We start from the raw sequence: 210,160 nt of genomic DNA on the forward strand, positions 1-210,160 counted from the left end.
CTTTAGTCTTTGTAATGTGATTTTGTCGTAGCTCCTTCCTGGTGCCCGTCCTGTTTTGGGAAAAGGCTAAACGATGCAGGGCTCATCAAAGAGACAGTCTTACACATAGAGGAATGTACAGAACATAGAATAGAAGCAGATCTGTAGGGGTCAACAGGGAGAACTACTACCAGTCATAATGTGGTATTGTCCACATCATTTTGTGAAGACCCATTCCAAGTAGCTGTTTGGTTTACAGTCAGCCAAAGGCTTTGTCTGAGGAGACGCTAAGAGCACCTACCCTTCTACCTGTAAGTCCTTGTGTTTTTGGAAGAGCACATGACCTCCCTGTTTAGAGCATGCCCACATGATACACCTCTCATCAAAGAGACAGGGTTATAGTGGAATGTAAAGACTATATAGACCAGACACATACAGGTATAGATAGGCCTGTCTGGGTTCATCTGGAGCTGACACATCACATACAGGTATAGATAGGCCTGTCTGGGTTCAGCTGGAGCTGACACATCACATACAGGTATAGATAGGCCTGTCTGGGTTCAGCTGGAGCTGACACATCACATACAGGTATAGATAGGCCTGTCTGGGTTCAGCTGGAGCACACACATCACATACCGGTATAGATAGGCCTGTCTGGGTTCAGCTGGAGCTGACACATCACATACAGGTATAGATAGGCCTGTCTGGGTTCAGCTGGAGCACACACATCACATACAGGTATAGATAGGCCTGTCTGGGTTCAGCTGGAGCTGACACATCACATACAGGTATAGATAGGCCTGTCTGGGTTCATCTGGAGCTGACACATCACATACAGGTATAGATAGGCCTGTCTGGGTTAATCTGGAGCTGACACATCACATACAGGTATAGATAGGCCTGTCTGGGTTCATCTGGAGCTGACACATCACATACAGGTATAGATAGGCCTGTCTGGGTTCAGCTGGAGCTGACACATCACATACAGGTATAGATAGGCCTGTCTGGGTTCAGCTGGAGCTGACACATCACATACAAGTATAGATAGGCCTGTCTGGGTTCAGCTGGGGCTGACACATCACATACAGGTATAGATAGGCCTGTCTTGGTTCAGCTGGAGCTGACACATCACATACAGGTATAGATAGGCCTGTCTGGGTTCAGCTGGAGCTGACACATCACATACAGGTATAGATAGGCCTGTCTGGGTTCAGCTGGAGCTGACACATCACATACAGCCTCTACCACAGTCCTGGCTCTGTGATCCTCTACCACAGTCCTGGCTCTGTGAGCCGCTCTACCACAGTCCTGGCTCTGTGAGCCGCTCTACCACAGTCCTGGCTCTGTGAGCCGCTCAACCACAGTCCTGGCTCTGTGAGCCGCTCTACCACAGTCCTGGCTCTGTGATCCTCTACCACAGTCCTGGCTCTGTGATCCTCTACCGCAGTCCTGGCTCTGTGACCCTCTACCACAGTCCTGGCTCTGTGAGCCTCTACCACAGTCCTGGCTCTGTGATCCTCTACCACAGTCCTGGCTCATACCACAGTCCTGGCTCTGTGATCCTCTACCACAGTCCTGGCTCTGTGAGCCTCTACCACAGTCCTGGCTCTGTGAGCCTCTACCACAGTCCTGGCTCTGTGAGCCTCTACCACAGTCCATGCTCTGTGAGCCTCTACCACAGTCCTGGCTCTGTGAGTCGCTCTACCACAGTCCTGGCTCTGTGAGCCTCTACCACAGTCCTGGCTCTGTTAGCCTCTACCACAGTCCTGGCTCTGTGATCCTCTACCACAGTCCTGGCTCTGTGAGCCTCTACCACAGTCCTGGCTCTGTGAGCCTCTACCACAGTCCTGGCTCTGTGATCCTCTACCGCAGTCCTGGCTCTGTGATCCTCTACCACAGTCCTGGCTCTGTGAGCCGCTCTACCACAGTCCTGGCTCTGTGATCCTCTACCGCAGTCCTGGCTCTGTGACCCTCTACCACAGTCCTGGCGCTGTGATCCTCTACCACAGTCCTGGCTCTGTGATCCTCTACCACAGTCCTGGCTCATACCACAGTCCTGGCTCTGTGATCCTCTACCACAGTCCTGGCTCTGTGAGCCTCTACCACAGTCCTGGCTCTGTGAGCCTCTACCACAGTCCTGGCTCTGTGAGCCTCTACCACAGTCCTGGCTCTGTTAGCCTCTACCACAGTCCTGGCTCTGTGATCCTCTACCACAGTCCTGGCTCTGTGAGCCTCTACCACAGTCCTGGCTCTGTGATCCTCTACCACAGTCCTGGCTCATACCACAGTCCTGGCTCTGTGATCCTCTACCACAGTCCTGGCTCTGTGAGCCGCTCTACCACAGTCCTGGATCTGTGAGCCTCTACCACAGTCCTGGCTCTGTGATCCTCTACCGCAGTCCTGGCTCTGTGATCCTCTACCACAGTCCTGGCTCTGTGAGCCGCTCTACCACAGTCCTGGCTCTGTGATCCTCTACCACAGTCCTGGCTCTGTGATCCTCTACCGCAGTCCTGGCTCTGTGACCCTCTACCACAGTCCTGGCTCTGTGATCCTCTACCACAGTCCTGGCTCTGTGATCCTCTACCACAGTCCTGGCTCATACCACAGTCCTGGCTCTGTGATCCTCTACCACAGTCCTGGCTCTGTGAGCCTCTACCACAGTCCTGGCTCTGTGAGCCTCTACCACAGTCCTGGCTCTGTGAGCCTCTACCACAGTCCATGCTCTGTGAGCCTCTACCACAGTCCTGGCTCTGTGAGTCGCTCTACCACAGTCCTGGCTCTGTGATCCTCTACCACAGTCCTGGCTCTGTTAGCCTCTACCACAGTCCTGGCTCTGTGATCCTCTACCACACTCCTGGCTCTGTGAGCCTCTACCACAGTCCTGGCTCTGTGAGCCTCTACCACAGTCCTGGCTCTGTGAGCCTCTACCACAGTCCTGGCTCTGTGACCCTCTACCACAGTCCTGGCTCTGTGAGCCTCTACCACTTCTCGTTCTGTATGTCCTTGTGTTTTTGGAAGAGAAATGTGAATGTTTTTGGACTGTTTAAGGTTTCTCCTCTCCTCTTTGTTGGAGGTCTGTTTCTATACTTCTGATCTGGTCCCTCTGGTGCCTGCCTCCAGATGCTCTCCTCTGTTACCACGGTGACTTTCTCCAGATGGCGAGCGACAAGGCAAGACTCGGCCCAAAATCTAGTCTGATCGCAGGGGACATGAAGAACACACATACATGCAGAACTATGAAGAAACACACTGACCACTAGCTCAGTTACACATGGAGACTGTAGCTCTGATACATACACTGTTCTAGAACACATGCAGACTGTGGTGCTGATACATACACTGTTCTAGAACACACGCAGACTGTAGCTCTGATACATACACTGTTCTAGAACACATGCAGACTGTAGCTCTGATACATACACTGTTCTAGAACACACGCAGACTGTGGCTCTGATACATACACTGTTCTAGAACACATGCAGACTGTAGCTCTGATACATACACTGTTCTAGAACACACGCAGACTGTAGCTCTGATACATACACTGTTCTAGAACACATGCAGACTGTGGCTCTGATACATACACTGTTCTAGAACACACGCAGACTGTAGCTCTGATACATACACTGTTCTAGAACACATGCAGACTGTAGCTCTGATACATACACTGTTCTAGAACACATGCAGACTGTGGCTCTGATACATACACTGTTCTAGAACACACGCAGACTGTGGCTCTGATACATACACTGTTCTAGAACACATGCAGACTGTGGCTCTGATACATACACTGTTCTAGAACACATGCAGACTGTGGTGCTGATTCATACACACACTATTTTCTTTCTCTCTCTCTCTCTCTCGCTCTCTCACACACGCATGCGCACGTGCGCGCACACACACACACTGCAGTACAGTATAATAAAATGTGTGTGTCACAGAGTGCACAGGAAACAATCTCTCCTTTATGTTATGTGACCGGGATGTCATTAATCTTTATGGAGGTTAACAAATTTGCTAGCATGGAAGGTATATTTCATACCCCGACGGCCCACAATGAGGCCACTGTAGCGCTGCCCGCTCTAGCTCCAAACTCCTTTCATTCTGTGTGTGTGTGTGTGTGTGTGTGTGTGTGTGTGTGTGTGGTTGGATTCAATACTGCGCACCTCAAGTCAAGGTTTGAGTTTCTTCTCTCAGAGTAATGTGTTTGTGTGGAAATGTATGTGAAACACGGATGAAAACATTGTCCGACGCTATTTATTTTGTTACAAGAACAAGAATACGTATGCATATGTGCTATTACTCATTACAGGCACAGAGAAATTGTCTGGTTGCATTTCTCTCTGTAGCAGAGTCCCAAACCCTGCTACAATGTGATTCCATGCTTTCAAGGATCTCTGTCTCTCTCTCTCCCTCTCTATCGCTCTTTCTCTCTCTGTCTGTCTCTCTCCCTCTCTCTCCCTCTCTCTCTCTCCCTCTATCGCTCTTTCTCTCTGTCTGTCTCTCTCTCTCCCTCTCTATCGCTCTTTCTCTCTGTCTGTCTCTCTCTCTCTCTCTCTCTCTCCCTCTCTATCGCTCTTTCTCTCTGTCTGTCTCTCTCTCTCCCTCTCTCTCTCCCTCTATCGCTCTTTCTCTCTGTCTGTCTCTCTCTCTCCCTCTCTCTCTCCCTCTATCGCTCTTTCTCTCTGTCTGTCTCTCTCCCACTCTCCCACTCTCTCTCTCTCCCTCTCTATCGCTCTTTCTCTCTGTCTGTCTCTCTCTCTCTCTCCCTCTCTATCGCTCTTTCTCTCTGTCTGTCTCTCCCTCTCTCTCTCTCTCTCCCTCTCTCTCTCTCTCCCTCTCTGTCGCTCTTCTCTCTCTCTCTCTCTCTCTCTCTCTCTCTCTCTCTCTCTCTCTCTCTCTCTCTCTCTCTCTCAGGGCAGTATTTCTAACAGGGAAGTGGTGAGTCTTCCATTAGATTTCCATTCTCTCTGTCTGTCTCTCTCCCTCTCTCTCCCTCTCTCTCTCTCCCTCTATCGCTCTTTCTCTCTGTCTGTCTCACTCCCCCTCTCTCTCTCTCTCTCTCCCTCTCTATCGCTCTTTCTCTCTGTCTGTCTCTCTCCCTCTCTCTCTCTCTCTCTCCCTCTCTATCGCTCTTTCTCTCTGTCTGTCTCCCTCTCTCTCTCCCTCTCTATCGCTCTTTCTCTCTGTCTGTCTCTCTCCCTCTCTCTCTCGCTCTCTCCCTCTCTATCGCTCTTTCTCTCTGTCTGTCTCTCTCTCTCCCTCTCTCTCTCCCTCTATCGCTCTTTCTCTCTGTCTGTCTCTCTCTCTCTCTCCCTCTCTATTGCTCTTTCTCTCTGTCTGTCTCTCTCCCTCTCTCTCTCTCTCTCTCTCTCCCTCTCTATCGCTCTTTCTCTCTGTCTGTCTCTCTCCCTCTCTCTCTCTCTCTCTCCCTCTCTATCGCTCTTTCTCTCTGTCTGTCTCTCTCTCTCTCTCCCTCTCTATCGCTCTTTCTCTCTGTCTGTCTCTCTCCCTCTCTCTCTCGCTCTCTCCCTCTCTATCGCTCTTTCTCTCTGTCTGTCTCTCTCTCTCCCTCTCTCTCTCCCTCTATCGCTCTTTCTCTCTGTCTGTCTCTCTCTCTCTCTCCCTCTCTATCGCTCTTTCTCTCTGTCTGTCTCTCTCCCTCTCTCTCTCTCTCCTCTCTATCGCTCTTTCTCTCTGTCTGTCTCTCTCTCTCTCTCTCTCCCTCTCTATCGCTCTTTCTCTCTGTCTGTCTCTCCCTCTCTCTCTCTCTCTCCCTCTCTCTCGCTCTCCCTCTCTGTCGCCCCCCTCTCTCTCTCTCTCTCTCTCTCTCTCTCTCTCTCTCTCTCAGGGCAGTATTTCTAACAGGGAAGTGGTGAGTCTTCCATTAGATTTCCATTAGCTCAGATTTGTATGATTAGTTCTAATTAATCAGTTAAGGCTGCAGCCGTCACTCCTACCTGCCCGCTTCTCACATTACATTTTTACCCTCATTTTTCAGCTCGCCACCGAGCGAGAAAGCAAGGGAAAGAGCGACAGAGCGAGAAAATGAGTGACCGAAAAAACTAACGAGTGCCAGGTTCTAAGGAGCTGTTTCATTTGTGTCAAACCTCGACGGCGCTCGATAGTCATTGGTCGGTGGCTGGGGCGGCCATCCCTCACTGTAATGAAGCCTATTGATGTTTGTAGGTCTTTGATTTCCCCCTGGTGAAATACGATACACAACGCTGCTAACTGAGTCAAAACAGCACCCACAGCTACCACCTCTCTCTCTGTTCGCTAAGCTAGCACCCTGCTCTAACAAGAACGGTGAAAACCAGATGACTAAAGTCTTGGTTGTGTGGCACTTTCTGAAGTATAGTCTACCTGTGTTTTGGAAAGCCATTTCCAAGATCAATGTGTAATACATAGCTGTGATCCTGCTGCACTACAGACTTTTAGTAGAATAGTTTGGTCTGTGCAGCGAGGAATTCATATGAACCCACTGAGATCCTATGTGTGATGATGTATGGTCATTTCCTCACTTTTCAGCTGCCATTACTGCTAGATGGACGATCGATTCATCAACCAGCCTCTGCTCCATTCTCTCCCCTCTCTTCCTCTCTTCTCAGCCATCACCTCTCCCATCTCTTACCTCCCCTCTGTTACCCTCATTTCTTCATCTGTTTGTACCCCCGTGTCCCTCCATGCCTCACTCATTGTCAAACGAGGCCGGGGTCCTTTGTCTGTGTATGGGTAGGCTGAGACAGTGCCTGTCACTATTAGCTCCACTCTGCCTGAGGAGGGCCATCTCATGACAGTCACACTGCTTCAGTCTAGGAGGGTCAGATCCACTCTGCCTGAGGAGGGCCATCTCATGTCAGTCACACTGCTTCAGTCTGGGAGGGTCAGATCCACTCTGCCTGAGGAGGGCCATCTCATGTCAGTCACACTGCTTCAGTCTGGGAGGGTTAGCTCCACTCTGCCTGAGGAGGCCCATCTCATGTCAGTCACACTGCTTCAGTCTGGGAGGGTTAGATCCACTCTGCCTGAGGAGGGCCATCTCATGTCAGTCACACTGCTTCAGTCTAGGAGGGTTAGATCCACTCTGCCTGAGGAGGGCCATCTCATGTCAGTCACACTGCTTCAGTCTGGGAGGGTCAGATCCACTCTGCCTGAGGAGGGCCATCTCATGTCAGTCACACTGCTTCAGTCTGGGAGGGTCAGATCCACTCTGCCTGAGGAGGGCCATCTCATGTCAGTCACACTGCTTCAGTCTGGGAGGGTTAGCTCCACTCTGCCTGAGGAGGCCCATCTCATGTCAGTCACACTGCTTCAGTCTGGGAGGGTCAGATCCACTCTGCCTGAGGAGGGCCATCTCATGTCAGTCGCACTGCTTCAGTCTAGGAGGGTTAGATCCACTCTGCCTGAGGAGGGCCATCTCATGTCAGTCACACTGCTTCAGTCTGGGAGGGTCAGATCCACTCTGCCTGAGGAGGGCCATCTCATGTCAGTCACACTGCTTCAGTCTGGGAGGGTTAGCTCCACTCTGCCTGAGGAGGCCCATCTCATGTCAGTCACACTGCTTCAGTCTAGGAGGGTTAGATCCACTCTGCCTGAGGAGGGCCATCTCATGTCAGTCGCACTGCTTCAGTCTAGGAGGGTTAGATCCACTCTGCCTGAGGAGGGCCGTCTCATGTCAGTCACACTGCTTCAGTCTGGGAGGGTCAGATCCACTCTGCCTGAGGAGGGCCATCTCATGTCAGTCACACTGCTTCAGTCTGGGAGGGTTAGCTCCACTCTGCCTGAGGAGGGCCATCTCATGTCAGTCACACTGCTTCAGTCTGGGAGGGTCAGATCCACTCTGCCTGAGGAGGGCCATCTCATGTCAGTCACACTGCTTCAGTCTGGGAGGGTCAGATCCACTCTGCCTGAGGAGGGCCATCTCATGTCAGTCGCACTGCTTCAGTCTAGGAGGGTTAGATCCACTCTGCCTGAGGAGGCCCATCTCATGTCAGTCACACTGCTTCAGTCTAGGAGGGTTAGATCCACTCTGCCTGAGGAGGGCCATCTCATGTCAGTCACACTGCTTCAGTCTGGGAGGGGGTTGGGGAGATCATACAGTCAGTTGGTGCCTAGTGTTTGGAAATTGTGTAATTCATTGTGTGTGTGTGTGTGTGTGTGTGTGTGTGTGTGTGTGTGTGTGTGTGTGTGTGTGTGTGTGTGTGTGTGTGTGTGTGTGTGTGTGTGTGTGTGTGTGTGTGTGTGTGTGTGTGTGTGTGTGTGTTTGAAATGTCTTACACATTGTCTTCTTGTTTTGGTGTAGAGGGTCAAATAGATGTGGCTATTGTAGCAAGATAACTCTAGTCAGACACCTGGCCGGAATACGGCTTATTTCACTGTCTCTCTGTGTTAACTGACACGGCTTATTTCACTGTCTCTCTGTGTTAACTGACACAGCTTATTTCACTGTCTCTCTGTGTTAACTAACTGACAGCCGTTGTTGTGTCTGTGTCCCTGTAGGAGCCCGTGGTTTAACGGCTGGGGGTTCAACCTGCCTAGGGGCCAGTCTCTGCTGGATAAATGGAACCAAGTCCCAGAGGGCATTGACATCCTCATGACCCACTGCCCTCCCCTCGGTGAGTCCAATTAACCAATCACATTCACAACCCGTCATCACTATGCCTAATGGGGCCGCCCTCATTATTTAAATCAATCCGAATATATTACGGAGCAGGTTAGGTTGCGGTGTGTGTGTGTGTGTGTGTGTGTGTGTGTGTGTGTGTGTGTGTGTACACTGCATCAGCTTTGCATAATCATCTCAGCCCTCCTCCCCTGCAGAATTCTAATGTTCCCAACCAGTCTGGTTCTATATTTGACAGTGGAACTTTGTTTACTCCCGCAGTAGAACATGAAATTGTTTTCCTTAGTTGTTGAGCTTCAGTTGTTTTCCTTAGTTGTTGAGCTTCAGTTGTTTTCCTTAGTTGTTGAGCTTCAGTTGTTTTCCTTAGTTGTTGAGCTTCAGTTGTTGAGCTTCAGTTGTTTTCCTTAGTTGTTGAGCTTCAGTTGTTTTCCTTAGTTGTTGAGCTTCAGTTGTTTTCCTTAGTTGTTGAGCTTCAGTTGTTTTCCTTAGTTGTTGAGCTTCAGTTGTTTTCCTTAGTTGTTGAGCTTCAGTTGTTTTCCTTAGTTGTTGAGCTTCAGTTGTTTTCCTTAGTTGTTGAGCTTCAGTTGTTTTCCTTAGTTGTTGAGCTTCAGTTGTTTTCCTTAGTTGTTGAGCTTCAGTTGTTTTCCTTAGTTGTTGAGCTTCAGTTGTTTTCCTTAGTTGTTGAGCTTCAGTTGTTGAGCTTCAGTTGTTCTTGTTCCTCTGTGTCTTTCTATTCTGTGTCTGGCATTATTGACGGATTTCCTTCCTCTCCTGCTACTACTACTGCTACGGGTGCTGTTTGATTGCATGGAAACTCGATTTCACACCAGTGTGACAGACGCTGGAAACGTCTGAGTGGCTGGGGCCGGAGCTAAGGCTGGGGCCGGAGCTAAGGCTGGGGCCGGAGCTAAGGCTGGGGCCGGAGCTAAGGCTGGGACCGGAGCTAAGGCTGGGGCCGGAGCTAAGGCTGGGACCGGAGCTAAGGCTGGGGCCGGAGTATGGAGAAAGGGAGAGAGGTGTAGAGGCTGGGGATAAGACTTTACCTACGGAAAATAGAAAAGGTGCATAGCTTTACCAAGTAACTATTGTGCTAGGTTATTGTTGCTGTCTTATCTAGGTTTGTTGTCTTTCTTGCATGTTCCTCAGGGTTCAGAGACTGGGTTCCTAAGGAGCTTCAGAGGGTGGGCTGTGTGGAGCTGCTCAACACGGTCCAGAGGAGGGTCCGGCCCAAACTACACGCCTTCGGAGGAATACATGAAGGTCAGTCAGGATGCCTGCCATAGACACACACCCCCCACCACGACCCAGGGTAGAAGAAGCCCTTGGAGTAGGAATGGATTACAGAGAAAGAGAGATGGGTTGTTATGGGTTTCTGTTCAGTACATTCTCCTGCTTAGACAGGGATGGGGGAGGTGGTGTTGGAGACATTATGGGATAGGCAGGGGACTGGGTAGGGGTAGACAGGGATGGAGGTGTTGGGGACTGGGTAGGGGTAGACAGGGATGGAGGTGGTGGTGTTGGGGACTGGGTAGGGGTAGACAGGGATGGAGGTGTTGGGGACTGGCTAGGGGTAGACAGGGATGGAGGTGTTGGGGACTGGGTAGGGGTAGACAGGGATGGAGGTGTTGGGGACTGGGTAGGGGTAGACAGGGATGGAGGTGTTGGGGACTGGGTAGGGGTAGACAGGGATGGAGGTGGTGGTGTTGGGGACTGGGTAGGGGTAGACAGGGATGGTGGTGGTGGTGTTGGGGACTGGGTAGGGGTAGACAGGGATGGAGGTGGTGGTGTTGGGGACTGGGTAGGGGTAGACAGGGATGGAGGTGGTGGTGTTGGGGACTGGGTAGGGGTAGACAGGGATGGAGGTGGTGGTGTTGGGGACTGGGTAGGGGTAGACAGGGATGGAGGTGTTGGGGACTGGGTAGGGGTAGACAGGGATGGTGGTGGTGATGTTGGGGACTGGGTAGGGGTAGACAGGGATGGTGGTGGTGGTGGTGGTGGGGACTGGGTAGGGGTAGACAGGGATGGTGGTGGTGGTGGTGTTGGGGACTGGATAGGGGTAGACATGAATGGGGAACGTGATACCCCATACCCCTAATCTGCCTCTGGGCTAAAGACATGCTTCACTGATCTCTCCCTCCCTACCTCCATCCCTCAGTCCCTCCCTCCCTACCTCCATCCCTCAGTCCCTCCCTCCCTACCTCCATCCCTCAGTCCCTCCCTCCCTCAGTCCCTCCCTCCGTACCTCCCTCCCTCAGTCCCCTCCCTCCATCCCTCAGTCCCTCCCTCCCTACCTACCTCCATCCCTCAGTCCCTCCCTCCCTCAGTCCCTACCTCCCTCAGTCCCTCCCTCCATCCCTCAGTCCCTCCCTCCATCCCTCAGTCCCTCCCTCCCTCCATCCCTCAGTCCCTCAGCCCCTCCCTCAGTCCCTCCCTCTGTCCCTCCCTACCTCCCTCCTTCAGTCCCTCCATCCCTCCCTCCCTCAGTCCCTCCCTCCGTCCATCCCTCCCTACCTCCCTCCTTCAGTCCCTCCCTCCCTCCCTCAGTCCCTCCCTCCGTCCATCCCTCCCTACCTCCATCCCTCAGTCCCTACCTCCCTCCCTCAGTCCCTCCCTACCTCCATCCCTCAGTCCCTCCCTCCCTACCTCCATCCCTCAGTCCCTCCCTCCCTCAGTCCCTCCCTCCGTACCTCCCTCCCTCAGTCCCTCCCTCCATCCCTCAGTCCCTCCCTCCATCCCTCAGTCCCTACCTACCTCCATCCCTCAGTCCCTCCCTCCCTCAGTCCCTACCTCCCTCAGTCCCTCCCTCCATCCCTCAGTCCCTCCCTCCATCCCTCAGTCCCTCCCTCCCTCCATCCCTCAGTCCCTCAGCCCCTCCCTCAGTCCCTCCCTCTGTCCCTCCCTACCTCCCTCCTTCAGTCCCTCCATCCCTCCCTCCCTCAGTCCCTCCCTCCGTCCATCCCTCCCTACCTCCCTCCTTCAGTCCCTCCATCCCTCCCTCCCTCAGTCCCTCCCTCCGTCCATCCCTCCCTACCTCCCTCCTTCAGTCCCTCCATCCCTCCCTCCCTCAGTCCCTCCCTCCGTCCATCCCTCCCTACCTCCCTCCTTCAGTCCCTCCCTCCCTCCCTCAGTCCCTCCCTCCGTCCATCCCTCCCTACCTCCATCCCTCAGTCCCTACCTCCCTCCCTCAGTCCCTCCCTCAGTCCCTCCCTACCTCCATCCCTCAGTCCCTCCCTCCCTACCTCCATCCCTCAGTCCCTCCCTCCCTCAGTCCCTCCCTCCGTACCTCCCTCCCTCAGTCCCTCCCTCCATCCCTCAGTCCCTCCCTCCCTACCTACCTCCATCCCTCAGTCCCTCCCTCCCTCAGTCCCTACCTCCCTCAGTCCCTCCCTCCATCCCTCAGTCCCTCCCTCCATCCCTCAGTCCCTCCCTCCCTCCATCCCTCAGTCCCTCAGCCCCTCCCTCAGTCCCTCCCTCTGTCCCTCCCTACCTCCCTCCTTCAGTCCCTCCATCCCTCCCTCCCTCAGTCCCTCCCTCCGTCCATCCCTCCCTACCTCCCTCCTTCAGTCCCTCCCTCCCTCCCTCAGTCCCTCCCTCCGTCCATCCCTCCCTACCTCCATCCCTCAGTCCCTACCTCCCTCCCTCAGTCCCCTCCCTCAGTCCCTCCCTACCTCCATCCCTCAGTCCCGTCCCTCCCTACCTCCCTCCCTCCATCCCTCAGTCCCTCCCTACCTCCATCCCTCGGTCCCTCCGTCCCTCCCTACCTCCCTCCCTCAGTCCCCCCATCCCTCAGTCCCTCCCTCCCTATCTCCATCCCAGAGTCTCTCCCTCCCTATCTCCCTCAGTCCCTCCCTCCCTATCTCCATCCCTCAGTCTCTCCCTCCCTACCTCCCTCAGTCTCTCCCTCCCTACCTCCCTCAGTCCCTCCCAACCTCCCTCAGATCCTCAGTCCCTCCATCCCTCCCTCCCTACCTCCCTCCCTCAGTCCCTCCCTCCCTACCTCCATCCCTCAGTCCCTCCCTCCCTACCTCCATCCCTCAGTCCCTACCTCCCTCCTTCAGTCCCTCCATCCCTCCCTACATCCATCCCTCAGTCCCTCCCTCCCTCCCTACCTCTGTCCCTCCCTTCCTCCCTCCATCCCTCAGTCCCTCCCTACCTCCCTCCCTCAGTCCCTCCCTCCCTCCCACCCTCCATCCCTCATTCCATCCTTTATGTTTTTAATTAAAGGTGTAGAAATGAATAGACAGTTCAGAGGCGAGACAATTAAAGAAGTCTCTCAGAAAGGAGCGCACGCTGTGGGGTTTTGATTAGTCCATTAGACAATACGGTTTCTCACTTCATGGCCAATGTTGATGATGCATTGGACTTCCCCGTAGCGTGTGCTGATGATGCGTTCTCCCTCCACAGGGTATGGCATCATGACTGACGGCTGCACCACGTTCATCAACTCCTCCACGTGCACGGTCAGCTTTCAGCCCACCAACCCCCCAATCGTGTTCGACCTGCCCAACCCCTCCAGCTCCTGAGAATGACCTGTGAAAGGGGGGGGTTGGCCAGAATAACCTTTTTTTTCTAACAAATCATGTCAAAATAATTATATTAAGTGTTTCTCTCAAATATTGTTATTTTGTAAGCTGTAAAGTGAAAGAGTGTGGGGGGGGTGTAGGGTTAGAGGGGGGGTGGGAGGGGGGGCAGGTTATAGAGTGCTGAGTGGTTATACAATCTTACTATGGAAGAAAAAGCAGTCGGATCTGTAAGATAAATGATGCTTTGTGAATTTGTACAATTTCCTTCGTTTTTGGGGTTTGTGTTTGCTGGAAACGTCGGTATTGGATGCCATTGTTGATTTTGTACGTTATTGTATTTTGTGTTTGGTTTCATTTTGTTTCCTGGACAATTCTGCTTTCTGATTGGCTGACAGGGACGATGCCTTAAACTAGCTTTAATGTTCTCAGCTAGAGCCCCACTCTCTGCAAGCTCAGAGAAAGACCTTATTTATTATTAACTTGTGTCTATCAACCCAGTTAAACTACACCACACAGAGCAGGGAAAGAAATCTATCAAATTATACGCTTGAGATACTCTAACATCTACCGTCTGCAATTCTGATACATCTGGAGAAGAGCAAGTATGTATATATATATATATATATATATATATATATATATATATATATATATTCTGTATTCATGTTGTAAAAGATCTGTACTAAAAGTTGTTGGTTGAAAACATCCTGGTGGGATTTTCTTTCTTGTGTCTTCGCCTGTATTTGATTTAGCTTGTTTCAAATGTTCTTGAAAGGTTTTTTTATTAATGTTCACGTCTTACTCCCACTGTTAGGGACGAGCAGGGGGCTCCAACTCCTCCAGTCTTTGAGTGTTTCTGGGGGTGGAGGCTTTTGTTCCAGTCCAGCAGGAACACACATTAAACTATGTAATGTAGTTGTTTATTTGATGGAGGTTTGTTAGTGCTGGGCTGGAACAAAAGCCTGCCCAGGACCGCAGTTGGAGGCCCCTAAGGTAGAAGTTCATGGATGAGAGAGGAAATGTTTTGAGTTAAGACTCAATTCACTATCCGACAGGCGATGGTTGGTTTTCTTTTACAACACCTGCCTAAAAAAGGTTAAGTTGTCCTCTCCATTGTAAATCTGATAGTATTTGTGTTTTTATAGCTTTCCTTCTCATTTTGCACTGTGTGTAAATGCAATCTTGCTAGCACAAAAAAATGTTGCCAAAAGCAGTCTCAACTTTGCAACTGTAAATGCTCCTTTCCACTCTGTTTTGTTTCTCTAGCTATTTCTCTCTTCTGTTTCTCTGGCTGTTAGTTTCCTCCTTGTAGGTCTGCTCTCTCTCTTTCTTTCAGTTCATTGTGATATATTTAGCTGCTTTTATATGCAAATAAAATTGCAAGATTTTTACTTAAGAAGCATTGTCTTGTTGTTGATCAATCATACAGTACCCCGTCACGACTGTTATTACCCTTAATTTGCAATCATAAAAAATTTGCAATGTTTGATCATGCTAGTATGAATAGCTTTAAATTGGTTTGAGGTAATTACTGCACATCCGCTCTATTGTAAATTCTCCTGCCTTTTGAAGTGATTTGTGGATTTAAATGAAGGATGCTCAGTGTTTATCCGTCATTGTGGCTATTTTGTATCTGAAAGTTAATTATGAAATGGTTATGTATTCTCTCACTGGAGACACTGGAATCTGATGTTTGAAATGATAGAGGTTTACTTGGGTGAATCTATGCCCCTCCTAGGGTGCTTTTAGACAAGGCTAACATAGGCTATATAAATATCCAGCCCCTTTGGATGTACAGAAAAATATACATTTACAATATAAAAACATTATCAATGAAACCCAGAATTGTCGCAGGAAATACCATCATTCTCACAACCCCCAGTTTAGTTGCCAACAGAAGCTGCAGTATATTATATGACGCTTGTGCTTACTGTCAGACGTCCTGTGACAGTCCTGTGGGGGTGTTGTCTTTATGTTTACCATGCCTGCTCTTAAGGACATCCACCATGGTTCAGCCAAGCCGCTCAGGGCTTTGTGTGGGCGAGTCATGCCCTAATCCTATTTCTCACATGAAACCAAGCAGTCCGTCTTTATAGTGTTATGCACCGTTACATAAAGATATGCAGGGTTTCATAGGGCTAATGGTTGTGGTTTATTTGGGTGTAGAGTATATCTGCTAGAACTTGATCTTCTAATCCTGTTTGGATCAGTTGGTGTGTTGAGGAGTGCCAGGTTATACATCAATAGCCTGATCAGGTGAAGGGATGGGGAGTTATACATCAATACCCTGATCAGGTGAAGGAATTTCTCAAACTAGACACACTAATGTACTTGTCCTCTTGCTCAGTTGTGCACCAGGGCCTCCCACTACTCTTTCTAATTTGGTTAGAGCCAGTTTGAGCTGTTCTGTGAAGGGAGTAGTACACAGCATTGTATGAGATTTTCAGTTTCTTGGCAATTTCTCGCATGGAATAGCCTTCATTTCTCAGTATAAGAATAGACTGACGAGTTTCAGAAGTGTCACATCTGCTCTAGCTACGCCCTCTGGTGTTCATCCGGTGTCTTCTTGACCTGCAGTTACTCCCCCTGTACACTCTCTCTCTCCCTCTCCCTCTCTGTGTGATTGTGTGGATGGAGACAGGTGTGCTGGAGTCAGAGCAGATCCCTACCAGCTGCAACTCGTTCCATAATCAAGACCTCTACAAATACTCAGTCCTGCCACTTCTACTCTGCCAGATCGTAATCTCTGCTCAGTCAGTTCATGATTCTAGCCATTTATGATTATTCAAGATCCTGTTACTCTGCTGTGCCTGTATCCCTGCCTGCCACCGTTTATCCTCGCATTGCAGTTTACTGCTCTGTCTCTGGCTCCTATCTCCCGTTCCACATCTCACCACCCAACTACCTTGCTCTGGATTTTATTCACCAACACTACCTTGGATTCCCCTCAGAACTTGTTTACCCTGTTCTACTCAGCCAACTCCAACCTCAGTCTCCACATCTGTTTTTTCTGCAACTCATCCGAGCCCCCGGCTGCACTCCAGATCTCCATGTGTAACAATAAATATTTTCGTTCATTCTTCCCTGTTTCCTCATCTGAGTCTGCTCTTGGGTTCCCCTGTGTCAGAAAGTCTTTGTTTCTGGCCATTTTGAGCCTGTAATTGAACCCACAAATGCTGATGCTCCAGATACTCAACTAGTCTGAAGAAGGCCAGTTTTATTGCTTCTTTAATCAGAACAACAGTTTTAAGCTGTGCTAACATAATTGCAAAAGGGTTTTCTAATGTCAATTAGCCTTTTAAAATGATAAACTTGGATTAGCTAACACAACGTGCCATTGGAACACAGGAGTGATGGTTGCTGAAAATGGGCCTCTGTACGCCTATGTAGATATTCCATAAAAAGAATCTGCCGTTTCCAGCTACAATAGTCATTTACAACATTAACCATGTCTACACTGTATTTCTGATCAATTTGATGTTATTTCAATGGAGAAAAATGTGCTTTTCCTTCAAAAACAAGGACATTTCTAAGTGACCCCAAACTTTTGAACGGTAGTGTACATCAATACCCTGATCAGGTGAAGGGATGGGGGGTAGAGAGAGTAGAAGAGAGGGTGGAACAACAGAAAAGTCTTCAGTCCTGGAGTCAAACCCCAGGGCCTTCTCCCTTGGAACCAGCTAACACACAACACAACAGTCAGATTCTCACAACCCCCTCACGCCCCTTCCACACACACATACTGTACAGTCCCATCTTCGCCTCTCTTTCCCCTCCCACCCCGGGAACATCAAAGCAGCCTAACCAATTAACTCGTCCCCCAAACGAGGAGCGCAACATCCCGCCCGGCACCAACCCGATCCCCGTCCCTCATTACCATAATCCAGGCTAATCATATTAGCATAGCGCCACAGATGAAGGAATGAGCGAAGACCCACGTTGTGTCTGTTTGAACTAATGTGTACATTCTGTATGTCTGTGTGGGAGTGGGGAGAGCACATGGACACTTGTATGTATACTGTGTAAAGGCACATGTAATGCCTGTTTTTTTCTTCTTCTCTATGAAGCTCAGAGCTTTAATGCCCACATAGTCTTTATCTAAAGAGGCAAGCTGCAAGCAAACATACGCCCACCGCCATGGGGCCTTTTGAAGTTCTTTAAAGGAAGTCGGATGATCCAACAGAAGCCACATCTGTACACAGTAAACACACTAATCAGCAGACACCATGCCGTGCACCAGGACACATGTTCTCTCGTTCAATGAAGCAGTGGGGAATTAGGGCTGGGATTCAATCCGATCGCGCTTGTCGACAACGGAACCTTTAAAGGCAATGTTACCGTGTTCGTGGAGATTGCATTTAAGGTAAACATTGCAGATGTCAGTTCAATTAGAAATTACCCTTCAAATGTCAAGCGCTCTGTATCACGGATCTAGAGCGGATCTAGAGCGGATCGGAATGAATCCCAGCCTAATTAGGAACAGTTTCTATGTCAGTGTTTTCCACCCTTACACACACACACAGGCACCCCCAGGGTTCAGGTGACACACACACACAGGCACCCCCAGGGTTCAGGTGACACACACACACAGGCACCCCCAGGGTTCAAATGACACACACAGGCACCCCCAGGGTTCAGGTGACACACACAGGCACCCCCAGGGTTCAGGTGACACACACACACAGGCACCCCCAGGGTTCAGGTGACACACACACAGGCACTCCCAGGGTTCAGGTGACACACACACACAGACACCCCCAGGGTTCAGGTGACACACTCACAGGCACCCCCAGGGTTCAGGTGACACACACACAGGCACCCCCAGGGATCAGGTGACACACACACAGGCACCCCCAGGGATCAGGTGACACACACACAGGCACCCCCAGGGATCAGGTGACACACACACAGGCACCCCCAGGGATCAGGTGACACACACACAGGCACCCCCAGGGTTCAGGTGACACACACACAGGCACCCCCAGGTTTCAGGTGACACACACACAGGCACCCCCAGGGTTCAGGTGACACACACACACAGACACCCCCAGGGATCAGGTGACACACACACAGGCACCCCCAGGGATCAGGTGACACACACAGAGACACCCCCAGGGTTCAGGTGACACACATACACACCCAGGGTTCAGGTGACATACTTGTGTCTCCTCTCTTTAAGGAACATGCTGTCTCTCCATCAGAGGAAACACACACCATTCCATGTATTCACACTACAGCCCCTAAAACATCCTTTCCACACACTCATACAGTACATACACTCCACCCCCATATGACAGAGAGCCTGTAGCAGGTGTTGAGGGGGGGTGTCTCCATCACATGTTGTATTCTCTCTCTCTTTCCATCTCTCCCCCCTCCCTCCCTCTCTCGCTCTCCCTCTCTCCCTCCCCTCCCTCCCTTTCTACTTTCCATGTCTGAGTGTGTGTGTGTGTGTGTCTTTATTGCTCCCCCATATTGCCAGCTTTATTAATTATCCTAGCCCTGGCAGCTGCTGGTGATATTGTCTATTTGTCAGGTTAGCCTTCGCCCCACGGTGATGGATGGATACACGGTGAGACACGGTGAAGGTCTAACACCCTGACCATCCCCATCCACCAGGGTGTCAATTGTGTGTGTGAGAACAGAAGTCCCCACAAGAATAGTAAACTAATACAAATTTGACCAACTGGGGACATTTTGTTTGTCCCCTCAAGGTCAAATGCTATTTCTAGGGGGTTTAGGGTTAAGGTTAGAATTAGGTTTAGGGTTAGGAACTAGGGTTAGTTTTGTGTTAGGGTTAGGATCTAGGAGCTAGGGTTAAGGTTAGGGTTAGGGAAAATAGGATTTTGAATTGGACTGAATTGTGTGTCCACACAAGGTTAGTTGTACAATACTGTGTGGGTAGGTGGGTGTGTGTGTGCAGGGGCTTCTTGCCCCCAAAAAATCTGAGGGGGCACAAAGTAAGTGTGTGTGTGTGTGTGTGTGTGTGTGTGTGTGTGTGTGTGTGTGTGTGTGTGTGTGTGTGTGTGTGTGTGTGTGTGTGTGTGTGTGTGTGTGTGTGTGGATGTGTGTGTGTGTGTGTGTGTGGGAGAGAGAGAGAGAGACAGAGGGAGAGAAGGCGTAACCTGGTGCCCAGCTCTGCAGTGTTAATGCCGTCTTAATTGTCCCACCAGTGGTGTTATTGTAATCTGGAGTTCATTTGGCACTGTTTGAGTCGCTGTGAAATCATTCACTGAATTAGATCTGGCTTTATGCTTTCCATATCCTCATCTACCACATCTGGTACCAGTAAACTCTTTAGAAGTGTTATTCTTTTTATCGTCAATTTAGATTACGAGGTGACACCAAGAGGTTTGGAAAGGAGCAGACAAAATCTCTGGGTTGAAAAATGAAATGTAATTGAAGGGGCTTATTTCCTGTGTGAAAGTTGGCATGTTGTAAAATGCTTTGAAATATCATAGATACAGAAAATAGACAGATAGACAGATAGATAACATAGATAACATAGATAGATAGATAACATAGATAGATAGCATAGATAACATAGATAGATAACATAGATAGATAGATAACATAGATAGATAGATAACATAGACAACATAGATAGCTTTTCTCATTGATTAGTAGTCTGCTCCAGTAATACTCTACTTACTGTTCTGAGGTTCCATCTCCTGTTATTCCCATGTACAGGTAGTCATGGATGTTGCCTAGCTACATGCCAATCAGCCTCCTTGACAACTGGACGTAAGGTGGCCGTACACATCTCCTTTAACTGAGTCTACAAATGGCGCAAGCTCCACATTAGCAAATTATGTAACGTAGCTGTGACAAATGGCGTTCATTTGTGGTGGCATTGACATGAAGGATAATTATGCCTGTAGGAGTGTCCATAGAGTGGAGGTTATTCTGCATTTGGCCTTGTGTTTTTCTCTGCCGTTGGGGTGTGCAGAAATAGTCATCCTGCTTGTCCTTTAACGTGTCAGCTAAAGCATTTACAGTTTATTGGCAGCTTTACCATTTGGCAATTAGAAGCCATAACAGTTTCCCCTTATAATCATCCATTTAGGACAGGGGTGAACCTTGCTCCATAATCAAATCAAGCTTTATTTCTACAGAACATTTCAGACATGGAATGCAACACAATGTGCTTCACAGAAAAAAAACAAATAAAAATAATGAAAATAAAATCTGAAATATTTACTACACCCCAAACATAAGAGCATAAAAAACAAAATAATACCAATAAAAAATGAATGACTAAAAAGCACCCTCAGGAGAAGCAAAGATTAAAAAGGTATTTTAAGATCTCTTTTAAATACGTCCACAGTTTTGGCCCCTCTCAGATTCTCTGGCAGGCTGTTCCAGAGGCTGGGGGCATAGTAACTAAAGGCTGCCTCTCTATGTCTCTTGGTTCTTGGCTTTGGGATAGTTAAAAGGCCAGTGCCAGAGGACCTGAGGGACCTACTGGGTACATAACGTAAAAGCATGTCTGACATATATTGGGCTGCACACTCGTGGCTTGTTTTAAAACCAGAAGAATCTTAAAATGAATTCAGTAAATTACAGGCAGTCAGTGCAGAGACCTTAAAACCGGTGTAATGTGTGCTCTCCGTCTGGTCTTGGTCAGTACCCGTGATAAAACATTCTGTATGTTTTGCAGTTGACCAATGGTAAATTCCATGAGGTTAAAAAATATCTAGTGATCTTAACCCCACCCAGTGATACAATGAAAACATGATCAAGCTGTGGAGATGAGGAGAGCACTAAAGATGCAAGACAGGGACAGAACTGATGTTAAATTGGCCTATTGAGCTGAAACAGACCAGACAGATAGGCAGACTGGACAGGACAGACAGACTAGACAGGACAGAGAGACAGGACAGACAGATAGGCAGACCGGACAGGACAGACAGACTAGACAGGACAGAGAGACAGGACAGACAGATAGGCAGACCGGACAGGACAAAAAGACAGGACAGACAGACCAGACGAGACAAGACATGCAGATTAGACAGGACAAACAGACCAGACAGGACAGGCAGGCAGACAGACAGGACAGACCAGACATGACAGACAGACCAGACATGACAGACAGACCAGACATGACAGACAGACCAGACAGGGCAGACAGACAGACAGGACAGACCAGACATGACAGACAGACCAGACAGGACAGACCAGACATGACAGACAGACCAGACAGGACAGGACAGGAAAGGCAGACAGGACAGGACAGACCAGACCAGACATGACAGACAGACCAGACAGGACAGGCAGGCAGGCAGACAGACAGACAGACAGGACAGACCAGACATGACAGACAGACCAGACAGGGCAGACAGACAGGACAGACCAGACATGACAGACAGACCAGACAGGACAGACCAGACATGACAGACAGACCAGACAGGACAGGACAGGCAGGCAGACAGACAGGACAGACCAGACATGACAGACAGACCAGACGAGACAAGACAGGCAGATCAGACAGGACAAACAGACCAGACCAGACAGGACAGGCAGACAGACAGACAGACAGACAGACAGACAGACAGACAGACAGACAGACAGACAGACCAGACATGACAGACAGACCAGACAGGCAGGCAGACAGACAGACCAGACAGGCAGGCAGGCAGGCAGGCAGGCAGGCAGGCAGGCAGACAGGACAGACCAGACCAGACCAGACCAGACCAGACATGACAGACAGACCAGACCAGACCAGATCAGACCAGACAGACCAGACCAGACAGGACAGACCAGACATGACAGACAGACCAGACCAGATCAGACCAGACAGACCAGACCAGACAGGACAGACCAGACATGACAGACAGACCAGACCAGACCAGATCAGACCAGACAGACCAGACCAGACAGGACAGACCAGACATGACAGACAGACCAGACAGACCATGAACAGCAGTACAGTCCAGAGCCCCCAAGCCTTAATTAATCCCATCTCTTCATGCTGATTAATTCAATTGGTCTTGTATTTTATTACCGTGTATTAATTACAAATATTAATGATCTCAGCAGGACATAATGTCAGCCATATGGGAGGGCAGTATGGCTGTGTTGTCTGGAGAGGCTTTAGCCAACCGCCATGCCAACCGTGAGGTCATGAGGGCGCAGTGGGAAAAGCAGGAGATTTGGCACCTGGCCCATGGAAGAATACTTTTAGTCCTGCGTCATGGTCTGATTTAGTGGGTTAGGCCTATGAGAGAATGCCAGGGGAAACACACCACACCCGGACTGATCCACTGTATGAAGACTATGTTAAACATTTTATTCTGTACGTAAATCATCTTGTATCAAGCCTGATTCTCAGGCATTCCAGACCATGGAGACCGCGGCCATGTTTTAATGGCACATGTTCATTCTGTGGATTTTAGTTTTGGCCCATGACAGCCGAAGGCGCCAGAGTATTATGTCCCTGGACACACACACACACACACACACACACACACACACACACACACACACACACACACACACACACACACACACACACACACACACACACACACACACACACACACAGACACACACACCGACCGATCCCTCAGCAGCTGCTGCGGTTGACACGGTGGGTGTCATCTCTGCTTGGCCCGGGAGTTAACGTGGGCCACTGGATATCAGATAACGCGTCACCTCTGGTCCTCTGGGCTCTGATGACAAAAGATCTGCGTCTCTCTCTCTGTGGACGCTACTTAACTGAGGATGATAGACCTACAGTTGGTTATCTAGCCTCTCTCCTCTCTGTGGACGCTACTTAACTGAGGATGATAGACCTACAGTTGGTTATCTAGCCTCTCTCCTCTCTGTGGTTCTCTGCTGTCACATTTTATCTAGTAGTGCTGAGCGATTAACCAAAATGTGGCTTATTTTTTTTTTTTTTTAAACAACTAATTGACCGACCTCGGTTAAATTATTTGGATTCCATTTCCTTAGTTTTTTTTCTATGAGCTCAATGCTCGACCACTGCAGTTTCTCTAGAGATAAATCAGATCAAACCCAAACTGTACGATGTAGTAGGAAGTTGTAGTTTCTCTAGAGATAAATCAGATCAAACCCAAACTGTACGATGTAGTAGGAAGTTGTAGTTTCTCTAGAGATAAATCAGATCAAACCCAAACTGTACGATGTAGTAGGAAGTTGTAGTTTCCAACAGGTCAATATTCTACATAGTATAGTGCAGAAAACGTGGTAATTAACAATGACCATAATCCATTGCCCGTCCGTCTACTTGTCCGGTCAGTGTGGAGCAGACACAGAGATGGGGATGGAAAGCAGATGCTTCGAGAGGTACCTCTACCTGAAAATACATGATCTAAGTGATTGATAGTTGGTATTCAGCAGTCTGCCTTATTTACTTTGAAGAAGTAGTAAAATTGTGATTTTGTCAGACAGCATAGGCAGCAGCTCCATAGAAATGAGATGACTTAATGAAATAATAAAGTAGTCAAATAAAACAAATGTGATATCCACAACCTCTGAAATATCTTAGTAAAGTAATATTAATAATGTGCTCATCTCTGCTTCTCTACTGTCACAGTTGGTTATCTAGCCTCTCTCTCCTCTCTGGTTCTCTACTGTCACAGTTGGTTATCTAGCCTCTCTCTCTTCTCTGGTTCTCTACTGTCACAGTTGGTTATCTAGCCTCTCTCTCCTCTCTGGTTCTCTACTGTCACAGTTGGTTATCTAGCCTCTCTCTCCTCTCTGGTTCTCTACTGTCACAGTTGGTTATCTAGCCTCTCTCTCCTCTCTGCTTCTCTACTGTCACAGTTGGTTATCTAGCCTCTCTGTCCTCTCTGGTTCTTTACTGTCACAGTTGGTTATCTAGCCTCTCTCTCCTCTCTGCTTCTCTACTGTCACAGTTGGTTATCTAGCCTCTCTGTCCTCTCTGGTTCTCTACTGTCACAGTTGAGGGAGTAGGATGTATAAGAGCACTATGGCCTCTGTCAAGGGGACTGGACTTTTCTGACACAGGACGCATCACACTTGCTCTGTAACTGCAGAGTCCAAAGTTCCAGTGCAGTGCAGTTCGGTTCCCCCTGAATCAGTGTAGTTTGTCAAGTGAATGAGCATTCATCTCAAGACCAGAGGGTAACCGATGCGCTGCTGTCACAAGAAATAAGGCCAGTGACAGACAGACAGAGACAAACAGAGAGTACAAACTAGGAAAATAATCACAGTAGGAGAGGAACGTGACAGACAGACAGACAGACAGACAGACAGACAGACAGACAGACAGACAGACAGACAGACAGACAGACAGACAGACAGACAGACAGAGAGGAACGTGACAGACAGACAGACAGACAGACAGACAGACAGACAGACAGACAGACAGACAGACAGACAGACAGACAGACAGACAGACAGACAGACAGACAGACAGAAGGAGAGGAACGTGACAGACAGACAGACAGACAGACAGACAGACAGACAGACAGACAGACAGACAGACAGACAGACAGACAGACAGACAGACAGACAGACAGAAGGAGAGGAATGTGACAGACAGACAAACAGACAGACAGAGACAAACAGAGAGTACAAACTAGGAAAATAATCACAGTAGGAGAGGAATGTGACAGACAGACAGACAGACAGACAGACAGACAGACAGACAGACAGACAGACAGACAGACAGACAGACAGACAGAGAGGAACGTGACAGACAGACAGACAGACAGACAGACAGACAGACAGACAGACAGACAGACAGACAGACAGACAGACAGACAGACAGACAGACAGACAGACAGACAGACAGACAGAAGGAGAGGAACGTGACAGACAGACAGACAGACAGACAGACAGACAGACAGACAGACAGACAGACAGACAGACAGACAGACAGACAGACAGACAGACAGACAGACAGACAGACAGACAGAAGGATTGTCACTACGTCCTCTTCAAAACAGTGGTGGTTGTATAATGGGTTGGGTGTTTCTGACAAATGTCTCAGTCTGTTTGGGTGAGTGGATCTCCTCCACTGTCAGTGTGTCAGATATGTGGAGGTGTAGGAGTCTACTGCATACTGCATCAACTGCATCACTCTACACTGTACAGGATCTACAGCAGTTTTATCACATGTTATTCTCTAGAAACATGCATTTTCATCCAATTAAATGCTGATGAAAGCATATCAAACATCTCAGAGGTTGTTGTTTCCAGTCATAGCACTGCAGAACACGCTGATGCAGTCATAGACCTAGCACTCAATTAATCCAAGGCTCCTGCAAGGCTACCTACTTTGTTACATACTTAGTGAGGTAAATCTACCACTCATTCACCATCCTAACAGTACCAGCAGAAATGTCCACCTCACAGCCTAGTAATATCCTAGAGCAATCCTTATGAAGTGTCACAACTAGGGTTGCAAAATTACAGGAACTTTCAATAAATTCCTTGGAGTTCCAGAAATCCTGGTTGGAGGAATTCAGATTTTCGGTTTATTCCCTCCTGTTTTTGGGAATCCTCCAGCCAGGATTTCGGGAAAACCAGGGAATGTATTGAAAGTTCCCAGAATTGTGCAACCCTAGTCACCCTATACACAAAGATGTGTATCAACTGCTTTTCCACACTCATTCTCTTTGCCACCACAGGTGTGTGGGAGTCGTGGTGGTGGAGATGAGAAAGGTTACCATTGACTTAGAGCGCCACTCGCCCGCATGTCGTCATCTCTCCCCCTCGCCGCGGGGTCGAGGGTTGATTCCTTTAATTAGCAGTCATTTATTTTCCGTGTGGCACCGCGTAGGTGCAGGGCCCCTTTTAATTGAATGACCTTATGTGTAATTACTGTCATTGTGAACGTGAGAGGACAGTGGGGATGACTCTCGTTTAATTCTCTCTCTCTATCTCGATCTATTTATCTATCTATCTCTCTCTCTCCACCTCTAGAGTCAGGGAAAGGTTATTGAGTCTTTCCTGCGATGCTTCTCTGTTTCTCTGAAGTTCATAAACATACTGAGCACTGAGTTCTGTCTGTCTGTCTGTCTGTCTGTCTGTCTGTCTGTCTGTCTGTCTGTCTGTCTGTCTGTCTGTCTGTCTGTCTGTCTGTCTGTCTGTCTGTCTGTCTGTCTGTCTGTCTGTCTGTCTGTCTGTCTGTCTGTCTGTCTGTCTGTCTGTCTGTCTGTCTGTCTGTCTGTCTGTGGACAGGTGTCTGTCTGCTGTACAAACTATAGTCTGTGTCACAGTGGGTTTTACCCTGGAAAAATAATCAGAGATACGTATTCATATGTGTGTGCGTTTTGTATGCATTTCAGATCTGTGTGTGTGTGTGTGTGTGTGTGTGTGTGTGTGTGTGTGTGTGTGTGTGTGTGTGTGTGTGTGTGTGTGTGTGTGTGTGTGTGTGTGTGTGTGTGTGTGTGTGTGTGTGTGTGTGTGTGTGTGTGTGTGTGTAGTTGATTCTAATCTGTGGAAGATGTCATGTTCCTTTTGTTCTCTAATTAAATCACGGCTAATCATGGAGAGACAGAGGAAGTGAGGGGAGAGACGGCGAGAGAAAATTAGGTATTTTTCCACTCTCTGAGTCTGTCAGTATGCTGTTACTAAGACTGTCTCAGTATACTGCTGTTACTAAGACTGTCTCAGTACAATGCTGTCACTAAGACTGTCTCAGTATAATGCTGTTATTACTAAGACTGTCTCAGTATAATGCTGTTACTAAGACTGTCTCAGTATAATGCGGTTACTAAGACTGTCTCAGTATAATTCTGTTATTTCTAAGACTGTCTCAGTATAATGCTGTTACTAAGACTGTCTCAGTATAATGCGGTTACTAAGACTGTCTCAGTATAATGCTGTTATTACTAAGACTGTCTCAGTATAATGCTGTTACTAAGACTGTCTCAGTATAATGCGGTTACTAAGACTGTCTCAGTATAATGCTGTTACTAAGACTGTCTCAGTATAATGCTGTTACTAAGACTGTCTCAGTATAATGCGGTTACTAAGACTGTCTCAGTATAATGCTGTTACTAAGACTGTCTCAGTATAATGCTGTTACTAAGACTGTCTCAGTATAATGCTGTTACTAAGACTGTCTCAGTATAATGCTGTTATTACTAAGACTGTCTCAGTATAATGCTATTACTAAGACTGTCTCAGTATAATGCGGTTACTAAGACTGTCTCAGTATAATGCTGTTATTACTAAGACTGTCTCAGTATAATGCTGTTATTACTAAGACTGTCTCAGTATAATGCTGTTACTAAGACTGTCTCAGTATAATGCGGTTACTAAGACTGTCTCAGTATAATGCTGTTATTACTAAGACTGTCTCAGTATAATGCTGTTACTAAGACTGTCTCAGTATAATGCTGTTATTACTAAGACTGTCTCAGTATAATGCTGTTACTAAGACTGTCTCAGTATACTGCTGTTACTAAGACTGTCTCAGTACAATGCTGTCACTAAGACTGTCTCAGTATAATGCTGTTATTACTAAGACTGTCTCAGTATAATGCTGTTACTAAGACTGTCTCAGTATAATGCGGTTACTAAGACTGTCTCAGTATAATTCTGTTATTTCTAAGACTGTCTCAGTATAATGCTGTTACTAAGACTGTCTCAGTATAATGCGGTTACTAAGACTGTCTCAGTATAATGCTGTTATTACTAAGACTGTCTCAGTATAATGCTGTTACTAAGACTGTCTCAGTATAATGCGGTTACTAAGACTGTCTCAGTATAATGCTGTTACTAAGACTGTCTCAGTATAATGCTGTTACAAAGACTGTCTCAGTATAATGCGGTTACTAAGACTGTCTCAGTATAATGCTGTTACTAAGACTGTCTCAGTATAATGCTGTTACTAAGACTGTCTCAGTATAATGCTGTTACTAAGACTGTCTCAGTATAATGCTGTTATTACTAAGACTGTCTCAGTATAATGCTATTACTAAGACTGTCTCAGTATAATGCGGTTACTAAGACTGTCTCAGTATAATGCTGTTATTACTAAGACTGTCTCAGTATAATGCTGTTATTACTAAGACTGTCTCAGTATAATGCTGTTACTAAGACTGTCTCAGTATAATGCGGTTACTAAGACTGTCTCAGTATAATGCTGTTATTACTAAGACTGTCTCAGTATAATGCTGTTACTAAGACTGTCTCAGTATAATGCTGTTATTACTAAGACTGTCTCAGTATAATGCTGTTACTAAGACTGTCTCAGTATACTGCTGTTACTAAGACTGTCTCAGTACAATGCTGTCACTAAGACTGTCTCAGTATAATGCTGTTATTACTAAGACTGTCTCAGTATAATGCTGTTACTAAGACTGTCTCAGTATAATGCGGTTACTAAGACTGTCTCAGTATAATGCTGTTATTACTAAGACTGTCTCAGTATAATGCTGTTACTAAGACTGTCTCAGTATAATGCTGTTACTAAGACTGTCTCAGTATAATGCTGTTACTAAGACTGTCTCAGTATAATGCTGTTACTAAGACTGTCTCAGTATAATGCTGTTATTACTAAGACTGTCTCAGTATAATGCTGTTATTACTAAGACTGTCTCAGTATAATGCTGTTACTAAGACTGTCTCAGTATAATGCTGTTATTACTAAGACTGTCTCAGTATAATGCTGTTACTAAGACTGTCTCAGTATAATGCTCTTACTAAGAATGTCTCAGTATAATGCTGTTATTACTAAGACTGTCTCAGTATAATGCTGTTATTACTATGACTGTCTCAGTATAATGCTGTTTCTAAGACTGTCTTAGTATAATGCTGTTATTACTAAGACTGTCTCAGTATAATGCTGTTATTACTAAGACTGTCTCAGTATAATGCTGTTACTAAGACTGTCTCAGTATAATGCTGTTACTAAGACTGTCTCAGTATAATGCTGTTACTAAGACTGTCTCAGTATAATGCTGTTACTAAGACTGTCTCAATGTAATGCTGTTACTAAGACTGTCTCAGTATATTGCTGTTAAGACTGTCTCAGTATAATGATGTTATAACTAAGACTGTCTCAGTATAATGCTGTTACTAAGACTGTCTCAGTATAATGCTGTTATTACTAAGACTGTCTCAGTATAATGCTGTTACTAAGACTGTCTCAGTATAATGCGGTTACTAAGACAGTAACAGAATTATACTGAGACAGTCTTAGTAACAGCATTATACTGAGACAGTCTTAGTAATAACAGCATTATACTGAGACAGTCTTAGTAACAGAATTATACTGAGACAGTCTTAGTAACAGCATTATACTGAGACAAAGACTGTCTCAGTATAATGCTGTTATTACTAAGACTGTCTCAGTATAATGCTGTTACTAAGACTGTCTCAGTATAATGCTGTTACTAAGACTGTCTCAGTATAATTCTATTACTAAGACTGTCTCAGTATACTGCTGTTATTACTAAGACTGTCTCAGTATAATGCTGTTACTAAGACTGTCTCAGTATAATGCTGTTACTAAGACTGTCTCAGTATAATGCTGTTATTACTAAGACTGTCTCAGTATAATGCTGTTACTAAGACTGTCTCAGTATAATTCTGTTACTAAGACTGTCTCAGTATAATGCTGTTACTAAGACTGTCTCAGTATAATGCTGTTATTACTAAGACTGTCTCAGTATACTGCTGTTATTACTAAGACTGTCTCAGTATAATGCTGTTATTACTAAGACTGTCTCAGTATAATGCTGTTATTACTAAGACTGTCTCAGTATAATGCTGTTACTAAGATTGTCTCAGTATAATGCTGTTACTAAGACTGTCTCAGTATAATGCTGTTACTAAGACTGTCTCAGTATAATGCTGTTATTACTAAGACTGTCTCAGTATAATGCTGTTACTAAGACTGTCTCAGTATAATGCTGTTATTACTAAGACTGTCTCAGTATACTGCTGTTATTACTAAGACTGTCTCAGTATAATGCTGTTATTACTAAGACTGTCTCAGTATAATGCTGTTACTAAGACTGTCTCAGTATAATGCTGTTACTAAGACTGTCTCAGTATAATGCTGTTACTAAGACTGTCTCAGTATAATGCTGTTACTAAGACTGTCTCAGTATACTGCTGTTATGACTAAGACTGTCTCAGTATAATGCTGTTATTACTAAGACTGTCTCAGTATAATGCTGTTACTAAGACTGTCTCAGTATAATGCTGTTATTACTAAGACTGTCTCAGTATAATGCTGTTATTACTAAGACTGTCTCAGTATAATGCTGTTACTAAGACTGTCTCAGTATAATGCTGTTACTAAGACTGTCTCAGTATAATGCTGTTATTACTAAGACTGTCTCAGTATAATGCTGTTATTACTAAGACTGTCTCAGTATAATGCTGTTACTAAGACTGTCTCAGTATAATGCTGTTATTACTAAGACTGTCTCAGTATAATGCTGTTACTAAGACTGTCTCAGTATAATGCTCTTACTAAGAATGTCTCAGTATAATGCTGTTATTACTAAGACTGTCTCAGTATAATGCTGTTATTACTATGACTGTCTCAGTATAATGCTGTTTCTAAGACTGTCTTAGTATAATGCTGTTATTACTTAGACTGTCTCAGTATAATGCTGTTATTACTAAGACTGTCTCAGTATAATGATGTTACTAAGACTGTCTCAGTATAATGCTGTTACTAAGACTGTCTCAGTATAATGCTGTTACTAAGACTGTCTCAGTATAATGCTGTTACTAAGACTGTCTCAATATAATGCTGTTACTAAGACTGTCTCAGTATAATGCTGTTAAGACTGTCTCAGTATAATGATGTTATAACTAAGACTGTCTCAGTATAATGCTGTTACTAAGACTGTCTCAGTATAATGCTGTTATTACTAAGACTGTCTCAGTATAATGCTGTTACTAAGACTGTCTCAGTATAATGCGGTTACTAAGACAGTAACAGAATTATACTGAGACAGTCTTAGTAACAGCATTATACTGAGACAGTCTTAGTAATAACAGCATTATACTGAGACTGTCTCAGTATAATGCTGTTACTAAGACTGTCTCAGTATAATGCTGTTACTAAGACTGTCTCAATATAATGCTGTTACTAAGACTGTCTCAGTATAATGCTGTTACTAAGACTGTCTCAGTATAATGCTGTTAAGACTGTCTCAGTATAATGATGTTATAACTAAGACTGTCTCAGTATAATGCTGTTACTAAGACTGTCTCAGTATAATGCGGTTACTAAGACAGTAACAGAATTATACTGAGACAGTCTTAGTAACAGCATTATACTGAGACAGTCTTAGTAATAACAGCATTATACTGAGACAGTCTTAGTAACAGCATTATACTGAGACAGTCTTAGTAATAACAGCATTATACTGAGACAGTCTTAGTAATAACAGCAGTATACTGAGACAGTCTTAGTAACAGAATTATACTGAGACAGTCTTAGTAACAGCATTATACTGAGACAAAGACTGTCTCAGTATAATGCTGTTATTACTAAGACTGTCTCAGTATAATGCTGTTATTACTAAGACTGTCTCAGTATAATGCTGTTACTAAGACTGTCTCAGTATAATGCTGTTATTACTGACTGTCTCAGTATAATGCTGTTACTAAGACTGTCTCAGTATAATGCTGTTATTACTAAGACTGTCTCAGTATAATGCTGTTATTACTAAGACTGTCTCAGTATAATGCTGTTACTAAGACTGTCTCAGTATACTGCTGTTATTACTAAGACTGTCTCAGTATAATGCTGTTATTACTAAGACTGTCTCAGTATAATGCTGTTACTAAGACTGTCTCAGTATAATGCTGTTACTAAGACTGTCTCAGTATAATGCTGTTATTACTAAGACTGTCTCAGTATAATGCTGTTACTAAGACTGTCTCAGTATAATTCTGTTACTAAGACTGTCTCAGTATAATGCTGTTACTAAGACTTTCTCAGTATAATGCTGTTATTACTAAGACTGTCTCAGTATACTGCTGTTATTACTAAGACTGTCTCAGTATAATGCTGTTATTACTAAGACTGTCTCAGTATAATGCTGTTACTAAGACTGTCTCAGTATAATGCTGTTACTAAGACTGTCTCAGTATAATGCTGTTACTAAGACTGTCTCAGTATACTGCTGTTATTACTAAGACTGTCTCAGTATAATGCTGTTATTACTAAGACTGTCTCAGTATAATGCTGTTACTAAGACTGTCTCAGTATAATGCTGTTACTAAGACTGTCTCAGTATAATGCTGTTATTATTAAGACTGTCTCAGTATAATGCTGTTACTAAGACTGTCTCAGTATAATTCTGTTACTAAGACTGTCTCAGTATAATGCTGTTACTAAGACTGTCTCAGTATAATGCTGTTATTACTAAGACTGTCTCAGTATACTGCTGTTATTACTAAGACTGTCTCAGTATAATGCTGTTATTACTAAGACTGTCTCAGTATAATGCTGTTATTACTAAGACTGTCTCAGTATAATGCTGTTACTAAGACTGTCTCAGTATAATGCTGTTACTAAGACTGTCTCAGTATAATGCTGTTACTAAGACTGTCTCAGTATAATGCTGTTATTACTAAGACTGTCTCAGTATAATGTTATTACTAAGACTGTCTCAGTATAATGCTGTTACTAAGACTGTCTCAGTATAATGCTGTTACTAAGACTGTCTCAGTATAATTCTGTTACTAAGACTGTCTCAGTATAATGCTGTTATTACTAAGACTGTCTCAGTATAATGCTGTTACTAAGACTGTCTCAGTATAATGCTGTTATTACTAAGACTCTCTCAGTATACTGCAGTTATTACTAAGACTGTCTCAGTATAATGCTGTTATTACTAAGACTGTCTCAGTATAATGCTGTTATTACTAAGACTGTCTCAGTATAATGCTGTTACTAAGACTGTCTCAGTATAATGCTGTTACTAAGACTGTCTCAGTATAATGCTGTTACTAAGACTGTCTCAGTATAATGCTCTTACTAAGACTGTCTCAGTATAATGCTGTTACTAAGACTGTCTCAGTAAAATGCGTTCATGTACATTCAATATCATCTGTGCCTCCATTTTAATTTTATTTGCGATGGTTGAGTCATCATTTGAAGTACCATTGGTGCCCCTTTATCGACATCTAATCTGCCGATAATGACCCAGTCATCCAGGCAGCTGTAAGGTGAATGAGTCAGGACAGAGCTTCTCCCTGCTTTCCTCACCAACTCCTAAAGGATCTGTGTCCTATCTCAAAGACTGCCTTTTTTGTCATTGAACATTAGAAGTGGTTCTCAACAGGCCTACCTAGATCAACAATGTTTGAGTGAAGTTAATACATGAGGACAGGAAGTGGAGAATGAGATAAGAGGAGGAGTGCGTCTCCCAGGCTGCTGTGCGTCTTAGCTCTAATGTGATTGGTTGTGGCTGGCTGTGACTGTCTTCGTGGCAGACAGAGAGACAGACGGACACTGAGGGAGGACTGCTGAAGAGACAGGCTTGACTGTGTGTCCTAAAATACTTACCCCAACACACACATAATGCTATGTACACACACACACACACACACACACACACACACACACACACACACGCACACGCACACACACACACCCCATCGTCCCGGTTCTCTCTCCGTTCCAATGGATCACAGTAATCGTAGCGAGACTCGGAGAGACAGCCGCATATATTGCCTGTCCGCCAGAGTGCTTCATGGGAAAGCCGGAGTGTCACGGCAGCGCTGTGGAATATGTGCACACATACATTTCTGTCTGTGTCAAAATTCCCAAGTGTTAAACCTGTGGGTGGATCTGAGACGCTAATCCCCCGTTGGAGGCTGAATTAGATGGATCTGGGATGCTAATCCCTCGTTGTAGGCTGAATAAGATGTGAGCTATGAACCTCTAGCACTTCACTGGCATCGCATAGCCAACCTGTATGTGCAGTGCATGTAGTGCTAAGACCTAGCCGTGTATACCTCAGGCCTGTAGATCTATGAGCATGTCTACTCTGTATTAGAAGTGTAACGGCACACCGACCTAAATCAAGATTTACAGACACTCACTGTTGTATCAGCAAGATAGGTGTAATTGTACTTATCAGCCTGTCCTTACAGAGTAGCTACAGTGCCTTCAGAAAGTATTCATACCCCTTGACTTGTTCCACATTTTGTTGTGTTACAGCCTGAATTCAAAATTGATTAAATAGATTTTTTTTCCTCACACATCTAAACACAATGCCCCGTAATGAGAGTGAAAACATGTTTTTAGATTTTTAAAAAACGAATGAAAATGAAATACAGAGATATCTAATTTACACAAGTATTCACACCCCTGAGTCAATGCTTTTTAGAAGCAACTTTGGCAGCGATTACAGCTGTGAGTTTTTCTGGATAAGGCTTTAAGTGTCACGTCCTGACCAGCAGAGGGCGTAATTGTATTATAATTTGGTCAGGACGTGGCAGAAGGGTATTTGTTTTGTATGGTTGGGGTTGTGTGTGTTATTAAAGGGGTGTTTGGTTTATGTAGTCTGGGGTTTGAGTATATGTTCTAGTGTTGGTTTTCTATGGTTTTCTAGTCTGTCTATGTCTGTGTGGTTTGTGTGGCTCCCGATCAGGAACAGCTTGTACGTCGTTGTTCCTGATTGGGAGTCATATATTAGGAGCTTGTTTTCACCTGGGGTTTTTGTGGGTAGTTGTCTTTTGCACTGCTAGTGTTCTTAGCCTATTTTCAAGCATAGTGGTAGCTGCATCATGTTATGGTATGCTTGTAATTGTTAAGGACTGGGGAGTTTTTCAGGAGAAAAAAATTACGGAATGGCTCTAAGCACAGGCAAAATCCTAGAGGAAAACCTGGTTCAGTCTGCTTTCCACCAGACACTGGGAGATGAATTCACCATTCAACAGGACAATAGCCTAAAACACAAGGACAAATCTACACTGGAGTTGCTTACCAAGAAGACAGTGAATGTTCCTGAGTGGCCGAGTTACAGTTTTGACTTAAATCTACTTGAAAATCTATGGAAAGACCTGAAAATTACTAAACAACCATTTTCAGGTCTTTCCATAGATTTTCAAGTAGATTTAAGTCAAAACTGTAACTCGGCCACTCAGGAACAATCAACCAATTAACAATTACAAGCATACCATAACATGATGCAGACACCACTATGCTTGAAAATATGAAGAGTGGTACTCAGTAATGTGTTGTATTGGATTTTCCCCAAATGTAATTTTCACTACCACATTTTTGCAGTATTACTTTAGTGCCTTGTTGCAAACAGGATGCATGTTTTGGAATATTTGTATTATGTACAGGCTTCCTTCTTTTCACTCTGTCATTTAGGTTAGTATTGTGGAGTAACTACAATGTTGTTGATCCATCCTCAGTTTTTTCCTATCACAGCCATTAAACTCTGTAACTGTTTTAAAGTCAACATTGGCCTCTTGATGAAATCCCTGAGTGGTTTCCTTTCTCTCCGGCAACTGAGTTAGGAAGGACGCCTGTATATTTGCAGTGATTAATAAAGTGTAATTAACAACTTAACCATGCCAAAAGGAATATTCAATGTCTGCTTTTTTTACCCATCTACCAAGGCATTGGAAAACCTCCCTGGTCTTTGCGGTTTAATCTGTTTTTGAAATTCACTGCTCGACTGAGGGACCTTACAGATGTGTGGGGTACAGAGATGAGGTAGTCATTCAAAAATTATGTTAAATACTATTATTGCCCACTGAGTGAGTCCATACAACTTATGTGACTTGTTAAGCACATTTTTACTCCTGAACTTATTTAGGCTTGCCATAACAAAGGTGTTGAATACTTATTGGCTCCAGACGTTTCAGCTTTTAATTAATTTGTAAACATTTTGAAGAACATAATTCCACTTTGACATTATGGGGTATTGTGTGTAGGCCAGTGACACACAATCTCAATTGAATCCATTCTAAATCCAGGCTGTAACACAACAAAATGAGGGAAAAGTCAGGGGGTATGAATACTTTCTGAAGGCCAGATGTTGTCATTTCTTTGCTAACCAGACAGTGTTGCTACTATCCTTGATCCCATTGTATCTAAGTACAGAATCTGCTCCTAGAAGGGACCACAGTAATGATGTCTCAGAAGACATCCCTGTACATTTCCTAGGAGGCATTGCAGTGGTACCATTAGGACATGTTCCGTTGGACAATAAACCTGAACCACAAGGCTCGTGTTGTTTGAAAAGGATCGTATAAAGTACTGGACAGGAGATATACACGCCTTAAGTGCCACCTTTGTGCATCCGGTGTGTGTGCGCGCAGGCGTGTGTGTGCGTGCGTGCGTGTGCGTGTGTGTGTGTGCAGGGGCATCATGCCCACCAAAAATCTGAGGGGGCTCAAAGTACATGAGTGTGTAGGTGCATGTGAGTTGAAGGTACCCTCCACTGACATAAAACCATAAAAATATTTCAATGTTTTTTGTATCTTACGTACATCATTATGACCAGGTTTCGAATTGTCCTTGCTGGGTCGCCACAGCGACGGCAACCTGATTGGCTGTCCGCCTGTGTTACCAAGGGCAGCCCTTTCCAAGGTTACCGGGGCCAGGCTTGAAAGCCCTGACTGAAAAAACAACAAACAGAAATAGAATGATAAAAGAAAAGGAGAACAGGGGAAAGCCATAGCTTGATGGCACTCAGTAAGAGAGGAGAGAGGAGAGATCACGTCCACAGGGAGAGAGAGACAAACGTTGAAAGGACCGCTTTCAGAGTGCATTCTGGGATTGACGGGGCATTTTCGTACACAAGGTCCTCTGCCCCTATTGCCAAGCACTGGCGGGTGGTTTTAATGTATCGTGTGTATTGATTCACATGATTTAGCTAGTACACACACACACACACACAATCTCTCCCTCTCCATCTCCCCTCTCTAAATTCGACATGCATTTTTATTGAAGTAAGCAGCTGCTCAATAGTGCTAAGCAGTAATGGGGATTGACTATGGCCTAATTATACAAACCCCTGCATAAATATGGTCCTAATGGAATGTGAACACTTAACCCTGGCCAAACGCAGAGCTCCAGATCAATACTGAGGGGTTTTTCCTCTCTTGAGCCGCAGCCAAGTCTCTCCAAATAGACTATTTACATATGCAACGTATCTCTGTGTAGATAATCATAAGAAGGCAGGACATTTTGGTACCGAGGGACCAATCAGAGAGGTAATACACATTACTGAGGATTGCAGGAACGTCAAATGAAGATGCATGCGTGTGAAAACCACTTGTGAGAGGACAGGAGGACTCCACTTCATCCACTTCTTCACCCTTTTAACCATCTCTCACCCCCTTCCCCCCGGCAAAGACACTATGGAGGGTGTTGGTCTGTCTGAAAGAGACAGACAGAAGGACAGAGTATGTATACGACCAACACAGCATACACTGTGACACCAATACAGTAACATATACACACCATAGTGTCAACCAAAAATAGTCTGGATACATGTTGTATATGCCCAATACATACAACCAGTGAACAAAGCCCTTCTCATTACTAGATAGTCCACCAATCCACCCATACAGTCACATACAGTCACTGTCAAGGCAGGGCCATGCACGCTCTGGATCTCTTTGTCTGTCCCATTGACATGTAAATGTCCTCCGGCTATAAGGCATCAGCCTAGAGCAGAGTGGAGAAAAACCCAGCTGAATTGAAATGTCAATAGTCATATTTGGCATGCGAAGGACATCAGAGAGTCAAGAGCTGCCTCCCGGGAGGAAAGTACAGAGAAAGAAAGATGGAAGCACAGAGACAGAGAAGGGAGAGGGAGAGAGAGAGCGATATGGAGAAAGGGGGAAAGGGGGAGGGCAGGTAAAGGGAAAGACAGTATGATGGAGAAATAAAAAAAAGAGAGGGAGAGAGTGAAATCAGTCAAGAGGACAGATGAGGTAGAGAGAGAGAGTGAGGTAGACAGAGCTAGAGAGACGCAGGGAGGAAGGGAGAGAGGAAGGGAGAGAGGGAGGCTCCTGTCCTCCTCTGGGAGTTGCTGCCTGTCCTCTCCTCCTCCTGTGACGGACAGGCTGAAATACCACCAGAGCCACCTCCTGTAACGACTTGATGAATGAGCTTCTCCATCCCCCCTCCCTCCCTCCCTCCCTCCCCTCCCTCCCTCCCTCCCTCCCTCCCTCCCTCCCTCCCTCCCTCCCTCCCTCCCTCCCTCCCTCCACCCACTCACCCACCCTCCCCCTCCCTCCCTCCCTCCCTCCCTCCCTCCCTCCCTCCACCCACTCACCCACCCTCCCCCTCCCTCCCTCCCTCCCTCACATTCCATATCAAAGGAATGATAAGACTTGCCATATCCTCACTTTAGTGCAGATGCACAGCAGTAGTAGTAGTAGTAGTAGTAATATTTGTAGTAGTAGTAGTGATCGTAGTAGCAGCAGTAGTAGTAGTGATAGTAGTAGCAGTAGTAGTAGTAATAATAGCAGTGATGGTAGTAGTAGTAGTAGTAGTAGTAGTAGTAGTAGTAACAGTAGTAGTAGTAGTAGTAGTGGTAGCAGTAGTAGTAGTAGTACTAATAGCAGTGATAGTAGTAGTAGTAGTAGTAGTAGTAGAAGTAGTAGTAGTAGTAGTAATAACAGTAGTAGTAATAATAGTAGCAGTAGTAGTAGTAGTAATAATAGCAGTGATAGTAGTAGTGGTAGCAGCAGTAGTAGTAGTAATAATAGATGTGATAGTAGTAGTAGTGATAGTAATAGTAGAGGTAGTGATTGTATTAGTAGTTGTAGTTGAGCAGGAATAGGCTTTTTTAGGCTACAGAACAAGCTAAGCTCAGCAAAAAAAAGAAACGTCCTCTCACTGTCAACTGTGTTTATTTTTAGCAAACTTAACATGTGTAAATATTTGTATGAACATAACAAGATTCAACAACTGAGACATAAACTGAACAAGTTCCACAGACATGTGACTAACAGAAATTGAATAATGTGTCCCTGAACAAAGGGAGGGTCAAAATCAAAAGTAACAGTCAGTATCTGGTGTGGCCACCAGCTGCATTAAGTACTGCAGTGCATCTCCTCCTCATGGACTGCACCAGATTTGCCAGTTCTTGCTGTGAGATGTTACCCCACTCTTCCACCAAGGCACCTGCAAGTACCCAAACATTTCTGGGGGGAATGGCCCTAGCCCTCACCCTCCGATCCAACAGGTCCCAGATGTGGTCAATGGGATTGAGATACTGGCTCTTCGCTGGCCATGGCAGAACACTGACATTCCTGTCTTGCAGGAAATCATGCACAGAACGAGCAGTATGGCTAGTGGTATTGTCATGCTGGAGGGTAATGTCAAGATGAGCATGCTGGAAGGATACCGCATGAGAGAGGAGGATGTCTTCCCTGTAAAGCACAGCGTTGAGATAGCCTGTAATGACAACAAGCTCAGTCCGATGATGCTGTGACACACCGCCCCAGACCATGACGGACCCTCCACCTCCAAATCGATCCCGCTCCAGAGTACAGGCCTCAGTGTAACGCTCATTCCTTCGACGATAAATGCGAATCCGACCATCACCCCTGGTGAGACAAAACTGTGACTCGTCAGTGAAGAGCACTTTTTGCCAGTCCTGTCTGGTCCAGCGAAGGTGGGTTTGTGCCCATAGGCGACGTTGTTGCCAGTGATGTCTGGTGAGGACCTGCCTTACAACAGGACTACAAACCCTCAGTCCAGCCTCTCTCAGCCTATTGCGGACAGTCTGAGCACTGATGAGGGATTGTGCGTTCCTGGTGTAACTCGGGCAGTTGTTGTTGCCATCCTGTACCTGTCCCGCAGGTGTGATGTTCAGATGTTCCGATCCTGTGCAGGTGTTGTTACACGTGGCCTGCCACTGCGAGGACGATCAGCTGTCCGTCCTGTCTCCCTGCAGCACTGTCTTAGGCGTCTCACAGTACAGACATTGCAATTTATTGCCCTGGTCACATTTGCAGTCCTCATGCCTCCTTGCAGCATGCCTAAGGCACATTCACGCAGATGAGCAGGGACCCTGGGCATCTTTTATTTTGTGTTTTTCAGAGTAGTAGAAAGGCCTCTTTAGTGTCCTAAGTTTTCATAACTGTGACCTTAATTGCCTACTGTCTGTAAGCTGTTAGTGTCTTAACGACCGTTCCACAGGTGCATGTTCATTAATTGTTTATGGTTCATTGAACAAGCATGTGAAACAGTGTTTAAACCCTTTACAAGGAAGATCTGTGAAGTTATTTGGATTTTTACGAATTATCTTTGAAAGACAGGGTCCTGAAAAAGAGACGTTTCTTTTTTTGCTGAGTTTATGTCTTCCAATGGTGCGATTGCTGTCGGCATCCAAAGATTATCTAACTTGGAGGTAAGGATGACAGCAGTGGTGTACTCTACGGCGATACGGATATCACTTATTATCGATATCTACATAGCGCATTGATGTGAATCACACTGCTGCTCTCTCATTTAGCTATTTGTGCCTTACGGATTGTGGTTGTTGAGGATGGCTGTTCACAAATCTAAATGTGTATTTGAACCCAATAATGGTTGAATTCAAGAAGTTTAAGGTGCTTATCAATCATTGTTTTGAAACCAGTGGACAGCCAGTGAAAAATGTGCTATTGCAACAGCTGCTTAGTGCAGATCCCAGCCTATGGAATAAAAGTGGGGCTTTTATTGCGCCATCTAATTCATGCTGATGAAAAAAATACATCCATAGGCCTAATGGACACACGCACCAACTCGTACACTTTTGATAAACTTAAAGGGGCAATCTGCAGTTGCTACATCAATTTCTGGACTTATAAATTATATATACAGTACCAGTCAAAAGTTTGGACACACCTACTCATTCCAGGGTTTTTCTTTATTTTTACTTTTTCTACATTGTAGAATAATAGTGACGACATCAAAACTATGAAATAACACATATGGAACCATCAGCTTAGTTCAACTGTCACACTCCACGAGAACCCAAAATATAAGCTTGTTTTTCTCCAATGTTTGTAAACATTATAAATGTAAACAAACACTGTATAGCCTTATAACATGGTTCAAACAATATGTTTGATTTCATGGATGGTCAGTCCTTGCATCCATAGCTCTGCCTATTCATCTGAGAGTGGTTATATTTCTCCAGGCCCATCCCTCAGCTTTTTACTAAAACAGAGGCGGGGGTTTTTGCGACTGCACTTGAAGAAACTTTCAACGTTTTTTTGTTATTGTTTCATCTGTGGATTTACCATTGAAACAGCTGCATATTACCAAGATATCAAAGTGTCACCAACAAAAAGGTAAACAATAGGCCTATAGCAAATGCAGCATATGGCATTCATTTTCACATGTAAATAGCACTTTTCAGTAGTGCTCAAAGCATTCCATTCCATGAGGGCAGTGTTTATTGTTCAACTGGAATCAATGAGCCCAATCAGTCCTCCATGACAACAAAATCATAAACAACAGTGTAGGACTGGCTAATGTCCTTAGTTTTGGGGTTATGCTCAGGTAAAGCAAGTTGGCTAATCTATACTTCCAAGTCCTTTTCTTAAAGATCAAGGGGTATAAGATTTATTGGAATGACTGGAATTCTGCTCGAGTTTAGTTTTTAATGTAAAGACATAATTTTATCGTATTATTATATGTAGTAGAACATGATGGGTTAGAAGAAGCCTACATAACCAACCCATAAAGTAAAATTTTACATTCATATATGGCCAGCTATGTACACTTTAACATTGATTTATCCTGTAATGGATGTATTTCAGTTGGTAACATACATTTTTGTCTTCTTCTAATGCCTCTTAAGGTGAAAGTAATCTAAAAGTAACGGAATGTAATCAGATTACGTTACTGATTACAATTTTGTAACTGTAACGAATTACATTTAGAAAGTAACCTACCCAACCCTGGTAGTAGTAGTAGTAGTAGTAGCAGTAGTAGTAGCAGTAGCAGTAGCAGTAGCAGTAGCGGTAGCAGTAGCAGTAGCGGTAGCAGTAGCAGTAGTGGTAGTAGTAGTGGTGGTAGCAGTAGTGGTAGTGGTAGTAGTAGTAGTAGTAGTAGTAGTAGTAGTAGTGATAGTAGTAGTAGTACACAATGTATATTGTTGTGTTTTGCTCTAGATTTCAAAGCACTTTACATTGTATGTGGATATGCAATAGAGGTTGTGTAAAGGACAGGATGCAGTGTGGTGAAAAGGTTGCTATGGTTTTGTGTTTATTTAGCAGTGGAGGGTAGAATACAGTATGTGTTCTGAGGTCATCTGCAGGTCATCTACTGTGGATTCAATCAATAGATCAGACTAGCGTTCAACCAAAACAATGGAAACACCATGGAAACGCCACGTGTGTATTTCACACTATGTTGGGTGGAGTATAATGCTTGTATGGATGTCAACCCAAATACATGTTCATGTCATTGTCACCAACCAGAGAGACAGGGAAGCAGGCAGCACCATCCACAGAACCACTACAGTTGGCCATGTAATCCCCTCAACCTCCCTTCAGTAAGTAATGCATAGCAGACTTAACGACTTTATACCACAGTCTGGTTTTAGCTCAGTGAGGTACAGCAGATAGCTTCCAGATTTATGTCTGTCCTCACGCAACCTCTTAGTACCACTAACGAACCCCCCCAAACACACACTGCACTCCATCTGTCTGTCTGTCTGTCCCCATGCAACCTCTTATCGACCCTCTCTCCCAACACTCCCTCCCACCCTTGACACACGCACAGTTGGACACCCTACAGACCCCCCTCCACACACACCCTCCCTTCTACAACCCCACGCCTTGCATGTGCACACACATACCCCTCCGTCCAAATACACACACACCACGCAGAAATGTCACTATGGGGATTGTAGTTTAATCCCAGGGAGCCGGGTAATCCCAGGACAGGTTGTATTGGGACATGACAGAATGGGACAGGAAAGGACACACGTAGAGAGGTAGAGAAGTAGAGACGTAGACAGGTAGAGACGTAGACGGGAGCGTAGACAGGTAAACAGGTAGAGATGTAGACAGTTAGAGACGTAGACCGGTAGAGACGTAGACAGGTAAACAGGTAGAGACGTAGACAGGTAGAAACATAGACAGGTAGACATTTAGAGACGTAGACAGGTAAACAGGTAGAGACGTAGACAGGTAGAAACATAGACAGGTAGACATTTAGAGACGTAGACAGGTAAACAGGTAGAGACGTAGACAGGTAGAGACATAGACAGGTAGAGACGTAGACAGGTAGAGACATAGACAGGTAGAGACATAGACAGGTAAATAGGTAGAGACGTAGACAGGTAAACAGGTAGAGACGTAGACCGGTAGAGACAGACAGGTAGAGAGGTAGACAGGTAGAGAGTGGGAGGGAATGAGAGACACAGAGACAGAAAGAAAGACAGACAGACAGACAGACAGACAGACAGACAGACAGACAGACAGACAGACAGACAGACAGACAGACAGACAGACAGGCAGGCAGGCAGGCAGACAGACAGACAGACAGACAGACAGACAGACAGACAGACAGACAGACAGACAGACAGACAGACAGACAGACAGACAGACAGACAGACAGACAGACAGACAGACAGACAGAGAGTAAGGGCATACTACATTATCTGTGTATTTGTACCATATTATCTCTTGGCTGAGCAGATGTCTTTTATCTAGAAGGAAACAGGAGGTTGTTTATGCAGCAGCCCTGTTTACTCAGGTCAAACACCTGTTTCCACTCAACTGGCTCCCGATGTTAGGTAGGTACACACACACAAAAACAAACACTAACTTTTCAACAACAACAAAAATTATACATAAAAAACACGGTATTCCAATTGAAGTAACTATTCCTCTGTAAGACAATCTGAAGAGGTCCACGTCATTATATCCAACCCTCCCCCTAGACCCATCTCAGCTGACGCTGAAACGACAGAGGCATAGGGCAGTGAGTGTGACAAGACATTTTAAAGTGTGGGTCAAACGGCCTCTCTGGATATTGATTGGCTTGTCCTGTTTTATTACTCCTGTGGTATGTATTGCCTCCTTTATCAGAGATGCGACAGCCTCCAACACATAACTTGTGCCACTTCGATCCACCATAAACTGTCATGGCCGCCCGCCCAGTGTGCTGGGCAAAGACGAGCTTCTGTCAAGGACACAGCAGCAATGTTCCTCAGCTCAGCTTTTTAAAGATATTATGACCCAAAGCCTCAGAATCATCCACACACATAGACACAACCACCTATCACCAATCAACTGCCACTTATCACCTGCCACCTATCAACAATTACCTGCCACCAATCACCTGCCGCCTACCACCTGCCACCTATCACAACACTCTCTAGGAAACATAGTGTTCTCCTGTTATCAAGGGGTTAATCATTTCAGACTCCACTGTACTGTATATCATAAATACCTACCATTATTCCACATCCACAAAAGAAGAGGGTTGGCAAAGGAATGGAATAACATTCTGGAATGGCATGCAGAGTCAGTTTCTCTTTAATCTTAGTTGAGAACAGTCCTCAGTCTAAATCCCCATGTCCAGTGGAGACAGAGTCAGTTTCTCTTTAATCTTAGTTGAGAACAGTCCTCAGTCTAAATCCCCATGTCCAGTGGAGACAGAGTCAGTTTCTCTTTAATCTTAGTTGAGAACAGTCGTCAGTCTAAATCCCCATGTCCAGTGGAGACAGAGTCAGTTTGTCTTTAATCTTAGTTGAGAACAGTCCTCAGTCTAAATCCCCATGTCCAGTGGAGACAGAGTCAGTTTCTCTTTAACCTTAGTTGAGAACAGTCGTCAGTCTAAATCCCCATGTCCAGTGGAGACAGAGTCAGTTTGTCTTTAATCTTAGTTGAGAACAGTCGTCAGTCTAAATCCCCATGTCCAGTGGAGACAGAGTCAGTTTGTCTTTAATCTTAGTTGAGAACAGTCGTCAGTCTAAATCCCCATGTCCAGTGGAGACAGAGTCAGTTTCTCTTTAATCTTAGTTGAGAACAGCCCTCAGTCTAAATCCCCATGTCCAGTGGAGACAGAGACAGACCAGAAGGATTACATAATTCATGGACATGGATGCCACAGCAGGACCAGCTCTGATCAATCAGCATCAGAAGGGTCCCTGTCTGGCCCTCATTACACACGGACGTCCATCATCGTCTAGGGCCCTTAGTGGGTGAATAGAGAGAGACCTGCTAGCTATAGCCCGCTGAGAAGTGCCCTCTAGCATGAGTTCATTCAGACAGCTAGCACACCTGCTCAACAGAGAGCCACAGAGGGGAAGTGGACAGCTAGCTAGCTAGCCCCCTAGAAAGTGTCCTTGGTTGCCCACTCCTCATAAGTGCACTCAGCCTCCCCCTCACCAGAGTGTAAGGGCAGATTGGGGGCAGTAGGTAGGATTATCACCCCTGCTGCCCTTTTTGTTTTGATGTCTGTCTCGCCATCCTCCCTCCTCTCCTCTTAGGGTCCTGGAACTGTCACACAGTCCTGGCCATCGGCGGGCAGAGCCCAGCAAATCCCCTTAGCCCAAATACACATAGCCTATCATCCACACTGTGCAAACACACACACACACACACACACATTGCTGACTGGAACTTTGCCAGATGAAGAGAGAGACAGGGTAAGACAATGTGTGTGTCAGAAAAGTGTGCTTCTGGCTGTGTTGCTGGCAGGAAGAGAAAGAGTTTAAAGAAGTAGAAGCTGCTCAGCCAACGTGAGTAGAGGTGCAACCTAAAAATGTGTAGACATCATTAGACAGGAAAAGGCGCATCACTCGCTCACCATTAAAAATTCATTGTTTTATAAAGCAAGTTTAAAAGATTGACGTTCCGGCCTTCAATGGCCTTCTTCAGAATCTGAAGGCCATTGAAGGCCGGAACGTCAATCTTTTAAACTTGAGGACTGTGTCCAACAAAACAACACATTTTTTATGGTGAGTGAGCGTTGTGCCTTTTCCTGTCCAGGTTTAGAAAGAGAGAAAAAGTAGAGGAGAATAAAAGGGGGACAGACAGACAGACAGACAGACAGACAGACAGACAGACAGACAGACAGACAGACAGACAGACAGACAGACAGACAGACAGACAGACAGACAGACAGACAGACAGACTGATGTGAGGTTGAATTAGATGGTCAGAGACAGACAGACGTGGAGAGCCTTTGTTGCTGCCCTTTGCCCAGCCAGCACCAAGGGGATGACTGAGTGAACACCCTCCCCTGTCCATCCCTCCCCCTCCTTGAGCTTCTCTCTCACACGCACCATACACGCACACAACGCACACACACAAAGGGCCTGTGAATCAGAGCAACAGATTGAACCCCTTTGTATGGCACTTAAACTAATTGAGAATAAAGTCAGGGTGCAGGTTGTAAGACCGGAATCCTTTTGAGGGGTTGGATAGCAGATGATTAGGAGTGTTTTATCTCTGTTGGATCATCTATATGGTCTGAATAAGGCTTTGTGTAACATGAATATAGTAACTGACCAGAACAGACTAACCTTCTAACTGACAGACAGGTAATCCATTACATGTAAGGGATTACAAAAAAATGGTAACTGTAATCCGTTACGTTACCAGCAAACATATTGTAATCAGATTACCGATACTTTAGAAAAACTAGATGATTACTTCAAGGATTACTTTTAAATTCAGAAAGGATGTTTGCGGAAAAAAAATCTTTGACACTTCTCTGTTTTCTCAATGACATTCAAATCAGCATTGCTGCTCTCTCATTCAGCTATCTGCACCTTACGGATTGGGGTTGTTGTGGATGGTTGTTCACAAATCTAAATGTGTATTTGAACCCAATAATGGTTGAATTGAAGAAGTTTAAGCTGCCTATCAATCATTGTTTTTGAAACCAGTGGACAGCCAGTGAAAAATGGCCTCTTGCAACAGCTACATAGTGCAGATCCAAGAGAGTGGAATAAAAGTGGGACTTTTCAAGCTCAATCTAATTCATGCTGATAAAAAAAATCATTGTAGAATAATAGTGAAGACATCAAAACTATGAAATAACACATAAGGGATCATGTAGTAACCAAAAACCTGTTAAACAAATCAAAATATATTTTTGATTTTAGATTCTTCAAAGTAGCCACCCTCTGCCTTGATGAAAGCTTTGCACACTCTTGGCAAAGCATGACATTCCATGAGCGCAGCGTTTATTTTTCAACTGGAATCAATGAGCCCAATCAGTCCTCCATGACAACAAAATCATAATCAACAGAGGACGACTGGCTAATAAGTCCTTAGTTTTGGGGTCATGCTCAGGTTAAACAATTTGGCTAAACTATACTTCCATATTTCCAAGTCCTATTCTTGAAGATCAAGGGGTATAACAGTTATTGGAATGACTGGAATTCTGATGGACTTTGGTTTTTAATGTAAAGATATAATTGAATCGTATTATTATATGTAGTAGAACATGATGGGTTAGAAGAAGCCTACATAACCAACCCATAAAGTAAAATGTAACATCCATATAAGGCCAGCTATGTACACTTTAACATTGATTTATCCTGCAATAGATGTCTTTCAATTGGTAACATACATTTTTGTCTTCTTCTAATGCCTCTTAAGGGGAAAGTAATCTAAAAGTAACTGAATGTAATCAGATTATGTTACTGAGTTTGGGTAATCCAAAAGTTACATTACTGATTACAATTTTGGACAGGTATAACTGCAGGATAACTGACAGACTATAGTAACTGACCAGAACAGACTAACCTTCTAGCTGACAGACTATAGTAACTGACCAGAACAGACTAACCTTCTAACTGACAGACTATAGTAACTGACCAGAACAGACTAACCTTCTAACTGACAGACTATAGTAACTGACCAGAACAGACTAACCTTCCAACTGACAGACTATAGTAACTGACCAGAACAGACTAACCTTCTAACTGACAGACTATAGTAACTGACCAGAACAGACTAACCTTCTAGCTGACAGACTATAGTAACTGACCAGAACAGACTAACCTTCTAACTGACAGACTATAGTAACTGACCAGAACAGACTAACCTTCTAGCTGACAGACTATAGTAACTGACCAGAACAGACTAACCTTCTAGCTGACAGACTATAGTAACTGACCAGAACAGACTAACCTTCTAACTGACAGACTATAGTAACTGACCAGAACAGACTAACCTTCTAACTGACAGACTATAGTAACTGACCAGAACAGACTAACCTTCTAGCTGACAGACTATAGTAACTGACCAGAACAGACTAACCTTCTAACTGACAGACTATAGTAACTGACCAGAACAGACTAACCTTCTAGCTGACAGACTATAGTAACTGACCAGAACAGACTAACCTTCTAACTGACAGACTATAGTAACTGACCAGAACAGACTAACCTTCTAACTGACAGACTATAGTAACTGACCAGAACAGACTAACCTTCTAACTGACAGACTATAGTAACTGACCAGAACAGACTAACCTTCTAGCTGACAGACTATAGTAACTGACCAGAACAGACTAACCTTCTAACTGACAGACTATAGTAACTGACCAGAACAGACTAACCTTCTAACTGACAGACTATAGTAACTGACCAGAACAGACTAACCTTCTAACTGACAGACTATAGTAACTGACCAGAACAGACTAACCTTCTAACTGACAGACTATAGTAACTGACCAGAACAGACTAACCTTCTAGCTGACAGACTATAGTAACTGACCAGAACAGACTAACCTTCTAACTGACAGACTATAGTAACTGACCAGAACAGACTAACCTTCTAGCTGACAGACTATAGTAACTGACCAGAACAGACTAACCTTCTAACTGACAGACTATAGTAACTGACCAGAACAGACTAACCTTCTAGCTGACAGACTATAGTAACTGACCAGAACAGACTAACCTTCTAACTGACAGACTATAGTAACTGACCAGAACAGACTAACCTTCTAACTGACAGACTATAGTAACTGACCAGAACAGACTAACCTTCTAACTGACAGACTATAGTAACTGACCAGAACAGACTAACCTTCTAACTGACAGACTATAGTAACTGACCAGAACAGACTAACCTTCTAACTGACAGACTATAGTAACTGACCAGAACAGACTAACCTTCTAACTGACAGACTATAGTAACTGACCAGAACAGACTAACCTTCTAACTGACAGACTATAGTAACTGACCAGAACAGACTAACCTTCTAGCTGACAGACTATAGTAACTGACCAGAACAGACTAACCTTCTAGCTGACAGACTATAGTAACTGACCAGAACAGACTAACCTTCTAGCTGACAGACTATAGTAACTGACCAGAACAGACTAACCTTCTAGCTGACAGACTATAGTAACTGACCAGAACAGACTAACCTTCTAGCTGACAGACTATAGTAACTGACCAGAACAGACTAACCTTCTAGCTGACAGACTATAGTAACTGACCAGAACAGACTAACCTTCTAACTGACAGACTATAGTAACTGACCAGAACAGACTAACCTTATAGCTGACAGACTATAGTAACTGACCAGAACAGACTAACCTTCTAGCTGACAGACTATAGTAACTGACCAGAACAGACTAACCTTCTAACTGACAGACTATAGTAACTGACCACAAACAGACTAACATTCTAACTGACAGACTATAGTAACTGACCAGAACAGACTAACCTTCTAACTGACAGACTATAGTAACTGACCAGAACAGACTAACCTTCTAGCTGACAGACTATAGTAACTGACCAGAACAGACTAACCTTCTAACTGACAGACTATAGTAACTGACCACAAACAGACTAACCTTCTAGCTGACAGACTATAGTAACTGACCAGAACAGACTAACCTTCTAACTGACAGACTATAGTAACTGACCAGAACAGACTAACCTTCTAACTGACAGACTATAGTAACTGACCAGAACAGACTAACCTTCTAACTGACAGACTATAGTAACTGACCAGAACAGACTAACCTTCTAGCTGACAGACTATAGTAACTGACCAGAACAGACTAACCTTCTAACTGACAGACTATAGTAACTGACCAGAACAGACTAACCTTCTAACTGACAGACTATAGTAACTGACCAGAACAGACTAACCTTCTAGCTGACAGACTATAGTAACTGACCAGAACAGACTAACCTTCTAACTGACAGACTATAGTAACTGACCAGAACAGACTAACCTTCTAACTGACAGACTATAGTAACTGACCAGAACAGACTAACCTTCTAACTGACAGACTATAGTAACTGACCAGAACAGACTAACCTTCTAACTGACAGACTATTATAGAGGGCAGCCAAATCATGATCCTGTTTTTATTCAATGCAGAGAAAACATAGTCCTACTCTGCCGTTCAAGGCGCTGAAGAGGTCAAGCAGGGTGTTTGTCTGCAACCCCTGACCTCATCTCCCCAGTCTGTAGTGTTCAGACCTGACCTTTGACCATGGATGTCTTTGGTCCTTGAGTTCAAATGCAGACCGTGACCCTGTCATTGAACTCCCAGAGGGGAGGGGGAGGGGAATTCCACCATCGTCTTATGTTGTGCTCCCGCAATCACTTCCACAAGGAGTGGTGGGCTAGAGTGAGGTGGGGGTCCAGATATCATAGAGTGGTGGGCTAGAGTGAGGTGGGGGTCTAGATATCATAGAGTGGTGGGCTAGAGTGAGGTGGGGGTCCAGATATCATAGAGTGGTGGACTAGAGTGAGGTGGGGGTCCAGATATCATAGAGTGGTGGACTAGAGTGAGGTGGGGGTCCAGATATCATAGAGTGGTGGGCTAGAGTGAGGTGGGGGTCCAGATATCATAGAGTGGTGGGCTAGAGTGAGGTGGGGGTCCAGATATCATAGAGTGGTGGACTAGAGTGAGGTGGGGGTCCAGATATCATAGAGTGGTGGACTAGAGAGAGGTGGGGGTCCAGATATCATAGAGTGGTGGACTAGAGAGAGGTGGGGGTCCAGATATCATAGAGTGGTGGACTAGAGTGAGGTGGGGGTCCAGATATCATAGAGTGGTGGACTAGAGAGAGGTTGGGGTCCAGATATTATAGAGTGGTGGACTAGAGAGAGGTGGGGGTCCAGATATCATAGAGTGGTGGACTAGAGAGAGGTGGGGGTCCAGATATCATAGAGTGGTGGACTAGAGTGAGGTGGGGGTCCAGATATCATAGAGTGGTGGACTAGAGAGAGGTGGGGGTCCAGATATCATAGAGTGGTGGACTAGAGAGAGGTGGGGGTCCAGATATCATAGAGTGGTGGACTAGAGAGAGGTGGGGGTCCAGATATCATAGAGTGGTGGACTAGAGAGAGGTGGGGGTCCAGATATCATAGAGTGGTGGACTAGAGAGAGGTGGGGGTCCAGATATCATAGAGTGGTGGACTAGAGAGAGGTGGGGGTCCAGATATCATAGAGTGGTGGACTAGAGTGAGGTGGGGGTCCAGATATTATAGAGTGGTGGACTAGAGAGAGGTGGGGGTCCAGATATCATAGAGTGGTGGACTAGAGAGAGGTGGGGGTCCAGATATCATAGAGTGGTGGACTAGAGAGAGGTGGGGGTCCAGATATCATAGAGTGGTGGACTAGAGAGAGGTGGGGGTCCAGATATCATAGAGTGGTGGACTAGAGAGAGGTGGGGGTCCAGATATCATAGAGTGGTGGACTAGAGAGAGGTGGGGGTCCAGATATCATAGAGTGGTGGACTAGAGAGAGGTGGGGGTCCAGATATCATAGGATCCTTCAGTGTTTAATGACCACTTAAAATAAATGGAATGTTTTTTTTTGTATGGAGGATTAATAGACTGTGTATATCTGCTCAGTACATCTAACTCTATTGGTAATGAGAATATATGGCCCCCAATCTCATACAGACACATGGACAGTAGACATCAATATAAGCATAGGGTCCTCTGTTCTGTATCACATCCAGCATAGCATCCTAACAGCACCTAGATAGAGCCACAATATCCAGTCAGTCCCACGCATCACAGGGAACCAAACACCACACAAACGTTTCATTAGCATAATTAACTTCCATCAGTCGAGGCCTTCTCACTTTCATATCTCCCAGCATCTCCAGAGAGTCTGTGGGAGCTGCACGGTTAAAGCATTGTGCTGCTTAGATTAACAGCAGTCCATTCGTCTCCCTAAACTGTAATATGTCCTGGTATGGGGTCCCAATGACATTTCTGCTGAAGTGACAGTGAGTTATTTCCCCATAGCCAATACTGGGCATTTCTGGGGAAAGAAAATAAGTTACCAGAGGAGATAGCTCAGGTGTTCTAAACAATCACATTTCTGCATCGTGGGTCGGGCACAGGCTACCCATAACATGATGCAGCTACCATTATGCTTGAAAATATGGAGAGTGGTACTCAGTAATGTGTTGTATAGGATTTGCCCCAAACATAAGTTTGTATTCAAGACATGAAGTTAATTTCTTTGCCACATTTGCAGTATTACGATAGTGCCTTGTTGCAAACAGGATGCATGTTTTGGAATATCTTTTATTCTGTACAGACTTCCTTCTTTTCACTCTGTCAATTAGGTTAGTATTGTGGAGTAACTACAATATTGTTGATCCATCCTCAATTTTTTCCTATCACAGCCATTAAACTCTGTAACTGTTTTAAAATCCCCACTGGCATCATGGTGAAATCCCTGATCAGTTTCCTTCCTCTCCGGCAACTGAGTTAGGAAGGACGCCTGTATCTTTGGATGGTGTATCAATACACCCAGTCACTACAAAGTGTAATTAATAACTTCACCATGCACCATGTGGTTGAATCTGTGTTTGAAATTCACTGCTTGACTGAGGGACCTTACAGATAATGGTTGGGTACAGAGATGAGGTAGTCATTACAAAAAAATAATGGTAAACACTATTGAACACGGAGTCCATGCAACTTATTATGTGACTTGTTAAACACATTTTTACTCATGAATTTATTCAGGCTCGACATAACAAAGAGGTTGAATACTTATTGACTCAAGAAATTTCAGCTTTACATTTTTTCTTAATTTGTAAAAATAAAAAATAAAACAATTTCATTTTGACATTATTGGGTATTTTGTGTAGACCAGTGACAAAAAAAATCTACATTTTATATATGTTAAATTCAGGCTGTAACACAACAAAATGTGTAAAATGTCAAGGGGTGTGAATACTATCTGAGGCACTGGAGTTTCTTACTGGAGTTTCTTACTGGAGTTGCTAAACAAGATGACATCAATGCTCCTGAGTGGTCTAGTTACAGTTTTGACTTCAATCTGCTTGAACATCTATGGCCAGACTTGAAAATGGCTGTCCAGCAATGATCAACAACTAACTTGACAGAGCTTGAAGAATTGTTTAAAGAATAATTTGCAAATATTGTACAATCCAAGTGTGAAAAGCTCGTAGAGACTTATCCAGAAAGACTCACAGTTGTAATCGCTGCCAAAGGTGATTCTAACATGTATTGATTCAGGGGGTTGAATACTTATGTAATCAAGATATTAGTGTTTTATTTGTATATATATATTTTTTTACAAATGTTAGATTTGTGTAGATCGTATATATTATATATGTTGTGTACATCGTATATATTATATATTTTGTGTAGATCGTTGACAAAATATGACAATTAAATCCATTTTAATGCCACTTTGTAACACAACAAAATTTGGAAAAGGTCAAGGGGTGTGAGTACTTTCTGAAGGCACTGTATATTCATACAGGTGCACGCATGCAAAGATGTAATGTGTGGAAAGGAACAGCAGTCCACTTTTTATGTTCCCAGGCTTATGAAAACTCTAACCATAAAGAAAAAAGATTTTAATATAGAATTCATGTCACTTTTCATCATACCGAACCCCCCACCCCGTGCAGTGGTGTAAAGTGCATAAGTAAAAATACTTTTAAGTACTACTTAAGTCATTTTTTTGCTGTGTCAGTACTTTACTTTACTATTTATATTTTTGACAACTTTTACTTCACTACATTTCTAAAGAAAATAATGTACTTTTTACTCCCATACATTTTCCCTGACACCCAAAAGTACTCGTTACATTTCGAATGCTCAGGCAGGACAGTAATATGGTCCGTATACACACTTATCAATCATCCCTACTGCCTCTGACCTGGCGGACTCACTAAACACAAATACTGCGTTTGTAAATTATGGGAGTGTGGGAGCGTGCTCTTATCTGTCTGTAAAAAATATCATTGTAAAAAATCATGGCGTCTGGTTTGCTTAATATCAGGAATTTTATGTATAGCATTTACTCTTACTCAAGTAGTATTGTACTGGTTACTTGAGTCATTTTCTATGAAGGTATCTTTACTTTTACTCAAGTAGTATTGTACTGGTTACTTGAGTCATTTTCTATGAAGGTATCTTTACTTTTTTTAACTTTTTCTCAAGTATGACGATACAGTAGTTTTTTCACCACTGTAGTTTTATGACGGTAAAACACACATCCCTCTTCATGTTTTTATTGAATGACTCTTTCCTTAATCACTGTGTCAGTTGGACTGGCCAAGGGATCAAATCAAATCAAATTGTATTGGTCGCATACACGGTACTGTGGGTGTATCAAAATGCTGTACAGAAGAGACAATAAGATACACAAGGGCTGAAACTAAACAATATGTACACAGCTTCACTCATCGGTGAATTATAAGGAGTGAATAATGACAAGCAGTTGATTTTCTAGTTGTGTTGATGTTGGTGGTAATGTGTGTTCCTTCACTCTCTGTCTAGCTTATTCTAACCTGCTGTTTTCACACACACACACACACACACACACACACACACACACACACTCTCTCTTCTTTGAACTCATGTTAGCACAATGATGACCTCATGTGGCCATTTAAAGGACTACAGTGGGAAAACAAATATTTAATGTCGTTTTTTTTCTATAAGCAATTATAATCCATAAATATGATATTCAAAGTATACTTTATTATCCAGAAACAGAACATGTTCCAACATAAAAGAAAAATAGAAATGTCAAATTTGTCAGCAGTAAATTGTGTGATATTTTCCACAAGCTGCAATTTCCTGGAGAACAAAAACCCCAAGTCCACACAGTGTAAAACTGGTAACATAGACCATGAACATCTGAAACACCAAACCTGGGAGTATTTACAGAACATTAACTCAGAAAAAATTACCTTGAGACAGTAGTAAAAGCAGGCAGTGCAAGTAGGCCTACAAGTGTCAGTAAGGGAAGCTGCAATGCTTTGTGGGTGCTGTAGTCTCTACTCACAGATGAGTCTCTTTTGTCCTGTAACATCCTAATCAGTCGTGGTTCTGCTGTGGAATGAATCAGTGGAATGTGGGACAACAGGTCTCAGAACAGTCAGTCAGTCCTCTAAGCGGACAGAAACACAGGCATGGAGGCCAGAGGCAGTCAGTTGGCTGTCTGTTGGCCGTGTGATGATGCAGACAAGGTGTCTTCTTTACAGAAACAGAGTTGGTCCAAAACCACACCAAGGACAAGGTCTAAGATCCTTATCCTGGCACAAAGAGGATGAGGGACTCTCTGGATACAGACTGAGGAGAGAAACCTGAGAATAAAAATGAACAGTCAGTTGTAATAGTGTTTTTTGTGCTGTTAAGACAGCAGCTAGCTCCATAATCATGATAGATAATAATCAACACAAAGTTCAAGACAGACAGAGATCGCTACACCGAGAGGAGATTGTCACACAGGTTTAACAAACGATTGTATTTCCGTGTGTGAATAGCTTAATCATACAACACTACCCAGAATGAGCAACAGATGGTGCACTTCTGGTTCAACGTCAGAGAGAACACACAGTACATTTTAGACACCATCATCATGTCTCAATGGTCTACGCTTTTCTGTTGTCCAAGAGCATTGAAACCCTGTGTGTTGGAATCTCAGTCGTCATTCTGTTGTGGTAGAAATGAGCCATTGGTACACTAGAGAGTACAAGCTATGACAATGACAGCGACTAACCTGCAGATATGTCATCCCAGGTGTTTGAAAGGCGGCGGTATCTACTGCCCCTGGCCTGGATCCATGGGTTGTAGAGATGGTGGTATCTACTGCCCCTGGCCTGGATCCATGGGTTGTAGAGATGGTGCATTTATCCAACTACCTGTGAGAACATTTATTTTGTTAGTAAAAAAAAAAAGAGACAGACAGACAGAGAGACAGACAGAGAGACAGACAGAGAGACAGACAGAGAGACAGACAGAGAGACAGACAGAGAACCTAACCTAACTGTTAACCTGCAGTAATGATGTAGTATGTCTGCATCATCATGTCTGAATGGTCTTCTGCTGTCTGTTGTCTAATATTAGTGGAGCCCTGTAAGTAAAACCAAGCGTCTATCATTCATAGATACATATGTTTTGATAGAGTAGCTTATTGTATTATACATACAACAAACTGCATCAATAACAGGGACCAGCCTTCTGATATGTCAGCGCCTGAGTTTGAATGGTCAGGTGGACTCATCCACTGCTTCTGTCCTGGGACCACAGTTCTAGAGACACAACATTCCCTAAACTCCATCTGAAACGTGGTAATTAAAAAGTGTTATGGACAGATAAGCACAGTCAGAGATGGCTACATTGAAAGGAGACAGTTATACAGGCTACGATGACGAGAGACAGAGAGAGAGACAGAGAGTGACAGACAGAGCCAGACAGACAGACAGACCTTACCAACCAACCTTTTTTAGGTCTTGAGGTATTCTATTGTGAACAGTGGACACAAGACTGAGATGACCACTCAGATAACCGTATTGCTGGTCAGGAGATGCTGCATACATGAATCATGTCACTGGGATTGTTTACCTGTAGTGGAAGACAACACAAACTTAGAATATGACTGCACTTTCAGACTCTGTTTAAGGGTGTGGGTGTTTTTATATAAATGTTGTCTCTCAAACCGGCCAGGTATTGAGGTCTTCTCTTGTGAGCAGTAGGAGCAGAACCACAGCACTCCTCAGATGACTGACCTCAGGGGAAACGGAATACAGATTGTTTACCTGTAGAGGGAGTAGAGCTGGGACGATAAACCGGAAATGATCGACACTGACCATACCGATTGCTTATCGCAGGCATTTTGCTGATATGGTTCATTACAATAAGTAGTGTATACTAGAGAAATGTGAAGTTTGAAATGAAATAAGTTTGCTAATATGACTGATTGTTAACAGGACAATTGATGGCTACAACTACCAAACTGTTAGAAGTAATTTAAAGGATCATTAAAAAAAAACTGTGGTGCACATTATTGTTATAAAGGTATTGTTCTCGCATCAATTCAGGCAATTTATCGCGTTATGTATTTTTGTCCAGCTCTAAAAAGGGAGACAACACATTATAAAACAGCAGCTACTGCATACCTCTGTGTTCTAAACTCACTGCTCTGTGTGAAATAAAACGGCTCATTAAAAAGTGATCAGGAGTCACTTACCTTTTCTGTTCCACAGCAGGTGAGCGATTACAGCATCCAAGGTAAACAAAGTTACACTTGTACCACAGTGGGAGTGCCCCTTCACCAAGGACAGTTCCCCCTTTAACAGATTCTTTCCAAAACGTCAGTGGTAAAACTTGAACAATTCTGAAGTATCGTCTTCGGGAAAATCAAACCAAAAAATAAAAACAAGGCTAAAATGATGATTGTCATTTCTCACTGATTTTGTCTCCTATACTGTAGATGAGCTTTTGTTCTCTCCCAAGGATCAACTGCCATGGGGAAAATTCACAATTCAAGTCCATCCAAAGAAAAATGAACAAAAATAAAAATGTCTCATAGGTTTTTCTGTCCAATTCCTGTAATGACTTTCCAAGGTACGGCTTCTTAACAGACAACTTGATATCCATAGAAGTGATAAGGACTTTGAAGGAAGCCAAGGGTCATCTTGCCCAGTTCACCTTACCCACTAACCTTCCTTTCCCAACTATAATGATTTTGATAGACAAATGCAAAAAAAAAAGGCCTTAAATGGGTCAAGTAGGTAGATTGTCTCTCTCAAAAGACACACTTCTTTCTCCTCTATCCTGTAACCTGGTTAGAATCACGGATAGGTTTGACCATTGTGAATTGTGCTGAATATGGCCTAAGTCAACACTGGAAGCAGCTCATAGTCCAAATTCTTGCTGGTATAAAGTTTAAATAAAGTAAAAGCATTAGTTGTTTCACGTTCCCATCTACACATTGTGACAATTTATACAGCTCAGTCACTACTGATACATCTGTCTATAAGATTCTAAAGACACATCTGCTTTCAACACTGATGAAAACTTAAGCCTAGGAAATGGTATTTTTGTCAGACTAAACAACCTTTTTCCCCCATTTAGTAGACCTAGTCATAATACAATTAGATCTGTGGTCTTAGTTTCACTAAAATCTCGTGTTTTTCTCTGTTCTCTTCATTACTGGATGTGTACTGGCTTTGTGAGTGCTACTTTTCTAGAGGATCTCCCGCCCTTTTTCATGTTAATCCACCTGAACAGTAACTTCAGCAGGTAGGCAATGTTTTTGTTTTCTGGGTGTGTAGCTCTTCATTGGCTCTGTATCCCTAACCACACCTGTGGCACACTTTGAAACCCTGCCCACAACATTCTCAGCCACTTTCACCATCTTTTTGGATGGTTTGTCGGGCAATGTCTCAGTTGTGTCTGCTTTTCGTTTCAGACTGCGGGCTTTGACTTCTTCAGAGGTGTTGATCTTTGAGATAAATGACCCCAAATTTGTCACAAGTTCTTCAAAGCTAAGTTTTATGCTGGCAACTGAAACATTGAGAAGCCCGTTCTCATTTTTCATACAAAGGACATATTTCCGGAACTGAAGTTGGCAGATAACTGCAGAATACCTATCATGTTTATCTAATAAAGCCAAATGTTCATCCATATCATCCTCTTTCTCCCACAAACCACCACACTTCTCTAACTCTCTGATCAAATCATGTTTCATCATGGTATAGTGTCCACCTGGATGGTGTTGTTCATGCTCCATAGCTTTCTGTTTATCTACAACAAGTATTTTCAGCAGGACTCACTTCGCCCCGTAGGGCTGATTGTTGAGGTCTTGCTACTTCCCTCTCCATCTCCTCAGACTTCACTGTCATTGTGCTTTCACCCTGTAGGGGTGATTGTTGAGGTCTGGCAACTGCAATCTCAAGCCCGGAATCCCTCTCCTCTGACTTCACTGTCATTCCCTCAATGTTCTGTTCAGCAATTTTCTGTTGTTTCTCAGTGGCAGCATGTCCAGGCTTCACAACTGCTTTCGTGCGGTTGCCTTTCCCATTCTGGAGACTTGAGCGCTCTGTTGCCAACACTTTTTTTTGCTTAACTGCCTGCTGAAGTGCTTTCAGCACTGACGTTCTTTTTTCTCTGTCCAAAGACTGAAGCCAATCCCAGGTGCGACTCCCCTTGAACATGACCATGGCCTCCAGTGCGATGCCAATGGCTCCCGATTTAGCCCTTTGTAGATGCTCCAAGAGGCCAACATCTCTCTGCAGGCTGGCATCTTTCTTTGGCATTGACCTCAGCTTGGCTCTCAGCTCATCTGTTGGCAGAACATACCTGCAATGAGGATTACTAGACAGCATCTTGCCACATATCCTCAGACAACTAGCAAGTAGCAATTCAACGATCTGAACTGTCAACTCATAAAAGTCTGTGTCTTTCCAAATGGTAAGCCTGTCAAACACAAGGTCCTTGGGCACATCATTGTCATCAAACAAGCACGCATTTCCCTCAACAATCTGTCTCCCATCCTCCTGCCACTCCTAGAGTTTGGTAACAAGGGTTTGATATCGTGCTTCCATTTTCAATATGTTGCCCTTCAAGGTCAAGGCTCTCCAGAGAGGATCCATGATTATCTTAGAAATCAGACCCAGAGCTCTGAATCCAGCCTTGAACTGTGGAACCTCCAAATCAGCAGCAACTCCTTTGACAAAACTACTGTCCACTATGTAATCACTGGTAAACTCCACCAAATCATCATGGATGCTGTACACCCCTGCAGCATTATGAAAGAGTGTGTCAAGTCTATTTCCTCTGAATGAAACCAAACGAACCTCGTCAAATTCTCCTTTGCCGGTCAAAAAGGTTTAGAATTTCCCAAACCTGTCATCCTTTGCACGCCCTTTGGCTTGGACAGCATCACACATAGATCTCACCAAGCGCACTGTTCCAGACTCCAATTCTGTGATCCCAAAGCTAGGGGCGCCACCAGCTTCCTTATCTCCAAAAATCTGCTTTTCCCACAGTAGAAGAGTTGTTTTTGCCTGGTGAGCTAAGCCGTCAATCAAATGTAAGCCACAGAACAGCTCATTCACAAGGGACAGCATTACCTTTTCAGCATCAGTATAGGCATGATATTGCTCAACCATGTGTGGCAAAATCTTTGATCTGTATTCAGTTAAGATTTGCTTGAATTTCCTCTCTGCGGCAGCCGGGTCACCAACACATATAATCATTTTGGTAAAGATCTTCCTCTGGTCCACTTCATCGTTCATGACTACATCCAGGATAATTTTCCTAAACATGTCTACTTGGCTGTCTTCTGGGTCGGAGGCTTGCGCTGTGAGCTCAGAGTGAAGATCAGATTCCTCCTGTGGGTATATGTCGGCAAGTACATTTTTCTGACTAAACTTTGCTTTTTCATAAGTGTGACATTTGTCACAATAATTTTTATCCCAATGGTTGAACTCAACTATCACTCAAACTTTGTCTATTTCCCCAGAGGTCGTGAAACTCAGATTTAATGAAGAATTAGACAAAGTCTCAGATTCTGCAATAGATTAATGCTTTATTCAGAGAGTACTCTGACTTCAAAATGAGAACACAATCTTCTTATAACACACACACACACACACACACACACACACACACACACACACACACACACACACACACACACACACACACACACACACACACACACACACACACAAATGAACTCACATCAGTAGAAACTCCACCTCTCTTTAGGTGGGCTGTATATTTCCACAATACTAACACATAGTTCTCATTATCTTCTGCAAGCCTAGCCATTTCTAACAATTACTCCCCTACCTAGGTTGGGGAGGCCTCTTTCCTGTTATTGGTTTCAGAGTTCTCACAAGTCGACAGTTCAGTTGGCCTTGAGTGTCTCAATTATACCCAGCTCCTACAGGCCTGCCCTTGTGGGTATTTTTGGGACTGAGTTCATTGACCAGGTTTCTTTGACCTGACAAGTCGCCTGAGACTTTGGAAACCTTTTGGCTGGTTTCTTTTTCTCATTTGCCATCAGGGCAATTTTTTCCTCTTTCCTTTCCTTTACATCCAATCGTCTTCTTTCTGAGATTTCTTTCAATCTTTGATACTTTGACACAAGTGATGCATTAGGCATAGTTCCTTTAGCAGCTGTTTTCCGGCGGGGCTTTTGGACTGGACTGGTGAATGTGAAGGGTTCCTTCAGGAGTTTCTCTTTCATATCTTTCCGTTTTGGTAACCGCTTTAGTCTGTTCCCAATATTTTCGGAGCGTAGCAATTGTTCGTTTTCCAAGTCAAGATGGAAATGGTGTTTAATGACACGAACAACAATCTCCTTAGATGACGCACATAATTCATTGGCAAAATCATGAATTTCAAGCATTACACCTGTTGTCAGTGAACGCAAATCAAGTTTATTTTTTACTCCCAGTTTTGATTTCACATCAAGGTCTAGACCTATTCTCCTGCAGTAGGGGTATGGGTTATTCACGGTTCTATCCATTGTAGACACCAAATGGGATTGTTCCACACCTCTGATCTTCACCATGAAATGCAGGGTGCTGTATGACTCATTGTTAATGGAGACGACATTGAGTCCATTTGTCTGGCCTGGTGTTGCCGTTTCGTCCATGTACAGTGTTTCTTCAGTTCAATTCCAGGGTGCCTCATCCTTTATCTGTGGCAGAGATTTGGGGTTAAAATCAGGCTCATCCTTTGTACAGATGTCGGTTGGCTCATTCTTCTGGCAAGGCATTGCCTTTTCACCGGTGTACAGTGTTGCAACGGTCTTAGTTTGTCTCTGCCTTGATATGCCGAAGAGGTAGGCCTAGATCAGACTCAACCTTTACATCAATCTCAGAACCTCCATTCTTCTGGACATGTGTTGGCATTTCATCTCCACACTTTGTGACAGCAGTCTCACTAAAAATGGGTTCCTCCTTGACTTGCCCAAAAGATATGGGATGAGGATCAGACTCATCTTTAAAACAGACATCAGTATGTCCTTTCTCTTTGCCAAGTGTTGCAGTTTCAACAGAGCACGACGTGACATCCATCTGATTAGGAATGGTTTCACTGGCATTCTGAAGAGTAACTTGCCTGTCATGATAAAACCAAGTCATTAAAAAGTTGTTCATGGCCTCGTGAGCCTTATGAAATTTGATGGCATTCTCTTCCTCCCTAGCCATCTGATATTTACTTTGTCTAACTTGCTTGTTTCTCTCCAACTGCTTTTGTTGAGCAAGTTTCTGTCTCAATGTCTTTGATGAGTCCTTGTCTTGGAAAGCCTTTGCAAGTAAAGATGCTTCAGAAATCGGTTTCGCTTTCTTCTGAAGATCAGGTAGTGTGAACACTTCAACTGTGTCATTTTTATTGTTATATTTCTTCTTGATTTTCTTTAATCTCGCAGTAACAGCACTGACAAATTTCCAGCGTTGCTTACTTTGCAAACCGAGATCAAAGTTGTGTTCTAGAATATCAAACACAACATACTGAAAAGTGGTTGTTACCTTGTTGGCAAAGTTATGAATCTCAAACATAACGCCGTTAGTCAGAAACTTCAAGTGAAGTTTTTCTTTTGATCTCACATTGAGGTCTAGACCTATTTTCATGCAGTTGGGGTATGGATCTCTTAACTTTATGCGACTCACAGGACATGGTTTCTTGACGGGGGGGGGGCATATGCTTTTCACTTTGAGCTGGAGAAATGTTCAATGTTTTACAATTGGGTGGCAGAATGACATATTGCTGATGCACAGAAGCCAAGGTGGTCGCTGCAGTAGGGCTGGTTAGCAGAGGGAGGATGGCAGTACTTTGGCTTGGAAGAAAACTTCCGTCTGACAATTGGCAATTGGTTGGCGACACTGTTTGAAATTGGCTACAACCCTGTGTGGATGGGTTGGTTTTCCCTTCTACAGAGACTACTTGGTGGATTTGATAGGATGAAGAAGTGTTTTCCTCCTATGTTCAATGCTTGTAGTAGAGGTATACCACTAAGCAGTTTCTTTCACTGAGTGCATGCAGGAGTATTTGGCCTTTTTGAACCACCATGTGATTGTAAAATGGCTGCAATTTGATCAAAGTTAACAGCCGCTGTTTGATGTTCATTCTGTAATCCAGGGTTTATGTTTGGCAGATGAACAGCATCTACAATTTCCCTGCCCTGAACACCACTGGTTAGAACTGCTTTCACCTTGATATAATTACTTTCTTTTTTCAATGTAGGTGAGGAAACAGGGCAGTGTGGGTCATTTACATTTTGTGTCACTGTGAAATTTGGTTAATTTGTTGATTCTGTGGTAATCTCCCATTCACTTACTACTGCTGTTTCTAACCGACCTGGCGTCTGCCTTTGAGGTTCATTAGGATCTGTTGCATATGGATGATCTAGTTGTCAGCCTACCTGGGGTAAAGACCATGGGAAAAGACCCTTCATCTCATCTAGCTGTACATCTAATACATCCATCTCATAACAAAGCCAATCACTGACTAGTGTTAAGGTTAAAGGAAAAGAGAAGTACAGGAAGTAGCCCTAAAACATTTCCAAGTGTGCCAAAAACTTAAGATTCACTGACCTTAAGTACAATAGGTAGTGAATAATATGTCTCAATGGATCCTATTTAACCTGTTATGGCTAGGGGGCAGTATTTTCACGGCCGGATAAAAAACGTACCCGATTTAATCTGATTATTACTCCTGCCCAGAAAATAGAATATGCATATAATTATTAGCTTTGGATAAAAAACACTCCAAAGTTTCTATAACTGTTTGAATGGTGTCTGTGAGTATAACAGAACTCATTTGGCAGGCCAAAACCTGAGAAGATTCCATGCAGGAAGTGCCCTGTTTGACAATTTCTTGCCCTTCTTGATTATCTCTATCCAATACAGGGGATCTCTGCTGTTACGTGACACTTCCTACGGCTCCCATGGGCTCTCAGAAGGCGGCAAAAAGCTGAATCGTGGCTTTGCAGGCTCTGGCTGAAAAACATTAGCGCGTTTGGATAGTGGCTGCTCACAGTACTGTGAGACTCAGGCTCGTGCACGAGTTGACTCGATGTTTTATCTTTGAACGAAAACAGGGTTTCCCGGTCTGAATATTATCGCTTTTTTACGAGAAAAATTGCATAAAAATTGATTTTAAACAGCGGTTGACATGCTTCGAAGTACGGTAATGGAATATTTAGAAATTATTTGTCGTGCGCGTGACCCTTCGTCACCCTTGGATAGTGTCTTGAACGCACGAACAAAACGCCGCTATTTGGATATAACAATGGATTATTTTGAACCAAACCAACATTTGTTATTGAAGTAGCAGTCCTGGGAGTGCATTCTGACGAAGAACACCAAAGGTAATCAAACTTTTCTAATAGTAAATCTGACTTTGGTGAGTGCTAAACTTGCTGGGTGTCTAAATAGCTAGCCCTGTGATGCCGGGCTATGTACTCAGAATATTGCAAAATGTGCTTTCACCGAAAAGCTATTTTAAAATCGGACACCTCGATTGCACAAAGGAGTTCTGTATCTATAATTCTTAAAATAATTGTTATGTTTTTTGTGAACGTTTATCGTGAGTAATTTAGTAAATTCACCGGAAGTGTTCGGTGGGAATGCTAGTTCTGAACGTCACATACTAATGTAAAAAGCTGTTTTTTGATATAAATATGAACTTGATTGAACAAAACATGCATGTATTGTATAACATAATGTCCTAGGAGTGTCATCTGATGAAGATCATCAAAGGTTAGTGCTGCATTTAGCTGTGGTTTTGTTTTTTGTGACATTATATGCTAGCTTGAAAAATGGGTGTCTGATTATTTCTGGCTGGGTACTCTGCTGACATAATCTAATGTTTTGCTTTCGCTGTAAAGCCTTTTTGAAATCGGACAGTGTGGTTAGATAAAGGAGAGTCTTGTCTTTAAAATGCTGTAAAATAGTTATATGTTTGAAAAATGTAAGTTTTTGTATTTTTGAGGAATTTGTAATTCGCGCCACGCCTATCATTGGATATTGGAGCAGGTGTTCCGCAAGCGGAACGTCTAGATGTAAGAGGTTTTAAAGACCACAGATTCTAGATCGAATTACCAGCTAAGCAAACTCCTTAAACCCAGTTGTAAGTAGCACAGGTGAAAGTAGATATTAAATAATTCTTTTAAATAATAATCTGAATGTGTACTGTAGGCTATAGCTAACGTCCGCCAAGTTAGGTCTACAACCAAATAAGCTCACTTGTATCTATAAACGTGAAAGCCAAACAGGTTAGTTAATACAACGAAAATCGTTTTTATAAAACGTGCTTGACTTTACAAGCTAACGTTAGCTAGTTCCTTCTAGCTCTGGCTGGTACTGTTATCTATCTAGCTGACTGACTAGCTAGCGTAACGTTACCTTTCTGCAAAGAAATAGCCTTGACTTCCATTTCATTCTAGAAAACACTCAACACTTGGTAAATCTGTTCTCCAAACGCGTTCTGTGCATACTTGGAATCGATCCATGAATGTCAACGGGCTGCGGCAAATGTATTACATAAACTTGTAGAAATGGTGTTGTTTTCAAGAATCGGACCGTAACCAGGATTCAACGACATGACGTCCATATCCACCTCAACTTTCGTGCACGATTGTAGGTTGTTTTGATTGATCCATATTCTTCTTCTTTCGAGTTGGACGGAAGTACAGTGTCTCACTTTTAAATCCCATTACCGCCACCTGTCGTCCTGGTAGTGCTCAGACGGAAATTATAATGTGTTCTATTTCACTTCGTTCTCTCGAGATAGATCAGACAGTGCCATAAAATAGATTTTCTAGTGCCCTAGAATAGTACTCACTCATCATGTGTTGACTTTCAAAGTAAAGTTCACTTCCCCCTTTTCAGACCAAATTCACTGAATGCGAACACATTTGTGGCTGTCTGACTGGTCTAGAAACCGATGGTTTGACCTAGAGTCAGAACACACACTGGTAAAATGGCAGTTAGAAAATTCGTCATTGGCTTTGATACTCTGATTGGTTAGCAACGATCCAATTAGTTGTTTTGTACAATACCCCTCATGCCCCTCATCACCACAAAGGACTTCAATGCTGGCAGTTCAATCCACTTCAATCAGTGTAGATGAAAGGGAGGAGACAGGTTAAAGAAGGATGTTTAAGCCTTGAGACAATTGAGACATTAATTGTGTATGTGTGCCATTCAGAGGGTGAATGGGCAAGACAAAAGATTGAAGTGCCTTTGAACGGGGTATGGTAGTAGGTGGCAGACATTGACTATAGCTCAACATTCAACACCATAGTACCCTCCAAGCTCATCATTAAGCTCAAGGCCCTGGGTCTGAACCCCACCCTGTGCATTTGGGTCCTGAACTTCCTGGCGGGCCGCCCCATGGTGGGGAAGGTAGGAAACAACACCTCCACTACGCTGATTCTCAACACCGGGGCCCCACAAGGGTGCATGCTCTGTCCCCTCCTGTACTCCCTGTTCACCCATGACTGCGTGGCCATGCACGCCTCCAACTCAATCATCAGGTTTGCAGACGACATAACAGTAGTAGGCTTGATTACCAACAACGACGAGACAGCCTACAGGGAGGAGGTGAGTGCTCTGAGAGTGTGGTGTCAGGAAAATAACCTCTCACTCAACATCAACAAAACAAAGGAGATGATCGTGGACTTCAGGAAACAGCAGAGGGAGCACCCCCCTATCCACATCAACGGGACAGCAGTGGAGAAAGTGGAAAGTTTTAAGTTCCTCTGCGTATATATCACTGACAAACTGAAATGGTCCACTCAAACAGACAGTGTGGTGAAGGCGGTGCAATAGCGCCTCTTAAACCTCAGGAGGCTGAAGAAATTTGGCTTGTCACCTAAAACCCTCACAAACTTTTAGAGATGCACAATTGAGAGCATCCTGTCGGGCTGCATCAACGCCTGGTATGGCAACTGTACCGCCCACAACCGCAGGGCTCTCCAGAGGGTGGTGCGGTCTACACAACGCATCACCGGGGGCAAACTACCTGCCCTCCAGAACACCTACAACACTCGATGTGACAGGAAGGCCAAAAAGATAATCAAGGACAACAACCACCCGAGCCACTGCCTGTTCACCCCACTATCATCCAGAAGGCAAGGTCAGTACAGGTGCATCAAAGCTGGGACCGAGGGACTGAAAAACAGCTTCTATCTCAAGGCCATCAGACTGTTAAATAGCCATCACTAGCACAGTGAGGCTGCTGCCTACATACACAGACTTGAAATCATTGGCCACTTTCATAAATGGAACACTAGTCACTTTAATAATGTCACTTTAATAATGTTCACATATTTTGCATTACTCATCTCATATGTATATACTGTATTCTATACTATTTACTGTATCTTAGTCTATGCCGCTCTGACATTGCTCATCCATATATTCACATATTCTTAATTCCATTCCTTTACTTAGATTTGTGTGTATTACATATTTGTTGTGAAATTGTTAGATATTACTTGTTGGATATTGCTGCACTGTCAGAACTAGAAGCACAAGCATTTCACTACACCCGCAAGAACATCTGCTAAACACGTGTATGTGACCAAATTTGATTTGATTTGAGGTGTTAAGACTACACACAGTTATAAATGGCCCATTTGCGAGATTGACTTGTCATTTCAATAGGTATAGGCTACAGACTAAAATCTGGGTTTATGATTGTAATTCAGTTTTGCCATGGTTTTCTTAGCTAGTTGCAGGTAGCCTATAGCCCCTGATAGGACTACATCTAATTTCAGATAGACTACAGTAGCCAAAGCAAGATGTAAACTGAATGATATAGCAGTTTGTTTAGTTCAAATTGACAGACTCATTTATTCAACGTGAATATCAAGACGATTTTGAGGTAAGAAATGCTTGTTTCCCAATAGGCTGCTGGAATAGGCTACTGAGGAAAGGGTCGTAATATCAACACTGAATAAAATATGAATAATATGTATGTGAACTGAATATTCCTGTCAACAACTGCCAGTGTTTTTGTAGTTTTTTTTACCTGTAGCCTAATCTGACTGACTGTTACCATTAATCTAATGGGTTCTAACAACTGATCGGTAATTGCGATAGAGCTTTGATAAATCCAATTTACTTAACTAAACATGGCCATTATCAATTGCATAATAACACAAGGCTACAACAATAAACTTAAGAAATCTGTTTGCCAGGCCCAGGTAGGCTACACAAGTTTAATTTTTTTATTTAACCTTTATTTAACTAGGTAAGTCAGTTAAGAACAAATTCTTATTTACAATGACGGCCTACCAAATGGCAAAAGGCCTCCTGCGGGGACGGGGGCTGGGATTAAAAATAAAAAATACTATAAAAATATAGGACAAAACACACATCACGATAACAGAGACACACTACAACACTACATAAAGAGACCTAAGACAACAACATAGCATGGCAGCAACACATGACAACACAGCATGGTAGCAAAACAACATGACAACAACATGGTAGAAAAACAACATGGCAGCAGCACAACATGGTAGCAGCACAAAACATGGTACAAACATTATTGGGCAGACAACAGCACAAAGGGCAAGAAGGTAGAGACAACAATACTTGCGAAGCAGCCAAAACTGTCAGTAAGAGTGTTTGTCCATGATTGCGTCTTTGAATGAAGAGATCCAGTTTGAGTGTTTTTTTTGCAGCTCGTTCCAGTCACTAGCTACAGCGAACTGAAAAGAGGAGCGACCCAGGGATGTGTGTGCTTTTGGGACCTTTAACAGAATGTGGCTGGCAGAACGGCTGTTGTATGTGGAGGATGAGGGCTGTAGTAGATATCTCAGATAGGGGGGAGTGAGTCCTAAGAGGGTTTTATAAATAAGCATCAACCAGTGGGTCCTGCGACGGGTATACAGAGATGACCAGTTTACAGAGGAGTATAGAGTGCAGTGATGTGTCCTATACGGAGCATTGGTGGCAAATCTGATGGCCGAATGGTAAAAATGTTAGCTACAGTGGGACTTTTTTTTATAAAAGGGCTTCATAAATGAAAACATAGCAATGTATCAACCTATGTGACATCAGAGGGCCAACCAACTTCCTGGTAGAGAATGTAGTGATGAGTACTAAAATCATCACCCGTAATAAAGCGCATTGTGCTATGATAAACTGCATCTAACAGCTTTAATGAATTGGCAGCTGCGTTCATATAGATGATGTCGCCATAGTCTAGGCTGATAGGAATGTTAACTGAATAATCTGCTTTCTACTATTTAGCGAGAGGCAAGACCTATATTTCTATAGAAGAAGCACATTTTTATACTCAGTTTATTAACTAACTCATCAATATGCTTTTTAAAAGACAGCTTTTCATCTATCCAGAGGCCCAGATATTTGTAAGCACGGACACAATCAATATGGACACCATCCAAAGTACATATGCTTAAATCAGACTTATTTTTATGCGCTCTAGAGAACAACATATACTTAGTTTTACCTGCATTCTTAGGCAGGAAAGAGGAATTTGAACGCTTCAATGGATTTACTGTTTTCTAAAATGTTGAGATAGAGCTTGAAAAGCTGTCAGTTGATTTAGCTGTCTTCATCAAGATAGTACATCAGTTTATCTATTGTCTGAGAGATTGCCAGTCCACCACAGTCAGTTTCTCTATTGTCTGAGAGATTGCCAGTCCACCACAGTCAGTTTCTCTATTGTCTGAGAGATTGCCAGTCCACCACAGTCAGTTTCTCTATTGTCTGAGAGATTGCCAGTCCACCACAGTCAGTTTCTCTATTGTCTGAGAGATTGCCAGTCCACCACAGTCAGTTTCTCTATTGTCTGAGAGATTGCCAGTCCACCACAGTCAGTTTCTCTATTGTCTGAGAGATTTCCAGTCCACCACAGTCAGTTTCTCTATTGTCTGAGAGATTGCCAGTCCACCACAGTCAGTTTCTCTATTGTCTGAGAGATTTCCAGTCCACCACAGTCAGTTTCTCTATTGTCTGAGAGATTGCCAGTCCACCACAGTCAGTTTCTCTATTGTCTGAGAGATTTCCAGTCCACCACAGTCAGTTTCTCTATTGTCTGAGAGATTTCCAGTCCACCACAGTCAGTTTCTCTTGCTTTATCCCAGGCATTATTTATCTTCTGAATAAACTCAGATAATTCCGAAGAAAACCAAGGGTTCGATCTATCTTTGACTCTGAATTGTTTAAAAGAGACGTGTTTATCTGCCAGAGGAATAAATATGGAGGACACATTTTCTAGAGCCAACTCAAGGTTAGGAATACAGGAGACCGTGGCTAAATCAGAGTAGAACATGTCATTAAAAAAACCTTGGTTAGAAAACTTTTTGCAATTTATCTTCTTAATTAAACGAGGATTAGTATTTTTCTGTTTCATAAACTAATACATACTATGGGACAAAGATCACTGAGATCATATGCAAATACTCTACTAGACAAATATTTGTGGGGGTTATTTGTAAGAATTAAATCAATCAATAAAGAGTTAACAGGTTTTTCACATTTAGCTGTGTGGGTTTTGAGATCAATTGAGTCAGACTAAAATCAATACATATACTCTTCAATTGATCTGAGGCCGGGGATAGCCAATCCAGATTCAAATTCCCGAAAATGTCCATAATTGTAGCCCAATTGCAGGAAAACCTCGGACATGGCAACTCAGGCTGTACTGTATTTGTTAAAATGTTGTTCACGCACAGAGTTGGGTTGTTTCATGTGCGCTCCTCCAGTACACGCACCAGGTGGCGGTAGCACAATTTATGTTTTGCTCTTTTCAGCCAATGAACACAGTCAGCTCTTACTCTGGATCTAGACGCAGTTCCTCACAGGAAGTGTTGCATGAACGAATCTCCCTCGACGGTCATTCCACAAAAAATGTCAAAGTTACAGTTGTTGCAAGCGTTTTTCTCCGACCGATTAACAACTGTGGCCGTAGAGATATCCGTGGCAGTGGAAAAAGCGTTTGCCGAGTACCAGGATGAGATCTCTCGTTCAAAGGAGGAGAATCAACGCCTGCAGAGGCTGCTGGATTCGGTTTTTAATCCCGATGTAAAATTACACAAAGCAGGTAAACGATCAACAAGCTTGCCATTAGCTGCTTTTGGCAACACCGGTGTATTTACACACTAGTGTTGACCCTTCGCAAAGCCCCGCCACAGAATATTTGGCAACCAATCGCAGCGCTCCAATGCAATTGTCGTCGAGCGACACCTCGGACAAGCTCACGTTTAAATCCACTGACATTTTTTAAATTCTTATCAATACCAGTATGTACTGTATGGGATTTAGTTTATTTTACGCCTGCTACGTTAAGGTTATGGGTTTGGGAACGCTGTCAGCAGGGTCATTGCCCTTTAAAAACGTTACTCATTGAGCGGATTCGATTATGCTGAGCCGCTGGGCACCGGTCTATGGCCCGTGACGTGAACAGGCGAAAGTGGTGAGGGAGGAGCGCCCTTTTCAAATGGAACGGTAATCTGCGCCGCTCGGTCATGTTCTCGACAAGCCAGCATGGTGCATTGTCCGGAAACATACAACATCTCTGTTCCATTAAATATGTTAGGCTTTTCAATCTAGTTTGGAAGGCAGATTAAGCGATTTTATCAAAAGCAATCACGTTTGCATGTGAAAACACAGAATCCTACTCTACGTGTTAATTAATCACTTTTGTTTTGTGCCGACTTTGCCGTGGGATTTGAATGGGGCACCTGGCTCAAATACACCAGCCTTAATAAAAGCACCTATATAACGCTGTGTATGTAAATGATGCTAACATTAGCTAATAAATGATGTCATTACAGTCTCAAATCACAGAGGGTGATTATTTATTGAAATGTATACATTTTTCTTGAAAATTATTTCATATCTTTCTTTCCAGAACCCCCGCAGCTCACTCTCACTGTTTCTGGAGATGAGGTTCCCCCTGAGCAGCAGCACTGTGAGGAGGAGTGGAGCGATCAAGAGATCATCGAGTCCATATTCATTTCCCCCTGTGTGGAAAGCAACAGTGATCAGGACTCACCTGAGCGCTCACGACTTTACCAAACTCTGAAGAACTCCCTTCCCACCATTGTAGCAGAACCGATCCAAACGAATCCAGATGGAGAGGACAACAAAATATCAGAATCAACCAGTGACACTCCCCTCACACAATTAAAGCCTCACAAAATTAAGAGAACACGGTTAAAGAAAGGACAAAGGTCTTACATCTGCACCGAGGGCAAGACAACCAGTGAGTTGAAAGCGCCATTGAGGCTTCACACAAGGAAGAGGCTCTACAGTTGTACCGAGTGCACAGCAACCTATGACAGACCTTGTCATTTGGAAATCCACAAGAGAACTCACACGGGTGAGAAACCATACGAGTGCAAAGACTGTGGTAAATGCTTCAACCGCAAGAATAGCCTAACGATGCATATGCTAACTCACACAGGGGAGAAATCGTTCTGCTGCCATGAATGTGGCAAACGCTTCGGTCTAAACACGAGACTGATACTTCACATGAGGACACACACAGGGGAGAAGCCACACAAGTGCCCTTTCTGTGCCAGATGCTTTACATTTCCAAGTCACTTAAGTCGTCACAAGAAGCTCCACACAGGAGAGAGACCACATCAATGCAATGTATGTGGGAAATGCTACACACGGAAGGAGCACCTGACAGACCATATGACATCCCACAGTGGAGCAAAACCATACAGCTGTATGCAATGTGGCAAATGCTACGCACTGCAAGGAAACCTGAGAGCGCATATGGCGAGTCACACAGGGAATAAGTTATCGTGCAGGTGTGCTGTGTGTGGATTAGGTGTTCTAAATCTAAGTCGCCACATGCAAGAAGTTCACACAGGAGGCAAACAGCATCAGTGCCAAGATTGTGGGAAGTGCTTCAACCGAAAGGAAAAACTGACAGAGCACATGAGGACTCACACGGGAGAGAAACCGTATCGATGTCATGATTGCGGCGAATGCTTTAGGCTCAATGTAACCCTGAAGAAACACATGATGACACACACATCTGCGGCAAGTGCTGTTCCATGAGAGAAGATATGAGAACTCAAGATGGGACATACACAGGGAGAAATCTTTGTAGTGCAATGCATGTTTCAGCAATATTGTTTAGATGTTTCAATGTTCACATTCAATTATCATTTTTATTCACTTATTTTTATACATTGCCCATTTGTAACTTTCATCTCAAAGTTAACCTTTACCTGTCTGTACCTTTCGGGCATTACTTTATGTTGGTATCAATAAAAAAAATGATCAACATGAAAACTCACATTGCTGTTGTTTCTATATAGCACAAAGCAAGACTGCATTTCTAGCACCCTGAGTCCCTATGATAGAATCTTATTTAGGACATCTGAAACATGTTTTAGTTTTATGAATGACTGTCTGTCGACTTGGGAGCAGAGAGGGAGTTTCTCCACTTTTGTGAACTATCTGCACTCTAAGGATATTTGTTGCAGGGCGCATTGTTCAGTAAATATGTCTTGATTAACAAGAGACCGTTATTATGACAGCCTATTTTTCATAACTCTGCTCAGGTAGATGGAAATGTGCTAGATAGAAACGTAGTAGAAAAGTGACCGTTCATGATCCAGGGTGTCAGGTAGCCTAACGGTTAAGAGCGTTGTGTCAGTAACTGAAAGGTTGCTGGTTTGAATCCCCGATCAAATTAGGTGAAAAATCTGTAGATATACCCTTGAGCAAAGCACTTAACACTAATTGGTCCTGTAAGTCTCTCTGGATAAGAGTGTCTGCTAAATCAGCGGATCTCAACCTCTCCTCGGCGACCCCCAGTCATTCCATTTATTTGATCTATTCCAGAGCTAGCACCCCTGATTCAACTTGTCAACTAATTAGGTGAAAAAATCTGTTGCTCTGCCGTTGAGCAAGGCACTTAACCCTAATTGCTCCAGGGGTGCTGCACAATGGTTACCCTGTTCATAACCCCACTCCCTGCGGGTGTCTCGGGGATTTGGGATATGCAACAACAACAAAAATGTCAGGACAAATATAAGCACCCCCCGAATAATAATGATTCATTATCAAGCCCTTGAATAGGTGAATCAGGTGAGCTAGTTCACAACTACAACAAAATTGTGAAAAGTTTGTGGGTCCCGAGGAGAGATGGTATTTGGTATTTTATTGTGAAAGCAGCAGCTACTCTTCCTGGGGTCCACGCGAAACATGACATAATACAGAACATTAATAGACAAGGACAGAACTACATCAATTTAAAAATGGCCCACGTAGCCTACATATCAATACACACAAACTATCTAGGTCAAATAGGGGAGAGGCGTTGTGCCGTGAGGTGTTGTTTTATCTGTTTTTTGAAACCAGGTTCGCTGTTCCATGCAATAAGGGCTCTATATAATACTATACGCTTTCTTGAATTTGTTCTGGATTTGGGGACTGTGAAAAGACCCCTGGTGGCATGTCTTGTGTGTGTGTGTGTGTGTAAGTTGACTATGCAAACAATTTTGAATTTTCAACACATTCATGTTTCTTATAAAAAGAAGAAGTGATGCAGTCTCTCTTTAACTCTTATCCAACACCAAGTAATTTAGTCTCCTCAACTTATTCAACAGCCACACCATTCATTACCAGATTCAGCTGAGGTCTAGAACTTAGGGAATGATTTGTACCAAATACAATGCTCTTAATTTTAGAGATGTTCAGGACCAGTTTATTATTGGCCATCCATTCCAAAACAGACTGCAACTCTTTGTTAAGGGTTTCAGTGGCTTCATTAGCAGTTGCTGGTGCGTATATGGAGCACCACCGTGCTAAATGTAATCAATCCATCCATACCCATTCTGCCCTGTCCTTTCTATGTGCACTGAGCTATAATAAGAACGGCTATTACTCCAGTACAGCAGGTGGCAGTGCAATGTCGGGTACGACGTTTCAGCCAATGAATGAACCATGAAAGAACAGAGGCAGTGTTTACGACTTTTTTACGACTAAATATTCTTACTTTTCACTGTTTACGTCCTAGTCCTGTTCAACAGATATATCCCCAATCTTTGCCGTGGCTCAATGTTATTACTTTATTCAACCTAAAATGTCTAAACTACATTCGTTGAATGCGTTTCTTACTGCCCGATTAACTGCGGCGGCTGTGGATATATTTGGGGCAGTGGAGAAGACTATAACAGCGTACCAGGAAGAAGTCTCCAGATCAAAAGTGGAGAACGACCATCTACGGAAGCTGTTGCTAGATTTCGGTTTCAAACCTGATAGAGAATCACAAAGAGCAGGTGTGTAAGATGAATCAGCAACCTATGGTTCTGTAAACATTATTACGATTATTAGCTAGCAAGTTAGACAACTGTGACAACCATAGGACAAGTTAATGACAGCTGAACTGTGCTGTACCTCAGTTGTTATTAGCTAGCTAATCAGGCATCACAATTAGATAGCGATCACTTCTCACTGCACTCTGTAATGTTAGTGTGAGTCTAGTCTGTAAATGTGTTGCGAGCTAAGGGGAAGAAGTAAAACTGAAGTGTGTTGATATATCTCAATGGTAAGTAACTTCCCCATCTTTCCTTTCAGACCTCCAGCTGCTCACTGTCTCTGTCTCTGGAGAGGAGGTTCCCTCTAAGCAGGAGTGGAGTGATCAAGAGGACACAGAGTCCATATTCATTCCCCCCTGTGTGGAAAATGCCAGTGATCAGGACTCACCCCAGAGCTCATACCTTTACCAAATTGGGAAGAACAGCAAGAGAGACTCCCTTCCCACCAACTCAACAGAACCGATCAAAACCAATCATGATGGAGAGGACTACGGGGCATTAGAATCAACCAGTAACTCTCAGACCATGTCAAAGTCAAAACATACACAGGCAAAGAAAGGACAAAGTCCTCTTGACACTGGGACAACCAGTGAGCTGAAAGCACCAATGAGGGCTCACACAGGTGATAGACCATACAAGTGCCCTGTGTGCAGGAAAAGGTTTACTAATAAGAACCATTTAAAAACGCATCAGAGAATTCACACAGGGGAGAGGCCACATTGGTGCAAAGAATGTGGCAAGTGCTTCAGCCGCAAGGGGGACCTGGGCACACACATGAGGACTCACACAGGAGAGAAACCGTACCAGTGCAGCGTTTGTGGCAAAAGCTTCAGGCGAAACCGACTGAATGAGCATATGAGGGTACACACAGGGGAAAGACCCTATCGGTGTGCCGACTGTGAGAAGGGCTTTATTTCAGTAAGTGACCTAAAACGTCACCAGCGCATTCACACGGGAGAAAAGCCGTTCAGGTGCGACAGTTGCGGAAAATGCTTCAGTCAGATGACAACCTTGAAAAAACATATGAGGACTGTTCATAAGAAGGTTCAATTGCAGAGCAGTGAGGAAAGCCCAGATCCCTGCTAGCATTAGGGACTCCTGTTCATTTATGTGATAATGACAAACAGCACAGGACATATCTTATGTTAACCTTGGTACCATCTGCGTGCGCTTTAGACAATTTCTCTGACTATCGCTGTCATTCATTCATGCAATTTTGTGTGTTGTAAATCTCTTCTACAGACTAGTTGCTTTCTTTCAGGACACTGTTCTAACACCAAGATCTACCAGATGACAATCATCATGTGTTGTTGTTACTTGACATTAAAGTGGATATACTGGGGGCTTTCAAACTCTGTGCCAACACTGATAGAATTAAATAATACGATTTTTTTTTGGGGGGGGGGGTCTTATTTGTTCTGTTGCACACAAGTGTGTAATGGAAACATGTTTGTTGTATATCCCAACTGCCCCTAAGACACCCTCAGTGAGTGGGGTCATGGCCAGGGTCACCATTGTCCAGCTCCCCTGGAGCAATTTGGTTAAGTGCCTTGCTCAAGGGCCCAGCAACAGATTTTTTTCACCTTGTCGGCTCCAGGATTCAACCCAGTGACCTTTCAGTTGCTGGCCCAACACTCTAACCCCGAGGCTACCTGCTGCCCAATTTTGGAACAGTCACAAATCCCTCGCTAAAGCAAGTGCATAAGCCTGCAACTAACTCATTGCCATGACCAAACTCTTGGGGTTCTTTTTACAAATCCAGATTATGCCTAGTCCTGGATCATAACATACTTTCAACAATCTCTCCAACAAGAATGATTTTGAATCCAGGACTAGGTTTAACCTGTCCAACACACTGTTTGTCATATCCTGTATGTACCCTGAATATACATACACAAAGACATCTATCAAGGTAAAATAGTTATGTTTTTTATTATTGTTATCTTTATTATTAATGTTATCTTTTTCATTTGTTTCTGTAACCCACTTTATCATGTATGATTTACGTAGATAATTGCATTCCATACTTGAATTTTATAGTCTTACTGAATGTTCCCCATTACTTCTGTGCGTGGCGCTATTGTAAACTAATATGTAGTTAATCAAGTTATGTAGGTAAGATTTTGTTCATTCATTACATATTTTATCCTACATCTATTACAGATGGACTTTGTAGTACATTATATTAATGTATTCAAATATTAAGTACATGAGCCTACAACCTCTTGACACAACCAACAATCTTGGTATTTTCCTTAGAGTTTCTTTGCTTTTAGTATGTTTTCATAATCAGAGCAATGAAAAACGACATACTGTGTACAACACCTGATGCATGTACCTTAAATATGCACAGAGGTCTATGAACTACTTCCCCGACAAGTCATTCTATTGGTCAATTCAAGTAGCAGTACGAGGCGTAAGAGCAAGTATCGTTCTCCATTGGACGAGAGCAACTTGTTGCTTCAAACCGATTTCAAACAGCCAACGTGCGCGCCCCTGTCTCTCCAGCTTCCGAGCGCCGCCGTCCACACCGCGCTTTCGTCGATCCAAAATTCCGTCTGTCTCACGTGCTTTGTGAATATAAAAGCTCTCTTGTTTCCCTTCATCATGTGTAGTGTGTCACCAGACAAACGGCGAAAGATGGAGTCGGCGTTGGAACAGCTGAAGAAACACACCGTGGTCGTGGCGGACACCGGAGACTTCAACGGTACCAGATTGGATTGACCGCTATGCACTACTAGCCAAGGCCAGACAGGCATTAGCTAGCTAGAACAGTGATATAACATGTTGCAAGGTTTATAGTTGCGTTAACGTTATCTACTTATCGTAGTCTGCTCGAATATTAATTCCGATAAACTTCTGTTTTTATCTTTTAAATTAATGTTGCTAGCAGTCGTATCATGTTTGGCTAATAATTAACTTACTGCACTTGTGGCTAGCTAGTTATGACCACGGCTCTTGCACGTTTCATGCATTGCAACTTGATCACTAATGTTAATTAACTATGGGAAGAACTATATAGTTATGGATTTCTATTTTCAGGTGTTTCATTTAGACTTTGAGTTAACAAACAGGAATTGCAATTTTTAAAACAATGACTTACTCCTGTCAGGGCACGTTGACGCTGTCACGCCCTACTAGTCAACATTGGTTCTCCCACGTGACACTAATGGGTTTAGTTAAATAACACTAAATGCAGAAGACAATTTAAAATGCCACATTTAGCGTAGTTTAGCTACATAACATTTGTTTAAATCACATGTTCACAGCCCTTGACTGACATTACTGTCTCCCAGATTCAGAGAACTGGTTCCTCCTCCGTTTGAATAAGGAAGTAGGAATGATGTAACCAATTAGTTAGTTCCATTGTGGTGTAAACCAAACATTTCCTCATGCTTGCTCTGCAAGTCAGGATGACAAGACAAACTGTCTGCCTGCCACAGGGTAATGTTAACCAGGCTGAGATGGGGCACACTGTAAGTGGATAGGCTTTGATGACATGCTGCTACAGTCTACACAATGTTTCTTCTCAGGATAGGTGACGGTTTTGGAGCTTCACAGGTTTTGATCCCTGAATTCAGCGGTCTTTAGGACGGGTTTTTCCCAATGGTTTTGCTCTCTTTAGAAAATATACTTGCAGGAAGACCTGAATAATGTATCTATAGGACCAGTCACTCAGATGGCCTACTCTGATTCTGAAGATTGACCAAGGTATCTGTGACCTTGCTTCATGCCTCAGCAGTTCAGTTTTTAGACTGGTGAGAGGAACCTCGATGTAGCCATAGGCCCGATTTCATGTTGTGAAAGGGTGCACTTGGCCAATTCCCATTGTGAAAGGACCTCACTGGCCAACTCTTGTGAGATGCAGTGCATTCATTGGTCAACTGTTTTGAAGACGGAAACCCTGTTGACTACAATACTGAAGGACAGTTGAACCACACCAGTTAGTATTGTATGTTGCTCTTATGGTGCTACAGTCATTTTACCAGTGGGTCATGTCAGGATTAAAACAGGAACAATCACTTTCAAACTTGATCAAGTTCAATTAGAAACTCTTGTCTGGCATATTTTGTGTGTGATATCATATGGATGTTTGTCCATATTGCAAAGCCTAATACCTTGTCTACCTTAGCTACATGAAGTTATTTAAGCTGACTCGTGATGGCTTTTAAGTGTGGCCTCATTGCCAATCTTTTGCTGGCATGCAGAATGGTGAACAGCTCAGTTGTACAATTCCTCAGTTATCCCAATGATGAGGAGGGTGTGTATTTAATCTTTCAATGGGATTAATGCGGCAGATTACATTGGCACAGAACATGCTTTATCTTGCCAGTTGCTGTCTTTGTTCAAATGGGGTTGGTTAGTGTGTCTTATCTTAGGGTTGGTCTCTGTGTAGGCTTACATGGCTGGACTGATTTCGGATATCATAAGGTGAATGCGCCAATTTGTAAGTCGCTCTGGATAAGAGCGTCTGCTAAATGACGTAAATGTCTAAGCCTTATTCCTTCAAGAAAAGACCTCACCAACAGACGAGGTTTTCTGCTATGAGAATTACTAAAAGAAACAAATGAAAAGTGCCTCATAACTTTTCTCTAAGGAACACACTTTTGGCATCTTTACCTTCCCTAACATGTTGTAAAACCCACACGTGTTATCTTCTATCAAATATTGACTGGTTGCAAGCACAAGCTTGTTCAAATCGAGCAACCCCTGTGAAATGTGACAGTGCATGGTTAAAAGTGCAACCCTGTACTCTTCCTTAACCATGTGGAAAACACATGGTCACTCTTGTGTTTATGCATGGCAGTCATCTGGTGTGCGTAACAAATGGAAAGGAGTGTGCAAATTGCAGCAACACTTTAGCCTGAAGTTGCCCTTTTAATATGCCATGTTACTCTAACTACTTTTAAAACCTCAGTGCAATTACTGCACTGTGGTAATTGCAGATGTGGCACATAATCATTGAACTGTAGTGAAAGGACACTGCAATTTCAGTTTCTAATTTGGTGTGTTTTATTAATACATCAATTCTATATAACTACCAGGTGTGAAGTGTAGGCCTAATCCAAATATCTGACCCCCTGGGGTACACCTCAAGCTCTCATTGAACAGTTACACAATCTGTCTTGACAGAAAAGTGAATCCAAAGCTCTTGATATGGAGAGGTCTGCATGTTTTCCACAAACACAATATTTTCTGCCTGCTTATCAACTCTTTCTCAAAAGACCTCCAACAGATAATTCAGCTACCAGCTGTGTACTGTTCATCCAAACAGCTTGTTTGGCTATGCTGTTTTGGATTGTTAAATCACTGGCAGTAATACATAATGGTGATAACATGGGTGGCTGTGGGAAGGGGTTGCAAATCGCTGCCTGTGACAGATCCAGCCATAAGGACTGGCTAAAAGAGTAGGGTATTTGAACAGAATGAGATGGTGAGGGCCTAGAATGTTTTAGTTTTCAGAGAAACACAGGGGGCCTTTGTGCTTCATTGTGTCGCCTACTCCCTGTCAGTGGCAGAAGCTTGGCCAGCTGGTCTAAAGCCCATCGCCATAGACCTCCCTCACTGTAGCTGACATGGCATATCACAACGAGGGGGTATACTAATCAGAACTGGAGAGTACCCTGATTTTTAGGCTAACAAGGCTATAGTAAAGGCCCTCCAGTGCAAAGTAGGAAAAGCAAAACAATTGTAACTTGAAAATAAACTTTTTGCATTGCAGGTAGCCTAGTGGTTAGAGTGTTGGACTGGTAACCAAAAGGTTGCAAGATCGAATCCCCGCGCTGACAAGGTAAAAATCTGTCGTTCTGCCCCTGAACAAGGCAGTTAACCCACTGTTCCTAGGGCGTTATTGAAAATAAGAATTTGTTCTTAACTGACTTGCCTAGTAAAATAAATTGCAGTGTCTGAGGAACAGGAAATTGGGTTTTTCATTAAAATTGTCACTTTTACCCCAATGTCACAATCTGTAAGGCACTCTGTATTAGACCTTCACCTAGGATGCTTCACTACAAGGCTACCTCACAGGCTAAAGGTATTTAACCATGAATGTTTAATTTGAACATCGGGTGTTCAACTTCTACTGCAGTGTTGCAGGTAGACGATGGGCTGTTTTTCCTCTTCCCTCCCAATCTTCTGCTTTAGTTGGAAACTGCAGTTGGCTTGTATGTACAGGAGAGGTCACTGTTGGTTGAGACCAGTGCCACTTGACCAGTCCAGCACGTTCTCTCTTCTGTATAAGTGACTTTATTGAAAATTGGCATAAGCAATATATGAATGGACCTTTTTACTGAATTATCAGGCTTGATAGCAGTTATTTCACAGCTAAACATCTCAGGTTAAGATTGGTGAATGAAGTTGTCCTATGAAGACTTGTATGTACCTTGGGACTGAAGGCGTCCGCATGCTTCCCAGACCAAACAGTTCGGTTGACTTCCTGCTTATGTATGTTCTTTTTTTTTTTTTATTATTTTTTTCTGGAGGCATGCTGAAATTCACAGCCCAAGTCTACACCCACTTGTAGGTGATTGGTCAACAGTAGGGTTTCTTTAAAGTATTTGTCATTAAACTAATGACACTTTTTCATTGAAATACTGCACCAAGCAGTTAATGTAAAATTGTGACTAAGATCTCCTTGGCAAAAAGGTCACTAAGAGATCTGTCACTTAATGTTGCTCAGATTATTTTGAGGAAGTGTACTGGCTACGGTGTCTCAATGGACACTACTATGGCCACTTGTTTTTCATGCATAGATCTAGTGAGGATATGAACATCTAGTGTTGTGAGCTGCTCTTAACTTATGTTGTCTCTCCCACTTCTCTGAACAGCCATTGAAGAGTACAAGCCCCAGGATGCCACCACCAACCCCTCCCTCATCCTGGCTGCTGCCAAGATGGCCGCCTACCAGCATCTGGTCGACCAGGCCATCAAATACGGCATCGCCAAGGGCGGGTAAGATGGGCACTCTGAAATGTATGCAACTCTGCACTGCTTCTACACTTGTAAAGTAGTTCAGTGACTCAACTGACCTCCCCTTTAAACAATGGGATTTTGAGTGAACAAAGAACCAGGTGTTTGTCGTTTGCTCATGATAAGTGTTGTCAATGCAGGTGCCCTGAGGGTGCTGGTCAGTCTGCCTTGCCTCGCACATGCCTGCGAATTATACATGTGTTTCACGGTCACTTCACCCCGTTATGAACATTGTCTTGGAGACTGACAACTTTGAGGTCATTTGCAATGGGCGCTAAGCATTTAATCTAAACTACACCAGAATATAAAAAAAGAACACATTTCCAAGCCACTAAAGTACATCTGAAGACATCAGTTTTGGACTTTCCTATTAATTATTTGCCTTGTTTAGAATGTTGTATTTCCAAGCATTTAATGCCCTTTAGAATATTAATCGGTGCCAAATTGAGTAGAACTGAGGTGAGAACCATGAATACTGGAAAGTGAATGAACATTTCAAGTTTATTACAGCACATAATAAACTGGGTAGTTTGAGCCCTGAATGCTGATTGGTTGACAGCACCCCCCCGGGCCTTAAATATACACATTAACAACACCTGCTCTTTCTGTGACTGACCAGGTGAAAGCTATGATCCTATGTTGTCACTTGTTAAAGCCACTTCAATCAGTGTAGATGAAGGGGAGGAGACGGGTTAAAGGAGGTGGGGGTGCAACTATTTGGCTGGTGTTCCTAATGTTTGGTGTACTCTAAGTGATTACTTGGTTAATAAATCCTTAATCTACTGCTGAAAGCTATGATCACATGTTTGCTATGCTTGAGATATTGCACCTCACCAGTATTCTGTCCATCAGACCTGAGGAGGAGCAGGTCACCAACACCATGGACAAGCTGTTTGTGAGCTTCGGCCTGGAGATCCTGAAGAAGATCCCAGGCAGGGTCTCCACGGAGGTAGACGCCAGGTACAGGAAAGCCCCCTGCGCCGCTCGGGCCAACATAAGTCGATCATGTGCTTTGTATCTGTCGACACCAGCTATCAGAATAACATCCACTCATCAATTATGTTTAATATAAATGTCTGAACATAGCCATGTAGGCATTATCAACTTCTATGGGGAGGGGAATGGTTCATGTGAAACTGCATTTACAAATATGCTCAATTCCACCAAGTTGATGAATGGACTTGTTGCCTCAAATGCAACCTGGAGCCTTTACAGATCAGGGTAGTAAATTGAGCCTTTAACTTGACTCTCGCTCACTGAACACAAGTTCACAGCAGAGCCTCAGACTCAAATGACTGGTGTGGAGTCCACATAAAACGGCTTTACCAAATAGTAATCGTTCATAGCGTTACTATTTAGATTGACTAACTCAACCTCTCCCACTCGACATTAGGCTTTCGTACGATAAGGATGAGATGGTGGCGCGGGCCCTGCGGATCATTGCCTTGTACGAAGAGGCTGGTATCAAGAAGGACCGTGTTCTCATCAAGCTCTCCTCAACATGGGAAGGCATCCAGGCTGGCAGGTGTGAGATGGAGGGGGAGGGAAGGATATGAGTCATCTACCTTACAGGGGCATTTCTTCACCTGTCATCTGGGCCCAGTTTTTCAAAAGTTATCTAACTGGATTTTGCCCACTAGACTTAAGTGGAATGAGTAGTGCGAGACTCCCAGTCAATGATTTGCCCTTTCTATGCATTTAACCCTATCTGGTAGGTGAAATCCAGTTAACTTTTGAAGAAATGAATACTGTAGCTGTGTGTATATGCACGTCTTGGAATGTGGACTAAAAACAAATGTGATAATGTTTAGGTGTTCTGTTGGTACACAGTGGAATGTTTTCAAAACATGCTGTTTTGGCAACTAATTTGACACAAATGGTTAAACAATTTACCTGCTATGTTCTGTCAATTTACCTCCAACCTAGAAATTATTTTGGTGTCAATTGGTTTCTAAAATGTTGGTTTTGACAGCCATGGAAGCACAGTGAAGCTCTGCTGTTTACTGTCCTTTGCTGTGCCTGTCAATGTGTGTACCTGCAGGGAGCTGGAGGAGAAGCACGGGGTCCACTGCAACATGACCCTGCTGTTCTCCTTCGCCCAGGCAGTGGCCTGCGCCGAGGCCAAAGTCACCCTCATCTCACCCTTTGTGGGCCGCATCATGGACTGGTACAAAGAGAACACTGCCCAGAAGAGCTACGAGGCCCATGAGGACCCAGGTATGGGCTGACTGATCCATCATTTGATAGCATGAGTGTTGGCCTCAACAGTCCCAGACCTTACATTATCAGTATAAATAAGATACCTGGTGACTTGGATGTATTTATTGACTTCATTACTCTACTGGAGTGGCTTTATTACACAAACATCTTTATTTTGTTCTCTTCACTCAGGTGTGATCAGTGTGACCAAGATTTACAACCACTACAAGAAGTATGACTATACCACGGTGGTGATGGGAGCTTCCTTCAGGAACACTGGGGAGGTCAAGGCCCTGGCCGGCTGTGACCTGCTTACCATTTCCCCCAGCTTACTGGGAGAGCTGAGCAAGGACCACAGCACGGTCACGCCAATGCTCACGGTTCAGAAAGGTAACAACTCATTGCTACCTCCTACAGGACACTAGTATGAGCTCCCTGGAACAGTTGGGAATGAACATGATATCACATTGTGTTTGTCACATGTGCTGAATACAGCAGGTGTAGACCTTACTGTGAAATGCTTGCTTATAAGCTTCTAACCAACAATGCAGATAAGAGAATTTACTAAATAAAATAACAATGAGGCTATATACAGGAGGTACCTGTACTGAAGCAATGTGTGGGGGTACAGGTTAGTCTATGTAAATAGTTCTGGTGGCCATTTGCTTGTTCAGCAGTCTTACGGCTTGGGGTAGAAGCTGTTAAGGAGCCTTTTGGACCTGGACTTGGTTCCCTTGTACTGCTTGCCGTGCGGTAGCAATGAGAACAGTATGACTTTGACTGGAGTCTGACTTTTTTTTGGGGGGGGGGGCTTCATCTGACACCACCTAGTGTATAGATCCTAGATGGCGGGAAGCTTGGCCCCAGTGACATACTGGGCCATACGCAATACCCTCTGTAGCGCCTTATGATTGGATGCCGAGCAGTTGCGATATCAGGCGGTGACGCAACCGGTCAGGATGCTCTAGAACTTTTTGAGGATCTGGGGACCCATGCCAAATCTTCAGTCACCTCAGTGGGGGGAAAGGTGTTGTCGTGCCCTCTTCACAACTGCCTTGGTGTCTGGGCCATGATAATTTGGTGCTGTGGACACAAGGAACTTGCCACTCTCAACCTGCTCCACTACAGCCCCGTCGATGAGAACGGGTGTGTGCCCGGTCCTTTCTCCTGTCCACAATCATCTCCTTTGTCTTGAGCATGTTGAGGGAGAGGTTGTTGTCCTGTCACCACATGGCCAGGTCTGACCTCAGCAAACTTAATGGTGTTGGAGTCGTGCTTGGCCAAGTAGTCATGGGTGAACAGGGAGTACAGGACTAAGAACACACCGCTGAGGGGTCCCTGTGTTGAGGATCAGCGTGGCAGATGTGTTGCCTACCATGGCCACCTGGGGGTGGCCCATCTGGAGGTCCAGGATCCAGTTGCAGAGGGAGGTGTTTAGTCCCAGGATCCTTAGCTTAGTGATGAGCTTTGTGGGCACTATGGTGTTCAACTCTGAGCTGTAGTCAATGAACAGCATTCTCACATAGGTGTTCCTTTTAACCAGGTTTTTCAAGGGCAGTGTGAAGTGCGATAGATTGCGTAATCTGTTGGTGGTATGTGAATTGGAGTGGGTCTGGGGCAAAGTGCGGGTAGTTTTTTAAAATTATTTTTAAAAATATATATAACCTCTTCTCCCCAATTTCGTGTTATCCAATTGGTAGTTGGTCTTGTCCCATCACTGCAACTCCCATACGGACTCGCAAGGCGACAGTTGAGAGCTGTGCGTCCTCTGAAACCCGGCCCAGCCACGCGGCGTCTTCACACAATGCCCGCTACACAATGCCCGCTTAAACCAGAAGCCAGCCACATCAGTGTGTCAGAGGAAACGCCGTACTCCTGGTGACTGTCAGCGTGCATGCGCCCAGCCTGCCACAGGAGTTGCTAGAGCATGATGGGACAAGGGAATCTCGACCTGCCTAACCCGGACGACGCTGGGTCTCCTAGTCACGGCCACCTGTGACAGGGCTTGGGATCAAACCCAGGTCTGTAGTGACGCCTCGAGCTCTGCAATGCAGTGCCTTAGACTGCTGCGCCACTCGGGAGGCCCCCACAAATATATTTAACAGACCATTGGTCCCCCCCAAAAAATGTAGCCCTCAATCTCAAAATCCCGACTTTGGCCCTCGGGCCAAAGTTTGCCCATCCCTGGTCTAGGGTTTCTGGGATGACTGACGTGAGCCATGACTGGCCTTTTCAAAGTACTTCATGGCTACCGATGTGAGTGCTACGGGGCGGTAGTCATTACTTTCTTGGGCACAGATAATGATTTTTCTATTGTCAGGCCTGGTTTCAAATATGTAATCTGTGCTTGATTGTGTTTGCCTGGCTTAATGAACCAATAGAATAGTCTTAGCTGCAAACCCTGCCAATATTGCCCCAAGGCGGTGTAGTGCAAACTCAAAGTATTTGAAGGGTTTCAAATGGTGTTTCATCTCAGGTCTGATCCATGCAGGTGTTAACATGGGTTCATATTCTAAAGGAAATCTCACTGCATCATATGGGTTCAGTGATGCAGTAAATAAACGATCAATGTTCTATTATGGTTTGTGACAGGGTTACATGTTATTTAAGCACATGGAAGAAGCTCTCTTCCCTTCAACTCTAGGTCGTATCTTCAGGACTCCTACACAGTGCTGTGAATGTAATCTGCATTCTCCCACTCTGGCTTTGTTTTGAATGTTAACCTGCTCAAAGTGCCAGATGGGAACAAGGGGCTGATGGGAGGGATGCATGTGTCATGCACCAGACACAATGTTTCCTCTGTAATAAAGCAGAGGGTAACCATGTACTGTATGAATAAACACTAATTCAAGCCAAATATTTTGGTAACTTTTAAAAGTTGAGTTCCGCTGAATTAAACTTTATTTTAAGAACATAATTTGAATTGGTTGGAACAGTCATGCAGTTCAAGGAAACCTGGTAAAGCAGGTCTGCTTGGAAGACCCCTGTAGCTATAATCTGAGCCCTGTTGGTTACTGTTACACACTAGCGGGTTAAAGAACAAGTTTGTTTTTGTTAGACCCCACCTAAGGAGAACTTGCTGAGGCCCCTTCAACATTGGCTATGCAGTCTCTTATGAGTAGGAATGTGTCTCGTAACCATGTTGTCTATTAGTCTCAACAATTTCAACCTCGGGCAATAATGGTTCACAAACCTACAGAGCAAAACAAATTCATTGCTTTGTATTTAGGAACTCCTGTGTTTCAATGTCTGGTTCATCTTTTGAGGCTCCTCGTCTTTTTAAATGGATGCTTGTCTCTTCCCCTGGGCCAGGTCTGCATTGAAAAAGGTATATTTATCCTGCATCCCAATGTATACATTGTTTCCTTCAATAAACACCTGAAACCATTGAGGGCATAATGAGGTCCTCTATAGGTAAAACCATAAGCATTCTGGTTGATTGCTGCCGTACTACCAGTCCTTCAAAAGCCTGGGGACAGGAACTACGTAATCACATTGGACCATGGATGAATATACTGTAATGGCAATTCTTTACGTCTCTCACTTTGTCCCGTTTAGCCAAGGCCTGTGATTTGGAGAAGGTTCACCTGGATGAGAAAGAATTCCGCTGGCAACACAACGAGGACCGCATGGCCGTGGAGAAGCTTTCTGACGGCATCCGTAAGTTTGCCGCCGATGCCATCAAGCTGGAGACCATGATCAAGGTGAGACTGGAGCACTGGGGTTGTAAATATTTCTGAATGACCTGTAAAGTATCAGGAGTAGTATGGTGCACATGTGAAGAAAATCCATATAGGAACAGCAAGAACTATTGACCTATTACATTTTTTTTTTTAAGACTTGTTTGGAACAAAGTAATGCTGGAAATTCAGTCGTGTCCTGTGGGTCAAAATTTGACAATTAAGTTCCCTTGCCTTTTAATGTTTTTTTTTTTTTTTTTCTTCGGTTTCCTCTTTTATACGTTGCGTTGCCCCTCCACAGGAGAAGATGCTGAATGTGAAGAACGGCCAGTAAAGGGGGACCAGATGTTCAACCCTCCCCGCCGGAAACGATGACAGTTGTGCAACAACCACCACTGGGGGCCCAAGGGACCAACTCTCCCGCCTCCCCTGACCCCAAAATGGGACCCCCCCTCAACACGAACGCCTCGCCACTATAGGCCTGGATTTACTGTATTTTTGTCTTGACTCAATGAAGAGTGGTTTCAATTGTAAATCCAGTACTGATGCAATGCTACTTTTGTTACTTGCCGCACTAGATTTGGTCAGGGGAACGAACACACAACGGTCAGGCTCGGTACAGTTTTTTTTTTACTCATCAGCCCTTTAGTATCTAGGAAAAACAACTTCAAACTAACAACCTAACTATTCTGAACATTCCTCAGGAAATCATGACAATAATGATTTAACAGTTTCACCAATTAAACTCTTTCCTCAGTGAACCTGTGTTCTGTCCTGAATGTTTCATTAAGCCAGGAGTGGGTTGTCTAACGGTTCATGAAGCTGCTTTATGTACTAGGTCTTCCTCTGGCTCACTTGTTGATGTTGCATAAATCTCCCCATTTTTAGATGATTTGGGCATGAAATTTAAAACATGCTAAATGTGGGTGATTGCGTTACAAGGGACTTGGTACAAATATGCTAATATTTGTTGGTAGTTTATTAAAACCAAGTGTGGATTGCAGTCACTGTCCATAAACTATTTATTTTTCTGAGGTAAGGAAACAATTTTTGTAATATCTGACGTATTCCTTTTAATCTGTCTAAAAACAAGTCCATAATGTTACTTCTCAAACCATTTTTTTTTTTCTAGTCCTGCTGGATATCATCCTAGTGATGCATGTTGCTTAAGCCATAATTAAAGACTACAAAATGCAATTTACTTGGCTGAGTTTGTTTGTGCTGAAAATACGTCACTCATTGTAATGTAGTCAGTGCCACTGGTCCAGCCAGTTTAGCATCATTTTTCAATCTCAAGTGCTTTCCCAGCAATGTACTAGGTAGAGTGAAAGCTGAGCTGTAGCTTGAACTTCCTATCGGACCACTCAACTCGTTGCAGACAGCTGTCCGTCTGAATACCAAGACACCCTTGGTTGAGTGATTAAGGTGGGTATTGGAGGGAAGCGACAGATTCCTGAATGATTACTTTTAAATCAGATAAAAATGTCTCTTTTGCTCTTGAGGTTGGGCCTCTAAACATTATACTTTTTGGTTGTGACGATGTTTGTTATTGGATTTGAGCTTCTATGGCTGTGTTTACACCGTGACCCTGAGAACCCATTTGTGATTTATTTTTCTGACTGTCAACATTAAGTTGTGACCCATATCACATCAAATATGGGGCGGTAGAAATAAAATAATTGGCAAAAGATCTGAATTGGGCTGCCGGTGTAAACGCAGCTTGTGAAGTTTCTTCATACTTGGCACAGACCTTTTAGACCAATGGTCAAAACATCTGGATTCCATACATTTTCTAACATGTCCTGGTGTTCAGAAAAGGGGATTGGACTGTCCATGGTATATGCTCAGTGCCTGAGTTCTTTTTAAAGGGAAATATGCATTTCAACCATTATCAAAGTTGCCACCCCACCAATGACTGGTAAATAGCTGAGGGATGGGACTGAATGTAACCACTCAAATTCATAGATGGCTATGAATGTGAAGACTGACCAGCTATGATATATAATTTGAACCATGTTATGAAGCTATAGTGTTTAAATTCACTTGTTTTCAGAAATAAAGGGGTAAAACAAGCTTATTATTGGTTATGATGGGGGTAAGACTGTTAAACTAACATGATGCATTTATAAGTAATATTCAATGTGTGTTTAATTAATTTAAAAGTACAAAAATGTATATAGCAATTGCAGATTGCCTCTAAGGAAAGTAGAGTTTGTTTCCCTGGGTAACATAATGTAACTATGCACAACAATGTTCTCTCCAGTCATTGTTGGGGTGCTGAATTTTTCCTGGTCAGCTTACAAAGTTCAGGGCCTGGTGGTTGTCAGGTACATGACCACTGGTCAGATATGTTGTGCTGGAACAAAAGCCTGCTCACACTTCTGTGACCTCCACCTGGGCCCGTATTCACAAAGGCTCCTGGAGTAGGAGAGCTGAGAGGTATACTACAAAACACGAGTTAAGCAGCTAACTTGGATAAACAACTGGACAGAATTAGATTTTCTGGGTAACTATGCTAAACTTAAATGTATTTTGTGTTGTCAATTAGTCCATGCCCATTTGAAGCATATCTTACAAAAAATGTCAAGTTATTTCAGAATATTTAGGCAATTTAGCTGGCTAACTTATTGATCCTCCTTTGTAGTATAGCCGTCTGATCTTGGATTTAGATCATAATAAATAAGATGGGGATCTGATCCTAGACCAGCACTCCTTCTCTGAGATTCCCTAATTCAATGTATCTTTACCAACTTACCATCAAGTCCCTTGAAGTGGTGTCTAACAGGTCATTTATTTCCTTACTCAGACTGCGTTTAAATCAAATCCAATGTTATTTCTCACATGCTTCATAAATAAGTGTGGACTAAAAGTGAAATGCTTACTTACGGGACCTTCCTAACAACGCAGAGAGAAAAATAGAGAAATAATAGAAAAATAAAAACAAGGAATATATACATAATGAGTAATAATAACTTGGCTATTTACACGGGGTAAGTACTGAGTCGATGTGCAGGGGTACGAGGTAGTTGAGGTAAATATGCCTACTAGAAAGTGTGTGTGGCTTCAGGCCGGGAGAGAAGCAATAGTCATTCCGCTACCTAAGAATAGTAAAGCCCCCTTTACTTGCTCAAATAGCCGACCAATCAGCCTGTTACCAAACAGTAAACTTTTGGGAAAAATTGTGTTTGACCAGATCCAATGATATTTTACAATAACCAAATTGACAACAGACTTTCAGCACACTTATAGGAAAGGACATTCAACACGCACAGCACTTAAACAAATGACTAATGATTGGCAGAGAAATTGATGATAAAAATATTGTGGGGGCTATTTTGTTAGACTTCAGGGCAGCTTTTGACATTATCGGTCAGTCTGCTGCTGGAAAAAACGTATGTGTTATGGCTTTACACCCCCTGCTATATGTGGATAAAGAGTTACCTGTCTAACAGAACACAGAGTGTGTTCTTTAATGGAAGCCTCCAACATAATCAAGGTAGAATCAGGAATTCCCCAGGGCTGCTGTCTAGACCCCTTACTTTTTCAATCTGTACTAACGACATGCCACTGGGTAAAGCCAGTGTGTCTATGTATGCGGATGACTCAACACTATACACGTCAGCTACTACAGCGACTGAAATGACTGCAACACTTAACAAAAGCTGTAGTTTGTTTCAGAATGGGTGGCAAGGAATATGTTAGTCCTAAATAGTTCAAAAACTAAAAGTATTGTATTTGGGAAAAATCATTCATTAAACCCTAAACCTCCACTAAATCTTGTAATTAATAATGTGGAAATTGAGTAAATTGAGGTGACTAAACTGCTTGGAGTAACCCTGGATGGTGAACTGTCATGGTCAAAACATATTCATACAGAAGCTAAGATGGGGAGAAGTTTGTCCATAATAAAGCGCGGCCTTAACAACACTATCAACAAGGCAGGTCCTTCAGGCCCTAGTTTTGCCGCACCTGGACTGCTGATCAGTCGTGTGGTCAGGAGCCACAAAGAGGAACTTTGTGGCACGCACTGCTGGCCCTTTAAATATACACGGAGAGCTAAAATGAATGATATGCATGTCAATCTCTCATGGATCCAAGTGGAGGAGAGACAAGCTGACAGTGTTGACAAGATGAATGCACCGAGCTGTCTGTTTAAACTACTAGCACACAGCTCAAACACCCATACATACCCCACAAGACATGCCACCAGAGGTCTCTTCATAATCCCCAAGTCCAGAACAGACTATGGGAGGCACACAGTACTACATAGAGCCATGATTACATGGAACTCTATTCCACAGCAGGTAACTGATGCAAGCAGTAGAATCAGATGTAAAAAACAGATAAAAATACAGCTTATGGAATAGCGGGGACTGTGAAGAGACACACACATAGGTACAGACACTCGTATAAGCACACAAATGCTAGCACACACACTTTACACACACGTATGTTGTAATATTGTTGTATGGTGGTATTGTACATTTTGTATTATAGATATGTAGTGGTGTAATGTTATATGATGTACTGTTTTATCTTTTGTTTTATATTTAATGTAAGTGCCTTAATGTGTTTGGATCCCAAGAAGAGTAGCTGCTGCCTTGGCAGGAACTAATGGGGATCCATAATAAACCCCAGGAAGAGTAGCTGCTGCCTTGGCAGGAACTAATGGGGATCCATAATAAACCTCAGGAAGAGTAGCTGCTGCCTTGGCAAGAACTAATGGGGATCCATAATAAACCCCAGGAAGAGTAGCTGCTGCCTTGGCAAGAACTAATGGGGATCCATAATAAACCCCAGGAAGAGTAGCTGCTGCCTTGGCAAGAACTAATGGGGATCCATAATAAACACCAGGAAGAGTAGCTGCTGCCTTGGCAAGAACTAATGGGGATCCATAATAAACCCCAGGAAGAGTAGCTGCTGCCTTGGCAGTGTAACGGCTGTCTGTAAGAGGGAACCAAGGTGCAGCAGAGGATGTGTTCATCATTAGAATTTTAATTAAAAAAAACAAGAGAACACTACAAAATGAACAAAAACGACAGCAAACAGTCCTGTTAAGAAAATACTCTAAACAGAAACAATTACCCACAAAACCCAAAGGAAAAACATGCTCCTTATGTGTGACTCCCAATCAGCAGCAACAAGCTTCAGCTGTGCCTGATTGGGAGCCACACACATGGCCCAAAACAAAGAAATACCAAAACATAGAAAAAGGAACATAGAACGCCCACCCAATGTAACACCCTGGCCTAACCAAAATAAAGAACAAAAAACCCCTCTCTATGGCCAGGGCGTTACAGGCAGGAACTAATGGGGATCCATAATAAACCCCAAAAAGAGTAGCTGCTGCCTTGGCAGGAACTAAAGGGGATCACTAATAAATACAAAATACAATTATGTACATATTGGTAGGAATAAAGTAACTAGGCAACAGGATAGATAATAAACAGCAGCAGCATATGTGATGAGTCAAGAGTTCATGCAAAAGGGGTCAATGCAGGGGGTCTATTTAACTAACTTGGTTGTTGTCCTGGCACCACACTGCTATGTCACTGACCTCCCTATAGGCTGTTTCATCGTCTTTGGTGATCAGGCCAACCACCGTTGTGTCGTCAACAAACTTAATGATGATGTTGGAGTCGTGCGCAACCACACAGTCGTGGATTCATGGGGGAACAGGGAGTACAGGAGGGAACTGAGCGCGTACCCCTGAGGGGCCCTCGTGTTGAAGGTCAGTGTGGCAGATGGGTTGTTGCCTGCACTCACCACCTGGGGGCGGACAATTAGGAAGTTCAGGATCCTGTTGCATAGGGAGGTGTTCAGTCCCAGGGTCCTGAGCTTAGTGATGAGCTTGGAGGGTATTATGGTGTTGAACACTGAGCAATAGTCAGTGAACAGCATTCTCACGTAAGTGTTCCTCTTGTCCAAGTGAAGAGGGCATTGTTGAGTGTAATAGAAATTGTGTCATCTGTGGATCTGTTGGGGCGGTATGCAATTTGGTGTGAGTCCAGGGTGTCTGAGATGATGGTGTTGATGTGAGCCATAACCAGCTTTTCAAAGCATTTCTTGGCTACAGATGTGAGTCCTATGGAGCGATAATCATTTAGGCAGGTTAACTTGGCATTCTTGGGCACAGGGACTATAGTTTTCTGCTTGAAACACGTAGGTATTACAGACTGGGTCAGGGAAAGGTTGAAAATGTAATTGAAGACACTTTCCAGCTGGTCAGCACATGCTCAGAGTACGCATCCTGGTAATCAGTCTGGCCCTGCAGCCTTGTGAATGTTAACCTGTTGAAAGGTATTTTCTAACATCGGCTATGGAGAGCGTGATCACCCAGTCGTCCGGAACAGCTGGTGCTCTCATGCATGGTTCAATGTTGGTTGCCTCGAAGTGAGCATAAAAAGCATTTAGCTTGTCTGGTAGGCTCACGTTCCTGGGAAGCGTCCCTGGGTTTCCCTTTGTACCCTGTGATAGTTTGTAAGCCCTGCCACATCCGACGAGGGTCAGAGCCGGTGTAGTAGGATTCGATCTTAGTCCTCTATTGATGTTTTGACTGTTTGATGGCTCATCGGAAAACGTAGAGGGATTTCTTATAAGCGTCCGGATTAGTGTCCTGCTCTTTGAAAGCGGCAGCTCTAGCCTTTAGCTCAATGAGGATGTTGCCTGTAATCCATGGCTTCTGGTTGGGATATGTACGTATGGTCACTGTGGGGACGACAAGGTCGTCGATGCACTTATTAACAAAGCCGGTGACTGATGTGATAAACTCCTCAATACCATCGGATGAATCCCGGAACATATTCCAGTCTGTGTTGGTGAAACAGTCCTGTAGCTTAGTTTACACAGGTAGTCCAATTCGCCAATTTTTGCCCAATTATTGGCAAAAGATCTGATCTGATCTGATTGGTCAAAATACCAATAATTGTCCAAAAGACCAATAATTGGGCAAAAGATCAAAGTTTGGCTGTCTGTGAAAACGCAGCCTTGGGGAAGATTTCAATTGCATACACCTTGCATCCTCTCCTCATTTCCTTCTCAAAACCCATTGGATGAGAATGTCAAAGGGGCAGGACATCTGGCTTTCTCATCCAATCGCTTTTGATAAGGAAACGAGGAGAGAGGACACAAGATGTATGGAATCTCCCATAGACTTTCAGGAATCTGATGTGCCCTTGAGCAAGGCCTAATTAGTCTGTCAGTCAATTGCAGCCCCACCACTTGGTTTTCTATAAAGCAGAGGGATAGGGCTGGAGAAATGTAAGATCTCATTCATTGATGGAGCTATGGATGAAATGACTGACAGTCAATAAGATCAGCATATTTAGAAGTTATACAGTAGTGTTTGTAACTTTTAAAACGGAATTCTTAGAATAGATTTTCTTTGCACACCATCCCCACATACAAATGAACAGGTCATAGTTTTCACCCTGTAACACTGAAACCCAATGAGGGTAAATTAGGTTAATCTTGAAATTCCTCAGGCTTGGAATTACTCCTTAAAGGCCCAATGCAGTCGTTTTAATATCAATATCACATTTCTGGGTAACATTTGGTACCTTACTGTAATAGATTATCCATTAAAATGGGCAAAAATTGCTTTTTATCAGAAAAATATTTCTCAAGCAAGGACTGTATGGGAGTGGTCTGAGCGGGGAGGGGAAATCTGAAAACTAGCTGTTATTGGCAGAGAAGTATCCATAACCATGAGTGTTGGAACTTTGGAAAATAATGAGACATTAAGCAAAAACAACAGGGATGTCCACATTCATAACATTCTAACCTTGATGTGTTGATGTCCTGTTGACTTTTACAAAGACTACAATCATTTAAGTTGTGTTACTACTAGCACATTTACAAATGTTTGGTCATTGTCTCAATATTGATCCTGTTTTGTAAAATAAGAGTGTGTGTGTTTGTCTGTGTTTCATGTTTGTGATTGCCCTCTAACGGGTCTCCATTTCTGTCTCCAGAGGCCCAAGCTTCCTTCGACACACAGCCCTGTGTGAAAAGCTCTGATGTTGATCCGAGTTTTTCTGGGGCACCTGGTTGTGGCCCTAGGCCTGCTCCTGCCCTACCCTGTCTGTGAGGCCACCACTCTGGGTGCAGTGGTCAATGTTGTCCCTCTAGAGAAGAGTGGAGGAAATATGGTGAGGTTACACATTGTTAATTACCAATGCTGTAAGCTTTTAACACTGTGTATTAGGAATTTCAGGATTGACCTAAAATATGCACTGCGATAATGATAGGCTTTCTATGTTACGATGCACATGTGCGCAGTATTCAAATGAATTACAAATCCATGTTGATTGGTTCTTGCTGTACCTCCCAGCTGTAAACACACAGCCCCTCCAGGTTACTTACTACACTGGTATTTTACAGTCTCTGCGATTTACCTGTTGTTTTCATTGTTTTTGTTTGTTTCAATTTACTTGATAAAATGGTAAATAGCCAATAATTACAGTGTGGTTTAGGCACCAATAACAGGTAGACAATGATTGTGCTGAATTCCTAAAAGCAAGTTCCTCATTGTTACCATGTAATTAATTACATGACCTCCTGACCTCACGTCACCTTTGACCTTTGGCAGGTGAGGGCTCACTACACCGTGATCTCTGCCCTTCCCTGTCCTACGTTCTCCGGAGTGTGTCAGACAGGGGAAGACTGTGTCGTGCATACCACCTCGTTACCCTACACAGGACAGAAGCCCGCCTCAGGCTGGTGCGTCCGCCAATGGCAGAGGACCATTCCCAGCAACTATAGGGCCAACGTGAATTTGGGGTATGTGATTTGCTGAGAGACCTGTTATTATTATCACACCGTGACCATTTGATGTGCTTTTGTAGAACATCTATAGAATCAATACACACTGACTGGACATGTTCAGTGCTAGCTTCCGCAACATTGAAGACTGTAAGGTTTCATGAGTTGGTTTCATAATGGTGAAAATGTTACACAAACTTACTTTAAAGCAGTTGGACATTAGACCTCCTCAGTCCTCACAATTCAGAACATTAATGTATAATGCAGTTTCATGACTGATCATTCTTACTTTATATCATATGCATTATGTTGTATATGTGATATAAATGTCTATGTGTTATAAAGCAACCTTTTGCAGGTTATGTCACACCACTTCAGGAAAAGTGAAAAACAAACATATTTATTTGACTCCCCTGTAACTGTGAATTAGGTCCAACGTGAATGTGTTTCTGTTCTTGTGGGCTGGACCCTCCAACCAGTCTAACCCATTGAGACTAAACCAGCCCCCTTACTGCAGCCTGCCTCCTCCTCTCAGGTAACTCAACTCACTGTAACCTGGACCTGAGTCTTGTACTGCACATAGAAACATTACTCTGTTTACTCTAGTCTACACATTCTCACGGTTTTGACTGTTCATATGTAGTGGGATTTATTTGGTCATGATGACTGATACATTTTGACCCTTTTCTCTCCTCTTTGTCCTTCTCTCCCTTTCTCTCCTCTTTCCTTTCTCTCCTTCCTTCCTTCCTTCCTTCCTTCCTTCCTCCTCCTTCCTTCCTTCCTTCCTTCCTTCCTTCCTTCCTTCCTTCCTTCCTTCCTTCCTTCCTTCCTTCCTTCCTTCCTTCCTTCCTTCCTTCCTCAGCACCGTTCTTCCTTTCCATACTTTTTTCTTTCTCCTCTGTATCTCATCCCAATTGTCAAGCTCTTCGGTTCCGCTACAGCCTCTTCAAGTCTCTCAAAACAGGGTCCCAGTCCTTTATCAGCAACCATCACTCCTGTGATTCCAATGGCACGTTGTGTTAGCTAATCCAAGTTTATCATTTTAAAAGGCTAATTAATCATTAGAAAACTCTTTTGCAATTATGTTAGCACAGCTGAAAACTGTTGTTCTGATTAAAGAAGCAATAAAACTAGCCTTCTTTAGACTAGTTGAGTATCTGGAGCATCAGCATTTGCGGGTTCGATTACAGGCTCAAAATGGTCAGAAACAAAGAACTTTATTCTGAAACTTGTCAGTCTATTCTTGTTCTGAGAAATTAAGGCTATTCCATGCGAGAAATTGCCAAGAAACTGAAGATCTCGTACAACGCTGTGTACTACTCCTTTCTCAGAACAGCACAAACTGGCCCTAACCAGAATAGAAAGAGGAGTGGAAGGCCCCGGGGCACAACTGAGCAAGAGGACAAGTACATTAGAGTGTCTAGTTTGAGAAACAGATGCCTCAAAAGTCCTCAACTGGCAGCTTCATTAAATAGTACCCGCAAAACACCAGTCTCAACGTCAACAGTGAAGAGGCGACTCCGGGATGCTGGCCTTCTAGGCAGAGTTGCAAAGAAAAAGACATCTCAGACTGGCCAATAAAAATAAAATATTAAGATGGGCAAAAGAACACAGACATTGGACAGAGGAACTCTGCCTAGAAGGCCAGCATCCCGAAGTCGCCTCTTCACTGTTGACGTTGAGACTGGTGTTTTGCGGGTACTATTTAATGAAGCTGCCAGGAGGAAATATATATATAATAAAGTGGGGAGAAAAACATATGATATCAACTGAGTGTGTATTCTTGTGTCAGGGCTCGTGTGAACTGCCTACATCACTTCCCACTGACGGTGAAGGACCTGGATGGGGACACAGTGCTCTGTCGCTTTGCCCAGGCTGACCTTGGAGAATGCCTTGACTGCCCCCAGTACAACTTTCTGAAGATGGAGGAGGTGAGTCTTAACTTATTTGTGTCTTTGTGTTAGTCCACACAGCAGTGACTATTAAGATGCCCCAAACCGCCAAGAAAAGGTGCAAGAAAGAGAACCATGTTGGATTTAATTCCTATACAGAGAAATATGAAACATGAATCGGTCATTATGGATGCATCATGCACCATCTAAATGTGCGGGGAGGTTAAACCAATTTAGAGTTATTTGTTGGACTTGTTTCTTTTGAGGGTTAGGCTTTCGGCTTCAGGCATGTGCTCTGTGGGAAACAAAGAACAATTGTTTTCAAATAAATGTTGTTGAATTTGTTTTAATTGCTACTTCATAGGAGACGTGTACGCTGTTGTACAATGGTAAATCGTCCGCTGGCCAATACTCTGTGCAGCTGATGGTGGAGGACTTTCCACGCCAAACCCAAACCAACAAACGCAAAGCACTCAGTTCCATCCCACTGCACCTGTCCCTTACAGGTGAGACTGACACACACAAACTATTTCACGCTGTCTTCTCTTTATTGATGGGCCTGTTTCAGGGAAAAATGAATCAGGTAAATTCTGCTGGTCTGTTCTCAATAACTATACATACTGGACTCTATGATGTAGCTGTGTTGTTCAGTCTTGATCTGAGGCACCCTGGGATTGATTTATCAAGCGCTCTTGAAAAATACAATTTCAACACAGTAGTTAGTAATGGATGAATTACCCATATTTATGTACCGGTAGCAACATTTTATATTGAGATGCACCCAAAGTTCTTCAGAAGGAGCAATCATATACAGTATGATACCTGAAGGAGGTTAAAAAGAAAGTTTAAAACTAAATAACCTTAACTTTTGTCTTGTTCTTGGTTTCAGTGGAGGAGGCGTCCTCAAGCTGCACTGCTGAGCCGGTCACTACAGGACTGACACCAACAGGGGGAGCCACCATCTACGTTCTGCCCTATGAGCAGATCAACGTGTCTGTCACCTTTCATTCTGACCTAGAGAGGTGTGTTATAGCATGGTTTCCCAAACTCACTCCTCAACCTAGAGGTGTGTTATATTACTCAACCTAGAGGTGTGTTATACTACCCAACCTAGAGATATTTGTAATACTACTCAACCTAGAAAGTGTGTTATACTACTCAACCTAGAGAGGTGTTATACTACTCAACCTAGAGAGGTGTTATACTACTCAACCTAGAGGTGTTATACTACTCAACCTAGAGAGGTGTGTTATACTACTCAACCTAGAGAGGTGTTATACTACTCAACCTAGAGAGGTGTTATACTACTCAACCTAGAGAGGTGTTATACTACTCAACCTAGAGAGGTGTTATACTACTCAACCTAGAGAGGTGTGTTATACTACTCAACCTAGAGAGATGTGTTATACTACTCAACCTAGAAAGTGTGTTATACTACTCAACCTAGAGAGGTGTTATACTACTCAACCTAGAGAGGTGTGTTATACTACTCAACCTAGAGAGGTGTTATACTACTCAACCTAGAGAGATGTGTTATACTACTCAACCTAGAGGTGTGTTATACTACTCAACCTAGAGAGATGTGTTATACTACTCAACCTAGAGGTGTGTTATACTACTCAACCTAGAAAGTGTGTTATACTACTCAACCTAGAGAGGTGTTATACTACTCAACCTAGAGAGGTGTGTTATACTACTCAACCTAGAGAGATGTGTTATACTACTCAACCTAGAGAGATGTGTTATGCTACTCAACCTAGAGGTGTGTTATACTACTCAACCTAGAGGTGTGTTATACTACTCAACCTAGAGGTGTGTTATACTACTCAACCTAGAGGTGTGTTATACTACTCAACCTAGAGAGGTGTGTTATACTACTCAACCTAGAGAGATGTGTTATACTACTCAACCTAGAGAGGTGTGTTATACTACTCAACCTAGAGAGGTGTGTTATACTACTCAACCTAGAGAGGTGTTATACTACTCAACCTAGAGAGGTGTGTTATACACATCAACCTAGAGAGGTGTGTTATACTACTCAACCTAGAGGTGTGTTATACTACTTAACCTAGAGGTGTGTTATACTACTCAACCTAGAGGTGTGTTATACTACTCAACCTAGAGAGGTGTGTTATACACATCAACCTAGAGGTGTGTTATACTACTCAACCTAGAGAGGTGTGTTATACACATCAACCTAGAGGTGTGTTATACTACTCAACCTAGAGAGGTGTTATACTACTCAACCTAGAGGTGTGTTATACTACTCAACCTAGAGATGTGTTATACTACTCAACCTAGAGGTGTGTTATACTACTCAACCTAGAAAGGTGTGTTATACTATTCAACCTAGAGAGGTGTGTTATACTACTCAACCTAGAGAGGTGTGTTATACTACTCAACCTAGAGGTGTGTTAAACTACTCAACCTAGAGAGATGTGTTATACTACTCAAACTAGAGAGGTGTTATACTACTCAACCTAGAAAATGTGTTATACTACTCAACCTAGAGGTGTGTTATACTACTCAACCTAGAGGTGTGTTATACTACTCAACCTAGAGAGGTGTGTTAAACTACTCAACCTAGAGAGGTGTTATACTACTCAACCTAGAGGTGTGTTATACTACTCAACCTAGAGATGTGTTATACTACTCAACCTAGAGGTGTGTTATACTACTCAACCTAGAGAGGTGTGTTATACACATCAACCTAGAGGTGTGTTATACTACTCAACCTAGAGAGGTGTTATACTACTCAACCTAGAGGTGTGTTATACTACTCAACCTAGAGATGTGTTATACTACTCAACCTAGAGGTGTGTTATACTACTCAACCTAGAGAGGTGTGTTATACTATTCAACCTAGAGAGGTGTGTTATACTACTCAACCTAGAGAGGTGTGTTATACTACTCAACCTAGAGGTGTGTTATACTACTCAACCTAGAGAGATGTGTTATACTACTCAACCTAGAGAGGTGTTATACTACTCAACCTAGAAAATGTGTTATACTACTCAACCTAGAGGTGTGTTATACTACTCAACCTAGAGGTGTGTTATACTACTCAACCTAGAAAGTGTGTTATACTACTCAACCTAGAGAGGTGTTATACTACTCAACCTAGAGAGGTGTGTTATACTACTCAACCTAGAGAGATTTGTTATACTACTCAACCTAGAGGTGTGTTATACTACTCAACCTAGAAAGTGTGTTATACTACTCAACCTAGAGAGGTGTTATACTACTCAACCTAGAGAGGTGTGTTATACTACTCAACCTAGAGAGATGTGTTATACTACTCAACCTAGAGAGATGTGTTAAACTACTCAACCTAGAGGTGTGTTATACTACTCAACCTAGAGGTGTGTTATACTACTCAACCTAGAGGTGTGTTATACTACTCAACCTAGAGAGGTGTGTTATACACATCAACCTAGAGAGGTGTGTTATACACATCAACCTAGAGGTGTGTTATACTACTCAACCTAGAGAGGTGTGTTATACACATCAACCTAGAGGTGTGTTATACTACTCAACGTAGAGAGGTGTTATACTACTCAACCTAGAGGTGTGTTATACTACTCAACCTAGAGATGTGTTATGCTACTCAACCTAGAGGTGTGTTATACTACTCAACCTAGAGAGGTGTGTTATACTATTCAACCTAGAGAGGTGTGTTATACTACTCAACCTCGAGGTGTGTTATACTACTCAACCTAGAGAGATGTGTTATACTACTCAACCTAGAGAGGTGTTGTACTACTCAACCTAGAAAATGTGTTATACTACTCAACCTAGAGGTGTGTTATACTACTCAACCTAGAGGTGTGTTATACTACTCAACCTAGAGAGGTGTGTTATACTACTCAACCTAGAGAGGTGTGTTATACTACTCAACCTAGAGGTGTGTTATACTACTCAACCTAGAGGTGTGTTATACTACTCAACCAAAAGAGGTGTGTTATACTACTCAACCTAGAGGTGTGTTATACTACTCAACCTAGAGGTGTGTTATACTACTCAACCTAGAGTGATGTGTTATACTACTCAACCTAGAGGTGTGTTATACTACTCAACCTAGAGGTGTGTTATACTACTCAACCTAGAGAGGTGTTATACTACTCAACCTAGAAAGTGTGTTATACTACTCAACCTAGAGGTGTGTTATACTACTCAACCTAGAGGTGTGTTATACTACTCAACCTAGAGGTGTGTTATACTACTCAACCTAGAGGTGTGTTATACTACTCAACCTAGAGAGGTGTGTTATACTACTCAACCTAGAGGTGTGTTATACTACTCAACCTAGAAAGTGTGTTATACTACTCAACCTAGAGAGGTGTTATACTACTCAACCTAGAGAGGTGTGTTATACTACTCAACCTAGAGGTGTGTTATACTACCCAACCTAGAGAGATTTGTTGTACTACTCAACCTAGAGGTGTGTTATACTACTCAACCTAGAAAGTGTGTTATACTACTCAACCTAGAGAGGTGTGTTATACTACTCAACCTAGAGAGGTGTGTTATACTACTCAACCTAGAGAGGTGTGTTATACTACTCAACCTAGAGAGGTGTGTTATACTACTCAACCTAGAGGTGTGTTATACTACTCAACCTAGAGAGGTGTGTTATACTACTCAACCTAGAGAGGTGTGTTATACTACTCAACCTAGAGGTGTGTTATACTACTCAACCTAGAGGTTTGTTATACTACTCAACCTAGAGTGATGTGTTATACTACTCAACCTAGAGTGATGTGTTATACTCCTCAACCTAGAGGTGTGTTATACTACTCAACCTAGAGAGGTGTTATACTACTCAACCTAGAGGTGTGTTATACTACTCAACCTAGAGGTGTGTTATACTACTCAACCTAGAGGTGTGTTATACTACTCAACCTAGAGAGGTGTGTTATACTACTCAACCTAGAGGTGTGTTATACTACTCAACCTAGAAAGTGTGTTATACTACTCAACCTAGAGAGGTGTTATACTACTCAACCTAGAGAGGTGTGTTATACTACTCAACCTAGAGGTGTGTTATACTACCCAACCTAGAGAGATTTGTTATACTACTCAACCTAGAGGTGTGTTATACTACTCAACCTAGAAAGTGTGTTATACTACTCAACCTAGAGAGGTGTTATACTACTCAACCTAGAGCGGTGTGTTATACTACTCAACCTAGAGAGATGTGTTATACTACTCAACCTAGAGAGATGTGTTATACTACTCAACCTAGAGGTGTGTTATACTACTCAACCTAGAGAGGTGTGTTATACTACTCAACCTTGAGGTGTGTTGTACTACTCAACCTAGAGAGGTGTGTTATACTACTCAACCTAGAGAGGTGTGTTATACTACTCAACCTAGAGGTGTGTTATACTACTCAACCTAGAGAGGTGTGTTATACTACTCAACCTAGAGAGGTGTGTTATACTACTCAACCTAGAGGTGTGTTATACTACTCAACCTAGAGATGTGTTATACTACTTAACCTAGAGAGGTGTGTTATACTACTCAACCTAGAGGTGTGTTGTACTACTCAACCTAGAGAGGTGTGTTATACTACTCAACCTAGAGAGGTGTGTTATACTACTCAACCTAGAGGTGTGTTATACTACTCAACCTAGAGAGGTGTGTTATACTACTCAACCTAGAGAGGTGTGTTATACTACTCAACCTAGAGGTGTGTTATACTACTCAACCTAGAGATGTGTTATACTACTTAACCTAGAGGTGTGTTATACTACTCAACCTAGAGGTGTGTTATACTACTCAACCTAGAGAGGTGTGTTATACACATCAACCTAGAGAGGTGTGTTATACACATCAACCTAGAGGTGTGTTATACTACTCAACCTAGAGAGGTGTGTTATACACATCAACCTAGAGGTGTGTTATACTACTCAACCTAGAGAGGTGTTATACTACTCAACCTAGAGGTGTGTTATACTACTCAACCTAGAGATGTGTTATACTACTCAACCTAGCGGTGTGTTATACTGCTCAACCTAGAGAGGTGTGTTATACTACTCAACCTAGAGGTGTGTTATACTACTCAACCTAGAGAGGTGTGTTATACTACTCAACCTAGAGGTGTGTTATACTACTCAACCTAGAGAGATGTGTTATACTACTCAACCTAGAGAGGTGTTATAATACTCAACCTAGAAAATGTGTTATACTACTCAACCTAGAGGTGTGTTATACTACTCAACGTAGAGGTGTGTTATACTACTCAACCTAGAGAGGTGTGTTATACTACTCAACCTAGAGAGGTGTGTTATACTACTCAACCTAGAGAGGTGTGTTATACTACTCAACCTAGAGGTGTGTTATACTACTCAACCTAGAGAGGTGTGTTATACACATCAACCTAGAGAGGTGTGTTATACACATCAACCTAGAGGTGTGTTATACTACTCAACCTAGAGAGGTGTTATACTACTCAACCTAGAGGTGTGTTATACTACTCAACCTAGAGAGGTGTTATACTACTCAACCTAGAGGTGTGTTATACTACTCAACCTAGAGATGTGTTATACTACTCAACCTAGAGGTGTGTTATACTACTCAACCTAGAGAGGTGTGTTATACTATTCAACCTAGAGAGGTGTGTTATACTACTCAACCTAGAGAGGTGTGTTATACTACTCAACCTAGAGGTGTGTTATACTACTCAACCTAGAGAGATGTGTTATACTACTCAACCTAGAGAGGTGTTATACTACTCAACCTAGAAAATGTGTTATACTACTCAACCTAGAGGTGTGTTATACTACTCAACCTAGAGATGTGTTATACTACTTAACCTAGAGGTGTGTTATACTACTCAACCTAGAGGTGTGTTATACTACTCAACCTAGAGAGGTGTGTTATACACATCAACCTAGAGAGGTGTGTTATACACATCAACCTAGAGGTGTGTTATACTACTCAACCTAGAGAGGTGTGTTATACACATCAACCTAGAGGTGTGTTATACTACTCAACCTAGACAGGTGTTATACTACTCAACCTAGAGGTGTGTTATACTACTCAACCTAGAGATGTGTTATACTACTCAACCTAGCGGTGTGTTATACTGCTCAACCTAGAGAGGTGTGTTATACTACTCAACCTAGAGGTGTGTTATACTACTCAACCTAGAGAGGTGTGTTATACTACTCAACCTAGAGGTGTGTTATACTACTCAACCTAGAGAGATGTGTTATACTACTCAACCTAGAGAGGTGTTATAATACTCAACCTAGAAAATGTGTTATACTACTCAACCTAGAGGTGTGTTATACTACTCAACGTAGAGGTGTGTTATACTACTCAACCTAGAGAGGTGTGTTATACTACTCAACCTAGAGAGGTGTGTTATACTACTCAACCTAGAGAGGTGTGTTATACTACTCAACCTAGAGGTGTGTTATACTACTCAACCTAGAGAGGTGTGTTATACACATCAACCTAGAGAGGTGTGTTATACACATCAACCTAGAGGTGTGTTATACTACTCAACCTAGAGAGGTGTTATACTACTCAACCTAGAGGTGTGTTATACTACTCAACCTAGAGAGGTGTTATACTACTCAACCTAGAGATGTGTTATACTACTCAACCTAGCGGTGTGTTATACTGCTCAACCTAGAGAGGTGTGTTATACTACTCAACCTAGAGGTGTGTTATACTACTCAACCTAGAGAGGTGTGTTATACTACTCAACCTAGAGGTGTGTTATACTACTCAACCTAGAGAGATGTGTTATACTACTCAACCTAGAGAGGTGTTATAATACTCAACCTAGAAAATGTGTTATACTACTCAACCTAGAGGTGTGTTATACTACTCAACGTAGAGGTGTGTTATACTACTCAACCTAGAGAGGTGTGTTATACTACTCAACCTAGTGAGGTGTGTTATACTACTCAACCTAGAGAGGTGTGTTATACTACTCAACCTAGAGGTGTGTTATACTACTCAACCTAGAGAGGTGTGTTATACACATCAACCTAGAGAGGTGTGTTATACACATCAACCTAGAGGTGTGTTATACTACTCAACCTAGAGAGGTGTTATACTACTCAACCTAGAGGTGTGTTATACTACTCAACCTAGAGAGGTGTTATACTACTCAACCTAGAGGTGTGTTATACTACTCAACCTAGAGATGTGTTATACTACTCAACCTAGAGGTGTGTTATACTACTCAACCTAGAGAGGTGTGTTATACTATTCAACCTAGAGAGGTGTGTTATACTACTCAACCTAGAGAGGTGTGTTATACTACTCAACCTAGAGGTGTGTTATACTACTCAACCTAGAGAGATGTGTTATACTACTCAACCTAGAGAGGTGTTATACTACTCAACCTAGAAAATGTGTTATACTACTCAACCTAGAGGTGTGTTATACTACTCAACCTAGAGGTGTGTTATACTACTCAACCTAGAAAGTGTGTTATACTACTCAACCTAGAGAGGTGTTATACTACTCAACCTAGAGAGGTGTGTTATACTACTCAACCTAGAGAGATTTGTTATACTACTCAACCTAGAGGTGTGTTATACTACTCAACCTAGAAAGTGTGTTATACTACTCAACCTAGAGAGGTGTTATACTACTCAACCTAGAGAGGTGTGTTATACTACTCAACCTAGAGAGATGTGTTATACTACTCAACCTAGAGAGATGTGTTAAACTACTCAACCTAGAGGTGTGTTATACTACTCAACCTAGAGGTGTGTTATACTACTCAACCTAGAGGTGTGTTATACTACTCAACCTAGAGAGGTGTGTTATACACATCAACCTAGAGATGTGTGTTATACACATCAACCTAGAGGTGTGTTATACTACTCAACCTAGAGAGGTGTGTTATACACATCAACCTAGAGGTGTGTTATACTACTCAACGTAGAGAGGTGTTATACTACTCAACCTAGAGGTGTGTTATACTACTCAACCTAGAGATGTGTTATACTACTCAACCTAGAGGTGTGTTATACTACTCAACCTAGAGAGGTGTGTTATACTATTCAACCTAGAGAGGTGTGTTATACTACTCAACCTAGAGGTGTGTTATACTACTCAACCTAGAGAGATGTGTTATACTACTCAACCTAGAGAGGTGTTGTACTACTCAACCTAGAAAATGTGTTATACTACTCAACCTAGAGGTGTGTTATACTACTCAACCTAGAGGTGTGTTATACTACTCAACCTAGAGAGATGTGTTATACTACTCAACCTAGAGAGGTGTGTTATACTACTCAACCTAGAGGTGTGTTATACTACTCAACCTAGAGGTGTGTTATACTACTCAACCAAAAGAGGTGTGTTATACTACTCAACCTAGAGGTGTGTTATACTACTCAACCTAGAGGTGTGTTATACTACTCAACCTAGAGTGATGTGTTATACTACTCAACCTAGAGGTGTGTTATACTACTCAACCTAGAGGTGTGTTATACTACTCAACCTAGAGAGGTGTTATACTACTCAACCTAGAAAGTGTGTTATACTACTCAACCTAGAGGTGTGTTATACTACTCAACTTAGAGGTGTGTTATACTACTCAACCTAGAGGTGTGTTATACTACTCAACCTAGAGAGGTGTGTTATACTACTCAACCTAGAGGTGTGTTATACTACTCAACCTAGAAAGTGTGTTATACTACTCAACCTAGAGAGGTGTTATACTACTCAACCTAGAGAGGTGTGTTATACTACTCAACCTAGAGGTGTGTTATACTACCCAACCTAGAGAGATTTGTTATACTACTCAACCTAGAGGTGTGTTATACTACTCAACCTAGAAAGTGTGTTATACTACTCAACCTAGAGAGGTGTTATACTACTCAACCTAGAGAGGTGTGTTATACTACTCAACCTAGAGAGGTGTGTTATACTACTCAACCTAGAGAGGTGTGTTATACTACTCAACCTAGAGGTGTGTTATACTACTCAACCTAGAGGTGTGTTATACTACTCAACCTAGAGAGGTGTGTTATACTACTCAACCTAGAGGTGTGTTATACTACTCAACCTAGAGGTTTGTTATACTACTCAACCTAGAGGTGTGTTATACTACTCAACCTAGAGTGATGTGTTATACTACTCAACCTAGAGGTGTGTTATACTACTCAACCTAGAGGTGTGTTATACTACTCAACCTAGAGAGGTGTTATACTACTCAACCTAGAAAGTGTGTTATACTACTCAACCTAGAGGTGTGTTATACTACTCAACCTAGAGGTGTGTTATACTACTCAACCTAGAGGTGTGTTATACTACTCAACCTAGAGAGGTGTGTTATACTACTCAACCTAGAGGTGTGTTATACTACTCAACCTAGAAAGTGTGTTATACTACTCAACCTAGAGAGGTGTTATACTACTCAACCTAGAGAGGTGTGTTATACTACTCAACCTAGAGGTGTGTTATACTACCCAACCTAGAGAGATTTGTTATACTACTCAACCTAGAGGTGTGTTATACTACTCAACCTAGAAAGTGTGTTATACTACTCAACCTAGAGAGGTGTTATACTACTCAACCTAGAGCGGTGTGTTATACTACTCAACCTAGAGAGATGTGTTATACTACTCAACCTAGAGAGATGTGTTATACTACTCAACCTAGAGGTGTGTTATACTACTCAACCTAGAGAGGTGTGTTATACTACTCAACCTAGAGGTGTGTTGTACTACTCAACCTAGAGAGGTGTGTTATACTACTCAACCTAGAGAGGTGTGTTATACTACTCAACCTAGAGGTGTGTTATACTACTCAACCTAGAGAGGTGTGTTATACTACTCAACCTAGAGAGGTGTGTTATACTACTCAACCTAGAGGTGTGTTATACTACTCAACCTAGTGAGGTGTGTTATACTACTCAACCTAGAGGTGTGTTATACTACTTAACCTAGAGGTGTGTTATACTACTCAACCTAGAGGTGTGTTATAATACTCAACCTAGAGAGATGTGTTATACTACTCAACCTAGAGAGGTGTTATAATACTCAACCTAGAAAATGTGTTATACTACTCAACCTAGAGGTGTGTTATACTACTCAACGTAGAGGTGTGTTATACTACTCAACCTAGAGAGGTATGTTATACTACTCAACCTAGAGAGGTGTGTTATACTACTCAACCTAGAGAGGTGTGTTATACTACTCAACCTAGAGGTGTGTTATACTACTCAACCTAGAGAGGTGTGTTATACACATCAACCTAGAGAGGTGTGTTATACACATCAACCTAGAGGTGTGTTATACTACTCAACCTAGAGAGGTGTTATACTACTCAACCTAGAGGTGTGTTATACTACTCAACCTAGAGAGGTGTTATACTACTCAACCTAGAAAGTGTGTTATACTACTCAACCTAGAGGTGTGTTATACTACTCAACCTAGAGGTGTGTTATACTACTCAACCTAGAGGTGTGTTATACTACTCAAATGTCCATGAGTTTCCCTCTTTTTGTGTCATGTTTCTCTCATCTCTCTCTCTCTCTCTCTCGCTCTCTCTCTCAGTTGTGTGTAAAAGTTTCAAATGGGTTGTTTTCAAAACTTTCATCAGGGATTTCTATTGGAGAAGTTAGTCAGTTTCTGTGCATATTTCTACTGTGTCGACTGTGTTTGTGGTATGTCTCTTCTTCAGCGTATCAGAGATAGTGGTGGTTGGTCCCCCTGGCCTCTTCAGGACAGCGCTGGACACCAAGGGTTCCCTGGCCACCATGAATCTCACATGGATCCGGAGCCCCAATAACCTGCCTCCTCTTTTGCCCCTTTGTTTCCTGGCCAACACCAACAGGTCACTTTTTGAGGAAAGAGAACAATAAATGTTAAGTTGACATTTTGTCAGCAACCAATAATGTTTAGGCATATGTTATAACCAACCTGTCTGATGTACTGATGTACTTTACACAACCTTTTGTCTTCACAGTTTGCAGTCTGAACCCAGATGTGTGTGGCTTTACCAAAGTAAGGACAAGAACAATCACAGTTCTTCCTGTTTTGTGTGTGTGTGTCTGAGAGTAAGCATGGTGAAAGGATCGTTTCTCAGTTGTTTACAGTGGTGAAAGCGGGGTGAGGTAAAGCATAGATGCAATATTTGGTTCAAAACATGTTCATAATATACACCTTTTTTTCTGGTCCAGGACAGATGGAGACCTTTCCCACTGGAACAGGTATAGAACACACTGTGTAGTTAATATCCACTACTGTCTGTCTGTCTGTCTGTCTGTCTGTCTGTCTGTCTGTCTGTCTGTCTGTCTGGCTGGCTGGCTGGCTGGCTGGCTGGCTGGCTGGCTGGTTGGCTGTCTGTCTGTCTTGTTCTTGATGTATCGTCTCTTTCCAACCAATATGGAAAAGACACAAACATACAAGCAAAGAAATACACTACAAAGACCCTCCTCTCTTCACCATAACCCAAACCCTTACCCTAACCCAGGTTCCTATCCAGATCCCTCCTCTCTTCACCATAACCCAAACCCTTACCCTAAACTGGGTTCCTATCTAGATCCCTCCTCTCTTCACCATAACCCAAACCCTTACCCTAACCCAGGTTCCTATCCAGATCCCTCCTCTCTTCACCATAAGCCAAACCCTAACCAAAAACGAGGTTCCTATCCAGATCCCTCCTCTCTTCACCATAACCCAAACCCTTACCCTAACCCAGGTTCCTATCCAGATCCCTCCTCTCTTCACCATAACCCAAACCCTAACCCTTAACGAGGTTCCTATCCAAATCCCTCCTCTCTTCACCATAACCCAAACCCTTACCCTAACCCAGGTTCCTATCCAGATCCCTCCTCTCTTCACCATAACCCAAACCCTTACCCTAACCCAGGTTCCTATCCAGATCCCTCCTCTCTTCACCATAAGCCAAGCCCTAACCCTTAACGAGGTTCCTATCCAGATCCCTCCTCTCTTCACCATAACCCAAACCCTTACCCTAACCCAGGTTCCTATCCAGATCCCTCCTCTCTTCACCATAACCCAAACCCTTACCCTAACCCAGGTTCCTATCCAGATCCCTCCTCTCTTCACCATAACCCAAACCCTTACCCTAAACCAGGTTCCTATCCAGATCCCTCCTCTCTTCACCATAACCCAAACCCTTACCCTAACCCAGGTTCCTATCCAGATCCCTCCTCTCTTCACCATAACCCAAACCCTTACCCTAAACCAGGTTCCTATCCAGATCCCTCCTCTCTTCACCATAACCCAAACCCTTACCCTAACCCAGGTTCCTATCCAGATCCCTCCTCTCTTCACCATAACCCAAACCCTTACCCTAACCCAGGTTCCTATCCAGATCCCTCCTCTCTTCACCATAACCCAAACCCTTACCCTAACCCAGGTTCCTATCCAGATCCCTCCCCTCCCCATACACTGATACATCACACTCTTTTCCTTTTTTATTCATGTTTTGTTTAGTCTGATATTTTGTTTGGAGTCCTGTATTTTTGTTTTTCTTTTCATTTATACAATTTGGGTCCATGAAAAGCGCTATAAGTCCCATGTATTATTATTATTTCTGTCTCCTTCCAGAGTTGACATGTGGGAAGACTGAGATGCATCTGGTTCTCCCCATTTCCACCCTGAAGAACCTGATTGTGTCAGAGCTCCAGCTCAACCATCCTTCCTGTAGTGTCACCTCCAACTCCACCCATGTGATGGCCAGCATCTCTCTGACTGGCTGCGGCACTAAGAGAGTGGTACGAGACTCCGCCCACTGTATCAAATGCAAAACTTACATTGGCTCCTTCCCAGTAGTGGTGCATGAGTAAAATAACTGGGGAAGCCAAGCCAGAGAAAATGCCATATTACAACCTACATGTTGTGAAAATTGGGTTGTTTGCTCTATAACCTGTTAGTTCATATGCCTTTCCATTGTGATATATAAGCCTAAGACCTAGACAATAAGAAGACACAGTGGCAGTCATTGAAAATAAGAATTTGTTCTTAACTGACTTGCCTAGTTAAATAACGGTAAAATAATTAAATAAATGTTTCAGACATTTTCGGACTACCAAACAACTATTGATTTAGAACCACAGAGAGTTACCGCAAGTCACAAACAAAGTAGGAGCTGCCTCCACTATTCCAGCACCATTTCAACATCAACATTTCCACATCGTCGAATCACCCCTGCTTTGTCTAATACAGTGACAACTTAAAGATACCAAAAACGATTTAGTCCAATCAACGTAAGCTAAATATGATGTGGCTGTCCATAGTTCTGATTTCTCTGTGTGTGTGTGTGTGTGTACAGTTGAAGTCGGAAGTTTACATACACTTTAGCCAAATACATTTAAACTCAGTTTTCCACAATTCCTGACATTTAATCCTTGTAAAAATTCCCTGTCTTAGGTCAGCTAGGATCACCACTTTATTTTAAGAATGTGAAATGTCAGAATAATAGAAGAAAGAATGATTTATTTCAGCTTTTATTTCTTTCATCACATTCCCAGTGGGTCAGAAGTTTACATACACTCAGTTAGTATTTGGTAGCATTGCCTTTAAATTGTTTAACTTGGGTCAAACGTTTCGGGTAGCCTTCCACAAGATTCCCACAATAAGCTAGGTTAATTTTGGCTCATTCATCCTGACATGGCTGGTGTAACTGAGTCAGATTTGTAGGCCTCCTTGCTTGCACACACTTTTTCAGTTCTGTCCACAAATGTTCTATAGGATTGAGGTCAGGGCTTTGTGATGGCCACTCCAATACCTTGACTTTGTTATCCTAAAGCCATTTTGCCACAACTTTGGAAGTACACTTAGGGTTATTGTCCATTTGGAAGACCCCTTTGCGACCAAGCTTTAACTTCCTGACTGAGGTCTTGAGATGTTGCTTCAATATTATCCACATCATTTTCCTACCTCATGATGCCATCTATTTTGTGAAGTGCACCAGTTCCTCCTGCAGCAAATCACACCCACAACATGATGCTGCCACCCCTGTGTTTCACGGTTGGGATGGTGTTCTTCGGCTTGCAAGCCTCCCCCTTTTTCCTCCAAACATAACGACGGTCATTATGGCCAAACAGTTCTATTTGTCCCTGGCCAGACCAGAGGACATTTCTCCAAAAAGTACGATCTTTGTCCCCATGTGCAGTTTCAAACCGTAGTCTGGCTTTTTTATGGCGGTTTTGGAGCAGTGACTTCTTCCTTGCTGAGCAGCCATTCAGGTTATGTCGATATAGGACTCGTTTTACTATGGATATAGATACTTTTGTACCTGTTTCCTCCAGCATCTTCACAAGGTCCTTTGCTGTTGTTCTGGGATTGATTTGCACTTTTTGCACCAAAGTACGTTCATCTCTAGGAGACAGAACGTGTCTCCTTCCTGAGTGGATGACTGCTGCATGGTCCCATGGTGTTTATACTTGCGTACTATTGTTTGTACAGTTAAATGTGGTACCTTCAGGCGTTTGGAAATTGCTCCCAAGGATGAACCAGACTTGTGGAGGTCTACAATTTTTTTTCTGAGGTCTTGGCTGATTTCTTTTGATTTTCCCATGATGTCAAGCAAAGAGGCACCGAGTTTGAAGGTAGGCCTTGAAATACATCCACAGGTACACCTCCAATTGACTCAAATGATGTCAATTAGCCTATCAGAAGCTTCTAAAGCCATGACTTCATTTTCTTGAATTTTTCCAAGCTGTTTAAAGGCTCAGTCAACTTAGTGTATGTACACTTCTGACCCACTGGAATTGTGATACAGTGAATTATAAGTGAAATAATCTGTCTGTAAACAATTGTTGGAAAAATTATTTGTGTCATGCACAAAGTAGATGTCCTAACCGACTTGCCAAAACTATAATTTGTTAACAAGAAATTTGTGGAGTGGTTGAAAAACTAGTTTTAATGACTCCAACCTAAGTGTATGTAAACTTCCGACTTCAACTGTATGTGTTCTTGCAAGTAGAAAAAACATGTTGACCCAGCCTACTTGTAGAGAAATGTCAATGGCATCTTCCTGTCATGTTGACGAAACGGTCTATGATTCTGTCATACAGTACATGCTTTTAGGTTTTGTTGTCCTAGGCTACCTGGCTAAAATACTTGCTCGCTAGCCTAATTTTCATGTAATGATGAGCCAGCTAATTAACATTAACCTACTACATCTAGCTACATATTGAACTTCCATCCTCTCAGGCCAGGGACACAATGTATGGTTGGTTGGATAAGAATCACTGTTATAATCATTGGCCAGTAAGGAGAATTAAGTAAAACTACAAGTCCAAATCTCTATCTCCATCTATGGCTAATTTAAGAAAGGGTCAATTTTAGCTAGCTAGCTAGCCACTGGAGGACAACAGTGCAACGAGATGCAACAAATCAAGTTTTTTCTGTCAATAACGTTTTGCTCTCGATGTGATTGGTGTGAAGCCAATTCCAAACTGGCCTCTCTGGACCTTTTTTTTGGTGTGCCAGAACCATTCACAGTTTTGAGCTCACTCAGTTTAGCTCAATGCTGATTGGCTATTATTTTATACTTTTTTTATCAAGGGAGACCAAATGCTTGCTGGTTTCCCTTGCGTTTAATACTATGGGTGGCAACAATGTCACACTCTTTTTAACCAGACAGCATCAGGTAGATGGGCTACACATACAGAGTCAGAGGAGTGCAGTTTCGCTCGCTCGGATGCTTTCACCGGTGAGATACAGTACATTCAGCCTCTTGCGAATTGAAGGAAAATTATGAAACTCAGAGAGATGAAAGATAAATAATTGTATATGTTTTTTTCTTGGTCAATTTTCTGAGGAAGCCTGGCTTCCCTTTGCATACATGAATGCACGCCACTGCTCCTTCCATAAATCAGTTTTAACAGATTGTCTGCTGTGATGTGTGAAGGAACCAGAATATCCACACATGATATCCTGTTCCTTTTCTCCTCAGCACTCTGGTTCAGAGATGGTGTACACCAACACCCTGCGAAGCGTACGCAACACTGTCATCAGTCGGCAGCCCACCCTGATTATGCCGATAGCCTGCCGTTTCCCTGGCGTCGAGACCAAGGGCCCGCGGTACGCCATCAACATGCCGTCGGAGCAGGAGACCTTCGGCCTCGTTAAGTTCTGGTTGGAGTTCTACCGGCCTGGGGAGGGGCCCATGGCTAACAGAACCAAAATCCCCAAGTTCCGCCACCTCCTCCCTTCCTCGCAGCGTGTCCGCCGAGAGACGTCGGTCCGCACCGCGAGCAGGCTGGACACACTGGACCTGCATGTGTTCTCCAACACCTCTCTGGACAGGGCAGAGCTGATGGTGGGCAAGTGCATGGAGTCCGAGACAGAAGACATGGCTGACAGCCTCTGTATCCTGGATCAGGGGTCAGGGATCGTTTTCTAACATTTTTACCCAATCTTAATTATTTTTTATTACCCCAAATGGAGTACTTGGGTTTTTAAAACAAGCTCTACGATAAGCCATATGAACTAAACAATGCATGGAATTTCATAAAACTGTCCATTTAAACTCAGTTGAGATGGTAGCAATTTGTCACATCGCTATGAAATGGATAGTTTACTGAGATTGCCTCTGTTTTGAAACCGCTTCTCTCACATACATTAAAAACATTCAATGTCTTCCTTCTTTCTCAGGTGTTCGGCTGGAAATGGAACCCTGGAGATTCTGACGTCAACCTCCACTGTCAGGGTATTCCGAATCAACCTGAGCACTATCAAAACTAAAGGAACCATGGTGTGTCTTTCTGGCCATGTATCTCTCTTCAGGGGTATGAAGGGTGCTCCCATTGTCTCTCATGCATCCGGAACCTGTCAACATGACTATCCAGTTGAGCTAAAGCCCAGGGACTAAAAATAGAAATAGACTAACTAGCGCCTATATCCCATACTTAAGCAATAAGGCACGAGGGGTTGTGGTATATGGCCAATATACCAAGGCTAAGGGCTGTTCTTATGCACGACGCAACGCAGAGTGTCTGGATACAGTCGTTAGCTGTGGTATATTGGCCATATACCACAAACCCCAGAGGTTCCTTATTGCTATTATAAACTGGTTACCAATGTAATTAGAGCAGTAAAAACAAATGTTTTGTCATACCTGTGGTATTCGGTCTGATATACCACGGCTGTCAGGCAATCAGTATTCAGGGCTCGAACCACCCAGTTTATAATGTTTGATATACCACGGCTGTCAGCCAATCAGCATTCAGCGCTCGAACCACCCAGTTTATAATATTTAATTTAAAACATGTTTTATTATTGTTATTACTGATTGATTGATTACATCAATCAATGTGTCAGTCTGCCACTATGTGTTTGTCCCTTTCAGCTCTGTTTGAATAACAGTATATGTCCATCTGAAAGGCCATCAAATGTGTATAATGCTTATTTCAAATTCTCACAATATGTTTCTCCAAGATTTTTGGGGTGTTGGGTCTGACTCTCTCTAACGACGATAGCCTATATGATCATAATAGTGTAACAATCAGTAGTGCAAGTGTTGCATGTGTAGTTTATCGTGTCTCTTGTCGTCTGCAGATGTACGTGGAGTGTACAGTGTATCTCTGTGTCACCACGAGGCCCTCTCAGAAGTGTCCTGATCAGTGTGACAGGGCCAGCAGCAACCAGGTAATGGTTGACAGCGTGCTGACCAGGAGCTACACCGTCCGCTCCGGCTCTGTTAGCCTCGTACCCACCACCGCTGCACTGGCAACTACCACTGTGGTCCCAGCAACCACCCCCACTGGTACCATTAGTACCACAGCAGCACCAACCACAACAGCCTCAAATGGTAGGACTTGTAGACAGGTTCAGCTCTTACACAGTCCTGTAGCTTAAATTTATCTTTGGGGGGCTGTAGCCCGGCAGTAATCCAACCGATAGGGAAAAGATGACCAGCACTCACCAATAAAGTAGAACTAACCAGTGATATTTACCCTCAATTGGATTCTCTCCTCTACTTTCTCCTGCTCTAGCTCCTGCTGAGGACTCAAACATGACAGTGGGCGTGGTCTTGGCTGTCATTCATGTCTTACTTCAAGGCCTGCTTCATCACTGAAGAGAGAAAGGCTTATAATTCCTATGTTGTTAAATTGTAGCTCTCATGTGAATTACTGCATACTAATTTATATCATAAGAAGCCAATGGAATTAATTATATGACACACTTCTTACATTGAATGGGTCGTTTTTCAAGATAATTATTTTGTACAGTATACTCCCCATGATGGTTTCTACATTTTCACTGAGGACATTGCATCAAAACTCGAAATTTGTGCATGTAAAGCACGAAACACCGAGAATCGCACTGCCGAAAGGTACTTATCACAGCGAGTGGCGTTCCTTCGCTTGCTAGAGCAAAAGCGGTACCTGCTGCGTGCCAACCTGGTAGCGACGAACCTACCGCTTCTAGTCAGTGGCCAACAACTTGATTTTGAGCCAATCAGAGGTTCGTCATTAGTTACCACAGCCACAAAGTCATAAACCTAAAATGTGATTTTAAACCTAAACTTAACCACACCGCTAACATTATGCCTAACCATAACCTTACATTAAGACCAGAAAGCAAATGTTTGTTTTCATTAATTTTTATGCTATAGACATTTTTGGACTTTGCGGTAGCTAGTGGAAACCCAATCAGAGAGCACCAACCCCCACAACGAAAAAAGGAAATAAGAGGGCAGTTTTCCGCACAGCCTCGGATGAGCCAGTCACACTTCATATGCAATGTAGGCTATGGGATGGAAACTAGCTAAGGGCACAGACACAATACTCAATTATTCCTCCAAGCTAGCTAACCACTGTAGTTAGTATTGACATTGTATGTAAATAACAATGGATTCGCTAGTGCCATGAAACAGCTGCCTGTGTTAGTTGCCGAGTTGTGCAGTTTCCTTAGCTACCTAACTTCAGCTACCTAACGTTAGCTAGCTAAACATTTGGCTATGGGCTGGTACTTTGGGATTATGGAGAGTGAATAAAATTGTTTCTTCTTCACCTTGCTAGGTAGTTATCTAGCTGTGGCCATCTGGCTAGTAGCAACATAAACAAGACGCACGGATATGCATTGCCAAACAAAGCTCCTGCCACCTTCTGGTTTGGAGTATTTTAAAAGTCTGAGTGGGTGACGACTTCCAAGGTCTTTGTTGTGTGATCACAAAAGAGTGACTGCCGACACTGTTCGGAGTTGCTAAATACTGTCGGCAGGCAAATGTTTGACAATTTTACCAGGCAAACGTTTGACAATCTTACTGGTGTGTCTGAGCTGTAACTATTTTTAACTGCTGTTTATAACTATTTTCGTCCAAAAATCCTATTCAAAATGTAATCCTGGATATGAACATAAAGTAATTGTTTCAAATTTGTCCTGGTCATGCATGCACTGTAAAAAAAAATATATATAAATAAAATCTAGTTTCAACTAATTATTATTAAGTAACTGGTTCCACAGACTTTTTTTTTGTTTACTCAACTTTTCGGTCCAAGTGTTACCTGAACAAAAGAAATTACTCAAACTTAGCTCCAATTTGACAAGAATTCAGTCAATTTAAAATGTGTTTTCTCAACTTGTCTCATATATTCATTCAGCTATAAATTATTATTTGGGCAACCATATTTGACACATTTTGAAATACAAAAGTGCTGTTTGTGTGTGTAACTAGTTCCACAATCTTTTTTAGGTAAGATGCCCAAATAACATTTGAGAACACACATCATAAAGACTGACTTGAAGTAGTATATCTTAATTGGATGTTGGCATGCACACTTTTGTGGGAATGTATCAAAAGTGGACTAATGAATATGTGGGGGTTGAGTAAAATTATCCTGCAATTAGCAAATTATACTCGATTTTATATTTTTTTAAACTGCCGTTGACACATATTTACAAGACTTTCCTCCAATGTTAACTGAAATTGAAAGGTTTTCAAAGTTTTTTAACAACCATTCTAATAACTCCCAATCAATTCTTCAACATTGAATCAATCAAATTCGATCAAATGTATTTATAAAGCCACCAACAGTTGTCACATCATTACAGTAACCCGGCCTTAACGAATCAATATTATTGATACTACTCCCGCTCCACGTTTACTACAAACATAGATCGTGCTTATGTAAGCACAAAGACGACTCCTGCTGGGGCTTTAGTTCATCTGGCTATCAGTCTTCAGGTGCAAGGACAAACCAGGTATGATACGCAATTGGTCACAAAAAGGCGTATTGGTCTCCCACTACCGCTAAAATAGTGTTAATCCTCATGAATTTCACTTAATTCAAACATTTTATACCCATTAAACATAAACCCTCTGACTGATTCTCCGAAGTCATTCATAAGAACATGTAATTTACCATTTGGAAAAGCACCAGAAGTAAGCACCTTTTATAGTATTGCTTAGGTTATAACTGATTTGTGAAGCATCTATAGTCTGGTTCATAAATACTATATGTTGTGTTTATGAAGTCGTTGAGCACTATAATACCTATGTATGAATTGGTGTGTTTATGCGGTTGTGTTGTATCCCTGTGTCTAGATACAAGGCACAAAGTAGCTATATTTCTTACATTATCATCGAGTTTATGGTTCTATAGATTATATTTTGTATTCAATGGTAAAAAGTTTGCGGAGGTCTAAAAATGCCTGTAAGTAACAATTATTTTCCTGATCTGAGTGATTGGAAATCTGACCAATGAAGTTCTGTTGCTATTGTTTCCTCTTTTGAAGAGTTGCCAATAGTCATTTAGAATGGGAGGAGACTAACCGCCCTCATTGGAACCACGCCTCTGTTCAAGGAACGTACTAGCCACAGGGATTGTTGTTAGCGGGTTTGCTAGCAGGGACAGTTCTTCTTTGACATTTCAATTGGAATATGCACCCTCAATCTCGATACTGTTTAACTGGCGAATCTTTGTCATTTGACTGAGAAAATCCAAATTTGGTTCGACAAGTTGTTATTGGTCTCAGTCAGTTGAGGTGAGTTTTATCTCGCAAGCTAACGTTAGCTAGCTAACTAAGCCCATTTGAAGCAAAACTAAATGGCGCTAGCTAGGTGCTGTTACAGCAAGTTGCTACATAACCTTGTCAGACCGATGCATTAATACATCTCAGAAAATGTTATCTTTCTGCTGGCAGACTGAGTCTTTAAACATTAACGATGCTTGCTTTAGCATGTCGAAAATGTCGCTAATGTGTTTTTGACGATTAGCTTGCTACAGTAGTTCCATGAGCTAGTGAACAGCATCGTACAGCAGTAGTTGGCTAGCTAAACATTTTTGATAGGATTCGGACAAATTAACGACTGTAACTAGCTAATCGTCAAAACACACTATCCAGCGAAAAACAGTATTTGCTACAGTATTGAAATAATGGTAGCAAGGACAGTTGTTGTGCTAGCTAACGTTAGTCGAATCACTGGGTTTCATGATGATGACGTTCGAACATGGCTGGTTAGCGTAAGCCACAATGTGTTGCTAGCAGTAGCTTACTAAAAAGACCACCGGGAAGTCAACCATCCTTGTTAGCTAACGTTAACTGAAATCTATTTTTAATTGAAATTTTCGTTACTACGACAGCTAAGGCTAACGTGTTAGTTAAACAATGAAAAGGCTAATAGTTAACAGTGCTCTATACATATTTGACCTGACACGCTCGTACATTTAGCCACACAAGTTCGGGCGCGCACGACTCCGCTAGCAGTGGATGGCGTCAGGCCCTCTCTTGGCAGAGGGGGAGGGGAATGGGCAGGTCTTATTGCTGGTTTAGAAGCTAACCGCTAGCCAGTTAACATCTCACCGTTAGCTTGTGGATCGTCTTTGGGACGTGTCGCCACCGCTAAATAAGAAACTTGGATTAGACTTGTGGATGTGTTCCCTAGCCATATTCCATATGTTGGTTTACCATGTTGAGTGATGAGAGTAACGTTACTTCCTAGTTATCTTAGCAAGCACGCTAGCTAGATAAATGGTTGAATAACGTTGTCCAGTCGGTATCTTGCCAATGCGTCCCTCGTCCCTACACACTGTAGCTAGCTACATAGTTATCTATGTATTGTCCACTAAAGCAGTCAATGTGAATTCTAGCTCATATTCTGGCCAAACATCCTTCTTTGTGACGTACTGAATTCTCCAGCCTTGTTGGGGGGGTCTACCACTCTCCCTCCAAAGTGATCACAATAACGTTCATATCACATTTTTGGAAATATAGCCACTAGTTGTGGGTGAGACAGATACTGGAGAATGCCATAAATGTGTGCCACAGAGTCTGAAATGATCTAAATGAATGTATCCATCTTGAAATTTGCAGTTGTGTCAGGGTGACTATCGATTATCAATCAAATATTCCTAAATGTTAATTGTGTTGTACCTGTGCATCCTAGCTCTTTTGAGTATGAGTATACAATGAAGCGGCGTGCGGAGGATCAGGAACCAGTATTTGCGTCCCAGCAGCAGCGTCGCCCCCCAGTCCCGGGTACTGTGGAGGGCTTCCAGCACCGCGTCCTAGCCCCAGCCGTGTACGAGGCCGTCACCGACAACATGCAGCCTTCCCCCGGCATCCAATACTCCATCCCCCAGGGTTACCAGGTATGGGAACTGTTGCCATATCTCTTTAATCTAGATGAGAGCATTTTGCACAGAAAATAATAATTTTGCTAGATTCTACAATGCATTAATTTATAAGTACCAATTAACCAGCAACCTGTAGTTTCTGTATTTGCCTTTTTCAAGGCTTTGTTTACTATTTTACCACAGGCAGAATACTGATATTTGACTGAATCTTGTCCTCCAGGTTCCCACAATGCCCCAGAACTCCAGTGGCCATGGACATGCCTCTAGTCCCGCTGCACTTGTCGGGCCCCACCCCCACAGTCCAGCTGTCCAATCACAGGGGGCTGCGGTGGTCCAGAGCCATGCCCATCCTTTGGCCCCTATGGCCCCCTCACAGGGTGCCCAGTTCCAGCGACTCAAGGTGCATTTTTCATATGTATATATTTTATTGAATGTACAAGAGATAAAAATAAGCACATGTACTAAATACAGAATAAAGTGGAGGTATGATGGACTCAATTAGGACCTGTTGATTTCAAAGCATGGTAGATAATAGGGCTGGGAGTTGCCAGGTATACGATATCATCACCATACTTAGGTACCAATATGTATTACAATTCTATATGCATTCTGTCATTGTATTGCTATTCCACGTTACAAACATTGCTCACTGTATGAATTCTGCAGAGGGACGAGAGCCATGGGGAAATTAGTTTTCATCAGTCATGGAAATAAAAGTGCTGAAAACAAGCTATGAAGGAGAAGTACTGGATAATATGGGGTCCAGAGTGGAGCAGCGGTCTAAGGCACTTCATCTCTCCTTGCCCACTTCATCTCCTTATACCTTTGAAAACATTGTTTGACTGGCATAACTGTGTTTGTAGGTTGAAGATGCTCTTTCCTACCTGGACCAAGTGAAACTGCAGTTTGGGAATCAGCCTCAAGTCTACAACGACTTCCTTGACATCATGAAAGAGTTCAAGTCACAGAGGTCAGTTACAATTTAGTTTGTTTTTCTAAGCAAACACTGTAAACATCCATGTAAGCCGTGAACTCTTGCTGCAGGAAGATATTCCATGTGTTTGAGGGGATCAGTTTGAGCAAGGCGAGCCGGGGAATCACTAATCTTGATCACCTAATTAGTAGTTATTTGAGAAGCAAGGTGATTTGTAGATCAGTGATTCTGCACAGTATAACTACCATGTAGTCATTCTTAAACACGCACATTTACTTTCACAGCATCGACACTCCGGGCGTGATCAGCCGTGTCTCCCAGCTCTTCAAGGGCCACCCAGACCTCATCATGGGATTCAACACCTTCCTGCCGCCCGGCTACAAGATCGAGGTCCAGACCAACGAGCAGGTCAACGTGACCACGCCAGGTCAGATCCACTACATCACCCCGCACGGAATTTCGGTCCAGAACCTCCCCGTTACGGGGCCACCCAGCCAGCCGGTGCCCCATCATCACCAGGCCCTGCAGCCGCCCAGTGGACCCCCCACCAGCACCGCCACAGCCAGCACCACTCTACCCACCCAGCCTACACCGGCCAAGACCAGCAAGGTTCCAGCTCACTAAGACCCCTTTCCTTTGTTGTGTCATTCTGTGCAAGAACCTCTTCTCAAGTTCTTTGTTTTTGCATGTTTAGTTTCCTATTGGAGATTTGAACCACAAGTCATTGGCTTATTTCTTCATTTGTTATGTAAACATGTATTAATTTACTTATTACTGTATAGTTGCGTATGTAAATATATTATTGAACTGTTTTATCCTTGTTATGTGCTGATGTACACTACCATTCAAAAGTTGAGGGTCACTTAGATATTTCCTTGGTTTTGAAAGAAAAGCACTTTCTTTTGTCCATTAAAATAACATACAATTGATCAGAAACAGTGTAGACATTGTTAATGTCCTATATGACTATTGTAGTTGGAAATGGCACATTTTTTATGGAATATCTACATAGAGATATCTATACAGAGATCCATTATCAGCGACCATCACTCCTGTGTTCCAATGGCACGTTGTGTTAGCTAATCCAATTTATAATTTTAAAAAGTTAATTGATCATTAGAAAACCCTTTTGCAATTATGTTAGCACAGCTGAAAACTGTTCTGATTAAAGAAGCAATTAAACTGGCCTGGTGCATCAGCATTTGTGGGCTCAAAATGGCCAGAAACAAAGTACTTTATTCTGAATCTCGTCAGTCTATTGTTGTTCTGAGAAATGAAGGCTATTCCACGCGAGAAATTGTCAAGAAACTGAAGATCTCGTACAACGCTGTACTACTCCCTTCACAGAACAGCGCAAACTGGCTCTAACCAGAATATAAATAGGAGTGGGAGGCCCCGGTGCACAACTGAGCAAGAGGACAAGTACATTAGGGTGTCTTGTTTGAGAAACAGATGCCTCACAAGTCTTCAACTGGCAGCGTCATTAAATAGTACCTGCAAAACACCACTCTACGTCAACAGAAGAGGCTACTCTGGGATGCTGGCCTTCTAGGCAGAGTTCCAGTGTCTGTGTTCTTTTGCCCAGCTTAATCTTTTATTTTTATTGGCCAGTCTGAGATATGGCTTTTTCTTTGCAACTCTGCCTAGAATGCCAGCATCCCGGAGTCGCCTCTTCGCTGTTGACGTTGACTAGAGTTTTGCGGGTACTATTTAATGAAGCTGCCAGTTGAGGACTTGAGGCGTCTGTTTCTCAAACTAGACACTCTAATGTCCTCTTGCTCAGTTGTGCCCCGGGGCCTCCCACTCCTTCTATTCTGGTTAGAGCCATTTTGCGCTGTTAAGTGAAAGGAGTAGTACATAGCGTTGTACGAGATCTTCAGTTTCTTGGCAATTTCTCACATGGAATAGCCTTCATTTCTCAGAACAAGAATAGACTGACGAGTTTCAGAAGAAAGGTCTTTGTTTCTGGCCATTTTGAGCCTGTAACCAAGCCCACAAATGCTGATGCTCCAGATACTCAACTAGTCTAAAGAAGGCCAGTTTTATTGCTTCTTTAATCAGAACAACAGTTTTCAGCTGTGCTAACATAATTGCAAAAGGGTTTTCTAATGATCAATTAGCCTTTTAAAATGATTAACTTGGATTAGATAACACAACGTGCCATTGGAACACAGGAGTGATGGTTGCTGATAATGGACCTATGTAGATATTCCGTTAAAAATCAGCTGTTTCCAGCTACAATAGTCATTTACAACATTAACAATGTCTACTCTGTATTTCGGCTTAATTTGATGTTATTTTAATGGACAATTTTTTTAGCTTTTCTGTAAAAACAAAGACATTTCTAAGTGACCCCAAACTTTTGAACGGTAGTGTATATTTGGTATTTGGAGGCAACTCGTCCTTCTCATTTTCCCCCCACAGCCGATGCAGTCTCCTGCCCTGACCCCGACTAGCCAACCCAACCCGTCAATCCCATCCTACGCCTCCCCACGGTCCCCCTCTGTCCAGTCCCACGCCCCGGTGAGCAGCACCCCTTCCAGCGGGCCTCCCCTGCAGAACAACCAGCCCGTGGAGTTCAACCACGCCATCAACTACGTCAACAAGATCAAGAACCGCTTCCAGGGGCAGCCCGACATCTACAAAGCCTTCTTGGAGATCCTGCACACTTACCAGGTATAAACACAGTGCGGGAGCTGCCCCACACAAAGCATTGCATTTGATAAATCTGGCTTCTTTCTGAAGGGTGATTTATTTGCAGTATAAACAACAAGCTATACAAAAGACAGTGTACACACAGAGATCTGTTCGTAACCTGGGTCACCAGTCAATATGAACTTGAGGTTCCATTCCAGTGCTACAATGAAACTGCCGACGGGGCAGTGGTGCCCTTTGTGTGGTCTCCCTGGTCACTTTCTGGGAACAGGGCTACAAGAACCAGATATGTACTGGATAATAATTGCAGAAAGAAACTTTAGAGGAAGGAAATTCAGATAATTCTGATTGTGCGCCGCCCTGGCCCAGTGTCGTCCTGGTTGGGGTTTGCCGGTGTAGGCCATCACTGTAAATAAGAATGTGTTCTTGACTGACTTGCCTTGTTAAATAAATACATATATGTAATGTTATTTACATTGACCCTATTATGTCATCCATGGTTAATTCTTGGTATAGTCTATAACCAGTGGTCTGAAGTTCTTGGTGTAGTCTGTAACCAGTTGTCTGATTGTTGCTTTTGCAGAAGGAGCAGCGAAACGCGAAGGAGGCGGGGGGCAACTACACCCCAGCATTGACAGAGCAGGAGGTGTACGCTCAGGTGGCACGGCTCTTCAAGAACCAGGAGGACCTGCTCTCGGAGTTCGGCCAGTTCTTACCGGACGCCAACAGTTCAGTGGTGAGTGATTCACATCCACGCCAAAATAGTCCTCTATTGCAAGGGATAATGCTTCCTTCACCTGAGATGTTATTTCAGAATGATAGAAGTTGAGTTTAAACTATGTGAGGACATTGAAATACAAACTTGGCCACTGTCATATCATATTGTTATTATGACTAATACCACCTGTTTTATTTACTACATCATATGACAGACCAAGATGATCAAGATGCACTGATAATGCCTTTCAGTTTGATGTAATAGTTGTATGTTTTGTGCAGATCTACACAGATGTTGCCTATCTTAAACTCTCATGTTTATCTCTGATCCAGAGTTGTCCCCCTTTTCTCCAGCTGCTGAGCAAGACCACGGCCGACCGGGCAGAGTCGGTGCGCAACGACCACGGCACCACGGTCAAGAGGCCCCTGATGAACAACAAGCAGCGGCTTAACCAGAACGGCTGTCCAATCCGGAGGCATTCTGGAGCGGGCGCCACGCCTCCCGTCAAGGTAAACTTGCGCCCTCTCGTTGACAGTGTCAAGTCTTTGTATGTAAACGTTTTGTCGCCAAACCGGTGGCAGTTGTGATAGGCTATTTTCTCTTGAACCATATGGTCTATCCACTAGAAACTCATGGAAAATATGGACACAGATATAACAAATTAATACTATATATTACTGCTTTATAAAAAAAAAAGTTATTCAAGTATAAATTACCATAGATTACCAGTTAATTACCAAAATTACTGAAGATTCTGGTAAAATTACCGGTAGCTTTGCAACCATAGTTGTCAGACACGTGGCTATTAAGAAACTAGTTAGCAGTAGTAACAGTTGTAATACTGTTCAGACAGCTTAGAATGGTATACTTTTGACTAGAGCGTCCCATAGATCTGTCAACTCTTTAAATGTGGGATTTTTACCTTATTTTTTAGCTTCTCTTATTTACTAACTGGATAACTGTAATATACTGCTGAAACTTCTGTCCCTGTATCAGTTAATTGGTCTACCATGTCAGTGGTAATGTAGTCCTTATTTACACTCAATTCATCTCTTTCCCACCCTTGCAGAAGAAACCCAAGATGCTGGGGAAAGACCATGCCATGGCTGAGGCCAGCAAACATAGCATCGGCACAGAATCTCTCTTCTTTGAAAAGGTCCGTCTACATTTTTGTTTTAAACCTACTATGAATGTTATACAATAACATAAAATGTCATCTATTCGAATGACACCTATAGAAATGATTTATTCTGTTCCAACTGAACATGATTTGAGTTAATGAATTGCCTGGTTGTGATTAAATGCTGTCCCCCTAACCCAATTGTAAAGTCATTCAGTGTGTGTTGTAGTGTGTATTTACAGAGCTGCTTTCTTATCTCAGGTGAGGAAAGCCCTCCGGAGCTCTGAGGCCTATGACAACTTCCTGCGGTGTCTGCTCATCTTTAACCAGGAAGTGATTTCTCGTGCAGAGCTTGTGCAGCTAGTGCTACCGTTCCTGGGGTAAGCTTTAAGCAACTATCACCTGCGCCAAACAACCATTTAAAAACTTTGCACAATTTATCAGCCAGACTACAGGACGCGCTGCATAGCTGTTGCAACTACCTTCTCTGCTGTGAGGAGTGTAGACAATTCAGTCATGCTACAGCAGACGAGTAGAGTTAACAGGGCCACCAGCCTCTCAAGATCAGGCTGAGTCGGTAGTATACAACTCTGACACTCTGAGCATGTCAAAAAGGTGTTGCTAATATGTCTGTTGTTAGGCAAAATGAATGTCCATGTTCATGATCTAAAAAGCTTTAGGCATTCTTCTCTATTCCTATTATTGGCCTCCTATACATTGTCAGCATGGGGGAAGTCAGGTAGCCTCGTGGTTAGAGGCAGGTAGCCTCGTGGTTAGAGGCAGGTAGCCTCGTGGTTAGAGGCAGGTAGCCTCGTGGTTAGAGGCAGGTAGCCTCGTGGTTAGAGGCAGGTAGCCTCGTGGTTAGAGGCAGGTAGCCTCGTGGTTAGAGGCAGGTAGCCTCGTGGTTAGAGCGTTGGGCCAGTAACCGAAAGGTTGCTGGATCGAATCCCCGAGCTGACAAGGTAAAAATATGTCGTTCTGCCCCTGAACAAGGCAGTTAACCCACTGTTACCAGGTAGGCTGTCATTATAAATAAGAATTTGTTTTTACCTCACTTGCCTAGTTAAATGAAGGTTAAAATAAAATAGTTACATTAAAATAGATGGCCTTGTTCGTTAACAGCATGTGAAAATACAAGCTTTGTTATTCATCCTGATATTTTGCCGCCCATCTAACACCCATTCTGGAATGTGATCTGCAGAAAATTCCCAGAGCTGTTCTCCTGGTTCAAAAACTTCCTGGGCTACAGAGAGTCCAGCCACATCGAGAGCTTTCCCAAGGAGAGGACCACAGAGGGCATGGCCATGGAGATTGACTACGCTTCCTGTAAGAGGTTGGGCTCCAGCTACAGGGCGCTACCCAAGAGCTACACACAGCCCAAGTGTACAGGGAGGACCCCACTGTGTAAAGAGGTGAGCTTAGCCGTTATTCACAGTCAAATGTTACCCTTCAAAGTCAACCAAATGCAATCATAGGATCAATAAAAACCTGAGGAATTAGTCAAATACATGTTTGTGTATAGGAAAATTAAAGAGCAATGAAAATAGAATTTTAGTCACTTTTTTTGCATGCATCATCCAGCCAGTGAAGTCGATTACAGGGGTTTAATTGGTTAGTACGGAGATGTTGTTCAAGTACTCATCTTGGCAAGTGAATCAGTTAGAGCAGAGTTTTAACAGTATGGTCCATTTCAGGTCCTAAATGACACGTGGGTATCGTTCCCTTCGTGGTCAGAGGATTCCACCTTTGTCAGCTCCAAGAAGACCCAGTATGAGGAGCATATTTACAGATGTGAGGACGAGCGTTTCGAGGTGAGACTTTCCCCCCTCTCATGGTAGTTATATTCTAATAGTACAAACCAAAGTATGGTGATGTCCTGTCTGAAGTGATGTACTGACATTTTCCATACTCTTCTTCACCCTGCAGCTGGACGTGGTGCTGGAGACCAACCTGGCCACCATAAGAGCTCTGGAGGCGGTACAGAGGAGGCTGTCGCGCTTGACGGCCGAGGAGCAGGTCAAGTTCCGGCTGGACAACACCATGGGCGGCTGCTCCGAGGTCATCCACCGCAAGGCCATCCAGAGGATATACGGCGACAAGGCCGCCGACATCATCGACGGGCTCAAGAGGAACCCGGCTGTGTCCGTCCCTATAGTACTCAAGAGGTGTGATATGAAGAGGTTGTGTGATGAACAATAAATGTACATTTGAGAACTGTAAAATGGCCTAAGCAACAGCTTCCAGAGAACATGTTGCTGTCCCATGTTAACCACGGTATGTGTTCTGATTGGCCTCGTTCCAGGTTAAAGATGAAAGAAGAAGAATGGAGGGAAGCCCAGAGAGGATTCAACAAGATCTGGAGGGAGCAGAATGAGAAGTATTACCTCAAGTCCCTCGACCACCAAGGTATCAACTTCAAGCAGAATGACACCAAGGTGTTCCGCTCAAAGACCTTGCTCAATGAGATTGAGACCATATACGATGAGGTAAGAGGCAGTGATATACCACTTACTTGATGTGATCTATGTGTCAACGTCTCCAAGTATTGATGAAAGCTGTTTTTTCTTTTTTTTAAAGCTACTCTAACCTGTTTTGTTTTTTTGCCTCCATTTAGCGACAGGAACAGGCTTCCGAGGACACGACCACCGTGCCTGGCGGGCCCCACATGACCCTGACCTACCAGGACAGCCAGATCCTGGAGGACGCCGCAGCGCTCATCATCCACCACGTCAAGAGGCAGGCCGGCATCCAGAAGGAGGACAAGTACAAGATCAAACAGGTCATTCACCACTTTATCCCAGACATGCTGTTCGCCCGGCGCGGGGAGCTGTCGGATGTGGAGGAAGAGGAAGACGAGGAGGAGGAGGAGGAGGAAGAAGACGAAACCGGGCCAGATGAAGACGGGTCAAAGAAGCATAACGGGTTGGCCGGCAGTGGCGGCTCCGCTAAGTCTAAGCTGCTTTTCGGCAACACGGGGGCGCAGAAACTGCGTGGCCTAGACGAAGTCTACAACCTCTACTACGTCAACAACAACTGGTACATCTTCCAGCGCCTGCACCAGATCCTCTGTTTGCGGTTGTTGCGCATCTATGGGCAGGCAGAGAGGCAGATCGAGGAGGACTGCAGGGAACGGGAGTGGGAGAGGGAGGTGCTGGGCGTCAAACGGGATAAGAGTGAGAATCCTGCCGTCCAGCTGAGACTAAAGGAGCCCAGTAAGTCCAGACAACCTTTCAAACCAAACTGCAGTACGCTGTGTACCCACTGACCATTAAGGTTTAGATCAAATCACCCATTTGTTTTGCTCCCTGTGTAACATTTTTCCATGGAGAAAATGTACTTTACCTTCATCATGCAATGTTATATCTACAAAGCTCTACCTCTGAAGAAGTCTAGTCTGTCACATTGTTTTTTACTTTCGTATCTTTAAAAAAAATTGCCATGTACATGCTAACATCTCCAGGAGAATGTTTTTTTTTTTGACAACGTCAATGGTTCCAACACAGACCTTTGGTGTTCCAATTGCACATAGATACCCTTCCTATCATTTACACCACAACCCGGGGGAGATTTTCCCTCAATGTTTTCCTAATCACTTCAATAGGCTGTATTTTTAAACCTTCTGATTTCGACACGTTTTGCCAATGTATGGCTCATTCATGCATATGATACCATCTGTAACCTTCTCCTAGCGGAGAAAGCCACACAATCCTTACATTCAATGCTTCAAATATTTCATGCATGTGAGCTGCGCTCGTTTGTTTCATAGTGGACGGGCACTTGTGAAGCAACACAGGTTAACTGTAAATGCTTAGTTATTTTGATAACTGAGAATAAATCAAATACATCGGTCAAATCAATGCATCAGATCAGACGTTAGTCAGACTTTCTCCTACTAATAACAGATGAGGGTGAGACATTAATCCTTATAGCCCATAGTGTCATACTATGAGGTGGATGTTGTTGTACACTCACTATCTCATTTCAGTAGGCTATGTTTTGCCATAATGATCTGATCACACTGTGCTACAAGGGATGTAGATTAAGTAGCCTACAGCAACCTTACCTGGGCCACATTCAGTAGCCAAACGTTGTCGAAAGAAATGCCACCAATAGTCCGTTGCATCCTTATTCTAATCTAGGCTACATGTCAGAAAGGCATGTTTGTTCCACATAGAGTATATCTATCTGAACTTTTCAAAATGTTGCATCTTGCTGAACGCACCTCTGATGTTGATTGGCAGGTGGAATGATGTCTAATCGGGTTGCAAGGTAAAAGTGGGAGGTGGGATCAGTTAACTGATACACACGTGTAACTTACACAATTTTCCAGGACCCGTTTTGGCTGGTGAATGCTACTTTCAAAAACGACTTGCTGAAATTATACAAAACATTAGTACTATCACTTTAAATCCTGGCCTTTTCCTTTCCCAGTGGACATTGAAGTGGAGGACTACTACTCTGCCTTCCTGGAGATGGTGCGGAACCTCCTGGACGGTAACATGGAGCCCACCCAGTACGAGGACTCCCTCAGGGAGATGTTCACCATCCACGCCTACACTGCCTTCACCATGGACAAGCTCATCCAGAGCATTGTCAGACAGGTCAGTACAGTCTTTTCCCTCCGGTAGGTCCCAGACAGCAAGAAAAAGCAAACCTTGAGGAACATCTAGGCACCAAAATTGTCAAATGAGCTAAATGGGGGCCCACCCTGCCTAAACAATGATAACTTTGATGGCTGACTTAATGACTGTGCTCACACCTGGCATTGTGGTTCCTATCACCAGCTCCAGCACATTGTGAGTGATGAGCTCTGCGTGCGCGTGACAGACCTCTACCTGAGCCAGAGCACCAACAAGGCCACCGGCGGCGCCCTGTCCACCCAGGCCTCCAGAGCGACCGCCGAGGGGGCATACCAGCGCAAGGCGGAGCAGCTCATGTCCGACGAAAACTGCTTCAAGGTATAGTGTGGGAGTATGGGTGGGTGGTTGGCTGTCCCACCTGGGATGTTATGGTGTCTCAGCAAAATACTTTGAGTTGCATTTGAACTTTCATGTGTTCTCTGTCTGGTTTTCTCTCTTGCTTTCATTTTGTTCTTCTGTCCCCTTTCTCTCATGATGGTACGTTCTCTCTGACCTTTGCTGTCTGTCTTGTTGGTTGTCTTCTTGTTTGACTGGTTTGTTTGTGGTCCAGCTGATGTTTGTGAAGAGCCAAGGCAGCGTGACCCTGACCCTGGAGCTGCTTGACACGGAGGAGGAGAACTCAGACGAACCCGCTGAGACAGAGGTGTGTGTGTATGGCAGGCAGGTGGTGACATCAGTCTAATGCATCGCCACATGACATTTAGAACCGAGTCAGATTCTTGTGTAGTGACGGTAGTTCCCTTCTGGTTCTTTAAACAGCGGTGGTGCGACTACGTGGGACGCTACCTGAACTCGGACTCAGCGTCTCCAGAGCTGCGCGAGCACCTGGCCCAAAAGCCTGTGTTCCTCCCCAGGTGAGGCCTCTGGCTGTGTCTCCCCCGTCTGCACAGCTAACAGCATCTACCCCTAAAGGCTCTCTCTAAGACAGGCAATGGCACTGTTTCACAAGCCAAAACCAGCTGACAAAAAACCCCAAAAAAGGCTCATTTTGAGAATGAGTACAAGCCCATCTCCCTCTCCACGTGCAGGTCAGTTCCAGGTCAGTGTTTTTTGCACAAACCAAACTTTCAGGGCTTTCTCCCCGTAGCCTCAAACTAAATGGGGCCCCGAGACTTATCCACGAAGCACTTGTTTTGAAAAACTCTGCCAATAGTGATGAACACACACCAGTTGAACTACAAGTGCACTAGGTCATTTTTGTGTTTGCTTTCCTCAGAAAAGTAGGCCTAAGTGCTAAAAAAATCAGATGTTTAGTAGAAATGCTGACGGTGCCTGTCCTGTTTTTGTTAGAGAGAATGTAATTGGCTGTCTACTCGAAAAGCAACTTGTTTCTCCATTTCTTCCCCCCTACCTTTATCTCCGAAAGATTGCACTTTACCCTGCCATCTTTTTAAATAGACTCATTATTTATCCATTTATTCACTCTCTTTTTTTTTCTTTTTTACAGGGCCCTTTTATTTATGAATATTGCAATTTTTATATATTAGTAGGATAGTATTTATTTCAACTTTCCCACTCAACAAACTAGTCATCAAATCATTGGGTAAAAAAAAAAGAATATGTATTTCGTTAGATTTTTTTTATTGTGAGAATAAGGCTACAATAGCGGTTTGATATAAACTGAAAGGAGGAAAAAAAGCAATGAAAAGGAGTTTACTTTTCACATTGCTTATGTATGTAAGGGAAGGAAGTATTTTTATACCATCGCGCATATTAGTGTTCTATTGTACAATAACTTTCTCTGTTGGAGGATAACCATTTGGTTGAGCAGAAATTCTATATGTACAGTGTCCTTAATTGCATTGTCACGACGGCCATTTTTTTTGTTGTGGCATTGGTGACAGGCAAAAGGCCCCTTTTTGTCGGTCTAGAGAAAAGGATTCAGATAAAATCATTTTTCTTTTTTATCAGCTGCCCTGTGTTTCCTGTAATTGTATTCATAGGAAAAACATTCTGTATGTGACTTCTTCTAATCACTGTTTAGATACATGTAAATGTTGTACGGATTGAGATTTGGGGTGTTCAGCATACTCTATTATAATGTGTAAAACAATTTAAGGATACAGTGCACTCCCGTTGCAATCTTTTTGTTGTGGGTGAGGTTTTTATACGAGTTGACCAAGACTAGTGCTGATAACTCATGAAAACCTGGTCAAGCACGGCATCTGCAACACTTGTACAAAAGAGAAGGGGCTTGTGAATAAAATGGTCTGAATTGTATGCTCAAATGTTGGTGTATTTCTTTCCAGACGTCTCTCTGAGCATTGCATGGAAGGGTGGTTGGGTCCTCTATTAGCCCTGAGATGAGTGTTGCACATCAAGCCTGTCTGTCTTTGGTTTTCAGTGCTTGTTGCCATTTTTCAAAATGGCTGTCCATAATGTATCATATACATTTCAATGGGCTGGAAGGACCCATGCAAAACAGGGGAAAAAAATTGGCGTCAGTCCCCCCCCCTTTTGTTTTATTTTACCCATTGCATATATTTGCTACTTGTCTTGACTGGATATGATTTATCGGTGATCTCACCCACATTTTGTCTGTTTCTCATATCAAGAATATGAGAGGTTGGTACAAAAGTCAATAGGCATGATTCTCTTATTTTCCACCCCAAAAAGTACCTTTTAAACAGCAGTGACAACCAGCAGGTTGTCTTCTCAGTTAAATGTTATCCTCATTGCATGGTCATAACTGCTCTGTACATTGTCAGTGGAAGTACTGTATGTGCACATCAAAGTATCTTTCAACCCATATCCTGGCTTGTTAACCCTTTTGGCGGCAATGTGTAAAAAAACAAATGAAATGTCCTTTCTCCCATTTCTATTGGAAATTGGCTACTCTAACTAATGTCCTAAGTGGCATTGACAAAATATGCTTCACGGTTTCAGTCCTCGCTCACCTCTACCCTGTGTGGTAAGTACACATTTAAACCTTTCATTAAAGCGGGGTGAATAATAATTGCATTTTTAATGCTTGCAAAATAAATTTTTTAATCTGGATTCAATTTGATTGACCAAAATATTTTTTGCCAAGGATATTAAAGACTAACAAGAGAATCAACATATGAATGTCAAACGGAAGTGCACTGTACAGGAATACTGCTGCTACTGCAATAGAGCCTACCCTTCCCCTAATCATTTGTGTCCCAGTTAAACTTATTATTGGGTGAGTTGCTATGCATGGGTATATCAAGACAAATCTTTACAGGGACGGCCCGCTCAAATTTCACACATTTTCTGATCTATTAGACTTTGAGTCGGAAATGGAAAACATTGGCCTGAATGACTGAGTATTTTGACCTCTAAATAGCATTAGCGTTGGTCTGTTATTTTGGAACCATGTGTCCTGTCATTTAGCCATAAGTTACACATGTTGTGCTCAACCAATGTTACAAATGGTATGGATATAGTGCATTGCAGTCTAAGTACTTGCATGATTTGACCGAAATTTGCGTAAACTGTCCTTGTAAACTGAATTGCTATGTGGGTAGAGGGCACAGGTAAGCAAGGCATTGTTACTGGCTCTGGTCTAATGCCAATCTTTCTCCTCTTCCAATCAGGAACCTCCGGCGGATACGGAAGTGCCAGAGAGGGTGGGAGCAGCTGCAGCAGGCGAAGGCGGCTACGGGGACGTTGGAGAAGTCCCACAGCGCTGAGGACCTGAAGATGGAGTGCATGTTCAAACTCAACTCCTACAAGATGGTGTACGTTTTCAAGTCGGAGGACTACATGTACAGACGCACTGCGTTGACCCGGGCTCACCAGGTAGGCAACACCACCAACCAATGTTCCCTAAAAACAATGTGGGGCACTGAGCAAATTTCAGGTCTGCTGAGCACAAACTTGAACATTTATGAAAATTCTGTGCAACTTCCAGCGCATGTTTACTGTGAACACTGAGGCTGTACTCCCTTTAAGTTTTAACAGTGGCCAAGTAGGCTACTGTGGCTATTTGATCAATGGCTAAAATGGATCCCATAACATTTTAACATGGAAATAGCTGTTCTATCATTCAGCCTACAGTAGCAGCCAATGTGTGGTGTTCAATGTAGGCCTACATTCCATGAGACTTAAAAAAAAAAACATGTGGGCTTGACATTAACCTGTTAATACACTTGACTGAAAATGTTGTTTGATGCAAGAAACCACTTGCATTATTATTCCCATACCATTACTACAGAGAATCAGACTAATGCTACCCTCTGCCTATTGGCTACTTAGCTTATTCAAGCCTGTCTCAAAATACAACACTGCCCCTTTAAGACAGTCTCGTTACCTGACTTGCTTTTAAAAGATGTCTAGAAATGCACACATTTTGTGCTCTTGTAAGAAGTAATCACTCCCCTCTGACTACAAATGATCTCTAACTGGGCTAATAACTCACTAACTAGCAAAGGATATGAACAAAATGTGCACACGTGGCTACATGCAGCTCTCGCTGCTTCATGCAGGGAATACTCTAGAACAGTGGTCACCAACCTTTTCTGAGTCCCGGTCACTTTCTGAGTCGAGATGCAATCCGAGATCTACTGCTCAGAATGTTTTTAAACATGACTTAAAAACCGTAAGTCTCTGCAACATTAACCAACATGAGCCAATTGAAAGACAATATGCAAAACAACTAACAATACACTGAATTCATCAATGTTCACTATTTTAAATTGTAAAGTCATGTCTTTCTATAACAACTTTTTGCATTTTGGGCGGTAAACTCGATAAAGTATTCAATAATCAAGGCATTAGAATGTACCATAGGCCACCTAAATAGAGCTCCTTCCGCAAAAAAAATTAGCCCATGGGGACCTGGCTACTATTTCTATTTGGCTGGCTACTTAATGTACTTGTGGAAAACACTGAAGATATTGGAATATGTCATATTTTGAAATAATTTAGAGAAACATAATGGCCGCTTACTGATGTTTCAACCAACATGGTGTTGGTCAGAGTGCTGATATGATCTTCACTACAGCTAACCCCGATGTCCCTCCCTTCCCCAGTCCCACCAGAGAGTCCACACTCGCCTGCACCGCCGCTTCCAAGGCTTGGTGGACACCTGGGCCAAGGAACACGTGACCAGCGACATGGCCACCGACACCCGCAAGTGGCTGATGGGAGAGCGTCGCGAGGGTCTGTTGCCGTGCACCACCACCCGGGATCCCCAGGTCCTCTATTACCTGAACATCAACAGATACCATGTGACGTATCATGGCAGCTCGTCAGGGGCACCTTAGCTCAACCAGGTGACGAGATGACGGAAGGGTATTACTTATCGTCGTTTTAATAAATCAGCTTGGCAGCAAATTGCTGGATTCTGGAAACTGCCGGAGATTACTTTATATTTGTTTTTATAAGGACTTTTTAAATGGACCCTCCCTATCTTTGCAGCACAAAAAAAAGCCAAATTTCCTATGTGGCCACCAACCAGTTCTCCATCAGTCCCCTAAACCCCCACCCACCCCTACCGGCCTGTCTTATGCCACCTTTGAATACAGCAGAAAAGATATGCTGTGACCGAATACGCTATGAGTGCAAGAAAGGAAGCCGTTGTAGTTAAACAGCTATTGATCCTTGGCTGGACTGATCCTCAGACTGATGGATACTGTTGAGAGCCACGCAGAAAGAACACGCCATACAGAATGCTTGGCCTTTTCCCCCCGTTTTGAAGCAATATACACCCATTGAAGTGGTTGAGGAGCACCACACCATCCGGTGTGCAGGTCTCTAGGTTACGAGCTAAGGGGAACCACAGAAGTCTCTCACAACCACTGTGAGTAGGAAGATTAGCATACAGGCATGTACTATGAACATGTATTTTATCCAGGCCACAAGATGGGTTTTGGATTTTGTATAATTGTATAGCCTGTGAATGTTTCTTTTTGTCAGTGGTACAGGTATGTATGCTATGTGTCCACAAACATCTCTGGCAGCCGTGGTGTAGATATTGGGCAGATTTATGCGAAAATACCAGGTTTTCCCCCAGTCAGTCAAGTATAGTAACATCAGACTACCCACATACTGCTGATTTGTAAATAGCTTGTTGATAGTTGTCCTTTTTGTCAGAGATGTGCATTGATGTGTACCCTAACAGACTTAGTTTAGACCTCGGGTCAAAAGTTGCTGAAGAGAAATAGCCTATATTGAAAATGCTCAATTTTTAACAACTGTTTTTACCAAAGGAACTTTATTAGAGCCTTTTTCCTTTGTGTTCTGTTTCTTTCGTGTTATGTCATGTAAGCCTTCATTTAGCAAAGTATAACATTTTCATTGTCTTGAAATTGATAATTTTATACAAAATGTTTCAAGGCATTATTTGTCTATCTGGTTTTTCACTCAAGTCATTGGCACCAGTTCCCATTCGGAATTTCTGAACAATGAATGTAGCCTAGAAACTATTTCCGCTTTCCCTGTACATAATGTAAACGGTTTGTTACCCCCTAAACCAATTCCCCATTAATATATCCATCAGAATGTCTGGATCAGTCATCATTGGTAACGGGCAGGTTGTTGCGTGTTAAGATTCCCACTTGGATCACAGGTTCCTCCTCCAGGGCTACAGTAGAGGGATCAGTCATGCCACATGCAGCATCCCCATCTCTACTTTCTGGTAAATGTCACTTTAAAGATGACTCAGAGACGTAAGACTCCCGAGTCCGTTTCTGAAGCACAATCATGCTCCATTAAAATCAGTCCAGATGAGATGTAGTTCTGCCTACTTTACAAGGTATTGATAATGTCTCAATATAAAAGAACGCTGGTAAAGGCCCCCCAATTATAAACAGCACTGTTTTATAGTGTCATGTTGTACACTTTCAGAAGGTGCAGGTGTAGACACATGTACAATGATTTGTGAAATTGTATTCTGATCGCCAAATCTGGTCCATGTCCATAATAAGATCCACATTGACAACCATCTGAGTATATGTGAATGTATACCATTCAACCGCTACAGTTTAATCATCATCATCAACAACCAAGCACACTGCATTTGACATGCTCTTCCTTTGTCTTTTTTTTGTAAGAAATCCTGTCCCCAGAAAGGTTGAGCCTGTAGTGTTTTGGGTTGGTGGTAATAATACTTCCATTTTCCCAGTGTTTCATCATCGTCGTATATGAATTTGAGTTTAATTTTGTGTAACCACATGTCCCACCACTCGGTACCTCTTCACGCCTGACCAGAACCTTGTCATCTGGCTCTGTTTCTGTCCAGCAAAGCCTGTCAATTCTGGATGTTAATTCTGATCTCACATGAGAACCTGGGCATTCCCATTTACATGAACAAATGTAAACAGAAACACTTTTGGCTATGGACATCAACCAGATCCTCAGATCCACTTGACTGAAGTCTTGCTCCTACACTACCGATGGAACGATCTCATGGAATAGATCCAAGCCACTACACCAGGGAATACTTTGGGGAGAGTTGTAGTCGTGGGAGTGTGTGAAGTTGAACTGCCACCAATTGATCTGGAAGGAGGACATTTTAACAACCCAAATAGGACAAGTTTCCCCATCAACATTTGGCCCCACAAGGCTACTCTGTCAGTGCTGTAACCAGCTAAAGACAATCTCTGGATGTTTCTATCTTTAGACTGATTTTCATTTTTCTATTTACTGTGTTGAACATATGGAGTACAGGAGGACTACCGGGCAGCTGAATTGTATATACAAACTACAAAGACTACATTTGTAGCCCATTTTCTGTGTCCCTTTGTCACCTCTTCTTTGACTTCTATGATGTTGTGTAGTATGGTGTTTGGCATTAAACTCTTATTTGAATAGACTGAAGTCTTGTCCATAGTTTAATTTATTTTAAACCTCTAGGTGGCGTTCAAGTTGCTTGAACAAGAGAAACATGGTCTGCATCTGTTCTGATTGGGCAAATCTCTGATGCTCCTTTTTGGTTCCTTGTTGTTGCTGTGACTTTCTGCATGTTAAAGCAATAGGTCACCTAAACTTAGAATGAAGTGAATCGTTTTCCTTCCTGACGTTTGTCTTGATACAGGCAGATGTATTTCTTTAGACATTTCCTTGACACCAGACAAATAATACAATATATTGAAATGATATGTATATTGTCTCTTATTGCCAATAGTGACAAAACACTGTAAATACAAAAAGGACGAAACATTGTTTTATTAAAGTGGCAGTTGGCATGAGAAACAACGTTGTATAAATACAATTGCATGTTTGGTCTAGTTACATGAAGCATGGTAAATGTCTGTTTAATCCGATATATGATGCTATGTTATGAAATATTTCTCTGAAGATGGATGTATTGGGGAGTTACTGCAGCTGGACCAAGGGGGATGGAGCCCATTATGATGGTCCTGGTCCGTCCTGAAGCTGCGTTATTTATTTTCTCGTACGTAAATCCGTGTGCAAACCACGTCGTCTGCCCCAAAGGTCTGAAAAAGAAGGGAGAGGGACAAAGGATTCCAGTTAACTCATCAACAGAAGTGTTTCCTGCTGTTGTAGATCAGATTTTGAACCTTCAGATAAGAACACAGGACCATTTTGTGTTCATCTCAAATATGCCAACTGGTGTCAAGTGAGATAAATTAAAAATATATACACTGCTCAAAAAAATAAAGGGACCACTTAAACAACACAATGTAACTCCAAGTCAATCACATTTCTGTGAAATCAAACTGTCCACTTAGGAAGCAACACTGATTGACAATAAATGTCACATGCTGTTGTGCAAATGGAATAGACAACAGGTGGAAATTATAGGCAATTAGCAAGACACCCCCAATAAAGGAGTGGTTCTGCAGGTGGGGACCACAGACCACTTCTCAGTTCCTATGCTTCCTGGCTGATGTTTTGGTCACTTTTGAATGCTGGCGGTGCTTTCACTCTAGTGGTAGCATGAGACGGAGTCTACAACCCACACAAGTGGCTCAGGTAGTGCAGCTCATCCAGGATGGCACATCAATGCGAGCTGTGGCAAGAAGGTTTGCTGTGTCTGTCAGCGTAGTGTCCAGAGCATGGAGGCGCTACCAGGAGACAGGCCAGTACATCAGGAGACGTGGAGGAGGCCGTAGGAGGGAAAAAACCCAGCAGCAGGACCGCTACCGCCGCCTTTGTGCAAGGAGGAGCAGGAGAAGCACTGCCAGAGCCCTGCAAAATGACCTCCAGCAGGCCACAAATGTGCATGTGTCTGCTCAAACGGTCAGAAACAGACTCCATGAGGGTGGTATGAGGGCCCGACGTCCACAGGTGGGGCTTGTGCATACAGCCCAACACTGTGCAGGACGTTTGGCATTTGCCAGAGAACACCAAGATTGGCAAATTCGCCACTGGCGCCCTGTGCTCTTCACAGATGAAAGCAGGTTCACACTGAGCACGTGACAGACGTGACAGAGTCTGGAGACGCCGTGGAGAACGTTCTGCTGCCTGCAACATCCTCCAGCATGACCGGTTTGGCGGTGGGTCAGTCATGGTGTGGGGTGGCATTTCTTTGGGGGGCCGCACAGCCCTCCATGTGCTCGCCAGAGGTAGCCTGACTGCCATTAGGTACCGAGATGAGATCCTCAGACCCCTTGTGAGACCATATGCTGGTGCGGTTGGCCCTGGGTTCCTCCTAATGCAAGACAATGATAGACCTCATGTGGCTGGAGTGTGTCAGCAGTTCCTGCAAGAGGAAGGCATTGATGCTATGGACTGGCCCGCCCGTTCCCCAGACCTGAATCCAATTGAGCACATCTGGGACATCATGTCTCGCTCCATCCACCAACGCCACGTTGCACCACAGACTGTCCAGGAGTTGGCGGATGCTTTAGTCCAGGTCTGGGAGGAGATCCCTCAGGAGACCATCCGCCACCTCATCAGGAGCATGCCCAGGCGTTGTAGGGAGGTCATACAGGCACGTGGAGGCCACACACACTACTGAGCCTCATTTTGACTTGTTTTAAGGACATTACATCAAAGTTGGATCAGCCTGTAGTGTGGTTTTCCACTTTAATTTTGAGTGTGACTCCAAATCCAGACCTCCATGGGTTGATAAATTGGATTTCCATTGATTATTTTTGTGTGATTTTGTTGTCAGCACATTCAACTATGTAAAGAAAAAAGTATTTAATAAGAGTATTTCTTTCATTCAGATCTAGGATGTGTTGTTTAAGTGTTCCCTTTATTTTTTTGAGCAGTATATATATTTCTTGTTCAAACTCTCATTGTGACAGAATGGAAGACTGCTTTAGCACACAACTGGTTGAGATTTCCTGTCCAAAAACAGTCAATTTGGCACATGGCAGCTGCTACAGTATCAGTGAATTAATGAGGGAAGAGGGGAAATGATCGAGATGTGTGGGTGGCAGAGGCGCATCGAGCCCCCAAAGATTTATGGTACTTTCAGAGGTGCAGCAAGCCTGCAACCGAACTTGTCAGCACCACAGATCATCATTACCCCAGCACCCAGGGAGGGAGGGAGGAAAGTAAGTATCATTCGGGTTTAAAGAATGGCGCTAAGATGGAGCCATCTGCCGTGTGCAGCAAGTGTCCAGGGAGACATTAACATGAGATGCGTCATGGTCCACTGGCGTTTTCTAACACAACATGATCAATGAGGCACATTATTGCGCGCAGGCAGACAGCCAGTAGCTTTTAACCCTCCACACACACCGTTGGAGGTAAAGGTCTGTATCAGGCACTGGAGAAGGAAATGCCCCCCCCCCCCCCCCCTTACATTGGGGCTTCGATACTTTACAGGACAACAGCATGGTAGATAATGTGAACAGTGTGTCAGTCAGGAACACATGCAGTATCAGAGTAACTACAGGACAACAGCATGGTAGATAATGTGAACAGTGTGTCAGTCAGGAACACATGCAGTATCAGAGTAACTACGGGACAACAGCATGGTAGATAATGTGAACAGTCAGTCAGGAACACATGCAGTATCAGTAACTACAGGACAACAGCATGGTAGATAATGTGAACAGTGTGTCAGTCAGGAACACATGCAGTATCAGAGTAACTACAGGACAACAGCATGGTAGATAATGTGAACAGTGTGTCAGTCAGGAACACATGCAGTATCAGAGTAACTACAGGACAACAGCATGGTAGATAATGTGAACAGTGTGTCAGTCAGGAACACATGCAGTATCAGAGTAACTACAGGACAACAGCATGGTAGATAATGTGAACAGTGTGTCAGTCAGGAACACATGCAGTATCAGTACCTACAGGACAACAGCATGGTAGATAACGTGAACAGTCAGTCAGGAACACATGCAGTATCAGAGTAACTACAGGACAACAGCATGGTAGATAATGTGAACAGTGTGTCAGTCAGGAACACATGCAGTATCAGAGTAACTACGGGACAACAGCATGGTAGATAACGTGAACAGTCAGTCAGGAACACATGCAGTATCAGAGTAACTACAGGACAACAGCATGGTAGATAATGTGAACAGTGTGTCAGTCAGGAACACATGCAGTATCAGTAACTACAGGACAACAGCATGGTAGATAACGTGAACAGTGTGTGAGTCAGGAACACATGCAGTATCAGAGTAACTACAGGCACATCCCCTGCTGCCTGTCTTATTAAACTAAACTAGTCCCCCGAGATTTCTCCATGCTAATGAACACATCCTGGACTCCATCCGTCTTACATCACTGGATACAGTAAAGCCAGAACATACGGTCTTCATTACTTTCCTTCCCCCAACCCCCCTCCATCCCTCCTCCCCTCCATCCCTCCTTCCCTTCCTCCTTCAAAGCTTAATTTCCTCATCAGCTCATAGATGCTTTGACATGAGCCACCTGCATTTCCGTTTTCCTGGCCAGGTCCAGATTCCTTTGTCACCGGAAGGAGAGCAGGCTTGTTTTAGTGGAGGATGAGACGCTGCCCATTAGCTCCCTGGAATTAATAAACAAATTGTTCAAATTGTTCAAATTTAGATCCATTGCCTGTGAGAACAAAATTCTGGAGTTATGTGGGGGATCAACCTTTCAAGAGGTTTGTTTTTCGATGTGTGGGACCTGGGAAGAAGTGTATCGTGGCACCTTGTTTGTCATCAAATGGGTTTTGCTGCATGTGGATGGGCAGATGCAGTGGTGACTTTCTCCATATTGCGGTAATTCAATAAGAAAAAGTCATGGTTCCCACCTTTTGAGACCCTACCAAGTTGAGTATTTAGTGAAAAAGTATTTTCCTCCACAGTAAAACACAAGATTGTGTGCCTAGTGGGAAAAATGTTTGACATCAAAAAAACAACAGGTGTTACACTGACCTCTCCCTCTAATATTGGACAAAACTCTGAGCCAAACTCATGATCCCTTCTCTAAACAATCAGACAGTTGTCCAACAACGGCCTCACAGACCTATCATATGGCTCAATATGCACAGAACTACACACCCTTGAGTTGAAACACACATGTCATGAGTGTTGCAAAGTCCAAGCATGCTATCCAGAAAGGAGTCCCTTACATAGAGGCTTTCCTCTTGATTTCCCTCTGGGCTTTGTAAGAGTCAATAAAGAGGTTATCCTCATCACTTATAAACTGGAATCTAAGGTTATAGGCACCATTTATTGTTGTCAATCTGGTCTATAAAATTAAAACAGGCCAGAAGTTTCCAGAAAGCACATTTTCTTTTTAATATGAAAGCCAGTGTCGTGAAGAAGTCAAGAAGTGTTTTTGATGGATGTAAGGACCTGGTATGTGAGGAGCTTAACAGCCAACATATATTTTTGTGCAGTATAATATCAGCCTGTACCAATACATCAAAGAGCAAGCTTTGAAATCCCTTAGGAACCCTTTCAGAGGTGTTCGTAACAGTGACAATAGTTTCTGAGTTAGGCTGTGCAGAGCAAAATCCATCATATGGAGTGTTCTGGTGGAAAAGCTTGTCTTAGCTTTGATGTCAAGCGTCTGTTTGAACCTACAGTATAATCTCTTGGGGCATAGTATGAAGTGCAGGCCTACTCTCTTTAGGGTTCAGAATGAAGTGTTAACACTAACAGTGTGGGGTACCAGTACACCAAGTCTGGAACCAACAGGATGAACTTCTACCCCCAAGCCATTAGACTGCTAAATAGCTAATCAAATGGCTACCCAGACTACCTGCATTGACCCTGCATTGACCCACTGGACTCTACACACACACTGGACTCTACACACACACACACTGGACTCTACACACACACACTGGACTCTACCACACACACTGGACTCTACACACACACTGGACTCTACACACACACTGGACTCTACCACACACTGGACTCTACACACACACTGGACTCTACACACACACTGGACTCTACACACACACTGGACTCTACCACACACTGGACTCTACACACACACTGGACTCTACACACACACTGGACTCTACACACACACTGGACTCTACACACACACACACACACTGGACTCTACACAGACACTGGACTCTACACAGACACTGGACTCTACACACACACACTGGACTCTACACACACACTGGACTCTACCCACACACTTTTCTACTCCCTGTATAAAGCCATGTTATTTTCTACTCCCTGTATAAAGCCATGTTAGTTTCTACTCCCTGTATAAAGCCATGTTATTTTCTACTCCCTGTATATAGCCATGTTAGTTTCTACTCCCTGTATATAGCCATGTTAGTTTCTACTCCCTGTATAAAGCCATGTTATTTTCTACTCTCTGTATAAAGCCATGTTAGTTTCTACTCCCTGTATAAAGCCATGTTATTTTCTACTCCCTGTATAAAGCCATGTTATTTTCTACTCCCTGTATAAAGCCATGCTTATTTTCTACTCCTCTGTATAAAGCCATGTTATTTTCTACTCCCTGTATAAAGCCATGTTATGTTCTACTCCCTGTACAAAGCCATGTTATTTTCTATTCCTTATTGTTATTCAGTGTGTATTTTACCTCATGCCACTATTTATTATTTTAATCTTTATCTTTCTCTCTGCATTGTTGGAAAAGGACCCATAAGCAAGCATTTCACTGTTTAGTTTACACCTGTTTACGAAGCATGTGAAAAATACAATTTGATTTGATTTGTATACATCATAAAACTAATTTGATAGACAAATTTGAGCTCTTTGAATGAATTATTTGTGAAAGGAACGCTGTTCTATATTTTCAGTGTACAAATGGATAAAACTGAGTGGGCCTGACATGACAGCCTTGCCTACTACCTTTCTTTAGTCACAAACTTCCTCACCAGTATGAGTTCATCTCCCCTCAGCTCTCTGGTCCAGAAGGTCCTTGGGCCGTTGCCATCCAGGAGAGTCTGCCTGCAGTACATTTTGCTCTCTGTCTCCCATGTGGCCAGGCTCTGTTGATATGAGTGTAATGCAATGAAGAGGGTCCATGTCAGTACATCCATGTACTTTCCTGTCCTCACTTATCTGAAAGGGGATCTGATCTGGATGAGCTTCCTCAATGTAGCTTCCTCTGCTTGTCTCCTTTCCTTCATCCGTACAAATGCTATCTGAATAGGATTGGGACATTACCTTTACATTGTATGGGGGCAGAGACTACCTTTACATTGTATGGGGCAGAGACTACCTTTACATTGTATGGGGGCAGAGACTACCTTTACATTGTATGGGGGCAGAGACTACCTTTATATTGTATGGGGGCAGAGACTACCTTTACATTGTATGGGGGCAGAGACTACCTTTATATTGTATGGGGGCAGAGACTACCTTTACATTGTATGGGGGCAGAGACTACCTTTACATTGTATAGGTAGAGACTACCTTTACACTGTATGGGGCAGAGACTACCTTTACATTGTATGGGGCAGAGACTACCTTTACATTGTATGGGGGCAGAGACTACCTTTACATTGTATGGGGCAGAGACTACCTTTACATTGTATGGGGCAGAGACTACCTTTACATTGTATGGGGGCAGAGACTACCTTTACATTGTATGGGGCAGAGACTACCTTACATTGTATGGGGCAGAGACTACCTTACATTGTATGGGGGCAGAGACTACCTTTACATTGTATGGGGCAGAGACTACCTTTATATTGTATGGGGGCAGAGACTACCTTTACATTGTATGGGGGCAGAGACTACCTTTACATTGTATGGGGCAGAGACTACCTTACATTGTATGGGGGCAGAGACTACCTTTACATTGAATGGGGGCAGAGACTACCTTTACATTGTATGGTGGCAGACTACCTTTACATTATATGGGGCAGACTCAGAGACTTTACCTTGCACTTCCTGCCATCTACTGTCTCCTCATTGAACTCCTGGCCTATGAGGAAGTTGATCTCGGTGGTGCGCACGGTGGTGGAGGTCTTGATGTAGAACTGCTCCCCATTCTGCCTGATCTCCACGTGAGGTTTGGACGCCGCGGCACCAGCCACCTTCCTCAACATAGCATTGACGCCTGTGGGCAAATAACACCTGTCATTATGCTTACATTAATGGTCATAAGTGCTGCATAACCAATTGCATGTCAGAATGTGTCATTGATCAGTTTTGACTTTGTCAGGTTATGACAACTGACTGGACACAACCTTGACATGCCACTGGGTTGAACCCATGGTGACAATACGGCTTCACGGGGCTATCGTTTGACTTGTATTGACATCTGGTATGTCATGTTTGCTCCTATCCTCACCTGATTCAAAGATGAGTACAGTTACATTTCTGTCTCCTCCTGGCGACATTGATAGAAGGAAAACAATCCTGAATTCCACTTGCAAAGGTGTAGGTTGTGCTTATTTACAAGAGGAATGCATAGTGGCAGTGTTACCTATTTGTGGTAAAGTCATGGTAGACAGAAGGTTCTTGGAGTGTGAGAAGATATCAATGGTGCACTGTAGGTATTCAAGTTGTTATATACAGAGTTCTCAAGGCAAGCAACTGCAAATGAGATGGTTATTAGCAGATGTTGCAAATATGGGTGGACGCTATGACAAGGTGATGAAAACAAGGAATGCTGGAGTCATTAGCTTTGTTTAGCTCTCCTGCAGACTGATGGATTCCTCCAAGAAGTTATTATGGCGCTAGTTGGCTGTGTCACACAGTTGCAATATAACCAATTGGATGAGAAAATGTCTTGCTGTTTCCATTCATTCCCCTCTGCATATGTTTTCAGAGCTGCTCTCTCTCTCTCAAATACTGTATCCTTCAGTACTAGTCTTATTGTTCTCATTTAAAACTACAATCTGTGTACTTGAGTTCCCCAGAGGAGAGGAGTTCAATCTTTTCACCTTTTTTTCTCCTCTCATCTCTTTGTTCCACGATGAAAAAAAAAAAACTATTGCACCAAAAGCCAAAGTTTTGTCCAACCCAATACCTAGAGCTCAGATTAAGTGAGATCTCAGTGCAGTCACAGGAGACGTACTTGAGAAAACATACACAGTGGATTGTCTCATCTATTCCACACCAGCTGGGCTCAATAGTGCAGCTTTGGGATGATCCACCCTCACTGCTTTCACTGAAAAGATGACTATTCTATGGCAGGAAACAACATGCAAGATCAAGCTTAAGTGATTTGTAATATGTATATTACATGTGCACCTTGTGTACATTTTCTATTCTTTCGGAATATCAACAAATGACAACATCAAATGCATCTCAAATGAACAAGGTACATGGATTAATACATGCTGGGATGATCCTAAAACTGATGATATATGTAAAACTCAAAGATGATCAAGATGTCAGGCAGCCTGTGCTCTCTCCCAATTATTGTTTTCTCAAATATTTCCCCAATAATAGAACACAGATAAAAATAATGATGGGTTTGGTAGTCGGACACAATAGAGAAAGAACAGTTAGGATTTTGATAGTATGTGGTTAAGTATTTATTCTTTCAAATAGCTCTTAATGATAGAAGGTAAGAACTATAGACATCTTACCAAGTGCTTTGAGTAGTTCATCAAAATTCTCACTGCTTCTCATTTTCCAAGTGCCTGCGAAATTGGTCATTTTCTTGGGAAGGCTCGACGTGTACCGATCTCTCTCTGCTGATCTCTCTCTGCCTCTTGATATGCTCTGTATCTCATCAGCTCACTGTCCCACTATCCCTCCCCTACGCGCTCCCTTTCACCCTCCCTCCCTTTCTCTCTCTCTGTAATAACCCCTCACAGCATGCTCCTCTCTCTCTCTCTGTAATAACCCCTCACAGCATGCTCCTCTCTCTCTCTCTGTAATAACCCCTCACAGCATGCTCCTCTCTCTCTCTCTGTAATAACCCCTCACAGCATGCTCCTCTCTCTCTCTCTGTAATAACCCCTCACAGCATGCTCCTCTCTCTCTAGTCCTGTAGTGAGTGAAATGTCCTCTTAATGACCATTTTAAATGACAGATGGACAGGGGTTCAGGTGGTCTCGTTTCAAGCCTGCAATATAAATAGGACAAATAGGACATTTAAATGGAATGAATTCCATAGAAAAGAACCATGGATGTCACCATCACAGCAATATAATAAAGCGTTGAATGCAATTATGGTTTCTAATATAAACCAATATTGTAGTTGTGATAAGATCTAAGATCTTTCTTTGATAAACGATGGGAGTCAATGTCCATCTAACGTTCATCCCATTGACAAGCCCTCTCTCCCTGGCTACAGCTAAGGATCAGACTAAACATGCATTCAATACATTTCCCATTAAGTCCAATTCAACCCAAGCACCCCCCCCCCAACTCACCAAGTCACTGAAACAGCCCCCCAACACAGAATGAGAGGCCCCGATAGCTTCACTCACTCCCCCTCCCATCAAGTCTGATTTGTTCTCTTTCTGATGGCTCTTCATCAATCTCTTTGACAAAGTGGCTTCCAGACAGCAGTTGATCATTCATGTATAGAGCAGAGCAGGGAGCACTCTGTCATCCCTCCAGGAAGTGTCACGTTAAAAAGGCTCCCATCTATTTCCCTATGCATGCTGGTCCACCACAGTTTGTCTCATCAATCAATAGATTTGTCTTTAGTCTTTGGGTGCTGTTTTTCTTTGAACACACAGAGAGCAGTAGGGGAAAGAAAAACAGAGAAATGGTTAGATTGTTTGTGTTAAGCGTTGAATGAATTACCCTTTCACGAGGTTCGTGCAGCTTTGTTTTAGTTTTTTAGTGAGTGGACTTATTTAATTATTAGTATCATGCTGTGAGGGGAGAAATACACAAAGGGATAATTCACTGATTTGATAAACATTTTCTAACTTTGAAAGTATTCTGCTGGTTGTGATGAGACAATCCATAGACATTTAAATTACAAAATATTTCAAACAAATGAATGGGTGACAGCTTAGTCAAGATATTCATCCTCCCTGAAATCTGTATGCACACTTGGGACTATGACGTAGTTTTTATTTAACTAGGCAAGTCAGTTAAGAACAAACTCTTATTTCGAATGACGGCCTACCCCGGCCTCCTCTAACCCGGACGACACTGGGCCAATTGTGCGCTGCCCTATGGGACTCTCGATCACGGCCGGTTGTGATACAGTCCCGGGATTGAACCAGGGTCTGCAGTGACGCCTCTAGCACTGAGATGCAGTGCCTTAGAACGCTGCGCCACTAGTTAACCATACACTCTTAAAAACATATTTTTTTTAAGAACCAAAAAGGGTTCTATCGCTTGCTTCACTTTTAGGGGCGAAATATATGAAATAAGCGATAGAACACTTTTTGGTTCTATATAGAACCCTTTTCCCCCTAAGACTGTATATTGGATTTAAATTAAATGGACTCCTTCTAATGGATCCTATCCATCTCACCTAATAACTAGCAACACAGATACATGACCTTGTGTGTCAGAACGTCACTTCCAAATAGACATACTAAGGCCCCCCAGTCACAAGAACATCTAGGAGACATTAGCCATTCAGAGCAGCGAATTGCATTGTGCTCTCCCAAAATGTCTGCTAGCCCAATGCGGACCCTTTCAAAGCCCTGGGGCTTTTTCTATGGACTCCTAAAGGACTAGCTTAAAGACCCCCTCTATCATTCTCTTAATGGTCATTTGTCATGCTTAACCTTAGTCATGGCAGAACAACCAAGGTGAGTCTGCCATCCAATCGTGATGTTTTAATGACCCAAGTTAGTGAAACAAAACTGCCACACAAAACCATCAAAGAAACCTGGGTCCTATTCATTAGTGCAAGTATAGTCTCTCCCCATTTCTCTCCTTTTTCTTCCGTTTGGTTTCTAGTGAATCTCCATTATGTTGGAGCCATGTGATGTGACTGACCATAGCAGACGTTTTAAACCAGCCACTCGGTTGTCACTGTGTAGACAACAGAACACACTTTGTTAAACAGCAAGCCTGTGTGCTGCCTGGATTCCTTTTTCTTTAATTATTGTTTTTTGGGTCAAGTTTGATATTAAAATTCCAGGCAGTAGTCTATATATTTTGAATGTGCTTGCTTATTGACTTCTTTGAAGTCAAATTACAGTCCCTACTCACCCTAGGGGAGCATGGATTTACAAAACAAGCCTCGAAAGAGGGCCTTGTTGCCCATAAGAAGGGCCCTTTCCAATACATGACAGAGTATTTGAGACAGAAATACTAATGTACATAAATGAACCTAGAAGGCAAGTAAGATGTAAACTACACTGAAGAAAAATATAAACGCAACATGTAAAGTGTTGGTCCCATTTCATATGCCCAAAAAGCTTATTTCTTTAAAATGTTGTGCACAAATTTGTTAACATCCCTGTTAGTGAGCATTTCTGCTTTGCCAAGATAATCCATCCACCTGACAGGTGTGCCATATCATGAAGCTGATTAATCAGCATGATCATTACACAGGTGCACCTTGTGCTGGAGGACAATAAAAGGCCACTATAAAATGTGCCATTTTGTCACACAACACAATGCCACAGATGTCTCAAGTTGAGGGAGTGTGTATTTGGCATGCTGTCAGCAAGAATGTCCACCAGAGCTGTTGCCAGAGACTTTAATGTTCATTTCTCTACAAAAAACCTTCAACATCGTTTTAGAGAATTTGGCAGTACGTCCAATTGGCCTCACAACCACAGACCACGTGTATGACGTCATGTAGGTGAGCAGTTTGCTGATGTCAACGTTGTGAACAGAGTGTCCCATGGTGGTGGTGGTGAGGTTGTGGTATGGGCAGGCATAAGGTACGGACAACGAACACAATTGCATTTTATCAATGGCAATTTGAATACACAGAAATACCGTGATGAGATCCTGAGGCACATTGTGAGACCCATTTATTTTAAGGTATCTGTGACCAACAGATGCATATCTGTATTTCCAGTCATGTCACTCAGTAAAATCTTTGAAATCGTTGCGTTTATATTTTTCTTCAGTATAGTTTGAACATTTGCTTTGCTATTGTCCAGAAAAATATGAAAATACAAATATTTTTTCAATAAATAACTAAAGAACATTTTATTTTAAGACAATAATATATTGATAAATTCAATGAAATGTACATTGTGCAACCACACGTTTGAGCTGGAAGTGATTAAGTTAATACATAGATTGCACTCAGAGGTTTACTGCCACAATACACAAAGGGACATGCCTCATCTCGTTCTCTGCCTGGAGTCCTTTAAAGAGAACTTCACTGGTGGTCCAGCACACTAACAACAAATCCCTCCCAAAGTTCCAACCCTGAAACCATCAGAGAAGTCATTTACTGAACATTTTAAACTACAACAGTTAGCATTTCACAATTGGCCAACAATCGTGATGGTTCAGTACAACATTCGTTGAATATTGCTAATATTGCCACAGCAGCAATGGTAAATACCAGGGTCAAACTATTGAATATTGGAGTTGAGGTGAAGACAATTGGAAACAATGTGCTTTAACAGTATCATTTACAGGATCACAACACATCTTTTTTTCATTCACAATAAGATGACTGCCCTAAACACCCCAAAGTTATATGTACTACTTCTAATATAATATTGTATCATTTACATCTATCCTCCATTGCCACGATTTCTGTTAAATAATGTGACTCTACTGACTTCTTTATTTTGTGCTGGGAGTAACCTTGTCCAACCCCAGGCTCAATTGCTAGAGAGCTGGCTGGGTGGACGAGATTAGGTTGGGAGGACTAAAGGGGAGGGAGGGTCTTTGCAAGTGAAAAGTCAAAGAAGAAGAGGAACATGTGCCCTAATTGGTTGTTTTGTCCTGTGTGTTTGAGCTGAACTTGTGTATGCAATTTGCTGTTGCTACCTCCTAGGACTAAACCTGATAAAGGCTACAGAGGGCAGCTATAAACAGATTTAAGAGCATCTATCCTATTACTAAGACAGTAGAAATACATTAGAAGTGATGGATCAGTTCAGTGTTTATACCGAAGGAACCAACTAGTGCTGAGCGATTACTTTTTGAGGTCGGTTTGGTTTGATTATTTAAAAAATTATCGTTTTCTTTAATTATTATTTTTTTTACATTAAATGCACTGCGCATTATGTGGTTTGAATACTGTAACACAGAGTAAAACAATTAAACGTCCCATGACAGTAGTGACTGCCCATTACTGCTTATCACTTATTAAGCATCATTTATTCACAACTTTAAATCAATATCTCATTTGTTTTAAGCTTATTTGATGACTTTATTTCATTCCAAGTCATCTCATCTTTACAGAGCTGCTGCCCATGTTGTCTGACAAAATCACTATTTGTGTCACGTCCTGACCATATACTTAGGTTTTTTTGTATTATATTTGGTCAGGACGTGGCAGTTATGTTTGGTTATGGTATAGTGGGGTTGTGAGTGTTGGGGTAGGTTCTAGGTTAGGTATTTCTATGTGGAGTTTAGTGAGTGTATGTTTGTTTGGTTAATTGGGGTTGGGACTCTCAGTTGAAGGCAGGTGTTGTCTATCTGCCTTTGATTGAGAGTCCCATATAGTGGGGTGTGTTTGTTTGATTTTTGTGGGTAATTGTAATTTTGCACTGTGTTTCGTTTCACCTGTGAAACTGTCACCTTTCTCCTCTGAGTGTTTATTTTGTTTTGTCGTTTCCATCTAAAATAAATATGATGTGGAACAGTCAACCTGCTGCGTATTGGTCATCGAGTGATTTCGACATATCTTCCGATGAGGGAGAATACGAGGAACGTGACAATTTGAGTAGTTCTTCAAAGTAAACAGGGCATGCTTTTATGACTGCTGAATACCAACTATCAATCTTGGATAATTTATTTTCAGGTAGATGCCTCACTATGGCACTGTTTTCTATCCCTCCTGATCACGTTCTTCTGTCTCAGACCAGACAAGTTGGCACGCAATGGATTATGGTCATTGTAGTTGACTACCGTGTTTTCTGCGCTAAACTATGTAGAATATTAGCCTGTTGGAAACTACAACTCCATTGGACAGTTCGGGCTTGATCTGATTTATCGCTAGAAAAACTGTGCATAATGGAATTCAAATAATTCAACAGACATTGGTCAATTAGTTGTTTAAAAAACAAAAAATAACCAACATTTCGGGTTAATCGCTCAGCACCGGTCACAAATTACACATTGTAATGACATCAAATCTCAAACTACTGTTCCTTCATTCACTTACAACTTAAGATAAAAATCCCCACTAAAGGCAGCAGTAGTTTAAAAGGCAAACAAAATGATAAGGACAAGAAAGCCATTAAGGAATAGAAGCAGGCAGAGCTTGTTGGCCCAGTTCCATTTCAGTCCCTTGGCCAATATTGGGCTCTATTGCTATCACCTATGCAGTGGTGAGGTCAGGGGAGCTCTAGAGGCCAAATTGGAATCAGGGCCACAACAACAATTTCCAAACCCAAATCAATCTGTGTCCCTTACCCCCTATGATTGTATATACAATGTGGTGAAAATTCAAGTGAGAAATTTGTAGCTATTTCCATATTGGTAAAACCTATCCCCTAACCTGGGCATAGAGGGTTTGGGCTAGGGGTTGATTTGGGATTGGATGCTAATGTCCTCTACCAGTGTCTGGAGTCGACCAGCTCCGGTCTCAAGCTCACTCTCTTGAGGGTTTCGTAGCCCACGACCATAACGATGGCGGTGGGAATGGAGGATATGATGCGTGCAGACAGCCCTTTGGTCATCCCCCAGAATCCCTCCTCTGCCAGCAGGTGCCTGAACGTCTCGATGACGGAGGTCCTTCCTTCAACCTGCCACCCACACAAGGCTGTTGTTACAAAGGTATTTATTCATGTACATTTTTTTGTGTAAAATTCGATTTGCAATGCCAGGATTTAGACCCGGGGTAGGAAACTCTGGTCTGTAGGATTTTGTTGAATAAAGAAAAAAAAAAAAAAATGTGCCTGTGCCACTCCAGGACCAGGGTTGCCTATCCCTGACTATCCAAACAGACCGTTTACCCCATTACATTCCACTAGTGCATTTAGCTGAAGTTGTACTCTACCTGCACTCTAGCTCTGACCACATCCATGGGGTTGGTGACAGTGGATGCAGTCGCAGCAGCTAGTGGTCCGGCCATGGCTTGGAGTAGTAGATGAGGGCAGTCACTGGGCGCCATTTTGGATAGCTGTTCTGTGAAACGTTGTGGAAGATTTTTGCTTTGAAATGCTACTTATAGACAATGTATGTTGACTTTATGAACTATGAAGATATAAGACATTAATCTCCGACCCTTCTTGAAGAAAATAGTAATAATAACATTAAGGGCCGGTTTCCTGGATTAAGCCTACTCCAGGACTCAAAGCTCAATGAAGCGCTTTGTCCAGAACCAGGCTTAACCTGTGTCCGGGAACTCGATCCTTGGATACATATCCTTGTAAACAAACACTCCTTTTTACCTGCGTAAAAGTGATAAAAAGGCCACCAGACCGCACTATTTGGGATGTATGTTAGAAGGGAGGCCACATATCCCCTGTAGAAGCCTCGGAAACCGTCGGCCGCAAAGATCTGAGCAATCATGTTCCTGGTTTGGCCAAATGCCATTTTGGTCTTCCCGTCGGACTCCGTTTTGAGCTTGACCCGGAAGCGAGTCAGGTGCTTCCCTTGGCCCTGCATCATCAGCTGCTGGGAAATCACGTCTATGGGGACAGTGATGGTTTGTGCAACCAGGGACGCCGCGCCACCCGCCACCAGAGACTTGACGGTATTGTCATTGGAATAGTTGGAGACGTATTTCCTCACCAGCTCGTAGGTGGTGATGTAAGCCTGGCCCGATATGAGAGTGAAGGTGTTGACCATGAAGCCGCGGTAGAGGCCCCGCATGCCCTCGGCCCGCAGGATCTTGAAGAAGGCATCAAAGGTCCCGTTGTAGAGCGACTTGCCCTTCTGCACTTGCAGCCTGGTGCGGATGAGGGTGGCCGGGTAGACGGTGGCCCGGATGGTCATGGTCATGAATACCCCGAAGGAGTAGAACTTCCTCTTGTCCAGGTCCTCCCATTCAATGATCTGGATGTTCCTGTTCTGTTGCATCCTGCCTTTCTGGAGAGCCGCCTCATCAGACTAGCCGCTACCTGGGGAAATACAGACCACACAACACTGTCAACGGTTTCCTCCACCAGGTAGCACAACATTGGAAGTCTTGAATGCATCATCTTTGAATGAATTAAAGATGGCAGTAGGTCTGAAGGTTGTACCAGTATCATGACAATGATTCACAAACTACTACATCAGAAAACAAGGCCTGTGTTGTGTGGTGTGTCACTCATTTTCTCGCAAGTCTCCTTGGGAAATGAGCGATGTCTAAACTGACTGGGTTTGTGTTAGGAAGAATCAAACGTCATACACACACTGTACTGCTTCGTAGCAGTCATGACCATGTTATCAAAAACCTGATAAGGTAAAAACAGATCGCGCATTGATGGGGAGCTTCAATGTGCTCTCTAGTTGAAGTAGTTATGCGCTAACATTACAAACTACTGCTAGTTGCAGGTCACAGGACACAATGTTCCCTAAACCAAAGAGCCTATTGTCAATCGCGCAATCCGGAAATAACACTGAAATAGTAGCTAACTAACAATGCATAGGTTGAATACTTGTGCATGTGTAAACAGTAGGTCAGACTCTATGTAACCACAAATTGGCTAGCTAACTGGCTAATAATAATGCATCCAGTCACTAGCTATTGCTAGCTAGCCAGCTATGCGTTGGTTGATTTCCTTGCTAGCAAGCAGGCTAACTAACAGTTTGAACTAACTATTTGAAACAAGCAAACGTTAATTTACCTCGTTGGACAAATGTATATCAAAATATTATGTACATTGTCAGAATAGCAATGTCATATCAGCAGGTGAGGAAAGCGATACCGAATTTAGAGATATCTGTCCGTGTTATGATTTGATGTTATGTTGGAGAACTAAACCAGAGAGGAAGAGGCAACGCGAGAGGGTTAACTGGGAAAAACATTTGTGGTTTCCAGCAGGTGGCGTTTTTTCGTAGTTTTTTTTTGCTCAGCAAGCGTGGGGGTTTTGTAATAATTGAACTTTTCTCCTCCACTGTACTGCGCTACCACAGAGAGACACCACCTTGACAATAGATGGCGCTATACAGTATTTTCTTAGACCGGTTCTTTGCCAATGAGATAGCTTTTTCTAAACTCTATGCCCCGTGTCCGACCTCCGTTTAGCCAACAAGAATAAGCAAAACTTAGCAAGAATAAGGCCGTAACCTCGGCGATTTTCCTTCAAAATGAAAGTCCCGAAAAAAATTATAATACAAATGGTTGAAATCCGTAACATTATATGAGGAAATGTTAGCAGACTTAGAATTTTGTTTAACAATATGAAAAATGTAATTAAGTTAATCGCCTTCATAGCACACATAAATGTTTAGAATTTACATTATTGTTAACAGCATTAAAAAAATAATTTCATGTTCTTTGTGTCGCAGTAAAAGGGGGTCCATTCTACTCTGGAACACTTTTAGTTTCCAAATCCGTAGTTTGTGCCGCGTTCAAAACAACTGGGAACTCAGAAATCAATTACATTCAAGGGGCTTCATTGGCATATGTTAACATTTCCAACGCAAGTGCAGTAGATAATATACAAAAGTGAAATCTCCGACTTCAGTGGGTTCAAAATAAATGGGACTTGATTTGACCTCGTATTTAGCGTCGCTGCTAATCAGCCCTTAAAGTGGCCAATCAGTTTGAATCCAATCGTTTTTTCATACTGGGAATACATATTGCACCGAAAACAATTATCTGTACGTTGTGTTGCAGTAAAAAGGAGGTCTATTCTACTCACTTTTAGTTTCCAAATCAACACAGTTTACCTTTAAGATGAGGGAAAACTTATTTTTGTATGAGCATGGCCTTATTTCTATTACAGCATATTGGATGACTGTCATTCATATTCCATTCACCCAGCTCAATGTCGATAGGTTTAGGTTACTACATTATACTCAAATTTTCCCTATACCCATCATGAGGTTGCTTCAACCTTGCCTACGAATTAAAGTGTAGGCGAACTGTCGAGAGAAATTAGAGTAATCAAGGTGACAGACAGTACCCACATTCAATAACGCCTTGCACACTCTTGCCTCTGTAACGGTGTAATTAAATTGTTAATTTCCTGCATAAAATGGGTATTATGCCACCTCCTGGTAGATTAGTGTGTTTACATTGTATAATACACTGTGTGATAAAGGTATGGGATTCTGGGTAATCCACAGCAGATTTATGGAGAATTGCTGTGGGTGAGTTGGAAATTGAATGGTCCCGGGATATAAATGTATAAAGTTGACATTACATCATAAAACCCACATGGAAAACTGAGATTCGGCAAATAACACATAAAGAGTGGCTTATTTGACGCCAAACCAACAACAGTAGTTACTAATAACATCAATTGCTAATGTACGATTGCTAACTACTCAGAACATTTTGTGCACTGCAGTGCTAGCTTGCTGTATTTTATGCTTTAAGCACTAGATTCATTCTCTGATCCTGACAACATGTCAGTTCATGCTGCAAGAGATCTGATAGGTTGGAGGACATCGTTCAGAAGTTGTCATAATTACTGTGTAAGTCTATGGAAGGGGGTGAGAACCATGAGCCTCCAAGGTTTTGTATTGAAGTCAATGTACCCAGAGGAGGACAGAAGCTAGCTGTCCTCTGGCTACACCATGGTGCTACCCTGCAGAGTGCTGCTGAGGCTACTGTAGACCTTCATTGCAAAACAGTGTGTTTTCATAGATTATTTGGTGACGTGAATATACACTGCTCAAAAAAATAAAGGGAACACTTAAACAACACAATGTAACTCCAAGTCAATCACACTTCTGTGAAATCAAACTGTCCACTTAGGAAGCAACACTGATTGACAATACATTTCACATGCTGTTGTGCAAATGGAATAGACAACAGGTGGAAATTATAGGCAATTAGCAAGACACCCCCAATAAAGGAGTGGTTCTGCAGGTGGGGACCACAGACCACTTCTCAGTTCCTATGCTTCCTGGCTGATGTTTTGGTCACTTTTGAATGCTGGCGGTGCTTTCACTCTAGTGGTAGCATGAGACGGAGTCTACAACCCACACAAGTGGCTCAGGTAGTGCAGCTCATCCAGGATGGCACATCAATGCGAGCTGTGGCAAGAAGGTTTGCTGTGTCTGTCAGCGTAGTGTCCAGAGCATGGAGGCGCTACCAGGAGACAGGCCAGTACATCAGGAGACGTGGAGGAGGCCATAGGAGGGCAACAACCCAGCAGCAGGACCGCTACCTCCGCCTTTGTGCAAGGAGGAGCAGGAGAAGCACTGCCAGAGCCCTGCAAAATGACCTCCAGCAGGCCACAAATGTGCATGTGTCTGCTCAAACGGTCAGAAACAGACTCCATGAGGGTGGTATGAGGGCCCGACGTCCACAGGTGGGGGTTGTGCTTACAGCCCAACACCGTGCAGGACGTTTGGCATTTGCCAGAGAACACCAAGATTGGCAAATTCGCCACTGGCGCCCTGCGCTCTTCACAGATGAAAGCAGGTTCACACTGAGCACGTGACAGACGTGACAGAGTCTGGAGACGCCATGGAGAACGTTCTGCTGCCTGCAACATCCTCCAGCATGACCGGTTTGGCGGTGGGTCAGTCATGGTGTGGGGTGGCATTTCTTTGGGGGGCCGCACAGCCCTCCCTGTGCTCGCCAGAGGTAGCCTGACTGCCATTAGGTACCGAGATGAGATCCTCAGACCCCTTGTGAGACCATATGCTGGTGCGGTTGGCCCTGGGTTCCTCCTAATGCAAAACAATGCTAGACCTCATGTGGCTGGAGTGTGTCAGCAGTTCCTGCAAGAGGAAGGCATTGATGCTATGGACTGGCCCGCCCGTTCCCCAGACCTGAATCCAATTGAGCACATTTGGGACATCATGTCTCGCTCCATCCACCAACGCCACGTTGCACCACAGACTGTCCAGGAGTTGGCGGATGCTTTAGTCCAGGTCTGGGAGGAGATCCCTCAGGAGACCATCCGCCACCTCATCAGGAGCATGCTCAGGCATTGTAGGGAGGTCATACAGGCACGTGGAGGCCACACACACTACTGAGCCTCATTTTGACTTGTTTTAAGGACATTACATCAAAGTTGGATCAGCCTGTAGTGTGGTTTTCCACTTTAATTTTGAGTGTGACTCCAAATCCAGACCTCCATGGGTTGATAAATTGGATTTCCATTGATTATTTTTGTGTGATTTTGTTGTCAGCACATTCAACTATGTAAAGAAAAAAGAAAAAAGTATTTAAGATTATTTATTTCATTCAGATCTAGGATGTGTTGTTTAAGTGTTCCCTTTATTTTTTTTGAGCAGTATATTTAGTATAGTTCTTTCTAAAAAGGGTACCTTTTTTAATATTTCACAATTTTTATTTTGTTGAAATTCATTGAGGAGGATGGTCCTTCCCTTCCTCCTCTGAATAGCCTCCACTGGTTTACACCCAGAGGAAACTAGAAGTGTTCTTGAGTAGAATGGACCCCCCCCCCCCCCCCCCCCATTCTACTTTGACACAACCTACAGATAATTCTTTATTGTGAAATATGTATGTACAATATAAAAAATATATTGTTTTTAAGTTGATGGGCCACTCTATAGGGCCCGCAAAATGATCAGTGGCGCTCCTCTGGGTGTAAACTCTGTGGATTTGGAAACTAAAAGTGCTCCTGAGTAGAATTACTGCGACACAAAGTACAGATAATTTTGTGCGGTGCAATAAATGATAGGAGTACACATAAAAAACATTGTTGACTATTTAGGCTTGAAAAAATAAATAAATGACATATCTTATAGAAATACTTTACATTTTTCTTTGTATGATAACTAGTATAAAATATATTGATAATTGTGCACATTTTCACCATAATTATTAATTTACAAAGTGTATATAGGACAGAACTTTTATTCTGAAGGACTCCAAAAATACGGGACCCGGAAGTTCTTAGTTATTCTTGCTTGCTTCACAGCGGTGTGTCAGCAACAAACTACAACATCAGGCTAGCTAAGGTAAATAGCTGTTTTATATTCCTGTCTGTTTAGCCACATGTTTACTATAAAAATCTCATACATTGCCAAAACGTGACTTGTTGTTAAAACGGCGCCAAAAGTCAGCTATCCTCTCCAGTCATTGTGAAGATAGCTAGCTAAGGGTTAGCATGCTAGCTAACAATCATATTTCTGTTTAACACATTTGCCTTGTATGAATGAACAAACGTTAACGTTACTTCGCTAACTACTACTGTAGCTATATGTTAACTTTCTAATTGGCTAACTAACTATACTTTAATCAAATATAGTTCGCTAACTTACCAGCCCCTGTCTAATGAACAGTAGTCATGATTTGCCATGCCCTCAGTTGACAGCAGCACTTATTGTTTTGAGCTTTGCATTATGGAACTTCATTAATATTATTGGAATTATTTGTTTCGCAGGTTTTATTTTACAGGCAGGCTGAATCATGGTAAGTAGCTAGCTACGTTAACGTCGCTATCTGTAATGTACAAGTAACTTCAAAAATAAAGGAAACGCCAGCATAGTGTCTTAAAGTGGCAATATGTAACTTTTTGGGCGACCCAACCAAATTCACAGAAATGTGAGTTATAGATTTATCATTCTACTTCAAAGCAAATCTAAGAAGCAGTAGAGCTGTTCTATGTGCGCTATTTCAATGCTTTTTTTTCGTTAAGTTTTGTTTTTGCATCTTTTACTTTCTGTTTTGTACCAGTTTCAAAGAGCTGAAAATACAATATTTTTGGTTACGGAAGATATATTTCACAGTGGTACAATGATTCTCTACACCAGGGATATTCAACTCTTACTCTACGAGGTCTGGAGCCTGCTGGTTTTCTGTTCTACCTGATAATTAACTGCACCCATCTGGTGTCCCAGGTCTAAATCAGTCCCTGACCAGAGAGCAACAATGGAAAAAATAGTGGAACTGGCGTCGAGGTCCAGAGTTGAGTTTGAGGGCTCTACACTATACTAACTTATTTTGTCAAACTAAAATTAGGCAAACGATTGGAGTTTTAGCAACCAGGAAATGGCAGAGCAATTTCTTCATAGTGCAACTTTAAAAGGGCGCTGGACCACCACCAGCTGCCAGAACAGCAGCAATGCGCCATGGTATAGATTCTACAAGTGTCTGGAGCTCTATTGGAGGGATGTGACACCATACTTCTATGAGAACTTCCATCATTTGGTGTTTTGTTTAATGGTGGTCTCAGGCACTTCTCCAGAATCTCCCGTAAGAATCTCCCATAAATCTTCAATTGGGTTCAGATCTGGTGACTGAGACACACACACACCTTTTAAACCCCCTATGTTCCTTTGAGACCTCTCTTTCAGTCACTGAGATCTCATCTAGCCATGGTAGCCAATAAAACTGGGTACTATTTATTTTATTTGCTTAATTAACTCAGGAACCACATCTGTGTTGAAGCACCTGCTTTCAATATACCTTGTATCTCTCATTTACTCAAGTGTTTCCTTTATTTTGGCACTTACCTGTACATGATTAATATGATGCAAGTGACTACCTTTTACTTGGGTGCTGTCTTGGGAAATTGATAACACTTATTTGTTTTTGTAGTCTCGTAGATATGATTCCCGGACTACCATTTTCTCACCTGAAGGCAAGTGTTATCTTTCTAATAAAGATTTACTGTCCATAATCAATGTTACCATCACATTTAAGACTATACTGTCAAGTGTTCTCCTCTAACCAACCATGTCAGACATAACAATTCATTGTTGCTGTTTTACAGGACGCTTATATCAGGTGGAGTATGCCATGGAGGCTATTGGCCACGCCGGCTCATGTCTTGGGATTTTAGCCAATGACGGAGTGCTGTTGGCTGCAGAGAGGCGGAACATCCACAAGCTGCTTGATGAGGTTTTCTTCTCAGAGAAGATCTACAAGCTCAATGAGTGAGTATGACCATAGTCTCTCTTGCCAGGCTTATATGTAGCACTGCTATAAGCATGCCAACAAGACAGATCAGGATATTCTCATAAAGCGTCTCAAGACTAGGAGTGTTGATCTAGGATCAGGTCTGCATTATTATTATTATTATTATTATGATCAGAAAGGCTAAACTGATCCTAGATCAGCACTCCTACTCTGAAGCTGGGGTGATGTCAGACATGCTGCTACATTATACCCATGGGCTGCTCTGTGATTTGGTGTCGTAACCTTTATCCTTTCAGAGACATGGCTTGCAGTGTTGCCGGAATCACCTCCGATGCTAACGTTCTAACCAATGAGCTGAGGCTAATAGCACAGAGGTACGTTGGGTAGTAAAGTCCACAGTCTCTACCTGTGACCCATTTGTTCATTAATTTGTATACAAGCCATGTACAGTGTTAGTGCAAGACCAACAAGGCACCTCTAGTGATCTAGCACCGTGTCTGTTTATCTGACAGATTATGTGTTATTTAATTCACACAGATATCTACTGCAGTACCAGGAGCCAATCCCATGTGAGCAGTTGGTGACAGCGTTGTGTGACATCAAACAGGCCTACACACAGTTTGGAGGTTAGCTATAAGACAAATGCCACAAACACCTCAGTTGGGTTCTCTAGTAAACACCACCTTGGTTACACTGTTGCTGAAACCATACTGGACCAAAGGGCTGTGTGGAAAAGAACATACCAGAGTCATTAGAGTACAGTTAGGGTAAGCACAGGTTTGATTGTATTTGATGTGTTGTGTGTCTTCAGGGAAGAGGCCGTTTGGAGTGTCTCTGCTGTACATGGGCTGGGACAAACACTACGGCTTCCAGCTGTACCAGAGTGACCCCAGTGGGAACTATGGAGGCTGGAAGGCTACTTGCATCGGCAACAACAGTGCGGTAAGCCTGTTTGCTGTCATCAACATTGGCACAATGCACATGTTTTGGCAGCAGCATTGCCACAAAGTAAAGATGTGAAACGTCACAGTAGATGGTGCTACAGTGTTGACTGGGAATTAACATATAGCTGATACTTTTATGGCATAATATTTCAATAATTCAGCCCCTTTGCTGGATGTCTGACTTATGGTTTCCTAAGTGGCATACTTCCTCCCAATGAAAAGACACAATTATCTCATCGAGTGATACTGAGGTTTTAGCCTGTGGTAACTTGTGGAATAGACACCGGCTGGAAAAGGATTTTTAAGCAATCAGGATTAGACCCACCCGTTTGTATAAATCATCATGTTGTCTTCTCTGCCCCCAGGCTGCAGTGTCCATGTTGAAGCAGGATTTCAAAGAGGGTGAGATGTCGCTGTCCTCTGCCCTGGCGTTGGCCGTCAAAGTCCTGAACAAGACCATGGACGTCAGCAAGCTCTCGGCGGAGAAAGGTAAGATCTACACCTGACATCACCGTTCTAAACAACTACTGAGCCCATCCTGCCTTGGAGAACACTGAGTAAACACAGACTGGAGATGTTGTATAGAGTGGGACAGTGTTATCCTAATTCACAGCTGTTCTATGGGGAGTAGGCTAGTGATGATGATGTCTAAAACAGACATCAGCTGTTGTACATCATGCACACATACTGTATATAATAAATATGTTGTGTGTCTAGAGATATGCATATTAAGTGATATGTCTGTAATACAGCATGAGATATGAACATATCTATCTTGACCTCCCCAGTGGAAATAGCCACCCTGACGCGAGAAGACGGAAAGACCAAGATCAAGGTGCTGAAACAGAAAGAGGTGGAGGAGCTGATCAAACGACACGAGGCTGAAGAGGCCAAGGCCGAGAAGGACAAGAAAGACAAAGAACAGAAGGAGAAGGACAAATAAACACGTATTTTGAATTCATACTTTCCTAAAAGTCCCGTAATGTGTTACGCGCTTGTTTGTCTTTTTCTTTATTAAAACATTGAAACCAAATGTGCTGATATAATCTCTAGTTTCATTATGGTGTGATAACTATTGTGTATCCAGGCAGACTTCGCAGAAATACTTTGAAGACTGCAGTAACCCCCCCCCCCCCCCAAAAAGCCAAGGCAAGGGAAAGATTAATGCCACAGGGTATGTCCTGATTGTTTAGAGAATTTCACTGTTGTGAACTGGGTCATGTTCAGTAGGGCACACAGTAGCAAAATGTTTTAAAGCACTTGTTATTAAGTTCAGCTTGTTTCACTTAGAACAACCAATATACTTATGTAATATAATTGGATTCACATTACACATGGGCTGTTAACTAGTGTTAAGTGCCAAAACACAATACTGACAAGAACACAGGAATTTTATTCCATCTTTAGTGTCAATACATGAACATGGAAATCTAAAATGTATATAGCAATTCTAGGACACAATAGTATAAAAAGTAGGAAGAGTGTGTGCATAGTACGTAAGTTGAATCAGCTATAGTGGAATGTAGGTTCTTGCTTTCACACGTGCAGCCTAATCTTCTCAACAGAATGGAAAGTGAGTCCAGTACACAGTATGTATTAAGTGCTCCCCTGACCTCCGCTAAACCTGTAAGTGCGAGCAACATTACAGTTAAGGGATGTATTGTCACTGACTTAACTAGTCTTGAAGTCTGCATGTCAATAATGGGAGTTTACATGGATCAATCACTCAATTCAAGACAATGGAGACATTTGCACTTTAAAATACATGTTGCAGCGATTCAGTCAAAAAAATAGTCCTGAAAGCGTACCCATAATTTAATTATCCAGACATCTAGATTCCAATATTATGTGCCATATTGCCCTTAGCCCCCTCTTCCAGTACACTAGTTTTATATTGTTACAGTCCCTCACCTTTAGCTGCACTGTGGAGTTTAAGTTAATATTTTTTAGCACTGAGTGTCCCACTTGTACTAGAAGCTGTGGCAACATTTACAGTTTAGTCATTTAGCAGATGCTTTTATCCAGAGAGACTTACAGTAGTGAGTGCATATTTTTTTTTTCATACTGTTCCCCGGGGGAATCGAACCCACAACCCTGCTCTACCAACTGAGCCACACAGGCGACAACATGCAAGATGTCAAGAACGCAGCTGCCTAATAGGATCAATCTTTTTGGTTATCTCCTTGAAGGTTCTATCACCAAAGAGGTCTTCAGAATGAATGGCTTTCTCTCTGTCATGACTACAGCAGTACATATGAGAAGTGCAGAGAGGAACAGAGAGATCTTGTCCCAATATGCTTAAATAGCTTCCTTTCCTTGTTTCCTATCACCACCACAGGAAAAAAACAAAGGTCAGGTAGGCATGGAAAAGAGACTATTGGGTCAGAGCAACAGATGAGTGATCCCCTCCTGATCAACCCAAACATCAATCTTCCTCTGACTCTGGGCATGTTGGACTCATGGAGTAGCCCAAAAACACAAGGTCTGCTCGGGGTGGTATCAGCGGGTGGCCTGGTTTCACAATCTCAAACCCTATGTAGTGGAAAGTCCTGGTAAGGAGTGCTGAAAAGACGTAGAAAACATAGGATTGTTAACGTGACTGTTCAGACAGTCTCTAAATTCAGTTTCCCTTTTTCAATGTTAGTGTGCACTTTGCATTATTCCTGATGGTTTTTTTTTAACACCAGTAAGGTTAGAGGTCACTAACGTGACATTCATTTTTATCAATAAATCATTCAACTAATTGAATGTGTCTAATATAAAGCACATAAAACATTTTTATTTAACCAGGTAGGCTAGTTGAGAACAAGTTCTCATTTACAACTGCGACCTGGCCAAGATAAAGCAAAGCAGTGCGACACAAACAACACATGGAATAAACAAGTGTACAGTCAATAACACAATAGAAAAAAAAGAAAGTCTATATACAGTGTGTGCAAATGGCGTGAGGACTTAAGGCAATAAATAGGCCATAGTAGCGAAGTAATTACAATTTAGCAAATTAACACTGGAGTGATATGTGCAGCTGATGATGTGCAAGTAGAAATACTGGTGTGCAAAAGAGCAGGAAAGTAAATAAAAACAATATGGGGATGAGGTAGGTAGATTGGATGGGCTATTTACAGATGGGCTATGTACAGCTGCAGTGATCGGTTAGCTGCTCAGATAGCTGATGTTTAAAGTTAGTGAGGTAAAAATAAGTCTCCAACTTCAGCGATTTTTGCAATTCGTTCCAGTCACTGGCAGCAGAGAACTGGAAGGAAAGGCAGCCAAAGGAGGTGTTGGCTTTGGGGATGACCAGTGAGATATACCTGTTGTAGCGCGTGCTACGGGTGGGTGTTGTTATCGTGACCAGTGAGCTGAGATAAGGAAGAGCTTTACCTAGCATAGACTTATAGATGACTTGGAGCCAGTGGGTCTGGCGATGAATATGTAGCGAGGGCCAGCCGACGAGAGCGTACAGGTCACAGTGGTGGGTGGTTTATGGGGCTTTGGTGACAAAACAGATGGCACTGTGATAGACTGCATCCAGTTTGCTGAGTAGAGTGTTGGAGGCTATTTTGTAAATGACAAATGACAGTTTTATGTGGGTATGTTTGGCGGCGTGAGTGAAGGAGGCTTTGTTGCGAAATAGGAAGCCGATTCTAGATTTAATTTTGGATTGGAGATGTTTAATATGAGTCTGGAAGGAGAGTTTACAGTCTAGCCAGACACCTAGGTATTTGTAGTTGTCCACATATTCTAAGTCAGAACCGTCCAGAGTAGTGATGCTAGTCGGGCGGGCGGGTGCGGCAGCGAACGGTTGAAGAGCATGCATTTAGTTTTACTAGCTTTTAAGAGCAGTTGGAGGCCACAGACGGAGTGTTGTATGGCATTGAAGCTTGTTTGGAGGTTTGTTAACACAGTGTCCAAAGAAGGGCCAGATGTATACAGTACACATTAAAGAAAATGTGTCTAGACTTCGACATACCTTGATCCACTCTGCTTTTGGAGAACCACAGAAACACATGGCTGACTCCTAACTTTTCTTCCGAGAACATGAGGAGACTGGTGAGTCTGATAAGAGAGAAGAGGGGAAAGAAGATAGGGGTGTATCTCAAATGTAAGTGTTGCTCCTTTGTGTTCCCTTCCATACTCATGTACACTGTAATATACAGGATTCTCCCAAAGTAGTCCTCTGGGGCTCCACCCAGTACAGCACATATCCAAGCTGCAGGCTAAGGTTAAATCTAGACTTGGTTTCCTCTATTGCAATCGCTCCTCACCCCAGCTGCCAAACTAACCCTGATTCAGATGACCATCCTACCCATGCTAGATTACGGAGACATAATTTATATATTGGTAGGTAAGGGTGCTCTCGAGCGGCTAGATGTTCTTTACCATTCGGCCATTCGATTTGCCACCAATGCTCCTTATAGGACACATCACTGCACTCTATACTCCTCTGTAAACTGGTAATCTCTGTATACCCGTCGCAGGACCCACTGGTTGATGCTTATTTATAAAACCCTCTTAGGCCTCACTCCCCCTGTCTGAGATATCTACTACAGCCCTCATCCTCCACATACAACACCCGTTCTGCCGCTCTTGAGTGGCTAGATGTTTTGTACCATTTGGAACTAGCTGCAAAAAACACTCAAACTGGACCGTTTTATCTCCATCACTACATTTGAAGACTCAATCATGGACACTCTTACTGACACTTGTGGCTGCTTCAGGTGCTGTATTGTTGTCTCTACCTTTTTGCCCTTTGTGCTGTTGTCTGTGCCCAACAATGTTTGTACCATGTTTGTGCTGCCACCGTGTTGTGCTACTACCATGTTGTCATGTTGTGTTGCTGCCATGCTGTGTTGTCATGCTGTGTTGTCATGTTGTGTTGTTGTCTTAGGTCTCTTTATGTAGTGGTGTCTCTTGTCGTGATGTGTGTTTTGTCCTACATTTTTATTTCTAATCCCAGCCCCCGTCCCCGCAGGAGGCCTTTTGTCTCTTGGTAGGCCGTCATTGTAAATAATAATTTATTGTTGTTTGAAAGTGCACGTTTTTTCATTTAAAATCTTTAAAATTTATTTTTTTAGACTTAATTCCAGCCTTACTGATGGCATAATGCATGGTTATAACAGGTGTATGTATGCATGACTATAAAGCCAGCGAGGATAGATGGCAGTTCCTCCTCACCCCTCTTTGCTGCCCTCAGGGAGTGACCCCTCTGGTATCTCCAGGAAGAGGCTGTCTGGGGTGAACATAGTCTCCCAGCATGCATTGCGTTGCTCGCTCAGCTGGTAGTGAAAGTGCAGGATGGGGAGAGATCCATGCACAGAGGTCACCTGGGTCACTGTCAGCCTTCCATCCTTAGAGAGGGATGCAAAACGTGTTGGCACACTGTTCGATATAGAACTTCCACAGTTATTAGATGGACAAGGTTTCGACCCATAACATATGTCTTTGTCAGCTTTCTATCTGGGAACTAGGTAGGTTACACTTTAGCCTGATCTAGCATCTATCTCAAATAAGGGATTCCTGTTGTTATGATTATTGCCTATGAGCGTAATATTTTCTAACCAATGGACCTCCAGCAGAATTACTCTCTTCACCATTGCTGTTTGATTGACACAGTGACTGACATTAACCTATACACATAGCGACATTCACCTGTACACATAGCGATATTAACCTGTAAATTACACATAGCGATATTCAAGCCATTCTCTGGTTGTTCTCCCATTTTGAGTCATTCCAGGCAGTCTAGGATGAAACTTGTCCTTGTGTACAAGGGTCACTTGTTCACTACTAAAAGTAGCAAGGATTAACCTAACTTTAAGAGCATGCTTTTGGGTGTGTGTAGGAATGCTGAGTGTCTTTGGGCTCGTGTCATTTTGTGGTTCACTAGCTTTCTGGGTTAATGAGAGTGGGTTTTGGCGCCTGACACAGTGACCCACATCCCTGAACATGTTAACAAGTAGCTAAAAAGACCATGTAAACCGACTGCAGTCTCTCAAATGGTAGATGGAGCATAGATCAAGTGAAGGGCCTGTGGGCTTCTGGCTATAAAGCTAAACAGTAAGATGCAATGTATCTTTTGACAAAATTAGCAAATTTTTTACATTCATCTTTGGAAAATCCTCATGGTTATTAAAACAGACATCCTTCCTAATTTCTTCCCTTATGACCTATGTGTTTGGATTAGTGAAATTCAAGTTTCTAACCCCATTGCTTTAACCAATCCTATTCTCTCAGATCTTTGATTGATAACTTCAATGGAGGAAGAATACATTGTTTGGCTATTGGGATGGGGCCCTATAGGGACTCACTTTGTGAAGGAGCACATGGAGAGGGGGATCCATGCCAGTCCCTCGCCCACCTGGGATCTTCAGCGGTGGGTGAGGGGCGTCAGGAGCACCACAGAGGCCCTGGAGCCTGGCGTTTGGAGCAGCCCATATACGACACCAACATGGGACTGGCGGTACACAGAGCAACAAGGTGAGGTTGGGTAAGTCATGCTAAAGTTATTGTAATATAAGTGGCTTTGGATAGGATGGTCAGTTAGCATAGGGTACCAGTTCAAATAAAAACAGTAGAGACACTAGCCTGACCAAAAAAAGCCTTTCACCTCAGAGTGCTATTGTACTGTATATGCAGGCTGGGATTAAAGCTACGTAGCCTATTGTACTTCCAATTCAAAATGTAATGAAGAATGTCAGCAGAGTTTGTTCACTCAAAACACCCCACATTTGGCATGCACACTCAAAACTATAGCATGGTTCTATTATTGTACTAAACCAACCTTTAAAAAACTCATTATTTACAGCTCACTGGCAGAGAGGGAATTAGGTCAGGAATTAAGAGCCTGGCTAGGAAACCATGACCTAGTGTGTGCTAGTGGACATGTAACCTCTAACCTGACCTATATACCAGTGGAGGCTGCTGATGGGGAGGAAGGCTCATAATAATGTCTGGAACGGAGCAAATGGAATGGCTTCAAACAAATGTATTTGATACCATTCCACTGACTCCGCTCCAGCCATTACCACAAGCCTGTCCTTCCCAATTAAGGTGCCACCAACCTCCTGTGCTGTATACTGAAAACACATCACAACAAGACACCTATAGAACTTTCTAGAAAAGTAGGGCTCAGGTCCATCTAGCTATCTAACTGACCATCCACATATTATTAACAGCATCTTAGTGTGCTGCACTGTGGGAGGAGAGAGTCTACTATCCATTCAAGCAAGGGTACTATTTCTGAGTGGCTTATCTAATTCTCTAGGGGGGAGGAGTCTGCATAAAGGAGCGGTTGTGTAACAGGGACAGATCCGGTGGCTGGAATTGTGCTGTGGCAGAGATTCGCATAGCCCTACTATGTGCTGTGAATCAAATCAAATTGTATTGGCCACATACACATGTTTAGCAGATGTTATTGCGGGTGTAGCGAAATGCTTGTAACGTTTAAAAAAGGAGACTGAAGGAAAAAAATGATGCAAAGAAACTGCTCTATGCAAAGAACAAAACTATGTTACAGTGATGTAAAATGGAGATGGATTTGCTATTGATATTTTGTCATTGGATAGTGGTTCATTAATCATTCAAATGAAGCTGTTGAGCCAGTAGTCAATAAAAGTGATTCCTGAGGCATGCATGATGCACTGTTTTGAGGAACACTGGGCAACACGGGTTTCAGACTGTCTACAGATGTTGGCCTTATCCCTGTTTTGAATGCATGTACGTTTCACAAATTGGATATTATACCTGGTGACCTACACGAGTCATTATTATCAGATACACAGGTCACAGGATATATAGATTTTTTAAACTTCAAATAACAATCACTTTAAGTAGCTAGCTATCTGTAATAGAACAATCTGTTGAAGAAGTGCACAATCTCACCCTTAAAAAAACAGCATTAATTATTGTAGGAATTACACCAACAGAATAGCTGCAAAAGTGTTGTTGCTCTGTAGAAAGTAAGATATTCCTGTTTTTAGACAGCAGCATATTTCACCATACATTAAGTTTGCAATATTAATTAATATATTTGCTAAATGTTGTCCAAATCATGTAATCAATCTGCTCCGCAAATTATACCATCAATAATATCAGGAACTCTTACCTCTCTTCAGTGGCAGACATGAGAAAATAAAAAAATATGAAAAGGGAATTTCCTTACAACCAAAACAATGGCTATTCAATAGACGTTCGGCAGAATAATTCACCATCCGTGAAGCGCCTAGTAGTCCTAAAGACGGTCCTATTTTTCTGTTGCAGGGCAGCGCAGATGGAACTGGACTGCTGTCGGACTCGCCTGTGTGCACCGTGTAAAGACAAACTGGAATCCTGACAGCAGTTCCCTGGTGAGCAATCCGACACATCTCCAGCAGATGGTGCTACAACACCTAACAGTAAAACAAGTGTATGCGGAAATCAAAACGTAGTTACAAAAAAAGTCTAGAAATGCGGAAATCGAAAGGTAGTTACAAAAAAAGTCTAGAAATGCGGAAATCAAAACGTAGTTACAAAAAAGTTCCCCAAAAACTTCGACACTGTATTGAAGACGAGCAGCTGCTGAACCCAGCTATCAAAAGTCTTCGTAGTGTAAATGTAACCGACTGAGTAGGCATAGCTATATAGCTCCTGTCACCCAATGGCAGGCCTTCAATGTGTAAATGTGAGTATTATTGCACAGTTCCTGGAAAAGTTGTCCATTATTACTTGGCAGGGCCTGACGATGTTAGCTAGCTCACTTTAGCGCACGCTCAGTTGTCATATTTAGCCAGCTAAACTCACTGTAACATTTAATATAATTGATTCATAATGTCAACATGAAAAAGAATGACATGTCATATAGACCGGTAATACTAATGCACACCAGACCAACGGAAGGCTTGGTTTAGGCATAGCCTAGCATTTTCCAGACCAGGGATGGGCAAACTCCAGTCCTTGGGACGGTTTTTCAAAACATTTTGGGGGATCAGAAGGATCCGGATTCTGTAATCCTCATTTTTGCTATCCAGGACCAAATCGATCTGTCTGTTTTTGAGCCGATTTTCCAGAAAATAATTGGATAGGATCATTCTGATCCGGATACTACAATATCAAGGTCACAGAATCCAGGTGTTCAGTGCTTTGAACAGGCCTACACCTCGCCATCTACTGGACAGGTTGTGTTACTACTTCTTCATTGTCATAGAGAAACATACATGAGTTAAACCACATGAATAAGATACCTTGATTCACAATAGTAGAGCCTGCATTTCACTTGTAAGTAAATGGATGTATTTATTTGACACTTCTCAATATAACAACTCACCACATTGGCTTACCTATACTGTGGTCAATTTTATTTCTTTTTTTACCTTTTTTTTAACTAGGCAAGCCACATTCTTATTTACAATGATGGCCTACTGGGGAACAGTGCCTTGTTCAGGGCATTAACATAATGAACCTTTGGTTTTCAGATGGAAGAACGTTTTTGATAAACCTCCCCTGAGTTACATTGATATTTCTTGGTTGTAGTGCCTTTCACCTTTCTAAATCTACCCTCCTAGTGGAATCGAGATAATCCAGATTTTTGGGATCAAAACTATCCTAATCACTACCTTTGAGTTTTGAAAAATGACCTAAAATCCATGATTTAAAGGTCAGATTGGATGACCAATTCCTTATCCCTATCCGGAGGATCAGAATCCAATTTTTCAGTTTTGTAAAAAAAACTATTCTAATCCTATCCGATAGGGGTAATGCAATCAGATAACTTTTGAACAACCATCCCCAGGGGTCTGATTGACGCACTTTATTGCCACACTCTACCAACACACTTGACTCCTAAAACTGCTTATCATGGGCTTCAGTTTAGAATGCAATATGTTTAATCAGTTGTGTAATCATTGGTCCAAAACGTTTTGCAACGAAAAATAAGAGTTTCTATTGGACAAATTCAGTTAGGTCCCTCCCCATTTCGTTCCATTTGCTTCTGTTTGGTACCTAGTGAATACACCCCAGGTGTGTGAGCGGCTCCAGAGCTATATGTGTAATGTCTTAATAAAACTCAGTTTGGCTACTCCAGAACATGAGGCAGAGGACTTAAACGGGCCAACAAACAGTCAAAGCTATTGTCACAGCCATTACTAAGTAAATATCCAGTGATTAAGGTGTGCAGTGCAGGTTGGAGGCATATTCATACATTTAAATTAACACTAATAAATAAACATTTTAGTTTGTGAAGAAACGCCAGTTCTCTAGAGAATAAAGAGACATTGACATTATACAATCCCCATTCTTTCTTAGTTTTTCTCAAGTGAATTACAAACTAGGAACGTTATTTCTTCTTCTTGGTGCAGAGCATTATTTGGTTGAGAGGAAAAGTCTTCTGCCAAAACAAGTTCTCAAAATATTTGATGTCTGACCTGATTGTTCTTTTCAGATGGATACAATATACAACCTTCTCCGGCAGCACAGACTGGACGCCTACTATCACAAATTCCTCTCTTTGGGTGTCCAAGATGAGAGAGATTTCACCGATGGCGTAAATGGTGAAGATTTAGACAAAATGGGTAAGGTCACAGACCGGTTACTGACTCGGGTGATTTAAAGTATCCCATCATGCCAACAACTGCATTATTCCTCTGTAAACAGTTTGGCTTGGTCATATGTAAACTGTTCTGCTTGTTCATATGTAAACTGTTCTGATTGGTCATATGTAAACTGTTCTGCTTGGTCATATGTAAACTGTTCTGCTTGTTCATATGTAAACTGTTCTGCTTGTTCATATGTAAACTGTTCTGATTGGTCATATGTAAACTGTTCTGCTTGTTCATATGTAAACTGTTCTGATTGGTCATATGTAAACTGTTCTGATTGGTCATATGTAAACTGTTCTGCTTGTTCATATGTAAACTGTTCTGATTGTTCATATGTAAACTGTTCTGATTGTTCATATGTAAACTGTTCTGATTGTTCATATGTAAACTGTTCTGATTGTTCATATGTAAACTGTTCTGATTGTTCATATGTAAACTGTTCTGCTTGTTCATATGTAAACTGTTCTGATTGTTCATATGTAAACTGTTCTGATTGTTCATATGTAAACTGTTCTGCTTGTTCATATGTAAACTGTTCTGCTTGGTCATATGTAAACTGTTCTGATTGTTCATATGTAAACTGTTCTGATTGGTCATATGTAAACTGTTCTGCTTGTTCATATGTAAACTGTTCTGATTGTTCATATGTAAACTGTTCTGCTTGGTCATATGTAAACTGTTCTGATTGTTCATATGTAAACTGTTCTGATTGTTCATATGTAAACTGTTCTGCTTGTTCATATGTAAACTGTTCTGCTTGGTCATATGTAAACTGTTCTGCTTGGTCATATGTAAACTGTTCTGCTTGGTCATATGTAAACTGTTCTGATTGGTCATATGTAAACTGTTCTGATTGGTCATATGTAAACTGTTCTGCTTGTTCATATGTAAACTGTTCTGCTTGTTCATATGTAAACTGTTCTGATTGTTCATATGTAAACTGTTCTGATTGGTCATATGTAAACTGTTCTGATTGGTCATATGTAAACTGTTCTGATTGGTCATATGTAAACTGTTCTGATTGGTCATATGTAAACTGTTCTGCTTGGTCATATGTAAACTGTTCTGATTGGTCATATGTAAACTGTTCTGATTGGTCATATGTAAACTGTTCTGATTGGTCATATGTAAACTGTTCTGATTGTTCATATGTAAACTGTTCTGCTTGTTCATATGTAAACTGTTCTGATTGGTCATATGTAAACTGTTCTGATTGGTCATATGTAAATTCACTATTTAAAAAAATAAAATAATAATTGGTTGTCTCACTCACCATAGACATGCATTCAACTTGTCCAATGCCCCTAATTTGCTAACAGGTTTCAGTCAAGTAGAGAAGAATTGTTTTGAAAAAAATGAAAGATTTCATCCGAAGACTCAGAGCGCCACAGCAAGCGATGCCTGTACAAAAACCAATGGAGTCTTTCCGACTGTGGTACACATACCCCCACTGTCCTGAGCTGAAAGAGATCACAGGTGAGACATACACCATCTTTATGTAGTCCTTATAGGAAAGAGGGGAGAAATCAAAAGCATCACATCACTAACTATCCTTACTCCCTTTTGTACAATTTTGAATGCAGACATGGATCCTGCTACAAACACAGTTGAAGGTCTGATGCTAAGGATCTGTCACCAAGAGGGCATTGAGAACTCTAAAGCTGTGTGCCTCTACACAGTTGAGGGAATGCCTCTAACTGATGATCCTTTCTTCAACACATGTCAGTTAACCAGATACAGTTTGCATAGTTTTCTTATTTCACTCAGTTCCCATCATTTTTGGCCCCATAACTGTATCACAGCTATACAATCAAATGCATGTAGCCTCTAAGACATATTTGCATGGTACAACACTTTACAGTATATAATGATACAAATCATTGTATACGTCCATTTGAAAGGGTTGGTAATTCTTGTCTACTTCAGTATAATCTGAGTGAAAAGAAGCTTGTGTAATGACATGGACCATCCCTTGTGTTGACATGCATCTTCTATTTCACCCATTAGGGTCTTTGAAAGACAGGCACATTGAAAATGGAAGTGAGCTCTATGCCATGTTTACACCCAAGGAGAACGTGAGACAAGCCCTGCTAGTGACACTGCAAGAGATGACTGACATGACATGAGAGGATAATGTTCGATGCCACATCATGCTCAAGGTGAATTCATCTTTACATTGGTGTACTCTATTGGATCTGCGTTCCATACACAGATGGTTACACGTTGACTGGTGAAGTGGGGGGAAGTTTTTTCAATGCCACATTCTGTGTTTGTTACCGTACACACTGAATTCCGGATAAAGCACAAATCAGCTATTACTGTAGCCTACATTTTCCCAAACCTGTGTGTATGAAAGGGTGTGATCCCTGGATTTCTTCGTAAATCATTGCTGTCCTTTATTTAAAGGTAGACTCAGCGAAATGATGTTGCCAAGAGCAGCACTGCAAATATTGCGATGAGCGCGATGCAATACTTTGCTCAAATCAAATTTTATTTGTCACATGCGCCGAATACAACAGGTGTAGATCTTACCGTGAAATGCTTACTTACAATCCCTTAATTAATCAAACGCAGTTCAATAAATATTTACTAAATAATAAATACGATGAAATCAAAAAGTAACACAAGAAAATGACATAACAATAAGGAGGCTATATACAGGGGGTACCGGTACCGAGTCAATCTGCGGGGGTACAGGTAGTGGAGATCATTTTCTTTGTCACGCACAGTATCTGCTACAAGGCGTTAGTTATGGGACCAAAACAGCTGAGAAGTCTTGCCTTGCACTCTTTAATTCACCCACTATGCTGTTTACTTTGTGCATCTACGTCATCCTGCTGCGTCTACCTTTAATACTTTTATATGAAAACTTTTCATCAACAGGGAGACTTTGAGGTCAAGGTGGACTTGGCAAGTGACACATTACGAGATCTGAGACAGAAGCTCTCTGGTGAAAGTGGAATCCCAGCACATGTCCTCCATTACTAGTAATTATGTTCATTAATTCATTTAATCATTAAGGAATTTGTAATACATTTAATAGCATAAAATACACATACATTTAAAACCCCAGCACATCTAATGTTTTGACTACTGATGGTATCAATACGTTTTCTTTCACAAAGCATCACTAGCCATGATAAGCCATCATTATTAAGTCATTATTGATGTTTCTGCAGACGTGAACACGGTGGAGTTGGACAGACTTTACTAGATTGTGGAATCAATGAGGAGTCAACAGTGGGCTTTTCTTTGTCCTCCTTCCCTGATGAGCATCCAGACACTATGGAATTCTACTTCAATGATGTCGTATCCTCAGTGCAACAATCCCAGAAAGGACTCAGGGCTTTCTTTTCTTCACTTTATGCCATTGTGAGATATTCCAAAATGTATTACACTGTCTTGTCATGTTTGACCATGCTCAGGCCAAGCGTGCAACAGGGTTCCTTTGCTTGTCTCATTGGTTTTGATGTGGACTTCGTCCCCTGCTATAACACATTCGATGCTTTCCCCCTAATCTTTACAGAACGATAGAGAAGAACGTTCTGGAGATGGATTAAACAAAGTGACTGCATACATTCGAAAGCTCAGTGGGTGCAATCCTTTGGCCCAAAGTTTGCATCAGCTGTTGTGCAGAAATGAGGTTGGAACAAGGACCCAGAAGGTGATATATATTTTGTCACAAAAGCATATAAATATAATATCATTTAATATGTCCACAAATGTATTAATAAAATGTATACATTTGTTTTAGGTTGCTATCGTTGAAGGATTGTACAATCTTTTCAGAGAGCTGTTGCCAAGCCTCCACAAAAGAAGAGGTGACAAAATCATTGAAGACTCTGAGGTTTTTGAGAATGCACCAGTGTGCTGGGCCTACTTGTTATCTGAAGCAAAGGTGTGCCCATTGTCTTTTGAGATGCTGTTGATTAAAGCTGTTTCTACTGTAGCCTACTGAAACACGTTATGAAATAACTTAAATGGTGAATTGAGATACTGCACCTAGACTTTACAGGCATAACACTGTGTACATATATCACACATATATATGTGTGATAATTACTTTTGACCTTTCTATCTACCCTAGAAAGAAAGTTCACAACATGAGGTCTATGTACCGATAGTCTTGAACTCTCAACCTGGAGAACGTTTTTGCGACCCAGTTCGAGTACCTGGGTTACCAGATGTCTTTGAAAGAGAGTATGTTCTGCAGAAAATCAAAGGTAAAACTAAACATCAGCAATCTTCAGCATTTTTTAATAGTTTTATGTAGCATGATCTTTAATTGCATGATATACTGTTTTCCCATTGTTAAGATGGAGAGAGAATCCCAAACTGCTCTGTGGAGATCCTAACAGAGACTTCAATGTCTAGAGCCTCTGATGTTGAAAGGATTTTGCTCAGTCTGCCTCCATTCATCAAAACATTCCCTAAGTGGGCTTCATCTGGACTTGTGACTGGCCAAAAGTATGTATGATTCCTCTTTACATTGCTTTTATCACACAATAAGTTCTATATAAATATATGTGTTGATAATAATGCTAAGTGTCGAATAAAAATCATCATAGCAAGGCAGCAACACATGACAACACAGCATGGTAGCAACACAACATGGTACGAACATTATCGGGCACAGTCAACAGCACAAAGGTCAAGAAGGTAGAGACAACAATACATCACACAAAGCAGCCACAACTGTCAGTAAGAGTGTCCACGATTGAGTCTTTGAATGAAGAGATTGAGATTAAACTGTCCAGTTTGAGTATTTGTTGCAGTCTGTTCCAGTCGCTAGTTGCAGCGAACTGAAAAGAGGAGCGACCCAGGGATGTGTGTGCTTTGGGGACTTTTAACAGAATGTGACTGGCAGAACGGCTGTTGTATGTGGAGGATGAGGGCTGCAGTAGATATCTCAGATAGGGGGGAGTGAGGCCTAAGAGGGTTTTATAAATAAGCATCAACCAGTGGGTCTTGCGACGGGTATACAGAGATTACCAGTTTACAGAGGAGTATAGAGTGCAGTGATGTGTCCTATAAGGAGCATTGGTGGCAAATCTGATGGCCGAATGGTAAAGAACATCTTGCCGCTCGAGAGCACCCTTACCTACCAATTTATAAATGATGTCTCCGTAATCTAGCATGGGTAGGATGGTCATCTGAATCAGGGTTAGTTTGGCAGCTGGGGTGAAAGAGGAGCGATTACGATAGAGGAAACCAAGTCTAGATTTAACTTTAGCCTGCAGCTTTGATATGTGCTGAGAGAAGGACAGTGCACCGTCTAGCCATACTCCCAAGTACTTGTATGAGGTGACTACCTCAAGCACTAAACCCTCAGAGGTAGTAATAACACCTGTGGGAAGAGGGGCATTCTTCTTACCAAACCACATGACCTTTGTTTTGGAGGTGTTCAGAACAAGGTTAAGGGTAGAGAAAGCTTGTTGGACAATAAGAAAGCTTTGTTGTAGAGCATTTAACACAAAACCAGGGAGGGGCCAGCTGAGTATAAGACTGTATCATCTGCATATAAATGGATGAGAGAGCTTCCTACTGCCTGAGCTATGTTGTTGATGTAAATTGCGAAGAGCGTGGGGCCTAGGATTGCGCCTTGGGGTACTCCTTTGGTGACAGGCAGTGGCTGAGACAGCAGATTTTCTGACTTTACACTGCACTCTTTGAGAGAGGTAGTTACCAAACCAGGCCAAAGACCCCTCAGAGACACCAATACTCCTTAGCCGGCCCACAAGAATGGAATGGTCTACCGTATCAAAAGCTTTGGCCAAGTCAATAAAAATAGCAGCTCAATATTGCTTAGAATCAAGGGCAAGGGTGACATCATTGAGGACCTTTAAGGTTGCAGTGACACATCCATAACCTGAACGGAAACCAGATTGCATATCCGAGAGAATACTATAGACATCAAGAAAGCCAGTCAGTTGATTATTGACAAGTTTTTCCAACACTTTTGATAAACAGGGAAAAATAGAAATAGGCCTATAACAGTTAGGATCAGCTTGATCTCCTTTAAATAAAGGGTGAACTGTGGCTGCCTTCCAAGCAATGGGAACCTCCCCAGAAAGGAGAGACAGGCTTGGCAATGATAGGGGCAGCAACCTTAAAGAAGAAATGGTCTAAACCATCTGACCCAGATGGTTTTTTGGGGTCAAGTTTAAGCAGCTCCTTTAGCACCTCGGACACAGTGACTGCCTGCAGGGAGAAACTTTGTAGCAGGGCAGGGGAAAAAGAGGGAGAAGCATCGGGGATAGTCGCATTAGAAGGGGTGGAAGATGAGGAAATGTTGGACGGGCAAGGAGGCAGGGGTGAGTCAAATAGGAATCCTGACTTAATGAAGTGGTGATTAAAGAGCTCAGCCATGTGCTTCTTGTCAGTAACAACCACATCATCAACATTAAGTGACATGGCAGCTGTGAGGAGGAGGGTTTATTCTCCAGGTCTTTAACTGTTTTCCAGAACTTCTTGGGGTTAGACCCACAGAGAGAGAACTGCTCCTTAAAGTAACTAACTTTGGCCTTCCGGATAGCCTGAGTGCACTTATTTCTTATTTGCCTGAACGAGAGCCAGTCAGCTTGAGTATGCGTGTGCCGAACCTTTCGCCAAATGCAATTCTTGAGGTGGAGTAACTCTGCCAGATCACGGTCGAACCAGAGGCTGAACCTGTTTTTAATTCTCATTTTCTTTATGGGGGCGTGTTTGTTAACAATACCACTGAAAATATCTAAAAAAGAAGGTCCAAGTGTCTTTGACAGAGGGGATCAAGCTGATTCTATACCATTTCACAGAGGCCAGTTCATGAAGGAAGGCTTGCTCATTAAAGTTTTTTAGCAAGCGTCTATGACAAATCAGGACAGGTCGTTTCACTGAGCAGCCATTATGAACACAGGCTGTAAAACAGTGATCACTAAGGTCATTACAGAAAACACCAGACTGATACCTATCAGGATTATTTGTGAGGATAACGTCGAGGAGAGTAGCCTTTTCTGGGTGTTTGGAGTCATACCTTGTGGGATTGTTGATAATCTGAGAAATATTTAAGGAGTCGCATTGCTTTAGGACTTTGTCAGGTAGTTTAAGCATGTCCCAGTTTAGGTCACCTAGCAGGACAAATTCAGACCTAGTGTAAGGGGCCAGGAGAGAGCTTAGGGCAGGTAGGGTACAGGCCGGTGCTGATGGACGATGGCACCCAGCAACAGTCAACAAAGAACTATTTGAAAGTTTAATGCTTAAAACCAGCAAATCAAATTGTTTGGGGACAGACTTGGTGGAGACAACCGAGCACTGAAGGTGATCCTTGGTAAAGATTTCCACTCCCACACCTTTGGAAGATCTGTCTTACTGAAAAAGGTTATAACCAGAAAGGTTAACATCAGTATTCAAAACACTCTTTCTTAACCACGTCTCAGTAATTACCAACACATCTGGATTGGAGCTGTGAACTCACACTTGATCCATTTCGGAAATAAGCTTCTAGTGTTAACATGCAGAAAACCCAGGCTTTTACGAGAGCAGAAATCAGTGAAGCAGATATCAGAGCACAAGTCAGAATTGGGGCTAGCAGCTGTAGATGGGCCAGGGTGTACATGCACATTCCAGATATCATCAACAGTAATACAATCAAGGCATGGCATAGGACAGGGAGAGCTCTGCAGTGCTGATTTATGACATCTGAATGTGCATCAGATGGCACAAGATCATATTGTACAGCAATTTCATCAGGTAACATGAATACAAAGCCGGTGAGAGGTGGCTAGAAAAGGATGGGAGGCCAAAAGTCAGTGTAACCAATAGAGAGTCAGAGCCCCGAGTCTGGCAACAAACACAGTCTGTCCCACGGTTGGGTAAAGAAAGTGTGTAGTCAACAAAGTACTGGGCCTTGTTTCCTAATGTCTCATGGACGTTCCGTTTGAATTTGGCCAATGTTTTAGATATTCCTGCAATCTATTTAAATGTCCTTAGGGGGTAGGATGTTAGCATAAATTTGCAAATCTAAAATAATTATTGGGAAATAATTAACTCAAGTTATCCAATGTGTGATATTTTGGACTGAACCCAGGCCTCTTGAAGGACGCCTCATAGTCTGTGTTGGTGTCATTTCAAGTTTTATTGTCACGTGCACAAATACAGTGACATGACTTAATTGCAAGCTCTTTCCCAACGATGCAGTAATCAATATCAGTAGTACTATAAAGTCAAGTAGAACAAAAACACACAGTAAATATTTGAAACACTTGAAACTTTACTGTGTGCTCTGAAACATAAGTGTTTGTTTTTGAGTGGGCTCTGCTTATTTATGATCCGTTTTAGAAGAATATAAACGTTCTGCTTCGGCTGTCTCGTTATTGTAAAAGCTGGACTATTATCGTCATTTGGTTGTCATCTAATGATTGGTTGCAGGTTGTTTTTGGAGAAATACTTGTTTGTTGTATTTTAACAAATGCCTCTCCTTGACAGATAACCTTGGTGTTTACATCTGTAAACAAAAAGGATCTCCTCAGGATATCGACGTTTTTGATTGCTTAGCTATGAAATTCAAAACGTTGAATGTGGACGAGTTGGCAAATGCGTAAGTACCTCCATCTGAAAATGTGCCAAATACTTTGTTTGCGATGACATGAAGCATCACAATAACTGGTGGTCTGTTCATGAAGAAAAACATTTGATCAATTCATGAACTGAACTATCATCTTCATCAAACTTCTGGCCTTAAAGCTGGAATCCTTCATTGAAACAATAACAAAGCAGTCACCCACCTGTGTTTTGGTAAAAAGCTGAGGGATGGACCTGAAGTAATGTAACCACTCTCAAATTCAGAGCGAGTGCTATGTGTGGATGGAATAACCATCCATGACATCAAAATGATAGTTTTAACCATGTTCTGAGGCTATACAGTATTTGTTCACTTTTTTTTTTTTTTACATTGGGAGTAAAACAATCTTATATGTTGGGTTCAGATGGGATATGACAGTTGAACTACGCTCATGAGGCATTTATATTTTTCACAAATAAATGTGTATATATCATTAATTGATGAGTCCAAAAATGGATGCAGCAACTACTGATTCTAGCTTGAAGCCTGTTCTACCTCCTCCTGTTAAAGTGTAATGGACATGAAAAGTGAAATGTGCTTTACTAATCTTCAGACTTGTGAAATGCTGTATAATGTAGGTTATCTGGCAGCATAACCAGATTCATTATTTAAAAGCTGGGGTACAGGGCTGAATGGCTTTAATAATGAACAAATGAAATGCACTACAGTCCATAGTATAGTTGTATCTATGGAAACTCAGAAGTGGGTTATATTTCTATGGTAAACTAGTTGCAGCTACAGCTCATAATGCCAGACGTGATGTTCCATGTCCCTTTTATTCCTGATGGGATGTCTTTCATTTCTCTTCAGAATGAGAGACATCAGAAGTGACCTGACCTTCATGACCACCAGGACTCCTAAAGAGGCCATACTGGTAATTCAAGATATTCTGATCAACTGTTGAAGTCGGAAGTTTACATACACTTAGGTTGGAGTCATTAAAACTTGTTTTTCAACCACTCCACAAATTTCTTGTTAACAAACTATAGTTTTGGCAAGTTGGTTAGGACATCTACTTTGTGCATGACACAAGTAATTTTTCCAACAATTGTTTATAGACAGATTATTTCACTTATAATTGTAACGACTGTCGTAGAGAGGTGCAGCGTGGCACGTGTTCATGATTGTTTATTAAATCAAACAAACACTCGAACAAAAAATAACAAAGGGAAACGAAAGTGCACAGTTCTGTCAGGTGCAGAAACACAAAACAGAAGACAACTACCCACAAACACAGGTGGGAAAAGGCTGCCTAAGTATGATTCCTAATCAGAGACAACGATAGACAGCTGCCTCTGATTAGGAACCACACTCGGCCCAAAACAAAGAAATACAAAACATAGAATGCCCACCCCACACCCTACCTAACAAAATAGAGAAATAAACCGTCTCTCTCAGGTCAGGGCGTGACAATAATTCACTATCAGAATTCCAGTGGGTCAGAAGTTCACATACACTAAGTTGACTGGGCCTTTAAACAGCTTGGAAAATTCCAGAAAATTATGTCATGGCTTTAGAAGCTTCTGATAGGCTAATTGACATAATTTGAGTCAATTGGAGGTGTACCTGTGGATGTATTTCAAGGCCTACCTTCAAACTCAGTGCCTCTTTGCTTGACATCATGGGAATATCAAAAGAAATCAGCCGAGACCTCAGAAAAAAAATTGTAGACCTCCACAAGTCTAGTTCATCCTTGGGAGCAATTTCCAAACGCCTGAAGGTACCATGTTCATCTGTATAAACAATAGTACGCAAGTATAAACACCATGGGACCACGCAGCCGTCATACCGCTCAGGAAGGAGACGTGTTCTGTCTCCTAGAGATGAACGTACTTTGGTGCGAAAAGTGCAAATCAATCCCAGAACAACAGCAAAGGACCTTGTGAAGATGCTGGAGGAAACACGTACAAAGTATCTATATCCACAGTAAACAAGTCCTATATTGACATAACCTGAAAGGCTGCTCAGCAAGGAAGAAGCCACTGCTCCAAAACCGCCATAAAAAAGCCAGACTACGGTTTGCAACTGCACATGGGGACAAAGATCATACTTTTTGGAGAAATGTCCTCTGGTCTGATGAAACAAATATAGAACTGTTTGGCCAGAATGACCATCGTTATGTTTGGTGGGAAAGGGGGAGGCTTGCAAGCCGAAGAACACCATCCCAACCGTGAAGCACGAGGGTGGCAGCATCATGTTATGGGGGTGCTTTTCTGCAGGAGGGACTGGTGCACTTCACAAATAGATGGCATCATTAGAAAGGAAAATTATGTGGATATATTGAAGCAACATCTCAAGACATCAGTCAGGAAGTTAAAGCTTGGTCACAAATGGGTCTTCCAAATGGACAATGACCCCAAGCATACTTCCAAAGTTGTGGCAAAATGGCTTAAGGACAACAAAGTCAAGGTATTGGAGTGGCCATCACAAAGCCCTGACCTCAATCCTATAGAAAATTTGTGGGCAGATCTGAAAAAGTGTGTGCGAGCAAGGAGGCCTACAAACCTGACTCAGTTACACCAGCTCTGTCAGGAGGAATGGGCCAAAATTCACCCAACTTATTGTGGGAAGCTTGTGGAAGGCTACCTGAAACGTTTGACCCAAGTTAAACAATTTAAAGGCAATGCTACCAAATACAAATTGAGTGTATGTAAACTTCTGACCCACTGGGAATGTGATGAAAGAAATAAAAGCTGAAATACATCATTCTCTCTACTATTATTCTGACATTTTACGTTCTTAAAATGAAGTGGTGATCCTAACTGACCTAAGACAGGGAATTTTTACTAGGATTAAATGTCAGGAATTGTGAAAAACAGAGTTTTTAAATGTATTTGGCTAAGGTGTATGTAAACTTCCGACTTCAACTGTATATCATACATATTTGTGATCATTAATATATAATTAATGATATACACTTCCGGTCAAAAGTTTTAGAACACCTACTCATTCAAGGGTTTTTCTTAATTTTTTTTACAATTTTCTACAATGTAGAATAGTAGTGAAGACATCAACACTATGAAATAACACAAATGGAATCCTGTAGTAACCAAAAAAGTTAAACAATTCAAAATAGATTTTAGATTCTTCAAAGTAGCCACCCTTTGCTTTGATGACAGCTTTGTACACCCTTGGCATTCTCTCAACCACCTTCATGAGGTAGTCACCTGGAATGCATTTCAATTAACAGGTGTGCCTTTTTAAAATTTAATTTGTGGAATTTCTTTCCTTCTTAATGCGTTTGAGCCAATCAGTTATGTTGTGACCAGGTAGGGGCGGTATTTAGAAGATAGCACAGAAAAAAAATGTATGAAATGAAATGTATGCATTCACTCCTGTAAGTCGCTCTGGATAAGAGCGTCAGCTAAATGACTAAAATGTAAATGTAAAAAATATTTGGTAAAATACCAAGTCCATATTATGGCAAGAACAGCTCAAATAAGCAAAGAGAAACAACAGTCCATCATTACTTTAAGACATGAAGGTCAATCAATACGGAAAATTTCAAGAACTTTGAACGTTTCTTCAAGTGCAGTCGCAAAAACCATCAAGCGCTATGATGAAACTGGCTCTCATGAGGACCGCCACAGGAATGGAAGACCCAGAGTTACCTCTGCTGCAGAGGATAAGTTCATTAGAGTTACCAGCCTCAGAAATTGCAGCCCAAATAAATGCTTTACACAGTTCAAGTAACAGACACATCTCAACATCAACTGTTCAGTGGAGACGGTGTGAATCAGGCCTTCATGGTCGAATTGCTGCAAAGAAACCACCAATAAGAAGAAGAGACTTGCTTGGGCCAAGAAACACGAGCAATGGACATTAGACCAGTGGAAATATGTCCTTTGGTCTGGAGTCCAAATTTGAGATTTTTGGTTCCAACCGCCGTGTCTTTGTGAGACTCGGTGTGGGTGAACAGATGATCTCCGCATGTGTATTTCCCACCGTAAAGCATGGAGGAGGAGGTGTTATGGTGTGGGGGTGCTTTGCTGGTGACATTGTCTGTGATTTATTTAGACTTCAAGGCACATTTAACCAGCATGGCTACCACAGCATTCTGCAGCGATACGCCATCCCATCTGGTTTGGGCTTAGTGGGACTATCATTTGTTTTTCAACAGGACAATGACCCAACACACCTCCAGGCTGTGTAAGGGCTATTTGACCAAGAAGGAGAGTGATGGAGTGCTGCATCAGACGACCTGGCTTCCAGAATCACCTGACCTAAACCAAATTGAGATGGTTTGGGATGAGTCGGACCACATAGTGAAGGAAAAGCAGCCAACAAGTGCTTAGCATATGTGGGAACTCCTTCAAGACTGCTGGAAAATCATTCCAGGTGAAACTGGTTGAGAGAATGCCAAGAGTGTGCAAAGCTGTCATCAAGGCAAAGGATGGCTATTTGAAGAATCTCAAATATAAAATATATTTTGATTTGTTTAACAGTTTTTTGGTTACTTCATGATTCCATATGTGTTTTTTCATAGTTTTTATGTCTTCACTATTATTATACAATGTAGAAAATAGTAAAAATAAAGAAAAACCCTTGAATGAGTAGGTGATCTAAAACTTTGACCGGTAGTGTATATGATATATAATTATTTATATTTGCATCATTTATATTTCTGCATCTAAGCTAAGGTCAGTTTTGACACTTGGCAAGTTTGACCCCCTGCTATGGCTCAAATTTTGGCAAACACAAAGCAGCCTTACTTACAGATAGATACCTTGAATGATAAAGATGATAGCCAAAAACGATCCATGTTGATGTAACAAAGTTATACAATATAATAGTTAGATTATCTCCTCCGTTTTGTTGTAGCTAAATAATACTTCTCCATCCATCCTTTTAGGTGCTAGTGGATTCAAGCTCCTCCATGAATGAGTCATGCTATGATTCCGATGACAAAATAACACGGTTGGATGCTGTTAAACAGCTCTTTGATAACTTCGCAACTAGAAGCATGGCGTACAATTTTCATCATGTCATTGGCTTGGTGAAGTTTGACTCATCAGTTAAAACTCTCCACACATTTACAGAGACTCTGGAGACCTTCAAGGTAAATATATTTTCTAATTTCTATTTTATGAATGCAAAATAGCGACGGGGGTGATTTCAATAAGATCCAGTCAAGTACTTACTGTACTGAGATCACATACGTACTCCCCTCAAACCTGTTTTAAAGACTGAAACTGAGACTCAGCAATATGATGTTGCCACGAGCAGCACTGTACATGTTACAGATGAGCGTGATGCACTCAGTGTCACGATTTCTGCCGAAGTCGGTCCCTCTCCTTATTCGGGCGGTCGACGTCACCGGCCTTCTAGCCATCACTGATCCATTTTTCATTTTCCATTTGTTTTGTCTTGTTTTCCCACACACCTGGTTTTCATTCCATCATTACGTATTGTGTATTTGACCCTCTGTTCCCCCCATGTCTTTGTGTGGTATTGTTTGTTTGTAAGTGCTTGTGCACATGTGTACTGATGCGCGTCGGGTTTTGTACCCATGTCGATTATTTCTTTATGCCGTTGGTTTTGGAATTAAACTGCTCCGGCTATTTACCTAGTTCTGCTCTACGGCGTCTGACTTCACTGCCACCAGTTACGCACCCCTTACACTCAGAGGATCTGCATGTGTATGGAGGCGCTTCAAATTGTCCCCATGTTGTAGTTTTTGTGTGCGTTGCTGACGCTACCATTCAATCAGGGATTTTGTGGCATTCATGATATCATTCTTTAGCATGCATCTGCAAACGTCACATAATATTAGAGATATTAGTAGATATTTTTGGAACTTACAGGAACACGTACACAATCTGGAGGCCAATGGATGCACTGTGCTGTATGATGCCTTGAAACGTGGCATGTCTCAACTGAAAAAAGTTGGAGAGCAATTTCCAGACTGCAGACTTCGCATCATATGTCTCACAGATGGGAATGATGATGGGTAAATAGAATGATACTTTTTCAGTGTGTAAAACAGTGATTACCTTGATGTTACATTCATTGCGTTAACACAAAGGTATTGTTCGATTGGATTGATTAGTTAATAATTCTATCCGTAGATCAATGACCGAACCAGATGCTGTCACAACCAAACTGATGAGCCATAACATTGTTGTTGATGCCATCGTTGTTGGAAAGGTGGACAACAACGTGCTGCGTGGAATCAGCAATGCAACATGTACTGTATAATGTCTAAAGAGATTCTGGTTTATATCCCAGCAGTGGACATACGCCATCATCATGATGTCTTCTTGTGGTTGAAATATGGACACAAAATCAGAATGAATGCATTTTGTTGAATCATTTCTCATTGTTATATTATTTTGGCCTGACTGCACACAAGAACGCAAGCAAAACATAAAATGTTTCGACATGAAGTTTACTGCAGTTGGGATAAAACATTTTTTGAAGGAAAAGTGTTTCGTGTCAGTATTCAATATCATAATATTACAGTTTATCGTTATATAGATGACAATTGACGTATATTTTGTAACAGGTTGTAAAGGGTTTAAAATCTGGACTTACTTGTTTTCTATATCACTAGTGGTGTGGTTTTCATTTTGATGCATCCTTTTACAGCCAGTTTGCATTCCCTTGGAAGTTTGAATTGCATTTGGTTAAATGAAGATGACAGCAGTCTACAGTCTAATAAAATGTGAGGCAGCCATTGGGTGTTTTTTGAGCAGCTACATAACAATGTCGTATTTTATACATATTTGCTTCAAGTTATAACAATGAAGCAACTGAATCCACTCCATGTCTTTTTAGGAGGGTGTTGTTTCAAACCATCCATGTCTTTTAGGAGGGTGTTGTTTCAAACCATCCATGTCTTTTAGGAGGGTGTTGTTTCAAACCATCCATGTCTTTTAGGAGGGTGTTGTTTCAAACCATCCATGTCTTTTAGGAGGGTGTTGTTTCAAACCATCCATGTCTTTTAGGAGGGTGTTGTTTCAAACCATCCATGTCTTTTAGGAGGGTGTTGTTTCAAACCATCCATGTCTTTTAGGAGGGTGTTGTTTCAAACCATCCATGTCTTTTAGGAGGGTGTTGTTTCAAACCATCCATGTCTTTTAGGAGGGTGTTGTTTCAAACCATCCATGTCTTTTAGGAGGGTGTTGTTTCAAACCATCCATGTCTTTTAGGAGGGTGTTGTTTCAAACCATCCATGTCTTCTTGTAGAAGGGTGTTGTTTCAATCCATCCATGTCTTTTAGGGGTGGCAGGTAGCCTTGTGGTTAGAGCGTTGGGCCAGTAACCGAAAGGTTGCTGGATCGAATCCCCGAGCTGACAAGGTAAAAATCTGTTCCCCGGTAGGCCGTCATTGTAAATAAGATTTTTTTTCTTAACTGACTTGCCTAGTTAAATAAAGGTTACATTTAAAAGGGTGTTGTTTCAAACCATCCATGGCTTTTAGGAGGGTGTTGTTTCAAACTATCCATGTCTTTGAGAATATCAGCTGATGTACGAAGGGCTATATAAAAAAAAAAAAAAAAAAAAAATTAATTTGATTTTAGGAGGGTGTTGTTTCAAACCATCCATGTCTTTTAGGAGGTTATTGTTTCAAACCCTCCATGTCTTTTAGGAGGGTGTTGTTTCAAACCAGAGACGAGTAAAGCTGGTCTGAAGCTCTTTGAAATGGAAACTGTTCTGTCTTTGGAGATGAGGAAGCTGAAGAAGAAATTGGACATAACCTACATTAGGAGCGAGGTACGATCTATTAAGCAAAAACTATTCAAATAGGACATATGTTTCCATATATTCTATATAAAATAATACGATTCTTGATCTTTATTTTACTCTACTTTATTCTACTCTTATTATTATCTATCCTGATGCCTAGTCACTTTACCCTGCCTTGATGTACATATCTACCTCAAATACCTCGTACCCCTGCACATTGATCTGGTACTTCCTGTATATAGTTCCATTCTTGTGTATTTTATTCCTCTTGTGTTACTATTTGTATGATTTTTTAAACTTTGCATCGTTAGGAAGGGCTCGTAAACAAACATTTCACGGTAAAGTTGCATGTGACAAATAACCTTTTATTTTATTTGATTTAAATATGTAAGTTCATAACATTGATCTTAAAATGAATTGTACTGAACAATGCTCATTTGCCTCTACAGAGGATTCTAGTTGCTCTCTTCGCCAACCGGGGTTATGATGAAAAGCCAGAGGTTGCTTGCCAAGTGGACTAAACGATAAAGTGACTGGGTCAGAGAAGTACGAGCAGTTCCATTATCAGCATGTCATTCTGGGATGACAGAGTCATTTACTTCCACTACTAATTACTATTCTAGTAAACCACTCTTATGCTCAAGAAGCATTTATATAATGTTGAAATTGAGGTAAACTACTGTATTGCTCTAACAAAACGAATATGTCACAAAATAGTGCATTGAAAAAGAAGATCCAGGAATCCAAGAGCGGACGCTTTTTGGAGAAGGACAAACGCCTTCTGGAAGAGCTGAAGAGCCTGCACTGTGACCCACATCCATTTTGCACTGTTTTGCCTTCAGAGTCAGACTTTAGTAAGTAAACATTATTGGGGTATTGTGTTAAGTGTTATTGATCTGGTAACACTTATTATAAATATACTTTTCATAATGCTTTATAATATCATTGTTAATGCTTGTTATAAACTGGGTGGTTGAAGCCCTGAATGCTGATTGGCTGACAGCCGTGGTATATCAGAACGTATACCACGGGTATGATAAAACATTTATTTTTACTGCTCTAATTACATTGGTAACGAGTTTATAATAGCAATAAGGCACCTCTGAGGTTTGTGATATATGGCCAATATACATAATCTAAGGGCTGTATCCAGGCACTCTGCATTGCGTTGTGCGTAAGAACAGCCCGTAGCCGTGGTATATTGGCCATATACCACACCCCCTCGGGCCTTATTGCTTAAAACCTGTTAGGGCTAGGGGCCAGTATTTACACGGCCGGATAAAAAACGTACCCGATTTAATCTGGTTATTACTACTGCCCAGAAACCAGAATATGCATATAATTATTGGCTTTGGATAGAAAACACCCTAAAGTTTCTAAAACTGTTTGAATGGTGTCTGTGAGTATAACAGAACTCATATGGCAGGCAAAAACCTGAGAAGATTCTGTACAGGAAGTGCCCTCTCTGACCATTCCTTGGGCTTCTTGACTCTCTTTATTGAAAACTTAGGATCTTTGCTATAACGTGACACTTCCTACGGCTCCCATAGGCTCTCAGAACCCGGGAAAAAGCTGAATGATGTCTTTGCAGCCCCTGGCTGAAAAACATTAGCGCCTTTGGTAAGTGGTCATTCAGAGGACAATGAGACTGAGGCGCGTGCACGAGGCGACCCCATGTTTTTATTTTCTCTGTCTTTGAACTAAAACACGGTTTCCCGGTCGGAATATTATCGCTTTCTTAGGAGAAAAATGGCATAAAAATTGATTTTAAACAGCGGTTGACATGCTTCGAAGTACGGTAATGGAATATTTTGAATTTTTTTGTCACGAAACGCGTCGGGCGCGTCACCCTTATTTACCCTTCGGATAGTGTCTTGAACGCACTAACAAAACAGAGGATATTTGAACATAACTATGGATTATTTTGAACCAAACCAACATTTGTTATTGAAGTAGAAGTCCTGGGAGTGCATTCTGATGAAGAACAGCAAAGGTAATAACATTTTTCTTATAGTAAATCTGACTTTGGTGAGGGCTAAACTTGGTGGGTGTCTAAATAGCTAGCCCTGTGATGCCGGGCTATCTACTCAGAATATTGCAAAATGTGCTTTCACCGAAAAGCTATTTTAAAATCGGACATAACGAGTGCATAAAGGAGTTCTGTATCTATAATTCTTTAAATAATTGTTATGTTTTTTGTGAACGTTTATCGTGAGTAATTTAGTAAATTCACCGGAAGTTTGCTAGTTCTGAACGTCACATGCTAATGTAAAAAGCTGTTTTTTGATATAAATATGAACTTGATTGAACAAAACATGCATGTATTGTATAACATAATGTCCTAGGATTGTCATCTGATGAAGATCATCAAAGGTTAGTGCTGCATTTAGCTGTGGTTTGGGTTTATGTGACATTATATGCTAGCTTGAAAAATGGGTGTCTGATTATTTCTGGCTGGGTACTCTGCTGACATAATCTAATGTTTTGCTTTCGTTGTAAAGCCTTTTTGAAATCGGACAGTGTGGTTAGATTAACGAGAGTCTTGTCTTTAAAATGGTGTAAAATAGTCATATGTTTGAGAAATTGAAGTAATAGCATTTCTAAGGTATTTGAATATCGCGCCACGGGATTACACTGGCTGTTGCGTAGGTGGGACGATTTCGTCCCACCTAGCCCAGAGAGGTTAAATATAGTCTACATGGACCATGACCGTAACAGCCTGAAGTTATTGGTTTGTTTGCTTGACTGGTCAAATCAACTTCCATTTACATTTACATTACATTTACATTTATTTAACTTCCCATCCACATGACCAGTTGGTTATTATGTGAATCATTTTGCAGAATATTGTCTGTTTTTTTTGTGCAGTTGACTTATAATAAAAAGATGTCGAACCGATTTCACGCTGCACTTTGGTCTGAATGTTCCTACGACAATCGTGACACTTTGCCTGTATTTAGTTTTCATGCTAGTGGGGGCCGATAATCCACTCTCATATAGGTACGTGGTTGCAAAGGGCATTAGTGTCTTAACAGCGCGATTTGACAAGACAAGAAGCTAAGCTCAGCCCTATTCAAAAATCTGTCAGTGGCTTCTGATTAAATTCAATTTTCACAGAACCGCTTGTTGCAATTTCGATGAGGCTCTCTTGTTCAGATATCGGTAAGTGGACTGGAGGCAGGGCATGAAAGGGATAACGAACCTGCGTAATTGCGTACAGCTCACTCAGGTGCTTCGCTATATCACATTTGACATTGTCCATAAGCTTGAGTTCATTTGCACACAAAATATCATACAATGATAGAAAGACCTGTGTTGTCCTTGTTAATGCAGACAGAAAGGAGCTCCAACTTCTTAATCATAGCTTCAATTTTGTCCCGCACATTGAATATAGTTGCGGAGAGTCCCTGTAATCCTAGATTCAGATCATTCCGGCAAGGAAAAAACATCACCCAGACAGGCCAGTTGTGTGAGAAACTGAAAATTATGGCTCGTCTCTCAATTTAAAAAAGTGTCAATACTTTGCCCCTTAATAACCAGCGCACTTCTGTATGTTGTAAAAGCGTTACATGGTCGCTCCCCATAACATTGCATAATGCAGAAAGTACACGAGAGTTCAGGGGCCTTGCTTTAAGAAAGTTAACCATTTTCACTGTAGTGTCCAAAACATCTTTCAAGCTGTCCGGCATTCCTTAGGCAGCAAGAGCCTCTCGGTCGATGCTGCAGTGTACCCAAGTGGCGTCTGGAGCAACTGCTTGCACTCGCGTTACCACTCCACTATGTCTCCCTGTCATGGCTTTTGCGCCATCAGTACAGATGCCAACACATCTTGACCACCAAAGTCCATTTGATGTCACAAAGCCATGTCTGTTGACTCAGTCAGCTGTAATGCATATAATTCACTGGCTTGTATGCGAAGGAGTAATTGTTTCAAAACATCTCCTGCCATGTCACTGATGCGTCGTGAAACAGTGTTGTTTGATGAAGTCATTGTCTGTATAGTTTTTTTGGACCTTTTCCCCCAGCATTGTCCCAGTCATATCCGGGGCAGAAGGAAGAATTAAGTCCTCCATAATAGCATGGGGCTTGCCTGTCCTAGCCACTCAGTAGCTCACCATATAAGATGCTTCTAGCCCCTTCTTATTAATGGTATCTGTTACTTTTATACATGTCTTACTACTCGAAAGTCGTCTTTATTCTCGCTCAAAAACTCCCATGGCTTATTTTTCAAATGGTCATGTTTCGTTTCTAAATGTCTGCGCAAGAGTGAAGGTTTCCTGCGAGAGAGTAACGGTTAATGTGATTGGATGTTAATTATTTGACTAGGCTACCTGTATTTGACATTGTGTGTTTTTTTTGCTGAACACTAGATGGTTTAATGTTATTTTTGGCAGTGAAACGAGGCTACTCAGACGAGAGAAAAACCTCACCCAAATGTATAGTTCCGTTGGAAAATATAAATGTACTGTTTGAAAATGTGAAGAATATTTTAATTTTTTAAAATGTGAATCACATTTTTATTTGGCATACCCCGACAGCATTTTTACGTGTACCCCAGTTTGGAAATACCTGGTCTACGTTACCAGTTTCTCAGATACATTTATTTTAACAGCAACCCCTTTAATGTAACAGTTTATTCAGGGTATGATAATCCTTTCCTTTTAAATTTACAGGAATTGTTGGGTGAAGGGTTGACTGAGAAGTTCATACCCTCACAATTGATTTGTCCACTAACCAACAAGATGTTTGTTGACCCAGTGAAGAACCAGGAGGGAACCGTGTACGAGCGAAAGGCCATTGAGAAACATCTGAAGAGGTAAGCTGGTTATTCATATTGATAAGTCGTTATTTCTGATTCATAATTAACGTGTTACTTTTATAAAGTAATCCAAAAATATTAAGCTAATGTCGTTATGTGTTTTTTTCATCGGCTGCTTCTGAGTTTGTTTAAACACAGGTCACATTCATGTAATTCTTAATTCTTTCCTTACTTAGATTTATGTGTATTTGAGTATATGTTGTGAAACTGTTAGATATTGCTGCACTGTCGGAGCTAGAAACACAAGCATTTCACTACACCTGCAATAACATCTGTTAAACACGTGTATGTGACCAATAACATTTGATTTGTATTAATTGTGGGCTCAAATATTAGCAAATGACTGTTAGTTTATTTATAAAATAAATTTTTCTCATCCCTTGCATGCAGAACTGAAATAACACATTGCTAGCAACTATGTGACAGTTCGGTGTCAGTTGTTTTTGTGTCTTATTGCAATAGGCTTAGACATTTAACTGATTGACAATTCTTCAAACAGGAAAGTCTTCACCTACTGTAAACATTTAAAATGAATTAACTAATTAAATGAATTATTTGACCACTATTTTTTTGAGAATGGTTTACTGTCTTCCCAGCTTTTACAGGACATGGATTGGGATTGATCCCAAAACAAACAAGTTACTGACATTAACTGACCTCAAGCCATACCAAGACATGAGAAAAATTGTGAGGGACTATCGCAAACAGCAAATTCAGTAGACCGATGTTTAAAACACAATGTGGTTGCCAAAATGTAGCATTCCTGCCTTGTAGCCTACACATTTTGGTGAAACATGATGATGATGTTGGAACTAATGTTACCACACCCATTGGGTTATTGAAGTATGCTAATAATTGTATGTAACTGATATTTGTACTGACATTTCTAGAGGGAATAGCTCTTCATTTTCTTGGGGTTTGTACTTGATTATAAACTGGGTGGTTCGAGCCCTGAATGCTGATTGGATGACAGCCGTGGTATATCGGACCGTATACCACACGTATGACAAAACATTTATTTTTACTGCTCTAATTACACTGGTAACCAGTTTATAATAGCAATAAGGCCCCTCAGGGGTGTGTGGTATATGGCCAATATACCACGGCTAAGGGCTGTATCCAGGCACGCCGCGTTGCGTCGTGCATAAGACCAGCCCTTAGCCTTGGTATATTGGCCATATACCACACCCCCTCGTGCATTATTGCTTAATTATAGCACACTTCATGTGTAGCTAATTAAGATTCATATCCATGGCCAATTCCTATTAAACTCTTGTCAAAAAACAGTTGAATTTCTGAATGTTAAAATGGGTTTTGTATAGTAATTACATAATGAATATACAAAAATATACAATTAACATATTAGTTACATAATTTGAAAACTAGGAGATTCCGCACTCTACACACACGTACATTGTAATATTGTTGTATGGTGGTATTATACATTTTACATTATATATTTTCTATTGTAGATATGTAGTGGTGTAATAATGTTATATGATGTACTGTTTTATCTTTTGTTTTATATTTAATGTAAGTGCCTTAATGTGTTTGGACCCCAAGAAGAGTAACTGCTGCCTTGGCAGGAACTAATGGGGATCCATAATAAAGCCCAGGAAGAGTAGCTGCTGCCTTGGCAGGAACTAATGGGGATTGATAATAAACCCCAGGAAGAGTAGCTGCTGCCTTGGCAGGAACTAAAGGGGATCCATAATAAACCCCAGGAAGAGTAGCTGCTGCCTTGGCAGGAACTAATGGGGATCCATAATAAACCCCAGGAAGAGTAACTGATGCCTTGACAGGAACTAATGGGGATCCATAATAAACACCAGGAAGAGTAGCTGCTGCCTTGGCAGGAACTAATAGGGATCCATAATAAACCCCAGGAAGAGTAGCTGCTGCCTTGGCAGGAACTAATAGGGATCCACAATAAACACCAGGAGTACTTTACTCTTTCAACTTAACACATTATAAAGGGTATGATATCCACCATGCCTACGGCTGCCACAGTTAAGTTCAGTAGTGCAGTGCTTTCTATTCTTTTATTTGTGTAATGTTTTTATGTTCTTCCACTTGGTGGCGCTGTGTAGCAACTATCAATTCATGGCCATTTATCTGAGTTGCCTGTTAATGGAACAATCAATCACTCTTTGTTGTGGAGAAAAACTATAATGCAACTGAAGAGATCATTATAGAAATTACAAGTTCTTATCTTCAGTGTCTTAAAATGTATATAGGCCTAGTCTTTCATTGTCACGGTCAGTTTTACATTTGTGTGTGTGTGTGTTCCTAATCTTAGACAAGTGTTGAGGCCCGTGCACATGCTCTCACAACAATTTTATGAGGTGTTGAAAAACGGTTTACACCAGGATGGGTTCATTTAGAATTCACAATGATGAAAGCTCTACTGGATGAAGACATTAAATGATATACTGTTAATGAAGACATTTAATGATATACTGTTAATGAAGACATTTAATGATATACTGTTAATGAAGACATTTAATGATATACTGTTAATGAAGACGTTTAATGATGTACTGTTAATGAAGACGTTTAATGATATACTGTTAATGAAGATATGAAATGATATACTGTTAATGAAGACAAATGATATACCGTTAATGAAGATATTAAATGACATACTGTTAATGACGATATTAAATGATATACTGTTAATGAAGACAAATTATATACTGTTAATGAAGACATTAAATGATATACTGTTAATGAAGACAAATGATATACTGTTAATGAAGATATTCAATGATATACTGTTAATGAAGACATTCAATGATATACTGTTAATGAAGACATGATATACTGTTAATTAATGAAGATGACAAATGATATACTGTTAATGAAGATATTAAATGATATACTGTTCATGAAGACAAATGATATACTGTTAATGAAGACATTAAATGATATACCGTTAATGAAGATATTAAATGATATATTGTTAATGAAGACATTAAATGATATACTGTTAATGAAGATATTAAATGATATACTGTTCATGAAGACAAATGATATACCGTTAATGAAGATATTCAATGATATACTGTTAATGAAGATTTTAAATGATATACTGTTAATGAAGATTTTAAATGATATACTGTTAATGAAGATTTTAAATGATATACTGTTAATGAAGATTTTAAATGATATACTGTTAATGAAGATTTGAAATGATATACTGTTAATGAAGATTACAAATGATATACTGTTAATGAAGATTACAAATGATATACTGTTAATGAAGATTACAAATGATATACTGTTAATGAAGACAAATGATATGCTGTTAAGATATTCAATGATATACTGTTAATGAAGATATTCAATTATATACTGTTAATGAAGATATTAAATGATATACTGTTAATGAAGACAAATTATATACCGTTAATGAAGATACTCTGAGTAAGGGTAATTTAGTAGGAGACCTTAGAGTGGGAGAAGGCTCTCTGAATGATCATGGACAAGCAGCACATTTTGGGGACAGTTCCACAACCTATCCAGATCTAACTCTGAATGTTTTATGTTTCTGGGGGGAAGAGCAGTAGAACCTTGGCTATAGGTGAGAGGTCAAACACCAGGTGGTGCTTCTCTGGTAAAGACCAAGTATTTGATGTGTGGTGTATCAGTGTGTGTGTGGTCAGTAATGGAGAGACTGAATGACCGTGACAGTCTGGTGGTGGTCACGATTGATAACAGCTGCTGCTGTGGCTGTGCCACACAGAAACACTGTCTGAACGTTCACTATTTACCTCTATACCCTATACTGAAAATACACATTTCAGTTAAATACATTCAGTTGGACAACTGACTAGGTATCCCCCTTTTCCTTTATACCCTATACCCATGGATTGATTTGGGTTCGTGTTTTTTGTGTGCATATTATTTATGGGTTTTCCTGTGATGATTCTATCAACATGGTTATATTAACCACTCAGTGTACACATGGCTACCCTGAAAGGAGGACAGTAGGTCTAACATACTAAACATACTAAACATAAACTAATTTATCTAAGCACATATACTTGTATTATGTATTACTAAAAAGGATCTCCTGCCCACTGGAACTGTAGTTTCTCCACTAAACTCGACTCAACACAGAGCCAATGTTACAGTCTGTCAGATCCTGATGACAGACGTCAATGAGCTTGGGATCAACTGAAATGAAGCTGTTGCATGGAGTTCAGAGTCTGCAGGACCGTGTGAATGACTTCTTTTTCATCCACGGATCATTTTCATTCTCCATGCGTCATGGTTAGGTGCGCACACATCCAAACTACTAGTTTTCCATTGCTTTCAATGAACATAAAGTGTAAATCAACAGTCATTAAACTTCTCAAAGGGCAGTAACGATGAGGTCATGCATGTTCGCTAGTGAGCCCTAATTGTTTTGACCCGTCCACGGCTCTGGGTTTTGTTCATGAGGGCATGCAATGGAAAAGGTTTAAAAACATTTTGCAATAAAAAACGAAAATGAAAGTTCTTTATTGAAGAGACCTGGTAGTATCTCCTTGTTTCATTCCATTTTCAGCCTAATGACCATGACTGTGATTATGAGTGGGAGGATCTTGGCAGCGAAGTGGTGGTGGTGGAGTAGCCCCTTGGCCTCCTGTCCTTAACCAGTAGAAAGAGATAGAGGGGAGTGCTGGGTAATCTGTTGCTGTGTAAACACAGGCCCAGAAAAGGCAGTGGAATGTCTCTGTGGTGGGAGCTGGAGAAAGGTTCAGGGAGAGGCCAAGGCAGGTGGTATACATCAGCAACGAGCTGACGTCTCCCCACTAACTTATCCAAACAAGAGACAGGCGCTAGCGATGCTGGGGAAGGGAAAGAGGAGGAGCGGGGGATAGATAGACAAGGGCCAGTATCAGGGGGAGTCATTTTTCTTCCTGGCTCAGCTCTGCTTTGCTCTGGTCTGTCCTCTATCCCAGAGAGCAAAAACAAGCGTTAGTACATGAGACGGGACTGTTGCCATTTCTATAGCCCTTGATCCCGAGGCCTCCAGTCCTCCACTGATCTTGAGAACTCACGCAACAAATCACTGACGGGCAGATCAGAGCTGGTTTACATTGCAGGAGAACACTGAAGATACACATAGACGAGGGAGAAGAACGTGCCATCCCCCACTGGGAACAGACGTCAGTTCAACATCTAGTTTTCATTTACACTTGGTTGAGTTGTCAACTAACTTGAATTCGATGTGAAATCAGCCAAAAATGTCACCCTGTCATTGGATTTCCGAACTTGCCTTATGTTGAGGACTTTTTGCTAATCCAATCAGTTGTCTGCGTTGATTCAACGTCATCTCACTGAATTTTTGGGTTGAAATTATGTGGAAACAACGTTGATTCAACCAGCTTGTGCCCAGTGGGATGTCTGCTGATGTCTGTGTCTCATTTTGCCTTTACAGAGTCTGACCAATATTAATGTCCCACTGGGCACAAACTGGTTAAATTGACATTGTATCAACGTAATTTGTCAACAAATCTACGTGGGAAATACATTGGATTTTAAAAAAGTAATCAACTGTTGTTTTGAGGGTAAAAATTCAACCACGATTATGTACAGTATGTCATCATGGTAACCAATTTTCAACATAGACAAACCTTGTATAAAATATGTTGAATTTGTACCTTTGAAACAAGGTCAGATCAATAAAACTATAGGCTGGGAAGCACCTCCTACTGGAGAGTTGATCTATCTACAGCTATCCCTTTGTTCTCCTATCCAGGGTTTTAACCATGCCCAGCCCTGCTTAGCTATGATGTCACTGACTAATACCAATGTGCTATCATGAGAATGATTGTTGAGAGATCGCCACTTAATAGATTCACTGTTGCTATCGAAGTCATTCAAAAGGGTAGGTTCAATAGAGCAAAGGAAATGTAACCAGACATTATCAATCATGTATCATCAATGATGCTATTCTGGCCTATATAGCATTTGGCAAGTCATCAACAGCTATTGTTTAAATTCAGCCCAGGATTGAACTAAAAATAGACAATACATATAGGCCTAGAGTTTCAAGCCTTGGTTGATTTCAAATGGAATCTACAAGTTAATAAGAAATATGTTGGATTTACGTCTCTATCTCAACCAAAAACAAAGTCCAATTCTTTAACTTAGATTTTTGGTTGAAATCCAACATCAATGATTAATTTGTAGACAAACTGGAATTAAAGCCAGACTCAGTGGTACAGATGGAACTATCCAAGCAGAAGATACATCTCCTTCAAAGGGTGATATTTGGTTGCGTTGATAACCAAACACAATTCAATATTACTTTTGCAAAATTATCTGCACAGAATCTCCAACGGCATTGATCACTTGCGCCATGTACTTGAATGTAATCTCAACTAACTGTAATTCAGGTAATTTGGTTCTGCTATTAGATGAAGCACAGTGATAACACATTAAGTTGTATACATAAACCAAATATCTGACATTGTATTCACATTCTAACTTTGGTGTGCTTTCAAATGGTTGAAAGTGGAGTTAACACATTTAGGTGCAACTAAACCAAAAATCAGACATTGCTTTTCCATTGGAATTTGAATGACCTTTTAAATGGTTGAAATCGTAATGATAACACATTGGGAATTCAGCAAACTTTTGGCTGTCTTTTTGAGTGGGTGAAAATAGGTTGGAATCTTATTGATCAATATCTACATACTAAATATGAGCTAATTTTCCACGCTGAAATGATGTGGTGTGCCCAGTGGTGTCTGCCGTGTAAACATAATGGAAGTTTCTCTTTAAACATTATGGCCATTATAAATTCACCACAGCATCTAATGTATCTGTTTGATTTATTTGGGCATGAGACTAAACAGAAAACACCATTCTCTATAGAGTCGTAAACAGTCAACTTACTTCTCTATAACTTGGATATTGATGGTGTCTCTTTTGAACTTGCAGTGGCTGGGCAATGATCCAAAACCTTACTTTGAGTAATTACCATAATTTGACCATAACTGGTCATTCATGACCAGAATTAGAGAGTAGGGTTTAGTAATGCCCTTACAATATCACTAAAATAACAGACAAGCCTTCTGGTGCGTAGCTTCACCTTACATGAAGGGTTCATTTTCATGGATGTCAACAATAATTAGGAACTGGCAAACATTACCTTCTATGGAGATATATTAACCTTCTGTGTCTATTGGCACACGATCACATGGTTGGATTGTATGGTATCCCTCTCCGAGCTGGAAGAAGACAGACCTGCTTTGTTCTTGTCTTGTTGGGGCAGACAATAAACACATTTATTTTATTGCTGAATAACATTTTGCTTTTTAAATGTACAAGAACGAAACACATTTTGAAAAAAAATATATTAAATACATCTGTAGCAGCTGTTGTCTTATTTTGACATCATGTCTTAGGAGAACGTTTTGGCACTATTTAAAATGATTATTTTGTTCTCGACATGAACTCGGTATGGGAGGCAATTTCAAACTATCTTCCATAATGAAACAATGTTTTTGCTTTGGAACCGGCCTTTTTCTGCTCTAGCAATTTATGCTGCCCCATTTTAGACCTACTACATGTATTACCACTTATAATGTTAGTATGTCTTATGCTATTTAATTATATACCTGCCTGCTAGATGCAGCACATCTCATTTATGCTTAGGCCAGCTAGATAACAGAGAAATAACACTCCTACTCCACAACTCACTGGCAAGCAAATAATCCCAGACTTGACCCCTTGACTCTTTAGTAGATTCACAACCATGCCTCTACTCCCACGCAGTGTCCTCTCACATTCATATGTCTGAAAACACTAGAGCAGGGCTCTCCAACCCTGTTCCTGGAGATCTACCCTCCTGTAGGTTTTAACTCCAGCCCTGTTCCTGGAGAGCTACCGTCCTGTAGGTTTTAACTCTAACTCTGTTCCTGGAGATCTACCCTCCTGTAGGTTTTAACTCCAACCCTGTTCCTGGAGATCTACCCTCCTGTAGGTTTTAACTCCAACCCTGTTCCTGGAGAGCTACCGTCCTGTAGGTTTTATCTCCAACCCTGTTCCTGGAGAGCTACCGTCCTGTAGGTTTTAACTCTAACCCTGTTCCTGGAGATCTACCCTCCTGTAGGTTTTAACTCCAACCCTGTTCCTGGAGATCTACCCTCCTGTAGGTTTTAACTCCAGCCCTGTTCCTGGAGAGCTACCGTCCTGTAGGTTTTATCTCCAACCCTGTTCCTGGAGAGCTACCGTCCTGTAGGTTTTATCTCCAACCCTGTTCCTGGAGAGCTACCGTCCTGTAGGTTTTTAACTCCAACCATGATCCTGTAGAGTTACCCTCCTGTAAGGTTTTTATTTAAAAAGAATATTTCACCTTTGTTTAACCAGGTAGGCTAGTTGAGACCAAGTTCTCATCTACAACTGCGACCTGGCCAAGTTAAGCAAAGCAGTTCAACACAGAGTTACACATGGAATAAACAAACATACAGTCAATAATGCAGTAGGAAAAAAAGTCTATATACAGTGTGTGCAAATGAGGTAAGATAAGGGAGGTAAGGCAATAAATAGGCCATGGTGGCGAAGTAATTACAATATAGCAATTAAACACTGGAATGGTAGATGTGCAGAAGACGAATGTGCAAGTAGAGATACTGGGGTGCAAAGGAGCAAGATAAATAAATAAATACAGTATGGGGATGAGGTAGTTGGATGGGCATTTTACGGATGGCCTATGTACTGTACAGGTGCAGTGATCTGTGAGCTGCTCTGACAGTTGGTGCTTAAAGCTAGTGAGGAAGATATGAGTCTCCAGCTTCAGTGATTTTTGCAGTTCGTTCCAGTCATTGGCAGCAGAGAACTGGAAGGAAAGGCGGCCAAAGGAGGAATTGGCTTTGGGGGTGACCAGTGAGATATACCTGCTGGAGCGTGTGCTACGGGTGGGTGCTGCTATGGAGACCAGTGAGCTGAGATAAGGCGGGGCTTTACCTAGCAAAGACTTGTAGATGACCTGGAGCCAGTGGGTTTGGCGACAAGTATGAAGCGAGGGCCAGCCAATGAAAGCGTACAGGTCACAGTGGTGGGTAGTATATGGTGCTTTGGTGACAAAACTGATGGCACTGTGATAGACTGCATCCAATTTGTTGAGTAGAGTGTTGGAGGCTATTTTGTAAATGACATCGCTGAAGTCGAGGATCGGTAGGATGGTCAGTTTTACGAGGGTATGTTTGGCAGCATGAGTGAAGGATGCTTTGTTGCGAAATAGGAAGCTGTTTCTAGATTTAATTTTGGATTGGAGATGCTTAATATGAGTATGGAAGGAGAGTTTACAGTCTAACCAGACAGCTAGGTATTTGTAGTTGTCCACATATTCTAAATCAAAACCGTCCAGAGTAGTAATGCTGGACGGGTGGGCAGGTGCGGGCAGCGAACAGTTGAAGAGCATGCATTTTGTTTTACTTGCATCTAAGAGCAGTTGGAGGCCACGGAAGGAGAGTTGTATGGTATTGAAGCTCATCTGGAGGTTAGTTAACACAGTGTCCAAAGAAGGGCCATAAGTATACAGAATGGTGTCGTCTGCGTAGAGGTGGATCTGAGAATCACCAGCAGCAAGAGCGACATCATTGATGTATACAGAGAAGAGAGTCGGCCCGAGAATTGAACCCTGTGGCACCCCCATAGAGACTACCAGAGGTCCGGACAACAGGCCCTCCGATTTGACACACTGAACTCTATCAGAGAAGTAGTTGGTGAACCAGGCGAGGCAATCATTTGAGAAACCAAGGCTGTTGAGTCTGCCAATAAGAATGTGGTGATTGACAGAGTCGAAAGCCTCGGCCAGGTTGATGAATACGGCTGCACAGTAATGTCTCTTATCGATGGCGGTTATGATATCGTTTAGGACCTTGAGCGTGGCTGAGGTGCACCTATGACCAGTTCTGAAACCAGAAGATATGGTGGGATTCGAAATGGTCGGTAATCTGTTTGTTAACTTGGCTTTCGAAGACCTTAGAAAGGCATGGTAGGATAGATATAGGTCTGTAGCAGTTTGGATCTAGAGTGTCTCCCCCTTTGAAGAGGGGGATGACCGCGGCACCTTTCCAATCTTTGGGAATCTCAGACGATACGAATGAGAGGTTGAACAGGCTAGTAATAGGGGTTGCAACAATTTCGGCAGATAATTTTAGAAAGAGAGGGTCCAGATTGTCTAGCCCGGCTGATTTGTAGGGGTCCAGATTTTGCAGGTCTTTCAGAACATCAGCTATCTGGATTTGGGTGAAGGAGAAATGGGGGAATCTTGGGCGAGTTGCAGTGGGGGGTGACGGGCAGTTGACCGGGGTAGGGGTAGCCAGGTGGAAAGCATGGCCAGCCGTAGAAAAATTCTCAATTATAGTGGATTTATCGGTGGTGACAGTGTTTCCTAGTCTCAGTGCAGTGGGCAGCTGGGAGGAGGTGCTCTTATTCTCCATGGATTTACAGTGTCCCAGAACCTTTTTGAGTTTGTGCTACAGGATGCAAATTTCTGTTTGAAAAAGCTAGCCTTAGCTTTCCTAACTGCCTGTGTATATTGGTTCCTAACTTCCCTGAAAAGTTTCATATCACGGGGGCTATTCGATGCTAATGCAGAACGCCACAGGATGTTTTTGTGCTGGTCAAGGGAGTCAGGTCTGGAGAGAACCAAGGGCTATGTCTGTTCCTGGTTCTACATTTTTTGAAAAGGGCATGCTTATTTAAGATGGTGAGGAAGGCACTTTTAAAGAATAACCAGGCATCCTCTACTGACGGGATGAGGTCAATATCCTTCCAGGATACCCGGGCCTGGTCGATTAGAAAGTCCTGCTCGCTGAAGTGTTTTAGGGAGCGTTTGATAGGGATGTGGTCATTTGACCGCAGACCCATTACGGATGCAGGCAATGAGGCAGTGATCGCTGAGATCTTGGTTGAAAACCGCAGAGATGTATTTGGAGGGCAAGTTGGTTAGGATGATATCTATGAGGGTGCCCGTGTTTACGGATTTGGGGTTGTGCCTGGTGGGTTCATTGATAATTTGTGTGAGATTGAGGGCATCAAGCTTAGATTGTAGGATGGCCGGGGTGTTAAGCATGTCCCAGTTTAACTCCAACCCGGTTAACTCCAACCCTGTTCCTTTAGAGCCACCCTCCTGTAGGTTTTAACTCCAACCCTGTTCCTGGAGATCTACCCTCCTGTAGGTTTTTACTCCAAACCCAGTTATAACTAACCCAAATCAGATTATCAACCAGCTAATTATTAGATTCAGGTGTGCTAGATTAGGGTTAGAGTGAAAACCAACAGGAGGGTCCTCTCCAGGAACAGGGTTGGAGAGCCCTGTACTAGAAGCATGAGCACAGATATAATATTTTTGCACAGGGATGGGCAACTCCGGTCCTCGGGGGCCTGATTGGTGTCACACTTTTGCCCCAACCTCAGCTAACACACCTGAGTCCAATAATAAATGTATCACAATCATCAGTTTAGAATGCAATTAGTATAATCTGCTGTGTTTTCTAGGGGTGGGGAAAAGTGTGACACCACTCCAGCCCCCGAGGACTGGAGTTGACCAATCCCAAGTAAAACACCAACAACCTCATCAAAAGGTTTGGATCGCTTCATGTAATGGCTAAGGTGTTAAACTGACAGTCACAGTGTCGTAGGTTTTCCATTCGGGCTACCCCCAGATATAGCTACACTATTATTGAGAAATTAAGTTAAAACAATTTCCCAAATACTTTCCCATACAGCAAGTGTTCCTTGCAACTCTCCACTACTCTTCCTCTCCACTAGTCTTCCTCTACACGAGTCTTCCTCCCCACTAGTCTTCCTCACCACTACCCTTCTTCTCTACTAGTCTTCCTCTCCACTAGTCTTCCTCTTCACTACCCTTCCTCTCCACTAGTCATCTTCTCCACTACTCTTCCTCTCCACTCGTCTTGGCCTGTTTCACCTTGACCTGTGTAACTACAGCTGTCCTCGTTGGCTCCCTGCCCACTGCTGTCAATGGGCCTTTTGTTCCATGATGATCATCACTTCTGTTTCATAAACGCACAGCTCAACTACTGTGCTACCACCATTTTCACAAGCTTCTCCATTTGCTTTCATAGGCCCATTAGTTATGGTGACTACCTCACTGCTCCACTGTGATAAGGGGTGAGTGGTGATGTTTCTGGTGCAAAATGGCTGCCATGGCTTGGCTAAGGTGGGTGCTACTCATTTGTTCCCCTATACAATGTAAAAAGCTATACATTCAATAGTAATAATTATAAGAGAATGTTTGTTTTTATTAGTGCTGATAAAATTGGTAGTGCAGACTGCGTTTCTGTCAGGAGAGGTAGGCTTACCCATTTTGTTAGTTCCCTTTATGCTGCTGACCCTTTATTGAAAAAGAAGACTTTCTTTACTTCCATTTCCAATTGGAATGTTGAACTGTTGGTGTTAGCAATAGGAAACAGTTAAGCATCCAACCACTTCAAGGCTCGGATCTCTAGAGTTACATTCATACTGTACACAGTATTGCAAGTGGGTGGATTATCTTGCTCCAGTTAACCAAACTATTGGCTGATGTCTTTGACTTTAGGTTTGTGCTCTCCTGCACTGTATGTGTGCAGGCATGCACGTTGACATGTACAGCATCCACACACGTTAGCATGTACAGCATCCACGCACGTTAGCATGTACAATATTCACGCACGTTAGCATGTACAGTATCCACACACGTTAGCATGTACAGTATCCACACACGTTAGAATGTACCAGTATCCACGCACGTTAGCATGTACAGCATCCACGCACGTTAGCATGTACAGTATCCACGCACGTTAGCATGTACATCATCCACGCATGTTAGCATGTACAGTATCCACACACGTTAGCATGTACAGTATCCACACACCTCAGCATGTACAGCATCCACACACGTTAGCTTCCCAGTGGTCTGGACAGGAAAAGTTCTTGACATAGTCGCACTACTACTTTAGACTTCACACACATCTATTGTCTGGACTAGCTCTTCAACCCCAACCCACCCCCATGCCAAATACAACCTCCCTGAAGTTCAAATCTGATACATATTTGATAAGCGACGGGGCACATTTCACAGCATGGGCCGTCTAAATTATGCAAACTCCAGCATCCTCTTATGGCCAGAAGTGGAGTTGTGCCTAGTTGTCAGAGGGAACGCACTATGACAGGCCCATGCGATGGGGAAGGTGGTGTATGAAATATTTATCCCGCTAAGTAAAGCCTCAGCTGGCGCTGGTGGAGTTGACTGGAGGCGTTGTGTAACGTGCGATGAGCCTGCCAACCCCATCGGGCGCCCCCGGGTAATGCACTTCACTTTGACTAAGTCTGGAATGTTCCTTTTTCTGTTCCCATTTCTCCCTCCCCATTACTGCTTCCCTTTAAAAACTCCACCTGCTCAAAACTCAACCTCCTCTACCCACTCCAAAACTTTAGATTAACTTGTGGGAAAGACCAGCAGAGCGATACAACACCAGGGTAAGAGTGTGGCTCTATCAATGACAGGGTTGTGGGTTCAATCCCGCTGGGGCTATAATGCTCAAATGTAT

At 42.6% G+C, this 210,160-nt stretch overlaps 10 protein-coding genes, 1 non-coding gene and 1 pseudogene across 16 annotated transcripts in view; 9 read left to right on the top strand and 3 right to left on the bottom strand.

Annotated features, from left to right (window-relative positions):
• Nucleotides 1-14,524, top strand: part of LOC106594589 (metallophosphoesterase MPPED2) — a 214,708-nt gene extending 200,184 nt beyond the window's left edge. The window contains exons 5-7 of the mRNA XM_082957908.1: nt 8,482-8,597; nt 9,749-9,862; nt 13,007-14,524. Of these exons, the coding sequence (XP_082814034.1) occupies nt 8,482-8,597; nt 9,749-9,862; nt 13,007-13,125 (349 nt within the window). The 3' untranslated portion in view covers nt 13,126-14,524. The remainder of the gene's footprint in view (nt 1-8,481; nt 8,598-9,748; nt 9,863-13,006) is intronic.
• Nucleotides 14,525-71,069: 56,545 nt separating this feature from the next.
• Nucleotides 71,070-73,564, top strand: LOC106587649 (uncharacterized). Its single transcript, XM_014176222.3, has 2 exons — nt 71,070-71,350; nt 72,161-73,564. Exons 1-2 carry the CDS (start codon nt 71,122-71,124, stop codon nt 73,321-73,323), a joined length of 1,392 nt encoding a protein of 463 aa, XP_014031697.1. The 5' UTR covers nt 71,070-71,121; the 3' UTR covers nt 73,324-73,564.
• Nucleotides 73,565-75,253: 1,689 nt separating this feature from the next.
• zn572 (Zinc finger protein 572) lies at nt 75,254-76,940 on the top strand. The gene is given in 2 exon segments (NM_001141435.2): nt 75,254-75,554; nt 75,853-76,940. Coding segments are annotated over 2 exon segments (1,023 nt in total). The 5' UTR covers nt 75,254-75,358; the 3' UTR covers nt 76,680-76,940.
• Nucleotides 76,941-78,204: 1,264 nt separating this feature from the next.
• Nucleotides 78,205-89,200, top strand: taldo (Transaldolase). Its single transcript, NM_001146426.2, is given in 8 exon segments — nt 78,205-78,300; nt 82,421-82,544; nt 83,415-83,522; nt 83,956-84,087; nt 84,604-84,779; nt 84,954-85,151; nt 88,320-88,465; nt 88,743-89,200. Coding segments are annotated over 8 exon segments (984 nt in total). The 5' UTR covers nt 78,205-78,233; the 3' UTR covers nt 88,776-89,200.
• A 434-nt stretch (nt 89,201-89,634) lies between these two features.
• LOC106587829 (uncharacterized) lies at nt 89,635-118,252 on the top strand. The gene is made up of 15 exons (XM_045689525.2): nt 89,635-89,866; nt 96,415-96,591; nt 97,032-97,222; nt 97,635-97,739; nt 98,997-99,135; nt 99,461-99,602; nt 99,986-100,118; nt 110,758-110,910; nt 111,043-111,080; nt 111,257-111,286; nt 112,653-112,819; nt 116,008-116,438; nt 116,709-116,808; nt 117,612-117,864; nt 118,049-118,252. Exons 2-15 carry the CDS (start codon nt 96,460-96,462, stop codon nt 118,129-118,131), a joined length of 2,097 nt encoding a protein of 698 aa, XP_045545481.1. The 5' UTR covers nt 89,635-89,866; nt 96,415-96,459; the 3' UTR covers nt 118,132-118,252.
• A 2,598-nt stretch (nt 118,253-120,850) lies between these two features.
• Nucleotides 120,851-140,484, top strand: LOC106587828 (paired amphipathic helix protein Sin3a). 2 transcript variants are annotated; one of them, XM_082957909.1, is made up of 21 exons: nt 120,851-121,043; nt 122,446-122,650; nt 122,856-123,035; nt 123,499-123,605; nt 123,854-124,178; nt 125,994-126,245; nt 126,808-126,960; nt 127,275-127,451; nt 128,012-128,098; nt 128,324-128,442; nt 129,264-129,474; nt 129,757-129,873; nt 129,989-130,227; nt 130,365-130,548; nt 130,677-131,274; nt 132,494-132,663; nt 132,847-133,020; nt 133,253-133,345; nt 133,462-133,556; nt 136,260-136,464; nt 137,697-140,484. In XM_082957909.1, exons 2-21 carry the CDS (start codon nt 122,468-122,470, stop codon nt 137,928-137,930), a joined length of 3,903 nt encoding a protein of 1,300 aa, XP_082814035.1. In that variant the 5' UTR covers nt 120,851-121,043; nt 122,446-122,467; the 3' UTR covers nt 137,931-140,484. The 2 variants fall into 2 exon arrangements, with proteins under 2 accessions (XP_082814035.1, XP_082814036.1); XM_082957910.1 differs by having other exon boundaries at nt 127,296-127,451.
• LOC123725285 (small nucleolar RNA U109) lies at nt 128,524-128,661 on the top strand. Its single transcript, XR_006757786.1, has one exon. It is a non-coding gene; the product is annotated as a small nucleolar RNA U109 (small nucleolar RNA).
• A 333-nt stretch (nt 140,485-140,817) lies between the features above and the next one.
• Nucleotides 140,818-149,684, bottom strand: rabp1 (Cellular retinoic acid-binding protein 1). Its single transcript, NM_001140726.3, is given in 4 exon segments — nt 140,818-141,104; nt 146,891-147,004; nt 147,902-148,080; nt 149,561-149,684. Coding segments are annotated over 4 exon segments (420 nt in total). The 5' UTR covers nt 149,631-149,684; the 3' UTR covers nt 140,818-141,047.
• A 5,462-nt stretch (nt 149,685-155,146) lies between these two features.
• LOC145859143 (solute carrier family 25 member 44) lies at nt 155,147-157,975 on the bottom strand. The gene is made up of 4 exons (XM_082957911.1): nt 157,814-157,975; nt 156,431-157,102; nt 156,037-156,164; nt 155,147-155,782 (listed from the first exon to the last, which is right to left on the bottom strand). Exons 2-4 carry the CDS (start codon nt 157,059-157,061, stop codon nt 155,591-155,593), a joined length of 951 nt encoding a protein of 316 aa, XP_082814037.1. The 5' UTR covers nt 157,062-157,102; nt 157,814-157,975; the 3' UTR covers nt 155,147-155,590.
• Nucleotides 157,976-161,974: 3,999 nt separating this feature from the next.
• LOC106562664 (proteasome subunit alpha type-4) lies at nt 161,975-165,957 on the top strand. Its single transcript, XM_014127632.3, has 9 exons — nt 161,975-162,077; nt 162,503-162,531; nt 163,660-163,702; nt 163,835-163,997; nt 164,277-164,354; nt 164,518-164,606; nt 164,792-164,922; nt 165,290-165,413; nt 165,713-165,957. The coding sequence occupies exons 2-9, from the start codon at nt 162,529-162,531 to the stop codon at nt 165,865-165,867; spliced, it is 786 nt and encodes a 261-aa protein (XP_013983107.1). The 5' UTR covers nt 161,975-162,077; nt 162,503-162,528; the 3' UTR covers nt 165,868-165,957.
• Nucleotides 165,958-166,297: 340 nt separating this feature from the next.
• On the bottom strand, nt 166,298-173,340 carry LOC106562663 (ornithine decarboxylase antizyme 2-like; annotated as a pseudogene). The gene is made up of 6 exons (XR_014379389.1): nt 173,029-173,340; nt 172,806-172,873; nt 171,233-171,378; nt 170,100-170,272; nt 168,895-168,980; nt 166,298-167,486 (listed from the first exon to the last, which is right to left on the bottom strand). The product of XR_014379389.1 is annotated as an ornithine decarboxylase antizyme 2-like (transcript).
• Nucleotides 173,341-173,404: 64 nt separating this feature from the next.
• LOC145850435 (uncharacterized) lies at nt 173,405-191,487 on the top strand. Of its 4 annotated transcripts, none has more exons than XR_014379387.1 (16): nt 173,405-173,583; nt 175,339-175,468; nt 176,815-176,971; nt 177,079-177,216; nt 177,503-177,654; nt 178,379-178,482; nt 178,675-178,867; nt 179,022-179,159; nt 179,250-179,393; nt 179,583-179,718; nt 179,812-179,962; nt 183,959-184,070; nt 184,905-184,968; nt 188,947-189,153; nt 189,899-190,044; nt 190,163-191,487. XR_014379387.1 is itself a non-coding variant. In XM_082957912.1 (16 exons), the coding sequence occupies exons 12-16, from the start codon at nt 184,030-184,032 to the stop codon at nt 190,290-190,292; spliced, it is 588 nt and encodes a 195-aa protein (XP_082814038.1). In that variant the 5' UTR covers nt 173,406-173,583; nt 175,339-175,468; nt 176,815-176,971; nt 177,079-177,216; nt 177,503-177,654; nt 178,379-178,482; nt 178,675-178,867; nt 179,022-179,159; nt 179,250-179,393; nt 179,583-179,718; nt 179,812-179,962; nt 183,959-184,029; the 3' UTR covers nt 190,293-191,487. The 4 variants fall into 4 exon arrangements, 2 of the variants coding, with proteins under 2 accessions (XP_082814038.1, XP_082814039.1); XM_082957912.1 differs by having other exon boundaries at nt 173,406-173,583; XR_014379388.1 differs by lacking the exon at nt 173,405-173,583 and adding an exon at nt 173,617-174,076.
• Nucleotides 191,488-210,160: the final 18,673 nt, after the last annotated feature.

Source organism: Salmo salar, chromosome 11 (assembly GCF_965601325.2).
Source record: "Salmo salar chromosome 11, fSalSal1, whole genome shotgun sequence".
Lineage (NCBI taxonomy): Eukaryota > Metazoa > Chordata > Actinopteri > Salmoniformes > Salmonidae > Salmo > Salmo salar.

Bases quoted from the DNA above. Each gene is read 5' to 3' on its own strand.
- LOC106587649 (XM_014176222.3), top strand. From the start codon at position 71,122: ATGAACGAATCTCCCTCGACGGTCATTCCACAAAAAATGTCAAAGTTA. The intron at 71,351-72,160 runs GTAAACGATCAA...CTTTCTTTCCAG, and splicing joins TGTAAAATTACACAAAGCAG to AACCCCCGCAGCTCACTCTC.
- LOC106587829 (XM_045689525.2), top strand. From the start codon at position 96,460: ATGTTGATCCGAGTTTTTCTGGGGCACCTGGTTGTGGCCCTAGGCCTG. The intron at 111,287-112,652 runs GTATAGAACACA...GTCTCCTTCCAG, and splicing joins GACCTTTCCCACTGGAACAG to AGTTGACATGTGGGAAGACT. The intron at 117,865-118,048 runs GTAGGACTTGTA...CTCCTGCTCTAG, and splicing joins AACCACAACAGCCTCAAATG to CTCCTGCTGAGGACTCAAAC.
- LOC106587828 (XM_082957909.1), top strand. From the start codon at position 122,468: ATGAAGCGGCGTGCGGAGGATCAGGAACCAGTATTTGCGTCCCAGCAG. The intron at 126,961-127,274 runs GTGAGTGATTCA...TCTCTGATCCAG, and splicing joins CGGACGCCAACAGTTCAGTG to AGTTGTCCCCCTTTTCTCCA. The intron at 129,874-129,988 runs GTGAGACTTTCC...TTCACCCTGCAG, and splicing joins GTGAGGACGAGCGTTTCGAG to CTGGACGTGGTGCTGGAGAC.
- LOC145859143 (XM_082957911.1), bottom strand. From the start codon at position 157,061: ATGCAACAGAACAGGAACATCCAGATCATTGAATGGGAGGACCTGGAC. The intron at 156,165-156,430 runs GTAAAAAGGAGT...AACGTTTCACAG, and splicing joins TTTTTATCACTTTTACGCAG to AACAGCTATCCAAAATGGCG. The intron at 155,783-156,036 runs GTAGAGTACAAC...TGTGGGTGGCAG, and splicing joins TGGTCAGAGCTAGAGTGCAG to GTTGAAGGAAGGACCTCCGT.
- LOC106562664 (XM_014127632.3), top strand. The intron at 163,998-164,276 runs GTGAGTATGACC...TTATCCTTTCAG, and splicing joins AAGATCTACAAGCTCAATGA to AGACATGGCTTGCAGTGTTG. The intron at 164,923-165,289 runs GTAAGCCTGTTT...CTCTGCCCCCAG, and splicing joins GCATCGGCAACAACAGTGCG to GCTGCAGTGTCCATGTTGAA.
- LOC145850435 (XM_082957913.1), top strand. From the start codon at position 184,030: ATGAAATTCAAAACGTTGAATGTGGACGAGTTGGCAAATGC. The intron at 184,071-184,904 runs GTAAGTACCTCC...ATTTCTCTTCAG, and splicing joins GTGGACGAGTTGGCAAATGC to AATGAGAGACATCAGAAGTG. The intron at 189,154-189,898 runs GTAAATATATTT...TGGAACTTACAG, and splicing joins AGACTCTGGAGACCTTCAAG to GAACACGTACACAATCTGGA.